The following is a 208,601-nucleotide window of genomic DNA, read 5'->3' on the forward strand; positions in this document are numbered from 1 at the left end:
GCCAAGGAGTGGGATAGCTGGGTCAAATGGTGGTTCCAAGAATAGCTAAATTTTTAAAATAAAGGTTAGACAACTAGTAAGTGACAGAGTTATTATTTGAACCTAGCCAGTATAGTTTAGAGACCAAGTTCTTTTCTTCCTCCTTTTTATTTATTTTTTATTTGTTGTTTTTAGATATACATAACAATAGGGTATATTTTGACACATTGTACATGCACAGAGTGCAACTCATTACAATTCTGATCCCGTTCTTGTGGTTGAACATGATGTGGAGTTACACTGGTTGTATATTCATATATGAGCATAGGAAAGTTATGTCCAATTCATTCTACTGTCTTTCCTATTCCCCTCCCTTCCCTTCCCTTCATTCCCCTTTGTCTAATCCAATGGACTTCTATACTTCCCCTCCCTATCCTCCCTTGTAATGGGGTTAGTATCCACATACCAGAGAAAACATTCAGCCTTTGTTTTTTTCGGATTGGCTTATTTCACTTAGCATTATACTCTCCATTTCCATACATGTACTGGCAAATGCCATAATTTCATTCTTATTTATGGCTGAGTAATATTCCATTGTGTATATATAGCACGTTTTCTTTGTCCATTGATCTGTTGAAGGCGTCTAGGTTGATTCTACAGCTTGGCTATTGTGAATTGAGCTGCTATAAACATCAATGAGGCTGCATCACTAGTAGTATGCTGATATAGTATGTTGCAGTATGCTGATTTTAAGTTTTGAGGTATAAGCTGAGGAGTGGGATAACTGGTTCTAATGGTGATTCCTTTTCAAGTTTTCTAAGGAATCCCCACACTACTTTCCAGAGTGGTTTCACAAATTTGCAGTTCCACCAGCAATTATGAGTGAACCTTTTTCCCCACATCCTTTCCAACATTTATTGTTACTTGTATTCTTGATAATTACCATTCTGACTAGAGTGAGATGGAGTCTTAGTGTAGTTTTAATTTGCATTTCTCTAATTGCTAGAGATGTTGAACATTTTTTCATTTTTTTGACCATTCATATTTCTTCTTCTATGAAGTGCTTCTTCAGTTCCTTTGCCCATTTATTGATTGGGTTATTTTTGTTTGTTTGTTTGTTTTGTTTTTTGGTGTTGAGTTTTTTTTTTTTAGTTCTTTGTATATCCTGGAGACTAATGTAGACTGAATTCTTCAGTAGTACACTTTACCACAATTTAGAGGTTTAATCATCTTCAAAAAAATACAGACATCAGGGAATTAAAATAAAGGAAGGAACTGTGAATGACTAGGTAGAGGAGAGAATGTTTTCCACAATAAAAACTACTAGTACCAACAAAGTAATTAAGATAGTGGTTTAATTAAAAATGAGAATGGGGACTGGGGAGACAGCTCAGTTGGTAGAGTGCTTGCCTTGCGTGCACAGGGCCCTGGGTTCGATCCTCAGCACCGCAAAAAAAAAAAAAAAAAAAAAAAAAATGAGAATGGCAGAATGAATCAAACAACATTACCCTATGTAAATTTATGATTACAGGAATGGTATGCCTTTACTCCATGTACAGAGAATCAAAATGTATCCCATTTGTTTACAATTAAAAAAAGTACATCAAAAAAAATGAGAAGACGGTTTCTAACAATAGTGTTTGAGAGAAGTAACTTACACTACACACCTGGAATAATGTGCTGATACTAGTTTAGTCTTGATAGTTCTATTGAAGCTGTATAGTTGGGTGCAAACTCATTGCACTGGGAATCAGGACTGAATTTTAGCTGTGCTTCTTGCTGCCAAAGTCACTTGATAAGGACACTATAAACGTATTCATGTTGCTGGTGAAAGCACTTGAAGAAGAAAAAGGATAAATGCTTTCTTGTCACAAGAAAATAAACATTAGTAAGAATTATTAGGAATTTATTGAACACATTTCTATTTAAAAAGCAAAAGGTAAATTGAATATTGAAAAGGATAATATTGATTTATTTTATTGTTTAAATTATGTGGATAGAAAGAGCTGAGAAACAACACTACTAAAATTATAAATAAGTTTTTAAAACTGGTTTAAAAAAAGTGCAAATCTGTATGGCTCATCAATTCTTTTGCATATAGAATTATTTAGTTTATAACTTTGTAAATTGCTCTATTCCAACAAAGCTATCTTTAAATAATGTTGACTTTTGGGGGGTTGTAAATAAATTTAATTCAATTCAATCTATGTTTACTGAATACCCTCAAGGTTGATTTATCCTAGAACTAAGGAAGTCAAGCCTCAGGTCCCTAACTTGCATGGGTCCCTGTGGGTATTGGGTGCTCCTAGGCATTTGGTGTTCTGGATGGAAAGTAGAGAAACAAGGTTGTAAATAGAAAAGAAGTTCTATGTAGGACTTCTGGTAAAATGTCTAAAAAAGCTCACAGAAAGACGGGACCTGGGTTTTCATAATTCTAATAATTTGCTGTGGTTTCTTTGTGTGTGTGTGTGTGTGTTTTGTAGGGGAGATTGAACTCAGAAGAACTCTACCATGGGATAGAGCCCTTTTTAAAAAATTTTTAAAAATTTTACAGGGTTCTGTTAAATTGCTGAGGCTGGTCTTGAACTCGAGATCCTCCTGCCTCAGTCTCTGGGGAACCAGGGATTATAGGCATGTACTACACTGTTATGCTGTCATCCCTTCAATCTAGTTTTGTATCTAACATTCCATTAAAGTACACAGGTTCCTCAGGTGTGATGGCAAACACCTGTAATCCCAGCTACTCAGGAAGCTGAGACAGAAGGATTGCAAGTTCAAGGCCAGCCTGGGCAACTTAGCAAGACTCTGTCTTAAAATAAAAAATAAAAAGGGCTGGGGATGTAGCTCAGTGCTTTCCCAGCATGTACAAGGTCCTGGTTCACACACACACACACACACACACACAAACACACACAAAACAAAGTGAAACAAAACCCCACACTCTCTCCAATTATGTATGAGTACGTTTCAAATGCTAGTATTTTCTGTGCCTACTATGTGTAATGCCCTGAACTAATGAAGATACAAAGATGAAGAAGCCATTTTGTGGAAGAAGAGTGCAGAATTAAGTATCAAGCAGAATTAAGTCCAATGATAGAAAAATGTGTAATCGGAGCACATAGAATAAACACTAGTAATATTAATTTCTTACAGAATCCTCATCTTCTGGATGATGCCAGTCTGACAAAACAAAAACAAAAAAAATAGAGTTGAAGAAATCTTAAACCTCTGGGAAATAACCTATAGACTGCAGTTATTAAGATAATATCTTTTAAACATTTTTATTATGATCTACAGTGTTCACAAATATAATACATGCTCCCCCACTTTTCTCAGCATCCCTGGCAATTAAGTTGGAGGCAGGTGTGTATTCTAGTCAATGTGCCATAAGAAGGATTGTGTTGTTTCTGCTTCAACGTTTCTGATTGAGTCAGTCAACCTTGCAAGGACAAGGCCCTGGGTTCAATCCCCAGCACTACCAAAAAAAAAAAAAAAAAAAAAAAAAAAAAAAGAGTCAGTCAAGTCCTCTGTGCTCTCTCCAGAAAGGTTTTAAAAGCTTGGTAGCAAAGAATATCAAGACGGAATCAAAGAAGCAACCAACATTATGAGATTTCATAGGAGTGATATAAAAATGCAGAATAATGTTACTCTGAATATCAGGGATGAGAATGGGGAAGTGTTGCCATACTTTAGCCTATTCTAACTCATCAAGACTAATTCATGCAATAATAAATGCATTCACATCTTGACACAATATTTGTACAACTTAATCAAAATAAAAATATATTCTTGCTATTTCTGAAATATTTAATATTTCTGTTCCATTTCACTTAGGAAAACGGTTATCTCACTCGGTTTTACCACATCGCAATCGATCTCCACCTGCAAGAGAAAACTACTGTACAGAACTGTCTCAGAACTCTTCCATGAACAAATGTTGTTTCCATTTAGAAAAAATGTTTTAAGTACTATATTACAATGATAATAGAAATAGAAAACACAAACATGATATTAGTTCATCTTGTAAAGTTGAAATATTGCATTTTTGCAGAGTTTACATTTGGACGTATATATGTATACATGTACATCCACGTGCATGTGTGTTCATAATGTTTTAGATATTGTGCAAAACTAGTGGTTCTGTGGCACTGAAACACTGCTGCTCTAAAACTGTGCTTTTATCACTCTGAAGAACTCCATTAAGAACGCACCAAACTTTGTGCCAGTAGGAATTCCACTAACAACACTTGATACAAAATCCTCTTCATTTCCTTCTAATAGTTGCAGGAAAAAGAAGTGAAACCACAAAATCTCATATTTTATTACAATATCAGAAAGCTGCTTTTGGAGGCCAGGATAATGAAATAACAAGACCTCAAACCAGGACGCTCGTTCCAAGTAGTTACACAATCCACTGCAAAGGACAGAAGACCAAGACACGCCAGCGCTTCTAGGCCGGAACCATCATAAACTCTCGCGAGAGCCTTCTCACCACCGTGAGCCCTCATAAGCACTAGTTCCGGTCTCCTATCTTAGCACGCACCCTCCTCGCCGATTTCCTCCGCTACTGCGAGGCATGCCGGAACTTTTGTTGGTAGGAACAGGTTTACACAGTTGAGTGTTGCTGGCCGGCATCGAGGAGAATTGGGTGCCGTCCTCTTCCTGTCGCCGTCGTCGCCGCGGAGCGAAGCCGAACTGATCTGATCCAGGAGCGCGGTTATCCGACGGGCTGGGTCTATGGTCGCTCCGCGAGCCGCTCCGCCGGCTGGTGCTTTTTTATCAGGGCAAACTGTGTTCCATGGCAGGGAACTTTTGGCAGAGCTCCCACTAGTAAGTGATACTCCATCTTCTCGCCCGGGTTGGTGGTTAGGGAGCGGTGAGTACAGGGCCTTCCACTCGCCTGGGCCTGGATCCCAGCCCAAGTCCGAGCGCTGAGGGATGCCCTCGAGAGGCCGCAGAATCAGAAGCGAAATACACAGTATTAAGTCGACTTTCCTCTCCACATATGCCGAGTTTCTTGGGCGCGGGGTGGTGGTGGCGGATCTGTGAGCAGGAAGGATGAGGAAAGAGGTTCAATCTCCTGTAAGGAAGACTCAGGAGTTTTCATTTCGGGTTCTTGGGTTAGCTAGGCCTGAGCGTGTGATGAGGTGGGCACAGGTACAGGAAGTGTATCTAAGTTTACGATTGTGAGATTACCGGTTCAGGCCAACTGTGGCTTGCTTTTCCCTGGGATGCGTTCAGGGAAATGGCATTGTGATCTTTTGTCATATACCTATTTTGAGTGGTTTTAATATTCGAGGAAAGGAGGTAGATAGGCATGTTTCTGTCCGCTAACCGTTTGCTGCCATTATTATATGCCTACATGGAGTTTTACCTTGACAAGGTATAGGGTACGTCCTCTCAAAATTTATCCATTTTATTAGCCTGTATTTCATATTTTGTTTTAAAAGTGGGCTTTCCATTGATTTTGTTTGTACATTTAGCCTTTTTCATGTATAGGTTTTTGTTTGTTGGTGACCATGGACGAGTTGGAGTAATATTAAAAATATTTACCTCTACATACATTTGTTTAAGGAAGCAAGAAGGTGCATGATGGGACTAATTAAACTTCGACCAGACTTTCCCACCGTATAATTGAAAGAATAGAACTTTAAGAAGAAAATATCCTAGTGTGAATAATTTTAATGCCAAGAGCATCTGAGTAGGATTGGTTCCTGTTATTCACCAATGTTTTACCTTTGTGTAAGAAAAAAAAAAAAAAAAGAGAGAGAGAAATAATGGACTTAAACCTGCTTCTCCAAAAGCATGTTTTCTCTTGCTTTAACATTATTCTGGGGATATGAAGTGCCATAGTTTTACTATGGACTACATCATGTTTATATTGTATTGCTTTTGCTTCTGAAATATTTGCTTGGACAGTTGAAATAGAAAGTTTAATTAGTGTAGAAGAAATGTTCTGATAAATTTTGAAAGAACCTGAGAAATTGTTGGGTAACTAGCTGTTGATTGTCAGAATTTTTTCAGATTTTTAAACAAAGATCTTGGCCCCTTTGAAGAGCATTTTGTTATGCTTTCATTTACTGTTGTCATTCTAAGCCATTTTTTTCACTTTTCAAATATAAAATTATAAGATTAATTGGGCATTCCAACAATTATCATTGCCTCCCAATTCAAATTGCCCTGAAGGATGGGACTGCTTGACTTTACTAAAATCCCTTAGTAATTATGGAATTCCTGGTCTACCTGTGGGTTAGTTCAGTAGTAGAGCACTTGCCTAGTGCACAAGGCCTGGGTCCAGTCCCCAGCACCACAAAAACAAACAACACCAGAAAAAAACAAAAAAAACCCCAAAGATTATGAAAAGTCTTTGTTTTAGGGGAATTTGGTGAAAAAGGAAAACGGACATGAAATATGCTGCATTCCAAGTTTTCTTATTTTAACATCATCAGTGTCAAGTTTTTTCGCAGTTGCACATGAAAATAATGGTGAATCTTACATGTAATCTTTGATGAAACGGAATACTTATAAGTCTTCTAGATTTATTTTGCAAAGTGCTGTGAGAAAAACTATTAAAATATTTGTTAGTGAAATTTCTTTAAAAAAATGACTGTGGAGTTGAAATTACTGAACAAGTCACAGTATATTTTAGAAAGTTGACGTAGAAAAAGACATTGTGATCAAAGCAAAGTGAAACTAGAAGGGCATCAGATTTGCTAGTTGATTGAATGAATTAACAAACAGGTAACAAAAATAAAAATTACAAAACCAACAGTGACTGTTGTATTAGAGAGAAAGCTTAAGATACAGTTATATAATGATTATACCCCCATATGAGATCAGTATATATGTGGTGTAGTCAAAGCCCAATTTATTAGAAAATCAGCATTTCTCAGTCCTGAATAAATGGGAACGAATATAGCCTTTGAAAATACTGTGTTATAAAGAAAACTGTGAAATAAGCCAAAGAATACAGAAATGAACATATTAAAAGGAAATAAAAATTCTTAAGAGTTGGTTCTTTGGGAGAGAGAACCAAAAGGGAAGACTAAATTGCTGCTAATTAAATCAAAGGAAAAGGGGATGATACAAAATTAAGAGTGGGAAAGGAAATAAACCTAGAAGTACTTTTGGGTTATTGCTGTGGTGATAAATTTGAAAGCCGAAGCAAATTAAGAAAATTACCAGACAGCTATCCTTAAAAAACACATGGGTAAATTCTTTCCAATTTTCAAGAGCATCTGCTGTTGAAATTGTTCCAGTTGATGCAAAGGAAAGCTTTCCAATTTTCTTTATGAAGCCATGATCTCAATGATCAAAAAATCTAGCAAGGGTAGCACTAAAATCAGTTGTAACTTTTGAATATCCATACACTCATCAGGATTAAGTGGCACACAACATTGCATTAAACATATAAAACTTGATAGTGAATTTTATTATAGAAATAATATTAAATCAGTTAACAGTGGAGATATTGAAAAAAAAAATAGGACTCAGCTGTAGAGCCAGTCTAATTTGGGTTGCTTTTTTGTTTGTGGTGGTGGTGCTGGGGATTGAACCCAGGACTTCTTGGGTATGCTGGGCACAAGACCTACTGTCAAGCTATACACTCAACATCTATTATTGACTAAAGCTCATACTAAAATGGAAATAACTTGCTTCTCAAAATTGAAAAACATCAAAGCATCAGCAAGAGATATTTAATGGTGAAATATTAGGAAAATTTGGGTGCCTATCTAACATTTCCTGAATATGCAAGTGAGTGGAATTAATAGGAGAATAAGGTATAAACAGAATGACAGAATTATCTGTATAGGGAGACAAAATTAGTTAGAAAAAAGTTTATTAAGGTGACCAGTTAGAAAATGCAAAAGCAAACAGCTACCTTTTAAATGAACAAATAGAAATAATTTGTTGTAGCAACAGAAAGTATAAACTTAGAATAAAATTAAGGACTGGGGATGTAGGTTTGTGGTAAAGTGCTTGCCTATTATGTCTGAGACCCTGGATTCAGTCATCTATATGGGGGATGGAGAGTCTGGATAAAATTAAGAAATGTTTAGAACCTATTGGGAAAAACTTTTAAAACTCTGTGGTGAAACACAGATATTAAAAATGGAGTTTGAATTCTAGTATTGCTAGATATCATTTCTCCCTGTCTTTACATTTAATCCTGTCTCAAAATTTTATATTGACTTTATTTTTTGGTACTTGACATAATGATTTTTTTTGAAGTAATGATTCTAAAGTTCAAGTCTTAGAGTAGTCATCATAAAATAGCCAGAAATCTTTTTTGAAAAATGGTAGCATGGGTGTGTTTTCCAGTCCCACATTTAGTTTTAAAATTTTTATATGTTTTAAAATTATATGGAAATAGGAATGGTAAAAAAATATTGAAACTAGGAATTGTAAAAAAAGATTTTAAATTAATGATAAAATTATAAATCAAGAAATACTTTTTGGGGGGTGCTGTGCTACGAATTGAACCCAAGGCCTTGTGAATATTAAGCACATGCTCTACTATTGAGCTACATCCCTAGCTCCTAAATCAGGAAATACTTAACTGATATTTGGATAACCATTTAAAAAACATTTAGCTAGAACTTTACACTCTATAGCAAAATAAATTCCAGAATAATTAGAACTTGAAAAAAACTGTCCGTTAATAAGGATACTAGAAAATTAGGGTGAATTCTTTTTTTTTTTTTTAATCATTTTGAGTCAGGGAAGACCTTTCTGTACACAATAAATATAAAATCAAAGTGAAATATGGGTAGATTTAAATAAGTAGGTGATTTAGATTTATGTTTACAAATACTTATCAAAAATACTTAAACTTGGGGAAATTTTTGCAACTTACTAGACAAATGATTCATTAACCATAATATACATATTTTAGATCAAAAGGATCTCCCTTTTTTTAAAAGAATCTCTCAATCATAAAGAAAAGATGGTAAACTAATTAGAAAAATGGGCATATTAGTATTAACAGTGTACCAAAGAACTATTTTTGGCCAGTAAAGCCGTGGGGAGATAGATGTTGGACCTCAAATAATGTATGGTGGGTCAGGGGAGCACTGATATACTCCTTTGCCTTTACATTTTAAAGTGTTTGAATGTCAGATACCCAGAGAGTTAAATATTTTTAAGACAGGCATGAACTGTTATTAGGAATGGAAACTGGTATAACTTTTTCCTGTAGCACGCTGCCAGTGTAAATCAAAATTACTTTATTCATTAGTTCTATTTCTAGGAAATTCTTTCAAGCATAGTATTAACCAAATATGCAAGGATGAATTATAAAGAAATTCATTGAATCATTATTTGTAATAGTGAAAAATAATTCCCTTATTCCTGTTGATAGGGATTGAATAAATACTGATCTTTCTTTAAGGCTGTTACAAGGATGCTGAATAACAAGTTCACTGACTTAAAAAGATTCCCTATATATACTGAATGACAAAAGCAGATTGTAGAATAGATTCTTTTTATTCATGTCAGTTTCACATCTGGTTAAATAGTTTGCTCTACTAGTTAAGAGGTGGTGACTATAATTCTGAAGCAGCTGTTAATGTGATTGGAATTTATGAAGTGGGGGAATTAAATATCCTGTTCACTCAGAAAAGCTGAGAAAAGCTGTACTTCATCAAATCTAAGGCACCATCAATTGATGCAAAATAATTGCACCATTTTTGTATTTATTATTAAGAAAGAGTAAACATGCTGCCAATTAAAAGGCATCACTGATATCATCTTGATATCAGTTTTAGAATGAATGAAATAGAATATAAACTAGTGACAGATTGAGGAGAATGAGGGAAAGATTAGAGGAGAATATTCTTCAGAGTATATTTGTGTTTTTGAGATCATTTTTACTAGTTTGCATTTCAAGAAACGGTCTTTTAGAATTACTTCTTGCTCTTCGTACTTTACAGAATATGAGTAGCCTATTTAGTCAATGTGACTAAGATTATGATTTTCTGTAACACTGTTGATTTTCTATAGCATATCTTAACATCTTTACTCCTTCTAGTTTGCAATGGATTTTGGATAAACAAGATCTGTTGAAGGAGCGCCAAAAGGACTTAAAGTTTCTCTCAGAAGAAGAATATTGGAAATTACAAATATTTTTTACAAATGGTAAATGTTTTTAAATTGGTTGAAGTATGAATTACCTTTGAATGTTTTTGTGTGAAAATTTATGATGAACTGTCATAATCTATGCTTAAACATTTTTATTTATATATGTATTCTTAAAACTTATTCATTTATCTTTTTAGTGATCTGAATAAAGTTTTTGTGAATCTACATGTCAGAGACATTGGACAATTTAAAGTGTTAGTAATCTCCCTAAGCTTTCATAAAGCAACCCAGTTTAAGGTTGGCTAAGCAAAGTACCTTGAGGATGAATGATTCTTTAAATCGTCATGCTGTATTTGTCATTTAACTTAGAACTTGGCTTTGGAGGAAAGAGGATTTAGTCAGAAGACCTGTAGTATGTCTTGGGATATTTTCGTCACATAATCTTTCTAATCCTCTGTTGTTTTGAGGATTCATTATGGATTTTTAGTAGTTTAGTAGTTGACTTATTTTTTCATATCTATTATAAAGTTAATATGAGAAGTGTTAAAAATATTTAGAATTAAGAAGAGTTATAACCATTCAACTTCCTTACTGCAAGACTGACTTTTGCAATGGGACAATTTTTCATTTGAGTTTGTGCATACTGCTCTATGTTTTTAAACAAATTTGCAAATCACAGTACTAGACCAGTGTAATTCAAGTAGAACCTGAACATGTGTAAGTTTTTCCCTTTGTTAAAAATGAAAATAATCATGATTTAAACACGTGGACATTACTGTTTGAGGTTAATATTATTACAGTAATACCAGGTGGTACATTTACAACATTCATTTTATTTTCCTTTTAGTTATCCAAGCATTAGGTGAACATCTTAAATTAAGACAGCAAGTTATTGCCACTGCTACAGTCTATTTCAAGAGATTCTATGCCAGGTAAGACTGTTTTATTTTAGGAATATGTTATACCTATTTGAAACCCCTATCTAATGTTGATGAGCCTCAGTATAAATGATTCAGTTATTTGCAGTAGAGTTGTGATTTTTTTTCCTCCCCAGTATTTTCTAAATGGGTAATATTTAACTTTGTTTCATCATATTTTAGGTATTCTCTGAAGAGTATAGATCCCGTATTAATGGCTCCTACATGTGTCTTTTTGGCATCCAAAGTAGAGGTATAAAACAATTTTCTATTCTTTGTCAAAGTATTGTTGGAGTATATTGGTTAATCTTCCCCAGTTTTTACTTTGCCTATGTAAGGATATTAACAGATGGTAATTTGTGCAAAATATCTTTGTACAAAATTGAAGAAATGGGTATCTTATATTTATCTTTATTTTATGTATTTACTTAACACTTACATAGCACTTCTTATGTATTAAGGGCTTTTGTAAGTGATTTTACAAATTCTAACTTAATCCTTCTAACAAAATATGGAATATGTAGTAATCGTGTCTGTATTTTATAAATGAGGAAACTGAGTCATAGAGACAAGTGCCATAGCTTGTCTACTGTAATCTGAGAATGTCTCTTTTCCTTACCAGTATACTTCTTATTTCTTACTGCCTGCCTTCCCTGCCTCCTGTTGTTTGGCTGCCTACCAAGCCATAGAGAAAAGAAAGCAAAGGGGAAGGCAAAATTTGGGAGGTGTTATTGCTGTATAGATTCTAACAAGTAAAAGTTTGAATAATAAAGGTAGAAAAATTAGGTGAGAGAAGAAAGATAGAAACTTGTAGGTGAGACAGAATTTCTGCTCAATTTATTTACTTTTTCAGGTTTTTTTGAGGTGGGGAGATGATAGTGGCTGGGGATTGAACCCAGGGCCTCCACATGCTAGACAAGAGTTCTGCTATCTGAGCTGTATCCCCAACCCCACTTTCCGGTATTTTTTTAAATTTTATTTTATTTATTTATATGTGGTGCTGAGTATTGAACCTAGGGCCTCACACATGCCAGGCAAGCGCTCAACCACTGAGCCACAACTCTAGCCCACTTTTCGGTATTTTTGAGTTCATTCTTCAGCTACAATTCAAACAATTATGGCAGGTTTTACAAAAACTGCTTGTTTTTCATAACTAATCCATGCAATCTTTAGTATTACTAAACTTTTGTATTATGTTTATATTTTTGAATGACTTTTTAGAATAGGAATTATATTCTTGAGAACTGTGATTTTAACTTAGTAAGTTTGCATTCCTTTTGTACCCATTTTTATTGAGTTTTGTTTTAGCCGTTATTTTGGATTATACATGCTATCTTTCACAACTATTACCTTAATACTTAGAATTGGCTGGGTGTGGTGGTACACACCTGCAATCCCAGCAACTCAGGAGGCTGAGGCAGGAGGATCACAAATTTGAGGCCAGCCTTGGCAACTTAGTGAGTGCCTATCTCAAAATAAAAAGGGCTGGGGATGTGAACACTTAACATATTAGAAATAATATTAAAACAGCATTCTAGAGATGTAAAGTGTCTTGATTGTGAAAGATATTTTCAGGCTGCAGAATCAACTTTGTTTTTGAGTTTAATGGAAAAGAAAATTTATTAAAAGCCTTTTATTATGGGGTAGTTTTCCTAAATATTATCATGTAATATTTGATTTTGTTTAGAAATGACCAATAATATTTAATTTTATATATCTTAAATACAACCTGTCCGGGGTGCTAAAACAAAAATCTGTATAAACTTCCATTCTTGTAGATTAATTTGGGGGTTTTAATTTGTCTTGTTTGTTAAGTATCTTTTTTGTTATTTGCCACTAGGGGTGTGGCTCAGGGGTAGAACACCTATTTTTAGCATGTGGAAAGCCCAGGGTTCAATCCCCAGTACCACAAAACAAAAGTAAAAACAACTTTTGTTATTTGATTTACTGAGTAGAATTCTGTTATATGACTTCCTGAGTAAAAGTTTGTGCATAAAGAATTTTGGATAGGGCTGGGGTTATAGCTCAGTGGTAGAATGCTTGCCTAGCATGTGTGAGGCACTGGGTTCGATTCTCAGCACCACTTATAAGTAAGTAAAATAAAGGTCAGTTGACTACTAAAAAAAGAAAGAAAGAAAGAAAGAATTTGGATAAAGAATATATTCCTGGAGGTGATACGGGGGAAATGTATCCTTTCACATTTGGTTGCAGCATTTTTTCACTCTCACCTATAATCAGATCTCCGAATTTTGTCCACTAGTTGTATGGCAACTGTTTACAAGTGATGTTTAAGAAGATACTTTAGACTCTTCAAATTTTTATTTTCATCTACTAGGGTTGAAGTTTAAATGTAAATACAAAAATAGACACAAATATATTGTCCCTATACAGGATAAGGATGTAAGTTGAAGGTATTTAAATAGTTTTTAGTTTAGTTTCTTTTGTTGGATGCGAAGACAATTCTTGATTTTTCGGCATTAAGGTGAAGCCGAAAAAAAAGCTTATCTAAAGATAAGCCGAAAAAAAGCTTATCTAAAGATAAGCTTTAGAAACTTACTAGGTTTATTTGAAATTAAATGGGAAAATATATGTAAAGTAAATCGTTGATAAATTTTAGATTTAAAAAAATTTTTTTTGTAGTTGTAGACAGGCAGAATGCCTTTATTTTATTTTTATGTGGTACTAAGGATCAAACCCAGTGCCTCACACATGCAAGGCAATCACACTGCCACTGAGCTACAGCCCCAGCCCCAATTTAGTTATTTTTATAGTGGTGGTATGTTAGGTTGAAAGAGGAAATGGGAACTAATCTTGGAAGACTTATACTATATTGTTATTTTTCTGTTCCAAAAAGAAAAATAGGTGTATGTGTGGTATTGCATTTTTTAAAAATTTTGGTGATATTCAAGTTTGTCTTAGTTAAGAGATTTTTTAAATAACTCTATTTTGTTTATCTTTTATGTTTATGTGGTGCTGAGAATTGAACCCAGTGCCTCACACATGCCAAGCAAGCAGGTGCTCTACCACTGAGCCACAACCTCAGCCCAAGAGATTTGACATTTTATTACTATTTAAAAATTTTTTTTATTTGTTGTAATTAGTTATACATGACTGTAGAGTGCACTTTGATACATCATATATAAATGGAGTATAATTTCTTATTCTTCTGGTTGTGCATGATGTAGAATCCCACCAGTTGTCTAGTTATATATGTACATGGGGTAATAATGTCTGATTCATTCTACTATCCTTCCTACCCCCATATCCTCTCCCTTCCCTTTACTCCCCTCTACCTAATCTAAAATAACTGTTCTTCCCAACCCTCACCCCTTCATTGTGACTTTAACATCCACATATCAGAGAAAACATTCGGCCTTTGGTTTTTTGGGATTGACTTATTTCACCTAGTATGATATTCTCTAACTCCATCCATTTACTAGCAGATGCCATAATTTCATTCTTTAAGGCTGAGTATTATTTCACTGTATATACACACCACATTTTTTTTTATCCATTCATCTGTTGAAGGGCACCTAGGTTGGTTCCATAGCTTAGCTATTGTGAGTTGAGCTGCTGTAAACATTTGATGTGGCTGCATCACTGTAATATGCTGATTTTAAGTCTTTGGTTATAAATTGAGGAGTGGGATAGCTGGGTCAAATGGTGGTTCCATTCCAAATTATCTAAGGAATCTTCATACTGCTTTCAATAATGGTTGTACCACTTTGCTTTCCCTTCAGCAGTGTATGAGTATACCTTTCCCCCACATCATTACCACCATTTTTTGTATTGTTTACCATTGTTTGTATCCTTACCACCATTGTTTGTATTCTTGATAATTGCCATTTGTATTCTTGATAATTGCCATTCTGTCTGGGGTGAAGTGAAATCTTAGAGTAGGTTTTTTTTTTTTTTTTTTTTTTTTTTTTTTTTTTTTTTTTTTTTTTTTTTTTTTTTTTTTTTTTGTGGTGCTGGGGATTGAACCCAGGGCCTTGTGCATGCGAGGCAAGCACTCTTCCAACTGAGCTATTTCCCCAGGCCCTAGAGTAGTTTTGATTTGCATTTATCTAATTGCTAAAGAGATGTTGAACACGTTTTCACATATTTATTGGACATTTTATTAAATGGCATGAGCTATTAGGTTCAATTGAATAGAAAGCATACTTAGTGTTTATTCTTGAAGTTAAGTATAGAGTCTAAAAGTTGTCTTAGAAACTAAACTAAGTGCAAAAAAAGTGGCATTGTCTCTTTAGGGCTTGGTTTCTAATTTGGTATCTTTACTAAGATTAAATTATAAAATTATTTTAAAAATTTGTCTTGAATTATGATAATTTCAAGGAAAGGTAACATATTTAGAGATTTAAAATACTTTATGCCTCAAGTAAATGTAAGCTGGACAGACTATAAACATGGGGACAGCTGGGAAATACTTTTTTAAATAGATCTTAGGTTTGCTTACATCTGTTAATATGTACCTGATCTCATCCACTTTTCTTTCTCTAGGAATTTGGCGTAGTCTCAAATACAAGATTGATTGCTGCTGCTACTTCTGTATGTAAGTGCAAAAAGTATATCCTGCTTTCAGGATATAATTCTAAAAAAAACTCTCCATAGTTTATATGTTTTTAATTTATAAAACACGAGACATTAGCTGGGTTTATTAACATCTCCTGAGAATACCTGTATGACTTACATATTTGTCAAAAAAAATTTATTGATTTTTATAATATTATTATCTCTAGGACATTTCTTTTAATGTTAAAAATAAATAGTAAGCTGGACTCAGTGGTGAACGCCTGCTTGGGAGACTGAGGTAGGAGTTCAAAGCCAGCCTCAACAACTTAGAAAGGCCCTAAGCAACTCAGCAAGACCCTGTCTCTAAATAAAACAGAAAAAAGGACTGGGAATATGGCTCAGTGGTTAAGTGCCCCTGCATTCAATCCCCAGTACCAAAAAAAAAAAAAAAAGGAATAGTAATTATCAATCAAAAAATATCAACTCAGTGGCTCTTTTATAAAAAGATTAAAGGAAAAATTTATTTCCTAATTTATTGTAATTTTATGTGTTCCTAAAGGTTAGCCATCATTCATTCTTATGGACAGAATAAACTGTTCCTTTAGCAACTGTAATGTGTATCTTTGCTGAGAATTATTATGTCTTTTCAGACCTCCAAATCAAATAACATGGTACAGGGCCAGGTGCAGTAGTGCATGTCTAAAATCCCAGCGGTTTTGGGAGGCTGAGACAGGAGGATCACAAGTTCAAAGCCAGCCTCAGCAATTTAGTGAGGCCCTAAGCAACTTGGTGAGACGCAGTCTCTAAATAAAATATTTTTTAAAAGGCTAGGGATATGGTCCAATGGTTAAGTGCCCCTGGGTTCAATCCCTGGTACAAAAAACAAAACAAAACATGGTAAGGGAAAAAATGCTGACTTGTCAGTTTAATCTAACTTTTAGCTCTAGTTCCTTCTCTGAGTAACTGTTTTGTCTCTGAGCAGCCATATAACCTTGAACAAATTGATTTACCTCTTGGCCTTAATTCTTTATCTAAAAAGAGGGAATTTAGATATCTGAACCATGATAACATTAAAGGAAGTCACACTGTAACATAATAGTTATAAAATACTATGTAGGTTATTAACATTATACTGTATTCCAACTTTATAGATTAATCAAAAAGATAATTCAGCCTTTTAAAATTATTCCTATGATCTACACAGGGGAAGCAGAAAATTACATTGTGTTTTTTAACCTTGTGTTCCAGACTGCTAGTTTTTGTATTTGGGGGTCATTCCCCTTTCTTAGAGATATACAATAATTTAATTGTTTCCATGTCATATCTTAATTCTTTTTTTTTTTTTTTTCACTTTAGCAGTTTTTAATGTAAGTTGTAAATATGGTTACTTTATTCCAGAATCTTCTCAGTTGTTTCTTTTTTGTATTTGCCCTTTTCCTTTCCCACTTGGTGACATTTTGCCTTCCATTCCAGGATCTTTTTGCAGGCTTTGGGTAGTTTTAGCCTGTCAATTACCACCTTGCTGGGGTGAATGCCCACATGGACAGTTGTGCCATTGGCCTTTCCCCACTGTACCCATTCAGTATATTATCACTTATTTCTTCCTGTAAACCTGGACTACTCTGCCAGTCTGTTGACTTTTTTAGTGTCCTCACACAATCTGAACTTTGTTATCCTTTCAGATGTGCATAGGTCAGATATTGTAGTTTTGTCTCAGGTCTTTGGAAAGAGAGGAGGACATAATCTTCCCTTGAATGTGGAAAGGAGTATTGAAATACCTTTTGTGGTTCTTACTTTAGTCAGAATTCACAAAAGGATTAAAGTTCATTTTGGCTGCTGCCACTTCAGTGATGACTGCAAAAGGGAACAGATGTCTTAATTCTTAAGGCTAAAAGATTAGCAATTAGTTTTGCCAAAAAATTTAATATAACATATATGTCACATTGATGAAGTATTGCATTGCTTTTTGGAAATTTGTGTTTTTCATGGAAAGTCTTGAAAATATATTCAGAGGTTTGGTTACCAATGAATAGGAAAATCTTTTTTTTTTTTTTTTTTATTTATTTTTTTACGTTTACATAGGGTAATGATGTTTCTTTTTTTTCCCTTCCCCCCCACCCCTCCCACCCTTTTCCCTTTATACAGTCCTTCTTTCCTTCATTCTTACCGCTCTCCTTAGCCTAACTCTAAACCTAACCCTAAACCTAATGCTAACCCCTCCCACCCCCATTATATGTCCTCATCCGTTTATCAGCGAGATCATTCGTCCTTTAGTTTTTTGAGATTGGCTTATCTCACTTAGCATGATATTCTCCAATTTCGACCATTTGCCTACAAATGCCATAATTTTATCATTCTTCATTGCGGAGTAATATTCCATTGTATAAATATGCCACAGTTTCTTTATCCATTCATCAACTGAAGGGCATCTAGGTTGGTTCCACAATCTGGCTATGGTGAATTGAGCAGCAATGAACATTGATGTGGCTGTATCTCTGTAGTATGGAAAATCTTATAGTAAACTATTTGTTCTGTAAGTTTTATCGTATATTATTACATAGGCCCAGCCTGCTTGGGTTTCAGTTTTTAGCTCTAGTCTGTAACAGATCCTCCAAACTACTTCAGGAGACAAATCCTCTAAAGTCTGTTTCTTCATCTGCAATGTGAAGATGTTATCTGCTATAGGGTTGTTGTGAGTCTCAAATGAAAAAAAATATGTATAAAACTCAAAGCAATGCCTTAAGTGTATTACTTTGCTGGGGCAACCCTAACAAAATACCAGACTGGGTGGCTCAAACAGCAGAAATTAATATTTTCACAGTTCTAGAGGCTAGAAGTCCAAAATTAAGGTACGAACATGTTCCATTTATCTTGAAGCCACTTTGCATAGTTTGCAGATAGTTACCTTCTGGTTATTCTTATATGACCCTTTCTCTGTGTTCACACTCCTGTTGTGTCTTCCCCATTGTATAGGGACAAGCCCCACTCTTATGACCTCATTTAAACTTAATCACCTCTTTAAAAGGTCTCTTCTCCGAATAGAGTCCCATTCTAAGTACTGTGAGTTAGGACTTCCACCTAAGAATTTTCAAGGGACATAGTTTATAATACTTAGTAAACTTCAGTGGCAGTTGTCATCATCAATAATAGCATCATTGTCACTGGAAAACACTGTGCCAGGTGCAGTGGTGGGTATCAAAATAAATACAAGGAAGTTAGGGTAAGATAATAAGCCATGCATGTGAAAGTATTAATACAGAAGAATTTAAGTCTTATAAGGGAGTTAAGAGAGAATGCCAAGTGTTTTGAGTGGGAAAAGATCTGTTAGGTGAATCTAAATAATACAATTTGAAGAAAAAATAAAGAATTTGAACCTACAAAAATGTAGGACAAAAGCAGTCTAAGAACTTTGCACAGTTTCTTGAAAAATAGAAATTGCTAGTGAGTTAACATTCAGTAAATGGTGAATAAGGAAACAGTGGGAGAAAAAAATCCTAGAGGGCCTTCAGTGCTAGAGGAAGGGATCTACACTTTGTTCTGGTACTAGTTGTTGTTTTATTTTGTTTTGTTTTGTTTTGTTTTGTTTTGTTGTAGCAGGGATTGAACCCAAGGGGGCTCAACTACTGAGCAACATCCCCAGCCCTTTTCATTTTTTATTTTGAGACATGGTCCTGCTAAGTTGCTTAGGGCCTCGCTAAATTGCCCAGGCCGTCTTTGAACTTGGAATCCTTCTGCCTCAGCTTCCCAAGTCACTGGGATTATAGGTATGTGCCACCATACCAGGCACTTGTATCTTTTAAAAGCTTTGTTTATTTTGAAACTTAAATGTGATGCCAGAATTGTCTTTAGGAAAGTCATACAGAATTAGGTAAGATGAGTTGGAGGAATAGGTGGATAGAACAAGACAGAAAAATTTTGAAGTTGTTCTCGTTATAACATGGATTAATCTTGAAAATATGATAATTGACAAAAACCAGTCACAAAAAGACAAATACTCAGATTCCACTCCATTTAGGCTTTTGGAGTAGTGAGACTAATAAAAATTAAAAATAGAATGGTAGTTTCTGGGGACCATTGGGGAATAAGGAGTTATTGTTTAATGGACACAGTGTTTTGGTTTTACAAAATAAAGAATTCTGGAGATGCATGGTGGTGTGGTTTTACAACATGAGTATATTTAATACAACTGAAGTAGATACTTCTGAAAAGAATTAAATTGATGTTAGACATTCTAAATGTAAATAAATGTATTTGTAAAACATCCTCGTAAAATATAAGAATAGTGGCAGAAATTTAGAACTTGACACATTTTAGGAAAAAGACTTGCATAGTTTATTGTGCTGTACAGAAAAACATGTGAACCAAGGAAAGCCATATATTTGAGAATGTTATCAGACACTAGGGGTGGAGATAATTACAAGGAATTAAGAAGTTAATATGTTCTGAGAAAAGGAGAATCTTACTATACTGTATATGAAATAACCTTAGTGAAAAGTGGGTGCTGATTTGAGTAACTGTGGAAATGAACAGAGTCTGTAAGACTGAAGGCAACAGGGTCTGTACATAAGCACTGTATTTTAGCTGATAAAATTGTTACCCAAGGATATAGCAGTTACCCATTCTGATAATGCTTTGCATGTATACTAGAATTGAAAATGTATGACATGTTGAGAGCCAGATTTCTCACTATTTCTGAGTCTAAAGAGACATGATAAGTAAAAGTAATGGATGTGTCTTGGATGAGTTCCTAGAAAAGAAAAAGACATAAGTGAAAACTAAGGATATCTGAATAAGCTATGGAATTTAATTAATAATAATATATCAGTGTTGGGTCATTAATTTTGAGTGACCCATACTAATGTAAGGTGCTAATAATAAAAGAAACTGGTCTGAAGGCATCATAGTCTGCTCAGCTGCTATAAGAAAATACCATAGACTAGGTGGCTATAATAACACACTTCTCAAAATTCTGGAATCTCAGTAGTCCAAGGTCAAAGTGCTAAACTTGATTGATTCCTCGAGTGGTCATGATTACATGTCATAGAGATTTTTTTTTTAATAGGAACACTAATCCTACTATACTGCCTTCATATAAACCTGATTACTTCCCAAAGACCTTACTTTGAAATTACCATCACACTGGGAATTAAGGCTTCAACATATGAATTTGCAGTGGGAAGGGCACAAACCTTCAGTCCATAACAGGGAATCCTGTACTATATAATCAGTTTTTCTGCACACTTAAAACCTTAAAAAAAAAAAAAAAAAGAGAGAGAAATTTAATTAGGTAGAGTTTGTTTTGTTTTGTTTTATTTTTAGGGAAACTTGAGCATGTTATCAAGTGGTGAGTCAGATTTACTGAAAGAGGAAAGGTTAAAGATGAGAGAAAAATAGTAGGAACTATCAATTGAATAGACATAAAACATACACAAATGGTAGGGATAATAAAATAGAGGAGAGATTCGTTTTCCTCCATTGGAAGAATAGGATCAGAAGTTAGAAAATCAGGCCAGGTACAATGGTGCCTACCTATAATCCCAGCAGTTCAGGAGACTGATGCAGAGGGTCACAGTTTGAGGCCTGCCTCAGCAAGTTAGTGAAACCCTGTCTCAAAATAAAAAATAAAAAAGGACTAGGGATGTAATATAACTCAGTGGTAGAACCATGGGTTCAGCCTGGTATTGCAAAAGTGGGGAGGGAAGGTGTTATAAAACTCAGAAACTTTATTCATATTTAGAATTAACTAAAGGAGAAGGGAAAAGATGTTATTTTCCTAATGTCAAGTTTAAATCGTTCTAGGTTTTATGCTTCGGTAGATATTACCTATCTAAATTAACTGTAGGGTACTTAATTTACAAAACAATTATTTTTGGAATATAATACATAAAATAAGTAGGTTTCCTTTTAATCTCAGTTAGATCACTTGTATAAATGCAAGGAATCACAAAACATTCTAGAACCTATCAATAGATTCTTGATAGAATTAAATGTTATAATGACTTGAATACAATTTTCACAGACAGTACTTAAAATTGTACAATTCACACCATTCTTGAGGAGATGGGGGTTCAACGGTTAACAATGGTTTTTCATGTACATTTTTAGTGACTTTAGTAATGATTTTTAGTGGTAATTCTAGGTGTATGTGGTATGAAAAACTCCTAGAGACTTTTGTCTATGTAAATGATGTTTATTAAAATACATATTTTTGATAAATCCTTCTTTAGTCATTATGAAAAGTTCAGAAGGTACAGATGAGTAAAAAGAAAAATCCTTAAATCTCAGAGATAACCACTGCTGATAGGTTTTTGGTGTGTTATCTTTCCAACCTTCCCTTTCCCTTTTCCTTTCTGCTTTGTTTCCCTCCCCTCCCCTCCCCTTCCCTTCTCTCCCCTCCCCACCCCCCCCAACCCCCGTCCCTAAGCCTCGACAAGAGTGCTTTCTGAAAATGATTTAGCCCTACTCTCTAATATTCTGTACTCTTTTTTGACTGTTAAAAGAATGTTGGTTTAATTCATTTTGGCATTTCCTCCATTTAAACTGTTTTTCTCTTTGTTTGTATTCTGCAGTAAAAACTAGATTTTCATATGCCTTTCCAAAGGAATTTCCTTATAGGATGAATCATGTAAGTATATTATACAGAATAATGACTTGTCAAAGCGGTATATAAACAAGCTACACTTACTAGTCTTTTAGCAATGTTAGTTTCAAGTACTACAAGAATATAGACATTATTTTAAATTAAAGATCAGAAGTTTATCTTTTTTAAAAAATACTTCAGAGAAGTGGTTATCAACCATCTCTGCCCATTGAATCACTTTTTCTTTTAAGTTGTAGATAGACACAATATCTTTATTTTATTTATTTTTATGTGGTGCTGAAGATCGAGCCCAGTGCCTCACACATGCTAGGCAAGTGCTCTATCACTGAGCTACAACCCCAAACACTCTAGGAAACTTTTAATACTGATGTTAGGTCCTCTCCAGACTGACTAAATGAGAATTTTCAGACTTAGAGTTCCTGGCATTAGTAGTTTCTAAAAACTTCCAGGTGAGCAATACTAATGTGCATCTGGGGTTGAGAACTATTATAATGAAAATCATATTTGATAAGTTACATTTTTATAAGATTAATTTATTGCCATTTTAATAAGCATGTCCTTTGTTTTCTACCTTGCAAGGGAATTGTTCATTCTACTTAAATTGTATTTTTTTTAATTGAGATAATTGCATTTTACATTTGTTGAGTAGAAAGCATATTGAAAACTCTGATCTTTTTTTAAAAGGATATTTTAATAAAAGTGAGCTGGGGATGTAGCTCAGTGATAGAACATTTGCTATTAACATATGTGAGCCCTTTTAATCTATAGCACCCCCAAAAAAAAATGCTTACAAGAGGTTGGCTTTTCCTTATAAGGATTACATGATTTATAATTATAGTTGTATGAATTATATAATAGTAAAAAGTAATTTTTTTATATTTATTTGTTCTATAAGCTGTGTTTATTGATTTAAACACGTTTTTGTAAAAATGTGTGACATTACTATAAGTTATTAAACTAAGCAGACTTATGTAATTAGATTTCTTGTTGATTTTTTTTTTTTAAAACAGATATTAGAATGTGAATTCTATCTTTTAGAACTAATGGTAAGTATGTTTCTTTCCTGCTGTTAGTAGAATAACAGTTATTTTCAAATTTAATGGAGTCAGATTATTTAATGAAATGATTTATAGGCAGGTACATTTTAAAATCATCTAAGTGATATGTGATGTTGAAATTATAGTAACCCAGTAACATCACCAATTTCCTCTCTGAAGCCTGTAAAATAATTTGTATATCCTAGTCTGGATGGAAAAATTATGCTATAGTAACTATAACAAAAGGATTACAAACAAGTCAGGACATTAAACCACTGTAAGTTATGTGCACAACTTGTGTATGTGTGTGGTGTAATTTAAAGATAGATTATGTCTTTGGCAGAATTCTCCTCCAGTTGGGAATTATGGATTTATAGGCTAATAAGAGGTTTCAGTGTGTTGCAGATGTGACACTTTGAGTCTCTAAGGGAATGAATGGATGCTGACTGACTGCCAACCGATATACCAAGGTATATTCCAGAGAGAGCACTGCCTTCACTATTATAGTAGAGTTTAGGGCTGCCATACTGCTTGCTTAAGAGAACAAAAGGGAAGCAAGCATGAATTACAGAAACTCACTTTGAAATACACTATTACAAATCAGTTGGGTGATGATAACGTTTTTGTGTTGTAATAAATCTGTTTTTATACATACACATTTTTTAAACTGTTTCTAGGATTGTTGCTTGATAGTGTATCATCCTTATAGACCTTTGCTCCAGTATGTGCAGGACATGGGCCAAGAAGACATGTTGCTTCCCCTTGCATGGTAATTAGAACAGAAGTTATTAATAGTGTAACATGTTATTAGATAGGAAGGTTGCCAACTAAATATGAAATTTGATATTTTTGAAAACATTAAACTAGTGCCCCAAGGTATTTTATGTTGACCAAAATACCTGCTTGTTGAACTTTAATAACTATGGTGGTGATTAAAATGATGTGCTAAAATGATAAACATCTTTAATTATCTGTTCATTAATTATACTTGTTAAAATTTGATTTTATATGAAAAACATAATTTACATTAAAATTAAGAATGAGTTTATCTTTAAAATAATCAAGGTACTTTTTGGTAGAATTCATTTTATAATTACTGGTTTTTTTATCTTATTTTCTGATTTGTCAGAAATTAGAACATGTTTATATTATAATTTATTGGAGGGCTCAAAGTTCAAAATATGTTTTATTTACATATTTAATATGTGAGTCTTATACTAATTCATACTTAATTCTCACTCTCTTGAGTCCATCTTTTTTGCCCAAATGTTTTATCTTAATAGCTGTGTTCAGTAGTAGAAAAGGGAAATAAGTGTGTACAAAGATGGGAAATCTGCCCCTCTCTGGGTGGAAATGTATGAGCAAATGAAGTAGTTCTGCTTTCAGTAATAATATGATTTACATTTCTATAGGAGGATAGTGAATGACACCTACAGAACGGATCTTTGTCTACTGTATCCTCCTTTCATGATAGCTTTAGGTATGTACGCATGGTATGCCCTTATTAGTTAAATTGTTATAAAACTGTCTAGGTCATCCTAAAATAAATTTCACCCTATTGTACTTTATGTTTTTATGTTCCGCGAAGTAATAGACTAATCCTTGCATGTGAACTTTCAATAATATGAACTGCAACTGTCACAAATCAGGATTATTGTCCCCCCACCCCCTTTTTTGGTAAGTTTTTTTTTTTTTTTTTAATCATTTAAAATAATTTTAATCAGTGTCTAAATAGAACACTTTCGTTTAGTGGGAAAAGTTCACAATTAAGCCTGCTAATACTAATCGTAAGTCTTATAAAAACAACTAGACCAGATTTTCATTTCCTGAGCCCAGTTAAGTATTCAGTTGAATAAAGGAGTATGTATGACTGATCTATGGTCCTGGCAGTCTTGGTAGATGGAGAAGTTAGCTACCATTCCACTGCCCATGGAAGAGAGTGCAGTAATGGGTTAGAACACAGTCCTAGGTTTAAACTTTGCTTCCTTTATAATTGTGGCAGAATTGCCTGACCTTTCCGAGTTTGTTTCCTTAGTTATAAAAAGGAGAGTAAAAACTTCAGTCATTTCAAGAGTTAAATGTGATAGCTTGTAGAGCACCAAATAATGCTGCTATATTCTAGGCACTTGTTAGTTTCTGTTCTTTTTCCTCCTGGATTTCTGTGACAATGTCCTCTTAATCTGCGCCCCCCCCAAACACACACACACACACACAAACACGCACACCTAACAGTCTTTTACTATTCCAGAATTATTTTTACTGGTCTCTTTTTTCAAGTATTCCTTAAATACTGATGTTAAAAACCACCTTATATCAGGGGTGACAAATGGGTTATATTTATACTTCTGATACATTGATGGCTCTTACACAATACTGAATTTGGTGTTTTTCTGAAGTTGTATCCAGGTTCAGTGGGAAGAAGTGCTGGGATCTGTATAGGTTGGGAAGGAGGGGATAATAGGCCATGCCATGTCTTTGCCAAACCTTGATCTTTGTACTTCCCTGACTGAGGCCCAAGACTTCTATAATCTCTTATGTGCTGAAACATTTCAATTTATTTAGCTGAGATCTTGCTTGTGAGCTATTCTTTATATCAATCAGCCTTATACATAGCTCCACTTGACATCTTACTGACACTTCACGCTCATGATCAGGAGCTCATTACCTTGCTCCCAAATATCCTCCTCCATTTAGTGTCTTTGCTAGCTTTGTGAATGGCAAAGTATTTGCTTGGTTGAAAACCCAGCAGTTAGGTTCTTTCATATCCCTCAGTAGCTACATCCAGCAGGTTACCAGAACCTTTCATGCTTTTCTTTCAATTATCTGTCCCTTTTGTAATATTGTAATCATCTTCTCATTTTCATCTAGTTTACCACAGCAGTCTCCTAACTGACTGTTTGGTCTCCAGCATTCCTTTGCTCAGAGATCAGAGAGCCAATCTGTCCTTTGTACTATTGAGCTACACTGGTGGTTCTTATTGGGGGATAATTTTGTTCCTGTAGGATTCATCAATGTCTGGAGATGTTTTAATTGTCATACCAAGGCAGGATTCTACTGTCATCTAGTGAGTAGAAGCCAGAAGTGCTGCTAAGCATCCTAGTCTGAGTACACAAGACAGTTTCAAAGAATTAACCTGTCAAAAATGACAATAGTGCCAAGGTTGAGAAACCCTGTGCTAGAATATAGAATAAGCTTTTTAAAATGTAGAATGTCTCCCAGTTAAACCTTTCTTCCTCCCAGTTGCTGCATAAAATTTGTAGCCTCTCTACCATTTATGGATAAGCCATTTTTTCCCTCTATTCTCAGATTAACTCAGATACCATCTCTTTAGTGACAGCCCCACCTCCTGACCCTCTCTATTGCCACAGTCTGGGTTTAGGGTGCCTTCTCTGTTTCGGATTTACATGCCCCTGTCATAGCATTTTCCACTCTTTTAAGTACCTCTTTTTATTATTTACTCCTTTTGTTTTCTCAATCCCTTTTGGACCTAAACCCTACTCTAGCTGCATTTGACTTTCACCAACCAGTATGTCAGTTCCCATTTGAGTGGCTGTTTTTTGGTTTGTTCTTTTTGTGGTGTTGAGGATGGAACCAAGGCCTTGCATGTGGTCCGTTTGCCCTCTTAGCACTGAGCTACCTCACCGTCTGTTTGAATGGCTGTTTACCAAGAATGTCATTCTTAGCAGTCAACCTGACCAGGGAATGTAACTTTTAACAAGGTGAGGTGGGATCAGGATAGCCAGACTGTGCAATAGGAATTGTTTTAGGCAAAATCAATTAAATTAGAGACAATTAAAGATCATTGTCTTTAAGCTCTTTTGCTCTTTGTTAGTTTCAATGGTATGTAATATATATATTTGTTTATGATGTTACATTTTTTTCTAATTTGTTTGATTACAACAATGAATTCTGCTCCAGTGTGCTCAGTTATTACATAACATCTATCATGTGCTAATAACTTTTAAAAACAACAACAAAAAAAGTGAGGCAATGTTGCTTTAATTTAAATATAATCAACATTGTTGAAACATCAGTATACTGTTTGGCTGCGGTTTAGGTGGTTTTGTCAAACCAAAATTTGGATACAGTTTGACTATTTTGTATTGCTGTTCAGAGATGACTTTCTGTTTTAATCTCTTTATTGGTTTTTTTTTTCCTAACATGCCCTTTCAAGGCATCTGCACCATAACTAGTAAACAGTAAGAAGTAGATGTCAAGAACCTTAGTGTAGTCTAGTAATTCTTCTGTTTATATCAGATTAAATTGGTGAGATGGTTAGTACTATTCAAGGTAGCTTTGTTAAGTTTTAAAAACAGCTTTGGAAAATATATGTGAAATTTGGGAGAATCTTTAGTTTTGTGACCATGTTTGCAGTTAAACATGAACAATTGTGTTCATTTCAGCTTGCCTACATGTTGCCTGTGTTGTGCAGCAGAAAGATGCCAGACAGTGGTTTGCTGAGCTTTCTGTGGATATGGAAAAGGTAGTTACAATTCTATGAACTTAATATTTTAAAATTCATGTCTTACTTACTTATCTTCAAGGTAAAACCTTATAATGTTTATTATTGGTTATTGATTAAATATTAAATATTTGATTATTGATTAAATATTAAGAAATACATGATTGATGATAAGAGTTGATGTTGATTTTTTTTTTTAGGTTATATTTATCTTTCTGGCTTAGGGTTAAATAGAATGCTAAACTTATGGTTCAGTGTGTTGCAGAGTAGCCTCTGACTTCAGGATTATCAAAAAACCTATCTAATGACCACTAACCACCACTGTGGACTTCTGTAACACAGCATATTGCTGGCAAAGCCCTGTTTTCTATCTTTTCTGCTCAAGTGTTGAAAGCATTACATTTAATCCAACTTTAACTCTATATCGGTAGAGAAAAAAGGGCTAAATTTGGAAACTAGATATGACACAATATAGCTTCAGCTTTTGGTCACCTTAACTGATATGTAGGGTAGTTAATAATCAAAAAATGTCTTATGTGCCCTGCCTTCCTTTAAATTGTCTGAAAAAATTGATATTAAAGGAATACTCAGTAGTGGCATATCTCTTCATGATTTGAACCTTTACTCTTTGTACCTTGCTAGTTTGTTTTAGTTTAAGAGGACAGCAGGTAAGATTAAATCAACTGGATATGAGATAAGGATGGATAGGACATACATGTTGAATAAGCGACTATAAAGCCTAAATAACAGTGTGGCGAAAAATACTGTTCTCAAATTTGTTAGGATTGTCTAACCTCAAGGACAGAGACTCATCTTTTTACTATTTTCTGAAGGATGCCTCATATGTAATATCTATTCTTTATGTATTAAATATTACTTGTTTTTGTCACTGAGAACTTTTCAAATACTTTCTTGTAGATTTTGGAAATAATCAGGGTTATTTTAAAACTATATGAGCAGTGGAAGAATTTTGATGAGAGAAAAGAGATGGCAACTATTCTTAGTAAGATGCCGAAACCAAAACCACCTCCAAACAGGTACTTTGTAGACTTCTAATTATTGACCTAATTATATATTGTACTCATTTATCTTATTCTTTCTTAGATTGTTGTTTTGTATCTTTTTCTTAAAATCTCTATCAAAACTTCATGATTCATGCTATTTTAAAAAATTTGTTGAGACTCTCATTTAAAAAAAAAATACATTAATCTGATCATTTATTTAATAACTTTTCCAAATGCAGTGGAGGTCTATTACAGGTATCCCTCAACATATAGCCACATGCTGTACATTAATTTAAACAGAAGAGTCTTAGGCAAGGTCATCTGAAATCCAGTGATAAGGGATTCTGTAGTCTGACTAGGTACCATCCCTCTTCTCCACTTACTGGCTATTATTCTATTTTATAAATTTCAGTAACAGTTTTTAAAATTTTTGATAAATGATCTGATATGATAAAGATACAGAATTTTGGTTTTTGAGTGACCCTATGAACTGCAGCACACAACATAATTTTTCTAAATATGAATCACCTCCTGTGCCAAAAAGTTTTATTTTTGTTTTAAATAGGATCTGTTCATTTAGTTCTTTGGTTCAGTCCTCACTATATATTAGACCAGATCATTTGAGGTAGGGGAAAAAGATGAGGAGGAAAAAAAATGCTTCCCAACTTAATAATTTATTTAGAAAGATAATGAATTTATATAGCATTAAGATAGATTTATAGATTGCTACCGCTGAATGTTATAGTCTGGAAAAGAATGATAATTGACTTATAACAAGGAGCTGTTTAAGGCAGTCATTCAAACAGCTACCTTTGGATGCATTTTTTGCAGAAATTCCCTGAGTGATTCTCCACTAGTGGCAGGGCCTGAAGCTGCAAGATGATGGTGGACAAGATAAGGCAATAATCCTATTGCCACAGTTACTGGTATTTTCAGCTTTAGTTCTTTTTTAAGTATTCAGCATTTTCCAGGAAATTACTGTATTTTTTTTCTGACTTAAAAGGTTTGTTGTAATTACATATGATTTTATTATACCATTGAACAGCAGACTTCAAAAAAATTTTTTTGATTTTCCAAAGTAATAGAAATAGGATTTTATATGTAAGATTTAATTTTGTAGGAATTTTGTTCAGAAGTTGTGATCTCTATGTTGAGTGATACCTGTAATAACAATGAAAACCCATATCCTAATTTAAATTTTTTGAGTGTATATGGATACTGACTTCCATATTGCTTGTAATGTGTGAGAGTACCAAGTACATAAGAATAAAAACATAAAACCAAATGTTAGTCTTCTGGATTTTAATTTTTCCACGTCTGTGTCTTAAATCAGAAATGTCTTTGTACAGTTATGCTGCAGAATAAAAAATTTCAGAAATTAATAGGCTTATCAGGGTGTTGAAAATGAATCTTTTAATTAGTATAAAATCTCTTTCTTCCCCATTTGAACAGTGAAGGAGAGCAGGGTCCAAATGGAAGTCAGAACTCTAGCTACAGCCAATCTTAAAACATTCCGAAGAATTCCGTAGTGGATCACTTGGAAATAGACCATTGGACAGATTTCAGTAATGTCTTCAGTGGAACACAAATGAAAATGAATAGCTTGTTTCTGTCAAGCATATTGGGAAGTGATTTTATTTTTGCAAAATAAGTTTTTCTTTACCTGATTTGATTCTAGTACATAATTGATAAAAATATCTTAATTATAAAAGTTTGGAAAGGTTCTATGGGACCTACAGACAGACATACATAGACATTTCATGATTAATAGCTTTTGATTAGTATATTATTTGTTAATTTGAATGAAAGAAATTGTAGCTTTTTATTAAGCCAGGAAACATGAAACATAATTTGTTTAAAAAAATTCTTTGGTCATTGAGGGACCAAAAAAAGGACATAAAGTCAATATGTGAGGGGTTTTTCCCCTTCTGGAAGTTAAACTTTAAAACTGTATTTAAGGAATCAAATCTTACAAAATCCTGGAAGATTTTGATAATGATGTTGATAATTTCAGGGAAATTAATCAAGTACCTATTGATTTTAATATGTATTTTATTCAGTAGTTTTGGTGTCTTGCCATGGAAGATACTAGCCCGGCCTAGCAGAAAAGTGCAATATGTATAGGATACTTTGAAATTTTAAAAGTTATATTAATTCCGTAACCATTTTGAAATGCTGGGCAAACTTTTTTAAAAAATAAATCCTACATGAAGTTATTTGCAATTAATTCACAATTAGACATTTTGAAAGTTTAATTGAATAAAATACTATAATGCGGTAAAATTTTGGTAAATTTTTAATGTTAATTTTTAATCTGTGAAAAAAATTTTTTATAAATATGTGCCCTAGTTTAATTTTGTGTCTTAATGTGGACTTAACAGATTTACTGCAGGTATCCTGAGCCAGGAATACAATCAGGTTTCAGGCCAGTTTGATACTGGCTATTCTTAATTTTCATGAGTGTAAGACCTTCAGACTAAATGTTATGTCAGTGGACTATGCTATCTGTGGAACTTAATAAATTAATCATTTTCTTCAGACCTGAAGGAGAGTGATAAAACTTGGAGTCATAGGATATTGTACAATTTAAGGATTAAAAAATTTTCTATAAATAAATTGTGAACAATGGATTATTAAATGTTGACTTCCTAGGATAAGCCTGCAAGAATAAAAGTAAATTCTTCAGCTATATTGACTAGTGTCTTGAATTCATCTATTTGAATTTGCCTTATGTTGTTTTCTGAGACTCCTTCTTTAGATAAGTATTAAGGTCTTCTATATTTTGTCAAGGGGATGATTTCAAATGGTTTATAAACAGATTTTAAAAGTCCTGTTTTCTTATGGAGAGTATCAGATGAGCTGGAAAGGGAGACAATGTATAAAATTAGTACCAATGACCCATGTGTGTCTGCTATGCTTATAGTAGGGTAAAAAATAAGAAAACAAACTCTCCTCAGGTCTGAAGAAATTAATGTTGGGGTTTGGGATGGATGGGCAGAGTGATTATTTATCACAATATTTAACTGTAAATTTTTCCTTTAAACTTACCTATCTTTTTAAAAGTTACCTTTTTTTTTTTTTTTTTTTTTTTTTTTGTGGTGCTGGGGATTGAACCCAGGACCTTGCAAGCACTCTACCAACTGAGCTATATCCCCAGCCCAAAGTTAACTTTTTAAATTAATACATATGCCTCATAGTCTTGTTTGCAGCCACTTACTGTGGAAAATTTAAAACAATATATAAGAGCAAATAAAGCAATATAGTGAATGTCCATCAATTCATAGCCAATTTCATTTTATCTAAGCCTCCAGCTCTCCAATTTGCATTTTGTTTTGAAGCAGATCCTAGATACTGTGTCATTTCATTTCATTTATTTTTTTATTTTTTATTTTTTTTATTTTATTTTATTTTATTTTTTATTGTAAACAAATGGGATACATGTTGTTTCTCTGTTTGTACATGGCGTACCATTTGTGTAATCATAAATTTACATAGGGTAATGTTGTTTGATTCATTCTGTTTATTTTTTTCCCCTTCCCCCCCACCCCTTCATTTCATTTATAAATATTTCAGTATCTGCTCCTAAGAGATACTGGTTCTTTTTAAAAACCTTACAGTATGCCTAAAAAAAAGAATTAGTAAAAAGATTATCAAATACTCAATTCAAATTTTCAGTTATTTCATAAATATAAAAAAAATCCATTTGTTTGAGTCAGGATTTAAATAAGGACTATACAACTTTGCAATTCATTGGTAAATTCTTTGTTTTGAATTTATGGGTTCTTTATCTCACTTTAAAAATTCCCCTTTTTTGGTGTGGTTGTCTATTAAAAGTTCCTCATGACATGAATTTTGTTGATTAAGTCCTTCACATGCCATTTAACATGTCTTCTGTGTATTTTATAAAAATTGGTAATTGAACCTAAAGACTTGATTACATTCAGGTTCTTTTGGGATATAGACTACTGTATAAGATAGTAGTCTTGCATCAGGAGGCATGTAGTGGCTGTTTGTTTCTTCCTGTAATTTACCAACTACTGAAGATGTGTATGGCTTTTAAAAATCAATTATAGGATACACTATTCAGTATGATAGCCACTAGCTCCTTATGGCTATTGAACATTTGAAATGTGGCTAATCTGAACTGAGATGTGCTGTAAATGTAAAATTACATGTTAGATTTCAAGTGCTTAGTACAAAACAAGAATGTCAAATCTCAGTAATTTGTTTATAACGATTACATTTTAAATGATAATATTTTGGATACATAGGATTAAATAAAACTATTAAAATTAATTTCAGTTGTTTCCTTTTAATTTTTTAATATAAAAAATTTAAAAGCACATTCATAAAATTATATAATGGCTTGCATTGGACAGTTACTTTACCACATAAGGAAAATGTTAGATACCTGTCCCATTCTACCTACCTTTCATTCCCACTCTCCACACTTTAACTTCTGTTTACTTTTTCATTTCTAAGTAACAGACTTTTGATATAGCATTATTAATTGGTAGTTACTGTGTGCCGAGTATGTTGTATGCCCTCTGTTTATTAAGTCAATTCTCAGAGCAGTCTTACTTTAGAAATGAGGAAATTCAGAAACAGAAGGGTTAAAGATGAATTAAGTGCCAGAGCTTAGATTCTCATTCTTAAAACCTGGGTTTCTGAGCTCCAGATACTTTACTGTAGTGCCTCTTCTGCTTAGCCTTCCTGTTTTTCTTTTATTCGGTTTTTTTCAATTGTAAATATCTTCTAACTTCCTGCTACATAAGACAAAGGTTTTGCTTTTTTCATTCACCCTCCCCTGTTCTTCCCCTTCTCCATCCTGGCCCTACACTGGGACTTCTATCATGTAATTATGCAATTTTTGTTAAATTCATATTTAATATATATTAGGTATACATAGAAAGTGTCATTTATATTACTCTGATTGTATTTCCTCTTAAAATATTTTTTTCTTTCTGGAAATAATAATTATCTTGGTTGTAATATGTTTGATTCACTTTGTTTTGTCTATTAATTTATCCCAGAATCATTTGTTACTATTTTTGTATTCCTCAAAATCACTCATGGGGAGACATTTTTCCTGAGTCCTTCATTCTTTAGTCTCATTATATTCTAGGTCAAAGTAGCACCACTGTTGTTGTAGAATTGATCATATTGGGACTTCCCTTTGTTTTCTCTTGTATAGTTGATATCTAAGTCTTTTATATAGCACCTTGTTGTTGTTTGAGAGTTCAATGTATTGTTATTCTACGGATACTAATTTAGGTTTTTTGGTTGTTTTGAAATTTTGTGTTCCCTATATTACCAGCATTTCCTTGAAGTTTTCTTTCTATATGATTTGTTCATAATCTTTCAAGTTAGAATGCCTTATTTTTCTGAGGGTCTTCATATTGAAGAACAGAGGTTTCTGTACACAGAACTTTCTAGTGGTGGGCTTCATTGTAAGATAAAGGAGCAACAAAACATTTTCATTGGCCATCCTCTCACCCCTAGCATCATTTTCTCATTTTCCTTTGGGATGGATCAGCTTTTCCAGGTAGGAATCTTCTAGCTTTCTATCTCAGGTGGAGCAAGCTGAGCTGTCTGAGTTCTTGGAGACAAGTGAGTACAGGGAGCTAGTTATCTCATTGTTCAACATTCAGATTTCAGTTTACTTTTCTGTTTTCTCTAAGGGGTTTCACTGCCATTCCTGTACCCAGATCTTCAATCATTTAATTTAAATTTTTTTTTTTTTTTTTAAACAGTGCTGGGGATTGAACCCAGGGTCCAACTGAGCTGTATCCCCAGCCCCTGTATCCAGATCTTTAGCTGGAATTTCACCTGCCTTCCCTATCCATAAATGCTAAATGAATGCAAACAGCAACCCAGAATATCAACTGCCTATAACCAGATACCAGATGCTACAGATTCTCGCAGAAATAATGATGATTATAAAAATAGTTTTAAATATTCACCTATTATCTGATTTAATCTTCAAAATTGTATTGAGATAGGAACTATTATTATCCCCACTTGGATACACTTGAACCAGACTCTACTATTATAATGCCTTTAAACATTTTTCTCCTTCCTTTTCCCTTCCTTACCCTTGCTCCTGGAGAAATCTTTAGCACTGAAAAGTGTTGATGACACAGTTTGTTTTCTGGAGTCCGTATAGACATTGAACAGTATTTTTTATTGGATGGTGAGAATAGCATTCAAGTTTTTCATTTGTCTTTGATAATACAAAATTCCTCAAAAAGTAGCTGCTGATCATACCACTATGCAGTATTCTTATGGCATATGCATTCTAAAATAGCGAAAGGGTACATTACCACAGAATCTTAAGAGACCCTGCTGAGATCATAAACAGGAAAGAAAGTCAGTATGAATAAAAGAAACCTGAACCATGGATTCAGAACTGTCAATTGCTGCCACCTTTTCTAGGACTTCTTTCTTCTGTTCTGAGAGTGCTGTAGAGTACACATAGCACTTAAAAATATAATCCAGCTTTTCTCATACATTTCTAAAAATTTCAACCTATGCTTGAATTATCAAATAAGAGTGATATTCTCCCATTCTTTAAAGTTTTTTCTCAACATTGTGAGTCATCCATATTAATACCTATACCACTGTTTTTTTCTCTAATCCTGTCATAAGCTGTGTCTGACCTGCTAAACCCATTTACCATCTGTTGAGTGTTTAATTTCAGTTATTGTATTTTTAAGTTCTAGGATTTTCATTTTGATACTTTTTTGTTTCCATTGCTCTGATAAAATTTTCCTTTTTATCTAAGCTATTTGATATATTAATCACAGTTAAAGTCTGTCTGAAAATTTCAATATATAGTAGTTCTTCTGTGGAAAGTAGTAGTATTATTTTCAGTCATGAGCTTCTACTTAGTTGCAGGGCCTACTTAAGTAAATTTTTTTTTTCTTTAAAAAAGTTGTTTTTTTTTTTTTTTTTTTTTTTAAGTTGTAGATGGACACAATACCTTTTTTATTTTTATGTGGTGCTGAGGATTGAACCCAGTACCTCACATGCCAGTCTAGCACTCCATCACTGAGCCACAGTCCTAGACCCCTAGTTAAGTTTTGATAGAATTCTGAACATTGTTTATGAAAAATTGTAGGGATAATTTGTGACTCTAACTCAGTCATCTACAAACTATACCCATAGGCCAAACATGGCCTGCCCACCTGTTTTTGTCTGGCTTGTGTTTGTTTTTAAATTGTAGAAAAATTATTCAAATAATAATAATATTTGGCAATACATGAAACTTATATAAAATTCAAACCTAAGGGCCCATACAAAATTTTTATTGGAATATAATCACACTTAAATATTCATGTGTTATCTGTGGCTGCTTTTGTTGTGATACAACAGCAGAGCTGAGTAGGGGCAACACAAACCTATAAGCCTATAATATTTCTAAACTATTGCCAACCCCTGCTCTTACTAAAAATACATTTTTCTCCAGACAGGGTCTACTTATGATGGGCCCTTAGGGTATCAGGAACGTCACCTAATTCATTCAGGATTTAATGGATTCAAAGTTTATCTTAAGCTTTTGTGAGAGCTGGTCAATTTCTGGCTTACTTCTACTTAGTAGTCTAACTAAAAGCATGGTGTATTACACAGGTTCCTCTTCCTTGATGGGCCCAGTACTTCATTATTGGTTCATTCTCAACAACTTTCCTTCTCCCTGAAATCATAACTTCAAATAATTGTTGCTTCCATAATTAATGCTTTTAAACGGACCATACGTATTTGTGTATGTGACACACATGTGCATTTTCCAATTTTCTTGAGGGAGCTTAGTCTGCAAGAAACTAGACTGACATTGTCAGTTCAAGATGATCACATCTCCAGATTCTCCAAAGCTTTCCATCTTATTTAGGACAGATCAAATCTTTAGTTAGTCCTGAGGCCTTACATGATCTGAATGACTACATGGATGAGAATAAAAACAGAAGGGTCAGAAGAGGCACAGATGAGAAAGCAGATTTATTTTGTCATTAGTGTACTAGCACACTAACAAGTGTAGGACTTAACATTTCAAATAGATATAGCCATGGTTTTGGGCGTCACTTATATTTAGACTTTTTCTGTTTTCATTATTTTTCAATTTAAGTATAATTACTAATAGAAAAACCCATTTTTTTCTTTGCTTCAATGAGTTTTTGAACATGTATACTTATGTACAGTACCTCATTTGAGATACTCCATCACCCTAGGAAGTTAATTCCTTGTCTTTTCCAGTTAAATCTACCCACCACAGAAGTAATCACTGTTTTGGTTTCTATCCCCATATTAGTCATTAATTTTTTAAATTGCAAATTATAATACTACCATGAGTCGCTGTGTGCTATTGACATTTTCCTTATTCAGATTTTACCTGTTTCTCTAGGGTTTTTTTTTTTTGTTTGTTTGTTTGTTTTCTTTTGTGTAGTTCTGGGAACCAAACACAGGGCCTCACACATTCTAGATAAGTACCCTACCACTGAGCTATATTCTCAGCTCCCCTTTTTTTAAAAATTTTGTTTTAAGATAAGGTCTAGCTGAGTTGCCTAGGCTGGCTTTGAACTTGGGATCTACCTGCCTTAGCCCCCCAAGTAGCTGGGATTATGGGCCATGTACTGCCATACCCAACTTGATCCCAGATTCTTGGTTTTACTTTATTTTTTTAAGGTGAAGTCTGCCTGTTAATCTACTGTTTTAGTTAATAGCTTATTTGATTAATAGAAGTTATATTAATATTAATAGTCATGTGCAATTAGGCAATACAAGTAACCTGGTTTTTTAGAATAATATTGAACTATCCTGAATTACTTAAAAATTAACTTCTAGAATCCAAACTTGTATTTCCATGGCAAGTCATATACATTATCTTAATCCTCAATAGCCTTTGAAAATGGGTAGGGGAGTGGTATTCTCAATTTACATATGAGAAAAAGACTGGACAAGTTGTTGACTTATATATAATCCCCCTTAGAATGAACCACTACTTCCAGGAATACATTTTTCTTTTGCTCATTGAACTATCCCAGGCTGCAGGTACACAAGGAAAGAGCCAGTTTGTATTCCAGAACTCAATTTCCTTGTTTGTTTTCTGAAAATTCATAGGTTTCCCATTCCTTCCATCCTCCAGCATAGTGTTGAGCCCTGGAAACACACATCAAAGAGTTGGTGTTATAAACATTTTCTCCAGTTTTATAACAGGGTTTCATAGAAACTTCAGAAATAATGTAATAGAACTCATTAGACTCTAAGACTATTTAAAAGATTGTGTTGCTTTTGAGTAAGATGAAAAGATAGAAGCTCTTTGTGTTGCTATCCTGCATTTATTAACAGTAATTATAAGGGAAAAAAAATTTTTATATGATGCTGGGGGATCAAATGCAGGGCCTAAGCATGCTAGGTAAGTGCTCTACCACTAATCTACATCTCTATCTCCCAAAGTGTCTCAGTAAATGTATATGAGACATTGCAATATACATTCATGAATCTATTTTTTCTTTTATCTTACACACCTGTGAAAGCCCAGAGATATTGCTGTGTCCAGAGCCTTTTTGCTTCTCACTCCAGCTAAACAAGAAAACACTAGACTGTCAGATTTGGATGGCTTTACTTCATGGTACTTTTCTTTGAAGTCTCTTGGGTTCATCTGTAGAGCTTCACTTACCTCATTCACTGGGGAAAAAATGAAGAATTTCAATTAATTTTTATTATTATTGAAAAAATATATTTCTTAAATAGCTTAAAGACACATTTCACTCACATGGTATGTTGACAGATCCTGGGATTTTCCCATATTCAAGAATTTCCCATGTCTCTCTGACATCAATTAACATAATGTTTTTGGAATTCAACAGGTTTTTGAGTTCCTTATAAGTGACATCCTTAGAAATAGCAGTACAAAAATTCTGGCAGCTTCCCTTTATTGACTTCAAATCTGGAAAAAAAAAAAAAAATTTACAATTTGAGCAATTTTAAAGTAATATCACTATTATGAGCCTAAAAGAGTAGGTTAATATTCAGCCTATGGTTTTTTGGGATTGGCTTATTTCACTTAGCATGATATTCTCCAATTCCATCCATTTATCTGCGAGGGAAATGAGAGGGAGAAGGGGTATGAAAAATGGTGGAATGAGATAGACATCATTACCCTACGTACATATACGAATGGTATGAATCTATATCACGTACAACCATAGGAATAAAATGATGTACCCCGTTTGTATACAATGAATCAAAATGCAATCTGTAAAAAATTTAAAAAAAGAGGTTAAGTGTTTCCTCCCTAGTGTTAGTCATCTAACTATAGTTGATCTTTTTCTTTTAAAAAAAAATAAAACTGTATTCATTTTGAATTGTAATGTAATACATTATTTGCTTTCTGCCCCTGCTTCCTAAAATGCTTATAATTTCCTGAATGATAGTGCTAGAAGTGTCTTTTGTTCTAATATTTGGTCTTCCACTCTGGTTCCATGCACAGAGCTCCTGCTCATACTAAGTACCTCTTTATCTGGCTATCCACCGTACCCTTTATTATATTATCTAAAATAAAGAGATAAACGTGTTTCCCTGAGCCAATCTAGCAAATTACTCAACCTAAGAAGGGGTAGTGGGAACTGTTGATTTATAGCCAGTTAGAACTGTGGGAGGCCTGGAAATTGTAATTTATGTCTGAAGTGAGGGCAGTCTTGTGTGACTGGGCCCTTTATCTGTGGTGTTTTCAGTACCTCTGGGTAGTTAAATTCAGAATTAAGTTGTAAGATACCCAGTTGGTCCACAGGGAGTTCGAGAATTGCTTGTATAGAAAACCCATGTTTGGTGTCAAAAGTGTGAGCAGAATATAGAAAAATAATTTTTACACTTATGTTTTCATCCTAACTCTGAGCAACAGGATATAGTTGTCCTTTTGCCCTGAATGCTTGCTTGATGCTAGCAATCTTTCTCCATATTCTCTCTCCAAGCCTTTTAATTGGCAGGAGCTTATAAATACGCATTCACTTTTCAACTGAATTATGGAAGTAACTTGAAAATTTTATTCTAATCCAATTTACAATATTAAGAAAATTTTAATCTAGTTTCCTTTTTTAAGCAAAAATAACCATATGTTAGATGTCAAGACCTTACATTTTAAACTGCATTTGTAAGTTCCTGATGGCACTGCTAACGCTAAGTAAATGGTAACATAATGGTATTGAACAATAACTCAAAAATTGATAGGTTCACATTGATATAAGTATATTATTAAACAAGTGGGGAGAAGGGATGATCATATATTGGAATTCCAGCTGACAAACATAGAAGGGATAATGGAAATAGAAAAATCACTGGCAGACACTCCAGTAATATTTGTTGCAGGTAAAAACCACTGCTGAATACAAGCTTTAGTGAATGAAAGTATGATTAGAAATGGAATATCTCCCCACAAGATACTTGCTAGTTATAAAGGGAGAAAGCTGAAAGATCCCACTGTTACCAGTTATTCAAAGATAAGTTCATTAATAATAAGCCTTGTTGACAACATGTACTTCCTGGACTTCATATGATACACTGAGAAAAGCACATCATATGATACACTGAGAAAAGCACATTCCTTAGTTTTCTTGCCAAAAATGCATGCCTGGAATCTAATCAGAACAAAACTCAGTCTACAAAATAACCAGTACCTCTAAAAAGTGTCACCATCATGACAAAGACTGTGAAACTATCAAAGATGGGAGGAGGCTAAGGAAACATGACAATGTAACATAAATCCTGGATTGGACTGGGACTATAAAAAGGACTTGGTGCAGTGGTGCATGCCTGTAATCCCAGCATCATGAGAGGCTGAAGCAATAGGATTGCCAAGTTTGGGGCCAGCCTCAGCAACCTAGGGAGGCCCTCAGCAACTAAGTGAGAACCTGTTTCAAAATAAAAAGGGCTAGGCATGTAGCTCAGTGATAGAGTATTCCTAGGTTCAATCCCCAGTACTTAAAAAGGAAAAAACAAAAACAAAAACAAAAAAACTATAAAGGTCCATAAATGAGAAAACTGATGAAATTTAAACAAGGTCTATAGTTAGTATTCTTGTAAATATCAATTTCCTGATTTCACTAATTGTACTGTTAGATGTTTATGTTAGGACAAGTTGTGTAAGAATAAAGGGAACTGCTTTATTTTTGCAACTTTTGTATAGGTCTAAAATTTTTAAAAAGATTAAAAAATAGGGGCTGGGGATATAGCTCAGTTGGTAGAGTGCTTGCCTTGCAAGCATAAGGCCCTGGGTTCGATCCCCAGCACTGCAAAAAAAAAGAGTAAGATTAAAAAATAGCCAAAAAATTGTTAATATTCATATTTCACAAAAATGACCACTTATAAGAAAGGTAAATGATGTTTCAGGGGTAGGAGAAGTAATGATTCAAATTTTGTTATAGTATTAAATGTATTATAAAGTGAAATTGATTTAAATATTATAGACCTGGCATAGGAAAAAGGTGTAAAGTTTTAAGTCCAAAAAGAGACCCACAATATAACTTACTGAGAATTCTGTATCTATGAACAGTGATATTTCAAATTAATAGGGAAATGAATATGTAGGACAACTAACTAGGAGAAAACTTTAAGCAACCTGTTATCTCATTCCTTTTGTATCTAAAAGCTAATCTTAGAAGTACTAATATAAGACAAGCATGGATAATTTATGTGTGTATGGGGGTATTGGGGATTAAACCCAGGGGTGTTACCATTGAGGTACATTCCCAGTCCTTTTCATTTTTTATTTTGACAGGGTCTTGTTAGGTTGCCCACGCTGGCCTCAAATTTGCAATCACCCTGCCTCAGCCTCCTGGGTGGATGGGATTACAGGCATGTGCTACCATGCTGGCATGAATGAGTAATTTAAATCTTGGGACAGGAAGCCCATTCTAAACATGACACAACAACTAGAAGTCAGAAAGATTTGTCCTCACAAAAATGCTAAATTTAGATGGGAAAGATGGTGGAATGAGATGGATATTATTACTCTATATACATGTAAGATTACCTGAATGGTATGACTCTGCATCATGTATAACCATTGAAATGAAAAGTTATGCTCCATTCATGTATAATGGATTGAAATGCATTCTGCTGTCATGTATAAGTAAATAGAGCAAATTTAAAAAATTTTTTTTAAATACTAAATTTACATATGGAAAAATGTAAATTTACATTTTGAAATGAGGCAGGCAGGAAGAAAATATTTGTAACAGAAAAGACAAAAATGCTGGGCAGGGTGACCCACACCTTAGCAACTTCATGAACAAATGGGTGAATAAACAAAATGTGGTATATACATACAATAGGATATTATTCAGCCGTAAAGAAGGAATGAAGTTACCCAATGAAATAATCCAGACACAAAAAATGTATTGTTTCATTTATATGAAAATATACTAATATGCAAATTCAATGCAATAGTTAATGGCTACCAGGAGTTGGAGGGGGAAGTGTTAGGAAGTTATTGCTTACTAGTATAGAATTTCCCTTTGCCATAATTCTGGAAATAGAAAATTGTGATGGTGGGATGGGGTTGCAGCTCAGCAGGAGAGCACTTGCCTAACATGAACTAGGTCCTGGGCTCTATCCCCAACACCACAAAAAAGAAAAACAGAAAAGTGATGATGTTGGCACAATATTGTGGATATAATTAATGCCACCAAACTGTACACTCAAAAGTGGTTTAAGCTAGGTCTGGTGACACATGCCTGTAATCCCAGCAGCTCTGGAGGTTGAGGAAGGAGGGTAACAAATTCAAAGCCATCCTCACCAATTTAGAAAGGCCCGAAGCACCTTAGTGAGACCCTGTCTCAAAATAAAAAATAAAAAGAGCTATGGATGTGGCTCAGTGGGTACCCCTGAGTTCAATCCTTGGTACAAAAAAAAAGTTCAAATGGCATATTTTATGTATATTTTAACACATTAAATAAGTTTTAAAGATACATGTTTCCATCTTTAGATTTTAAAAATTTGGTTCCTCTGCCTACAAGAGTAAATCTAAAAGCACCTGGAATCAAATTATTTCTCATTAAACTGTTTTGTGAGTTGGCAGGCTGAATTCATACTTCTTACTACTTCTTAATTTTAGGACACAGAAAACTATGCTTTTTTTTTTTTAAGTAGAGCTTTATGGTTATACACAGTAATTAGATTCATCCTGAAAACTGCTAATTTTATAAATTATGTTAAACTCGATTTTGGTACTTAGCTGTTAGGAAATAATCACATCAAGTAACTTATGAGATCAGTTGTTTTTCTTATAGAGTAATCAAACTGACATTTAACTTTCTGTAATTCAGCTTTATTTCTGTGGGAAGACAGTAGAAGGAGGAAATAATCATTGAAGACTGGATTTCCTGCCTTTCCACTCAGTGAACAAAAGCCTAAAGCAAGCATGTTCCCATCATGAGTCTCAGCTCCCCCAGTCGCTCATGGTATAAACCTCTACTCAAAACTAGTCACTTAAATTAGTGAACCAATATTTTGGGGGTTTTGTTTTGTACAACATATCCTCTACTTGTAAATCATCCACTTGACCTGGTACTCAATCAAGAAATACTGATCTCTTCCTACATTGAAGAAACACTGATAGTTTGGGATTTGCCAAGAGGTGATATGTAGTTCTTGAGGAATTTTTAAGAGTAATACTAAAGAGCCAGGGGGTGTAGCTCAATGGGAGAGTATGTGTTTAGCATGCTTAAGTCCTGTGTATGATCACTTGCACCACAAAAAAAAAAAAAAAAAAAAAAGAAGAAAAGAAAAAGAGTAATACTTTGAAGTTTACCCTTTTAGCCTAAACTTTGAATAATCTGTAGTTTTGCTGTTTCCACACTAGTATAATCTAATTTCACCTGGATACTCCCTACAGTATACATTACAGGATACAGTTCAAGCTCCTTAATATAGTCTATGATGCCCTTCAATGAGTCACTGTGAAATTTAAATGAAGTTAATGTATATACAGGGTGTATTATAGTTTCCATATGAGATGTCCCCACAAACAGTGCAAGAATGTGTGGCAATGCAGGAATGTTCACATATGAAATGAAATAGATATGAAATAAATACATTATGAGAGCTATGACCTGATTAGTGGATTAATCCATATAATGGATTAATAATTTGAACAGACTACTGGGTAGTAAATGTACGTAGGTGGGGTATGACTGGAGAAAGTAGGTCACTGGGAGTGTGCCCTTAGGGATTTTAGTTTGTCTCTGGCTTCCCTCTAGCTCTTTCTCTGCTTTAAGGAGAGAAGAGCTGAGCAGCTTTTCTCCACCAAGCCCTTCTGCCATTATGTTCTGCCTAACTTCGGGCCTACAGCAAGAGAACCAGCAGAGCATAGACTGAGACCTCTGAAACCATAAGCCAAAATAAACTTCTCCTCTTCTGAGTTGTTCTTGACAAGTATATTGGTCATAGTGACAAAAAGTTAACACACAGGGAAAACAATAAATGCCTATTTTTGCTTTTCCTTCAGGATTTACACACACTGTTCCTTGTGAAGAGGGTATTTTTCTCCCTCATATCTACATGGAACACTCTTCCTCTCTGTTAAGAACCATTTAAATGTCGCTTGTCACCTCTCCTTTAACAATTCTACTTCTAGATATCTATTCTAGTAAAGCACTTGTTCATATACACAATGTGGCATGCACAATGATAATTACTGAAGAACTGTTTATATGATAGCAAAAAACTGGAAATCACAATATTCACCAATAAATGTTTATGTAAACTGTAGTAATCCATACTATGGAATATTGCTGCATTTAAAAACTTCTGAATACCTAAGTGAGACAAAAATTGCAGAAATGTTTAGATCACATTTACATACATACAATTTCATATGTACCTTTATGTCTGCTCATCAAAAAGTATTTAGAAGAATCTGGGGAGGACAGTAGGATAGGGAGATGTACAAAGGGGGACTTATGCAGTACTTTTTTGGTTTGTTTTAATGAGAATATAATCGTGATATTCGCATAGTTTTTTTTAATGAAAAAGGCACTTTTCTCTAATATTTTCTCCAACTTGGGGGTAGATTTGTTCTTTTCACTAGTGAAACTAGAGTTTCACTAGGGTGGGCTGTGATTATTTATTTTGTCTGTTTCCCTCAGAAATGGTGAACTCCTGAACTGTAGAAGGCTGTATCCCCAGCAGAAGACCTGGGAGATTAGGGGCCCAATAAAAGATTGCTAAATAAAGGTAAAAGGAAACAACATTTGCATAGAAAAACCCATCTTAAACTCCAGAGGATGTTAAGAAGGAGTGGGAGGGGCAGTGTTATGTTGGGCCCCTGCAGCTGCATCCACAGATAAAATTTGAAGCTTACGGAGAGGCAGCATGGAAAGCAAAAAAAAAAAAAAAAACAAAAAAAACAAAACAAAAAAAACAAAAAAAAAAAACAAAAAACAAAAAACAAAAAACAAAAAAAACAGAAAAAATGGACTCAAGTCCTATCTGAGCTCTGGACCCAACCCCTCCACTAACCACCTTCACGTCTTCTGTTTCCGTATCTGTGAAATCTGGGGAGGTATTTTTATAGTTCTAATACGTCATAATCCTGGGTGACTGTTTCATCCAGCGGTGAGCACTGCTCTCTTGTAGGTCACAACCAGTAACTTGCAAAACTTAGACTGGCCATCTTGCTGGTACCTTTGAGTCACGAATTAACCTTCACTGCTCAAACACGTAACTACCATTATACATGCCCTCCCAACTAACAATCTGGTGCCATGCTTACCAGTCTCCCTGCGTTCCCTGAGCAATTCCAGGCCCGGAGAACCTTGGATCTGAAGGCACAAGAACTGCTAGTAGGTGCAACCCACCCAGATTTGCCAAGAGTGATAATGGGCCTCATTTTTAACTGGAAGTCTAAAGCATCGAGTACCCTCGTTAATGCCATCCCTTCCTTGACATCTTAGATTAGGAGTTCTCCCTTGTTCCAGGGGTCAAGCTCACCGCAGAGCTCAGTCTCCACAGACCCGAGGACAGCCCTGCGCGCAGTCCGGAACAGCAGCCAGGGGAGCATCCTCGCCCGCTGGCACCCGCTGCGCCGCTGACCACTTCCTCCTCCTCCGTCGCTCCCTCCCGCCCCAGGCGCGCCGCTCCCGGCTCTTGAGCGCCCTCCAGTCAACTGCCGGCGGAACGCGGTAATGCCGCAAGGCGTAATCGCTGACCTAATCGTGCCGTTTTAAATCATTTGGAAAAGAAACTAAGGGCTATGCTTTCTTTTTTGTTTTAGCTTCTGTTACCTTTTTAAAATGAAAGCTAGTTTAAAAGTGGAAAGTAGAAAATATGACAAAGCTTAAAAATGAAGATTTAAAGTAAATAAACTGCAATTTATAACATGACTTTCATACATTGGATTAATTTAAAGCAGACTACATGACTTTTTTCTAATTGTTCTTAACTTTAATATCTGGTTTAGTTGAGGTCAGTATTAAAATAATCTTATAGTGTTATCTTTTCCCAAAAAAATTGGTAATATCTGACTATATGTGATCATAGCTTTGTCAGGGTTAGATTCAACTGTTTTATAAAGTGCACTAGTTCACATTGCTACAATGACAAATTACTACAAATTTACTGACTCTAAACGACACAAATTTATTATGTACAATTCTGGAGATCAGCAGTCACACTTGGATAAAATCAATGTGTCCGCAAGCCTGTGTTCCTTTGGAAGACTCTAGGGAAGAACTTGCCTTTTCTGTCTTTGGGTGGATGTCTTATACCTTTGCTCATGATCCTTTACCAGCTTCAAAGCCAGCATCATGGGATCTTTAAATTTAACTCTCATCCCTGCTTCTGTTGTAAAATCTCCTTTCTTCCTCTGGCCTTCATGTCTGTCTTTTATAAGAACCTTTACATTCAGACAATTGACATAATGCAAGATAATACTTTAACGACATCTGCAAATTCCCTTTTACCAGGTAAAATAACACAGTCAGTTTCCAGGGTTTAGAACATGGACATCTTTGGAATAGGTGAGGACATTATTCAGCCTACTACCAAAGTTTCTCATTACCTTAAGTTTATTCTCAATTCCCAAGCAAAATGAAAGCTATATTTGTCTGAAATTTAACTCACAATGGAAAAAGACAAGATATTAATTCTAAGTAATATTAAAATGTATGTCCAAGGAATTATTTCATTAAACATGCCCTTTTATTCCGTTTTTAATTAATTCAATAATTAAACCACATTTCTATATACATAACTTTATTCACAATTATGCTTTTCCAAAAACCATAGTCTGTGTAATTTATTTTGTGAATTAACTTTGAACTAAGATGTCCTCATATACTGTGGATATATGTATTTATAGCATCCCCAATGTGAATATTTATCATAAACCATAGGTAGTATGAACACAAGATATGGAAACAATGTATTTGGCCTCAATGAGCCAAATTTAATCTAATTTATAGTTTTGCAAGATAAATATTACTAAACAATTATTTTTCAGGGTCCATGAATAATTAATTGAGAAATATTTTCCTATATAATTTTTCCCGAAAAGATTAATATGTCCTATATGTAGCGTAGTGCCAAACCTGGCTTATTTAAGAATCCTTAGAGCAAAAAGTCCTTATTCAAAAGAGAATTTTGATAATTGCCCTGGCATATAAGTCTCAGTTATTCTTTCAGGGAAAGTCAGTGAGGCTTAAAGTGGACTTAACAGGGTAGAAGTAGTTTAAGTCCTCTAGAAAAGATCTAATGCTGAGTTGTTATGAATCATTAATTCTCAAACTCATTTTTTGTCATAACGTGTGCAAGTGAAAGGCTATCGGAATGGAGGGGATTTTTAAAAGATTTGCGGTTTTTCCTACTTTTTTCTAAATCTACTTCAAGTCCCCATATAACAGACAAATAAAATGAAGAATTAGAAAATGTATAGCCTTTCATGGGACTTTTTAAAAATAATTTCTACCCAAACTTAAAATGAACATATAGTGACTCAGCATTTCCACTGCTAATAGTTTATCTAGTGAAAACATTTGCACAAGTAGGCAAAGATATATGTACACGAGTGAGGGACTGATTAAAAAAAATTATACACCCATTCACTACAGTCCTAAGCAACTAGTCAAAAAAATGAGGTTAATGTGAAATTCTGTCCAATGTATACTGTCAAGTGGAAAAAAAAAATCACGTTGTAAAACAGATGTAGACTGTAATCTGGGTGTATTCTCTTTCCACAAAAGGTTGTCATAGAAAACTATAAATATGTACAAATACATATTGTATATACCAAGAAAGTTTTTGAAACTATAGAGAACATAATACAGAAGAAAGGAAATATTACCTCTTAAAAGAGGAAATGGGACTATTGGTAGGAAGAGAAGATGCAGAACTTTATACTTGGCTAAAATAGCATGTATTATTTTTGCAATAAAGAATGTGCTGGGTATGGTGGTGCATGCCTGTAATCCCAGCAACTTGGGAGGCTGAGGCAGGAAGATTTCAAGTCCAAGGCCACCCCTGGACAATTTAGAAGAACTCTGTCTCAAAATAAAAAATTTAAAGGACTGGAGATATAGCTCAGTAGGGTGTCCCTGGGTTCCATCTCCTTTGAAGAAGCAGAGAAAGAGATGGTCTCTAGTTTATAAAGTATTTCACACATTTCCAGACAAAACAGGGATGGTAAAACTATGATGTTTAGCATTATTTGAAAAATACACATCATGTGTAATCCCAGATAGTCAGAAGGCTGAGGCAGGATTACAAGTTTGAGGCCAGCCTTGGCAACTCAGTGGGACCCTGTCTCAAAATAAGAAGTGCTGGGAACCAGCTCAGTGGTAGACCACCTTGTGTTCCCTATCCAGTACTACAAAAAAATACAAAAACAAACAAACAAACAAAAAACCCTCACTGATGATATTATGTGACTGTATATTTTTATTTGTCCTTTTGACATTTCATTGTAACAGTACCAAAAATATACCTACTGCATAACATTTACAAATGATTTATTTTCTTTGAAGAATCTACCAAATAGTGAATTTTACTTCAATTAAGGGAAAAGATATATAATTTGAAGAACATCAGAAATAAAAACTGTCAGATAATTTTTCCTAACTCATGCCAAGTTGTATGGAGGTTGCAATCTCTGAAGGTCATGTTAATGGTACATCTGAAAATCAAGAGAGCTTTCAAATATGATGGTCTACATGATTCCTAAATTTCTTTTTCTTAGGAAGAGAACCTAAATCTTCATATTCTAATTCCATTCCTTTTTTACTTTAAATTGGTTCCAAGTGATATGGGAAAAAAAATTGCAGTGTACTTTGGATGCAGATCATTTAGATCTGCTCAAATTTGCATGTCTTTTTTTCTGCTGTAGGTCAAATCCAATTTTAAAATATATGAAAAATGGGCTGGGAATATAGCTCAGTTGGTAGAGTGCTTGCCTCACAAGCACAAGGCCTTGGGTTCAATCCTCAGCACTGAAAAAAAAAAAAAAAATATATATATATATACATATATATGAAACTTGATTTATGAAGACAATTTTGTCTCAAAAATCACAACACAACCCCTTCTTATTTGGAAAACGGCAACCTTTTTTGCTAAGTTTCCACATGGAAATAAGAAAAATTAGAGTTTTAAGGTAAAATCAGACTTCTGGGGCCTAACTCTGGTATTTTAAAATTTCTAACCCCAAAACTATTCATTAGGCCCCACCTTGTCCTTGTGTAAGATTTCTAGAGTCTATCAACCAGTGTTGAAATTTAGAATATCTATCAAAAAATTTCAAACCAAGATGCGGGCCACTTTAATAGATAATCCGGCTTTGAAGAAAAGTACAGGTGTAGATCAAGAAAAGTACGGTACAGTTAGAAAGCAAGAACACAAACGGGTTCCAGAACAGTCATTAAAAAAATGCAAAGTGATACACGATGAATGCCAGCTGACTTTAGAGTTCAGAGGAGGGTGATGGAAGGAGGTCAGGGCCTGTCCGAGAGGGCGTCCAGTAACTACGGGACCGTTACTATGGGAAAGTCTTGCGTTACTCACTCGCCGCCAGTCTCCCATCCAAGCAGCTCTGTGGAAGTACGGAACGCAGGCGCGACCCGAGTCGGCCCCGCCCCTCCACCTCGCTTGTCCTTTCGACCCTCCCGGGCGGGGCAGTCGGGGCACCAGGCTCCGCCTCTGCCGGCTCGCAGGTCGGCCGCGCAGGCGCAGTCACTCCTGGTTGTAGCTGCGGCGGCCCGGTCGGGCGGGGTGAGTTGGAGAGATGGCGTGGGGTCGCCGCAGCTTGTCTGTTTTCGCTTAGGCTACCCAGGCCGGCGGGTGGGCGGCGGGTGGCCCCCAAAACAGGCTCCCCATGTTCACTCCCTTTCCCGACTCCCGGTATACCCGGGCAGTCACCGCGGGCGTGTGAGCGAAGCCTGGCCCGCTTGGTGTCTGGGCGGCGGCGGGAGGAGCCTGGGGTCAGAGCGCGAGAGGGGCTCGCATCCATGCTTCCTGGTGACCCACGCGTGCGGCGACCTAACACCCTTTCGTCCTCCCTGCAGCGACCTCTCAGCATAGTTTCTCTTGACTTACGTGGGGTGCGTTTGTTAGTGACTGTAGGAAGCATGTCTAACCACGACTTTCTGGCAACATAGTGCATTAGGGGCTGTGGAGTCACACTGCCTAAATCCACATCTCTATCCAGTTATTGGCTCTAGGACTTCTGCAAGTCACTTACTCCTCTTTCTCAAGCGTAGAATGGCGAAAAGAATAGTATCGTATCTGAAAATAGTTGTAAGGATTAAGTAGGTTGAATATGAAATGTTTAGGATTGAGCCTACCGCACAGCAAATTGTCCTGTTCATCTTTTTGAGGCTGGGCATTTAAAAGGAAATCGTGTCTCATTCATCTTACTCTCAACCTGGAAAATAACAAACCCAAAAATAGGTGGGCTTTTTTTTTTTTTTTTTTTTTTTTTTTTTTTTTTTTTAAGAATATAGACTTTCATTTGCATAGACTGTTTAAAAACAAAAATTTTTCAAACAAGTTAGTTGCACATCCTATGTTAAAGAAAAGACAGGTGTAAAATGATGCTGAAGTCGAAAACTGTAAAGTTTGACGTTTGGAAAACTACATTAGAAAAATGACTAGAACCAGTTTGTGCTGAAGAGTTAACAAAACACCTGAAATTGCTATTCTTTCAAGGTCCTGCTTGGTTACTTTGGCCCTTGGTTGGCATCTGGGGACTTTGATTTAGGAGTGATCAGACCTGAGAACAGTTAATTTATGCTGAACGGTGTGTTTCGTGCCCAAATTACCAGCTTCCATAAAAATCCTATGCTCCAAGTCTCTAAAGTGCTCTCTGGACAGAAGCATTAGCTATATGTTGCTGCATATTCCTTGTTGGAGGAGTATGTTTGATGTGTCCTGGGAGGGAGAGAACATAAGGAAGCCTACCAATGATTCCTCCAGACCCCACCTGTGTCTTTTCCCATTATGATCAGATTGTATATTCATACACCATTGCTGTGATAAATGTCAGTGCTGAATATAATAATATGCTGAGCCCTATGAATCCTTCTGTTAACTCTCCAAATATGGGAGGAGGGGGTCTTGGCCATTGCCAGTTCTGATGCTATTAATATTTAAAGCTCTTATAATTGGATTTTAATTCTCTTTTTACTTTTATTTATTGCAAAACTCAGCATTGCACCCAGGGTGCTCTACACTGAGCTACATCCCCAGCCCTTTAAATCAAAATTGGGAAAGAAATGACATAAAATTGCTATTTTGTGAGTTACTGTACCAAATGATTATGTTTAGACATCACATGTAAGAAAAATAATCAGATATTGTCTTTCTGTTGCCAACTTAAGTTTGAATGTTTTTTAAAAGTCACAAGTTTTTACAAATTCTAGGTCAAATGTCTGGTTCTGTGTATTATTTTGCCAGATTATCTGTATGTTAATGTTCTTTATCAAGAGTTTATCTGTGAGCTGGACTCAGTAGTGCATGCCTGAAATCCCAGCAGCTTCAGAGGCTGAGGCAGGAGGATTGAGAGTTCAAAGCCAGCCTCAGCAAAAGCCAGGCACTAAGCAACTCAGTGAAACCTGAATTTTAATAAAATACAAAATAGGACTGGGGATGTGGCTCAGTGGTCAAGTGCCCCTGAGTTCAATCCCTGGTACAAAAAAAAAAAAAGTTTTTCTGTAACAGGGAAGAAAAACAACCATTTCTCATGAGCCATTTTTCCTAGATTCTGTTAGTAATACCTGTCTCTTCAGGACATCAAATTAAAATTGATAGAGGCAGGTTTGTAAATTTCGGGGTAGAAACTGGGAGTTTTGCCATCTGATTGTCTCTCTATTACCTCAATAAATTTGAAGACTAGGTCATTTTTTGATAAGTGAGTGAGGAGGTGGAGGAGTTGGAGGTTTAAGGATAGTGAAAAAGGTTTGAAATGATTGTGTGGAGAGGATGTAAATTAATTAAAAGATGTAGTGGATAATGGTAGATCCAGTCTGCTTTCTTCTGAAACTTTCTTCAGACATAAATAAAATGATTAATTAGGTTCATTTAGGATTGGGTTCTGCCAGAGGGGTGATGGTGTAGTGATTAAGGCTGTATACAAATATGCTGGTTCACCTCTTGGTACCTGGTAGGGTTTGCACACACCCACCCATTCTTTTCCACTTCAAGTTAAATGTAGCCGTGTGACTTGTTTTGGTCAGTGAAATATGAGCAAATGTGATGTGTAGATTCCTAATGGAGCTTTAAGAACCAGTTCTCCATTTGCTACTTCAGCCTTTTCCCCATCTGTAGGAATTATGGAAGGAAGCATTTGCTGAGATGCTGCCTCTTGCCAGCATGGACACAAAAGGAGAATAGGAGTGACCGATCAAGCAAGTTGGAAGAACTGGGAAATTGTGATCAGAGAAGGGAAAATCAGGAAATTTGGAAGGTGGAACTGAAGGTGTAAGTAGATGGGGAAAGTAGAGAAGGTACTTAAAGATGAGGTGGTCAAGGAACTCAGAGACTATACTTTTCTGTAATCCTGAATAAAGCCCTTAATGTGGTACAATTTGATTCAATAGTGATGATTCTTGTATTTAAATAAATGGCCTTTAACTGGGAGGTTGAACCTGTGCTCAGCATGCATGAGGTCCGGAGTTCCATTTCTAGCACTACCAAAAAAAAAATAATGTCCACAGGGCTGGGGATATAGCTCAGTGGCTAGAGTGCTTGCCTTGCATGCAGAAGACCCTGTGTTCAATCCCCAGCAACACACACACACAAAAACAAATAGATAAATAAATAAATAAAAATAATGTCCCCAAAATGATAAACCTGAAAGCTCTTTTATTTGAAACATTAAACAAATAAAATTCAGAGCTAGGTATGGTGGCACAGGCCTATAATTCCAGCAACTTGGGATACTGAAGCAGGAGGATTACAAGTTTGAGGCCAGCCTCAGCAACTTAGTGAGGCCCTGAACAACTTAGCAAGACCCTGTTTCTAAACTTTAAAAGGGGTTGGGGTTCTAAGGATGTGACTCAGTGGTTAAACACCATTGGGTTCCAATACCCAAAAAAAAAAGTTTCGGGGCTGGAGATATAGTTCAGTTGGTAGAGTGCTTGCCTTGCAAGCACAAGGCCCTGGGTTCAAATCCCTAGCACCACAAAAAAAAAAAAAAAAAAAAAGTAAAACTACAAAAAAAAAGTTTCCACATGGAAGTGATACATGCAGTTTACACAGGCCAACCTGTGTAATTTAGGGAGACCCTCTCTCAAAATAAATAATAAAAAGGGCTGAAGATGTAGCTCAGTGGTAGAGCACCCCTGGGTTCAATACCCAGTTTTGCAATAAATAACTAAAAATAAAGATTCTGGATTTAGTATTGAATTGAAAGATCCATTACCTTGATTATTAAAAACCAACCATGAAAATTATAATATAGCTTAGCCACCTAGCAGGTCAATATTAGGTAGGCTTTAGGTTAACCACTCTAACAGAGACTCCAAAATACAGAATTTAAAAAAATATGTAGCTTGTATCTCAAATCTTTAGAATTAACTGAGTTTTAAAGAAATAAGTGATAGGGATAAAGAATACCATGAGGAGGGCTGGGGACATGCTCTACAGTGGGTAGAGTGCTTGCCCTACATGCACACAGGCCCTGGGTTCAATCCCCAGCACCACCAAAAAAAAAAAAAAAAAAAAAAAAAAAAAAAAAAGAATACCATGAAGAAAGGGACAAATTCAGGGTGGGATATTCTATAACTTTGCCAATGAAAAAGTGCTGTGTGGACTCCCAGTAATGGCTTCAGTTAGGAACTTGTTAGGCAGAATCTTAGGTCTTGTGCCAGACTCATTAAATCAGAATTCACATTTTAATAAGATCCTCAAGGTGACTTGTATGCACTAGCCTAATCTCTTTAAAAAGACAGGGTTTTAGGCAAGTAAAAGGTTAGAAGAACTGTTCTAGATTAAAAGATACAGAAAATAAAGTATAAAAGTACTAAAGAAACAAGTAATATAGAGTACAAGCCTCGATTGAATCCTTATTTAAAAAGCCAATTATAGAAAACACTTTTGGGTTAACTAAGGAAATTAGAATAGGATAGGAGATGACATTAGAGAAGTGTTAATTTTCTTATATATGATAATGATCTAGTTATGTAGAGTATTTTTTTTTTATTCAGAGATACATGCTTAAGTATTTGGTGTGAATTTTCATTATCTGTGCAACTTATTTTGAAATGGTTCAGCAAAAAAGAAATGTACTTTTGGGCACCATGGCATATGCCTGTAAATCCCAACGGCTCAGGAGGTGGAGGCAGGAGGATAAATAGCAATTTCAAAGCCAACCTCAGCAACTTAGCAAGGCTCTAAAGCAAATCAGTGAGAAACTGTATCTAAATGAAATACAAAAAAAGGCTGGAGATATGACTTAGTGGTTAAGTGCCTCTGGGTTCAATCCCCAGTACCAAAAAAAAAGAGAAATACTCATATGTGTGTATATATTGATATTTCAGTGAAACAAATATAGCAAAATGTTAATAGATATGGAATCTAGATGGTACACGAATATTCATTATACTGTTCTTTTAACTTTTATTGATGTTTAAATTTTTTCATAGTAAGTTTGAAGAAAAAATTTGGTAGCTTAGGGTCTGGGGTTGTAGCTTGGTGGTAGAGCACTTGCCTAGCATGTGTGAGGCACTGGGTTCAGTCTCACCACCACAAATAAGTAAATAAATAAATAAATGTATTGTGTTCATCTACAACTAAAAAATATTTTTTGAAAATGTGATATCTTAAAAATATAGTTTATTTTTTTCTCAATAGTCAAGTTGCAGATAGTACAGCAGAGATAGGGGACTTTGCTTGGCTTATAGCTTCTATTCCTGGCCCAGTTTGATTATTCCAGCACCTACTGTCTTCTTGTCCATTATTCAGCAGCAGCACTTATCTTGCTGATTAAAACTTTCTTTTTTCATTCACCTGGATTTCATATATCTGGGGATATGTCTTAGTTAAGTCTGCTATAAATTACTGTAGACTGTGGGTGACTTAATTTTTATTTTATTTATTTTGGTACTGGGGATTGAACCCAGGGTGCTTTACTAGTGAGCTATATCCCCAGCCCTTTTTAAATTTTTTATTATGAGACAGGGTCTTGCTGAATTTCTGAAGGTCTTACTAAATTGACCTCTTTGTCTTGACCATGTTCTCTTTGTGTCCTAACATAGATATTAGGTTAGCTCTCTGGCTTCATAAAAGGGCAGGAATCTCTCTTTTTTTGTGTGTGGTGCTGGGGATTTTTTTTTTTTTTTCTTCAGTGCTGGGGATTGAACCCAGGGCCTTGTACTTTGGAGGCAGGCACTCTACCAACGGAACTATATCCCTAGCCCAGGAATCTCTTTTTTGAGGGTTGTACCCTTATGACCTCATTGATCTTCTGAAGGTTTCATCATCAAGTACTCTCACATTAGGGATTAAATTTCAACACATGAGATGAGAGAGTGGGGGGACACACAAATGTCCGTAAGGTAGTTCATGAAAGTTAAATGGAATGTAACATTTACATATTGCCTCTGTGTGTGTGTGTGCGCGCGCGCGAGTGCGTGCACAGTGGCAAGGATCAAACCCAAGGCTTTATGCACACTAGGTGAATACTCTACCATAGAGCTATATCCCCAGCCCTTTTATAAAAATTTGAAACAGGGTCTCACTAAGTTGCTGAGGCTGGCCTCAAACTTTCCATCCTGCCTCAATCTCCTGAGTAGCTGGGATCTTAATAAAGGTTTTCTAATTTTTATCTGATATTCCTGTCTTTTCCTCTGTTGATTAACTAACCAATTAAAATTGAAGCCATTACAGTTTTCATATGTGTGAAATAAAAAATATATAAAATTTCAATTTTGAAGATTAAAGTTTATTCATTTTTTTTCCTTAAATCTTTTCAGTGATAACAGATGCGGGTAAAAGATCCATCCAAATCTTTATCTGAGAAAGGCAAAAGAAATAAAAGGCCTTCGATACCTCATGATGAAGATTCTTCAGATGACATTGCTGGTAAATTATGATATCTAGCATCCCAAATGGTATTGGAGAAAATAAGTAACAATGCATGTTTTTAATTGATGAATTCATTAGTGTATTTTTACTGTTTTCTGTATAAATTTTACAATTGTCTAGTTCCAAGTAATCTGGTTGGGTTTTTATTAGGATTTTGTTTAGCTTATGAAGTAAATAAGAATTAGTGCCTTTATTTATTTATTTATTTATTTATTTTGGTCCCTTTCTCATGGTCTATTAAAATCAAGTCTCCAAGCCAATGGAGAATGGTAGATGGTGACCCTTTGGATTGCTGACTTCACAACTTGGTTTTCTTTATAGCCTCATGCCTTAGGTTTTGATGTCTGAAGATTTTCTTCATTTCCTCGCAGGTCATCCCTCCATTTAAAAAAGTTTTAGGGGCTGAGGCGATAGCTCAGTCGGTAGAGTGCTTGCCTTGCAAGCACAAGGCCCTGGGTTCGATCCCCAGCACTGCAAAAAAATATAAAAAAATTAAAAAAAAAAATTAAAAAAATTAAAGTTTTAATATATCATTTCCATTTTAAATGTCAGTGCTTCAAGATAAGTAGCTTCTGTAGTGAAGGAAGTCTGATTTTTTTTTTTTTTTTTTTTGTGGTACTTGGGGTAGAACCCCAGGCCTCAGGTATGCCAGGCAAGCGCTCTTCCACTAAGCTACACCCTTTGATCCTAATTATTCTTACATTAGCTCTTTTGCTGGTTTTCCAGTTATCACTTTCTCAGATTCTGATTCTTTAAAATTTCCTTTTCATTATGCTTGCTGTTTTATTTTTTTCCTTTTATTGTCTGCCACACTATTCGTTTTACCTTATGTTCTTTTTAGTTTAGCCTTCATTTTGTGGTCTTATCTGTTTTTATTTTACTTCTTTCTTGAACTGCGCCAGTTCCTTCCTATTGTTTTGCCGTCTTTTTCTAGAGTGTCGTTTCTCTTATTTTATGGCAGCAATTGCTCTGCTATTTGTTTTTTCCTTTTTCTTCTCCCTTTTCATTTTGTGACTTTTCTTTTTTTTTTTTTTTTGTGGTGCTGGGTATTGAACCTAGGGCCTTGTGCTTGCAAGGCAAGCACTATAACAACTGAGCTATATCCCCAGCCCCTCATTTTGTGACTTTTCAATTTGTGGCTTTGATTTCTCTTTAATTACTCATTCTTTGATGTAGGGTTGCTTTTCTTGGATGAGCTAGTTTTAGAATATTTTTATAAGAAAGTGTTATGGTTTGGATGAGTGTTCCCCAGGGGTCCATGCACATTAAAGTTTGGTACCCAGGTGGCACTCTTTGGAGGTGGAATGCAGTGGGAGATTCTTAAGTCATTAGGGACATGCTCAAGTGGCTATGGGCCCCTAGCCCATTCTCTTTTCTCTTGCTTCTTGGCTCAAGAGGTGAGCAGTTTGCTCTGCTACATGCTTCCACCATGATGTTCTACCCCTACCAGAGGCCCAAAGCAGTGAAACCAGTTGCTTTTGGATTGAAACCTCTAGAACCATGAGCAAAAGTAAACCTTTTATCATTGTAAGTTAATTATCTCAGGTATTTGAGTAATACAGGGGTGAGAGCTTTGTTGGTCCTAGCTAGAGTTTTGACTTTGAGATCATGTAGCCTTTACTTTTTTGTGACCAAGAGGGTTATGCAATCTTAGTTTTTTTTAGAACTAAAATCCCTCTTCTCCCCAACTGTCATAGAGACAATACAATTTCCTGAAGGTATGACTTGCTTTTTATTTTTCACTTAATAAATGAGAAATTTCCTTCTTTTGCTTCTTTTCAAAACAAAAGTGGATATGGGGAGTCCTGCCACTGTTATTACTACATAGCTATTTAGATTTTGCTGTGTATCTGGGAAGCATATGTCTATGAAATCTATACCTGCATTATTCTCTCTGCTTTCTTCTATGTGCACTTCTGTTTGATACCTACTGCTTTGAGATGGGAGCACTTCCACTTAATTCATGACTTGGTACTTCAGCTGTCTCCTGTTTTCTTTCTATTCTTACTGCCTTTTGAAAACTTCTGGGTAGAAAAGGGGGGATGTGTTCATTTTTATGTATGACAACATTTTCAAATTGGAAGAATTTCTTGTAGTTTTTTTCCTTAATATTTAAAGTGGAAAACAAAGATTTCAATTTATTGCTTTTGATTTGTTTAATGTGAAAACAGCTAGATTTTAATCTGATTTTATATTCATAGATCTCTAGCAGACTTTTTTGTCAGATGAAATAAAGATAATTAGACAATGAAACTAATTACAGAAAACTGAAGAAATTTACTTATTAAAATAAAGGAAATTTTGCACATATTTTTTCCCAGAAAAGGTAGTGAATACTGTTCAAACAGCAATTACTTACTATAGGAAAATTTTAGGCTGGAAAATTCAATGCTGGAGATTGAACCCAGGGCATTCTATCATGGAGCTGTACCACCAGCCCCTGGATGAGACATTTAAGAGCTAATGGATTTAATTTAGGTCCTGGAAACTTTTCTTTTTGAATTTATTTATCTCTGAAATCATTACAATTCAATTTTAAAAGTCTGAATAGTAGAATCAGAGAATGTTTAAATTGTACCCTGGTTGACTCCCATTCCAGAGATTATATAGAAAGGTATGTAGAATGGTTTTCCCCTTAGAAATTTGAAATATGAAGTTCAAACAAAGCAATGACATTTGGTAAATCATTTTTAGATCTTTTACATGCTGCTTTTTTATCATTCTTCCCCCAAGTTATTCTTTCCTTAGTGGCATGGGTCTTGCTTTTGAGAGACACAACTGAGTTCAGAATTACTTCTTTTATATTTGTTTTTATAGCCTGCTATCGATACAAAATTAGAAGTTTTAATGTTTCATTCAGATTTACATAAGGTTTTTGTGAAAATTGTATCTTATTATAAATTATCATATTCTTAGTCTTTAGGAAGAAATAGAATTAATGCATAACTAACCTCTTTCTAGTTAATTAGTAGATAAAAAAGAATGCTTTGTATTTAGAAAGGACAGTGGAGAAAATTGAAATGCACACATTCCTGTTTTTCCTTTTTGAGTTACTTAGTCTCTTTCTTTTTTGATTTTTTTTTTTTTTTTTGCGGTGCTGGGGATTGAACTCAGGGCCTTGTGCTTCCAAGGCAAGCACTCTACCAACTGAGCTATAACCCTAGCCCTCTTTTATGATTTTGGTAGGTGGTTATATTATTGATGTATGAATATCTGAGGTGGAGTGTTCAGGTATTTGAGAGAAATGGAAGTGTAACTGCCCTTGGGAGAAGAATGTAGTTATTTGAAGACTTAAAAATCTGTTTGCCTAGTTTTGACCATATAGCTCCAAACAGAGCACACATTAGAAGCTGTTATAAAGGATCATTAGGGAACAATGATCAAATAATTTGTTATTTGAGATTATTCTTATGGAGAATCCTAAGAATTATGGGTTCTTTAAATTATAACATTGCTCCTCTTCATTTTCCCAACAATGATGAAAATAGCAACATAGCAAAGCTAATATATATAAAATGATTTTATATATATGTATCTTTTTTTGGTGGGGGGGGACAATGCTAGGGATCAACCCGGGCTTTGTGTATGCTAGGCAAGTGCTGTACCACTGAACTACATCCCCAGCCCTCTTTTTTGGTGCCAGGAATTGAGCCCAGGGCCTGGCACATGCTAAGCTGTCACTGAGCTACACCTCCAATCCCTGTACATTAAAAACGCTTGACACATAGTAGCCATTCAATAAATAATCTCCTTAACTTTGTTTTTATTTTTTAACTAATTTTAAATTTGTAGGAAGGCACAAAGAAATACAGTGTTTTAGTCAGCTATTTCACTGCTGTGACTTAAAGACCCAACCAGAACAATTATAGAGGAGGAAAAGTGTATTTGGGGGCTCACAGTTTCAGAGGTCTTAGTCCATAGACAGCTGGTTCCATTCCTTGGGGCTTAAGGTGAGGCAGAAAACATGTGGAAAAGTGTGGCAGAGGGAAGCAGCTCACATGATGATCAGGAAGCAGAGAGAGAGATCCCCACTTGCCAGATACAAATATATGCCCCAAAGCACCACCTACTCCAGCCATACCCCACCTGCCTTCAGTTACCACTCAGTTAATCCCATTAGGTGATTAGTTCACTGATTGGGTTAAGGCACTTGTAACCCAGTCATTTCTTCTCTAAATCTTCTTTCATTGTCTCACACATGAGCTTTTGGGGGACATCTCACATCCAAACCATAACATACAGTGAGGTCCCATTCATCTGTCATCCAGCCTTCCCTGATAACATCTTGCATTGCTGTAGTACAGTATCAAAACCAGTTGTATAATCCTTAGATTATTCAGATTTTACCAGATGATGCATGTGTGTGTGTGTGTCTGCAGTTTTATTACACGTGGAACTTTGCATATTTTAAGGAATTTGACTCTACCACCCTCACCACCACCCTGTGTGTTACCCATTTGTACCTACAGCCTCTGTCCATATTTTCTAATCTGTTCAACTCCCTAGTTATTAGCTCATGGATGTAATATAAATGAATTTGTGTAACATGTATTCTTTTGATTTATTTCATTTTTGAATCCCTATGCTTTTTAGTAAATAGCATTTTAATGCTATGGACTTTTGCTTCCTAAAGACAGCAACAGTATTAAAAAAAAAAAAAAAGTTCACATTTTGTTTTATCTTGTTCAGTAGGTTTAACTTGCCAACATGTAAGTCATGCTGTTAGCGTGAATCATGTGAAGAGAACAGTAGCTGAGAATCTGTGGTCAGTTTGTTCAGAATGTTTAAAAGAAAGAAGATTCTATGAAGGACAGCCAGTACTTTCTTCAGATACTTGGTTGTGCCTCAAGTGTGGTTTTCAGGTAAGAAAAGGAAGACTTATCCCATATTTAGATTGAAACTCTCCAGAAGTGAACTTGGAAATGCTTTAAGTAAAACATCAGAAAATAATGATGTGGTTCATAAATACTTGAAAAGGGAATCTCATTCACCTGCAGTACTTATTTCTGGACCTTTTTATCTTTTAACCTTTTGTTGTTACATAGGAAAAAGGGTCCAATTTTTTAGATTCATTTTTCTCTCTCAAAAATGATTATTCTGCTTTTTTTCAAAAGTTTAGATAACTTTAGGATATCTAGAAGTTTAAAAGTTACTGTTATCTATAATAAAGGAATTTTCTAATGAAATTAAAAATGTGTACTTAAAAAAAGGAGAATCTTTATTATCTCGAATAGAAGTTCAGAAGTAGGGCCACTTCAGGGTTAGTTAATTCAAGAGAAAAATTATTTTTCTGCTTCTATTTTTCTGCTGTGCTGTCTCCAATTTCATAGTTTCAGGATGAATGAAGATGCTTTAGACATTATTTATCACATTGAGATCACCAAAGCCCATAAAGAAGGGGAAAGAGTATATTCCTTTTCCTTTTTTTATTTTTTATTTTTTTGGTACCAGGGATTGAACCCAGGGGTGCTTTACCACTGAGTCACATCCCCAGCCCTTTTTGTATTTTATTTTGAGAGAGGGTCTCACTGAATTGCTTAGGGCCAGTGCTAAATTGCTGAGACCGGCTTTGACTAAGTCCCATTGAGTTACTTGGATTATAGGCATGTGTCACCACACCCAGCTTATCCCTTTCCTTTTAAACATATGTATGACTTCCCCAGAAATGTCCATCAGACTTGACTCCCTCTCAAGTTATGTTAGCCAGATTTATAGTATTTCATTTCTTTACTTATCTAAGTGAAGGAAATTATTATGTTTAGTCTGTCTCATTAGTTCTCAGTGGGGGCTGGGGTGGAAATGTATACAGGATTAGGAAATACAATATAATGACATGATATGAAATGATATGATATGATATAATATAGGGGAGGGACACTACTGGTCTACCAGGATGATCCATGTCTCACACTATGTAAGACAACATACAAATTTCTAAATGGTAGGGAAATTAACTTTGCTTTTGATTGTTTTAGGTAAACACTATATCATGAAAAGTAAATTAGTCTCAACAAAAATTTAATAAGAATCTGTATTGCTTTCTGAAACAGTTCCCTCTTCCTTGGAATTTAAAATAAATATTTTTTTGTATTTTTTAGTACAATTTAAGTTTTGACTAATTCAAAACAAGCTTATGTATAAATATTTGTACAAATAGTATTCTGTTCATCTTCAGGGATGTGGTCAAAATTCAGAAAGCCAGCACTCACTGAAGCACTTCAAGAATTTCAGAGCAGAGTCCCATTGTATTATAATTAGTCTGAGCACATGGATTATATGGTAAGTTAAATTTTGTTAGCGCTTCTGTAAACAAACTAACAAACAAAAAAACACAAAAAAAGATCTTTTTCTTTGAACTTTATAAGGTAAAATAAAGATGTTATACCCATGTATGCTTTTTAAACCTGAACACAATCTCTAGAATTTTTTGTTTTTTGGGAGCAGGGCTAGGAGTTGAACCCAGGGCCTTGCTCATGCTAGGCAAGGGCTCTACCACTGAGCTACCTTACCCCCGCCCTTTTTTTTTTTTTTTTAAAGAGCATGAACTTTTTTTTTTAATGGACCTTTATTTTATTTATTTATTTTTTATGTGGTGCTGAGAATCAAACCCAGTGCCTCACACATGCTAGGCAAGTGCTCTACCACTGAGCCACGACCCCAGTCCTACCTCCCCCTTTTTAAAAATTTTATTTTGAGACAGAGTCTTGCTTGATTGCCCAGGCTGGCCTGGAACTCGAGATCCTCCTCTCTCAGCCTCTTGAGTAGGTGAGATTACAGGCATGTTCCACCATGCCTAGTTTATAGGATAATTTTAGAAAATCACTGTTACCCATGAACCTAAAAGTTAAGTGAGGGGAAAAAAAAAAATCTAGTTTTCCCCTACTTTTCTCTAACATTTCCTTTGTATGATAAAGGAAAATTCTGTCTGGTTGATTTTTCATCATCAACTTGTTACAGAATTCCGGAGTTTTAGTGAAGGAAGTTACTTCAAGCAGTCCAGGTGATTTGGTGAGTCTCTGTAGGGAAAGCCTGAGCATAAGTGATTTATAAAAACTTCTCAGGCGATTCTGCTACTTAACCCTGATAGACGACCTAATTCAGTTTCCTCATATCATGTGTAAAGAAACAGTATCGTTTACTTTTTTTATGCTTACAAAGTAAAAATGTAGGCACTTAAACAAGTCTCTTTATTCCCTAATGTGTTACCAGCATACTATACTGTTTTAGTGGTATAAGAAGATACGGCCTTGAAACATTTTCTCTATATTTTACAACAATAATCTTCTAACTGGAGTCTGTAGACTCAGGGTTCCTTGAATGAATTTTCTGGAGTTTTCAAGTTTTAAGACAAACATTTTAACTTATGTTTCTTTTTAGGATTCTAAAATTAATACAAGGATATTTTGGCTCATGGAATAGATCATCATCCTATAATTTAATACAGGGGTTTGGTGTTTGCTGCATTTATAAGTTTTTGTTGTTGTTGTTGTTGGTAGTTTGAGGAAAGAGCAGAGAGAACTTAGCATGTAAATGATGCAGTGAAGTCAAGGGACAAGGGGTTGATGTCATAGTATTGCTGCTAAATAAAGATTTTACTGTGGTTGTCTCACATTGTGAGATGCCTCTGAATCACCTGGAAGATTTGTTAAGACAGATTGCTGGATCTCAAGCCTAGAGATTGTGATTTCGTAGTTCTGGGGTGGGACCTGAGAGTTTGCATGCCCAGCAAATTCCTAAATGTTGCCAATGCTGCTGGTCTTGAAACCCCAGTTTGAGAACCACTGAAATTTTAAAAAAAGTTGCCAGGAGAATTGGTAGAATAGGCTCAAATTAATCTGCTGGAGAATCTCTGTTGTAAGTCTTTGATCTTATGATATGAATTTTGATTTTCAATTTTTAGCAAAAAAGACAGCATAATAAATTAGTGCTTTAATTTATTTGGTTTTGTAATTTCATTTTTATATTTATCCAGTTTGTTTTTATAGTTACAAAGAGTTATAAGGATGCTGAATTTATTCAGTTTTTTGAGTGTGTTACCTTTATAATGAAAATAACTAAACTCATATTTAGGAATCTGTAGAGTTGTTTCCTATGAAAAGAAGATATTCAAGTTTGTCAAATACAATTATAGGAATTTAAATGTGTATTTTAGTTTTTCTAATTCTTAAGCAATAAAAAACAATGATTTCAGTAGAATACTTCACTAGTTTGGATTAGAAGGAAAACCAACCTGAATTAGAGAAAAAATCTGAGCTGTATAAAAAGAAAAGGTAAATCACAGATTTGGTAATTTAATTATGGCTAACAAGGTTAAGGTTGCTAGACAGTGGATGTAATACTACTTTAAGCACAGTGGTTCTTATTTCACATCAGAATCACACAGGATGGTTTTGAAAAATCTGTAGGTGCCAGTGGACCTCTCTTAAGTAAGACCTATTGAATCAGGGTTCTGTATTTTTTTTTTGATTGGTGTCTCTGAAGCCTAAACAGAGGTAAAAAGCAGTACTTAAAGTTAACATATAAACATTTAGAGTACTCAAAATTTTGTTGAAGGAATATTTTCCTCGTACTGTTACATTACTGATTTGAATTCTCCTATCTCACTTTATCTGTAAAAAGAAAATATATGAAGATAAGCTATTTTAAAAAGTAATTCTTTTGTGATTTTATGAGGCATTAAGTCAGATAATGCATGCACATTTAGAATAGACCCTGTCATATAGTAGGTGCTCAATTTAAAATGTTTGGGTTATTTTTAATAGAAACTAGAATTAAATTATTCTGAACTCTCTTCTTTTCTCCAATTCACTGTATCATCTTGACTTTTTGGGGGGGGTACTGGCAATTCAACCCAGGGATGCTTTACCACTGAATCACAAGCCTAGCCGTTTTTATTTTTTACTTCAATATAGGGTCTTACCAAGTACTTAGAGGCCCACGAAGTTGCTAGGTTGCCCTTGAACTTGCAGTCCTCTTCCCTTAGCTTCCATAGTTGCCAGGATTCTGGGTGTGTGTCACCACACCCAGCCCATGTTGACTTTATTTATTTGCCTTTTTTTTAGTGCACGCTCAAAGTTAATATATTATATAACAAGTAAAACAAATTGCAATATCAGTGAAAATTTCTTTACCTTGGCAAATGAGCACATTTTATATTTTGTTATTTTTGACAGTAGTTAAATGAATAAATATTGGGTATATTATATAGCATAAGCTTTGCAACTATAATTCGATTTTTTAAATTCCTTCATGGTTTATTGGAAGATAATGTTTTTAGGAATGTTTGCTGTGATTTCTCTCTCTCTGTTTTAGTAGTAGAGTAGACACTCAGTAAAAACTGAATTTTGAATGCATTAAGTATAATGTTTGGTATAACCCATTATATTTATAAAACAGTTTCATACACATACTCTTATTTGATCATTGGATCCATGAAAATAAAGGAAACAGGTAAGGGTAATATAAAGAAGAAACATCTTAATGCCTTAGGCACTAATGAATAAACAATTGAGGAGAGTTTTCTGAAATGGAACGTGCTTTTAAAAATCTCTTCCCCAATTCCTTACCTTCAAGTAAGCCCCCAAACTTAAAAAGTTTTATCTTTCTCATATCTTTAAGTAGTGCCCCATAACTTGGTAATCAAGCTAGAAACCTAGTAATTATTTTGTCCTTTTCTTATTTTATTTTTTAACCTTTTAACAAAAGTAGACGAAAATGGTATCATGAATTCCTCTATACCTATTACCTGCCTTTAAATGTTTTCAATTCACAGCAAGTTTTATTTTATTTAGATCGGGATTTCTCAGTCTCAGTGCTATTGTCTTTTGGACTGATAATTCTTTGTTGTTCATTGTTGTGATCAATTCTTTGTTGTCCTATCCTCTACCTTATAGGATGTTTAGCAACATTTCTGTCTCCTACCTGCCCAGAGGCCAGTAGCAGCCTGGAGATAACCAAAAATCTCTCTAAACATTGGAAAATATTCCCTAGGGAGCAAAATTGGTCCAAGAATCACTAACACATCCTTGACTGCTTCTCCCTTCCTATGGTAGTTATTTTGATATTTTTTAAAGATGTTCATGGACCTTTATTTTATTCATTTATTTATATGTGGTGCTAAGAATCAAGCCCAGTGCCTCATACATGCTAGGCAAGTGCTCTACCACTGAACCACAACTCCAGCCAAGTTATTTTGATATTTAACCTCTTCCGCATCCTTTATGTCCAATTCATTACTGTTTCTGCCTCAAAATATACATAATGAAGTATGTCCATTTCTTTCCAGATTCATGTTACTATACTGATCTGTTGCTATTCTTAGTGCCCTCCAATTTAGTTTATCACATTAGTTGAATTGAAGTTTTAAAAATATAGTTCATAGTACTACTCTACTTAAAATATCCTCATAACATTTCATTACACAGAAGAAAAACTATCAGACTTACTTTTTTTCTTTTTTTGAGGTGCAGGGGATTGAACCCAAGGTCTCTTGAGCATGCGAAGCAAGTCCTCTATCACTGAGCCATACTCTGTTCCTGTAAAACTTTTATGTCAACTCTGAGGCTCTGTATGAACTGTCCTGTCACTAGACTTACCTAATAAAGCGCTTTCCCCTTTATATTCCCTCCCATGTAATTTAAAGACAAAAGTGATCAAATATCAACTGTGTTACCTATGTGCAAAATTATTAAAGGGTACTTTCATAATATTTGCTTAAATTTTATTATTTTTTCAGGTGTTATGAGTGTGATGAAAAATTATCAACGCATTGTAATAAGAAGGTTTTGGTTCAGATAGTTGATTTTCTCCAGAAACATGTTTCTAAAACACAAACAAGTAAGTTAAGCAATTCCTAAAGGAATGTGTATTAAAATATATTTCATACTTAATATAAAACGTCTATAATATTCATAAAGATATCTTAAGATTTCACTGTAAGGTCTCAGCCTATAATTTGAGTAAAGATGTTATGTCATATATTCTTAGGTGGCAAGCTCATAATATTACCTTTTTTTGTACAAGGGATTGAACTCAGGGCCTCATGCATGGTAAGCAAGCACTTTAGCATTGAGTTATATTCCTAGCTCTTATGTTATATTGTAAGTGTTTATAAAACCAATCTTAGAAGCTGAAGTATATAGTGATTAGGTCATGGGTTTTTAAATCAGATAGTCCCAAATTTTGGACTCCCCAACTTAATCTGTGGCTTCTACTCTTTAGTTTTCTTACTACAAGATTAGAATGATAATCCTGCCTTATGGGGTTGTTGTGAGCCTTAGAGATATTTGGTAAAGATATAGAAATAATGTATGTACAAACACTTGCATAGTCCTTAATTCATACTTATGAAATGATATCTTATTATTTGCTACATAATTGCAGTACAGTTTTGATACTAACCACCTGGAGGTAGGCCAGACTTTAGCTATGGGCTCATGTTGTCCATAATACTACCCTCACTTCAGACACTAGAAAGCTCAAGGGTTTCCAGGCCATTGCATTTCTAACTAGCTACAAATTTGGGGGTTTTGCACTATGTCTTCAGATTTAATAATTTGCTATAATAATTCAGATAGCTCAGAAAAGTGCTATACTATAATTGTAGTTTTATTATAGCAAAAAAATTCAGCCAAGAGAGACATAGGCCAAGGTTTGGGAGAGTCCCATATATGAAGCTTCTGAGTGAGGGTGCACACCCCCCCCAATATGCACACCGGCCCCAAACCCAGTTATGTAATAATATGCAGAATTTTGTTAACCAAGGAAGCTCACTGGAGTTTTGGTGTTGAGTTTCTGGGGTTTCATTATTTAGGCACAATCGAGTCACTGGCCTCTTGGATTTAATTCAGTCTCCAGTACCCCAACCAGCTAATCATGTTTTTTTTTTTTTTTTTTTTTTTCCTTCTGGCAGGCACAGGTCCCATCCCAGTCATTTCTTTAGCATAAACTATCTAGGTAATTCAGTGAGTCACTTTGTTAACATTAAACATTAACTGTAGTCCCAGGGTCTCACCCTGAATAACAAGCACCCCTTTCATTGTTGGAAATTCCAAAGATTTAAAGGGTACTTGCCAGGAAACTGGAACAAAGGCCTCCCAAATCCTTTACTATGAGACAGTAATGTATTAGCATATACTTTGTTAATTATATGTTACCTAACATAAAATTAACATATAAGTTCATATAAATTAAAAATGTTTAGGGAACCAGTTTTTCCATCTGAAAATAGTGCCTTCAACATGCCAGATATTATACTTACTTAGCATCTAGTAGTGAAAGAAAAATCGTCTTATCTTCCTGTCTTGGGGTTTAGAGTATAGTGAGGGAGGGAAAAAAAAAAAACAAATATATAACTTCTGGTAAGAGCTACAATGGAAGGATTTGCAGAGACGTGTAATAATCCATTAATCACAATGATCACGAGAGGCTAATGTGGCTGAAATGTAGTTTATTAGGAGAGAATGAGTTAATTATAGGTAGGTGATCTGGTCATGAAAGATACTGTAAGGGATTTCATGATAAAGAATATTTATTGAATTGAAAGTATAATGTAAGTTATTTAAGCGTTTTACTCCCCCTTCCGCGACTCAGCTACATTCAAAAAACCTGGGTGTAGTGGCAGATGCCTGTAATTCCACTGACTCAGGAGTCTGAGGCAGGAGGATCACAAGTTTAAGACTAGCCTTGAAGCCAGAATTGGGGACAGGCAGTTAGTGTAGAAGTAGGGGATCAGGTCAGATAGAGGAAATGGAGGCCATGAAAGCCATCTGCTTCTGGAAGTTGGAGATTGCCCCTGGAAGAATGGAATGTCAAGGATCTCCGGAGCCCATTGATTACCAAATTTACCTGCCCTTATCAAGGACTGCAGGGAAGGAGCTGCTAATTAATGCCCCCTAGGCCCTTGCCTGGCTTAATCACTTTGGCCCTCCCGGTGCCCCATCCGCTTCTCAAAAGATGTAGGGTGCGCTCACTTCTTGGGATTCTAGAACATCAGCCATGGCCCCCTTCTCCCCCTCGGGAGAAGCCTGAATTATTACTACTTTTAAATAAAACCTGCTTAATATGCTTGCCTTGGAGAGCTTCTCTAGTGTTCAAACTTCAACATTAGAGGGAACAGAACTCGTCACCGGTAAATGGGCGGTATCAGCCTCCGGAAACTTAGCAAGACTGTCTCAAAATAAAAAGGGGTAGGAGTGTAGCTCAGTGTTAGAGTGCCTCTGGGTTTAATCCTCCCCTTACCAAAATAATAAAGATAACTGATTACTGTATGGAGATAGACTGTAGGTAGTTGAGTGGGTCTGGGGTGGCATTTCAGGCAGCTTTTTCACTGCTGTAACTTAAAGACTGGACCAGAACAACTGTAGAGGAGGAAAAGTTTATTTAGGAGCTCACGGTCTTAGAGGCCTTAGTCCATAGAAGGCTGGCTCCATTCCTTGGGGCTCGAGGTAAGGCAGAACACCATGGCAGAAGAGTGTAGCAGAGGAAAGTAGCTCTCATGATGATCAGAAGCAGAGAGAGAGACTCCACTCTCCAGATACAAAATATGTATCGCATAGCTGTGCCCCTAATGAACCACTTCCTCCAGCCTTTCTGCCTCCAGTTACCACTCAGTTATTCCCACCATGGATTAATTCACTGATTAGGTTAAGGCTGTAACACAATCATTTCTCCTCCAAACCTTGCATTGTCTTACACACGAGCTCATATCCAAACCATAACAGGTGAGGAGATCATTAAGCATGTTAAAGGAGGCTATATAATAGGGCAAGTGAAAAACTAGTAGAAGCTGTGGTGGAAAGTGGTTGGGTTAGATGTAGTAGGTGAGGGAGAGTGGGAGGAATTAAGTCCAAACCTCAGGATTTTGATTGAGCAACTGGGTAAGTGGGAGTGAGTGAACATGATAAGCATGAGATGCCTTTGAAGCAGACTGAACTGAAACTGAAAAGTTATATAGAAATATGATTGCCAAATAGGAAAAATATGGTTGCCAGTTGTATCTCCTTTGTATCTCCAATAATATGATTTGTTTTGTTAGATTCGTATCCCGTAATGACACACTAATGGTGAAGAAATTGGGGGAGAAATTAGAAGAAGTAAACTCAGGCTCTTGGACAGCAAAATAAAATTTTTTTTACCACTTATTTGTTAACTTAATTCAACAAACTTTGTTGAATTCTTCCTTTGTCTCAGACATGCCAGTCATAAATACAGTTCTTCTCTAATAAAGGATCAGGAAAATGTGGTTAAAGACTTTTTATTTTTATTTTTTGTGGTACCAGTGATTGAACTCAGTGCCTCAATCATGCTAGGCAAACATTCTATCCCTGAGCTCCATCCCCAGCTCTTTTTGTTTTATTCTGAGTCAGGGTCTCACTAAGTTGCCCTGGCTGGTCTCCAATTTATGATCCTCTTGCTTCAGCCTCCCAAATCTTTGGGATTACAGGCATGTGCCACCCTCCCCACTGGTGATGAAGTTGATCTAATGCTGTCTCCTGAAAACTGCACATTACATTTGTTTTTTAGGAAGGCATGCAGCATATAATGCCGAGGGTGATGAAAGTACAATTGTAGAAATTATTTTCTCTGAATACTTGACCTTAGAGGTTCTCTGAGGTTAAAACAAAGCCAGTGTAATTTCCATTCAGTTTTACAGACTTATTGAATATTTATTACAGGAAGGATGCTAGGAAGGGAGTATGAATGGTATGATAGAAAAGGCATGGACTTTGAGTCAAGGGGTCTGACTTTTAAATTTAATTCTTAAAATCACTAGCTATGTGACTTTGGGCATATTGGTTCACTAAAGCCTCGTTTTTTTTCCTCGGCACTTTTCTGTTTTCCTGTAGTGCTTTAGGGAATAGAAGTTGATAGCTCCCTACCCTTAAGAGGCTTAAGATCTGAAAGAAAATGTAAGATAACAATGTAAGGAGAATGCAAGCAGAATAAGATTTCTATTTTAATTCATATTCAAAGCTCTTCAGATATTCAAAGATGCACATGATGTTCAGTTGAAAAGGAAAGGAATCATGAATGAGTTGACTTTCAAGCTGACCTTCAGAGGATGAATTTTGGGCAGAGGGAGAGAAGAAATCACTTTAGGTGGTGGGAAATACTAATGGAAGTCTTAATTGTGTTTGTGGAACTATGAGTACCACCTGGGAAATAGCGCTTGAGGTAGTTTGAGGGCATTCAGAGTTAAAGTAATAATTGGGAGTTCAGTTTTCAGAAGTTCTAGGGCAAAATGTCTTCACCTTTGTGGATCAAGCTACAGAATCTCTCAGGCAAGTTTGATTTAAATAAGATCTCTTGGTTGGCATTTTAGAAGTTTTGGGTTAGTAATCTGTATTTTTGGTATGAAACTTTAGTGTATTTTTGTAAATTACTTGAAAATCAAATATTAATGTTGCTATCTAGGCTTGTAAGAATACTGGATATGATTTTGCAGTTATTTTAAATGATAATTGTGAAGACTGTAGACACATCTTCACAATGCCTGGAAGAAAGCCTGTATCTGTACCTTACATACTTTTTTAAGTTATTCAGTGCCTACACTAATTCCATTTAGAATATATCTAATACAGTTTATCTACACACAGAATCTAGACTAATGCTCCATCCATCTCTAAAACAAGCAACTTATGGAATCATTAACTTTTGCTTTCAATACCACTTAAGGCTCTTAAAAAATTACTGAGGATTCAAAGAGTTTGTTATGTAGATTATATCTATCAGTTTATGTCAGAAGTTAAAACAGGTATTTTTTTTAACCATCAAATATTCAGATTTTTTTTTAATCAAACGAGTTTATGAATTGAAAGTTTATCAATAGAGAAATTTCTGTGCTTGTAAATCAAACTTGAATAGTCACTGAAAAATAATTCCATGCCTTGTTAATACAAACATATTTTGAGGAAAGAGATATTAAAAAAAAAACCAAATAGGCTTTTTCTTTCTGCATCTGGTTTATTTCACTTCACATATCTTCCTCAATTTCTAACCATTTTGCCACAAATGATAAGGATCTCTATTTTTATGGTGTCTAGTATTCCATTGTGTATATATGCCACATATTCTGTATCCATTCATCTGTCAATGGACACCTAGGTTGATTCTGTATCTTAGCTATTGGGAATAATGCTACAGTAAGTAAGGGATTGCAGGTTACCCATTTTTACAAATATCTTTAATGTCTACTTAGTAGAAAACAGCTAGATTCTCATATTTGTTTTTGATTCAGTCATTGTGAATCAAAAGTTTTAAGAAGCAAATAACATCTTAGATTTATTAAACAATAGTAAGTATTTTGACCGTAAGGACCCCTGAAAGGAGGAGAGTGTCTTCAGACACCTTTGAGAACTGCTGATGTAACATTTGTCTGTATTTTCTGTCTTCAGCATTATTTATCTGCTAAAGCTCTTCTTAAATTCTACTTGAGGACACTTTTCCCAATCCTTGCTTCTTTGTTGAGGAACTATATGTATGCAGCACACTTCAGAATCTAGTTAACACACTGTTTATGCTATTTAGCTTTCTTGTGCATATGTATTTTCTGTGCTTTCCTTAAGGATGAGTCTGGCTTATGTTTTTGTTTCTCAAGTGACTAGACAGTAAATACTTGTGGAATTAAACTAACTGGAATGTTAAACAGTTTTTACTGAGGGTAAAAACCGATATGTAAGCTTCTTACGTCCACCTCCAACCAAACCCTGAATATTAATGATCAAAATTATCTGATTTATTCAGTATTTTAATATATTTGAGTTTCTACCTTGTGCCAGATGCCACAGATGATGTTGGAGATGCAGCAGTGTATGAAACAAATCTACTTCCCACTTCCTGTCATTGCTAATCTTTCAATCTTGTGAGGGGTATAGACAAATGATGCTTAGTTATTGCTCGTTTAAATAATGCTGTGATGGAGTAAGTAGTGGGAGCTAATGAGAACATTTTGGAATCCTGTCTAACCTATACTAAAAAAAGTGAGAGCAATATTATTTAGAGGGATAACCACCTAAGCCAGAAGGTGAAGGATATCTAGAAATTACCTAGGCAAAAAGGGAAAAGGTATTTTTCAGGCAGAGGAAATAGCTCCTTGATGAAGGGACTCAACAGGTTCAGGGAATTCTATAGAGCTGGAAGGTTGTATTTTGTAGTGTTGTGAGGATGGTAAGAGGTGAGATTCAAAATGTAAGTAGGAACGGATGTTTAAGGACCTGGTCAGGTTAGAGTTTGCCTTGAGGACAGTGAGGAACCACTGTTAGATTTTAAGCAGAGAAACTGATGGTCAGTTTTATATTTAAACAGATCATTTGACTTACATAGACAGCTAGGAATGACTGCATTCCTGTCTGTCTACATATACCTGCCCATTATGTTAATGTTAATTTATCTCATGATTAAATAAATATTTCTAAGGTTAATAGTTAACTGGGAGTTAGGTTTTGAGAATAAAAAGGTAAGCTAATTAGTGTGCAGTTTTAGGGTAGGGGAATTGGGAAGCAAGTTTTTCCTTTTAAAAATTAAACTTCCTTTCAGCTGTAGAAATGGGCAAATTACATTAATACTACATGGCTGGTTTAGGTAATTGCATTAAGCAGATGAGATGAACCCCAGTGCAGGTTCCCAGAAGAATGCTTACAGCTGTGTAGATTTCACATCTGATGTTAGAATTTGCTTAAAAAAAAAAGATAAAACCTCCTTTCAGTCCCCCACCCCATATACATAATGAAAAGATCATGCATAACACAAGATTTAAAAGGTCATATGTTACACAGATTTAAAAAGAGCAAATAAAGCTCTTGTGAGAACAAACCAGAAACGTGTACCATTAAAAAGTAGACCCCGCCCCCCGCCAAAAAAAAAAAAAAAAAAAAAGAGCAAGGGACAGAGAATTTTTAGGGCAGTGAAACTACTCAGTATAATTCTATAAAGATAGATACATGTCTTTTTGCATTTGTCTAGAATCATAGAATGTACACCACCCAGAGTGAACTTAATGTAAGCTGTGAATTTTGGGTGATAATGATGTGTCAATGTAAGTTGATCATTTTTAACAAATGAACCATTCTGGTGTGGGATATTGATAATGGGGGAGGATGTGCATGTGTGGGGGACAGGGCATATTGGCTTAGTTTTGCTGTGAACCTAAAACTTGCTCAAAAATTTTTTTTGTTTTGTTTGTTTGTTTGTTTGTTTTTGCAGTGCTGGGGATTGAACCCAGGGCCTTGTGCTTGCAAGGCAAGCACTCTCCTCTACTCTTGCAAGGGCTGTATCCCCAGCCCTCAAAAAACATTTTTTAAAAAAGTGAGTCATGTTCTCTGAAAGGCTAAAGAGATGTGTTACTTCAGTAGTTTTGAAGACTGAAGTATTCTATTAATGCTTAGAATTCCAGGTGAAATAATATTATTGAATATTGGTTTGCTTTTTGTGAACTAGACACATGAATGATAATTCCACATTTTTTTCTAGACAGATACTTTTTTTTTTTTTGTACCAGGGATTGAACCCAGGGGCACATAACCACCATGCCACATCCCCAACCCTTTTTTGTATTTTATTTGGAGACAGAGTCTCGCTGAGTTGCTTAGGGACTCACTGATTTGCTGAGGCTGGCTTTGAACTCTCGATTCTCCTGCCTCAGCCTCCCGAGTTGCTGGGATTACAGGTATGCACCACCATGCCTGGCTTAAACTAGTAAATTTGACTCATATTTTAATACTGATGGGATACCATTTTTTAAAAAAAAGTACATTTTGTTCAGTTCATTTGTTAATGTTACTGGTGTGAAAAAGGCATGACTTATGTTGGTACTTTTGGTTTTATGAGATATAAGATTTCTGTATTTAAAAAAAAAGACAGTTAATGGTACAGTTGGGATTTGAAACTGTATCTGAGGATAAATAATACTGTGACCTTTTATAGTAACAGTTTTAATGTGATTTAATCCTTTTCCTTAAAAGGTAATTGTTGTGCTATGAAGTGATGGTTTTGTTAAGAAATTTGCATTTTTAAAAATGAGCTGGGTATGTGACTCAGTGTTAGAGTGTTTGTCTAGCATCTGTAAGGCCCTAGGATCAATCCCCAATAACACATGGTAAATAAATAAATCAATAAAAAATGTGCACTAAAGTTATTTCTGTGTGTACAAGGAACTGAGGCAAAAAGATAGTGTATATTCTAAAAAGCTTATTTTTATGTGAAGGAATTTAATTGCAAGATTCCTGATCCAAATCACATAACACAGAAGATTATTTGAGTGGCTGTTTTCTCAGTTCTCCCAAATATGACCCATAACTAGTATGCTTTCAGATACATGGGGAGGTTAATTGCTTACAGTAGGTTCCTAGGGCAGTAGGGCTTAATTCTTTTGAGGAATGGTTTGAATCAGGCTGCCATAAACTATAACCGATAAAACTTTAAATACAAACACCAAACGCATCAAGCAATTTATTACATCTTGCTTTTGTTTGAGAGTAATGGCCTTTTCTTTCATACTACCACTAGCCATTTCACCGGTGTCTTAACTGTTACACAATTACAAACCTTATCATTCTTTATTATAGCAGACAAGATCATAACAAATAGGAAATAATTGTTTGTGTATAAATTCTAAAGCCAGACTGCTTGGGTTTGAATTTTCAAACACTAACCAGCTGTATTCCTCTCTTTTATTATCCTTTCTAAAATTAGGATGGCTATCAGAGGTGGTAATTATCTTACACTTCTTACTCTAAATAAGTGAATGGCAAAATAAGTTTACTTCCCCCTTGCTAAAAGAAGAAAGGGAAGGAATGGATGTGCACTTCTGTTTTAAGGCAGTTCACAAATACTTACACCTTTTGAGAAAAGAGATCAATTTAATATTACTTGGCAACAAGCCCACTATTACTTTCAGTTTCTCCCATGCTAAAAAAAAGTGCATCTTTATGTACTTGCTCTTCCGTTTTGGAGGTTAAATTATAAAAAAAAAAGTTCTTGACCAAATTATAACACATTTTAGATTTCAGGTATTGTTATTAAACTGCTCTTCAGAAAGATTATGTGAAGGGTAATAATTGCTAAGAGTGCCCATTTTCCTATATTTAACTTTATCAGTTAGTTCAGTTTTATCATAATGAAGTTTTAATGTCATTGTTCCAAGGTCTGTCAGTCTTTCCTGTATATGATTTTTAGCTTTTAGGATCATGCTTTGAAAGTCTTTTTGCTCTCTAAGATTATAAATAATAATTACTTAAAATTTTCTGGTACCTTATTTTTATTTTGTTGTTATTTTTGATAGGGAGCTAACCCAGGGCCTCTCACGTGCTAGGCAAGTGCTTTGCCATTGAGATATACCCCCAGTCCAAAGATTTAAAAAAATATATATATATTTTTCAATATATATCATATATATGATATATATATATCAAATATATATATGATTTAATAACCTTAAACTTGTTTTCTAAAAAAGTTGTATGATCTTTATGTGTTTAAATCATTTTTATGGTAGAAAAATTTGAATTTTATGTAAGATTACCAGTTTTTTGTTTTGTTTTACTTTGCTGGTACTTCAGTCAGTTTTCTGTCTTGCAGGACCTGAGGTATGTACAAAACCTATTGGCCTAGTGAATTGAGCAGCCATTCTTTGACATTCAGATTATAGGCTTTAAGGTAAACTACAGAAATGTGAAAGAACTTGAAGAAATTTAGATAGCAGAGGGTGTACCTCAGTGAGAGAGCTTTTGCATAGGCTTTGGGTTCAATCCCAGCCACATCCCCCTGCTCCCATATACACACAAAATTAGCTAAAATGCCTGAAGTTTTCTCCCAGTGTACTTTGCCTTCTAGGTCTATATTATTCTATTATGAAAAGGAATAGCAGATGAAAGTGTCGGTAATATAGAAGTAATAAGGAAGGTTGAGTAGATGAAATCCTTTATAATAAAATAAACTTGAAATTCTGTGATTACTCTTTCTAATTATGGGCACCACTTTTTTGAATAGGTGATGATAAAATTTGAACAAACAAAATGAATGGTCACTAAAATTTTGTATAGCTTGTCTTTTTTGTTAGTGTTGTTACAGCTTTGTCCTTTTGATTATACCATACTTCAAAACATGTTGAAGTTTAATCCTAAGGTATTTGATTCTGTGTTTATAAAAGGAAGAGAAGAATTCTTAAAAGTGAATATGATCTGAAATGTTTGCACTGCCAGATGGAGAAAGTTTTTTTTTTTTTTTGCGGTACTGGGGATTGAACCCAGGGCCTTGTGCTTGCGAGGCAAACACTCTACCAACTGAGCTATATACCCAGCCCTGGAGAAAGTTTTGTTGTCTCTACAAATGAAATAAAGAATCATTCTTTTTAGAAATTATTAATTGCGTCTTATTAAAATACATATACCTGTGTACATATACCTGTATGTATGTCAAATATTTGAAAGTCTGATTCAGAACCCCTATTTTAAACTAGACTTAACTTATTTTAAACTAGACTTAACTCTGGGCAGTGTTTTAATGAAAATATATATAAATATGTATACTTAGTTTCTAAAAGTTTTGCTAAAATATTGTTATAAATTTAAGGCTTAACATCTCTGTTAGGTGTCTTTTCCTTATACTTCAGTCATAAACTATAAGCAATTAAATATAAATAATTATAGATAATGGTTCTTATAGTACTGAACACAATGGACATTGGCAAATCAGTTGAATTTAAATCGTTATTTAACTGTGCTATTTGGTAAAATTTAAAAACCATGCACTTTTACTTTATATAAAATACTTGTAAACAAGCATTTTACAAGTATTTTAGTATCTTAGAAAATGTTATTCTGTTTTCTGGTAAAAATTAACTGATCTGTTTAATATTCAAGTCTAATAACATTAATCTTAAATATTTTCTCATAGACTTAATGTAAAAGTCAACCAACAGACTCTTGCCACTTGTGTGAAGTGGCTATTTAACCATGAAATAAACTGTTTTTATTGCCATTGCCTGTGGATATGTTCTTTCTGGCAGTACTGTCCATATTTGGTGGCTGTGCATGGAGAGCCAGGTGGTGCTGAAAAGCATCGCACAGTGAAGCGTGGATATGTCTAGGTTTGACATTTGTCATCCCTTACTGCTGAAGGGAAGGGGAAAATCTGTTTTTCCATATGTTTATGCTCTTTTTTTGCCTGCAGTTTTGTCCAGATGGTCTTAATGAACATTGTTTACTTTGGTATGCTATCCCAGATGTTTTAAAAACTGACAAATAAATGTGGTACACAGATATATAAATTATATGCATATTATGGTTTTTCAGATATTGTTTTTGCAAGATTAAAATATAATTATTTCTGAGTATTTTTCCAAGTGAACAATGTGTATTATATATTTATATACAGTTACAATCTATGGTTTATTTCCCCAACCATTCTGTTTTCATGTTAAAAAACTAAAAAGTATTAGGGCAATATTTATTAAGAATGTTTTTAAAAATTTTATTCTAATTAGTTATTAAGAACATTAAGGAAATACTTTTGAGGAATCATATTTGTTTGGGGTTGTCTATGCCCAAATCTGTAAGAATTTTGCCCCACTGTTTTTTATAATTATTTTCATTGTACATCGATAATTGGTGAGAATTTACGTGGTAAAACGACAGTGGATTTGTACTCATAAAATTATCACTGTGACTGTGAGCAAGTCATTTAACCTTTTGGGACTAAGTTTTATAAATATAAAATCAGAGTTAACTGCCTTACCTGAAAAGATGGAGTAATGCTTGGATTTGATTACTCTTTGCTTTTAAATTTCTTAAAAATCACTGTGAATATACACAACCAACACAAAAAAATCACTGTGAAACCATCTATTGGCAATAGATATAATGAGAGTCTGAAACTTGCCCGTTCTGGGGTCTAATTAGAATCTCAGAAATAAGGGGCAGACTGCTCTGTCTGCAAACCCAGCCAGGATCCATATTAAGCTTCCTCTTTGTAGTGTTTCTGAAGTATTGACTGACTTTTTTCATTTGCCTTTATATTCACTGGTAGATTTGAATACTGTTGGTCTCTTTCCCCCTTTTCCTTTTCTCCATACCTCTGTACTTCAGTGATTGTCGTGGCCTCTGCTCCAAGCTCTAGTATAGGCTTCATTTCTTATCACTTATTTCAGTATCTGGAGAACAGGAGAAGAGACCTGTCTTGCTAGTTATTTTCTGCATTAACTTAGAATTCTGTAATTGGGAGTTAAAAATGACTCCTTAGAGCTGGGGATATAGCTCAGTTGGTAGAGTGTTTGCCTCGCAAGCACAAGGCCCTGGGTTCAATTCCCAGTACCAAAAAAAAAAAAAAAGACTCCTTAATATCTGGACAACAGATATCTAATAATAACCAATAATTTTTTTGAAAGCAAACTGAAATAAAGGAAAAAATAGTTGATAAGGTTTACAAAAAACACATTGCAGCATAGGATAAGTTTTTAGAACTTGGAAGAAAATATTTTCCATGAAAAAGATTTGCTTAATGAAAACAAAATCTTAAAAACCACTGATTCATTTTTCTTAATGAGATATTTCCACATTAAAAAAAAAAAACGGGGTTAGTGTGTATTTCAGTAGTAGAGCCCTTGTGTAGCATGTATGAGGTCCTGGGTTGAAGCCCTAGCATACAAAAAAAAAAAAAAAAAAAGCCAAGATATTTGAAAAACACAAAGCCAGTATGAAACACAAAACAGGTATTAGCAGTTCAGAAAATCCAATAAGAAATAAACCTGAGGCAAAAAAAAAAAAAAAATGCCCAGAGTGTGTAGGAAATGAATAAAGGAAGAAAAAAATAAGGTCAGACATGAAGGATGGCTCAGAAAGATTGAACTTGGCATAAATTACATTTCTGAAGGGGTTCTCAGAACCGTGTCTCAAATACATAGTGGTTACCATGCTAGGTGCTTTGCAGTTATTTGTTAATTAAATATTTGTGAAAACTGTGAGAAAATGTGTTATACTTGATAAGAGTATAACAACTATTTACGTAGTATTTATGTATTAGCTACTAAAAGTAATCTAGAAATGGAGAGTGTACAGGAGGGATGGGTACAGGTTATATGCAAATACTACACCATTTTATAGGGGACTTGAGCATCAGCAGTTTGGGGGTCCTGGAACCAATCTTGTAGGAATACCAAGGGATGATTGTGTAATGATTTTGATTCATAGGAGTAGTAGTCTGCTGTTCAATAGATATGATCAGCCATGTCAATTCATTAATTCTAGGGGTTCTTCATTTTTTTGTTATAAACATGAGATCTACGTGTAATTTTCAGATCTACATTAACAGCACAGAACATACTGTTATGTATCATACACTTAGGTATTTTACTTTTTATATTATGCTATGGTACTTTTTTTTTTAACTTTGATTTTTGACAAGTTTAAATTCACAGGAAAGTTGCAAGAATAATAGAAAAAATCACCACTTAAGATGATGATTTTCCTGATTCATCATTTCTTTTTTTTATTAGTTGTCAATTCTAAGGAACTCCTCCTTCCTTTTTTTCCCCTCTTTAAAAAACCCATTACCTGTTCAGACATATTCTGTGTATAGTAATCTATTATACTACCCCACTACAGTGGGCAGTAGGAACCCATTCAGTATGGTGCATATGTGTTTTGGTTTAGTCCCATTGGTTTTGAGCACTTTCCTATTCTTTGATATGAGAAAAATGTTATAGGCTTATTTTGCATCTTTCCTGACCTATGAATACTCATTCCTTTTAGTGGAGAATGGTATTTAGAAGCTAGATTTCCCCCCTCTGGCAGTGCTGGGTATTAACCAGGACCTCAAATATGCTAGACAAATACTCTACTGGTAAGCTACATCTCCAAACCTTAGAAGCTAGATCTTTTCTACTTGTGTTTTGACTGTATTCCTTTACATACACTTTTAAAATTCATCTAGAATTTATTGTTAAGTGATGTGAGGCATAAATCTGTACATTAAAATGAATTTAAATTGTTATAAGATAGAAAATCAAAGACATTTGTGTTTGTATTGTCTTTTAGGAACACTGATTCAGGGAGATAATCTTGTTAATTTTAAATAATATATTTACATTGTCAAATGACATTTAAAATTTTATATCTCATGTCAGTTATGTTTTCTTTAACTTGTAGATGCATTTTCTAGAATCCTAAAACTTTGTGAAGAAAAACTTGAAGCAGGTGAAATAAAGAAGGGAAGAAAAGGCAGCAGTATACCATCTGTAAAAGGAATTACAAATTTAGGAAATACTTGCTTTTTTAATGCAGTCGTTCAGGTAAAAGTCATCAAAGATTAATAAAATGTAAAGAATTTTTAATTTACATGGGCATTTAGCATACCTGTAAGTGATCAAGTGACTGCTGAATTTTCACTAGAAATTTCTTTCTGCTTTTTTTTGTTGTTGTAGTCTGTCTTTGGCTATCATCATATGCATATACCTTTTACATAGTTCTTCCAAAAGGTTTTCTGTGTGTTTTACCATGGCTTCATCAATAATAGTAACATATACTAAATGCAAAATCTATTCAATTCAATTTAAAATGTTTTAAATAGACATTTTGCTGTGTTGGATGAAATTTGAAACTTTGAGAGAATATTCATTTCATAAGATCAGAGTCATCATATAACTGAATCAGACTTTTACTCTTTTTTAGAACTTGGCACAGACTTACATACTTTTTGAGCTGATGAATGAGATAAAAGAAGATGGTACAAAATTCAAGATTTCTCCTTCCTCAGAGTCTCAGTTGGTAAGTAAGAAGTATACCATCTGGATAATGGCTGTTTTCAAATGAGCTGTCGATGTTGCCAAAATGTCTTTCTTTCTCAGAGTTGTCAATTGGGATGGTAATCAGCGGACTTTAAAAAGAGAATTCAAAAGCATTTTGTGAAAATAATCAGAAATAGAGTTTCTAAAAACATAACTTCAAGATATGTTATTGTTCAGACATACCATGGATCAAACAATGTGAAGATATTGAGGCAGCTTTAAAAACACAAAAAATAAAACAGGTTTGACTTTGGTTAAGCAAAATGTTTAGTACCCCTATTTTGTGGTGGCTGGTGACATTTATTTAAATTTAGCATTTTTGTTCTTTAACAGAAGACTTAGTCTGATGATAGATTTTTAAGAAAGAAAGAAAAAACAACAATAAAAAAGAGCCCCTGACATTCAGAACCTGGTTTAACTCCCAGTGAGGCCATGTCCGGAGAATCTCACAAGAGGTCTCAGACTTGGTTTCTTTGAGAACTGATAAAGTGAGACAAAGCAAGATCACTTCATAAACTGTCTAAAACACAGACAAAAACAAGGTCTCTCTGTCATTTAGAAAATCCCAAATAGCCTCTCTGTTGGACAAAATGAGAAAAGAATGATTGCTGCTACTTTAACAGATACAACTTTATCCTCATCCTCATATCTTCTCTCTCCAAGATAAGATTTATTGAGGTACTCATTTATAGCATTACCTTCATTTGCTGGTGGCATCCAATTTAGAGCAATATCTACTTCCTTAGTTTCTTCCCCAAATTACCCAACCAAAGCCCAAATCCTTCTTTACAATGCCATTTACTAAGACACTCCATGTTTTCCTAAAGTGTATGTTCAACTCATCACTTCAACTCTAAGTGTGTTGCTGGTGGACTTTGCCTGGAGGGCACTGATACTTGTAATAATGATTTTAGTTAGAAAGTGAGAACTTTGGTAGAGGAAGAGAGAGTATGTGAATAGTTCATGATCTGACCTTTGAAAACAAGTAAGAAGGAAGTTTTAAAAACATTTAGCCCAATGAAGTAATCTCAGATTTTTCTTTCTTAGGAGGCAACTTTCAAAGACAAAGGGAATAATGTATTTTAAAAAGCAAAACGTGGTGGGGAGAAAAAATTTAAAGTGGGTTAATCCTTCACACAATCTGAGCTGCTTTTGTCAAACTTTGTTTTTCTTTGAGGGAGACAGTGTACTGATTTTGTCACATAATTCCCCATTCCTTATTTTATTAGTAAAATATTTGGGGAAAAGAAGTGTATGGAGTTTTGCTAGTAAATATAATTTATGATTATTTGTGAAAAAGTACAAATATCAAGTAGATTAGTAATTTTACTTGTAGGAGAACACATTAAGGGACAGTTACAACAGCTAAGGATTAATCATTAAACTCAAGCTAATAGTTGTATTAAATAAAGTGTATAAAATATGAAAATACCTGTGTTTTTCAAGGTAATATATTTAATCCTATTTTCTATTTTTATATGTTTATTTTATATATAAAGGAATAAAATTTCTTAACACACATTAACCAATTTCATTACTTTCATTTAAATAAAGTATAACTCAGATTTTTAAAAATAATTTTTAAAATTATATATTTCTGACATAGATCTGGTCATGTTTTTAAAGGATCCATTAGTGGTGGAACTTTCAAGCCCTGGACCATTGACTTCAGCCTTGTTCCTGTTTCTTCTCAATATGAAAGAGACTGAAAAAGGACCACTTTCTCCTAAAATTCTTTTTAATCAGCTTTGTCAGAAGTGAGTACATCTGTATTTTTAGTATAAATAATCCTGTTACAAAACATTAATGCCTTCATCACTTAACATGAATAGCTCCGTTCTTACTGTGACATTGCTATTATTGCCCAGACTATCATGATATAGTGCTTGATACAGTATAGTACTTGATATAGTATAGTTGTTTAGTCATGCCTTTATGCTTTATGCAAATTGTATCTCCTAATACTCTGAAGAAGTAATCCTTTATCTCCATTAAGTATATAAGGAATTGGAGACTTATAGAAATTAAGTAGCTAACCAAGTATGAGAGTGAAGTGCTGAGAGTCAAATAGAAGTCTATCTTGATTCAATATTTATGTTGTCTCAAGCCGAGGAGGCAATACTATAAAGTAAGAAAGTCAAAGAATCCTAAAATCTAGAAAGTACTATAAAGGTAATCTAACCTAGCTTCCTTTTTTTTTTTTTTTTTTTTCTTTTTCTTTTTTTTTTCTTCTTTTTGTGCTGAGTATCAAATCTAGGGGCCTAAATGCAATTTGGGCATATACTCTACTACTGAATTACATTCCTAACCTCCTTCCCTGGCTTCCTCATTTTTAAAGATGAACTTTGAAGAAAATAGAGTTTAAGTGAATTTCTCAAACTATTATCATATGTTTAAAAACAAAAATCCTCAAGTTCCTGTGAATAAACATTATCATGAAGGACCTGACTTGACTTTAGCGCATGCATGCAGTTCTTTATATATGCATGATGTATTAAACATGGCCCTTGTCTTCATGGATCTCATAAGCTAGTCTAGTACACCTACTGAAACATGAAAAATGGAATTCTTTAAATGTGAATTTGTATTTTAAAATTTCATTTCAAACTAGTTTTCTGTGCCATGATGTATCAACTAGTTCAAAATAGAGAGTTTAGTGTATGCTTCACTTGGTTGACAAATGCTATTTCTTCAGAGCCCAAAGATCATAAAACCTGTCAGTGGCACATACCTGTAATCCCAGTGACTCAGGAGACTGAGGCAGGAGGATCTCAAGTTCAAGGCCAGCCTAGGCCAACTTAGCAAGACCCTGTCTCAAAATAAAAAGAACTGGGAATGTAGCTTGGTGGTAAAGTGTCATCCCTGGGCAAAATAAAAACAAAAACTTGTCAAAGGTTCAAAAATATGTGTGGCTCAAAGAGTTCCATTTTTAGGGCATTGTATGCTTTAAAAATTGCTTTTGAGGGACTGGGGATGTAGTTCAGTTGGTAGAGTGCTTGCCTCGCATGTACAAGGCCCAGGGTTCAATTCCCAGCACCACCAAAAAAAAAAAGAAAAAAATTGTTTTTGAGGCTCAAAATATTTTGTTTTGTATTATTATTTCCTGGTTTTATAAAGATTCATAAAGTAGAAAAACTTATTGTTAAAATAATAGGTCCTCATAGATAAAAAAATTCAAATTTTTCTCTGCCCTAGTCCTCAGAAGTAACTGTTACAGGTTTAATATCTCATCTGAAATGCTTAGGACCAGAAATGTTTTGGATTTTTAATTTTTTCAGTTTGGGAATAATTTCACATACATAATGAGATATTTTCAGGAGCGTGTGCAAGTCTAAACACAAAATTCATTTGTTTTATATACACCTTATATATACATAGCTTGAAGGCAAGTTTTTTTCTTCCTTAAAAAATTTGTTCTAATTAGTTATATGTGACAGAATGCATTTTGACACATCATATGTAAATCGAGTATAACTTCTCATTCTTCTCATTGTACATGATGTAGAATCATAGTGGTCATGTAGTCATATGCACATAGGGTAATAATGTCCATTTATCCTTCCTACCCTTGTACCCCCTCCCTTCACTCCCCTCTATCTAATCCAAAGAACCTCTATTTTTCCCTAGCTCCATCCCCCTCATTGTAAATTAGCATCCACATGTCAGAGAAAACATTGAGCCTTTGGGTCTTTGGGATTGGCTGACGGAATTTTATTTTATTATTTTGTACCAGAGATTGAACCCAGGGGTCCTTAACCACCAAGCCACATACCCAGTGCCCCCTTTAAAAAAAAAAAATAGTTTTAGTTGTAAATGGACACTATACCTTTATTTTGTTTATTTAGTTTTTTTATGTGGTGATAGGGATTGAACCCAGTGCCTCACATTGTGCTAGGCAAGCGCTCTGCCATTGAGTCACAACCCAAGCACCCCCAGCCCTTTTGTTATATGTTTGTTTTTTTTTTTTTTTTTTTTTTTTTTATTAGAGACAGGGTCTCACTGAGTTGCTTAGGACCTTGCAAAGTTGCTGGTTTGAACTTAATGATTCATTTGCCTTAGCCTCCCAAGTCACTGGGATTACAGGTGTGTGCCACAGCTAGCTGAAGGAAATTTATCAGTATTTTTAAGTGCATCTGCATTTTTACTGTGACTTGTCAGGTAAGGTCAGGTGGGGAATTTTTTTTTACTGTGGTATCACTTTGGTGCTCAAGAAGTTTTAGATTTTGGAGAAATTCTGATCTTGGAATTTCAGATTGGGGATGTTTGACTTGTATTATCTGTTTCTCATATTTTCAAAAGCAATTGCACATACACAAATATATGTATGCCAGTTGTTTGCAGCTTGCTTGTTTTGCAGATATGGTTTTAACACCTTTCCATATTAGTACATATAGACATAAGTTATTAGAGTATATATGTGTGTGGCTATTATAGGGCACTTGTGGGAAAGCATCTGTGGAATACATTTTTATGAGTTAGAATAACTGGATCAATGTTATTTGAAAAAATTTTAAACTACATTTTCTTTTATGTTATACTATTTACTTTTAAAAGATATAAAGAAAAATAATTTTTTAAAAAATCAGATAAAGATTTAAGCCATTTATATTTGGGTATATTTCTGAACTCTATTATGTTTCATTGATCTGTATGTCCATCTTTACCCCAAATTCTATGCTGTTTTGATTAGTGTAGTTTAAAAGTCTTGAAATTGGTTAATGCAACTCTTCCAGTTTTGTTCTTCTTTTTGAACTATTCTAGGTCCTTTGTTGTTGTGTGTGTGTGGTTTTTTGTTTTTTGTTTTTTTTTTTTTTGGTACTGGGAGTGAACCCAGGGATACTCTTTACCACTGAGCTATATCCCCAGCCCTTTTTTTTATTTTTTATTTTGAGACAGGGTCTCACTGAGTTGCTTAGGGCCTTCCTAAATTTCTGAGGCTGGCTTTGAATCTGTGATCCTCCTGCCTCAGCCTCCTGAGCCATTGGGATTACAGGTGTATGCCACCATGCCTGGCATGATTTTGTCTTTTTAGGTGTGTTGTTTGTTTTTGGTGGTATTGGGAATTTAACCCAGTGATGCTCTTTCACTGGGCTGCATCTCCAGCCCTTTTTATTTTTTATTTTGAGTTAGGGTCTCGGAAGTTGCTGAGGCTGGCCTGAACTTGCCATCCTCCTGCCTCAGCCTTCTGAGTAGCTGGGATTACAGGTATGTACCTTCAAGCCTGACTCTTTTCAGTTGTTTAAGTCTGTAATTTTTCTCATCAAAGTTTATAGTTTTCAGCATACAAATCCATGTATTTTGCTAGATTTATCCTAAGAATTTCATGTTTCTTGTGCTATTTATTATAAATGGCACTTTTAAGAATTTGTTTTCAAGTTTTCATTGCTAATATATAGAAATACAATAGGTGTTTGTATATTAAACTTATTGCTTACTCTTGCCTAACTCATTGGGTCTAGAAGCTTTCTGCACATTCTTCTGAGATACCCTGTATAGACAATAATAACTTTGGCAATGAAGATAGTTTTACTTCTTTATTTCCTTCCTGTATCCTTCTTGTATTCTGGTACAGTGTGGCCTGGTTCCTGAATATGGGGGAGAACATTCAGTCTTTCACGCATAAGAATCAGTCATCCTAGGGTTTTTTTGTTTTTGTTTTTGTTTTTTCCCTTTGGACTGGGAATTGAACCCAAAGGTACTTTACCACTAAACTACATCCCCAACCTTTTTTACTTTTTTAAAAATTTTGAGACAGTGTCTTTCTAAGTTGCTGAGGCTGGTCCAATTTCCTCTCCCCCTGCCTTAGTTTCCCAAGTGACTGGGATTATAGGTATGTATGTGCCACATAGATTTTTGTAGATGCCTTTTATCAGGACAAATAGTTCCCATTTGTTCCTAGGGTCCCCCCCCCGCAAGAGTTCATATCAAGAATAGGTGTTAATTTTTCTCAAACACTTTCTGCTTCTACTGAAATAATAGATGACTTTTTCTTTTTGCCTGTAGAAATAGCGAATTGTACTGATAATGTTCCCAGTAGCTTTACTGAAATCTATTTTACTTAAAATAAACTGCACATATTTAAGGATGAGTTTTGACATATGTGTACACATTGCCACAACCAGCATAAAGTATGTATTCATCAATCCCAAAAGTTTCCTTAGGCCCCTAGGTAATTCCTCCCTAAACTTCATTCCTGGACTACCACTTATCTGTTTTTGTTACTATAGATTAGTTTGCAGTTTTAAGAATTCTGGAAACTTATAGTTTATGTTCTTTTTTTTTTTGTTCTTTTTTTAAAATCTGGCTTCTTTCTCTTGGCATAATTATTTTGTGATTCATCCATGATATATGTATATATTGATTAACTTTTGAAAGTTGGGCCAATCTCATGAAGTTTCTGTTATATTGGTGATTAGCAGACACTGCTACTTGGGAGTAAGTGTTGTGCCCAAAGGCTCGAGACCCCACAAAGACCACCAGAGACCATGATCAATGCAAGCAACAAAGAGTCATTTATTAGCAAGCTTGAGCCTGGTCCTCCATGCCCTCGGTGACAGGTGACGCTAAGAGGCCCCGAGCCCTCCTTTAGCAGGGTTTTTATAATGAAAGGCAAGCAGTTTTACAGTGTTCTTTTAATTGGTTAACATTTGAACAGCTAAACATTAGTCCTCCTCTGGTTGGGTCCTGCCAATCTATTTGATTCTCATTGGGTCCCGCCAGAACTGAACGGTCCTAGTGGAAGAAGGGAGGAGGGAAGGGGTGAACTATGCAGGAGATGAGTCGGAGCTAAGCCCCCCCTGTCCTTGACAGATAAGGTCTCCAGGCAACCGCACATTCCTAAGACAAATATCTCTTAACAACCTTGGTAAGCACAGGGGCCCAGCAGTCCTGTTTGTCCTGTGCCTGCATCTGGGTGATTGAGACAGTTAGCAGCACAGATACCACCCTGTTCTCAACATAAGCTCTTCAACCTCCCTTTTTTTTTTTTTTTTTTTAATAACTTTTTATTTTGAAATAGTTCTAAATTTACAAGAAGTTAAAAAACTGTTCAGTTTCCATGTATCCTCTTTCTAGCACCCCCCTGTGATAATATATTTCACAGTACATTGTCAAAACCAGAAAACAGATGTTCATACAATATTGTCCACTCTGATACATATCTTATTTCACCAGGTTTTACATGGATTCTTTCTTAAAAGATTCAGTAATGTTGTAAAGTGATTGTTTTTCCATTCTCATTCATGCCTGTCTTTGCTTTCTATATTACTTCATTTTGCTAACTAGCGTTATGTGCTGAATTTTTGGTGCCGTCACTGGTGATACCGCTGTTTATCCATCACGAGTTCTCCTTGCTCAGATGTTGAAGTATAATGTCAGATAAGCATGCCAAGGCAGGCATATATTAAGCAGGTTTTATTGAAAAGTAGTAATACGGACTTCTCCCAGCAGAGAGAAGGGGGCCATGGCTGATGTTCTAGAATCCCAAGAAGTGAGTGTGCCCTGCGTCTTTTATAGATTAGGTCTCCTTTGTTCCCCTGTTCTCTCAGTGCTTATCTTTCTCCTTGTCTACTTGACTAGGCCCAGAAGAAGGCTAAAAGGTGGGAAGCATATGGGCAGGGGGAGGAACAAATAGAGTGATTCAGAAAGGTTGGGGCCCAAGGAGCATTAATTAGCAATTCTCTGCCTGCAGCATTTTGGGAGGAGCAGTTAGTTAGTCAGGTAACCTTGGTGATCAAAAGGATATTGGAGATACTGACATGCCCAATCTCCCAGGGATGGTCTCCAACTTCCCAGGTGGCCTTCATTCCTCCATTCGACCAGATTTCTTATTCTACATTAACTGCCTGTCCTCAATTCTGGCTTCACTGGGAAGAAGAGTTTGTTCATGAGGAAATGTAATCAGTTGGACAAAATGTATGCTGAATGATATTACTCAAAAGACACATAATCCTATAATATTCTGTGTGCCATCAAAATCTCAAGATAGAATAAAAGTATAGTACAGTATTCTAGGTATGTTCTTCAGTTTTCCTTTTTGTTTTGTAGTTCAGGGATCAAACCCATGGCCTTGTATGTGTTAGGCAAACATTCTACCACTGAGCTACATCCCCAGCCCACCTCAGTAGTATTTTCTAATTACTATTTCACCTTTCATCTTTGTTAGCTTAGTATTATAACTTTTGTATTTTATGTCTATAGTTTTATTTTCTTGTTTCTAGTATTGTTAGGGTCCCGTTCCGACTAATCCCCGGAGAGTCAAAGTGAACACACAGTAATGCAAATCACACAACGAGGTTTTATTAAAGCAAGCTTGAGCCAGCCCTTCAGATTGATACAATGGCTGCGGGGTGGTGGTGGTGGTGGGAAGCGGCCCCAAATGGCCAGAAAGCGCTCTATTTAAGAACTTTTTCAGCATTCATACACAAGGACCTGTACATTATTGGTTAAAATTCAGATAGCTAAATATTTGTCCTCTTTGGTTTGGTCCCTCCACATTATTTGAATCTTATTGGGTCCCGCCAAAACTGAACGGGCCTGGAGGGAGGAGAGAGGGAGTGAATTATGAGGGAGAGGGATCAGGGCTAGGATCCCCTGTCCTTGATAGATGAGGGTCTCCGGACAGCTGCACATTCCTCAGGTAGATATCTCTGAATAGCCTTGATAAACCTGGGGCCCAGCACCTCCCATTTGACCTGTATTGGCTGCGGCTGCTGGATTCTCTGTGCTTGGGGGGCCCAGTTCACGAAATAGCTTGTTTATACAAGAGGGCTGCACGGATGGCACCCCGTTCTCAACAGTATTATTAAATTAATAATAATTTAGTTAATTTAATAAATAATTGTTAATTTAATAATTATAGTTAATTTAACTATAATTTAATAAAAATATGCTTATTTTCTGTTTTGCTTAAAACTTGATTTTAATGGCATTTATGCCTTTATTTTGGATGTTCTCAACATACATTTTGTAATGTTTTTGGACAGTTTTATAATTTATTTGCTTTATGCAAACTCATTCTAATTGTTAATTTAAAAAATTTTTTTAACTCTAGATTTCTTTTTGTGTTAAATTGGTTTGTAGGCTCACTTAGAGTAGATTTTTGTTTGTTCATCCTCGTTTTCTTTGCCCCTCCTACGCCGCTCTTTGCCTCTTCTGCCACTAGCATTGCCTTCCCTTTCTCCTTTATACTTCCTCCTCTTTCTGCCTAATAATTTAAAATTTATTCTTGGGCTCAACACAGCCCTTGAAGCTGGATTTGGAGATCCAGTCTCTTAATGGGTCACAATTGTTGCCATGGATTTGGGGATGTGATAGAGTCTGTGCAAGGCTTGTCTCAGCTTCAGGTCCCAAGGCAGTGCCTGTGTTCTGTTGTAGCCTTAGGCAACATTTGCTCAAGGGAAGGCCAGCTATCCTTAAACAATGAGATTGGCTCCTGTCTTTGTCAAGAAATACTTAGTTCTCTTTACCCTTCAGGGCTGAACTCTTTCAGGTTCAACAAATCTATTTTTCCTTTACCTATTTTATGTTTGTGTTCCATTTTTTTGCTCTGTGGGATTTGCTTTGTATTATATCCTACTTTTGTTTTTGTTTGGTACAGTTTTTTTTCTCTTATATTTTGTCAGTATATTTGCAGTAGAGGCAATTTCTGGATTATGAATGAACTGATTCATCGTTACTAAGTAGACATCTCTATAAATCCTCTTGTTCTAATTTTTTTTTTTCTTTTTCTTGATGGTTTCCTGTTCCATGCTTGCACATAAATTTTCTTCTTACATCTTAAGGTTATTTTTAAAAAATTATCTATCTTTCTTTCCTATTTCATACTGGGGATTGCACCCAGGCCCTTGCACCTAGTAAGCAAAACTCTACCCTATAGTTATCTCCAGCCCTTTTTTATTTTGAGATAAGGTCTCACTGAGTTGCAGAGGCTAGTCTTAAACTTGTGATCCCCTTAACTGAGCCTCCCAAATAGGTAGGAATATGGATATGTGCTATCATGCCTGACATCTTGAGGTTTAAGTCTTCTATTCTTTCTCACAATAGTACTTTTAGTAAGTCGCATTTCCTGTATTACCCTTATTTTGAATAAATCATATATCTTCATCCAGTAGATTTTTCTCTTTCCTTTTAGTTATTAACGATCTCTATATTGGTAACTCACATAGACTCCATCAGAGATTCTGTAAGTCATTGTAAGATATTTTTTTCAGCCTTGGGTAAAAGAAAAAACATTTATTAAATTTTTTTCAGTAGTTTATTTAGAAGGCTGTAAGTAATTTGTATATGGTTGAGATGGAGCTGCAGGTAGTGTGTCAGTCAGCTTTTCATTGATGTAACCAAAATACCTGACACAAACAACTGAGAGGAGCAATTTGTTTTGAATTGGCACTGTGGTGCTTGCTTATAACCCCAGCGACTCTGTAGGCTGAGGCAGAAGGATCACAAGTTCAAGGCTATCCTTGGCAAATAAGCAAGACCCTCAGCAACTTAGTAAGACCCTTCCCAAAATAAGAAATAAAAAGATTGGGAATATAGCTAAGTGGAAGCTGTAAGCACAAATGACCCAAAAAAGGAGCAGACCTCAAATGGATCAGCAGGCTTTCTTTTATTCAGCAGTGGAATTAGTCAGGCATCAGAGGGGCTCATTTTCCTGGTGGAAAATGGCTGTCAGTTAGAGGAGCTTTGAGTTTTATAGGTTACAATGTGAGAGTGAATTAATCATTGGAGACTGAAGCAGAAGGTGTTGGTTTGGGCAGTCAGGAAAAAAGTTGTAAAAAGTCTGAAACTTGTTACTGTAAAGGGATGAAAGTTCACTATCATCTTCCTCAGGGACGCATTATTACTCAGAGCTTCACTACTTTTTTCTCCTTCCAGGATTCATTAATGGGAAAGGGTAAAGATCCAGGGCCCAGTGTTTCAGTATCCGCCTCCTCCCTTTAGGACTCACTATTGTCGGGAAGGGATGAAAGTTTGCTTTTTTTCCCCTGGGGCCCATTGTTACTGGGAAAGGATTTACTAGGAGAAGATCAGAGTGAGTCCTCCTCCCTTTTCCTCCAGGTCAGACAGTTTTGGGGCATTGTCATTTCCCTGTCCTGTTGGTTGTCATTTTCCATATCCTTCAGAAGCACCCCCAGCTTCAATCCCCACTACCAAAAAAAGGAAAATTTTGGTTTCAGAGATTTTAATTCGTGATCTACTGACTCCATTACTTTGGGCCTGAGGTGTGACAGAACATCATTGTGGAAGGTTGTAGTGGAGGAAAGCTGTCAGCTTCTGGCAACTGGGAAGAAAGAAAGAATGTGTGAAGAAGCCAGCTGGGGTCAAGATAGTCACCAAGGATATGCCCCCATGACTCTTTCCTCCTACTGTGCCCCACCTGCCTTTAGTTTCCAATTCCTCCCAGTAGTCCATTTAAATGATTAATTCATCAAATGAATTAATCCACTGATGAGGTTGGAGCCCTCATGATCCAGTCACTTCCCCAAAACTCCACTTCTGAACATTACTGTGTTTAATACATGAACTTTTGAAGGACATTTCAGATCTAAACCATAACAGGCAGAGCCATTGTGGAGGCTATTTCTTGTTCGGGAATGATTTCCCATTTATGTATATGCTTTTTTTTTTTTTTTTTTTTTTTTTTTTTTTTTTTTTTTTTCGGTGCTGGGGATCGAACCCAGGGCCTTGTGCATGCAAGGCAAGCACTCTACCGACTGAGCTGTCTCCCCAGCCCCTATGTATATGCTTAGAAAGCCACAAACTGCCCCCTCATTCTGTTCACCACTTTGCTAGTGAAGGTCCCCAAAGGATTCCTCTCCTAGTTATCTTCCATTTCACTGACCTTCCTTCATATCTGCGGCATAAGTGTAGTGTCGTGCAATTTTTGCTTCTTACAATGCCAATCATGGAGTCCCAAGTAGGGTTGGAATTTGTGTCCATCTCGATTTCTGTCCTTGTCTGATCTAGAATGTAAGTGCCATCTACCACATTCAGAAAGGGAAGCTCACCAGAGTAGTGATCAAAGTGTTTTCAACATTATGATGTTATTTTATGGTACTTAGCAAAAGAATAACTGTAAGAAAGTTACTGAAGGGTTTCTTGTAGATTAGATTCACTAACAGTTGAGTTCACTTTTTTTTGGCAATTATGGACTCACATTAGTACATTATTAGGATGGATACTTATCATGAATTATGAGGAATAATGCTTAGAATCTGAAGACCTGGATTGATGTCAGTGTCAGCTTGTTCTTCAGTTTTCTCAGGAATAAAATGCAATTCATGTTTATTGTAAGTTCCTTAACAGTGTTATTGTATTATCAAATGATATATATGATAATGAAATAGTTGTAAATTTGTCTTGATCATAAATATATTCTTATTTCTTTGTATTAAATTTTGACAGAATTAGTTCTCTATCTTAGAACACATTCTAGATTTAGTTGTTATGGCAAGATTGCAATAAATCACTAAGTGATCTTAAAGCAGGAGATAGAACCATTTTCATTAAGCAGCTGGTATTCCAAATTCACCAGCTGGCAGGACAGAGGGGCAGGCTGCAAGACTACATCATTCAACCCTCTCCAGGAGTTAGAGTATACCTTTTATACTATAAGTACAGCATGTCAGTACATTAATCATAAGTGACTATTGCTATGATTCAAAACTACAAACAAACATAATGAGATCTAGAATCATAAGCAAAAGGGGAAGTGGGTCAAAACGACCCTAGTTGAGTACAAGTTAAAGTATGGCTAAAAACATCTAGACAAACATTCTCTGACAGGGTACATTGTCCAAGAAAAATGGGAACCAAAAAGAATAATTTTACATTGTATAAGAACAGAAACATTTGTTTTTCTAAGCAAGGTGTGCTAAGCAGGATCAATATGACAGAGGCAGTTTTCTCATGGGAGAAGCATTTTTTACAAGACAAGGAGTCTTGGGGTAAAATGGAGTCTGTTTGGTTATTGCCTATATGGCCTGGCCCATAACATTCTCCCTTTTTCTAAAAACAATCAAACCTTTAATTTATCCTCAAAATTAGATATAGGGTCGTAATGGCCATCCATATACATTAACTTGACGAATGAAATACGTTGTTTTGCAGCTCAGGCCTTATAACATAGTCCAAGCAAGAGAAGAAACCTTGACCAACATTTTTCAGTCCCCTCTAGCTGGGGGTTAGTCCTTTCTGGAACCTTCAACATAGACATAGTCTCCTGGCTGGAATGGGTGTTGGAAATCGGTAGTCTCTTGGGGCTGGTTCTCTCATAAATTGAACTTTAAGTTGAATCTGTTGGAAAGACTTAGCAACAGATTGGAGCAGGAGCAGGTTACCTTGGTTAGGGTATAAAGGAAGGGCTTTGGAGGCATTAACATTTTAATCTCCCAGAGGTGGTCTCCAACTTTCTGGACCCAAATCGTCCTCCGTTCTGTGCTTTGACCCAATTACGTATCTACACTGATTGTAATTTTTTCCTCTAATTTCAGGGACTTTTTACTGTTGTAGAGATAAGGGTGATGACTGCTCTTGCTGCTTTGAGCTGAGAGGGGGCAATTGGGTTGGCGCAAGCAGTTTGGAGTCCCCTTTTAGAAATTGGGTCTGCTAAGAGGTAAAAATCTGGTTCTCTGAAAGAAACAAAAAGACATGAGTACTGAAATGAGATTAATACGAAATAAATGTTGTAGCATCTGGAACATGTCAGTGAATATCATGAAGATGATAGAAATCAATAATCTCTTACCAGGAGGTAGAAGAGCTGAGCCATTGTTCCCATAACAAGGCCTAACAAAGCCTGACAAGGCTGGAGAGGATAAGGCCTTTATTTGTAAATCTTTAACATTTTTGTAGTTATCAGGAATGTAAACATGATATTTAGTTAAATTACCTAGTGCCATCTGATTTTTATAGAATATTTTTTTATTGGCATGACCTCTGTGCTTAGTAGAGATCCCTTTATCTTTGTTACTTAGGGCTGGAGAATCATATTAGCAAATATCGATTAAGCCTACCTGTGTAGGAGGTTAGGAAGATCTGTAGACCTTAAACTGACTAAAAACTTCTGACTCTGGCAGTTTCTCTTCAGAGTTATCAGCCACCCCTATCTGAGAATATCTCTTTTGTTGCCTCCAGTCTTACTTATTCTTGGGGGGCTAACACAAGTGTACCTTAAGTTACATTAAAATAGCTACATTTTTTGTTTTTGTTTTGTTTTGTTTTGTTTTGTTTTTAATGTCCAGGAATGGCTATGTTTTGATTTTTAACTGCTTTTTGCTGGTTGAAATGACCTTGTTCCTATGTATTGTTGAGAGTCAACTGAGTTCTCCTGGGGGTTATTCTTGGGGAACTTTTGAGTGGCCTCTTAGCCATCTGTGATAGAACTGGTCAAGGTCTCACTGACCATGTGGCTTCCCTTGAAAGCATCAGGGATGTCTCCCCTTTCCAATGACTCTCCTCTTTTGCAGCATGTGCACTGATGGGCTTTCTTATAAGGGTTCCAGTAATCCCCCTGATCGGGAAGTCATGTGACCCAGAATTGCAAAGCTCTTTCCCTTGTTCCCTGGGTTCAAACTAACTCAGAGGGCAAGAGCCAAATATTGGTTTTCATGGCCCTTTTATCTTAATTTTAATCTTTAGGTCTTGGTCTTAGACATCCAGCAAGCCAGTCTTACCAGTCTTAAAGTAAGAGTATTGGGCTTTTAACTCTAATGTTTATAACATCATAGTTATTTTAACCCCTTTTATTTACTACCTGTTTATAGATGATGACCTTATATACTTTTGATAAGACTTTAACAGATAGTAAAGTTTACAAGGAAAACTCAAAATGAAATTAACAAGTAAAAATATATTTAGTTTGTACATAATTTTTTATTTTTAATTTTTTTTAGAGTTAAACAATTGCTTTTGACAAACCAAAGGTGAGGTGGAGGTGCACCATTCCAGGAGGTACTGCAATACGAGGTCAATGTGTGGAGTGGATGGAGCAAGCTCCAATTCCATCTCCCTGCTCCAAAAATCCATTTAATATATTGTCCTCGGTAGAAGGTATATCTGATATTAAATTCATAAGAACAGGTACTACACTTGATCTTGGCCAAAGGGCTGAGAAGTGATTTTTATACATATTTTGAAACTTGTCTGAGTTGTACATTGTATCCCCTGTTTGAGATCATAATAATTTTTACAATGAAAAACAATCTTTTGAATACAACTTTAAATGAGTAGAAGTTGGAGCCATTGTAACATGTAGTAAGGTGAGAGGCAGAGCCTTAGGTGGGACTCTTTACAAATCTTAGGTAAATCGTTTTCGTTTTGAAACTGATCTTTGTTTCTTTTTTAAATATCATTTTATAAAGTTTACAGCTATTGTTTCTTTCTTTTTTTTTTTTTTTCTTTTTTTTTTTTGGCGGTACTAGGGATTGAACCCAGGGCCTTGTGCTTGCCAGGCAAGGACTTTACCAACTGAGCTACATCCCCAGCCCCAGATATTTATTCTTGAGTCTATATGAATGTTAATAAATACAATATGACATTACATCTAAAACATGAATCAAAGACTGAGAGAGCTTTTAATTTTTGTGTGGACAAAAGTGACAAAATAGTTTTTTTTAATGTTTTACATGATTAACTTTTAAGTAGATCAGAGTGTTATTTTCTTTTTTAAAATATCTTTAAATTTTTATATCCTAGGGTAAAAGATTCTGTTACTGGGGCTAGGGTTATGGCTCAGTGGTAGAGCACTTGCCTAGCACATGTGAGGCACTGGGTTCAATCCTTAGCACCACATAAAAATAAATAAAAATAAAGATGTCCACCTACAACTAAAAAAGTATTAAAAAAAAAAAAGATACTATTACTGAAAACTTTAGTTTGGAAACACCAACTTGATAAAATGCTCCTTTAAATCTTTTAAAGACTTATATACCTGGAAGATGTGATCACATTTAATATACAGAGAAGAGTAATAGCATCATATTACATTTATGTTTTTATATTAACCAAGTTTAACTTTTAAAGAAAAATTTGGACTCTGTAATGTAGTATAATACTCTAAAATAACAGTAGTTGTTTAACCAGAGTTGTACAAATCCTAATTTTTCTAAGATTAGTTGCTCTAAAGAATAAACTTAACAGACACAATAATAAGAGTAATGTTTTAAGAAATACTTGTCATTTTAACATATAGACTGAACTTTGGTTTATATCTGTACATTAATATTTGACCTTAGGGAAAAACCTTGAATAGTTTTAACTGTTGCATTACTTATATATTCACACAAACCTTTTAAAGTTTACTCTTAATTTACACTCCTTTTTATCATTTAGTTAGACCCTCTTGTTTACTTAGATGTATTACAACTTTATCGTATATTTTTTTACCTAGAAACATTTTTTCCTTTTACTAAATATATTTTTATACCTAGAACCTTTTAATTTTCTTTCCAATATGTTGACTCTCCCGTTTAAAATTTAAACTCTGAAACACCCTTGTAAATTTCTGAATTTAGATAAATTAGTCCATTTTAATAAGATGAAATACTTTGTTATTTATAGTACTGTATTTGAAATACAGTTGAAACTTGGACCCTTTATATAGAATTATACCTGTTGAGACATTTAGTAACCTTGTTTTCAGTGATGGCACAAAGTAATTTAAAACCCTTTTTTATTTACCAATTTATGAAAACACCAGTAATGTCTTAAGTATGTTACCCTATGGAATTTATGGAGTTAAGAGTACTTGATGTTATATTTAACAGTTAGCATTTTAACTCTGTAAACCAATCAAATGTCTCTAAAAAGCAACCCATGATCAATCCCATACATGTCAAATCTAATTTATTTATTTTTAAAAACCAAGATATCACACAAGTGTATTGGGCAGCATCAGCCATTTCTTCCCTGTTAAAAAAATTCTAGAAACAATGGATACTAGACATTTTATAGACAATAACATTTTATTATTTTTTAGCCCCCTGGAAACAAAACTGTTAGTAACTTGAAAGACATACTTTTGTTTACCCAATTTAAATTGAACCTTTTAAATCATGTGAATCAAAGGCATTTGGATCAATTTTTTAAAATTTTAATTTATGAGTTCATATGCCAATTTTGGTACCAAACATGTATACATGACACCAGTGTATGCACACATAAAACAGATAAAGACCTTACAGCTTATATATTTTTCAAACCTATTAGATTGAGAGTTAGCCTTGTAAATTGGCCTCTGAATGAAACAAAGTGTAAAGAAAACCTTTATAGTTGTATAAAATAGGTCTGATATGGAAAAATAGGCATGCCAGATCTACAGTCATAAGCAGAAGGGGAAGTAGGTCAAAATCTACAGTCATAAGCAGAAGGGGAAGTGCCTTGTAGTTGACAAGGCAAAGAATGTTTACGAACGTCTAGATAAACATTCTCTGACAGGGTACATCATCCAAGAAAAATGGGAACCAAAAAGAGAACAATTTTACATTGTATAAGAAGAACAGAAACATTGGTGTTTCTAAGCAAGGTGTGCTAAGCAGGATCAATATGGCAGAGGCAGAGTTTTCTCATGGGAGAAGCATTTCTTACAAGACATGGAGTCTCAGGGTAAAATGGAGTCTGTTTGATTATTGCCTATATAGCCTGTTCCATAACTTAGTATCATTTACATTTAAGGCAATATGTTCATTATATCATTTGAATTTATTATAGACTATTGTTTAGTGTTACTCAAATCAACTAAATATTTGCTGATGGTATGAATAGCACATGATCTTTTTATTTAATTAATTACACAGGAAGTATAATCGTCAAATCCTTAAAAGAAATACATTGAGAGATTAGTTTATAGTCCTGTATTTTAATATAAACACTTGTTTTTCTTTTAATGTTTTAAGATAGATAAATCACAGGGATTTTGGTTTGAATGCTGTCCTTATATTATTTGAATGACCTTGCAAATTAATTAAAAAATCCTTCTGAGCCCTCATATATATGCTGGAGAAAATAATTGTTGTTTGGGACTTATGTGACTTAAAAATATGTGAAACTGCTAGTACTATGCTTGACTTGTAGTAGTGGCATAATAAATGATAGCCATTTTGTTCTGAGTATGCACTTAAGAGTTCATCCTCAGTAGAACAGGAATCACATTTTGTCTTTCTACTTAGTTGAAAAAAATAGTGAATTGAATCATTGACTCGTTATTTCAAAGTGATTTTAAATAAGAATAACATTGTTGATGAACCATGCAATGATTAGTCTTTTTTCCTTTCCTGTTTTGTTTTTAAATCATAGGGCACCTAGATTTAAAGGTTTCCAACAACAGGACAGTCAGGAGCTTCTTCATTATTTGCTGGATGCTGTGAGGACAGAAGAAACAAAGGTCAGGTTTCTTAATGTTGATCACGTATTATCTTTAAAAAGAGGATACAAACTGAAAACTGGTTTCTACTATAATTTTAAAATACAGCGAGGGCAAGGGATGCAACTCCGTGGCAGAGATTTTGTCTGGTGTGTCTGGGTTTGATCCCTAGCACTGTAAAATAAATATAGTGAAAAGTAATTTGATTTTTTTATCTATATATTCTTTTTTTCTCCTTTCTCCTGTTAAGATTATTTTCTTTTATTCTTTCATTGTTCTGTTATCCTATATTAGTTCATACCCTTTGGTTGTAAATAAATCAATTCAAACTAATTTAAAGAACAGAGAATCTTAACTGGGCATGGTGGCATATGCTTGTAGGGTCAGCTACTCAGGAAGCTAAGGCAGGAGGATGGCTTGAGTCCAGGAATTCAACGCAGCCTAGGCAACATAGTAAAATTCTGTCTAAAAGAAGCAGGGAAGGGGATCTTTAAAAATCCATGCCAAAGAAGATAAAGCTGAGTGATGTAGAGACGGAAAGTTATCAGGAATCTAGGAAGTATTTACATTATTTCACTTGTTTCTTTGGCTCTATAGATTTTCTTCATTTTTCTCTCTGCAGACTGAGTGGTTTTTGTGCTTCTCTATCTGAATGAGAGCACATAATCATCATAATTTACATGTTGCTATTTGACATATTGAAAACTAAACCAATCATGACTCCTAAATTCCCAGTAGAGTAAAACTTCATTATTCCATTCTGGACTCAGTTCCACTTGGATTAGTCACTTGTGGCTAGGAGAGTAGGATTTCAACCTTGTAAATCGGGGAACTTTTCTCAGAAAAGAAGAAAGAGCTCATGAATAGATTCTTCAAGTAATGATTATTGTGGTCCTATCCCTTGATTGATTGATCATTTATTGACTTTGATATTAAATTTTAGTAAAATTCTTTTTTTCCTTTTTTTTTTTTTTTTTTTTTTTTGGTGCTGGGGATTGAACTCGGGGCCTTGTGCACTTGAGGCAAGCACTCTACCAACTGAGCTATATCCAAATTCCCAGGCCCCCACCTTTGTTTTTTTTTTTTTTTTGTACCAGGGATTGAACCTGGGTTACTTAACCACTGAGCACATCTCCAGCCTTTTTCTTGTTTCTTGTTTTGAGACAGATTCAAAGATGCTTAGGGAATCTCTAAATTGCTAAGGCTGGCCTTGAACTTGCCATCCTCCTGCCTTTAACCTCCCAAGCCACTGGGATTACAGGCATGTGCAACCCTACCTGGTTCCAGCCTTTTCTTATTTTATTTTGAGACCAGGTCATGCAGATTTCGGAGGCTGGCTAATCCTCCTACCTATTCTCCTGAGTAGCTGGGATTACAGACATGCACTACTGGCCATCTATCCTTTCTTTCCTTCTTTGCTTGCTAGCTTTTCTTCTTTCCCCTCCCCTTCAACTCTCTTCCCTCTTTCTTTGCCAGGGATGGAACCCAGGGCCTTGCACTTGTTAGGCAAACATTCTACCACTGAGCTACATTCCCAGTGCCCCACACCATTTTTTAGAGCCTACTTTGTTTGAATTGTAATCTTGAACTCTTAATGGCAAGTTTTCTATGGAAAGAGAATTAGCGTTCTAATATTTTTTAAAAAATTATCTTAAAAAATAAAGAATGAGTTGATCTCTCCTTTCTGCTGAAAAAGTACCAGAAAACAATATGTATTACAATTCTGTTCTTTAAGTGGCCCCTTTGTTGCTTTCATATTAAGTTAACTAAATTCAGCTTTTGGAAGTATCAGTCCCTTACTACCACCTCTCTACTTTCATATGTTTTGATATCAAACCCTACTGCCTTCATTTAAATTTATGTCATTATCTATCACCCCTCTTGGTTATGAACTCCTCAGGATGATACTGTGTATTGTCTACATCCCACTTGTCTCACATGGAGTTCTGTCAAGTTTTGTTGAATGAGCAGTCTGTGCTTAACCTTAATTACAGCTTGTTTTGAGGATTTTTTTTTTTTTTTGGGTGCTAAGGATCGAACCCAGGGCCTTGTGCTTACAAGGCAAGCACTCTACCAACTGAGCTTTCTCCCCAGCCCCTTGTTTTGAGGATTTGAACTTGGAAGAATTGGAAAGAAAAAAATAATCTCTTAAGTCAGTTTTATGAAGTAGTTTCCTGGGGAATTTTCAGTTATTTTGAATATGTTGTGATTATTTACTTAAAAGTAAATAATATCTTCATTATGTTTTACCTGTATTTTTTAAAACATCATTTAAGAGATTTATACTTAGTTACGTTTTGGGGACATTAGCACAATCCCTCTCAGCTAATATTTGATCATATTTTCCTAGAGCTAGGACATTGTACATTTTTTACATGGTGATCATGAATCAGTGTAAACAGATTAAAAATTCCTTTTTGCATTGGTTTTCTCTATTAATATTACAAATAAAACAATAAAATTTATCCCCATCTTTTTTTTTCAAAATTAAATTATTGTTTGACCTGCATGGTGCATTGGGATGCACAGGATGCACAGTATCTTAAAAACTTAGACAATGCACATTGGTTTTGAAAGCTCAATCATTTTTTCCACTAGTTGAGGACTTTAGATGGTGTGGCAAAATTAAATGTCAAGTCTGTGGATATATTCAATCTTTTAAGCAAGAACAGTTGTGGTGGTTAGTTACAGCGAGTACTGAGGCAGGAGCTGCATTGTCTGGTCTGGGAACACCACAGCTGTTAATCGTGGCATGGTTGGAGCTTGCCACTGCCATGTGCTTTTCATTAAAGAAAGGCTACAGTGTTAGGTCTGCCACCAGATTCTTTTAGTAATGATTAGAAACTACTGACCTCCTTTCATATTGTTTCATGGAAGTCTTTTCTTATGACTATAAAGTTGAGGAATATACTCTTGCAGCATTGAACATAGTACTAAAGGGATAATTCAAGCAGAAATTACACACTTTATGTGTAAATAAAATCACATTTACTAAAATCAGTTCTTTTATAGAAGTCTTTTCGATGTGTAAATTTATCCTTTGCTTTTTTCCTTCTTATTTAAGTTCTCATCAAATTAATTTTACATTTTTAATATATTTTCAAAGCTATCACCTTACTATGTTGTTGGATAGGATTATTTTAAAGGCAGTGTCTCAGTTAACTTAAACTGTACATTATTTGCATTTTTTTGTTTTTGAAAGTAGTTTAAGATTTGAAATAGTTGAACCTTGATACTTCTAATTAATTATTTTGCTGTACTTGTTAGAAGCTCCCTTATCAGTCTCTTTCCTTTAACCTAAATGGGTCAAAACTTGGGTCCTAACAATGTGGGGTTGTGTTGACACCTAAACCCATTTACTTTATTCAGCTTGATGAATGACTTTAACTCTTAAATAGTTTAGAGCAGAAAATATAAATTTGGAGTTAGGGTGCAATAAAAAGCCTAATATTTAAAAGTAAATAATTTAAGCAATTGCACTATTTTTAACTCCTCTTTTAAAGTTATATCACAGCTTTTATCTTTTGTGTGTGTGTGTGTGATTTTACCTTTCAGAATGTAACAAAGGCTAATTAAATCATTGAAAATCATATGAATTAGTACAATGTTTAAGTTCTAAAATAAATCTGAGTTAGAGGTCTTTGTTTTTAATTATACTAAAGGCTATTTATAGTCATATTAAATATATACAGTTGAACATTGGTATTTATTGTAATTTTTCATTTAAGCCCGTCAAACATTTTTCTGGTATGGAATTCATACCATTGTAATTTGTTTATTTTAGTTGAATAAATTCTTTTTTCAAATTGTAAAAGTTAATGTCTGAATTATATTGTTTTAACTTTATTGAGTCTAAATTGAAAGTTTTTTCAATATTTTTTAGCTTCCGAGAGACATTTTATTGTTTTAATTTTCTTAGCTTATATCTCAGGATAGCATATGGTGGTATAATTGCTTCATGTTTACTTTTTACCCTACTTGTAAATATTTAAATGTCTTAAATCTTGCATTAACTTTCAAAATATACCTGATGAAAATAGTGAGCAGTTATAGGACATATAATGTACTAACTATAAGCCATTTGATTAATGCAACTGGGTTTCACAATTATTAACATTAAAAACTTACTATGAGAAACGTTTCATACACAGAAGAATGTATTTAAATGTACAATTTAAAGCACAATAAGAAACAACCTACCACTGCCACTACTCTCCACCACCCCTGAATTTAAAAATGAAATTATTAGTCCCTTAGAAGCTGCCTATTCCTTTGTAAATATTTACTCTTTCCTCCTCAGAAGTAGCCACTATTTTGACTTAAAGAAATTGTTTCATTGCTATTTCTCATAGTTTTGAAAACTACCCGTGTACTCTTAAACAATAGAAATTGTTTAGTTTTTCTAAACTGGGTAGCAAGCATAAACCTATTGCGATTATTGATTGACAGCTCCTTAAAGAAGATCAATTTGAGAATGTCTCTGGACCATATCTGGCTTTGACTTTCCAGAGATTGTAAATGCTCTTTGTGGGGAAGTCAGTGGGCAAGATCATCAAAGTGTTTTTAACCATGTTTGTTAAAAGTCAGAGCATCTATTAGAGGTGTAAGAGAGGCCAATACTAACTCTGTAGTCCCAAAAGGTTAGAGGTTGGCTGCTCTCTATTTTCTCCTTCTGAGTTCATCTTGGCCTACCCCATTGCTCTTAAAAGTAGGTCAGAACAAAACATGTCTGATAGTGTAATGCGGGTCCTTTGCCAGTCCAGACAATAGGACATGGAGGGGAGAATAAGAACATGAGCAGTTTATTCTCCATGTATTTTGTTCTCAGATTAAAATCAATAGCAGGTGTTGCTCTGGAATTTCTCCTAACCTTGCTCCTGGGGATTTCTTTTGCCTTTCCTATGTGTTGGTCCTGCTGCTATTATATATTTTGTGGTTTGTCTTTTCTTGGTCTGTGCCTCAACCGTGTTGTGCACCCAACCCCCTGACTCTCTTTCTCTTTCTTTATTCAAAAGGTGGCATATACTGGGTATGGGTTGAGCATCCCTAATCCAAAATTTGAAACAGTTCTGGTCCCATGCATTTTGGATTAGAGGTATTCAACATGTATACACCTTTCTCCATTTTTGTCTTTTTTCACTTAACACATTATAGTGATCTTTCCATAGCAGAAGATAGGAAGTTTCCTTATTTACTTTTTAGCTTAACATATTTAACCACAGTTCTTTATTGATAGATTTTTGTTTTTTTCAGTTTTTTGCATTTTGAACAATGCTGAATAATGTACATGTTATCTGTATGTATGTAAGAATATCTGTAAATACGAAGAGAGATTGCTGGATCAATTGATATATGCACTTATAATTTTGGTAGACATTATCAAATTGCCCTCTATAGATAAGGGCTATACAGTTTGCATTTCTGTCAGCAATATACCATAGAAGAGATTGTGTCTGCCCAACCTTATCTTTCTCAAATTTTTGAAATTTGGGCAGTCTGATAGATGAAAAAATAGTATCTGTGGGTAGTTTTAGCATGCATTCCTTTTCACCTTTTTTTTCTCTTCCCCAGTGTTTGCTGATTTCTAAACTTTTTATGTATAGGGAGAAACTGTGTGTCCAAGTTGGGCATTATTCTTCTTTTTCTTTCTTTCTTCCTTATTTATTTATTTATTTACTTCTTTTGTGGTGCTGGGAATTGAACCCAGGACCTTGTGCATGCGAGGCAAGCACTCTACCAACTGAGCTATATCCCCAGCCCCTACAAGTTGGCCATTTTTGTTTTGATTTGGCGTATAATGTGGTGGGGTTTTCTATATTAAAAAAAAGTTTTAAAAATTTTTTTGAAGTTTTTTTTTTTCCAATGTAGATGGACACAATACGTTTCTTTTTATTTGTTTGTGTGGTGCTGAGGATCGAACCCAGTTTCTCACATGTGCGAAGCAAGCACTCTACTGCTGAGCCACAACCCTAGCCTACTTTTTATAATTTAAAATTTTAAAAATCTGTGACTTCTGAATATTGAATTAGTTTAAAAAAGGTATTTCCAGATTGTCATTGTTCTATACTTTTATGATTCATTTTTAGATTCAAACCTTTTAAAATTTTTTTTTATTTTTATGGTTACACATGACAGTAGACTGTATTTCAACCTATTATACGTGGAGTATAACTTCCCTTTTCTGTGGTTGTAACATGATGAGTTACACTGGTTATGTATTCATGTATGAACATAGAAAAGTTATGTCAGATTCATTCTGTAGTCTTTCCCATTCCCATCCTCCTTCCCTTCCTGTTCTCCCACTGTCCAATCTGGTGAACCTCCACTCCTGCTACTGCTCCCCCACCCTATTGTGAGTCAGGATCCACATATCAGAGAAAACATTTGACCTTTGTTTTTTGGGGATTGGGTTATTTCACTTATCATGTTAGTTCCCAGTTACATCTATTTACCAGCAAATGCCATAATTTCATTCTTCCTTATGACTGAGTAATACTCCATTGTCTATATATACCACATTTTCTTTATTCATTCATCTGTTAAAGGGCACCTAGGTGAATTGAGCTGCTATAAACACTGACATGTGGCCCATCACTATAATGTGCTGATTTTAAGTCCTTTGGGTAAATGCCAAGGAGTGGGATAGCTTGGTCAAATAGTGGTTCCATTCCAAGTTTTCAGAGGCATCCATACTGCTTATTTATACCTTTGACCCTCCTAAAAGTTATCCCATTCTGTGGGTATTTCCTTTGTTCTTATAGCTATCCTACAAATATCTGAATTCTATAGTATGCTTTTCCTATACCCTAATCATACCAATTTTTTACATATATCTTTGTGTCTTTTTCTGAAATTCCATTTGGTTCTTTTTGCTTGAATGCTAGGACGACACTTTAAGTTGCTAAGGATTTAATGCATTTTAATAAATTTAGTAGGAAAAGAAAGGGATGGGGGAATCTCATGAAAATAAAAGGAAGATCAGTAGAGGAAAGAGGGGGCAGAGGGAAGGGAGAAAAAAGGAAAACACTGGGGAACGATATTGGCCAAATTATATTGTGTGCGTGTACAATTATATAACATTGAATCCCACCATTATGTACAACTATAATGTGCCAATTAAAATTGGAAAAAAATCTAGTAGGACCATCTTCTCTCACTGTGCTCCCTCTCTACTAGGGTTCCTGTTTATTTGGTTTAGAATTAGTTTTGTCCTTTACATTTGTCTCTTTAAAAAAAAAAAAAAAGCGGATGCTAATTAACAGTGGGGGCGTTGATAGGGAAGAATAGAGCTACTTTAGGTAGAGGGAAGTGAAGTGGGGGGAGGGGATATGGGGATAGGAAGGATAGTAGAATGAAACAGACATTATTACCTTATGTACTTATATGACTGCATGACTGATGTGATTCTATAACATGTACAATCAGAAAAATGAGAAATTATACCCCATTTATGTATGATATGTCAAAATGCATAAACACATTCTACTGTTATGTATAACTAATTAGAACAAATAAAAAAAATGCAAACATTGAAAAAAATAGAAATAACAAACTGTTGGTGTTTTTACTCAATTATGTGGATGTATAAATTTAGTGGACAGATTGAAATGCTTTGAAATGTTTGTAATGCTATAGGACCTATCCAAGAACATGGTATCCATTTGATCAAGTTTTCTTTTGTGTCTTTGAGTAATGTTTTAACATTTTCCTCTTTTAGATCTTACAGATTTCTGAAGTTTATTCCTGGATATTTTATCTTTTTAGTTGCTATTGTAAATTGGGTATTTTCTTCTTTATTTTCTGTTTTTTGTTTGTCTATGTGAAGACTATTGACTTCATATACCCCACTATTAAATTCTCTTATTTTAGTAGTTTTTCATGTCAGTGGGTTCTTTAAACTTTTCAGACAGCCATCTTATGCAAATAATGTTATCTCATTTATCATTTTTATACTTCTACAATGTATTTTTTGCAAGTGCATCAACTAGATCTGTTAGAATAGTAAATAATAGTAAATAAAAGATATCAAGTGATTCGATCTTATTATTTCTTGCTTCTTAATTCTATTAATATGATGGCTTATATTAATAGATTTCCTAATATACCTGCATTCCTAGTTTAAAAATATCTTGGTCATAATATATTTTTCTTTCAATGTGCTACTGTATTTATTCTGTTACTGATATTTTTAGAATTTTTCCGTGAGTGGTATTGGTCTGTGTTGTATGCAGTTTGTCGAGTTTGTTTATTTGTTTTATCTGTATTAAGCTTCATGAAAATAATTTGGAAGTTCTGCCTTTTCTGTGCTAGCCTAAAATTTCTAGGACCTGTGCTTTTTCTAAGTAACTATTTAACGATGTTCTTTCTTTCTTTCTTTTTTCCCCATGATAGCTGGAAGATTTTCTGTCTCTCCTAAGGTTAATTTCAGCAATGTTATTTTCTTGGAAAATTATCTTGGTATTTGTTCCTAAGTTTTCAAATGTAATTACATGGATGTTGAACAAGATAGTATCTTAGAGTTATTGAAATTTTTCTGGACTTTGTTAATGGTTTGTCTTTTTTCTTTTAGATATTTTTGTTGTTGTAGATGGACACAATATCTTTATTTATTTTTTTATGTGGTGCTGAGGATGGAACCCAGTGCCTCACACATGTGGGGCAAGCCCTCTACCACTGAGCTGCAGGCCCAGTCCAGTTTGTCTTTTTTCTTAGACATGATATTATGCTTTTCACTGTATTTTAAGATTATCTAGTGAGTTTATTTATCCCCTACCTGGAGAATCAGGCTTTGATTCTTTTATTAATTCTCTTCAGTTTCTGTTTTTGTTTTCATTAAAACTCTTTCCTTCTACTTTTATTTAGTTTAGATGTCTCTTTCTAAATCTATAAATTGACTGCTTCATCTGTTTGTTTTTTTTTCACTTATTTAAATATTTAAGGTTGTAAAACTTAATTTGAACAATGGGAAATATGTTGGCTTCTAATGTGTAGTGTTTTTATTTTATAGGAAATCTGCAGTTTGAATTGTTCCTTTTTGACATTTTTTAACAAGAGAATTATTTATCATTTTCACACTGTGAAGTCCAATTCAGACAGTGGTTTTATATGTCCAAACCTGTGATCAAGATAGAAAAATATCTTTTGAAAGATAATCAATAAGCTTTGCCTTCACCCCACACTTTCAGAATGTGAATTTCAAAAGACAAAATTCATCCACTAATTAGGGTCACAACTAATATAGAAAGTAATCATTTATTAAGTTAAATAAGTCTTTATTCTTAGAATGTGTGGTTTTATTTCATTCTGAAAGTTTTCTGTGAGATTGGATTTTTTCTCAAACATAAGATATAGAAATATAAACTTTGTTATTTACTAAGAAATTCTGAAATATGATCTTTGTTGACATCTGAGTTCAAATAGAATCATAATTAGTTTTGGGGGTATTCTTTCTATGAATATTGATATTCTGGACTTGAGTTGTGTGTGTGTGTTTGTGTGTGTCTGTTTGTTCTACATGGAGATCATAGTGATTAACTTGATAATTATATTAAGATTTTCTTCATAGGAAATTTCAGATGTCTGTTATTTTTATTTTATTTTGTTCTTTTCTGTTCTGATTAAGGAAAGTCATTTTAAAGAGAGGGAGAAGGAGAAAGAAAGGAGGAGAGGAAATAAACTTATTTAAACCTTTAAGAAAAATTAGATTAGGCTGCTGCTTTTTAATTTTTTAAAAAAATATCTTCTCTTAGTTGGCAATGGACCTTTATTTTATTTATTTGTATGTGGTGCTGAGAATCGAACCCAGTGTCTTGCACATGGTAGACAAGCACTCTGCCACTGAGCTACAACCCCAGCCCTTAATTTTTTTTTAATTTATTTTTTAATGATTTTGTGCCTGTTTTATTTCAGCCTAATGGAAAGTTGTTGTTTTTTTTAAACTTTCATTCTTTTTTAAAAATTTGTTCTAATTCCCAGTACCGCAAAAAAAAAAAAAGTTCTAATTAGTTGTATATGATGGTAGAATGGATTTTGACATATCAGCATAAATGGAGTATGACTTCTTATTCTTCTGGTTGCACATGATGTAGAATCACGCTGGTTGGGTAGTCATATAGGCATATAGGGTAATAATGTCCAATTCATTCTACTATCCTTCCTATCCCCTGCCCCCTCCCCTCCCTTCATTCCCCTCTGCCTAATCTGAAGTACCTCTATTCTTCCCTAACCTCACCTGCTTATTTTGCGTTAGCATCCACATATCAGAGAAAACATTCAACCTTTGGTTTTTTGGGATTGGCTTATTTTGCTTAGCATGATATTCTCCAGCTCCATCCATTTACCAGCAAATGCCATAATTTCATTCTTCTTTAAAGCTGAGTAATATTCCATTCTGTTGCTTTTTTAGACTGATAAAAATACTTTAAGCCTGAGAGAACCTAAACATAGGAATTTTGTCTCTGTTGAGAATTTGGCACTAGAGAGTTACTCAAGTATTCATGGAATTTAAAAAAGGAAGAAAGGACATATTCTATCTTTGTAAAAATTTCAGATTTTTTTCAGACTAAGGAACTGAGTTCCACAGTGCACCTTGCTATTTGAAAGTCTTTTTTTAAGATAATGAGGCCTGAGTTACTATTACTAGATAAGATTCTATTAACTTTGTTTTACAGAGAATACAAGGTAGCATTCTAAAAGCATTTAACAACCCAACTACTAAAACTGCTGATGATGAAACTAGAAAAAAAGTCAAAGGTATGTTGACTTTTAAAGTTAAAACTTTTTTCTACAAGAAAATATTAAAAGATTCTTCTCAGGGGAAAAAGAACTGAGCATTGTATGAAATAATTATCTAACGTTGTGACCTTAAAAGGAGGATGTACTTACACTAGTGACTGCAAGATGCTCTAGTAGGAAATAGAAAATTTTAGAATGTATCCCTGTGAATTTTTAAAAAAAATAAAACTAAAACAAACAAATTTCACAAATACAGATTGACGCTGATGCCCTATGTTAAGTCCTCTGAGATTTGAAAATATGTGGAAAGCAGCATCTTCCCTTGGAAGTTCACATTAATCATATTGTGTCATTCTGGTGTTTAGATAAGTAGGTTTACAGGTATTATCTAAATTTATCTAGATAAAATGATTAACTGTTCCAGAGACTCTTGTGAAAAAGTAATTTGTTGAACAATGCACTAATAAGTCAAACATAAGAGCAATTTACTTTCAGTGTTTGTTCTTCATCAGTCAAAATATGAGGCAAAAAAATGATTATCTAATCAAAGCTTCTAACTTATAAATATTTCAGTGTGAGTTTATATCCTGTGATATTAGCAATTTACCCAGTCCTAAGTGTATATAGTCTACCTATACTTATACCTATAGTGATATTAACTAATGTTAGCATGAAATTTTGTTATTTTTTAAAAACATTTAAAATATTGTTTTATTTATTGTCTCCTTTTTAACTACTTCTTTTGTAGTTTTATAATGTTCATGCTATATGTCTATAATTTGTTAACACATATACATAAATTATTGTACCATCTAAGACTCATTAAACATTTGAGATTTTTAATTTCCTAAGTATGTTCCTTGTTCATTTGTGTTGAGATATTGCCATCTAGTGCATGTTTAGTATAATAGCTCAGTTTCTTTCCATTTTTGTTTTTTCTATTTTTAACTTCTTGTACAATTTTCCTTAATGAAATGTCTTAATTTATCATAGTATTTCTAATAGTTATTGTAATTAGTAAATGTTTGCTGATATATGTTAAATATGTCTGTTATTCAGTGTTCCAGATAGTTTTAAGTGATTATAAATACTGTTTGTATTAAACCTGAAGGTAGAGGTCCAAAAAGGTAGAAGAGAAGTTTGAAAGAAGGATGAATGGATTTATTAATGTGCTTTCTCCCTCACGGTTTATTAAGGAAATGTTCAAATTTTTGTTCAAGTAGAGAGAATAATATAATACAGACAGTCTCTTATACCTATCATCCAGCTTTACATTCATGGTTTTTTATGTTTATTTATTTATTTTTTCCAGTACTAGGGATTTAATCTAGGGCCTCATACATGCTAGACAGGCACCCTTCCACCGCATTGCATCCCCAGCCCATTTGTTTTTTATATTGAGACAGGGTCTTGCTAAGTAAGTCTATTTTTGCCTTGAATTTGTGATCCTCTAGCCTCAGCCTGAGGATTACAGGAATGTGCCACCTTGCCTAACTCTGCTTTTTATGTTTAATTTATTTTTTCCCAACTCCAGATTATTTTAAAGCAAACCACAGGCATAGTTTCCTTTGCATTATAAATATTTCCTAAGCAAAGTAATTTTGATTTAAAAAAATCCTACAAGCACGGGTCTGTGTGTGTTTAGGTGAATTATAAGATGCCCGTGTTAATTCCTTCTGCTATGCTGTGTTTACTTATTTTTACAACATTTTTTTATAACTGTGACCTTGGCACCTGCAGCCTGAAAGCATAATCTTCCCTATTCTTCTGTATGCCTCTAGGTTAGACACAGAGGCTTTCAAAGGTTTAATGGGAGCAGCTGACCAGTGGTATGAATAGTTGGTATTGCTCTATTTAGTTTACCTATTATGTTTTAGAAGAGTTCTTTGTTTCTTGGAGACTATGGTAGCTGATGGTCATATTTCCTTTATAAAAATGTAAAGGAGATATTATATCATTATATAGTAAAATATATTACTAAATATAATAAAGGAAATCTGCCTTATTTAGATTATTTTTGAGTAACAGCATGTAACGTTATTGGATGGTTGCTATGTTTTTAGTGTTAAAAAGTATGATTTTTACAGCATATGGAAAAGAAGGTGTGAAAATGAACTTCATAGATCGGATCTTTATTGGTGAATTAACTAGCACAGTCATGTGTGAAGAATGTGCAAATGTAGGTACTTTGGAATTCACTTCTTGGAATAGATTACAGTCACATCATTTTTATTATGTTTTCTTTCACATATTCATGAGCAGTCATTTTTAAAATTTATAATAATTGACTATATGACTTAATTCTTAAAAACCTTTTAAAAATATACCTGATACTCCTAGAAAGTACACATAATTTTAAATTATGTTTTTCAAGTAAGGATGTTGTGTGTGTGATCCTTTTTTTTTTTTTTTCTTGATACATCCATGAGGTGCCTTTGGCCTATCTTAGTTTGCTAAAATAATAAGTCCCTGTGAACTATATTAGCTACTACTGTGAAGAGTAACTGTGTTACATTGTAATGTCCTAAAATGTATTTCCAATAGACATAATGATAACATAATTTAGGGTGATTCTTTTATTTGAACTTTATATTTATAAAACAGTATCATTTTTTGTTGTTGTCTTGACTCATCTTTGAATTTAGTAATAATTTTTATTTTAAATTCCATCTTTAACAACAACTTAAAGCATGTATAAATTATTAGAGATTTTTAGTTGCTTCATAAGGAATACTTCTGAAAGTGTATGGCTTAGAGTATGGTAAGTTTAAATTTTTGTAAGATTTTAGTGATAAAAAAGAATCTTTATATCTATTTTTCCTGTCCCAGATTATGGGATACTCTTCTGTCCTCTCTAGTCTTATAAAACCAGGATTATAAATTATATTTCCTTCTAGCCTGTGCCATTTACACATAATGTGTCAATGTGGTATAACTTACATTTTTCTGTAATTAATTGACATAAAAGTTGATTTCTCTCTCTCAAAGGTAGAAAGTACCTTTTAAAACAATTAGCCTAAACAATCTTCAAAATCTTCAAAATACTGTCAGGCTCTCTGCTTTTTTCCCCATAGCTTTTTTCTTAACATTTCATGCTTTGTTTTTTTTTTTTTGTTTTTTTGTTTTGTTTTGTTTTGTTTTGTTTTTTTGGTTTTTTTTTGGGTGCTGGGGATCAAACCCAGGGCTTTGTGCTTGCAAGGCAAGCACTCTACCCACTGAGCTATCTCCCCAGCCCCTCATGCTTTGTTTTAACTTAAAAATTTAAACTGGGAGGTTTGATATCTTTGATAATTTACAGAACTACATGTCTATATTAGAATTCTAACTGAAGTTCTCAATTTGTTTTCTTTTTAAGATCTCCACAGTGAAAGATCCTTTCATTGATATTTCACTTCCTATAATAGAAGAAAGGGTAAGGAGAAAAAAGTAATCTTGAGGCCTTTGTGAAGAGCATTTATTCACTCATTTAGATATATTTTTGAGTATATTGTCAGATATCTGAGAGTCGTTAGTTTTTACATGTAATTGAGTTTGTATGGTGTGTTTGATATTGGGGTTTGTGCATGTATGCATTAAGTATGATATACTTCTTATTCTCCAGGAATTTAAATCCTTACTTTTGAGAATTAATGTTAAGAAAATAATCTTTTTATATTTCTAGTGAATTAGAGATTTTAAAAAGAAAATTATGCCCAAAATTTATTTGCTTAAGAAGTTTTGTGTTATGTTTGTGGCATCTACATAGGTATCAAAACCTGTGCTTTTGGGAAAAATGAGTAAATATAGAAGTTTACAGGAGACAGATCATGCTCAGTACAGTGGCACTGTTGTTATAGAAAATACTCAATCCAGAGCTGCCACGAAGCATTCTTCATCTAAAGATAAGGTGAGACTATGAACATTTGTTAAATGTTTTTTTTTTAAATGTATTGAGAAGTATTTTAAACATATACAAAAGTACAGAGAATAATAAACTCCCATGCACCCAATTCTCAGCTTCATATTATCAACTCATGGCTAATTATGTTTTTGCAGTGTCTGTCCCACATTCTTCCCTTGCCCCATCCAGATTTTTTTGAAATAAATCCCATACGTACTTTAAGATGTATAATTAAAAGATGCTCTTTAGGGGCTGTGGGTATAGCTCAGTGGTAGAGCGCTTGGTCAGGCCCTCAATTCAATACCCAGATTCTTTTTGTAAAAACATAACCACAGTACCATCATCATACATAAAAATATTAATAACTTCTTGTGAAACCAAGCATTGAGTCATTATTGAAACTTAAGTTGCCTCATACTCAGGTTTGTTTTTGTGTTTTTGTGTTTGTTTTGTTTTGTTTTGTGTTTGTTTTTGCTTTTGAGAAAAAGGGAAAAGAAGGTTTATTGTTAGCAAAGGAAAAACAGGAGACTCCTGTTCCAAAGGCTGTGATTCTGCCTTAGCAGCAGGAACAGCAGGGGGCTTTTAAAGAGGTGATTCAAAGGCTACATTCCACCTGTTCTTTGTTGGAGTTGTAATTCACTTGTTATTTTGGGAGCTAGTCATTTCTGAGATCTGGTACCATCCCCAAAGTCTGGATTACTTCGTTCATGCTTTTGCTTTTTAAAGTTTGTTTGCATTATAATGTAAAAAAGGTCCATGGATTGCAGTTATCTCTCTCTCTCTCTACCCCCCTTTCTTTTCTTCCAGTACGGGGACTTGAACCCAAGCATGCTCTATTACAGAGCTACATCCCCGACCCTTTTTATTTTTTGTTTTGAGAAACAGTCTCACTTGATTGCCCAGGCTAGCCTATTGCCTTAGCCTCCAGAGTAGCTGGGATCACTGGGTCGATGATGTCTTTTAAATTTTTTTTTAATCTGCAGATTTCCTTTTCTTTTTTCTTTTTGCAATTTATTTACTGAAGAAATCATCCTTTTTTCAGCACTTTCCTACATTCCCACATTACTCTTGCAGTCCCATGATGTTCACAGGTTCTTCTTTCTCCTTTATTTCTTCTTTAAGGCAATTTAGATCTAGAGGCTATGTTAGGTTCAGATTTTATTATTTATTTAATTTTTGGTAAGAAAACTATTAAGCAGTGGTATATTCTCAATCAAATTCGTTCTAAGTATTTCTGATTTCTACTCTCTAGAAACCAGAAAATCTTTTTATGGTGCCATATTCAAGAAGCAAAATGATAAACAAAAATGTCATTTTATGTTTAGAAATTATTAATATTTTTATGTATGATGATGGTACTGTGGTTATGTTTTTAGAGAGAGTATCTGGGTATTGAACTCAGGTTCTGAGCAAGTGCCCTACCACTGAGCTACAACCCCAGCCCAAGAGTATCTTTTAAAAATACACCTTGAAGTATGTATAGTTTGTGTGAGATTTATTTCAAAAAGAAAAGAATTGTTTCGTGCAATGGCACATGCTTATAGTCTCAGCTACATGTGAAGCTGAGATAGTGGGGACCATTTGCATCTAAGAGTTTGAGGCTAGCCTTGGCAACATAGTCAAGACAAAAAAAGTGGGGGGGCTCCATATTCAAAGGGATTTTACCATTTTCCTAGGGCCTCAATTGCTCATAGTATTATGCAGAAATATTTGAGAAATGGCAACTTATCCTGTGTAAATGTTTTAAGGGATTAAATTGAACAGATACTTGGGTTTTTAAGTCCAAGTAAAACAGTTGCAAGGATATTTTTATTTACCATGTGGTGTTGACTCATAATTTGGTGCTAGGAATTTTAAGAATGCCTTAGGAAAAGATATATTATCTCATCTGTCTTATATTTTTAAGGTTTAAATAAACTTTCCCCATACTACTTAAAGCAAATTTAACAAAAACAGAAGTACCTTGTGTCTTTTTAAATCAATAATGAGGTAGAAGTACTGAACTTTAACAAGTTATTGAGGTTTTTATTTTCTCTTATTGCTGAATTATGCTAGTTATTAACCTTTTAACCCTTTAAATGGAGTTTAATGCAAAGAATGACAAAGAAGCATCAGGTGAATAAACAGGGAGAAATGAAACCAGGATAGAACCATGAGTGCAAATGGAGAGAGTAATCACTATCACAAGAAACACTACTTCCACACTACTTAATCTAATCAAAAGGAACAATTAATAGGCAAGCTGAAGTCTAGACACAAATAAAAAATTTCCTTTCAGATCTGTGGCAGAAGGCAACACTGTCAGAGTTTGTAATTTGTTACTTTTTACTTTATTTAAAAAATACCCACTGTGTCTTCAATATTTAAAAATCAATAAATGTGGAAAGATTTAAAGTCTTCCTCATAGCCCTGTTCTACAAACATCAGGTTCCCTTTCCCACAAACACGGAACTACTGTTGTTAGTTTCCCATGAAAAGGTTTACTTTTAAATTAGAACTATTTGTTGGGGGCTGGGGAGATAGCTCAGTCGGTAGAGTGCTTGCCTTGTAAGCACAAGGCCCTGAGTTCGATCCCCAGCACCCAAAAAAAAAAAGAACTATTTGTTGGTATATCTTCTATTGATCTTAGTTTAGGTGGATTTAGTAAAGAACTTTCAGAGAAGTAGTACTTAACAATTGTGGACAACTAAGTTGGACTTCTTAGCATTTATTTTCAGTCAGATCATAAGATTCTTTTCTCTGCAAACACTGTCAACTTACAGAATCAACTAATTCATGACAGAAACCCTACAAGAAAATTGTCATCTGAAGAAGAGAAAACTGTTTTTATATATCAGAAAAATGAAAACCTTGAAACGAGTGGGGAGTCTTCAGTGTTTGCAAACATCGTGAGTACTGAGTCGTCTCTGAATGAAAGCCCTACAGATGGCAGTGAAAAAGAAGCCAGCCATTCTGAAAGTAGTGCTGATGCTGACAGTGAGGCTTCAGAACCTGAAAGTGCTTCAAAGCAGACTGTGCTGTTTAGATCCAGCAGTGAATCCTGTGTGCACACAGATGGGCATCTTCATCACCCATCTGCAAGTGAACTGCCACCCGCCAAGGAGACTGACAGTGGTGATGAGGAAATGGCTGAAGCGATTTCTGAACTTTGTTTGAGCAGCACTGTAATTGGAGATAGAGATTTTGACAGAGAAAGTCAGCCACTCAGTGTTTCAAGTAATTTATGTTTTTCAGAGGAGAAGCATATGAAGTCTCACAGTGCCCAGAATGCTTTTCAGACCCTTTCTCAGAGCTATGTAACTACTTCTAAAGAATGTTCAGTTCAGTCCTGTTTGTACCAGTTTACATCTATGGAATTACTAATGGGGAATAATAAGCTTCTGTGTGAGAATTGTACTGAAAAGAAACAGAAATACCAGAAGGAAACTAATTCTGCAGGTAAACATTTAGCTTAATTTGTTTTTAATTATTGATGGATTATCAGTGACTACTAGTGGGTTATTGATCCCATATGGAGGTACCTGGGACCCTTATCTCCATACTTGAGCTGGTTGACCCTGGGATTGTCTTGTTCATATCTGTGCCTCAAAACTTAAGGCACTGACTAGGCAGAAAAGATTTTCAATAGATTTTTGTTGAAATAATTAAAGATCAAGAAGTATACATTTCTGCCTTGAAAAATACAGATCCACATCTTATTTGAAAGAAATAGCTATGTGAAATCTTTCTGAAAGAAATAGCTCTAAAAATTAAAATTGTATCACTAGTAAAATTAATGATGAAAATAATGACCTTCAGAAATCCCATCATCTGTTGTAAGTAAACTCAAGGTATATATTTGAAGATTTTAAATACTTGCATGTTATTAAGTTAGTCATACAGTGACTGTTTAGTGTAACCAGATTGAAGTGGGAAAGGGGGAAATTGTTAAGTAAGAAATTTTCAGTGCATCTCTCACCTTAATTGAATGGAAAGAATACTCTTAAGGTGACTAGTTGTTTTTAAATGTAGGTTTTATTATTCAGGTGTGGTGAAGCCAAGAAATCAGGAGATGATTAACATTGAAAAACTAGTCACAGTTCCCAAGAAGTAGGGAGGATAGATGATATATAGGGCTAGAGAAGTACTAGAGGGCAGATGGGGCAGAGGGAGTAAAGGAGAAACAGGAAATCGGCAAGAGCCTTTGCTGTGGTCTCTGAGGGAAAGAATGGGTGAAGTGGATAAAGAAGGCCTGAAATGGGCTAGTTAGAATAATTTTAGTGGACTCTGGGGTATGGAGACTGTCTCCAGTTGTCCACTCCCTGACCCTGGAGTGATTAGGGCAGGTAAATAGTGGCCCAGAATGTAAGAACCTAAAAATGGATGTTGTTGGTGTATGGGCTCAGTAAGTTTGTACACAAAAGGTGTGCTTAAATTGTTTACTACTTCCAGGGTTTAGCTAACCCTGAGATGGGCTGTCCCTTTATGGTCAACAAGACACTAGATACAAAGCATCAGAATAAAGACAGACTTCGTACACCGTAATTAAAGAAATGACTAGATGGGAGAAGAAAGAAATACCAACTTAAATTAATTCAAGTTTAATATGCAGTTGCCCATATTTAAATCTTGTCATAAATCCTTTGTATCAAACTTAATGAAATGCCCCATGATTCACCATAGTGTGGGTTCTCTCTTTGATACAATGAGTAATAGACCCACCTTTTAAAATTATAGGTGTGCTTCTGGTGGTATTTGACTAGAAGGGCATTTACTGATACTAACAGTAAGTTACTAGCATTCTAGTATCCAAAATTTTGTTGTGCCACCTCTTCTAGTCTTTGTGCCTTAAAAAAACAACAAATAAACACCTTTACTTTCATCTCAGTGGAGTTTTGGAAGGGAATAGAGAGGCACCCTGTAATCAGAAGTCCAATTTCTTTAACATTTAAAACAAAGTAGTATGATGCTGCTATATAAATGCTTGCTATATTATATTGTAGGTAATATGTAATGTTGAATTTTACAAATAAATTTGTTGCATTTTATGCAGAAAAGAAAGCAGAAGGAGTTTATACTAATGCCAGGAAGCAATTGCTTATTTCTGCTGTTCCAGCTATTCTAATTCTCCATCTTAAAAGATTCCATCAGGTAAAAGCACATTTACTAGAACTGTGGTCATTTTGTGGAGTATTTTGTAGAGTCCTATGTTTTTTGGAATAGTGTCAAATCTTAGAGAATAACTTACTGAGTTTAAAAATTTGCCATGTAGAATTTCCTACTAGTTTAGCCATAATAGTTTACAAGACTTTTCTGATTAAAATTGTTTAATTTGCAGTATTTGAAGATTTAGGCAGTAGGAACCTAAGGGATGTCTATTAGTGGTATGTGTATGTGTGATAGAAAATAAGTTTTAGTAAGCATATTTATAAGCAGAAATGTAGGAAAATACACACAACTTTCTGAACTTTCCTGATCCCACTGAAAGGGTTTTTGGGCTGTCAGTGTTGGCTGGGAATATACAGAATGGCTCCAAGGCAGGTCCTACATTTGTAGGACTTCACAATGGGAGGCAGCCCTAATTTTTTTTTTTTTTTTTTTTTTTTTTTTTTTTTTGAGATATGATCTTGCTGAATTGACAAGGCTACCCTCAAACTTGAGATTCTTCTGCCTCAGCCTTCTTGTAGCTAGAATTATAGGTACACATCAGTGTCCAGTTAAAATTTTTTTTTCTTGTTTTGCGATACTGGGATTGAACCCAGTGGCACTTCTATCACTTAGCTACATCCACAACCCTTTTTATTTTTTATTTTGATTTAGTGCCTTACTAAGTTGCCCAGGCTGGCCTCAAACTTGAAATTTCTTGCTTTAGTCTCTGGAGGGCCCACTATGCCCAGCCCAACTTAAATTTTTTTTTTTTTTTGCGGTGCTGGGGATCGAACCCTATCTCCCCAGCCCCCCAACTTAAATATTTTTAATGTGTTAGTTTTTTGTCTAATTATTTGTGGTTTAAATCTAGTGCCTTTTCTCAAGAGGATTGTTTTTACATTTAAAAATTATTTTTAAATGTCTGTGGAAAATGAATAAGTGAAAATACTATAGAAGTTGAAGGAGTTTAGTTGGAATTGTCAAAAATAAACATGATCATAGTTTAAAGCTATTATATTATGATAAAGGAATAATTCCAAATCAGTTGGTATGGAAGCTAGTTTTATTCAATTAAAGATTTAGTGAAAATGCTGCTTGGGAAAATACAAATTTAGAACTTTGCACCATATACCAATGTTGTTTTCAGATATTTTTAATGTATCAAGCAAATTATCAAAAAAAAACTAGAAAAAAATGACTATTTGATCTGACATCTGTGTGAAAGACTTTCTAAGTATAAAAACCCATGAAGTAAATCTTAAGGAAGAAGATTGAGGTGTGTATGTGAGAGAGAGAGAGAGAGAGAGAGAGAGAGAGATAGACAGACACATACACACTCACACACACACACAAAACATACCCAGGGCCTTGCACATTCTAAACATGCACTCTACCACCGAGTCACACCCCAAGCCTGGATAGAGAGTTTTGACTAAATAGTTCAAGGATGCTGCAGAAAGACAGGAAAAGATTTTTCTCTGCATCTACCTCTGTCATAGAAAGATTAGGTTAAGTTCTTAATTTGTCTATAGCCAAGGTTATAGAAATGGACATGGAGAGCAGAAGCAAGAGAATGTCTAGCAGGAGGGGTATATCTGCAGTGATTCTGTGAGCAAGAGAGGATCATGCCAGATTGTAGATGCTAATTTCATAGTGTTCCAGAGCTATTTTATTTATATTTGGTGTTTACATCCTTCCTTAAGAACAACTTAAGAAATTCATGTGCATAGAGGAAAGTTTTTTTATTTAAAAATTTTTTTTCATACATGTATATAGGGTAATAATGTCTGCCACATTCTACCATCCTTCCCATCCCTACTGCCCCACCTTCTTCTTACTTGCCCACCTCTCTCCTTACTCCCCTCTGCATAATCCAAAGTTCCTTCATTCTTCCTGACCCACTCCCCACTATGGATCAACATCCGCTTATCAGAGAAAACATTTGGCCTTTGGTTTTTTGGAATTGGCTTATTTCACTTCATGATATTCTCTAGTTCCACCCATTTACCTGCAAATGCCATAATTTCATTCTTCTGTAAGGCTGAGTAATATTCCTTGTGTAAACGTACCACATTTTCTTTATCCATTCATCTGTTGAAGGGCATCTAGCTTGTTTCCACAGTTTAGCTTGTGAATTGAGCTGCTGTAAACATGGATGTGGCTGCGTCACTGTAGAATGCTGATTTTAAGTTCTTTGGGTATAACTGGGTCAAATGGTGGTTCCAGTCAAAGTTTTCTTAGGAACCTCCATACTGCTTTCCAAAGTGGTTGCACCAATCTGCAGTCTTACCAACAAAGTATGAGTGTCCCTTTTCCCCCACATCCTCGCCAACAATTATTATTGCTTATATTCTTGATAAATGCCATTCTGACTTGTGTGAGATGAAATCTTAAGACTAGTTTTGATTTGCATTTCTCTAATTTCAAGAGGTGATGAATAAAGGGAAATATTTATGAACATCTCAGACCCTTCTTGTTCTCAAGTGAAATGTAATATCTGTAAAGCCATATTCTCATTTCCAATAGTTGAGAATTGTAGGGAGCACAGTCCCTAAATAATATCTCCATTTCTAGTTTCTTAGAATCTCTTAAAGTCTATTTCTCTATAGTATTAGAATCCTTCACAGTACTAAAAGACAAATCTCAGATTGGATAGACGTCTTTGTCATACACATGCCAATGATTAACGTTGTAAGTGTATAAAGAGCTCTTAAAGACTAGCTGGAAAATATCCCTAACAGTAACACGTACAGAATATCAGTTGAGGGTCTGGGACTGTAGCTCAGTGGTAGAGTGCTTGCCTCGCATGTGTGAGGCACTGGGTTCCATCCTCAGTACCACATACTGATAAATAAATAAAGATATTGTGTCCATCTACAACAACAACAAAAGAATACCAACTGACAGTTCTAAAAGATGTACAGATTCCATTGTTCACAGCAAAAGAAATACAAAGTAAAATGACAATTCACCTTTCTTAACCTGTCTAAATTAGCAAAAATAACAGGAGTACTGATATGGATGGAGTGGGATATATATATGCATTCTCTTTGATCAGCAGTAGGCATGTAAGTTGGTAACACTTTCTGGAAAGTTTACATATACCACTTGTATAGATCATAACAGATGCAAGGCCTAACTTTAGTATCCAGTATATAAAACATCAGATTTATATTTTAATGACATGGGGAAAATATGGTGTATTATTCTGTTAAAATTTTTTAAAAGTCAGGAGAGCACATATGCCCAAATATTAAGACTATATGTTTTTCAAAAATTATCCTCTGTGTAAAGATTCCTCTAATATTAAAAATCTTTACAAAATCTCTTCTATATGGGATAATTTTTCAGCAGTGAAGTCCTGATTGTGGAGGACACAATAGCCTGAAATAATCTCAGTGCATGTATTAGAAAATTATAAATGTCACCTGATTAAAAAGGAGAGAAAACAATTGAAAGTAGATTAAATATTTATTCCTAAGATATGACCTCATAATTTCATGTCAGATATTATTTTGAACTTCCTTTAGATCACTTGAAAAAACAAAAACAAAAACAAATCAGTTATTGGGTATGTTTTCCAAAAAATAACCAAATAATCTGTCACCCATTTCTTACTTTAAAGAAAAGCAAGAAATAAGCAGCAGATCAACAGTGAAATTATGTGATTAGTTTGCAATGAAAAGACCAAAGAAGTCTTGGAAATCTTGTGTGAAAGGATGTGTCTGTTAGATTTTGTCTATCCAGACAATTCTGATTTAAGTATCTTCTCTTTCCAATAGTGTCCATGTATAGTTCTCCTATCCAATACATTCACTAGTCTGTCAGCTAGTTTTTATTACCATTACATAATGCCAGGCATACATTTTGCAAGGTTTGACTTTGGAAATTAAAAATAGAAAAAAAGGTAGAGCTATTCAAGAACTTGAAGATTTATTTTGATTTATATAATACATAATATTTACTTTTACTGATAAATGTTTCAAGTCCTCAGATTCTTTTTAGCAAATGAGTATCACTGAATTTTAGAAATAAAATTTATTGAATTTTAGAAAAGGATATAATATGATCAATTTATACTTGTTTTCAGCATTCTCCTAGATGAGGTTGCTTATAGGCAAGTTCACTGTTAACGAGTCATTGAATTAGGCCTAGAACACCAGGGTTTTGACTCTAATTGAATACATTTTCATGAAAGCACATGTGTTAGTAGCTTAGCTTTTAACACATTAAATTTATTTTTCCATAAGCAATGGTGAGAATTATTTCCCTTATTGTTCATGGTAAAAATCTCATTGTAAATGAGTAATCTTTTCAGTAACAGTTTCTGAAAACCTAATTTTTAACTTAGTCATATCAATTTTGTACTCTTCATTAGTCACACTTGTATATTTCAATGCAAACAATCTAGAATTCCTTTTTGGATTTTAATTAACTCAATCTTTAGCACTAATTAAGTTTGTTGCATTAAAATTTTGTTTTTGGTATTTTTAAGGCTGGCTTGAGTCTTCGTAAAGTAAACAGACATGTAGATTTTCCGCTTACGCTTGATTTAGCACCATTCTGTTCTGCTACTTGTAAGGTACAGTATATTAAGTTACTTAACTGACCTGAAAATATGCTTAAACGTATCCACTTTGTTTATTAGGCTGTGCTTTTGTGCTTTTTGTTTTTGTTGTTGTCATTTTAAAAATAAACCTCTCCTTAAAGGAATTTTTAATAATGAAGATAAACCAGTAACTTTTTCACTTTTAATACACTGAATCTGACTTCTGTCCTTTGAGACAAAGATGAACAAATCATGAGGCATGGTAATGGTGAAGATCAAAGCTGCTTGTGAACACTTTTAGAAGCTGATAGTTGCTGAGAGAAGTGAGGTTTTGTGCAGCCTCTTGTTCCTTGTGAGTGATCTGCTTAATGAGTAGTTATTTTGACATTTGTGGAATTCTGTATGTTTTGCAAAACAGTATTCTAGAAGATTGTTTTTTATGCCATTTCATGTGTGCTACTGAGAGTAAGGTAATTGTCAGCTGAGTATAATACTTCAAAATTGTTCATACCTTATTAGGTATAGAAAACAGAATGTTTAATAATTGCTTGTATATACATGTAAGAATTGTACAGATAAAATTGATTACTTTTTCTTGAGGGAACCAAAGCATTATAGAATAACATAGTATCCTGTTAAGTTCAGGTTTTATGGTTGTGTAATAGAATGCTTTTTGAATTTAATATTTTAGTATATCAGTCAATCAAAACAAAAATATCTTGAGGCTGGGGATATAGCTCAGTTGGTAGAGTGCTTGCCTTGCATACACAAGGCCCTGGGTTCAATCCCCAGCACCACAAAAAAAAAAAAAATCTACAACTATTAATACTTGGTATTCCTGAAATTTGATAATGTGGTAATAATAATGAAATTTAATAAGCTCTTTACTTTTTTTTCCCTTAAATTGGGGTGTTAGGGATCAAATCCAGGGCCTTGCACAAGCTACATCCCAGACCTCTTTGTTAAATTTATGAGAACAAGCTGGGTCCAGTGGCACATGCCAGTAATCCCAGTGACTCAGGAGGTTGAGGCAGAGGATCACCAGCTTGGGGCCAGCCTCAGCAACTTAGTGAGATCCTGTCTCAAAAAATAAAGAGGGGCTGGGGATATGGCTCAGTGGTAAAGTGCCTCTGAATCCAATCCCCAATACCAAAAAAAAAAAAAAAAAAAAAAAAACAGAGAGAGAGAGCATGTTATACTTTTAAAAGTGCCTACTATGAAGAATTTTTAGCTTACACAAAAGTACAGTGAATCTCCAGCCCTCAACCCTAAAACCTCAGATTTATGGCCTGTCCTACCCCATCCACGTGTTCCTCGATGTTCTTCTCTGTTATTATCGTTTAATACATAAATATTTCATTATGTATCTCTAAAAGATAAGACTTATTCTCTATCCTTTTTGACATAATCACAATATCATTTAGTGTAATTTCTTCAATCACCTAGTTTTCATATTTCCCTGATTTTTAAAATGAATTGATAACCAATTAAGTGCCATAGGTTATGAATGATGTCTTTTAAGATACTGTCAATGTATAGTGTCTCTTCTCCTGCCTCTCTCCCCTCTCTTGCAGTTTATTTGTTGAAGAAACCAGGTCATCGTTTTTTGGAATTTCCCATAATTTAGATTTTTATTATTATTCTCCTGTCTTCTTTATTTTCTACAAATAGGTAGTTGGACCCAGAGAAGCCTGAATTGATTCAAATTTCATACCCCTTGCCCTGCCCCTTTTTTTTTTCCTGGTAAGGCTATTTCATACGGATTGTTCTGTTCTTTTGTCAGGAAGCACAGAGTATCAATTACCCGTCTTTGTGTGATATTAGCAACCAGTGGTGCTCGATACTAGATCCAAGAGTTCTCTAAGAATTATAGAATGGTGATGTTTTAATTTGGACATTTCTTTTTCATTTATTAGCTAGAATACTTCTATGTAAAGAGAAATTCTTTTCATCTGTTTAGTTGTCTTTTCTGACAGAAAAGGCAGGATAAATGTTTGATCCTTTCTAAACCAGTTTTCAAAATAATGAATTATTCCATTAGTGTTCTCAAACTGTGATTAAATTATGATATCCATGATTATGTATTCATGGATTTAAATAGAGATGTTCCAGTTCATTACATTTTTCTTTTTATTCATGATCTAATATATCAGTCTATTCTGTCCATATTTGACCACTGAAAATCACTACAAGTTGGCTTCTGGATTCTTGTGACATGACCCTGTTGTTCTCTCTATATGGGTTATGCCACCAACTGAATACATTGTTCATTTGTGTATTTTAAAAATTTTCCTGCTTAGTGTTTAGTTTTTTAAATTTTGTTTTAATATTTAAATATTTACATAATTCCCAAGCCAAATGTATCAAATGTACTAAAAAAGATAAATTCAAAGAAGTCTGATTTTCCTCCATGACTATTTCACCTATTTACTCCCTCCTTTTATAGATTAATATGTTAAAATTATGTTTTATTTTTGTTTTAAAATATAAACAGAGGGGTATGCATATTTGCATCTCCCCTCTTAAATAATATTTTATGCCATGTATTCTTGTTTTCTACTTTATTCTTAACTTTATAGTCTGGAGATTATTTCATAGCAGTATTTAGAGATAGTGTGCACTTTCTTTTCCCTCCCTCCCTTTCTTCTTTCCTTCCTTCCTTTCCTGGGTATCAAACCCAGGGCCTTGTGAATGGTAAACACGTGCTCTACCTCTGAGCTAATATTCTGCAGCCTGGCACTCCATTTTTGAAGCAGCATTGCGTTGGATACATCATAGTTTATTCAACCATTTCTTAATTTGTGGACATCTGAGTCTACTTCAGTTTTTTTGATAGTACACATAATCCTGCAACTAATAGTCTGGTACGTGTCTTTTTTACATTTTTCTTAAGTACCTTGGAATACAATCCTCAAAGGAGAATTGATGAATCCAACAGTAATATGTATGTAACTTAGCTAGATAACATGAAATTTCCTTGCATAAGGGTGAACCCATTCATATTCCCCATGCAACCTCTTAGCAAGCATTCTTTTTCTCTGTAGACCAGCCAACAGAGAACCTTGTTAAGCTTTTGCATTTGTGCCAACCTAATAGGTATAAGGGAAATATCTCAGTGTAGTTTTAATAATGCATTTCTGTTTTAAGTGGGATATACATTTACTTATTTTTTCTTACAAGAATATTTCATTAAATATTACTAATTTGGTTTTTTTTTTTTTTTTCTTTGTTTCAAAGAATGTAAGTGTGGGAGACAAAGTTCTTTATGGTCTCTATGGCATAGTGGAACACAGTGGCTCAATGAGAGGAGGTCATTACACTGCTTATGTGAAAGTGAGAATACCCTCCAGGAATTTATTGGAACATATCACTGGAAAGAAAAATGTACCTGGTATGCCATATTCAGCATTTTTTATTCTTAAAAATAAGAGAATCTGTGCTTCCATTTTTGGAAGAAGATATTACCTTGGGTGAATTCACTTTATCAATGTTTAATGCAAGTTATCTCTAGGAGTGCTTAGATAATTTGAAAATCTTGATTATCATAAAACTATACTCTTTAAAAATTTTTTTAAAAGACTATACTCTTTTAGGTGATATGAAGTGACACATGATTTTTCAAGGTTTTGAATCATCATGTATTGCAGTAGATACTATTTTACTTAACAATACCCAAAATTTTGAAGAACCACCCCCCTCAGAATAGAGTAGGAGTTGGAAATTTGCTGGCTTTGCATATATATCACCAAATTAACTTTTGCTCCTTTCCTTTATCAGTGAAAATGATTCTTTTCTCTGAGTAATTAATATTTACAAGGCTTATATTTCACTAGATATTTAAATTTCTGTTAACTGGGGATAACTAATAATTCTAATACTCTTGTTTTGAAAGAATTGTTCATTTGGAAAATGCTTAATGCAAGAAGAAACAGACTCCTACAATAAAATCTACCAATAGATAAGTGTAGTTTATAATGAATATGTTGGTGTTCATAATTTAGAAAAAAACAAAACATGTTACTGTAAAATTGTACTTCTTTTTGTTTTGTTAGGTTTGAAAGAACCAGATAGTGAATCAGGAGGCCAGTGGGTCCATATTAGTGACACTTACGTGCAGATGGTTCCAGAATCAAGAGCACTTAGTGCACAAGCTTATCTTCTTTTTTATGAAAGAATATTACAATGATTTGTTAATTGTTAATGGCAATGATTATTTAGCTCACTTTTATTTGAATGCTGCAATGGTAACCATAATATGTAATGTGCCTTTAGTCTTCTCTTTTACATAGGAATAGCATGTCCCTCAAATGTTCCTTAACTTTTTTACCATTTTGGTGAATCCTTTTAAAGTAAATTAAATTTACTCAGTGCTTTCAAATTCATATTTTTAAATATAAAGAACATTTTTTAAAAAAAATTTGTCTTCAGAGACAAAATAATCAAAATTTATAGTGGTTGAGGAAGTCCCTTTCTGATATGACTCATTGATAACAAGCATTTAGAAATGATGATGGCTAAATCAAAAAATTCCTTAACACAGTTTTTCCTCAGTGTATTACCACTTTCCAGATCTCATGTACTATATCCTGTGCCATATATTTACTAATTTTAAAAAATGTTTTAGCCTTTTTTAACCATGGTCTTGTTTCGAGAAATCATATTTCACATTATGTACTTATTTTTTCTAATAAACATTAAAATAAATTTAAAAACTATTAAAGAAAAATTACTCATCCATGTGCTGCACCACTTAAAATCATCTCAGGGTTATCCAGTGGCATATGTGTTCTCTTGTTTAGAAAACATTGCCATAGCTATGTGAAATAATGTCTAATATAACATAGTTACTTCATCATATTTTATGTAATTTAGCCATATAAAAAGGTATCAATGTAATTTTGGTAGTGTAGGTTTACAAATAATATGCTGATTAGCTTATTGTGTTGGGGAATATTGAAACATTTTATAAACAAATCATTTGCAGCCTATTCATGATAGAGTTAAAGATAATTTGCAAGTGTCTGGCCAAAGTCAAAATCTAATTATAGATAATTGTGATATGCAGAATTGATAAACAGAAGTTGATAATCCATTTGGGATCATTGGATACTTTGAAATATAAAGTAGCAAATTATGTTTGCACATGATAGAGAATTGTACTCTTAATAAGGAACAACTTCAATTTCTGTATTTAAGTAAATAGTAAACTAGTTTTGGGCGTACAAAGACACCCCCCACTTTTTTGTCTTTAACAAACATCATTTAAAAGTTCATTTGTATTTAGTTTTTACTTTAATGAGGCACAGAACTGGCACTTCTGTTCTCTTTTATATAATTAAATAATAGCAAAAATACAGTAGTTCTCCCACTTCTAGAAAACAAATTATTAAGTTGTCAAAACTTAGCATGAAAAATATTACTATTACTCAGGCTTAAATTTCAAAAAATCATGGCTATTTCAGTGTCATGTTATTGAATCAAAACATAATTTCATGGTTCTAGCATCCTAATAATTAGTGCCAATGAATGATATACAGGCAAGTGTCAGATAATTTTTCAGAAAGAAAAAAAGGATAGGAATAGTGGCTGTAGATAATGTGTAGAAATTTTTTTACCAAGACCTACCTTTTTTAATGTATAAGCGAATAACGTTAACAAGTGGTATCTTTTGATACATGGATGAATGGAATTGGGATTAGTGTTAGATGGTAATGGTATACCAAATGCAGAACTTAAAAATGTCATTGCAGCCGAGTGCAGCGAGTACACACCTGTAATCCCAGAAGCTCAGGAGGCTGAGGCAGGAGGATCTCAAGTTCAGAGCCAACCTCAGCAATGTCAAGGGACTAATAAGCAACTCATTGAGACCCTGTCTCTAAATAAAATACAAAATATGGATGGGGATGTAGCTCAGTGATTGAGTACCCCTGAGTTCAATCCCCGATACCAAAAAAAAAAAGAAAAAAGAAAAAAAGAAATCATTGCATAAATTCTGATTTTAAGCTGTTGAAATTTCAGTAGTATGATTGTTTTTTAAAATGGAGAAATGTATCTTTGTTAATCTGTAGAGTCAATTTGTCTTGTAAAAGGTAAGTTTTTAGTATTTTCTACTTAATTGTAATCCATTAATTTCATTATCAGAGCAATGATTTTTTGAAAATATTAAATTTCTTTTTTCTCTATTTGAGTTAGCCATTTTGGTAACAGCAGTTGCCCACAAGCAATGTCCCTACCATGAAAATATTGTCCCTCATTTTTCTCTTTGAAAAGACTATTAAGAGCCATGCTCTTTTCATTGGATGGGCACTCATTTGTTGTTTCAGATAGATATCTAGATAAGACATCTATACCTTCCATGAGTCAGGTCCTGTGATGACGTTATTTTATCATCTTTTAAAATGGAAAGAGATCTATACAGATTTTAGATATTATTCTATCAGTAACTTGGAAATCAGATTTTTTTTTTTCATTTCCTTTAGTGTTAAATGAACTAATTCTGAAATCTTATTTTCTTATGGCCTGGAGTATATGAAATGCTTTTTTCTTGTCATCTAAAAATAGGGGGAAAAAAAAAAACTTGAGTTTGAAACCTAGGACTTTTCCTAAATGTAGCTTTTGTAATAGAGCATGTTAAATTCCATGAGTCTTGTTGGTGTGTGTGTGTGTGTGAGTGCTGGTGGTGGGTGTGGGGAGGTACTGGGGATTGAACCCAGTGGTGCTCTATACTGAGCTGCATCCCAGCCCCCCCCCCCCCCGCTTTTTTTTATTTTGAGGCAGGGTCTCACTAAGTTTCTGAGGCTGTCCTTGAACTTTCAGTCCTCCTGCTTCAGCCTCCTGAGTTTCTGGAACTACAGGCATGAGCCTGGCTGAGTCTACATTTAAATTTTTTTTTTTCATTTTGAATTTTTCCAAAGCACATTTGCAGGAATAGTAAACTGTGAAGGTACTGTAATAACAATAGTTTCTGGATTACCTCAGGAAACAGTACAAATAAATGAGAATGTTTACATTCAATACAACTACCATAGTGTTTGACTGAATACATTTGAGAAATAAAACAGAAGTTTGCTAGCTGTATTGAGAAACTGGTTTACAGGGTATGTCTAACCCTAGTTCCTCCTAATTTTTCCATATTTAAAATGATAAAACTTTTGATTATGTGCCAATTATGTGAATATTTTGACATAACCAAATATACATATATACCTAAGGTTTTGTCATTTAATGGTTTTTAAAAAATTATGTGAATACCATCTTTTTAGGTGGTTAAAGAGAGTGATAAATGGTATCAATGAAAAGAGTAATTTATGTACCAACAGAGCTATTTTACATTTACTAGCTCTTAGTTTGAATGTGTAATGACTTTAATGAGTGGTTTTATGCAATAGTTAAATAAAATTTCCTGAAGATTAAACTGTAAAGTGTATCATCCCTCACCTAATTTTTGTAGTACAAGGTAATATCTTCCCTACTTTCCTTTATTTCATAATTTATTTTTCTGCATGGTACATGATCAAATAAGCTTAAACCAAAATGTGCAATAAAATTGAGCCTTTAGATAATATCTAGTACATTATTAAGAAAGACTATTTCTATATTTGAAATGTTTTTGTTCATGTAGAAATCACCAGTTCAAATCTGTTTAAGAGATGACTATATTTTAAATTGAGTATTAAATTCATATTGTCATTCCTACTGTTTTATCCTTACTTTTTTTTTGCAGTGTTTTTAAAAATAGTTATGTAACTTATTGAGCATTATTTTGTTGTTACTGTATAAACATCATAATAAATGTTAAATTCTTATTTATCTTATGTTACAAGACTGGTCTTGGAATTTTTGCACTGCATGTTAGTAACAGAATGTTTTATCTGTCAACATTGTACTTGCTTATACAATGGACTGTTATAACAGTCCTTGGACTGTTATAACAAAATACCATAAGCTAGGTGACATATTAACAGAAATTTATTTCTTATAGTTCTAGAGGTTAGGAAGCCCAAGATGAAGTTTTCAGCAGATTCAGGGTCTGGTAAGGGACCACTTCTGGTTCTTGGTGCTTTCTGTTTCCTCACATGGCAAAAGAATCAAGGAAGCTTTCTGGGCCCTCTCTCTGTCAATATAAAGGCTGAGAAGGGAAATCTCAACATTTGTATGTTCCCCTAAAACTGTATGCCCCATTTTTTATTTTTTGATATGTAATTTCAGAGGCTCAAGGAACCTCTGAAACCATTTTTAATACAGTTTTTTCAATTACAGCCAAGCAAAATGATCCAAAATGCAATCCTATATTTATAAGGATAGACTGGGTTATGATATGGTAACATAATCCTAGTGGTGTAACACAAGAAGTTATTCCTTGCTCACTCAAAGTTTACTGTGAATCTAAGCAATCTGCAAGATAGCCGTTTTCCAACTTATAACTAATGCAGGCTGACTCAGTATTTGGCACCACCATTTCAATACCAGGTCTCGTCTCTGTGGCAGGGGAAGAGAATGTTAAAAGATCTTGCCCTGGCAATTAGGTTCTTCATCTTGGACAGATGCGGTCACATGACTGCCTAACTACAAGGAAGGACAGATAAAAAAGTAAATTTCCATGGGCTCAGAAGAAAAGGAGATAGGATATGTGAGTTTACTATAGGTGTCTACCACAGTTCACCCTTTTGGTCACCAAATACTTAGCTCGCTTTTCTTCCAAACATGGAACACAATGACTCCCTCTTTAAGGGACATGCCCAGAAGTCCCATCCATGCAAAGCTTATCATCTAAGACCAGGCTGTTGCTCCCATTCATCTGGATACTCAGGAACCAAAATGATATATTGTGTTCTCCACGTACACATAGTTAATGGTAGTGGAACAGATGGAACCATAACCATAATCAACTTTCTTTTTTTTTTTTTTTTTTTTTTTTTTTAAAGCACAAACTCGGTTTTTATTGAGCTATAATATACAGACAATAAAAGGCATAGGTACTAAGTGTATACCTCAGTGAGTTTTGATAAATGACCCAGATATCCAGCACCCATTTCCATCACTCCAGTGACTGAGAGCTCCTTTCTAGTGCATTCCTTCCATCCCAAAGGCAGTTACTGATTTTCAGCAGTACATATTCATTTTTCCCATTCTTGAATTTCAAGAACAGTTTCAGGGCTTGTATAATATTTAGTCATGCATAATCAACTTGCTAATCCAGAATGGAGAAGAATGGGAGATAGTATCAGGGTCCCTGGTTATGAGATATGTTCATCTTTGAACTTCTGTTCTCTAGAAAGAATTCTCTGTCCATTGTTCTCTGTACCCTGGACTCCATCCTCTGGGAGGAGAGTTTTTTTTTTTTTTTTTTTTTTTAATTAACTTATTTTGCTACATCTGAATGACTGCTGAAGAATATGCAATACTTGGGAGTTGCACATTTTTTTGTGAGATCATTTCTTGGATGATTAGGGCAGAAGTTGTATTTTTCTTTTTAATATGGAATAGTTGCCCATTCTTTTAGTCAAGTTTGGAGGTTTGTCTTCCAGAATAATTCTTAAAAACTTAGTAGGCTTCGCATCTATTTCCAGTCAGATCCATGTGCCAGTATCCATACCAGAGTTTTTTGAAACACATATATTTTGGGTTGGCTATTCATTTTCCCCTTAGTGTTCATGGGGGGTTGATTCTAGGCCCATCCCTCTAAAATTTGAGGATGCTCAAGTCCCTTATATAACATGGCATAGCATTTGCATTAAATCATCTCTAAGTTACATAAAATACCTATTGCAAGGTAAATGCTATGTAAACAGTTGTTATACTGTATTGTTTAATGACAGGGAAAAAACAGTGTATGTTCAATAAAGACACAAATTTTTCCAAGCATTTTCAATCTGCGGTAGGGTTGGTTGAATCCATGAATATGGAATTTGGAGCCAGGGAACCCTCAGATAAGAACAGCCAATTGTATTTCCTTGCTTTCTTGTCCCACTTTCTGGCAGTTAATTTATAAGCTTTGATGGGAAAAGCATACTTTTTTTTTTTTTTTGCGGTGCTGGGGATCAAACCCAGGACCTTATGCTTGCAAGGCAATTACTCTACCAACTGAGCTATCTCCCCAACCCCCAAAAAGCATACTTTTAACCACATTTTCACTCTCAGGCATTTTTTTTTTCTCCAAGTGGGGAAAAAGTTAAGATTCCATGTCCTTAATTCATCCATTGAAAAGAATTCCAAAATAGATGTGAAATTTATGCCTTTACTTAAAATTTTTGCTATAAGGCTGAATTTTCATGATCTTTTGTCACTTAAAAGCATTTTCAACTTTACCTCCTACTTCTTGGAGTTGAAAAATGCTATCTTGCATGAAGTTCAAAATTTTTGGTTGCTATTAATCTATCCTGTTTTGGCCTAACAAGCCCCATTTTTTCTTAGATAGATGTATGAATGGTTGATTTTTGAGATGAGGTCTTGCTATGTTGCCCAGCATGGTCTCAAACTCTTGGGCTCAAGTGATTATCCTGCCTCAGTCTCCTATACATTTCAAACCATAGGCATGCACTACCATGTCCATTTTTACTTTTTCTTAGAATACCCTACTAAATGTATCCAAAAGAATCTACCACACAGTAGAGTCTCATTTTTCAATCTCCTTCTCTAACTTGAAATTCATTTTGTATGTATAGACACATACACATATATTATTACCTCCCAGATAATTAAGGGTAACAGTTTTATGTAGTGTTTTATCACTATATAATGTAAAATGCCATGTTTGTAGGCTCCAAGTTTAGTTTTCTTTGTCTGCCAGCCAACCTCAAAGCTGATACTTCTGTTTTAAGCTAAGGCTTTTTATTATAGGTTTTTGAGCAACACCCAGTTTCTGTTACCAATACTTATATCTTACGTTAGGTTAGCCTTATGCTGTAGTAAGTGATTCCAGAACTTCAACAGCTTATTTTTGGGTCATTGTAAAGTCCTTGGAAGATTTGGGGATCTTTCTGACAACTCAGAGATACAAGCTAATAGAAGATTGCCAATCCTCTGAAACTTGCTGCAATATCTGAAATATGCAGTTTGGTGAGCCTGTACCAGGTCTTGTAAACCTAGACCCAGAAATGACTTCACTACTTTACCTACAGCACAATGGCCAAAACTAATTCACAAAGACCTCTCTTCCTTTAAGAGAACTTAGAAGTGCAACATTCTGTGTACTGTAAGTACGTGGAGAATCAGATGTCAGTGAACAATAATAATGTGTACCATGTTGTAGAAATAAATTAAGTATGGAAATAGTAGCTTGAGTTATAAAAAATTTTAGATAAGAATATACAGTCTTTCTGCATTCTAACTTAAAGTATGGTCTATCATTAAATAATTAAAATTGCTGCTATCTGTGGTGCTGGGGTTCCAATGCAATGCCACGTGCATGTTAGGCAAGCTACTCCCCCGGCGCAATTATTATTTCATGTCCACCTCATACTTCATTATACCAGAAAGTCTTACTACTTTCTAAAAGATACATAAGTAATTATATTACTGAAGAATTAAAGAGTTGCAATTCATAATAATTTGTAGCATGTTAAGTATGCTTATACTGTGAAAGAATACATATAAAACAAAATTTACCATTTTAATCATTTTTAGGTGTATAATTCAGTAACATTAAGTACATTCACAAACCACACCATCATTTCCAGAATCCTTTCATCATTCTGAACAGAAATTCTGTACCCATTAAACTATAACTCCCCACTCCCATTTTCCTCCAACTCCTGACAACCTCTATTCTACTTTCTGTCTCTGAATTTGCCTATTGTAGGTACATCATAAAAGTGGAATGATAAAATATTTGTCTTTTTGTGTCTGGCTTAATTCACCCAGCATGTTTTCAAGGTTCATCCATATTGTAGCATGTATTTTGTTCCCTTTTTAGGTTAATATTCTGCATATGTATATCACAACTGTAGAATTCTGAGTTTTAAGATGTGGCATGGAACCTATTAGTATTATAACGTTCAAATATTGACAAGCAGGAATAGTTCCTATTTCTTTATCTTTTCCACATCTCATCATTTTTTCCATTTTACTTTAGGGGCAATTTCTCTCCATGATTCAAGGTCCTAAAGTATATTATTCTCTAAAATTTCCTACTTCAAACACCACAAACAGAGGAAGTTAATTTAAAAATTAACTTTCAAAGTCCCTTGATCATTAGCAGATTACTAGGTACCCCTGGCAAGATGGTGGCTGCTAAAAGCACTTGATAATCAGGGACCAAGATGACCAAAGCATAGGAGTTCATGTACGCACACTGAGAAAATTTGGTGTTGATATACCCAGTACTTAGTATACAGTGAACAATAATAATGTGTACCATGTCATACAAATAAAGTATGCAAATAGTAGCTCTTTTCTTCATCAGGTCCTGTTACAGGAAAATTCTGAAAGAATGGTTAGGGAATGGAAAATAGAACTGTAAAACTCATTTTTGGTCTGGAAAAGTGATTGCTTAGTGTCTCATTAAACTGGCACCAAGGAACAAAATGTGAGGCATTTAATGATCCCCCTATCCAAAATGTTTGACTTATATTGGGGTCATTGTTCAAATATGAATCCAATCATATAACAAATATAAACATTTCTGTGTGTTGAACAGGATGCTGGGCATTTGGAGTGCAGAAGTGGGGGAAAAAATTCTCATCCCCAAATTTTCTCAACTTTATGAGGGAAATAAGCAAACAATTACAGGATGATTATAGGTAGTAGAAACATGACAGGTTTCACAAAGATAGAATATTTCTCCAGTTAAGTGTTTCTCATGAAAACAAGCTTATACTATATGGAAAACCAGAGATAACTGCTAATGTGGTATATGTCCTTCTAGTTTTTGCTCCATAAAGTGACTTTCAGAAGCATATTAAACTGTTTGGTAGTCTTAGTTGTGCTAGGTTGTAATCAAGAAAAGGGTCAAAGAAAAGAAGTTTTCCTTTTGCCTTCAGTAGAATCCTCATGAACTCACATTATGGTGTTTTCAGGTGTAAGTAGTGAACTTTTCTCCCAAGGTAAATTTATGTTTTGAAAGTTGCTTAGATTTGAGGACCAGCATATATATATAAATTTTTTTGGCCTGCTGACTCAAATATGATGGCCAGAAAGTTAAGGAAAATAAAAACAGACAAAACCAAAGTAAGAAGTAATTCTAAAGTTGAAAAGCAGCCTACGAAGGTGGGATCAGTTGAAATAAGTGTCCATCTGTTCTGAATACCTCCACTTCATCCTCTTCTAACACCAGAATCCAGGCATCTAGACTGCTTCTGCCATTGCATGTTGTGCTCAAAGGGTTCATCATGAGGGTTGGCCAATCTGGAGAACCTTGAAGTCTACCAGGGCCAAACCTAGGAAAGCAGCAAGCCAGGAAAAGCACATTCAGGCATCATGCTACAAGTATGTATTTTTTTCCCATATTTTTGTTAGTGCATTATAGTTGTACAAATCAGTGGTATTTGTTTTTACATATTTGTATGTACATATACTGTAACAATATAATTTGGCCAATATCATTCCCCAGTGTTTCCCCTTTCCCTTCCCTCCTCCCTCTCCTGAGTCCCTCTCCCCTCCTCCATTGATCTCCACTTGATATTCATGAGATTCCCCCCACCCCCTGCTGCCACATACACCTTTCTTTTCCCTTTTTCTCTTTAGTTTTCACATATGAGAGAAAGCATACCCCCCTTGACTTTCTGAGTTTGGCTTGTTTTGCCATAATATTCTCAAGTTCCATCCATTTTCTTCCAAGTGACATAATTTAATTCTTTATGACTGAATAAAACTCCATTATCTATACATATATCACATTTTCTTTATCCATTCATCCATTAGTACACACCTGAGCTGGTTCCATAGTTTGGCCATTGTGAACTGCACTGCTATAAACTTGGGTGTGCATAATATTGCTATAGTATGATGACTCCCCCACCCCATATTTCTATGCATTAAAAATGTACATAATGGTGGGATTTGTTGATACATATTCATACATGCATACAATATAACTATAATATAACCAGTATCATTGTCCACTATTTCCCCTTTCTCTCCCATTCTCCCTCTCCCTGGTTCCTTTTCTCTACTGCTCTCCTTTTGATTTTCATGAGATTCCCCCCTTCTTTTCCTGTTTCTTCTCTAGTTTCCACATATGAGAGAAAACATACAATTCTTGTGGTTCTGAGTTTGTTATTTTGTTTCATGTAATGTTCTCAAGTTCTATCCATTTTCCTGAAAATGTTATAATTTTACTTTTATGGTTGGATAAAACTCCACTGTGTCTATGTACCATATTTTCTTTATCTATTCATGCATTGATAGACACCTAGGCTGGTTTCATAGTTTCACTGTTGTGTAGTGTGATGATTTAGTATAAATACCAAGGAGTGGAATGAGCAGGTCATATGGTGGTTCTACTCCTGATCTTTCGAGGAATCTCCATGCTGATTTCCACAGCTGTTGTACTAATTTACACTCCCAACAACAGTGTGGGACTTCTTTTCTCCACATTCTTTCCAGCTTTTATTATTGTTTGTACTCTTTATGGCAGCCATTCTAACTGTAGTGAGATGAAATATCAATATAACATTGATTTCCTAATTATGTTAAAACACTTTTTTCATATATTTGTTGACCATTTGTATTTCTTTTGAGAAGTATGTGTTTAGTTCATTTGCCCATTAATTTTTTTTTGTCCTTTGTTCTTTACATATTCCAGATATTAATCCTGTCAGAAGAGGAACTAGCAAAGTTTCTCCCATTCTGCACATTCTCTCTTCACATTTTTGTTTTCCTTTGCTGTGCAGCTTTTTAATTTGATGCCATCCCATTTATTCTTGGCATTCCTTCCTGAGCTTTATGGGTTCTATTGAAAAAGTTATTACCTGTGCTCATATGTTGGTGTGTTGACTATACGTTTTCTTCTAGGAGTTGCATTGTTTCTGGTCTAATTCCTGGATAGAACCAGCAGATGATCTGCCAGCGAGGACTTTATTTCAATGATAATCGAGGTGTATCTGGGTTCAGTGTTTTAGCAAGGAATACTGATTCATGTAAAGGGTACCCATATTCTCTTCCGTAGAGATGACAAGTAGATGTCAGTGTGAGACCAATTGTGGGCCATTTAATACTAATCTTGCTCCACTGTAATCTACAGCGCCCCCCGCAACAACTCCCAACTTAATGATTTAGATTCTGAGTGCATGCTTTCTTCAGTTACGCAAGTTTGTCACTTCTAGAAAGGCACCTTCTCGCAATTGAACTACGAAATAAATACTATATTTTTGGAACATTTTTGGCTTTTTGTAACTTGAGGCTCCTAGTATGTAAATTGGTACTTTTGATACACAGATGTTGTTCATACTAAAACATTGTTGAATCCAAGGAAAAGCACTGCATACACCCTTCTGGGAGGCCATCTTATAGTTGAGGGAAAGGAGTAGGAGACTTCCGGGCACTATTTCCTAAAGGTCACGGATAAAGAAATATAAGAACTAGCTGAGCCAAGTACAGCTGAGCAAACGTTGCCAGAAGGGGGCGCCATGCTTTGGGTTAACAAAGGAGACGGTAGATGGCTGCGAGTTCGGATAAAGTCTCCACTTTGGTTACCTACCCAGACAGGCCACCTGCACAAATATCCTGTCCCCCCGAACGTTCGGCAGCGTTCAATGAGGCCCCAGTCTCGGGTACTCCCAAGAAGTTTGGGGTCAAATGCTGGCTTGCCTAAGAGCTGTTCCGGGATCACCCTGCAACTGGCCGGAGTTGCTGGGTTTGACCCTGGGGCCCTTCCGTAGTCTGAAAGTGGAAACGTGAACTCAGCCCTTTTCCCAAAGCGGGAGTGTTCCGGGAGTCGAGGGCGGGGTGGGGGCGCACACTTCCTCTTGAGGGAGGGGCCTATTACTAAAATAAGGGGTTTGAGGGCGTCTTCTGTGTGGAACATTTAGTCTCTTGACTTCCTGTCCACTATAAGGATGAAAATATGTAGGGCAACGGAGCCGACGTGATGTATAGGAATGTTCGGACAGTTGTAGAAGTCGATGTGTTCTTGCCCATAACAAAAATGGCATCGGAACATCTTAACCCGGCAAAGTCACGTGCCCACAAGCAAGGACGAGGGCTAGTATGGCTTCAGGTGACAAGCGGATGTTATTAATACGCTTCCGGGTGAGACCTATCGAGCGCCATCTTGTCTTGTTCGTGAAGAAGTAGAAGCATCGAAAAGGGTTGGAGAGGTATTGCAAGAACCGTGGCCACAGCGGTGTTCCGGAACAAGAGTGGGTAAGTGATGGAGAACAATTGCACGTGGGGACTTGCTGGATTATTACAAACCTCTTGGTTGCTTTGGCCTAGGTAGCATGACTTAAATAGGCTGCGTACCCTGCTTGGCGTGATTGCTGGAACCTCATTCCCTTAAAGCAGCAGCACCCGCCTGACTTGGTGAATCAGAGGTGCTCTCTGTGAAAGGGAAATGTTATTAAAGAGAGTGTTCACTACCTTTTCTTCTAATTAAGAGTTTCCTCTTGGATGAGACGGGACTAATTGTTGGGCTCCTGACCGGCCGTTAAGTACTGCGCGTGCGCAGTGGGAACTCTTATGGGGAGGGGGTGTTGCGCGGCGGAGGAGGCGGGGGCCGGGGCTGGAGCGTATACTCTGCGTGGCTCCGACTACGCAGGCGCGGCTGAAGGCCACTGCGTCTTGTTAACTACAATTAGGTTCCTTACTTTTTGTTTTTCTTGTGTTCTTATCCAGTGATGGACGTTAAGTGTTAAGCTTCACAAGGAAACAGGTAGTATCCGATATTTCAGTTGTTTTCGTCTTATGGTGAATAGTATCAACATTTAAATTGGGCTTCGGACAAATTTTGATTCTAGGTATTTAAATTGTTAAGTTAACGTTCTAATTTAAAATCTTAATACCTTATTAATCTTTCCCTCCCTGACCCCATTAAAGCAAAGTAAACCTGAAATTTCTTATTCATGAAGCAAAAACAACAAACAAGAATACAAGAATTTTACTGTGGGATTGTATTGTAAAGTGTAAGGGGGCCATAGGGAGAAGAGTAGTAAATCAGTTCTTTTAAGATATTCTTGAGAGGCTCTATATTTCTTAAAAAATATTAATAAACTTTATATATTAAAACAGTTTTTGATTTACAGAATAATGGAGCATAGTACATAATTGTCCCTCCTTCCCCACTTCTTCGCTGATTAGTGTGGTACTTTTGTTACAATTTATGGAATGATATTGATAAACTGTAATTAACAGAGTCCATAGTCTGTTCCGTTTTCCTTAGTTTTTAAACAGTAGTTCTTTTCTGCACCAGAATCCTGTTTGGAATACCACATTACATTTAGGTGCCATGTGCATTTAGTCTCCACTTGACGGTGACAGTTTCCCAGGCTTTGTTTTTTTATGACTTACATGCTGAATTGTGTTCCCCCAGAATTCATTTGTTGAAGTCCTAACTTCTTTACTTCAAAATTTGACCAGATTTGGAGATAGGGTCTTTAAAGAGGTAAAATAAGGTTATTCAGGTGGATCCTAATCCAGTATGACTGGTTTCCTTATAAGAAGAGTTGAAGATCAGAGGGAAAGTCATCTACAAGCTAAGCAGAAAGTCCTCAGAATGAAATCAACCCTACTGAAGCTTTGATCTTGGACTTTCAATCTCCAGGACTATGAGGAAATATATTTCTGTTACTTGACCAAGTAGTCTGTGGTACTTTGTTGTGGCAGCCCTGGCATATGTATATAGAGTTACCTTGACATTTTTTAAAGGTTGTTGGGTATTTTGTAGGGTCTCCTCCTTTTGGAATTTGCCAGATGTTTTCCTCATGATTGAAATACTATTAGTGCTTTTGGGAGGATGATCACAGAGGTAAAGCCCTTTTCATCACATGCTTTAAAGAGGACATACTATCAGTGTGACTTAACATATTGATAGTGAGTTTGATCACCCTCCTGAGATAATGTTTGTCAGGTTTCTCCATTGTTAAGTTACCCCCCTCTCCTTTTCATACTGTACATTTTGGAAGGAAGTTGATTTGCATACCCTACTCTTTAGTAATGGAGAGTTATTCTCCCCCTCCATTAGGGTATAGTAGTTTCATAATTTATTTGGAAATCGCCATGGGGAATTTGTCCCTTTCCTCCCATTAATTAATTAATTAATTAATTAGTGTGGTAGTGAGGCTTTAACCTAGGGTGCCTAACCTCTGAGCCACATCCCCAACCTTTTTTATTTTTTATTTTGAGACAGGGTCTTGCTAAGTTGCTGAGGCTGGCCTCAAACTTGAGATCCTCCTGCCTCAGCCTTCCGAGTTGCTGGGATTACAAGTGTGTGCCACTGTGCCCAGGTTATTTAAATATATCAGTATAGACTCATGGATATTTATTTTATAATCTGTGTTATAATCTAGTACAGCTTTATTTTGATATTTAAATTGTTTCAGCTTACACCATTGGCAGCTCTTTCAGTTTGTCTACTGTTTCCCTTTACGTGCCCCATCAATTTATTTTTTTGTAGCTCTTTCTTATTTCTTGGCATTATAAGATGGTCCCCTCTCATCTTATATTTCCTGCCCCAGTCCTAGAATCAGCTCTTTCTCCAAGAACTCAGTTCTTTCTTTGCCAGATGACATGGAACTAAGGCCTAGGTATGTAAGTGTGCTTATTGCTAATAGGGTGTCACTTTAGGCCTTCTCTCTCCATTTATTTTTCAGTTATTATTAGTTTTGGGGGCATTAATAACCAAACTGTCTAATGCTGCCTTTTTTTTTTTTTTTTTTTTTTTTTTTTTTTTTGACAAAAGAGGGTTTATTAAGCAAACAGAGTGTCTCCCTGCAGGGTAAGAGAGAAAATAAGAGGAAAAGAGAGAGAGCGTGCACAAGAGAGAGTGTGAAAATCGAGGAGGAGAGAGAGAGTGAGCAGGAGAGAGAAAAGCATGAGAAAAGATCTGCATTATTTTTTTTAATGCTGTACCTCTTTTAAACTACAAGCTTCAACATTTCTCACTATGTACTAAAATGTATGTGAAATCAAATTGCAAAAAATTCGTTAACCGCATTCCAAGTGATTACAAGAGTAACTTTTACCAGTGCCATTTCCACCTAACCTGAATTGAACAAATGAATTCTTTTTGGCTTTGAGGTCACTTGTGTGTAAGACTGAAATGGCAAGTACAAAGAGGATCGTTGTATTTTGTGACTTTTCAGCTTTGTGTTTGATGTGAGGACACTTTTACCATATCCATCAAAAGGACAGATGTGTTTCTATATCTTTTTTGGGGGGTTACTAGGGATCTAACCTAGGGCCACTGAACCCTAATGTGTTTTATTTAGAGACAGAGTCTCACTTGAGTTGCTTAGGGCCTTGTGAAGTTGCTGAGACTGGCTTTGAACTCATGATCCTCTTTCCTCAGCCTCCTGAGCTGCTTCTATATCTTTGTGATTTTTCATTTGATGCTTAAGGACTTTAAAACACCAAATTTTAATTTTCATTCATCTCTGTCACGCAGTCTGTGGGTGACTTCTGCATATATTGATTGTTGTCATGTTAGAAAACTCAAGAGACATGGTGGTTCTAATACAAAATCATTTTAGAAAGGAATAAGGTAAATGATCATTTCTGACTGTATTGGTTTCATAGGGTTACCCTAACAAATTACCACAAAGTGAATGGCTTAAAACAGCAGAAATTTATTTCACAGTTCCAAAGACAAAGTCTGAAATCCAGATTTGGCAGGGCTTTTCTCCTCATGGTCTGTAGGGTAGGACTCTTCCTTGCCTTTTCTAGCTTTTGATGGTTTCTGTTAGTCCTGGCCTTAACTTCACTCCTCACTTCAAACTCTGCAACTGTAGTCACATGGCATTCTATGTCTGGGTGTCTGAATCTTTTCTCCTGTAGAGAAACCAGTCATTTGTTTAGGTCTTACCCTAATTAAGTACAATCTAATCATAATTTGAGTACACCTGCAAAGACTATTTCCAAATAAGGATACATTCACAGGTATAAAGGATTAGGACTTCACAGGTAGAAGGGATTAGGATTTCAGCTTAGTTTTGAGGAGACACAATTCAGTCTACAACACTGGTGATAATCATAAGTTTAATTTTATTTCCAGCAATGTGATAGTTTTGATGATGTGATGTGAACCTTGATTTTTTTTTATCTTTCTGGTCTTCCCAAATCTCAATTGTTTTCCAAGGATATTACAGTTAACTTGACGCTGTGAAAGAAAATAGTCTCAAAAAAGTCTTGCAGGACTTAGGTGATAGTTCAGTTGGTAGAGTGCTTGCAAACCCTGGGTTCTATCCCCAGTACTGCCAAAAAAAAAAAAAAAAGTATTGCAGCTTGACTCCTCAGTCATCAGATTTCTCCAGACTTTTTTTTTGGGGGGGGGGGGGGGTGCTGGGGATTGAACTCAGAGCCTTGTGCTTACAAGGCAAGCACTCTACCGACTGAGCTATCTCCCCAACCCCTCTCCAGATTTTTGAGTCTGTTGATCTTCAAAATTAAGTCTAACGGAAGAATGGATAAATAGGGATTGAATTTTGATGTTATAAAATAACAGCAGTATTACAATGTCATTTTCATGATCAAATATTCATGTATTTGCTTGATAACATTTTAGTGAATGAGTATTTAACTGCTTAATATGGGCAGTGTGCAGAATTCAGATAATCGTAAGATATTTCTTCTGTCCTCAAGAAGATTCTTGTTTGAGCCAAGACAAAAATATGAAAATTCATTACATTTCCACTGTAAGAAGTAATATATATCATCTTTAAATTATTAAGGAAAATTTCAAACAGTGCAGAAGTATAGTGAAGGCCCATGTTTAACAGCTATTAATATTTTCCAAATCATTATTAAACCAAACTGTAAGTGTCTTTTTTAATGGTGCAAGATTATGTTACTCATTAAACCAAAGTGATCTTGAAGGTGTAGCTAAATTAGAGCACTTGCCTAGCATGCTGGAGGTCCTGGGATTGATCCTCAGCATTGCAAAATAAACCAACTAACAAAAGAACCAGTGAATTTAAAAACACAGTCTGCCATATCAGTGGGATATATATGGGATATATATACATATATATTTTTATGATACATAATATATATTAAGTATTTTTAATTAGAGATGGACACAGTACCTTTATTTTATTTATTTATTTTTATATGATGCTGAGGATTGAACCCAGTGCCTCACATGTGCCAGGAAAGCACTCTACCACTGAGCTACAACCCCATCCCCAGGGGTTCCATATCTTGTGGGTTTAATTGGTTGCAATTGCAGATTGAAAGTACTTGGGGAGAAAAAAATGACATCTGTGCTGAACATACTTTTTTTTTCTTGTTATTATGTAAACAGTACAGTATAAGGACCGTTTATATTGTATTTAGGTTGTATTAAGTAGTATTGTAAGTAATAGTAAGATGATTTGAAGTATATAGAAGAGTGTACATTGGTTATATGAAAAAAAACTACACCATTTTATATAAGGGACTTAAGAATCCACAGATTTTGGTATCCATGGGTGTCCTGAAACCAATCCCTTACCAATACTGAGGGACAAAACATATCTATCTGTAGATTACCCAGTGATATCCTATTGTACTACTTCTGTTTTCCAGATTTTGTATGTTGTTTGTTAATGGTGACAATTTTATGGTGAAAATGAAGAAAGAAAGAATAGGACTTCTAAATTCTTGCAGTCTAATAGCTTAGATTCTTGCTCTTTAGTTAAAAAATAATGAAACCTTTTTATCAAGTGTTGAGTTAGATTGAAACATAAAAGGTAGTATTAAATATTTGAATATTTGTACCTGGTCTTTGCCTAAAATCTGTTTTTTCTACAAAGTTTAGCATAGCTCTAAATTTAGGTTTCATGACCAGAGGTGCTTCTATTGGATTAAATTATAGAAATTTACTCTAACATATATAAGAAAATGAAGTAAAGGTCAGGTAGTTTGCTCAGTGTCTCATAGTTAAGTGATTTTTGTGTAATTTTTATTTTCCATATCAGTCATTATGGATTATGCTCATCAGCTTCCCTTGATTCTTTGTATCTTTTAAAATCTATATATTTTGAAAAGTACATTCATGATAAAGTCAAACAGTACAGGATATAATATTAAAAATCAAATTTTCCTGATTTTTTTTGTAGTTTAGGAATTATCTATACATAATTGTATGAAAAGGCCTCAAGTGACATTATTTTTTATGCTGTTCTGTATAGGTTTTTCTCACCAGTAATATAGTTTGTAACATATCAATCATAAAAATCTACCTTATTCATTTTAATGACTGAATAGTGATCCATTGTATGGTTCACTTTTCTATCTACATCCTCATCCAGCAGTCTTCCTTGCTAATCAAATCAAGTTTCTCAATTCCATTTTAATTAAAGCGCTTAAATAGCTCCTAATTTCTTCCTTGACTTATTGTCACTTTCTTTTTTTTTTTTTTAATTCTACTCTGCCTTTCACAGTTTCATATCTTTTTCTCAATTTTTCTCAGTCTAAAATTATCAAACTATACTTGAATAGTAGCTTCCATAAGAACTTTAGGGAAGAAAAGCTTTGGGATACATAGCAATAGTTATATATAAGTGATTGTTTAAAAACAGAAAAATGGCGGTAAGTAATACAAATTAGACACTTTTAAATTATGTAAGTAAAACTTCTTGGTATATAGAAGACTCTGAAGTTACTGTACTTTTTTTAAGCCTGTTTTTAAGAGGGGTATCTTCGTAAGTTGTTCACAATAATTTTGAACTCACAATCCTCCCTGCTCAGCCTCCAAATTGCTGAGATTATAGGCATATGTTCCTTTGCCTGACTTTTTTTTTTTTTTTTTTTTAAAATAATAATATCTTCGGCCTGGGGAAATAGCTCAGTCGGTAGAGTGCTTGCCTTACAAGCACAAGGCCCTGGGTTCGATCCCCAGCACCGCAAAAAACAAAAACAAATAATATCTTCAACCTATGATTTTGTTAGAAGTAGATACAATAAGACAAAAAAGTTCTTCCAAAGATAAAATGAAAACCTGTGTAAGTTCGATTATTTCTGGAGAAGAAAATGCAGGTGAACGAAAGAAAATGGGCTTTATCAACTTTTTTTTTTTTAACCTACCTCCTTATAATTGTAATGCTACCAGATTGAGTGCTACCAGAGGTGATACTGAGAAAGTTCTAGTAATATTAACCATCACTAATTGGAACATTCTGTGCTGTTTACATGTATTTTCACTATAATCCTATGACATAGACAGTGTGTCTTCCATTTTTATAGGTGGGGAATTCAAGGATTAGACTGTATTTTGTCCATGTTCACATAGCTAATAAATAGGTAGAGGTAGTCATCATGAGCCTAAAGTCTAGGTGAAAAGCCATGACCAGAAAAGTTAAAAGGAGAAGTGAAAAAGTTGTGACAACATCCATTAAACATGAGTGAGAAAAGGAAACTAGTGATTTCTGGAAAAGAAAATTTATGTATTGGAAATGATGTAGGTAGTTATATATACTATTTACTCATTAGTGTAGTTTTACTGTTTGCATCTCCAGTAGGCACCTTGTAGAGCTCTGTCTACATTGTGTAAAATTTAGGACTGATAAATCCATGCATTGAATTCCGATAAAAGCTATTAAAGTTTTGGAAACACAGCAAAGCTGTGCTTAGGCCAGTATATTCATTCTCATAAATATAGGTCAACAGATTCCTTATTAACCTTGAGAAGTACCCATAAATAGAAAGACCACTTACTCATTTGGCGTGTTTTTAATGCCCACTATGTACAAGATGCTGTACTGCATGGAAGATGAAAAGATGAATAAACTTGTATTTCTTTCTGTTTGTGCTTGTTACTTTTTAAACGTAGACTTTTATAGAAAAATCTGAATTAAGCTGGGGGTGCAGTGGTACATGCCTATAATCCCAGCTACTTAGGAGGCTAAGGCAATAGGATCATAAGTTCAAGACCAGCCTCAGCAACTTAACAAGATCCTGTCTCAAAATAAAAAATAAAAAGGACTGGGGTTGTAGCTCAGTGATAGGGTACTTGCCTGGTATGTGTGAGGCAAGAAAAAAAAATCTGAATTAATGCATTTTATTACCTTATTTATACCATTTAAATTAATACCAGCAGACAAAAATCTTTTCAAATGTTTGTTGTCCCCTTTTTCAGATTTCCTAAATTGTTTGACATTAATGTTGTATGGTGAGTGGATTGTTCAAGTAGATAAAAGATATTTACAAAGTGTAAAAAAAAAAAAAAAAAAAATTTAAGTAGCTTTGCTGCTGATCATACCCAGCGGCTTGGGAAACAGATACAGGAGGATCTCGAGTTTAGAGCCAGCCTTAGCAAAAGCAAGTTGCACTAAACCACTCAGTGAGACCCTGTCTCTAAATAAAATACAAAATAGGACTGGGGATGTGGCTCAGTGGTCGAGTGCCCCTGAGTTCAGTCCCCAGTACCAAAAAACAAAAAAAGTTTTGTCTCTTTTATTTCCAGTGTATCTCATTTTCTTAACTTCATAATGGTAAAATAATTCCCCATTATCAAATTAATAGAAAGTAAACTTCTAAATTCATGTGGAAATGATCACACTTTTATGTTGTATCTAAAATTTATTTTATTGTAATCTTCATAATCTAAGAACATATACATACTCCCCCACCCTACCCCAGGGCATCATTATTTATGCTATTATACTTTTAAGCTGTAGTCTGAATCAACATAAGTTTTAAAAAGAAGGTGAACCTCTGAGGTCAGTTAAAATAGCAGCTGGTATTGCTTGTTTGTGTTTCCTTTTCATTTACTTGTTAACTTTAATTAAAACAAATTGCAGTTACTTTTTGAGGGCTCTGATGACTAATTTAGCTTTAAAGGACTTTAAGGTTGGGAAATAAAGAGGGAGGGGCTAAAGGGAGAAGGAAGAAACACTGAAGAGAGATTAAAAAAAGAAGTGTATTTAACTTGGAACAGATGCCTAATTCCAGTAATTGGTACCAGTTGTGGCGCTATGTAGTAGTAGTTTTGTCATCTTCTAATAATGGTGTAATAAACTATGGTAGTATAACCAGAAGACAAGTACATTTGACTTTTAAAGTAATCAAGGTAACAAAGAAATGCACAAAGAAATCAGGGTCAATCACTAATAGAACTAATATAACATTCTGAGAATGCTGGGAAGACTGAAATTGCAAACTCTCAAAAGCTTGAGTCATAATAGCCAATTGTCCTGTTAGAGTTGGTTGCTTACCTTCTCAGGCTTTCTGGCTTTTCATGAACTAGGAATATTAAGCCTTGCCCTCCCACCAGTAGTTTTTTTGGTGCTTTATAGTTGTACATAATGGTGGAATTCATTGTTACATATTTGTACATGCAACAATATAACAGTATCTTTTGGCCAATATTATTTCCCATTATTTCACTTTCCCTCCCATCTTCCTTCTCCCAGTACCTTTCCTTTACTCTACTGATCTTCGTTTGATTTTCATGAGATCTCCCACCTTTTCCTTTTTCCTCTATAGCTTCCACATAATGAGAAAAAACTTGTAATTCTTGACTTTGTGAGTTTGGCTTATTTCACTTAATATAATGTTCTCAAGTTCCATCCATTTTCCTGCAAATGACACAATTTCATTTTTCTATGCCTGAATACAACTCCATTGTATATATATATACCACATTTTCTTTATTCATTGCTTCATTGATGGACTTCTCAGCTGGTTTCATTGGCTGCTGTGAACATGAGTATATATCTCTCTAGTATAATGATTTTAAGTCTTTAGGGTAAACATCAAAGAATGGTATAGCTGGGTCATATGATGTTTCCATGCCTGGTCTTTTGAGGAACTTCAACACTGATTTCCATAGTGGTTGTACTAATTTACAGTCCCATCAACAGTATAAATGTGTCCCTTTTCCTCCACGCACATTGTTTCCAGCATTTATTAGTGTTTATATTCTTGATGACTGCCATTCTGACTGGAGCAAGAAGAAATCTCAGTGTGGTTTTGGTTTGCATTTTCCCAATTGCTAATGATGTTGGACATTTTTTAATATATTTATTAGCAATTTGTATTTTTTTTTGAGAAGTGTTCATTTGCCCATTTATTGATTGTTTTTTGGTGTTTACTTTTTTGAGTTCTTTATATATTCTGGAAATTAATTATCTGTCAACAAAAGAGCTAGCAAAAATTTTCTCCCATTCTCATTTCACATTATTGTTTCCTTTGCTGTGCAGAAGCTTTTTAATTTGATGCTATCCCATTTATTAATTCTTGGCATTTTTTCCTGAGCTTTAGGGATCCTATTAATCTTGTTGCCTGTTGTGTACATTTTCTTCTAGGAGTTACCTAGTTTCTGGTCTAACTCCTAGGTCTTTGATCTGTTTTGAGTTGACTTTTGTGTAGTGTAAGAGATAAGGATCTAGTCTCTTTTTTTCCTACATGGGGGTAACTAGTTTTCCTAGCACCATTTGTTTAAAAGGCTGTCTTTTCTCTAGTATGTTTTTGGCACCTTTATCAAGGATCAGATGACTGTGTCTGTGTGGGTTTGTCTCTGTGTCTTCGTGTCTGAGTAGGTTTGTCTCTTGTCTTCTGTGTAACTGATCCATTTGTTATTTTTATGATAATCCTTTCTTTTTTCTTATTTTTAGAAGAGAGGAAAGGGTCAATCTGGAATGGTTCATTTAAATTCATAAACATTTATTGAATGACTCCTATATGTTAAGCAGGCATACCATATTTGCCATGTTTGTCATTGGTTCTTGAATAGGGTTATATATCAATAATAAAATACAAAGATATTAGACTTGTAGGAATTTTAAAACTTTTTATTAGAAAAGTTTTCAGAATTATTTACATAAAAGCAGGCTAGTGTGATGACCCACTCATACCCATTTCCTAGACTGAATAGTTTTTAAACGTAGAGCACTGCCCTCCCCACCCAATTTTTCAGTCTGATTATTAAGAAACCAGGTCTACTTTCTGACTTTGATTGTTTCTTCAGATATTGTTTATGCCATTTCTTTATCCCCTATAATATCTTTAGTTTGGAAGTCCAGTTAGCATCAATTAAACACTTTTGATGAGAATATTCATAGTGATTCTGGGACCATAATAATGTAGTTCATTAATACCTCATAATCTGTGGAGATGGTATTTTGGTAACCTTGAATTAGATTTTTCATTAACTCTTCTTCCAAGGGTTCCTGAATCATTTATTAGTTTTGGCATTATGGCAGTTTTCTAATTCTGTTGTACTGTCTGCATTTATTAACTGTAATTATAAGGAAAAAACTTTATCAGCTATTACTACTTACTCTTTTTAAAGGAGTCATTTGGAGGGAGAATAAATTAATTTTATTCATATAATTTTCAAAATAATTACATTTCCAGAGATTAGTAATAGGGAAAATTATATGTACTTCTGTTTTTACCTTTAAAACTAAATTGATTAGAGCTTTTTTTTTTTTTTTTGGACCACCAAACTCTGACATGAGCATTAATATAAAATTTTCTACTTTTCCTTTTACCTAAAAATTTTAGTTGTCTCTGGTAGTATATTGATCAGAAATTTAGAGTTTTAATCACATTAATGTACCATATAAAATTTTTGGTGTGTAAAGTTTGAAAATTAAAAACACTTGCATTGTAATTTTTAAACTGTTTTTAATTTTTTGAAAATAGAAAATCAATATATTTTTAAAGAAAGAATGTGGGATCAAGGTGGACAGCCTTGGCAGCAGTGGCCCTTGAACCAGCAACAATGGATGCAGTCATTCCAGCACCAACAGGATCCAAGTAAGAAAAAATGGAATTTGGGAAGGAAAATGGGGTGGGTATTTAGAAATGGATAGGTGATAGGTAATAGAATTAGGATTGGTTTATGGAATCATTTTACAATCAGAATCTAATCCTTTCTCATAAACAGTAAGAATTTTTCTTTGAAAGACTTCTCCCTAGGATAGAAAGCTTTAAAATTGATTTAGTCTTGTTTTTCCAGAGAAAGAGAAAAGCATAAAATTTGTTGCTTTAATAGAGCATACTTCTATTGTTAATTCTGAATCTTATACAATTAGATTACAGCATATGCTGTGCTATATCACTTTAAGATTTCTTTTTACCATGGAATATTTCAAGCATATACAAAGATAGGAGAGTGTAGGGAGCTTCTCTCTCTTCCCTGTATGTTTCTTAACATTTGTTTATGATATGGCCAAGTTTATGATCTGACTCCATTTCTTTAATAGCTACATAACATTCTATTATAGGATTATACTATAATTTAACAAACCCACTTTGGGATATTTGATTGTTTATAGCTTTTTATTTGTAAAACAATCACCATAATTTTGTATACATATCATTATTCACTTGTTTAATTTTTTTTCTTAGTAAAAGAGATAGGTTTACTAGGTCACAGTTGCAGATTTGTAAAGTTACAGATATACATTGCTAAGTTTAACTTCATCCAGATTATGCCAATTTTGAGTTTCACTGAAAGTATGTGAGATTGTCTATTTAATCTTTATTAAACTGAGATGTGAAAAAGGTGTGTCTTATTCTGTTTGCTTTATTAATATTTGATCTTAAGCTGTCAATATATATATTTGGAGAAGAGATGGAGAAGACCTTCAAGATAGTGAGGGACAATGAGTTTTGAATAAAGAATGACTATAAAGTTGTTAAGGAAAGTGTATTATGGCCAGAGAAGGGAGTCTTAGTTAAAGAAGGGCAACCGTGAGAGGAGCAGGAATAGATAACCACTAATTCAAGATCTATAAGCTCAAAGATAGGCCTGGGAAGAAGAGTTGTACATGCTAAAGGAAGAAATGGTCAAGTTTGATTACTTTTATGGTGGTTTAAAGAGAGGTGAGGGGAAACTTTTTAAAAACTTAGTAAAGTAAGATGCAGGGCATTAATGTCCTGAGTTAGTATGAGTAATGGGTTAAGAGTTTTTGTGGAGTCCTTTTCAGAAGATATTAAGTAGCTTATATTGTAGCCTGTATACAGATTAGTTTTTAAGCATCTTTTTGGGTATAACATTCTATAAAATTTTAAAGCTCTATTAAGGAATAACAGATCCTTGTTTTATTAAAGGCACTATTGTTTTAGATCCTAAATTCTGAATACTAAATTCTGTGTTAATTTATGTTAGGCCAGATTGACTGGGCAGCATTGGCTCAGGCTTGGATTGCCCAAAGAGAAGCTTCAGGACAGCAAAGCATAGTAGAACAACCACCAGGAATGATGCCAAATGGACAAGATATGTCTACAATGGAATCTGGTCCAAACAATCATGGGAATTTTCAAGGGGATTCGAACTTTAATAGAATGTGGCAACCAGGTTTGTTGTTTACATTTTCCAAATTTTAGGACTGTTTTTAAAATAAAGTGAAGATTAATGGTAAATTGTTTAATTTACTTAGTTTTATGACTTCTTGAAATTAATGTTCCTTAAAGAATAGGCAGACTCAATTTGATTTGACCTTGACATTTAGTGGTTAAAATTATTCTGTGCTCATTGTGCTGGCATTGTGGCAGTCAGTTTGATTCTTTTCTTGGTTCTTCATTCCTAGGCTGACAGGGGCTGGGAACACTCTGGAAACCTCACTTGGCATCTAGGGAAGAGAGCATTCTTTGTCTCTCTGTTGCAACCTCTGGCCTTTTCAGAAGCAGCACTGGCAGAGTACATGTCTAGCCTCTAATTAAAGAAAAATTGTCTATGTGACAGATAAGTCTGTCAAATATGCTCTGCCCCTACCATCCACCCACCTTTTTCTTCCCTTTTTTCTGATAGTGAAGATCTTCCATAAGTTTCTATTTTATTTTTTGTTTGTTTTTTTTTTGTTTTGTTTTGTTTTGTTTTTTTACTTCATAGTATAATTTAGATTCCTTGGCTAATTCCATGTTTTGTATTATTTACTGTTTTTAATAATCCAAACTATCTATAGAATTTCAGATTTGGGTATGCTGATGGTGAAGTCATATTCCCCTTTCCCTATTAATATTTATTGTTTCTCATATTACTTTAAGAATGGAAACACAGGAAGGAATTCTCTAACATCATTTTAAAAATAACAAATATTCTAAGTTTTGATATTGTGAGGTGGTTCGTTTATAGCTTTCTTGAAAGTCAAATTTCCCAAGTTTGAAAATGTTTTAGTCCCCAAGTTCAAGTCTATAAATGACTCACCCTGGCATCCCCATTCCCCAGTATTATTCTACTGGCTTTCTTTGTGACCTTAGGCAAGTTATTTAATGTCTGTATGCCTCAATTTCCCTTCCTTAAATGGGCAAAAATAATACCTGATTTCCCCTACCTCACAGGGATGTTGTGAGGATAAATGTGTTCATGGAAGAAAGAACTTATATAAAATTTTAAGTATTATTTTTATGGTGTTATTGAACAAGAATAGAAAAATTGAACAAAAAGTTTCTGTGGATTTATGTTACATTCGTTAAAAATAATTTTGGGCATTTGATTTCCATTTATTTAGGGTATGAATTAGAATTAATTTAACTCATCTGAGTTATTTATTAGATAGTTTAGTTCTTTGCCTATTTGTAAGATATACAAAAGGAATTTGACCAAGAAGTCATAAATTGTTTTTTTTTAAATCTGTTTCTTTACTGAAAAATCTAGCTTTCTTGAGATCTTAAAAATTTGTGTTGATTTTGTTATAACCCCCTGTTGAATGTTTTTATGCCTAAATCCTAAATAGAATGGGGAATGCATCAGCAGCCCCCACACCCCCCTCCAGATCAGCCATGGATGCCACCAACACCAGGCCCAATGGACATTGTTCCTCCTTCTGAAGACAGCAACAGTCAGGACAGTGGGGAATTTGCCCCTGACAACAGGCATATATTTAACCAGAACAATCACAACTTTGGTGGACCACCCGATAATTTTGCAGTGGGGCCAGTGAACCAGTTTGACTATCAGGTGAAAGATATTTTGTTGCTTTAATATCGTAGATGTGCACGTAATCCATTTTTTGGGAGTATCTCATCAAGAATACCTGAGATATGTGTTTCACTTTTCAGAGTTGTACAGATAAGCATGTACAGTGTCTTAGAAAATTTACCAATTCTTGAGTATTAAAATTAGTAGACTTTATTTTCTGACTTTTTTATTTGATTAGGAAAACAGTAAGAATCATTAGGGGAAATTTTGAATAAAATAAATATGTAATTCAATAATTATATGATGCTTTGTTTTTAATTTCAAAGTGATACATTTAAATGTTGAATAAAGTTTAGAAAATACACAGTAGTTGAATACATTATTTATCAATAATAGATTATGCTTAAGACATGAATAATACACATAAACAAGGATCATCTTCCTAACTCTTAGTTCCTTCTGCTATGTAGAATTACGACTTTTTCTAGTGGCTTTTTTTGTTGTTGTTGTTGTTGTTTTCCCATTCTGACATGACCTGTTAACAGAATTGTACATAATATCCTTTGTAACATCCAGTTCATTCCTAGGGACATAGAACTCTATGGGGAATAGTGTTACTATGTGAGACTTCATTTTCTGTATTTACTCTGCTATGTTCTGCCCATAAATTATACTGCTAGATGACATTTTGAAAGAACTGATTGCAGTTGTTACTTTATAAACTGAACTGTCATGATTTAAAAATTTGAAAAACCCCATATAATATTTCACTAATTTCCAAGGTAAATTTGATAACATATTTACCTTGAGATAGTAATCCTCTAGTTAATATATATATTCATATACTGGTTGTATCCTCACGCTTGCAATACATATATGGTGGTTTTGGGGTTGTTTTTTAAAGAAACATAGTGATAGAGAACTTCTATTTACCCGTTTTACTTGTGAATCCCATGCTAACAAGACAGAGTTTTGTTGGCAGTAGGCCTTAGAAAAGCCTCTGAAAAATAGCAGAATTGCAAACAAATTTACTGTAATAATTCATTTCATTCTTTGTTTATACATAAATAGATTCTGCAGGATTATAGAAACAACTTGAGTTCACTAGAAATAGGAAGTTGAAATTGATGAGAAAATTTCTGTATTGATATTAATTTGATGTCTTAGTGCTAGTAAGGTTCTATACAATTGAAAATAGTGTATCAGCTGAGTTTTAGAAGGCTCATTACATTTAATAGGCAGAAAATCTTTATCTTTCTTAAGAAAAGTAAGCCTAGGTTCTTGGGGCTTACGGAAATATCGGTGGATATTAGAACCATGGAATTCTTGGATTTGCTGCACACATGGATTTCTACTGTCCCAGTTCATAACACACGTGTGTCCCAGAGAGTATATTTTTTTAAATTGAAGAAAAATAAAATGCAATACTCTTTCAGCATGGGGCTGCTTTTGGTCCACCGCAAGGTGGATTTCATCCTCCTTATTGGCAACCAGGACCTCCAGGACCTCCAGCACCTCCCCAGAATCGAAGAGAAAGGCCATCATCATTCAGGGATCGACAACGCTCACCTATTGCACTTCCTGTGAAGCAGGAGCCTCCACAAATTGGTAGCTATTTAAGTTTGTTGACATAATTGGCATGATTTCTTTATCACTGTAAAAAGGTGTCTTTGTCTCCTTAAATTGTTTTAATACCTCAGATGTGTTAGAAATTGGTGCTTAAAAACCCTATCATTTTATAATATAAAACCTTAAAATTTTACAAAAGATGCTGATCTAAAATGTAAAAGGTTTTGTTGAATAGTCTTTAAATCTACCTTAGCTCTAGATTTTGTTATTATATGTAAATTTTTGATGACCATGGAATCTTCCAATTTTCTTTAGTGTTGATATTTCAGTATATTATGTAGCTCTATGAACAATTCTCCCTTTTTAAACCTGAGTCTTCTCTGTCTTGGGTCTTTTTTCACTTTCAGTTCATTTGATAAACTGTAGCCAGATAATTTTTCCTTTGATTATTTCACTCTAGAAAATTTCAGTTTTTCTTTTTTCAATTTTTAAATAACATTAAAGCCAACTTATCACCAGTGACAGTTTACATATTTATGCTGCTTTATATCTGGAAAGTTCCAAATCATTTAACATTTAATGAACTAGAACATTTAAAAATGTCTTTCCTTTTTATATTTTAGGAAGATTCTAACTTCTGGCTTTTTTCATTTACTGAATTAATTATTTTTTTGTTCTAACTAGTTATACATGACAGCAGAATGCATTTCGACTCATTGTGCCCAAATGGAGCACAACATTTTATTTCTCTGGTTTCACACAATGCAGTCACACCATTCGTGCAATTATACGTGTACATAGGGTAATAATGCCCATCTCATTCCATCTTTCCCTCCCCCACACCCTGCTCCCCTTCCCTCACTACTAAATGAATTCTTGGTGTGAAAATTCAGTTGTGCTTTTGTGTGACTCTGCTCTGCTTTCATATTTTAGGAAACAATTTAGTATAGAATTTCACCCACATCACATTTTATTGACTTCTGTTGTTGTTGTTGTTTTTGTTTTGTGGTGCTGGGGATTGAGCCCAGGGCTTTGTGCATGCAAGGCAAGCACTCTACCAACTGAGCTATATCCCCTGCCTGACTTTTTAACTTTAGGCATAATAATTCATCTCTTTCAGCTTCAGTTTTCTTGCCTATGAAAGAGATCAAATAATAATGGTAATCTGTTCTGACTTTTGTAAGGATTAAATGAGGTGACAGTTCAGTGTGTTTTTTATTGTGCCCTGGCAAATGATAAGTATTTAAACATATTCCATATTACTTTGAAAAATGGTGGTTTTTTAAAAAATGGTGAAATTAATGGGTTTTATGTTTTATTTTTACTCACAAAGTTTGTAGAAAACCAAGAAAGAACTCATTTGTTATGATTTTTACGTAACTTGTAAATACATTTTTTTGGTATAAAACAGATGCAGTAAAACGAAGGACTCTTCCAGCTTGGATTCGTGAAGGTCTTGAAAAAATGGAACGTGAGAAGCAAAAGAAATTAGAAAAAGAAAGAATGGAACAACAACGTTCACAATTGTCCAAAAAAGAAAAGAAGGCCACAGAAGATGCTGAAGGAGGAGATGGCCCTCGCTTACCTCAGAGAAGTAAATTTGTAAGTAGAATCCCCTGATGAGAAACTCCATGTGATAATTTTGTCTGGGTGAAAAATTTGAGATTGATAACCTATAAGAAAATATTAATGTTTCTGACATTACTTGCAGTAAGAATTGAGGGTTTTGGTTTTTTTATGTGTTATAGAAAAAAGTAGATGAAGGAAAGGAAAACATTTTATTCCAGAAAGAAATTATCCCATCAGATTCTGGATTGGTCTTATCTTTATAAACAAATCTATGTTCTTTCGTGATGGTTCAGCTGACTAACTAAAACTACATTAAATGGCAATGTCTGCCCTTTTTAATGAGTAAATACTCAGACCTGAGGCTATGATATGTTTCACTGTTTTTGACATGAGCACTGAAAATAACAATGTTTTAAGTCTTTGAATCTTCATTCATTAGTTAAATGGCATAAGTAGTTTAGGAATTTTTCTATTCAGCAGTAACGTGCTCCTAGCTGGTATGACAACCATATTAGTACGCAGGAGGTAATTCAGGAAATGGGTCTTACTTTCACCATTTTCTTCTTCAAAAGTAAGTTTCAAGTATAGCAGGAAAACTGGATTTTGGTAGGCATTGGTTTTCCTCAAGGGTCTGAGTTAATTTTATTTTTCCCAAAAGACCTCTGCCAAATCTTATAGAGATGTTAAAAAGTGGGAAAGAATAAACACCATTAAAATTTACCTGTTCTAAAAAGAAAAGAAGATCTTTATGTGACACTGTGGAAATCTCCAGATTTCTTTTAGTGTCTAAAAAATATTAGAGATTGTCCTCCCAAATTCTTTTGTGTTCATATTGCTTATATCTGTCCCCTGGTTCAAATAGTCTTTCCCTAATAGTATTTAAATAGCTATCTTGTCTTTTTCTTAATAACATTTCTAGGAATGACAATGGGATTTTTTGAGGGTTTTTCTTTTTTTTTTTTTTTTTTTTTTTTTTTTTTTTGACTAAGCAAAGGTCCCTTTTTTAGGGTATGGCATCTGGACACTGAAACCTAAAACCATAAATAGATAGAGACAAACTGCTGGCATTTCCTTAGTCTCAAGCAAACCTAATTTATTATGTATCTGTCTACTGTAAGTTTCAGGGCAAGCTGAGATCTTGGAACCCACCAGAGATTTTTCATATTAAGTCACATGTTAGGTAAATGGCTTAAATATATAGTTGTAAAAGTTATATTGGCTAATATTGCAATGGTCCATTTATCCAGAATTCTACAAGCCACTCATTTTGGGGCTTCATATATAATGGATATTAATTGAATCTGTCTCTGAGCATAATATTTTTCTGGTTATTTATAAAATAAGGTCAAAATTGACCAAGGAGAAAATTAGAAAAACATAATTGATTTTCTAAGCCTCTTTACATTCCTTTGTGGTTTACACTTTAAATTACCAATGAAATCTGTACTACAAAAATGTAATTTAGAGGGGCTAGAAGGGTGCTCAGTAGTAGAACACATATTAGCATCCAGGGTTATCCCAGCACCAAATAAGAAAAACAGTGTAATTCAGAGAGCAGTTTCACTTGGATGTTTCTGTTTCATCAACTTTAATTTGAGGTTTTGTATTTTTGATTTTATATTATACACATAAATTTGAACTACTATTTTTATAGGATAGTGATGAGGAAGATGAAGATACTGAAAACATTGAGGCTGCAAGCAGTGGAAAAATCACCAGAAGTCCATCCCCCATTCCTCAAGAGGAGCATAGTGAACCAGAGATGACTGAAGAAGAGAAAGAATATCAAATGGTAGCTTAAGTTTCTTATTATGTACAAGTATTTGTTTGTAATGTTTTAAAATTGATTATCTAAAACATGTAAATGGAAAAATCTGAAATATCTATGAACTATTTCTATATATACATATATAGATTTGCTAGGCAGATTATGTCTACAAAATTCAGATAATATCCCTAGCACTACCACCCTAGGAGAATTCAGATTATACAATTAAACACAGAATCATAGCCTATAAAGTAGTTATGAAGCTATTTCTTAATACCAGTGATGTAATTAAACAGTGTTTTACTGGTTGAGACTTAAGAGAACATGTTGGTTTTTTTTAAGATGTACATGGGCACAATATCTTTATTTTCTTTATTTACTTTTATGTGATGCTGAGGATTGAACCCAGTGCTTCACAAATTTTAGGCAAACACTCTACCACCTAGCTACAACCCCAGCCCTAATCTATTATTTTCTAAGTTTATTTTTTTGTTTTTTAACAAAAAACAAAAGAAGTACCAAGAAAGATTAGAAGAATTCACAGAAAAATAAGTTTAGGAAGCACTGTGATTGAACAGAGTTAATTAATATTTCTTCACTGAAAGAATTAAAGCCTCTATTATCTTAAAAGTATGTTTTCAGTTTGTGAGATTAGAAACATAATATGATGTGCTTCCCATATTGCAAGACCAGAGGTCTTTGAAACATATTTAGATGGTGCTGATTCAGTCTACTCTTATTTTAATAGATGAGTAATTAGAAGCACAGAGAGGGTAGGGGACTAAGAGTCTACATTTCAAACAGTTCTTGGTAGCCAAATCAGTGCTAGAATCTAGCTCTTAGTCCAAACCTAGTATATTCTCCATCTTACATGACGTTAACTCTTATTTAAACAGCTGTTATAGTTTAGGAGTATATTATGGTAGTCAAGAATAAAAGGACTTCGTCTCGCAGTCCTTAACTTTCCTTGTTCCCCACTTTAATATTTTTAACCTAACCTTGGGAAGTGACTAAGAAACTGATATTGTACTGCTTACCAGTATTATTAAATGAAAGCATACTTCTTTCATCTTAAAACACCTATAGAAATTTTTAATACGAACTTTTAACTTTTTGTGTCATTCTAGAATAAGAATTCAGTGTCTCTATAAATGAAATTTTTTTAATACCCTATGATTTTGAAATTTTTAAAAGTTTCAATGTTTTACAATAATTTTCAAGATTGACTTTCTTGGAATGGCTGCTCTGATCTCAAAATGCTTTATAATGTAGCTTTGCCACACATGGTGACATACACTTATAATCCCAGTGACTTGGGAGGCTGAAGGAGGAGTATCACAAGTTGGAGGTGAGTCTCTGCAACTTAGCAAAACCCTGTCTCAAAATAAAAAATAAAAACAGCGGAGACGTAGCTCAGTGGTAAAGCACTCCTGGGTTCAGTCCTTAGTAACCAAGAAGAAAAAAGGGCTTTGAATTTGAAAATACTAATACAGTAATACAGTTACTATATTACTAACTGCAATAATTAAATAAGAAACCATGTATAAAATATTTTTTCTTAGATGTTGCTGACAAAAATGCTTCTGACTGAAATTCTGTTGGATGTCACAGATGAAGAAATTTATTATGTAGCCAAAGATGCACACCGGAAAGCAACGAAAGGTATATTGTGGGTGTTCTTGGTTTTGTTTTTCTGGGGGAATTTTGGGTTCATTGACTATTTTGGACTTTCGTTGTCCTCTGGATTACTATCAGATATTTAAGTATTCTCTTCATGCATGTTTTTAACTCTTTGGGAAAGATTAGATTCATAAATACCATATTAAAACTTTACAAATATATTTATCTGACCTACCTGAACACAAATTAGCAATCATGCTGTTTCCTGTAAAATGTATTGTGGCAAGTTTCTGATGTTCAATTTATTTCACCTGATTTTTTTTTTTTTTTTTTTTTTTTATAGATACCATGGTATCAATATATGACTTCTAGTACAATATATTTTAACAGTGAATTTTGAATTATAAACCTTCTGAATTTTGAGTTTTATCAGTTATAATTCTCACAGAAACGAATGATTTCCAGCCCAGCCCCTCATGATTTTAGTTAACACTTTAAATACATATTGAAGACAAATTTAAATTATGTGCTGTATCTCAGAAATACAGGTATATTGGTCAACATTTTTCCTAATTATAAACCAATTTCAGCTCACATCAGAATTAAAATTTCAAAGCCAGACATGCTACTGGTTTAAAATGAATGTTATGTTTTTAATGTTTCTTTTCTCCCCAAAAAGCAGCAATAGTAGTAGATTTAACAATACCATAGACTCTCATGACTATGAAATCGTGGCTATTTGTGTTAACATGTTGTTCCTGTTGTTGATGTGATACAAAGCTCCTGCAAAACAGCTGGCACAGTCCAGTGCACTGGCTTCCCTCACTGGACTTGGTAAGTGTTTTCCTTATTTGTGAGAGGGCCTAAAGGGAAAATAATAAAAATCACACTTACCTTGTCTCTCCACATGTTCTGTATTGAAACTGCGCTATTCTTAGTCATTTTATAAAACCTAGGTCTCAGGGTTATATCAGTCTCTAAAAAGCTTACTTTTTTTTGACTAAAGCAGTCACAGTGGGACTATTATAAATGTGATGGTTAATTATAGGTTATTGGGGCAAGTTGAATGGAGGATTTCCTCATTAATTGCTCCAATATGTATATTGTATAAAATGTATAATTATATATATAGTTTGTACTTAAAAAGGTCATAATTTAGCCATGATAGTATCTAAGCTCACTTTCAGAATTATTGCATACATACCTTAGGCATTTACCTATCCACTAATGCTTTTAATGGCTTTGACATAAATTGTATTGCAACAAGTCAAGTTTTAACATAGAGAAAAGGGTCTACTTATCATAGGATAACCGCAATGATGTGTTCAGAATTTGCTGTTTGCATGATACATTATCAAGGCTCTAAAACTTGAATTTGCCTTTTCTGCATCTTCATTTCCTAATTTTTGTGAGACACGAGAGAACTGGGTAAAACCAAATGCCCATGTGGTTTTGTTGTAGTTACTGTTTAGATCACTTCAGGGTGGGGAGTAGTTTCAGTATCATACCAGTTTTATACCAATAAGAATTACAGTATTCTAATTTTAGGAAAAAAATACTTAGTATCCTACCTGAGATTCCTAAACTTTGGACAATGAAAGATTTAACTTTAGAAATATTTTCAGAGTCCTCATAAATTTTGTTAAGATAGTTGAATTGATTAAGCTTCAGTGAGACTTCATTACTATCCTGTTCAATGGTTTTGTTGGCCAGTGTGGATAGTGAAACAAAGACATTATCATGATTCCATAATGCTGAGAAGTATATATAATATCCCAGAAAGAATAAGATACTAAGAAACCATTGTCTTAGTGTTTAATAAATTACTTTAACATTTGAATTTATGCTTCTCCCCACCCCGAATAAGCATATTCTTCCAGGAAAAGGCAATGAAAAAAAAAATGAGCTTTCTTCTCGGACCTTAAAGTTTTTAATGATAGCATAATTTTTTCATATGATAGACTGAGCTTTATGCACACAGGTGGACTGGGTGGTTACGGATCAGGAGACAGTGAAGATGAGAGGAGCGACAGAGGCTCTGAGTCATCTGACACTGATGATGAAGAATTGCGGCACCGAATCCGGCAAAAACAGGAAGCATTTTGGAGAAAAGAGAAAGAACAACAGCTATTACATGATAAACAGATGGAAGGTATATCATTTAGATTTATGTAGTTTTTGTCCAGTTTTGCAGTATTTCTAAATTTAAAACTTATCAGGATAGAATAAATTGAAGCTAGATAACAAGAATATGTGATATAACTGAAACCAAGCTCACAAATTTTTGGTTGTTTTAGGAGCCATTCATTCCAGTGACTATAAGCTAATCTTCTTAGGGCACTTTTATCTCTTGTTAAAATTGTTGAAATGAAAAAATAAGATTTTTTATTTGTAAGACTGTTGACAAGTAGGCTGGATATTTAGGGATAATGGAAGAAGACCTAGAAATTTTTTATTTAAAATACTTCACATGAGCACAGTTTTAGAATTTACATAATAATACTAGGAGTCATGAAAGAGAATATTAGAATTTCTTATTTGTAAAATGTTACTTGGGCAGTTTTTAAAGATGATTTTTAAGAATTAGCTGCTCAAAATTTTCTACGAAACACTTGCTTACCTTTAAGTTGCTATAACTGAACAAAAGGGAAATCTTTTTTTCCTTCATATGCACCTCCACCTTTTAATACTCTTGCTGACTACCAGAATGGTAGCTAATTAGCAACATGTAGCTATTGATTGGAATGTGGCTAGCCCACCTTGAGAGGTGCTGTAAGGTTTAAAATACATACTAGATTTCAAAGATTGTACATGAAAACAGCAGAATATTCGGTTCTAACATACTGGGTTACTAAAACATTCTAATTAATTCCACCTGATTGTTTTTACCTTTTTAATTTAACTACTAGAAAATTTTGAATTTCTTATGTGGTTTGTATCCTAATTCTATTAAACAGTGCTGCTTTATTGTTATATCCTGATTGCTTAAAATTTGGTAGTCTGGAATTTTTTTTGTTTTATATTCAACTTTTCATAGTCTTTTTTGTCTTTTTCTGTTTCAGAAGAAAAGCAACAAACAGAAAGGGTTGCAAAAGAGATGAATGAATTTATCCATAAAGAGCAAAATAGTTTATCACTGCTAGAAGCAAGAGAAGCAGATGGTGATCTGGTTAATGAAAAGAAAAGAACTCCGAATGAAACTACGTCAGTTTTAGAACCAAAAAAAGAGCATAAAGAAAAAGAGAAACAAGGAAGGAGTAGATCAGGAAGTTCTAGTAGTGGTAGTTCTAGTAGCAATAGCAGAACTAGTAGTACTAGTAGTACTGTCTCTAGTTCTTCTTACAGTTCTAGCTCAGGTAGTAGTCGCACATCTTCTCGGTCTTCTTCTCCTAAACGGAAAAAGAGACATAGTAGGAGTAGATCTCCAACAATTAAAGCTAGACGTAGCAGAAGTAGAAGCTACTCTCGGAGAATTAAAATAGAGAGCAATAGGGCTAGGGTAAAGATTAGAGATAGGAGAAGATCTAATAGAAGTAGCCTTGAAAGAGAAAGACGACGAAATCGGAGTCCTTCCCGAGAGAGACGTAGAAGTAGAAGTCGCTCAAGGGATAGACGAACCAGTCGTTCCAGTCGCAGTAGGAGTCGAGATAGGCGTAAAATTGAGGATCAACGTGGAAATCTTAGTGGGAGCAGTCATAAGCATAAAGGTGAGGCTAAAGAACAAGAGAGGAAAAAGGAAAGGAGTCGAAGTGTAGATAAAGATAGGAAAAAGAAAGATAAGGAAAGGGAACGTGAACAGGATAAAAGAAAAGAGAAACAAAAAAGGGAAGAAAAAGATTTCAAGTTCAGTAGTCAGGATGATAGGTTAAAAAGGAAACGAGAAAATGAAAGAACATTCTCTAGGAGTGGTTCTATATCTGTTAAAATCATAAGACATGATTCTAGACAGGATAGTAAGAAGAGTACTACCAAAGATAGTAAAAAGCATTCAGGCTCTGATTCTAGTGGAAGGAGCAGTTCTGAATCTCCAGGAAGTAGCAAAGAAAAGAAGGCTAAGAAGCCTAAACATAGTCGATCGCGATCCATGGAGAAATCTCAAAGGTCTGGTAAGAAGGCAAGCCGCAAACACAAGTCTAAGTCCCGATCAAGGTAGTATACTTTTTAAAGTATTTTGTCTGATTTTTAAAAAAAAAATTTGACTGAATTTATTCAAAGTTGAAAGTGTCCTTTCTCTCTCTCTCTTTTAATAAACTCAGTTTGGTACTTGGTACTTGATAAATGATCATAGTTTTAAATAATGTTAGAAATCCTATTTAATACTATTTATTTTAAATTGCAGATTTTTAATTTCAGACACATTTTTATTTTTAAATTTTGTCTTTTCCCTTTTTTTTTTTCCAGATCAACAACCCCTCCCCGTCGTAAGCGCTGAGGAATGATGTGGCAAGAATGCCATGATGTTGTTTTAAAAAATTCCATGAGTTTTAAGGGCTTGTCTCATTATAGAGGCACATTGTGGCTGTGTAGGTGAAACCAGAATCTCTCTCTCTTTTTTTTTTTTTTTTTTTTTTAATCTGTAAATAGGTGTACTTTTTCCAAATGCTGCTCCAAGTTACTTAATAGGATTTCTTTGTATTACATTTTTTTCAAAAAATAGTGCATAATAAGACTATAAACATGCCATTCTCTTTCAGCTGTAATGTTCTTAAAATTATTCTCGAATGTACTGTGATGTCAATAAAGCTCTTTAGTTCATTTTTGTTAAACTCTTGCACCTTAATTTTATGATTTTAATCTAAGGAACGTACTTTTATAAAAAGGCAGCTGGAATTTTGTATAACAGGTTTTAAAGGTACTTCCTCCCACATCCCCCAAAGAAAATGGTTTTAACTTAGTAGTTTGTCAAAGTTTGTAAATTGTACCCATGGACTTGTCAATTTCTAACTTTAAGGGTATGGAAGAGGGCCAGAAATAGACCTTTACTTTTCATTTGGAAGAATTTAATCAGCTTTCTAAACTTCTTATTTTGGGGATTTTCAAGTAATATATTCTCTATGTGTATAAAATAATGATTCACTCCTGTAAAATGAAATTGCTAGAATCAATCAAGCCAGTGCACCAGTAGTTATTTGTAATGAATGATTGTGTTTGACACTAATAGTGAAGTCTGGAACTATATTTTACAGTCCACTTCTGTTTTACAAGTATATTTAAACACCTTGGGGTTACTATAGAAATAGGATTTACAATTCAATATATTTATTTATATTTTTAAAATATAATATGACCTCAACTCAGTGGAGAAATGGTGTATTATGCAGGTTTGTGTCAATTACATAACATTAAAATTGTCTGATTTTTGTCAGTTTCTAGTAATTATGATCAGCGGGTGGTTTACTTAAAGGCAGCCAACTTATAAGAAGAATGGGGCTCTCAAGACGTTTTAACTTAAGTGCTCAAATGTTTTCAGGGTCCATTTTTTTTATTTTTAGGCACTTATGCAGTGAGAGATGAATCTCTGAAAACAAATGCTTTTTAATTTTAATTTTAAAAAGAAAAAACAAGTGCAAAACAAGAAGTGTTTTAAAGTATGCCTTCTTACCAGCAATAGTCCATTTGAAAAATAATGCCAGATTTTTGCCAAGATCAGTGTTTCCTCAAAACAAAGATTAAAAATAGATCTGTGTAGTGTGCTCTTGTACCTCTATGTAGGTTCTTAAATAATTTTGAGCAGTAACGCATTTAGCTAAAGGAAATAAATCAACTGTGAATAAATGCATGTTTACCAAAATGGCTGTTTACAGTGCATTTAGTTCTTATAAAGTTGATATTTCACAGAATTACTTAATTTGGAATTCTATATAGTTTAGACATCAGTCATATCTGGAGACAAAGGAAAATGTGCAATATTTTATATGTAGGTAAGCTAATTGAAGTGTACCTAATTGAATTATCTGGTTAATTTGTAATAGATAAGTTGTATAACATTTTCATATCTTAAGATGTTTTTTAGATTAATCATCAAGTGAAATATTTTCAAAATAAAATTCTACAGAAAAATTCTGCTGACTATGATATACACATTTTTGAACAAGATAGGAATTAGAGCCAAAAGTAGTATTTGATAATTTTATTTACTATGCCCTAATTTGCAAGCTTCTTATCAATTAAATCTGTAGGTTTTTTTTTTTTTTTTAAACCATCATGACGTTTGTGATTCTTCTTAGCTATATTGGTGTTAGAATTAAAAATTTGGAGTTTTTCATATTTTTATGGGAAATTTAAAGAAATCATTTCCTTGACATGTGATAAAGTGTTTACCTCTAGTGGTAAGATTTCACCTTCCATGGTTAGGAGGCGAATGCTATAACCTGCACATAAGTTAATGAGATATGTAGTTTGGTTATCAAATTTTTTCTAAAATGACACCACCACAAAGTTTATAGATTCATTTTTTGAGACAGCATTACTCTGCATTGGTTAATAAAAATGTCTTTTTAAAGAAATTCTCTTTGAAAATACCTCTAGTGTATTAATCATACTTGATGTTGTGGAGTGGAGGGTAAACCACACCATTAAGAGAATAAAGTGTAATCCTGAAGAGGTAATTATAAGATTTGTCTCAGGCCCAAAAAACATAAATAAAGATTGGTGTGGAATCTCATTAGTGTACGTGTTTTCTGCCATTCTAGTCTGTCTTTTATTAACATTTTTCTAATGGTATTATGTAGGTAAATTTCCCATAGTTCATTTTTAGTGTGAATTATTTTGCTGCTTCAAAGAAACACATGAAGTGTAATGGTAGTGAGTTTTAAAATTTTTATTCGGAAATATTTACATGTGGTGGGCCCAAAGTTCCTATAATATTGCCTATGGACACCTTTACATTTAAACTGTTTTTTTTCCTCCTACATAAACTTAATTTATTCAAATTTCTAAAATGTACTGAGTATAAATATGGAAGTAGCATTAGAGTTATTGGATTGACCTGGCTCTGCTAACTTCATGTATTTAGGAAAATCACTAAATTACTGTCAGCCTCTATTTCTTTGGCTGCATAAGGAAGAAATTAGATGATCTTTTCTGGCCCTTAAGTTCTTCAGTTTTAAGTAGAATATGATTGTAGGGTCCAAAATCTAAAAGCAAAAGTGAGCTTTTATTAGATCTTACATTATGCACATACTATGAATTACATTTGTATTATAAAGATTTATCTGGTATCATAGTTTTCCTGTAAACACACATTGGTTAAATCTGTCACATTCTGTTTGTGATAGTGCAAATTGTGATACACTTACTTTAAATTACCAATTTATGCAGAACTTTGAGTGTGAAAACCGGTTCAATAGAGTGGATGTAGTAGTTATTATTTCAAAAGAATAAAACTTTTAAACTGTTAAAGAAGCACTTTTTAAAATTTTATTATGTACTATAAAATTATAAAACCAAATTATGAAATACTGGGTATTAGAATTTTCTAGAAAAATAGGAAAATTAACTCTAGTTTACAACAGGGTGAGACTTAGGGATAGTCTGGAAAATATGCCCAGCACAGATGATATGCTGCAATACAGCCAACACCACAACTTTATTTCCAACACAACCGAGGTTTAGGATCACTGGAAAAAACTTTTGTTCAAGTTTGTGGGAAAAATTACCATAACCCTCTTCTGCATATCTGGGCCAAACTAGTTCTGGTGATTCAAAAACCCATTGCTTCCTATCAAGGCAAATCATTGATCACCTTTGTTGAAATGGGAAGGGTCTGAAATCCAGTATGGTATGGTGCAAATAAAACCCTTAGAACTTTAAGTTCCTATTTGCACTTTGGTTTTTCCTTCAATCTGTCACTCCAAAAAATGTGCATAATACATGCTAAATTTTGTGCAGAGCTTTCTGACTTCGTTTGGAGATATGGTCATAAATCTGAGAGGAGCTCTGGGACGTAGCAGCAGAAAAACCTGAAACCACTATTAAGAGGAGGTCAAATGTTTTATTTATCTCAGGAGTCACAGGTGAAAGACTATTCCTGAGTAATAAACAACCCCTTGGGAGAACCTTTACTTATTTGAATCTACCTGATAATAGAATAAATTTTTTACCTTAAGTGTTGAAAATTTATCATCCTCCAAAGAAAGGCCTTTTGTACATTTAAAAGTAAAATGTTACCACTGTTCCTGGCTCCACATGAAGAAGTTTGCCAAGTCTGAACAGTCTTCGGATACATCATGTTTATCCTGTCCAGGATGCTGGGTCATTTGCAGAAATCTAAAATTTGGACACTGGGCTGGAGATGGTAACACAGTTGTAATCCCAACGACGCTGGAGGCTGAGAAGGGAGGATGACAAGTTCTAGGCTAGCCTGGTCAATTTAGCAAGGTCCTGTCTCGAAAAATAAAAAGGGCTGGGGTCTCAGTAGTAAAACACCACTGGGTTCAAGCCCCAGGACAAAACACAGCAAATTGACTCTCCTGGCCCTCTGATATTTGAGTACCTTGAAAGAGAAACTACTACTCGTAGGGAAGAAATATTTCCATACTTATTCGTGATTTTAAACATTAGGGTGTGTCTTATAAGGAGATAAATGTCCTTGGGGAGACATTTGTTAAATACAGGATAGAACAAGGGAATAAAAGATAATAGCACAAAGAAGTGGCATGATTTTATACTTAACTATGACCATGAGGTTTGGGGTTGTTATACAGGAATAGTCATAATAGAGGTTATACAGGAGACGATCGTTTATATTACTCGAAACACTTTATAGTGTCATTTTCATTCACAATTTTCTAAGTGTTCAAAAAAACTTGCGACACGTTGATGAAAATAATAGAAGTCGGCAGCAGATGGCGAGAGTGCGTCTCAGAACCTTTCTATTGGGGATCTTTCTCGAGAGGAACCGGAAAAGGAGAGGGACCCTTCGTCACTATGTGGGGAGGCCGGAAGCTGAGCTCCTCCGGGGGTCGCTTTTTAAGAGTGTTTGGGTCTGGGTGCAGGGGTACGCAGTCAGATCGTCTTCGCCTAATTTCGTGGGCGGGTGAGTATGTGCGGAAATCCCTGACGCAGCCCACCGTGGGGGCCTGGAAGTTCTGCGCAGGCGCGGCGGGACGGTGGGCTGTCGCTGGGCTCCCCGCTGGTTCAACGCAAAATCTGCAGCTTGGCACCTGACTTGCTCTGCGTTGAACACCAGGATTGGGTTATCCTGCTCATTGTTCCAGAGGCCGAGAAAAAGCTAAGGTGTTAGTGGCGGTGGCCGGGGAGAGGGCAGCGGGCGTGCGGCCTCCACGTATCCGACGACCTTTCTCTCATTCTAATTAAGCTCCTGACCACAGGAGTGTCCATCCACTCTATGTATTACTGGAGCCTCAAGGTCGTGCTTCCTTCCTTTGCAAGGGTGAAAAAGACACATCAGCCGGTCTTTCGTAGTTATACGTAGCATTGTATCAATATTTTGTTTGCACACGTCTTGCCCCTTTATCCAGAATTTAAGACAGCTGTATTACTTTTTGATTAATAGATTCATTCAGCAGACTATTTGCGAATAAGGTCAAGAAAATAACTAACTGCTTTGGTGCTTGTATATGACAGTCGAATTATTGAGTTAAGTTCGTCGTTTACATGAAACCCATTTAACAAATACTGTATAATAGGAATTGTAGGCCCTGGGAATTAAAAAATGAATGACACATAAACGATCTGTTTTTTTTAAAATTAAGATAGAACCAAGATCGGGATAGATATAATGAATAAAGAAAATGGAAAATCGCCTACAAATAGAGTTGATAGTTGGTATTCTCAAACAGTGAAAAATAAGAACAATGTAAATCCACTTGTACGCAGGAAATAATTAGAATATACTTTTAAGAATGTAAGGTACAGGGGCTGGGGAGATAGCTCAGTCGGTAGAGTGTTTGCCTTGCAAGCACAGGCCCTGGGTTCGATCCCCAGCACCCCCCCCCCCAAAAAAAAAAAAAAAAGAATGTAAGGTACAAATCAGCATGTATTATGAACTTGGAAATATATATCTCAATTTTAGCAGTGATTGCCTGTGGTGGAGTAGGTGCTTTTCAATCATTTTATCATACATTATATACTTTTCTTGTTCCAAACTTTCAATAAACGTTTTTTGTAATCAAATTAAGGGGAAGAAAAGTCATTTCCAAATTCGGGCTGAGGGTGAAGGAGCATCTAATCTATATTTGGGATCAGGAAAACTTTCTGAACAAGACATTGAGAGAAACTGTCTTGAAAGAGTCGGATAGTTTTAGAAGCGGTTGGAGAAGCCAAAAGACAAACTTGAGAATCAAAGATTTGTGGGAAACTGCATTGTTCCTTGAAAAGTATGGGGATGGAGAGCTGGAGGTGAGGGACAAGGAGTGGTAAGAAGTAAGATGAGACCTTTTAGGTCATGCCGAGTTCATGAAGCCTCTTGAGGTTGATTGTCCTGAGGACAGTGGGAATTATTGAAGGAGCTGTGATCCGACTTAAATGTTTTCTAAAGAAACACTGCAGCTGAGATGGAGGCAGGCAAGTTTGGGCTCCAAACTTAAGAGTAACCCAGACAGGAATTGATTGCTGGGGGAAAAAAAATAAAAAGTGTTGGCAGGGTAAAGTCTGTTGCCTGTCTTATTAACTGTCAGCTTGGAGTCTGCTATAAATGACTTTTGAGTGAATTAAGTGAAGTTCATCCCATTCCTTTTAAAATCTCAAATACCAGAATTCAAATTAGGAAAGGAATTGGTTGCATTCTATTAATACATACTCAGTTGGTCACTTTCAATTGTGATAAGGTGGCTTTTAAAGCTCTTGAGAATTCTAGCAATACTGATGAGTAAGAGATTCTTTTTCCAGAAAAAGAGATCAGAGGAGGGTCAAGGAGTATCAGAGTGCAGATACTATTAAATTCTGTGAGGCACAATTTTATAAAAATACTTCATATTTCCTCATCTATATATATAGTTTATATAATTCTTTAATAATATCTCATTTACCTACCCAAAGTCATAAAGGAGGTGTTTTGTGGTACTGGGGTACTGTGATCCTCTTGCCTAAGCCTCCCAAGTCACTGAGATTACAGTTGTGTGCTACTATGCCTGACATAAGGTGGTGAACTGAGTCTTAAAAGGTAGACCAGAAAGAGTTGGGAAAGAGGAAATAACATGAGCAAAAACCTAGAAGTACAAGCACTCTCCCCTTTTTTTAGAACACTGTAATGGATTTGGGCCATGCTGTGAATGGCCTACTGAAAAAACATAAAACGAATAAATAATAAAGTGGTCAAGAGAAAAATGTGAAGAGACTACCAAAAGTCAAAACATGAAATATAAATGAACTTTATACTAAAGAAATGATACTTAACTTCACCCTTGATAAAATTGCATTGCTATACCACTTACACCAATTGGATTAGTAAAAGTAAAAGCTTTGATTAACATGTTGTATGGATGACAATGTGGGAAAACTAGGTGCTGGACACTCCCATGTGTTACCCACAGGATTGTTAACTGGCTTAATGTGTATCCATGTGGTTACTCACAAATGCACATGCACTCAGATGTAATTCTCAGAATTTTTACCTGTAGGTACTCTCACACACATAAGAAATTACCTAATTCAGCTTCATGATAGCATAGGAGAAATAACTTAAATGTCTGTTAATAGGGGCCTGCCTAAATAAATTCAGATATAGTCATACAATGGATGACCATGCAACCCTTAATTTTTTAAAAAAGCTGTGGGGTGGACTCCTTAGACAACGTTAGTAAACAATCTTCAAGATACTTCGTTAGATGAAAAGCAAGATCCAGAAGATTGTGTATATACTGCTATACTTTGTGTAAAATGAAATAATTTGATATATGGTAAAGATTGCATATGTATAAAATATTTCTGGAAGCTTCAAACAAATCTTGTGATATTGGTTGCCTGTATAGAGAGAACCTGGATGACTATAGTCAGGGATAATAGAGACATCTTGTAGTATATTTTTTTGTCCTTGTTCATTTTTAAAAACTTTTTTTATTTTGAAATAAGACTGACAAGAAGTTGTAAAAATAGTAGAGTATATGCACATATCCTTTGCTTGGTTCTTGGTGATAACAACTTACATAACCTTAGTGCATTATCAAGGTCAGGAAATCAACATTAGTATATTGTTAACTAAACTACAAACCTGATTTGGATCTTGCCACCTCTGTATACATTTATTGTGTGTGTGTGTGTGTTTGTGTGCATGTGTGAGAGAGCGGCAGAAAAAATGTAATTTATCAAATGTGTAGATTTGTTTAACAACCACCACAATCAAGATACAGAATGACCAACTTCCTAGTGCTACTCCTTTATAGTCAGACCTTACCCCCAACCTTAATCCTTGACAATCACTAACCTATTTCCATGACTGTAATTTTATCATTTCAAAAGCAATATGGGACTGGGGACATAGCTCTGTGGTAGAGCACTTGCCTAGCTTGTGCAAGGCACTGAGCAACAATTTTCTGTCTTAAAAAAAAAGTATTATATAAAATGAATTGTATAGTATATACCTTTTGAATGTGAGTTTTGTTCTTCTCAGCATGAATACCCTTGAAATACAAGTTTGCATGTTTTAATAGTCCATTCCTTTTTATTTCTGAGTAGTATTTCAAGATGTGGATATACCACGGGGTGTTTAGCTATTCACCTTTTATAGTATATTTTTGTTGTTTTCAGTTTGCGGATCTTATAAATAAAACTGCAATGAACATTTATTACAGGTTTTATAGGGACATAGTTTTCACTTCTGATAAATTGCACAGGGAGTACAAATGCTGAATTTTATGGTAAATGTATATTTATTTAACCTTATTAGGAACTGCTAAACCACTTTCTAGAGTGGCTATACTATCTTTCATTCCCACTAGCAATACATAAAAGATGTAGTTGCTTCATATCCTAACCCACACTTGGTAATCTCAGGATTTTAAAATTTAGCCTTTTTTTTGGTGGGGGGGGTCTTTCTTTTTTTTTTTTCTTCTCAGTGTAGGGGATTAAAAGTGGAGCCTTGGGCTGGGGTTGTGGCTCAGTGGAAGAGCGCTTGCCTAGCATGTGAAAGGCACTGGGTTCTATTCTCAGTACCACATAAAAATAAATGAGTAAAATAAAGGTCCATCAACATCTAAAAATTTTTTAAAAAGTTAAAAAACAAAAACAAAAAGAAACTGGATCCTTGTGCAAGCGCTGTATGTGGAGCTACACTCGAAGCCCCAGTGTTAGCCATTTGGATAGGTCTGTGGTAGTGTCATACTGCAACTTCATCTGCATTACCCTAATGGCTGTTAATATTGAATATCTCTTTATTTGCTGATTTGTGTCTTAACATCTTTGATGAAGTGTCCATGTCTTTTTATGCCCATTTTACAATTCTTACACCCTTTTAATGATTGAATTGCTTTTGGGGGTTGTTTTGTTTTTCGCTATTGAGTTTTAAAAGTTCCTTAAATATTTTGGTTACAAGTTCTTTGTCAGACATACATATAGTTCCTCCTCTTCAAGTTTTTTCTTTTTCCTACTAAATTCTTTTTCAGAACAAAATCTTTTAATTTTTGTTAAATCCAGTTTAATCAATTTTTTCTTTTCTTTTATTGTGCTTTTGTTATTATGTATAAGAACTATATGCTTAACTCTTAAGTCTTGAAGATTATCTCCTGTTCTTCAAGAAGCTTTACAATTTTGCACTTGTCATTGATTTTTTTTTTTTTCTTTCTCCTTTTTTGGTACTGGAGATTGAACCCAGGGGCACTTAACCACTGAGCCACATTCCTAGCTCTTTTATAATTATTTATTTTGAGACAGGGTCTCACTAAATTGCTTAGGGCCTGACTAAACTGCCGAGGCTGACTTTGAACTTTCAATCCTTCTACCTCAGCCTCCTGAGCCGCTGGAATTACAGGTATGCGCCACTGTATCTGGTGGCACTGATCCATTTTGAGTTCCTCTTTTTGTAAGATGTGAGATTCAGCTTGAGGTTTTCTTTTTTGCCTTATAGACCAGCTATTACAACACCATTTATTGAAAAGACTCCTTCCTCCATTGAATTGCTTTTATAGCATTGTCAAAAATCATTTGGGTGAGTTTTGTTGATTTATTTCTGGGCTCTTTTTGTTCTGTTGATCTGTGTGTCTGTTCCTCTTCCAATACCACACTGTCTTGATTGACTCTCTAGTAAGGCCTAAAATTGGGTGGGATGATTCAGTGGTGTTTTTTCACCACTTTTTCAGTGGTGTTTTAGTTATTCTGTTTCTTTTGCCTTTCCATTTAAATTTTGAAATTAACTTGTCTGTGTTTTTTATAAAAACTTGGATTTTCGGAATTGTGGTAAATGTATATAGATCAATTGGGGAGGGGCTGATATCTTCACTGTGTTGTATCTTCCAGTCAGTGAATTTGATATGTCCCACCTTTATTGATCATCTTTGATTTCTTTCATTAGCATTTTATAATTTTAAGTATACAGGTACAGGTCCTATATGTGTTTTCATTAGATTTATACAACACTGAAAGTACTTCATCCTTTTGGGAATGATTTTAAATGATATAGAATTTTAAATTTTGCTTTACAGTTGTTCATTGTTAATATATAGAAATATAGGGGTGGGAGGGGTGGGGGGAAGGAAAAAATAACAGAATGAATCAAACACCATTACCCTATGTAGATGTATGATTGCACAAATGTTATGCCTTTACTTCATGTACAAACAGAAACAACATGTATCCCATTTGTTTACAATAAAAATAAGTTAAAAATAAATAAATAAATAAAAAATAAATAAATTTTGCTTGAAAAAAAAAGAGAGGATGAGGATTGGGAATATAGCTTAGTGCAGAGCATTTGCCTAGCATGTGTGAGACTCTGGGTTCAATCCCCAGTACACAAAAGGAAAGAGGGATAGAAAGAGCGAGAGCGAGAGCAAGAGAGAGAGAGAGAGAGAACACAAAGATTTTTTTAGGCAGGAGGAAAATTTCCATTTGGATTTATGTATAAGAATGAAGAATACTAGTAATGATAATGTATACATAATAAATATTTTCATATTTTTAAATATCTTTAAAACATAATAGATTATTCAAAAAATATTTTAGGATTTCCATTATAATTCATTTCTGAGTTATTTGGAAGTACATTGTTCCATTTCCAATTATTTGGGGATTTTCAGGGTATCTTTCTCATTGATTTCTAGTTTTCTTTTTTTTTTTTTTTTAATGGTGTTGGGGATTGAACCCAGGGCCTTTGTGCATACAAGGCAAGCACTCTGCCAACTGAACTATATCCCCAGCCCTTTCTCATTGATTTCTAAGATATTCCTTTGTGATCAAATCACATACTTTGTATTGTTTCGATACTTTTAAATTTGCTGAGACTTGTTATATAGCCTTCGACAATGGCTATCTTAGCGACTGCTCTCCATTTGGAAAAGATACAAATCCTACTATTATTAAATAAAAAATGTAAATAGGATGAATGGTGTTACATGCAAGTCTTCTATAACTGTACAGTTTCTCTTTTGTCTAGTTTTTCTAGCAATCTCTGACAGGAAAGTGTTAAAATATTCAGCTGTAATCATGGACTTGTCTATTTTACTTTTTGGGTTTTGCTTCATGTGCTATGATGTTCTGTTATCATGTACCTATAATTTCAGATTATTATGTGCTCTTGGTGACATGACCTCTTGGTCATTATGTAATCTCTCCACTGTTCCTTGATAATATTTTTTCAAACTCGACTTGATATTAATTTAGTCTTTCCAGTTTTCCTTTAATTCATGTCTGCATGGGATACTTTCTCAATTCTTTTACTTTAAATCTATTTGTGGCTTCATATTTGAAATGATTATCTTTTGGATAGTACATAGTTGGTCTTTTTAAATCCAATCTGACAATCTCTGCCTATTCATTGGAGTGTATAAAAATCCTAAACTTATTGAATTGCATACTTTTAAGTATGTACAGTTTATAATTTTTACTGACAAAAATATATAGAAATATGATTGATGTTTTTTGTATATTGACCTTGTAATCTTTGCCTTGACTGAACTTGCTTTTTAATTCTGGGAACTTTTTTTTTTAAAGATTGCGTGGATGGGCTGGGTATATAGCTCAGTTGGTAGAGTGCTTGCCTCGAAAGCACAAGACCCTGGGTTCAAATCCTCAGCACCACAAAAAAAAAAAAAAAAAAAAAAAAGATTGCTTGGAGTTTCCTACATAGATAACAGAAACAGTTTAATTTCTTTCTTTCCATTCTATATGTCTTCCTTTTCCTTCCTTACTGCATTGGATAAGACTTGGCAATACTGTTTAGTAAGTGTGGTGAGAAGGGATATGCCTATCTTGTTCCTGATTTTAGGAGGAGCATACCTAATCTTTCACCATTAGGTACAGTGTGAGCTATAGTATTTTCTAGCTTTGTGAAATATTTTCCCTTTTATTCCTTTTTATTCTTAGTTTGCTACGAGTTTTTTTTATAAGTGGGTCTGAATTTTGTAAACTGATTTGTCTATATCAACCAGTGGGATTATGTGGTTTTTCTTCTTTTGATTGTGACTGTGATTGACTATGTTGATTGATTTTCTATATTGATTTCTGTATTTCTGTATTCTATTTCTATATTGATTGATTTTGCATGACTACTAGAATAAATCCCACTTGATTGTACCGTATAATTCTTTTTATATATTGCTAAATTCTGTTTGCTAATATTGGTTGAGAGTTTTGTATCTGTTAGTGAGAGAAATTGCTCTGTAGTTCTCTTTGCTGTACTATCTTTGTTTTTTATATCAGAGTAATACTGTTTTCATAAAATAGGCTGAGAAATGTCTCTCTTGTATTTTTGGAAGATGTTGCATAGAATTGGTCTTTATTTCTTCTTCAAGTGTTCAGTGGAACTTGCCAGTGAAGCCATCGAAGCCTGGTTATTTATTTTTCAGAAGCATTTTAACTATGAATTCAATTTCTTTAGTGATTATATGACTTTTCATGTTCTCTCTTTCATCTTACATGAGTTTTGATTGTTTGTGGTTTTCATGGAATTATTCCATTTTGTCTAATTGTAGAATTTCTGTAGTTTGTAGTATTACCTCATCATCCTTTTAATGTCTGCCAGGTCTGTAGTAATAGACCCTCTTTAATTCATAATATTTGTGATTTAGGTCTTTCTTTGTCAGTCTTGCTAGAGGTTAATCAATTTTATTGATCCTTGCAATGTATTAACTTTAGGTTTGATTTATTGGCCCTGTTTTTGTTTTGTTTTCAGTGTTATTATTTCTACTTTTATCATTTCCTCCTTTCTGTTTGCTTTGGGTTTATTTTGCTCTGTTTTTCATAGCTTAATGATAAAATTTAGATTGTTGATTTGAGAACTTTTTTAATATTAATGTTTTAGTGCTATAAGTTTCCCAAGTACTGCTTTAAAACCATCCACAGTTTTATGTATGATATATTTATTTTCATTTGGTTCATTGTTTTTTGATTTCTCTGGGATTTTGTCCTTAACTTATGCATTTGTTAAATTTCATGTTATCTTTCTGTTATAGGTTTTGAGTTTGATTCTGGTAGAGTCAAAAACATACTTTTTTTATAGTCAAAAACATACTTTGTATGATTTCAAATCTCTTAAAGTTGTGAAGACTTGTTTTATGTTCCAGGATATGGTTTATATTTATGAATGCTTCATGCATGTTTAAAAAATATACATTGTTTAGCAGTTTGGGTGTTTCATGAATTTCAGTTATATTTTATTGGTTGATGATGTTTAATTCATTTATATCCTTGATGATTTTCTGTCTAGTGGTTCTACCAATTATTAAAGGAGGGATGTTGAAATCTTCTAGTATAGTTATAGATTTATTTCTCCTTCAGTTCTGTCAATTTCAGCTTTGTTTTGAAATTCCATTGTTTTGTACATATACATTTAGAATTGGGCTATCTTCTTGGTGGATTGTTCCTGTTATCATGATATAATATCACTCTCCATTTCTGATAATTTTGTTAGAAGTCTTCTTTGCCTAAATATGTTCTGCAGCAAAATAACTGATTCATAAAACAAGTCCCTATGTGAATTCGAACATATAGACTGTTTATTTTAGCTACACACACACACACACACACACACACACACTTTTATCTCCCTCTCTGTAAACAGTGTTAAGCATATGTAAAAATCCATTTAGTGTCACTTACATGGAATTGACAGAATCTGAACCTCAGAATTAATGTTATCCTGGTTTAAAAGGTAACAGTTTGTATTCAAACATCATTTTTTGTCATTTTGTGCAATATAATGTAAATGCAAAAGCTAATGGCCTGAGAAGCTTTTACTTAGTTTTGCTAATTGTAATTTCAGGAATATCTGGATAGAATTAGATGGCAGAGAACAAGACCTTTATTTTGTTTTTCAAGTAAAATCTAAAATTGAGAAAAAAACTCCTTTGTAATTGAAAAAACACAATTGTATTGTAACGTAAGATTACCATATAAAATGGAATTTCTTCAGTTAAATCCGTATCAGGAATTCTTAATGTGCAATGCTTTTCTCTAGACATTTAATTTTTTTCCCCAGTTTATTCAGAGACTCAACCCAGTTGGACTCTACAAATTAAACCATGGGTTTTCAATGAATACAAAACCATGTGGTTCAAATCCTATAGGATGACCTTTTCCTGTTTGAATAGAATAAACAGTTACAGGTGAGTTTGTTTATTACTCTGGCAAAATTTACATAATTATATGCTATAGTAGTTTAGTATTGATTCTGTTTAATTAACTTGGTTAGTTTGCAATAGTTTGTGTATTTTGATTAAAGTAGCTTTTATTTAAATATTCTTAAGTAATTTATTTTCTTTTAACTTTTAGATCTGGAAAATTTCAAGTTCACAGGAAAGTTAAAATATATAGCTAGTACATGTCTTTCATCCAAATTCAGAGATAGCTTTGAATTTTCATAGAAGACCATATTATTTGGAGAAGTATTTTTACTCCCTTATATTATCCTCTTACCAGAACAAAATGCATTGCTTAAAATCAGAAGCAAATATGAAAGGGTGGATAAGTATACATTGTAGGTAGTAAGAATGAATCAAAGTAATGACTTTCTGGATTTATATTTTGTAAACCAATTTCTAACCTTATGAAAAATAATTGCTTAAGATGAGCTCTGATTTCTAAGTGGATGCTCCTTTTCTTTTTAAAAGAGATCTTTCAAGATTGGGTGTGTGTGTGTGAAACCATTCTTGTTCAACTGAACTCACTGTTACTGTTAATTAGTTCTTGATTACTAAGGTATGCATTAAGTATGGAAAAGGAGATCAATATTCCTAAGATAATATTAAAGAAAAATGGCATTTGAATCTTAAAAAGAAAAAAAAAGGAATAAAGAACATAGAATGTGTCCTCCATATGTAACTGAGAAAAGCAGTACAAATTGGAGGGCATTACCTTTCTGACTTAGCAACACAAGCAGAATTTTGGAGTACTTTTCTATACTGCACTATGACTCAGTGTAGTATCTATCTAATTGCTGTTTAGTCTCTGTTTGATCTTATTTGATTAAAAATGTTAGCTGAGAGACTGGGGTTGTAGTTCAGTGGTAGAGCACTTGCCTATTGTGTGTGAGACACTGGGTTCAATTCTCAGCACCACATATAAATAAATAAAGGTCCATTGACAACTAAAAAAAATGTTTTTTAAATGTTAGGTGAATGATAGTTTCTAGGCCTTTTTCTTCTATTATTTGGCAAATGTCTCTTGAGCATCAACTATGTTTTAGAAACTGTACTAGTCACTAAGAATAAATGGTGAGACAGTTCATGCCTGCCTTTCATAGTGCTTATGGTCTAGTGGGGAGACAGGTATGACTAAATAATTCTACAACCACAGGAGGAAGTACAATGAAGTTGAAATAGGGAAACTTGACCCAACTTTGAGGATTAAGGAAGATTTCATAGATGACATTTCATTTAAACTAAGAGTTTGATGGATGAGGAGGAAATCAGGGATGTGGGAAGAATATTCTAGAACAATATATGCAAAGTGCCTGATGAAAGAGCAAGCATAGCCAGTTCAAAGAACTGAAAAAAGACCCACGTGACTAGAGTAGAGAGGATAAAGAGAATTAGAGGAGGTGAGTTTGGAGAGGGAGCAAACTGGCAACCAAATAATTCTGAGCTTTATAAACCATACTAAAGGATTTTAATCTTTTGCCTAATGATACTGGGAAGCCATAGAAACATTTTATGTGAAAAATACCATAATCAGATTAATATTTTGGAATAATCAATCTCTATGCATCATGGAGAACAAATTGGAAAGGGATGAGGTAGGGAGTACCCATACTGATTAGAAAAAGCTAGGACAGTAGTTCAGCGATAATGGGAGCTTGTACTTGATGATAGCAGGAGAAATGGAGTAAAGAAGGTGGAGGCACCTGTATTCAAAGCCTGGCTTCACTCTTTCTTAATCTCTCTCAGCCTTTCTTTTCTGATCTGTCAGTTGGGAATAATCGTAGTACCTTCCTTGTAGAGTTGTCTGTAGAAGTGAGATGACATGTACTTGGCTTTTAATAAAGGTTATATAAATGTAGCTTTTTATTAGATGAGACCCAGAAGGCCAAGTTTTATAAAGTTCCATTTTTAGTTGTAATTTAGTTTGAAAGCAAAGGCAAATATATATATGAGTAGTGCAATTCTAATAAAACTTGATTTTAAAGCATCAAAATTGAGCAATCTATGTATTTAGAATCTAACAAATTATAAATATCTTTCTACACAATTTATCCCATATTACATTTTTTAAAAATAGCATTATTTGCCTTGGTCTTTGTTTTCACCACTTAGGTACCCTTGGACAAGACTGTATAGTACTTCACAATCCACAGTTGACAGCAGTGAGGTAAAAACCTTCCTGGCCCTGGCTCACAAGTGGTGGGATGAACAAGGAGTATATGCCCCTCTTCATTCTATGAATGACCTGAGGGTGCCATTTATTAGGTAACATTATAGAAACTCTGTGTCTTTTAAAATGCAATTCAAGAACTAGTCTTGTTTTGGATTCATTTTTATCTTGTTTTATACTTCGGTTCAAAATTCTACATTTTAAATTAGGGACATTCTCCTCAGGGTTCACCATTTGAAACCATTCATTTTTAGTAACATTACCTAAAGTCTAAGTAGCTTCCATAACTCAACTTGGAGCATTTTTGGATATATCAGTTAATTAGAATTAATTCTTATAAAAGGGAGCTAATGCACTAGCTCATCAAGGCCATTTTATAGCTACTTACCTGCTGTGACTTTCAGTCCATGAATGTGCTTCAGACTACACGTTTGCTGTGGGAGATAAAGCAAGGCCAGAGACCATCAGGGACTGCATTTAAAAAATAGTTGATTTGATCTTCTGTCCACTTATTTATTCATTAAACACTTGAGCTGCTGGTAAGACAGATGTAATCACACAATATCATACTCAGAGTCTACTCTAAAGGAACTTTCTGATTCGTTTTTGCTTGTTCATCTTGAATCAGTGCAGCAAAAAGGAAAATATTATCACTGAATTTGTGGATTTCTGAATTAAGGTAGAAAAAAACAGAAATGTTGATGTCTGGTTCTGAAAGCGCAGGCCCTAGACCAGCAAACATCAGTATCGCCCAGAAACTCATTAGAAGTGCATATTCCCAGGTCTCATCCCAGACCTGCAATTCTAGGGTATTACCAATCTGTGTTTCAGCAATCCTTCTAAGTGATTCTGATACATAAAAAGTTAGAGATCTCTATTTAAGCTACTGAGGCATCTTTATTTAGATACCACGTAAAACATCACCTAGGGCAGTGCAAGCTGTGGTTACAAGTCTAGATTTTCCAGCCAACTGGAAGTCATCAGAGGGGAGTATTATGACCTAAATTATGATACAGAGGAATCATTTTGGCTATTTGAAAAATGGATTGGACTTCATTTGAGTTGAGTCCTTTCTGTGTATTATAATATTCCAAAGTGATCTACTTAACCATTATACATGTCATTGTATGAATTCAATTAATTTTATTAGCAATATAGGATAACCAAAGATCTTTATTATATGTAATATTTATTTTAATATAATTAAAATTCATGTACAGTCTGATTTAAAAGTTCACTTTGCATTACTGTTAGATATGTATCTACCTAGGTGTAGATGCACATGTACATATGTTTGTGTATGTGGTAAAGGATTACTATGATTATCTTAGAAATAAGTTTGCTTTATTAGATATCTTCCTATATGTTCATACATGAGAATACAACTAATTTAGAAGATTAAAAGAGAATTAAAGTTGGTTGTGGTGGTACACACCTGTAATCCCAGTAGCTCAGAGTCTGACACTGGAGGATGGCAAATTAAAAGTGAGACCCTAAGCAATTTAAGGAGACCCTGTCTCAAAAAAAAAAAAAAAAAAATTGACTGGATATATGGCTCAGGGGTTAAGTACTTCTGGGTTCAATCCCTGGTACCAACCCCCATACACACAAAAAGAATTAAGGGCTGGGACTATAGCTCAGTGGTAGGTAGAGCACCTGCCTAGCACATGGTAGAACTGGGTTCAATCCTTAGCACCACATAAGAATAAATAAATAAAACAAAGGTATTGTGTCCATCTACAACCAAAAAAAAAAAAAAAAAAAAAAAAAAAAGATCTAAAAACAGAATTAAGAAGGGAATATGGTCAACTTTTGTAAATATAAATCTCTTATCTTCTCCTTTAAGTCTTGTAAAACAGCCTAAGTTGCTGACCTGAAGTGGTCTAGCAAGTACTGATGATATAGCCAGTAGACATATTTGTATCCCATCCTGTTGCTACAATTTGATTCAATAAATATTTGAATAAAATTCCCGTGGAAATGACCTATTGCTGATTAAGAGATCTAATAAGTACTGATGACATAGTAGGTATCTTGTATTTGTATTCATTCTGTTGATTCAGTTTAATTAAATCATTTTAATAAAACTAGGTTAATCAAAACAATCTAGATTATTTTGAAAATTTTTCTTTAGATTATTACTAAAGCAATAATTAAGTCATAATTACTACTAGATTCTATTTTAGACCTTTGCTCTAAATTTTCTACTTTTGATTTTTCAAAATGTTTTATAAATTTTTTTCAATTGTTGCATTATTGTTGTACCTAATGGTGGCAATTGTTACTTATTTGTGTATGCCACAATATAACTGTATAATTTGGTCAATATCACTTCCCAGCACTTCCCCACTCCCTCCCCTCCAGTCCCTTTCCTCTACTGATTTCCCTTGAATTTTCATAAGATCCCTGCCCTACCCCTCCTTTCTTTTCCTTTTACCTCTCTAGAATAGTTTGTAAATCAAATGTCATTTAATGCTGAAAATGATTTATCCAAAGTTATCAATAACCTATTAAAATGGGGATTAACTTTCCTTGAAAACTGTATGCTTTTAAGACTTTTTATTGATAAAATTAATCATTTATTTTTATATATTTTGAATTTTTTTAAAAAGAGACAATCTTTTGAAAACAGTTGCTAATCATCAGCTAGGAAAACCTTTGTTTGGGATGAAGATTCTTGATGTTGGCTGTGGTGGTGGATTATTAACTGAAGTAAGTGACTTGCTTTTCTGCCATTTTTAACTGAGAAAAAAAATTGAGAAGTAGACTTGTACATTATTTATCCTTTCTATAAATAGTGTTATTAATTTTTAGAATGCATGGTTAATATTTTCATGATTATAAAAGTAATTCATGCTTTTTGAAATTTTTTAAAAATCTAAAACTCAGAAACTTATACTGAACTTTTTGTTGTTAGTGGTGGTAGTGGTAGTTTTTAATAAAAAGTGGGACAGAGTTCATTCAAATACCTTTGTGTGATCTTTTCTGTCCTAAGAAATTAGATAGTTCCTATTGATTTAAATGCAGTGATAGACTGTCCTTTTCATATCAGCACTTTACTTGTGGGATTCTTTCTTAGATGCTGTAGAGTACTTGGAAGAGTAGTTATCCTTCCTGTGAAGAATATATGCTTTAGCTTATAGTAAATTTATGCCTTACAGCTGTATTTTATTCTGTCAACATGGGGACTTTTTGTTATAATACTGCATCATGATTTGATCTTTCAAATACTTTAAACAACAGTAAGGAATATTAAAGTATTAAGATTCAATGGAATATGGTACTGTCGAAGTCCATAGTCAGCCAAGTTGATAGACTAACAGGCCTTTGATGTGCAGTTAAGTTCTCACATGCACAGAAAACATGCTCCTGACCTGGCAGTGGGCTAATTTCTTTTGACATCAATTACAAAACTTCAGAAAGCCTAAAATATGTGAATTAAGAATATGTGGGAGGGCTGGGGGGATAGCTCAGTCGGTAAAGTGCTTGCCTTGTAAGCACAAGACCCTGAGTTCGATCCCCAGCACCCAAAAAAAAAAAAAAGACTATGTGGGGACTGGGGTTCTGACTCAGTGGTAGCGTGCTCACCTAGCATGCGTTGAGGCCTGAGTTCGATCCTCAGCACCACGTTAAAAAAAGAGGTATTGTGTCCACCTACAACTAAAAAATTTATATATATATATGTATAAATTAAGAATATGTGGGGCTGGGTTGTGGCTCAGTGGTAAAGCGCTTGCCTAGCATGTGTGAGGCACTGGCTTCAATTCTCAGCACCACATATATGTAAATGAATAAAATAAAGGTCCACCGACAACTTAAAAAAAAAAGAATATGTGGTGTACAAATTATAAATGAATAAGATTTTACTATGTGTGTTCTGCCATCTGTACAGTGTATCATTGCAGAAGTTATGTCTGAGGTTAAGATGATGGGACATACTTTTAGCTTATTGACTAATATTGTTTAACAAACACTACACAAGTGTGTATTAAAATTAAGCCTATATTTAAATGCTTGGGCATGTCATGAGAAGTGTCCAGATGTAAAAGCTGAACAAAGAATTAGCTATAAAGAATTATTTCTAGGACTTGGGATGTAGCTCAGTGGGAGAGGGGTGCTTAGTGTGCATAAGACCCTGGGTTTGACCCCTAATACCACATGTGCATACGTACACAATCAAATCTGGTCAGTTACAGAAAAAAACTATAAAGAAGAAATTGGTCACTAGAAATGATAGCTGTTTTTACCGTAGCATGTTACTTTTATTGCATTTCAAATATTTAATACTGTGCTATATACATGTAGATGTAAGTTTTTATTGCTTGGATTGTTGTTCTCACTTTTAAGCTTTTTATTATGGAAAATTTGAACTGTGTACAAAATAGAGAAACTGGTATATGAACCCATGTACACAAAAATTATCTTCAGTAATTATCACTTTGTGGTTAATCTTCTTTCATTTTTGGTAAGCTTTTTATTGCTAACTTGTGTTCTCTTTTCTTCCTGAGAGTAACTTCTTTTTAATGCCATTAGCCTCTAGGGCGGCTAGGTGCTTCAGTTGTTGGAATCGATCCTGTAGATGAAAATATTAAAACAGCACAACACCATAAATCATTTGATCCAGTCCTGGATAAGAGGATAGAGTACAGAGTGTGTTCCCTGGAAGAGATTGTGGAAGAAATGGAAGAAACTTTTGATGCCGTTATAGCTTCTGAAGTTATAGAACATGTGATTGATCTAGAAACATTTATACAGTGCTGCTGTCAAGTGTTAAAAGTAAGACTTTCAGAATCACTTGTTTGTTTTTTCTTGTGAGTGCATGTGTATATTCATACCATTAACATGTTTGATAATACTTTAGCAGTCCAGCAGGTAAACTGTAAGAGAGAAGGAACCAAGAATCGAGGATTAGGGGATAGCCTCTCTGCTGGTAATTACTTCTGCCCCTCAGATTGCCCTCAATAGCAGGATTTTCTAGTGTTATATTAGTTCAGGAATCTTGGAAAATATTGGTGGTAAACATTGGAAAAATAACACATTTATAGTGATATTTTCCCACTGATCTGGAGTATAGTCTGGATAAAATACGTAAAGATATCATATGATAATTTACCAAGAAACTGATTTGGATTAATACTTACAAATCAACAAAAATAGTGATTAGCATGAATTTACTTAAATAGCATTTGTTAAATAAATCTGTTTTCAGTTTATGAAAGAATCACTTTATACATATTATCTTGCTTGATCTTACCTATAACCAGATAAGGAAGGAAAGACAGGTATTTATCATCTTCTTTGACTTTTGAGAACTGGAAACTGGTGAAATGTCAGCAGTCACTGAGCAGTTAGGTAGGGCTTAAGGCTAGATCTTTTGATTCCAAATCTGGTTCTCATTATTTATTATGCTTATATAATTTGCCACAAACTTAGTCCTCTAAATGTGGTTCCAGTTTTCTTAATATATATATTATATTATTATTTTTTAAGATAATTTTGGGTTGGGTATTGGGGGTTGAACTCAGGAGCACTGGGCATTTCCACGAGCAACATCCCCAGCCCTTTTTATTTTTTACTTTGAGGCACAGCTTTACCAAGTTACTGGGAGCCTAGATAAATTGCTTAGCCTGGCCTTGAACTTGTGATCCTCCTGCCTTAGCCTCCCTAGTTGCTAGAATTACAGGCCTGTGTCACTATGTCCAGTTTAATAAGTATCTTTAATGTACTATTAAGGTTTTGGCTGTTATTATTTATGTATTTAAGATGTAACACCTTAAGGTCAAAAGCTAAAGGAATGAAGTACTTAGCCCATATCTAGATCAAGCTTTTTAAAAAAAATTTTATTTTGTAGTAATTTTAGATTTGTGGAAGAATTGCAAAGATAGCATAGTGTTCTCTTCCACTATTTTCACCTTACATTAATAACTCACATCATAAGGATGGGAACTAGGGTGAGTTAAGTGAAGTGCCTGGGCATAAAACTGAAGGAGGCTCTATTGCCAGCCCTGCACTGCACCGCACACCCTGAAAGGGACTGCCTGTTTCAGTTCTGTGCCCTAGAACGTCACTTGCCTTGCCATAGTACCTGCACTTAACCCCTGGCACATAACTGAGGCATGAACATTGGCATTATGCTTATTAACTGGACAACAGAGCTTGTTAAATGTTATTAGTTTTTCCACTAATGTCATTTTTCTATTATGGATCCTATTAAAGCTCTTGTATTGCATTTAGTTGCCATGTCTCCTTACTCTCCTTCTGTCTGTCTGTTTCTTGGTGTTTTCTGTTACATGGAATTTTATGAGGCTTAGCTCCTATTTCCCAATTAAAACTCATTTCTTTTTTAAATTTTTAAAACATTTTAAATTTTCTTTTGGTTGTATTGGGGACTAAACCCAGGGTCATGCTCAGCAACCAAGCCACCCCCTACCCCTTCCCTGAGCCCATATGTGATTCTTTTTTTTTTTTTTTTTTTTTTAAACTGGGTATTTAATTAAGGATGCTTTCCCACCCAGGCACATCCCCAGTTCTTTTTATTTTTTATTTTGTGACATGGTCTTCCTAGTTGCTCAGGCTGTTCTTGAACTTGCAGTCTTCCTGCCTCAATTACTGGAGTTACAAGTGTGCACTACTGTGCCCAGCATGATTCTTATGATATTTTAGAATGCTAAAGTTTTACAGAGAAAAGTTAACTTGGCATGATGTAGTATGTAGTATTTCAGTGTTTAAAAGCACACACTGATATTTCAGGGCCTGCTCTTTTTTATTTTTGGTTTGGAGTGGCATTTGAGATATATTATCTCTTCTCCCCATCCCACCCCATATGTATATAAAAAATGGCAGAATAAATAGTCCCTAAATGCTTTGTATTCATCTAAGTGCTTATAAGGATCTCTTCATAATCTTTATATAAATGAAATCAAAACAAAACAAAAAAACATTCAAACCTCAAGGTTTCCATGTTCAAACCTTCATGTTTTATTTGGACTGAAAACACTTGCAATGCACCATGCATAAGATGTGTAGCTTTGTGCTGTACCAAACAACTTAGACAGGCTTGGAACCCAAGAGGAAGCAGTGATGACATGTTAAAAGTAAATGTGGACATATAACAAAGAAGAGCATCTTATTTCTGTATTTTATTTAAAGTATTTCATATGTACAAAAGAATTTGTATAACAAATATGTACAAAAGAATATATGTAAAATAAATATGTCAGTGATGTATGATATTTAAGAGTTACAAACCCTTCAATGAGTATAGATTCAGTGAGTGAATCTGAGTGGATTGCCTCAAGTAGTTGATTTCCCAAGAGAAAAAATAGTATTTTGTTGAATTATATTTTATTCACACTTATATATCTTTTTTAAAATTGTTCAGATTACAGTTCTTTTTTTTTTAATGTTTTTTGTAGTTGTAGATGGACAGCATGCCTTTATTTTATTTGTTTATGTGATGCCAGGATCGAACCCAGTGCTTCACATGTGCTAGACAAGTGCTCTGCCACTGAGCTACAGCCCTAGCCCCTCATATTTATGAATCTTAACTGTACTTAAATTATTTAAAAGGAAGGAAGAAGAAGGGTAAGCCAAGCTTTACCTAACTGACTCTCCTAACCTTTTAAATTTTACTTCAATACAATTTTACCCTTACATAATTTTGCTTCTTTTAGACTGGTGGTTCTTTATTCATTACTACAATCAACAAAACACAGCTGTCCTATGCTTTGGGAATTGTCTTTTCAGAGCAAATTGCAGGTATTGTACCAAAGGGTACTCATATGTGGGAGAAGTTCGTTTCACCTGAAAAGCTAGAGAGTATTCTGGAATCAAGTAAGTATTAAGAATTTATTTTTCAATTTTCATATCCTAACTGAACTTTTTAAGTGCACCTATAATTATTAATCACATAACCTAGCACTTACTTAACCAGGTTATTATTTTTTTGGATGTTGGTTTTATCTCCTCAAGTATGTCAACTTTTTAAAGTTAGAGTTAAGTAGATACCACTTCACTCTCACCTGTGGCACCTAACCCAGGAGTAAGCAAATAAGAGATGATTATTGAAGACTTTCTGGCTATTTAGACATCATTTGATTAAAGATGAGATGTTGGGGGCTGGGGAGATGGCTCAGTTGGTAGAATGCTTGCCTCGCTAGCACAAGGCCCTGGGTTCAATCCCCAGCACCGCAACAAAATTTTAAAAAGATGAGATGTTGGTCGCACATCCCCAGTTTGCCCTACCGAACCCTGCTTATATCAGCTTATCTTACATACTTTTCCTGATTCTTCTACACTCAGTTGTGTTTTGAACTTCTGTGTCACTTTTTTTTTTTTTTTTTTTTTTTTTTTTTTTGGGTGCTGGGGATCGAACCTAGGGCCTTGTGCTTACAAGGCAAGCACTCTACAGTCTGAGCTATCTCCCCAGCCCCTTCTGTGTCACTTTTTATGTTTTACATTATTTACACCATACCTGATATTATGGTTATTATTATTATTTTTCCCCTTTTTCTGGCCTGTGTGCTCCTTAAAGGCAAGATTATATCTCCTTTTTATATTTCTTTTAATGCCTTGCTCTGCTTTACATATAGTGAACTCTCAATTTATGTGTTGAATTCCTGTTAAGTAATCCATGTTTCTCCATTCATTTGGCTTTCTTTTTCTTTTTCTTTTTTTTTTTTTTTATTTTTTGCCATACCGGGGATTGTACCCAGGGGCATTTTACCACTGAGCTACAGCTTCAATCCTTTTTATTTTATATTTTGAGACAGGGTCTCCCTAAGTTGCAGAGGGTCTTGCTAAGTTGTTGAGTCTGGCCTCAAATTTGTAATCCTCTTGTTTCAGCTTCCCAAGTTACTGGGATTACAGTCATGTGCCACCACACCTGGTTGGCATTTGGTATTCTTGTTGAGTTTTTGAGCTCATTGTCTTTCTCATGCTTTTTATTCATGTAACAGCATAGCAATAAAATTGATTTTACTTGGAATATTATCAGTCCCTAGGAATGCAGTAAGTTCTAGAGAGTTTTGTGAATACTTTTGTTGAAAATGAAGTAGAAAAAATATTTTGCTGATACTTTATGGGGATAATCTCCTGATAAAAATATTTTCTAATAGCAGCTAATATTTATTGAATACTTACCATATTCCAAACCCTCTGCTACTTTATGCACATATCTCTTCTAACAGTTCTGTAATAAATGTTCTGTGATGTGAGAAAACTGTGATTCAGAAAGAAAGTGACTTGCCTGTAGTCACTATATGTAGGTATCAGGGCTGAGATTTAAACTCAGGCAGTCTGCTTTTGAGAATGTGTAGCAGTCTACAGTGAAGTATCATCTGTGTGTGTTTACAAAGTGTTTTTTGCTCATTAAATAAAAAATCCTTTGTTAATATGAAGAGTAAAAGGAGACGCTTGACAGTTGGAAGGTACTTATTAAACTTACACTTTTTAATATTTTTTTCAGATGGTCTATCAGTTCAAACTGTGGCAGGAATGTTCTATAACCCCTTCTCAGGTTACTGGCATTGGAGCAAAAATACCAGCCTTAACTATGCAGCTCATGCTGTGAAATCCATGACACAGGAACACACAGTGCCTGCTGCTAATGCTGCCACCAGCCCAGGTGTGCATGAAGAGCTGAAGAAATGAATTGTTTCTGAGGACTGTAGTTTTTATGGCTTGAAAGTCTAATGTTTACAAATGCAAAAAATATACAATTTATCTTCTGAGAAAGAATCATGAAGAAGAGGTCAATAAAAGAGCTAAATCCTTTGATAAATGTTTTATATCATCTCATAGCTACTTTCAAGGGATTCTATAGATAAAAAAGTTTTATCAAGATACTGTGTGATCTAAGAGTTTTTAAGTTCCTCAGCTTTTGTTATATAAATTGGATATACATATTTCATTTCATCTTACAGAATACATCCTCCCATGTACATATATATTTCCCATATGTATATACATACATGTATGCTGTTGTTTTTTTTTTTCCCTTTTTTATTTTTATTTTTACAGACTGCATTTTGATTCATTGTACACAAATGGGGTGCAACTTTTCATTTTTCTGGTTGTGCAGTGTCAATTCACACCATTCAAGTAATCATACATGTACATAGGGTAATAATGTCTGTCTTAGTCCACTCTCTTTCCTTGCCCAACCCCCTCCTGCCCCATTTCCCTCTACACAATCCAAAGTTCCTCCATTCTTCTCTTGCCCCACCTGCAAACCGCACCCCCCCCACTATGTTTTATCATCCAATTATCAGGGAAAACATTTGGCATTTGTTTTTTTGGGATTGGCTTATTTCACTTAGCATGATATTCTCCAATGCCATCCATTTATCTGTGAATGCCATAATATTATTATTCTTTATGGCTCAGTAATATATTCCATTGTGTATGTATACCACAGTTTCTTTATCCATTCATCATTTGAAGGGCATCTAGGTTGGTTCCACAATTTAGCTATTGTAAATTGAGCAGCTGTGAACATTGATGTGACTGCATCAATGTATTATGCTGATTTTAAGTCCTTTGGGTATAAACCCAGGAGTGGGATAACTAGGTCAAATGGTGGGTTCATTCCAAGTTTTCTGAGGAATCTCCATACTGCTTTCCAGAGTGGCTGCACCAATTTGCAACTCCACCAGCAATGTATGAGTGTGCCTTTTCCCCACATCCATGCCACCATTTATTATTGTTTGTGTTCTTGATGATAGCCATATTGAGGTTAGATAAAATCTTACAGTGATTTTAATTTGCATTTCTGTAATTACTAGAGATGATGAGCACTTTTTCATATATTTGTTGATCACGTGTATATCTTCTTCTGTGAAGTGTCTGCCCTTAGTCCATTTATTGATTGGGTTCTCTGTATTTTTGTTGTAAAGTTTTTAAGTTCTTTATAAATTTTGGAGATTAGTGCTCTGTCTGAAATGTGTGTGGAAAAGATTTTCTCCCACTCTATAGTATCTCTTTTCACATTAGTGATTGTTTCCTTTGCTGAGAAAAAGCTTTTTTGTTTGCATCCATCTCATTTATTGATTCTTGCTTTTATTTCTTGCACTCTGGAGGTCTTGTTAAGGAAGTCTGGTCCTAAGCCAACGTGATGAAGATTTGGACCTACTTTTTCTTCTGTTTGGTGAAGGGTCTTAGGTCTAATTCCTAGATCCATTTTGAATTGAGTTTTGTTCAGATAGTGGTTTAATTTCATTTTACTGCATATGAATTTCCAGTTTTGCCAGTACCATTTGTTGAAGAGGCTATCTTTTCTCCATTGTATGTTTTTGGCACCTTTGTTTAGTATGAGATAACTGTACTTATGTGGGTTTGTCTCTGTGTCTTCTATTCTGTACCATTTGGTCTACCTGTCTATTTTGGTGCCAATACCATGCCGTTTTTGTTACTATTGCTCTATAGTAGAGTTTAAGGTCTGTTATTGTGATATCTCCTGCATCACTTTTCCTGCCCATGATTGCTTTGGCTATTCTGGTTCTTTTGTTCTGCCAGATGAATTTCATGATTGTTTTCTTTATTTCTATGAGGAATGTCATTGGGATTTTAATTGGAATTGTGTTAAATCTGTATAGTGCCTTTGGAAGTATCGCCATTTTGATAATTTTAATTCTGCCTATCCAAGAGCATGAGCAATCTTTCCATCTTCTAAGGTTTTCTTTAATTTCTTTCTTTAGTGTTCTGTAGTTTTCATTGTAGAGATCTTTCACCTCTTTTGTTAGATTGATTACCAAGTTTTATTTTATTTTATTTTTTGAGGCTATTGTGAATGGACTGGTTTTCCTCATTTCTCTTTCAGAGGATTCATCACTTATGAATAGAAATGCATTAGATTTATGTGTGTTGATTTTATATCCTACTGTTTTGCTGAATTCATTTATTAGTTCTAGAAGTTTTCTGGTGGAGTTTTTTTGGATCCCCTAATTATAGAATCATGTCATTGGCAAATAGTGATAGCCTGTTCTTCTTTTCCTGTTCCCTTTAATTTCTTTGATCTGTCTAATTGTTCTGGCTAGTATTTCAAGCACCATGTTGAAAGAGAGCATCCCTGTCTTGTTCCAGTTTTTAGAGGGAATGCTTTCAGTTTTTCTCCATTGAGAATGATGTTGGCCGTGGGCTTAGGATAAATAGCTTTTACAATGTTGAGGTATTTTCCTACTGTCCCTATTTTATCTAGTGTTTTGAGCATGAACGGGTGTGGTATTTTGTCAGATGCTTTCTCTGCATCTATTGAAATAATCATATGATTCTTAACCTTCAGTCTATTGATGTGATGAATTACATTTATTAATTTCCCAATGTTAAATCAACCTTGCATCCCTGGAATGACCCCTCTTGATCATGGTGCACTATCTTCTTAATATATTTTTGTATGCAATTTGCCAGAATTTCATTAAGGATTTTTGCATCTATGTTCATCAGAGAAGATTTTGGTCTAAAGTTTTCTTGATGCATCTTTGTCTGGTTTTGGTATCAGAGTGATACTGGCTTCATAGAATGAGTTTGGAAGGGTTCCCTCCTTTTCTATTTCATGGAATACTTTGAGGAGTATTGGTTTCAGTTCTTTGAAGGTCTTGTAGAACTCAGCTGAGGATTCATCTGGTTCTGGGCTTTTCTTGGTTGGTAAGCTTTTGATGTCTTCTTCTATTTCACTGCTTGTAATTGATCTGTTTAAATTGTGTATGTCCTCCTGATTCAGTTTGGGAGGATCATATGTCTTTAGAAATTTGTTGACGTCTTCGAGATTTTCTATTTTTTTGTAGTATAGATTTTCAGAGTAGCTTCTAATTATGTATTTCAGTGGTGTCTGTCATGATATTTCCTTTTTCATCACAAATTTTAGTAATTTGAGTTTTCTCTCTCTTTGATATGTGGCTAAGGGTTTATCTATTTTGTTTACTTTTTCAAAGAACCAACTTTTTTTTGTCAATTTTTTGAATTGTTTCTTTTGTTTCAATTTCATTGATTTCGGCTCTGATTTTAATTATTTCCTGTCTTCTACTACTTTTGGTGTTGTTATGTTCTTCTTTTTCTAGGGCTTTGAGCTCTAATATTAGGTCATTTAGTTGTTGACTTTTTATTCTTTTCTTGAATGCCCTCCATGCGATGAATTTTCTTCTTAGTACTGCATTTATAGAGTCCCAGAGATTTTGATATGTTGTATTGTTTTCATTTACCTCTAAGAATTTTTTTATCTCCTCCCTGATGTTTTCTGTTGTCCATGCTTCATTCAATAGCTTATTGTTTAATCTCCAGGTGTTGGAGTAGTTTCTGTTTTTTATTTTATCATTGATTTCTAATGTCATTCCATTATGATCTGATAGAATACAAGGTAGTATATATATATATATATATATATATATTTTTTTTTTTTTTTGTATTTACTAAGAGATGCTTTGTAGCATAACGTGGTCTATTTTAGAGAAGGATCCATGTGCTGCTGAGAAGAAAATATATTCGCTCATTGATGGACGGAATATTCTATATGTGTCTGTTAAGTCTATGTTATTGATTGTGTCATTGAGTTCTATGGTTTCTGTTTAGTTTTTGTTTGGAAGATCTATCCAGTGGTGACAGCAGTGTGTTAAAGTCATCCAGAATTATTATATTGTGGTCTATTTGATTCCTGGAATTGAGAAGGATTTGTTTGCCATATATAGATACGCACCATTGTTTGGGGCATAAATATTTATGATCATTATGTCTTCCTGATTTATGGTTCCCTTAAGCAGTATGAAATGTCCTTCTTTATCCCTTCTGACTAACTTTGGATTTAAGTTCACTTTATCTGATACAAGGATGGAAACCCTCGCTTTTTTACTGAGTCCTTGTGCATGGTATGTTTTTTCTCATCCTCTCATCTTTAGTCTGTGGATGTCTTTTTCTGAGATGAATCTCTTGAAGGCAGCATATCATTGGGTCTTTCTTTTTAATTTAATATGCCAGTCTATGTCTTGATTGAAGAGTTTAGGTCATTAACATTCAGGGTTATGAATGAGATATGACTTGTATTCCTAGTCATTTTGACTTATTTTTGGGTTTTAATTTGAATTGGTTTTTCCTTTGATTGACTTTTCCTTTGGGGTAGTTCCTCCCATTGCTGACTTACATTGTTTTTCATTTCCTCCTCGTGGAATATTTTGCTGAGAATGTTCTGTAGTGAAGGCTTTCTATTTGTAAATTCTTTTAACTTTTGTTTATTCTGGAAGGATTTTATTTCATCTTCAAACCTGAAGGTTAGTTTTGCTGGGTATAAGATTCTTGGTTGGCAACCATGTTCTTTCAGAACTTGAAATATGTTGTTCCAGGCCCTTCTAACTTTTAGGGTCTGTGCTGAGAAATCTGCTTATATCTGTATTGGTTTTCCCCTATATGTTATCTGATGCTTTTCTCTCACAGTCTTTAAAATTCTCTTTATTTTGGATGTTAGGCATTTTCATTATAATGTTCCTTGGTGAGGATCTGTTATAATTTTGTACATTTGGTGTTCTGTAAGCCTCTTGTATTTGATTTTCCATTTCATTCTTCATGTTTGGGAAATTTTCTGATATTATTTCATTGAATATGTTGTTCATTCCTTTGGTTTGTATCTCTGTGCCTTCCTCAATCCCAATAATTCTTAAATTTGGTCTTTTCATGATATCCCATAGTTCTTGGAGGTTCCATTCATGATTTCTTATCATCTTCTCTGGCTAACTTTATTTTCAAGATGAAATATTCTCTCTTTATTGTCTGAGGTTCAGTCTACCTAGTGATCTAGTTTGTTGGTCATGCTTTCCATTGAGTTCTTTATTTAGTTTATTGTTTCCTTCATTTCAAGAATTTTTTTTTTCAGAATCTCTATTTCTTTGTTGACATCTTTTGCTTCCTGCAGTTTCTCTGTTAACTGTTTATTGGAGTGATTGTTCATCACCTATATTTGCTTTCTTAGCTCATCCTTTGCTTTGTGAATCATTTTAATTATTTATATTCTGAACTCCTTTCCTGACTTTTCTGCTACCATGCTGTCATTGGATTCTATTAATATAGAATCTTGGTTTGTTTTGAACACTTTCTTCCTTTGTTTTTTCATGTTGTTCACTATCTACCCCTCTAGCAGTGCAGATCTGGGGTATTGCAGTTTCCCCCCATATGCTTATAGTGACTCTGCAGGTTTCCAAAACCTCTTCTTTAAGGGGGATATCAATATTAGCAGCACCCAGTACAGACAATATGCAGCCCTACCAAATAGCCCCTACAAAGCTGTTAACAATATTGTCATAATAAACAGAGAGGATGAGTTTATTGTCTACAGTATAAGAAATAGATTTGCAATGAGGTCTGCAGTTTCTAATAGTGGACAAAGAGGATGGGGAGGGATGTAGGATGTAACTGTTATTGGAATAAAAAAGTATATAGAAGTACTAGATCATAGTAAGAGTGAAAGCAGAATGAAAAGAAGTTGGTTGTGAAGCATGAGAAAAGGGGGAAAGGGACTCTGAGGAATCAGGTAAACTAAAGGAAAATAGCAAGAAAAATAAATAAAATTTTTTTCAGAAAGGAGAAAAAAAAATCTACACTGTAACAGTCATACACTATTCAAACCTCTCAGTCTTCAGTAGCCTGATGCTTGAGCGGTACCTGACAATGAGTTTCCAGTCTCCATCAGGTGTCTCAGGATGGGCCACACCTAAAGATGGCAGCTTGTGTTTCTGGGATAATTCAAGGTGGCTGCACTGGCTTCCAAATGTCTTGGCAAATGGGGAGCTGCAGCGCAGGGCACAGGCATGGGCACCAAGTCTGCATGGGGTGCGATCAGTCGGGCCAGGGGTCCTGGAGGCTGAGTGTGTTCAGTCGGGGGCCAGGGGATCCTGGAGGCGGGGAGTGGCCAGTCGGGTTGGGGGTCCTGCAGGTCCTGGTTGTTGTCCCAAAATGGTGGCAATCACATGTAACCAAACCTGTGAGTACTGTGACAATGGACTTCCAGGCAACAGAGGGCAGCTGGTGATCCACTGGCCATCTGTGGGCAGTCTGCATGCTACCAACTAATGATCAACAGGTGGAAGAGTGGTGGGTGATGGGTAGATGAAAGGCAGTCAATGGGGAGGCAAGAGGCAGGCAAACGCTCAGGCAAATGGCAGATGATGGGCAGCAGTCAGTGAGCGATCTGCACTCAAAAAGTAGGTGATATACTGGCAGACTGCAGGTGATCGAGGTGGACAAATGGGGTAAACAGCAGGGGATCAGTGAACAGCAATGATTGCCTCAAAGAGAAACAGATTTTCCTCTGCTTGAAACCCGAATTACAGAGCGACAAGGAACTCAGCCTCCTCCTAGTCCGCCATCTTGGATCTATTGTTTATTTTAACTTAATAAGGAATCTATATATTTATTTTATTTGGTTTTATTTAAAGGCAGTTTCCTGATGAAAACCTAATGTAGTTATCACTTATAGGAAAATAAAATATTTTTTCCTTTAAATTTTACTTCATTGGAAAGCAAATGAGTTGTTAAATATGAACTGGATTTGAACTCAGACATTCAAATCAAGAAGTTCAGTTTATGTTGGACCTACCTCTGTGTACAGTTCAAGTTTTACGATCCTTTAAAAAATAGTGCATTTTAAAGCACTAAATAAAGGGTCTTAATGTGGCATATTTCTATCTACATATAAAATACCTTGGTTATATCCATTCCCTGCTCTTAACCTCCTTTCCCCTCCCTTCCCCTATCCTCCCATCCTCTTCCTCTTATAATAGTCTCTTTGCTACTTTTGTCATTTTTTTTTTCTCCCTAGAATCCACATGAGGGAAAATGAGTGATATTTATCATTCTGAGTTTGGCTTAATGTTATGGTCTCCAGTTCCATTCATTTTCCTGAAAATTACATGATTTTATTCTTTATGGCTGAATAATACTCCACTATCCATATATATATATATATATATATAATTTTCTTCATTCCTCGATTGATGAAAACAGCTGATTCTATACCTTAACTATTGTGAATTGTGCTGTGATCATCATCAGAATTCAGTTATCTCTACAATAAGTTGACTTTAATTCCTTCATGTATAGAACCAGCAGAGGTATAGCTAGATCATATGGTAGTTTCATTTTTGGTTTTTGAGGAACCTCTGTACTGATTTCCATAGTGGCAATACATTCCCAACAACAGTAGAAAAGTGTTCCTTTTTCCCACATCTTTACCAGCATTTATTATTTTTTGTATTTTTGATAGTAGCGATTCTGACTTAGGTGAAATGGTATCTCAATGTAGTTTTTTGTTTTTATTGTTTGTTTGTTTATTTTATTTGGTACTGAGAATTGAACCCAAGGGTGCTTTACTACTGAGTTACATCTGAGTTCTTCTTCTTTTTTAATTTTGAGACAGAGTCTTACTAAGTTTCTGAAATGCTTGCCAAGTTACTGAGGCTAGCCTGAAACTTGTGATCCTCCTGCCTCAGCTTCCTAATTGTTAGGTTTACAGACATGTGCTATCATCCCTGGATCAATGTAATTTTGATTTGTATTTTCCTGATGACTAAAAATGTTGAATATTTTCATATAATTATTGGTCCTGTGTATTTCTTTTTTGAAGAAGTATCTCTCCACTTTGTTTACCCACTTATTGTTGTTTTTATTGGTGTTAAGTTTTTTGAGTTCTTTCTATATTCTGGGTATTAATCCTGTTTCATTGGCTTGCAAAGATTTTTTTCCAGTCTGTAGGCTATCTCTTCACTCCATTGTTTCCCTTTCATGCAGAGTGTTTTTAATTTGTTGGCAGCCCCTTTTGTCAATTCTTGCTATTATTTCCAGATCTATTGGAGTTCTAGGAAGGAAGTCACTCCCTGTGCATGTCTTGAAATGTTTCCCCTGTTTGCTTCTAACAGTGTCAAAGTTTCAGATCTTACCTTTAGGTCTTTTTGATCCATTTTGAGTTTTTAAGAACCTGGGCCTCACTTAGTTGCTGAGGCTGGCCTTGAATTTGCTATCCTGCCATCTTGGCCTCTCGAGTCTCTGGGACTGCAGATGTGTGCCACCGTGCTGGCTTTTGAGCTAATTTTTATATAGGGTAAGACACAGGATCTAGTTTCAGCCTTTTACATAGGGCTATCCAGTTTTTCCAGAACCAATGCAGGTTTTTCAAGCCTTTGTCAAGAAACACATGGCTTGGGCTGGGGTTGTAGCTCAGTGGTGGAGTGCTCACCTGGCACTTGTGAGGCACTGGGTTCTACCCTCAGCACCACATAAAAATAAATAAATAAAATAAAGATATTGTGTCCATCTCCAACTTAAAAAAAAAAATTAAAAGAAAAAAAAAAAAAAAGAATTGGGGCTGGAGCCATGTGGGTTTATCTCTGTGACCTCTGTTCTATTTATTGGGCTACATGTCTGGGGTTTTCTTCCCCAAGTAAAAATAGATTCAAATTTTATTTTTTATTGGTTCTTTTTAGTTTTACATGACAATAGGATTCATTTTGATATAAAGGTATGGAATATGATTTGTTCTAATTTAATCCCTAGTACTTTCCCCTTCCCCTTCCCTCCCTCTAGTCCCTTCCCTCTACTTTACTGATCTTTCTGCTATTTATTTATAGTTTTTTTAAATTACTGTCTTGTGCATGTACATGATGGTGAGATTCATTGTGGCATATTTGTATATGTACATAGTAAAATTAGGTCAGATTTGTTCCACTGTCTCTCCATATCCCATTCCTCCTCTCTTCCCTTCATTCTCCATTTTCTAGTCCACCAATTTTTCTTCTATTCTTTTTTTATCTACTCCCCCACCCCTTATTTTGGATTGACTTTCACATATCAGAGAAAACATTTGACCTTTGACTTTTTGGGACTGACTCATTTCACTTAGCATGATAGTCTCTAGTTCCATTCATTTACTGACAAGTGCCATGAAGTCATTTTTCTTTGTGACTGAGTAATATTCTATATATACACAAATTAGATAGGTGGGGCACCTAGGTTGATTCTATATTTTGGTTATTGTGAATTGTGTGCTATAAACTTTGATGTAGCTGCATTACTGTAGTATGATGATGTTAAATCCTTTGGATATATACTGAGGAGTGGGATAACTGAGTCATTCCTAGTTTTTTGAGGAATCTTCATATTTTTGGTTTTTTTTTTTTTTTTTTTTTTTTTTTTTTGTGGTGCTGGGGATTGAACTCAGGGCCTTGTGCTTGCAAGGCAAGCACTCTACCAGCTGAGCTATCTCCCCAGCCCACAGGAATCTTCATAATGCCTTCCAAAGTGGTTGCACTAATTTGCAGTCCCACCAGCAATGTATCCTCATCATTTATTGTTACTTGTGTTCTTAATAATTGCCATTCGGACTGGAGTGAGATGAAATCTCAATTTACTTTTAGTTTGCATTTCTCTAATTCCTAGAGATGATGAACATTTTTTCATATATTTTTTGACCATTTGTATGTCTTCTTCTGTGAAGTGTCTGTTCAGTTCCTTAGCCCATTTATTGATTGTGTTATTTTTTTTTCCGTTAAGTTTTTTGAGTTTATATATCCTGGAGATTAGTGCTCTATCTGAGGTGTGTGTGGTAAGGATTTTCTCCCATTCTGTAGGCTCTCTCTTCATGTTATTGATTGTTTCCTTTGCTGAGAGGAAGTTTTTTAGTTTGAATTCATCGCATTTATTAATTCTTAATTTTACTTCTTGTGCTTTAGGAGTCTTGTTAAGGAAGTCAGGTCCTTAGCAGATCCTAAGCCAACATGATGAAGATTTGGGGGCCTACTTTTTCTTCTATTAGACACAGGGTCTCTGTTCTAGTGCCTAAGTCTTTGATACACTTTTAGTTGATTATTGTTCAGGATGAGAGATAGAGGTTTAATTTCATTTTGTTACATTTGTTTTCCCAGTACCATTTGTTGAGTAGGCTATCTTTTCTCCAATGTGTGCTTTTGGCACTTTTGTCTAGTATGAGATAACTATTTATGTGGATTTGTCTCTGTGATTTCTATTTTGTACCATTGGTCTACATGTCTGTTTTGGTGCCAATATCATGCTGTTTTTGTTACTATTGCTCTGTAGTATAGTTTAAAATTCTGGTATTATGATGCCTCCTTCTTCTCTCTTCTTGCTAAGGATTGCCTTGGCTATTCTGGGTCTCTTGTTTTTCTAAATGAATATCATGATTGCTTTTTCTAGTTTCATGAAGAATGTCATTGGGTTTTTAATAGGAATTGCATTGACTCTTTGTAACACTTTTGGTAGTGTGGCCATTTTGACAATGTTAATTCTGCCTATCTAAGAGCATGTTTGCCCAATGGTTTTTTAATCCATTTATGGTCCTTTTTTGAAACCTTTGTGACCGTCGTGTTTCTAATGGTGGTTTTTATCTTTCTATACTTGTTAATGGAATTCTAAATGGAAGAGCTACGCTGTTTATTTATTTTAATTATTTACTTATTATTTTCCTTATTCAAACTATCCCAAATTTAACCCTTGGAATTCCTCTTGTATCCATTAATGGCCCTTAATATTTTGAACACATTTTTACTTTCTGACACTGCAAGTTGGTCCAGGCTCAAACCACCTTTTTCCTGATCCAGTCCTGGAATTCTAGGAGCCCTGATTTAGTGGAGAGTGGTATTTTAGAAATCAAGCTCTGAGCATTAAGTGTACTTATAAGAGTAACTACTTTAGGTCTTGGGCGCCACGATGAAATAAGGATGAAGACAATTAAGGGCAGTAGCAGATGCCTGTGTCTTTATTCTGTCATCACCCTCTCTCTTGTCCATTATGGTGAGTCACTACCCTACTTTCAGATTCAATTCAAATATCACTTCCATGAATCCATTCCTAAGCAGCTCCCCTTCTCTGAATTGAATTATTAGAATTGATTATTCACGTTTTTGAATCACCTCTTTTCTTCCCCTCTCAATCTGATATTCTGTATTTGTCAAGAATGTAACATTTTATGCCTTTAACTCTGTTAGAAAGCTGTTGGATGCAGCCTGTATGTCTTATCTCTACTGTATATTTCTAATGTAATATCTGCCACATGCAGATATGAGGTGTCTCCCAAAAACGCCCATGTGTAGGGATATTCAGAGGTGAAATGATTAGATTATAAGAGATATAACCTAATTGGTCCATCCTAATTTGAAGGAACTAACTGGGTGGTAACTGTAAGCAGGTGGGACATGGTGGGAGGAGGTAGGTCACTTGGGGTGTGCCCTGGAAGAGATCCTCTTCCCTGCTGCTCCTTCTGTCTCTTTCTCTGCTTCCTGATCACCTTGAGCTCAGCAACTTTTCTTTCCATGCACTTCAGCCATTATGCTCCTCCTCACCTTGGACCCAGAGTGATGGAGTTGGCCAACCATGAACTGAACCTCTGAAACTGTGAACCAGAAATGAACTTTTCCTCCTCTAATTTGTTCTTGTCAGATATTTTGGTCTAAAACTTGAGGGGAACAGAATATTTGCCAGGTGCCAAAGTGTCAACCAACAGATTAGGTTCTAATTACAAATGAATAAATGTTCCTTAACAGCAGAAAGGTTAAACTTAGCATCACTTATGATGGGAAAGTCTGACATTATGTCCTCTTGATATGAAGCAATATGAAGCTATCTGTGGTATGTTCTTGCTACAGATATTTAAAGTTAGACAGCTTCTAGGCTTAAGTTTCGAGAAAAACAGGATGAAGGGAAATAAACTAAAAGAAACCACAAGAGGAAAACCAGACAAATCCAAAACATAAGACATTCTGCAAATTAATGGACCTACACGGGGAGGAAGGTTGAAAGCATCCTATATAATGCAAGATTACATTCTGGATAGAAATAAATAAATTTGTGTGTGTGTGTGTGTGTGTGATGTGTTTGAGATAGTTAGAGAATTTGAATATGGTTTGAATTTGTACTAGCTATGTGAATATTGTGTCTATGAAAGACAGTGATTTTATTCTTAGGAACAGCATACTGAAGAGTAACATAACCTGCAACTTACATTCAAAGGGCTTAAGAAACTGAAAGGAGACCATATTGATAGAAAAACATAAGGGGAAAATAGGATAGTTACAGACAGGCAGATGAAGTACTTTTCAGAACTTAGGAATAGTTCCTTTGAGTGCATACCAACTTGAGTTTAAAGACAAAGAACATATTTGTAGTAAAATATTTACAGTTGGTGAGTCCAGAAGAGAGAATATAGGTGTTCACTGCACTATTCCTTTAAACTTTCTGTAAGTTTAAAAACCTGCAAAATAAAAAATTAGAAAATGTAAGTGAAATTGTGATTTTGATTGGCTTAGAAAAAAAAACTTGCATCAATTAATGTGAAATTCTATCTTATATTGCTTTTTTAAAAAATTCATGAATGTTTTTTGATACTCACTATAATTCTTTGAGCTTATGAAATACCAAACCTTATGCTAATTTGTGTGCATGCCCAATCTCATTTAACCCTCACCACCGCCCCATAGACCAGGGACTGTTGTGAATTCCATTCCTCAGAGATGTTAAGTAACTTACTTAGCATTACACAGAAAAGTAGAGGCAAGATCTGAACCCAGCAGTCTGATTCCTGATCCTGTGTTCTTCACCCCTTTTATAGTTGTACCTATTTTGCATGCCATCATGTTGTCACAGCAGTAGCTTAAGCACCACAACTGGATTATTATCACACATTTGGGTTGTTTGTGTGCAGGTTAAGGCAGAATCTTCAAAAGAACTTAAATCAGGCAAAGCATCATGAAATTAGAGGGTCATCTCTTTGACTCAGTTTTCTTAAGAGCCCCATTCTTCTACAAATAAAATAACTACATACTACTAATGCAACTTAATAAAATGCTAAAACCCTATATATTATAGATGTAGGTTTTACTGTTGTATTAATGGTAAATTGAAGAAAAACCCTGAATTAAAATTTTGCACATCAGAAATATCTTAGTTAAGCCAAAAAGTCAAACTTTTGGACACTATTTGAAGTATCCCTTTGTTTCCTGCTAGGGACACTCAAGAGGGCCTCTGTGCTACTCTTGACTTGGAATACACAAGACACTGAAGCATCAACTAGAGATTTTGCAACTGCTACATAACCAGATGAAAGCTCAAGTCATACTTAACTGAAAATAGTTTAAACCTTAACTGGTGAAGTCGCCACAATTTCACAATACATTTACATCATTATAGGCTGTAGAAGTAGATCCATAAATCAGAAAATGTCAATATCAGCTGGTGCCACGTGCAGTAGCACATATCAGTAATCCTAGCGAGATTCAGGAGGCTGAAGCAGGAGGATTGGAAGTTCAAAGTCAGCCTCAGCAATTGAGCAAGGCTCTAAGCAGTTTAGTGAAACCCTGTCTCAAAATAAAAAGCAAAGGGGCTGGGGCTGTAGCTCAGTGGTAAAGCACCCCTTGGTTCAATCCCTGGTACTAAAAAAAAGAAAGAAAAAGAAAAGAAAGGAATGTCAATAATGCAGAAATAAAGATGGAAACAAGATCAAATGGAGGTGTTAAGGAAAGCAATACATTATTGATTTAGATCATTTACAACATGACCGTTTAAAAGAGTCTTGCCAGCCATGGTGGTGCTGGCCTATAGTCCCAGTGGCTCAGGAGCCTGAGGCAGGAGGGTCACCAAGTTCAAAACCAGTCTTAGCAACTTAGACCCTGTCTCTAAATAAAATTTAAAAAAGGGCTGGGGATGTGGCTCAGTGGTTAATCATCCCTGGGTTCAATCCCTGGTAACCCACCCCCCACAAAAAAAAAAAAAAAAAAAAAAGAAAAGAAAGGAGATTCTTGCTGGAATCAATGGCACATGCCTGTGATCTCAGCTACTCCTGAGAGTATCACAGGAAGTAAGGAGGAAGGAGGATCACAAATTCAAGACCAACTTTAGTAATTTAGCAAGACTGTCTCAAAAAGTCTGGGGATGTATCTCAGTGTTTCAATTCCCAAGAATATCTTTTCCAACCATACTTCAGATAGAGTGCTAATTTCCAGAATCTATAAAGAACTCAAAAAACTCTACACCAAGAATACAAATAATCCAATCAACAAATGGGCTAAGGAAATGAACAGACACTTCACAGAAGAAGATCTACAAGCAATCAACAGATATATGAAAAAATGTTCAACATCCCTAGTAATAAGGGGAATGCAAATCAAAACTACCCTAAGATTTCATCTCACCCCAATTAGAATGGCAATTATCAAGAACACAAGCAACAATAGGTGTTGGCGTGGATGTGGTGAAAAAGGAACACTCATACATTGCTGGTGGGGTTGCAAATTAGTGCAGCCACTATGGAAAACAGTATGGAGATTCCTCAGAAAGCTTGGAATGGAACCACCATTTGACCCAGCTATCCCACTCCTTGGCCTATACCCAAAGGACTTACAATCAGCATACTACAGAGATACAGTCACATCAATGTTCATAGCTGCTCAATTCACCATAGCCAGATTGTGGAACCAACCTAGATGCCCTTCAGTTGATGAATGGATAAAGAAACTGTGGCATATATATACAATGGAATATTACTCCGCAATGAAGAATGATAAAATTATGGCATTTGCAGGCAAATGGATGAAATTGGAGAATATCATGCTAAGTGAGATAAGCCAATCTTAAAAAACTAAAGGACGAATGATCTCGCTGATAAGCGGATGAGGACATATAATGGGAGGTGGGAGGGGTTAGCATTAGGTTTAGAGTTAGGTTTAGGGTTAGGGATAAGGAGTGTGGTAAGAATGAAGGAAAGAAGGACTGTATAGAGGGAAAAGAGGGGTGGGAGGGGTTGGGGAGAAGGGAAAAAAAATAATGAATCAAACATCATTGCCCTATGTAAACGTATGATTACACAAATGGTATGCCTTGACTCCATGTACAAATAGAGAAACAACATGTATCCCATTTGTTTACAATAATAATAAAAAAAGAAAAAAAAAAGGGTAAATATATATATGAACTTGGTATATGAAAAAAAAAAAATCCCAGTAGTTGGGGAAGGAGGAAGAAGGTGGATTCTTGACTGTTATTAATAAATTGTAAATGACATTCAAGCCTTTTTGTGTCAAAAAAGCATTCTGACACCCTTTGTATGAAAATCTAGCAAAAATATTGTGATCAAGAAACCTTGTATCCCAGTGAGAAAAAGATGCAACTCATAAAGAACCACTGTCAACATGGAGATAAAAGGCAATAGTTGGACCCAAAAGAAAAAAAATATTTTATCAAGACTGTGATGGCAGGGGCTGGGGTTGTGGCTCAGTGGTAAAGCACTTGCCTAGCACAGGTGAGGCATTGGGTTCTATCCTCAGCACCACATAAAAATAGATAAATAAAAGAAAAGCTTTGTGTCCATCTACAATTAAAAAATATTTTTTAGAAAAGACTGGTGGCAGAGCTGAGAATGGGGATGGAGAATTATAAGGTAAATATGGACATAAGGGTTACTCCTTCAGCTAGATTTGAGTCCTTGTTTCTCTTGAGGGACAGGATGTAATGGATAGAGAACTCACTAACATCTCCTAAGTTCTCTACTCCTTTTCTGTTTTTCAAACCAGTTTGTCAGTATTTGAGGTCCACAGACAGGTAGGTTTCTGAGGTTTCAGGAATGACCAACAAGGGAGCAAAATTGTGTTT

General features: G+C 34.6%; 5 protein-coding genes, 3 non-coding genes and 1 pseudogene across 23 annotated transcripts; 5 read left to right on the forward strand and 4 right to left on the reverse strand.

Moving 5' to 3' along the window:
* Positions 1-4,515: 4,515 nt before the first annotated feature.
* Positions 4,516-45,956, forward strand: Ccnc (cyclin C). Of its 3 annotated transcripts, XM_047557840.1 has the most exons (13): positions 4,516-4,809; positions 10,010-10,116; positions 10,907-10,991; positions 11,160-11,229; positions 15,480-15,531; positions 22,061-22,116; positions 23,103-23,138; positions 23,807-23,898; positions 24,542-24,609; positions 27,533-27,612; positions 28,510-28,628; positions 44,735-44,822; positions 45,566-45,956. In XM_047557840.1, the coding sequence occupies exons 1-12, from the start codon at positions 4,778-4,780 to the stop codon at positions 44,814-44,816; spliced, it is 879 nt and encodes a 292-aa protein (XP_047413796.1). In that variant the 5' UTR covers positions 4,516-4,777; the 3' UTR covers positions 44,817-44,822; positions 45,566-45,956. The 3 variants fall into 3 exon arrangements, with proteins under 3 accessions (XP_047413796.1, XP_047413797.1, XP_047413795.1); XM_047557841.1 differs by lacking the exons at positions 44,735-44,822; positions 45,566-45,956 and adding an exon at positions 29,427-30,020 and having other exon boundaries at positions 4,518-4,809; XM_047557839.1 differs by lacking the exons at positions 44,735-44,822; positions 45,566-45,956 and adding an exon at positions 30,048-31,641 and having other exon boundaries at positions 4,763-4,809.
* Positions 16,881-17,319, reverse strand: LOC124988385 (60S ribosomal protein L26-like; annotated as a pseudogene).
* Tstd3 (thiosulfate sulfurtransferase like domain containing 3) lies at positions 36,959-45,699 on the reverse strand. The gene is made up of 4 exons (XM_047557842.1): positions 45,579-45,699; positions 38,365-38,538; positions 38,117-38,276; positions 36,959-37,748 (listed from the first exon to the last, which is right to left on the reverse strand). The coding sequence occupies exons 1-4, from the start codon at positions 45,646-45,648 to the stop codon at positions 37,676-37,678; spliced, it is 477 nt and encodes a 158-aa protein (XP_047413798.1). The 5' UTR covers positions 45,649-45,699; the 3' UTR covers positions 36,959-37,675.
* Positions 45,957-49,813: 3,857 nt separating the features above from the next.
* Usp45 (ubiquitin specific peptidase 45) lies at positions 49,814-131,217 on the forward strand. Of its 9 annotated transcripts, none has more exons than XM_047559395.1 (19): positions 49,824-49,847; positions 52,401-52,553; positions 56,048-56,156; positions 60,849-61,021; positions 62,335-62,438; positions 66,895-66,995; positions 81,299-81,441; positions 81,821-81,916; positions 83,563-83,693; positions 100,231-100,318; positions 110,968-111,049; positions 113,119-113,210; positions 114,387-114,443; positions 114,777-114,917; positions 117,674-118,349; positions 119,944-120,041; positions 124,534-124,620; positions 127,825-127,978; positions 128,640-131,217. In XM_047559395.1, the coding sequence occupies exons 3-19, from the start codon at positions 56,057-56,059 to the stop codon at positions 128,771-128,773; spliced, it is 2,457 nt and encodes an 818-aa protein (XP_047415351.1). In that variant the 5' UTR covers positions 49,824-49,847; positions 52,401-52,553; positions 56,048-56,056; the 3' UTR covers positions 128,774-131,217. The 9 variants fall into 9 exon arrangements, with proteins under 9 accessions (XP_047415352.1, XP_047415351.1, XP_047415356.1 ...); XM_047559400.1 differs by having other exon boundaries at positions 60,852-61,021; XM_047559396.1 differs by lacking the exon at positions 52,401-52,553 and having other exon boundaries at positions 49,814-49,847.
* Positions 77,380-77,453, reverse strand: Trnaa-cgc (transfer RNA alanine (anticodon CGC)). Its single transcript has one exon. It is a non-coding gene; the product is annotated as a tRNA-Ala (tRNA).
* Trnaa-cgc (transfer RNA alanine (anticodon CGC)) lies at positions 79,398-79,471 on the forward strand. The gene has a single exon. It is a non-coding gene; the product is annotated as a tRNA-Ala (tRNA).
* LOC124989836 (U2 spliceosomal RNA) lies at positions 96,867-97,056 on the reverse strand. Its single transcript, XR_007109652.1, has one exon. It is a non-coding gene; the product is annotated as a U2 spliceosomal RNA (small nuclear RNA).
* A 9,543-nt stretch (positions 131,218-140,760) lies between the features above and the next one.
* Positions 140,761-168,186, forward strand: Pnisr (PNN interacting serine and arginine rich protein). 5 transcript variants are annotated; one of them, XM_047558019.1, is made up of 12 exons: positions 140,762-140,889; positions 152,308-152,421; positions 153,779-153,967; positions 155,346-155,569; positions 156,967-157,138; positions 158,511-158,701; positions 160,323-160,460; positions 161,999-162,098; positions 162,837-162,890; positions 164,038-164,208; positions 165,119-165,763; positions 166,458-168,186. In XM_047558019.1, exons 2-12 carry the CDS (start codon positions 152,334-152,336, stop codon positions 166,493-166,495), a joined length of 2,010 nt encoding a protein of 669 aa, XP_047413975.1. In that variant the 5' UTR covers positions 140,762-140,889; positions 152,308-152,333; the 3' UTR covers positions 166,496-168,186. The 5 variants fall into 5 exon arrangements, with proteins under 5 accessions (XP_047413978.1, XP_047413979.1, XP_047413975.1 ...); XM_047558018.1 differs by having other exon boundaries at positions 165,119-166,205; positions 166,458-168,182; XM_047558021.1 differs by lacking the exon at positions 166,458-168,186 and having other exon boundaries at positions 165,094-165,297.
* Positions 168,187-170,934: 2,748 nt separating this feature from the next.
* Coq3 (coenzyme Q3, methyltransferase) lies at positions 170,935-192,917 on the forward strand. 2 transcript variants are annotated; one of them, XM_047558975.1, is made up of 7 exons: positions 170,935-171,093; positions 180,646-180,772; positions 182,918-183,070; positions 185,588-185,687; positions 187,509-187,751; positions 190,649-190,808; positions 192,442-192,917. In XM_047558975.1, the coding sequence occupies exons 1-7, from the start codon at positions 170,985-170,987 to the stop codon at positions 192,624-192,626; spliced, it is 1,077 nt and encodes a 358-aa protein (XP_047414931.1). In that variant the 5' UTR covers positions 170,935-170,984; the 3' UTR covers positions 192,627-192,917. The 2 variants fall into 2 exon arrangements, with proteins under 2 accessions (XP_047414931.1, XP_047414932.1); XM_047558976.1 differs by lacking the exon at positions 170,935-171,093 and adding an exon at positions 171,273-171,295.
* Positions 192,918-208,601: the final 15,684 nt, after the last annotated feature.

The sequence above is a fragment of the Sciurus carolinensis genome, chromosome 7 (genome assembly GCF_902686445.1).
Source record: "Sciurus carolinensis chromosome 7, mSciCar1.2, whole genome shotgun sequence".
Lineage (NCBI taxonomy): Eukaryota > Metazoa > Chordata > Mammalia > Rodentia > Sciuridae > Sciurus > Sciurus carolinensis.

Coding starts and splice junctions, on each gene's coding strand:
- Usp45 (XM_047559396.1), top strand. CDS start 56,057: ATGCGGGTAAAAGATCCATCCAAATCTTTATCTGAGAAAGGCAAAAGA. Junction 56,157..60,848: donor TTCTTCAGATGACATTGCTG/GTAAATTATGAT, acceptor TATCTTGTTCAG/TAGGTTTAACTTGCCAACAT. Junction 81,917..83,562: donor CTTCCTCAGAGTCTCAGTTG/GTAAGTAAGAAG, acceptor ATGTTTTTAAAG/GATCCATTAGTGGTGGAACT.
- Pnisr (XM_047558018.1), top strand. CDS start 152,334: ATGTGGGATCAAGGTGGACAGCCTTGGCAGCAGTGGCCCTTGAACCAG. Junction 155,570..156,966: donor TGAACCAGTTTGACTATCAG/GTGAAAGATATT, acceptor ATACTCTTTCAG/CATGGGGCTGCTTTTGGTCC. Junction 164,209..165,118: donor ACATGATAAACAGATGGAAG/GTATATCATTTA, acceptor TTTCTGTTTCAG/AAGAAAAGCAACAAACAGAA.
- Ccnc (XM_047557840.1), top strand. CDS start 4,778: ATGGCAGGGAACTTTTGGCAGAGCTCCCACTA. Junction 4,810..10,009: donor TTTTGGCAGAGCTCCCACTA/GTAAGTGATACT, acceptor TACTCCTTCTAG/TTTGCAATGGATTTTGGATA. Junction 23,139..23,806: donor TCTATCTTTTAGAACTAATG/GTAAGTATGTTT, acceptor AACTGTTTCTAG/GATTGTTGCTTGATAGTGTA.
- Coq3 (XM_047558975.1), top strand. CDS start 170,985: ATGTGGGGAGGCCGGAAGCTGAGCTCCTCCGGGGGTCGCTTTTTAAGA. Junction 180,773..182,917: donor AATAGAATAAACAGTTACAG/GTGAGTTTGTTT, acceptor TTCACCACTTAG/GTACCCTTGGACAAGACTGT. Junction 187,752..190,648: donor GCTGCTGTCAAGTGTTAAAA/GTAAGACTTTCA, acceptor TGCTTCTTTTAG/ACTGGTGGTTCTTTATTCAT.
- Tstd3 (XM_047557842.1), bottom strand. CDS start 45,648: ATGCTCCCCTGGCTGCTGTTCCGGACTGCGCGCAGGGCTGTCCTCGGG. Junction 38,539..45,578: donor TGTGGAGACTGAGCTCTGCG/GTGAGCTTGACC, acceptor TTTTTTTTCCAG/ATTTGAAGTCAATAAAGGGA. Junction 37,749..38,116: donor ATATCTCTGGGCTTTCACAG/GTGTGTAAGATA, acceptor GTGTGTTTCCAG/GGCTCAACACTATGCTGGAG.